Source organism: Notamacropus eugenii, chromosome 3, assembly GCF_028372415.1.
Source record: "Notamacropus eugenii isolate mMacEug1 chromosome 3, mMacEug1.pri_v2, whole genome shotgun sequence".
Taxonomy (NCBI): domain Eukaryota; kingdom Metazoa; phylum Chordata; class Mammalia; order Diprotodontia; family Macropodidae; genus Notamacropus; species Notamacropus eugenii.
In genome coordinates this window covers 428,703,463-428,991,820 of record NC_092874.1, presented here as the reverse complement: position 1 = coordinate 428,991,820, position 288,358 = coordinate 428,703,463, and the positions used below count along the sequence as shown (strand labels likewise).

Genomic DNA, 288,358 nt, shown 5'->3' with positions numbered 1-288,358 from the left:
AGCTGGTTGTCAGTGAGGACACCCACTCGGCGGCAGCCATAGAGTCTGGTGGTTTTTGTCACCCCTTGGCATGGCAATGAGAACATTCGGATCCCAGCTGGGCCCCAAACTTTGGAAAACTCAGTTCTCTGCCTGTTATGACCTCACACTCAATAAAGGGCTGCAAGCTAAAAATAGGTCCAGCTTCTGATAATTCCCACTTCCCAAAAAGCATGGAGTTGGGGTCTGGGAATAGGGAGGACAGGGAAAATATATATCCCACAATTAGGCTTTTTAGGTGTTCAGTGTTAGATCTGGGGTAGGATAGATATTGATGGGGGATCATACAGAAGACTAAAGGACACAGACTCTGTACCATCTATTTGGTATACTTCCCTATAGCTGGCCCAAAGGCAAATCCACATGTATACGTTGGGGGCAGGTCAGAAGACTTTCTAAAGGGGTGCAATTTCTGGGAAAGGGAAGACTCCCTGATCCTTGGGAAACCTATTGGTTGCCTACCTAGGGATGGGGGTAAGGTGGAGCCCAGAGAGAGATGCTATGGTTCTCTAGTAGGGAAACATGAAATGAAGCATGGGGATATAGGTTACCATGGAGAGAAAACACACTCTCTCAGTGAGGAAGAACCCACCCTATGTTGGTGCCTTGGGACAGTCTTGTTGTATTCTCCCCAGTTACAGCTCTCTGTTTTACTAAAACAAGCCTATTTCACTAGAAACGGAAGAAGGGTGGTTTGAGTGAATAATTGCCTTTTTTTCTTTAAATATAGAACCTCTGAAATGAAAGGGACCTTATTATTTATCTAGTTTGATCACTCACCCAGAACATTCATAACAAGTAGTTATCCAGCCTCTGCTCTGTCCCAGGGTTTTCTGGATTAAAACTTTTTCTAAACTTCGATGGGTATTGAGATATGAGTGTTGTTATTATCATCTTTAGAGCAATTTAGAGACAAACGAAGAGGGTCATCTGGTCCATTTATCTACCCAAGGCAGGGACCTCCTGATTGGATTGACCTCACCTCCACCCTCCATCCCCCATCTCACCCTGAACCAAGAGCAACAGGGTAAATTAGATGTTGGTACATTTTGGTTCAAAATAAGGGAAAACTTTATAATAATTAGAGCTAACAAAAACTGGAATATTCCATCATAAAGTACTTGATGAAACAGACCAGAAGTTTAGAAGAAGTTTTAGTCCAGAAAATCCTGCAAAATGGGTGACATACTGTCAAAGTACCACAAATGACCCAAGATCACACAGCACCTGGCACATAGTGAGCATTTAGTAAATGTTTGGTGACTGACTGACACAGTTGGTCAATGGCAGAGCCAAGATTTGAACCCAGTTCTTGTAACTCCAAACCCAGCAGTCTTTTGTTATCCTGATGTATCTCTCTTCCATGACCTCAGCATACCAGTTCTGATCTGAGCAGTGCCAGGAATGGCTCTCAGCCACCACTCATAGTCATTACCTAAGAAACTGTCATGGTACTTGGAATGGTACCATTAGAAAGTAGTACTTACTCTGCTTGCTTATAAAGCAGAGGCGTAATTCGTACGTTTCTCCAGGAACTGAGAACTCAAGCTGAATTTGCAAAAGAGAACTTTGTAAAATCTGAGGTCCATTTCCTTGGGGTTGCTACACAGAGGAAGAATGGATGCCATGACATCGTAGAATGACTCCTGGATTGGAAAGCTAGAAGACCAGGCTCCCAATGATTTTCTGTGTGACCATGAACAAGTAATTTCCCTTCTCCAAAACTTAGTTTCTTCTTATAAGGACAAGATTCTGTCATTTGAATGGCAAGGGGGATTGACTTTACATTGATGAAGTTGGACTAGGTCCCTTCCATCTCTAATATATCTGACACACTCTGCTCTAAGATCTCCTCAAAAGAGTCAGTCAATAGAGGGCTAGCCTTGGAATTGGGAAGACCCAGATTCAAAGTCAACTTCTGCCAAATATTGACTTTGTGACCCTGGACCAGCCTCTTAGTACCCAGGTAATTTTCTAAGTCAGTAAGTTTCAGAGATGGTGAAGATCTGTGTTGATAGAGGAAATCTCTTGCCAAGACAGCCATGAAGTCACTTGTCTGTTCCCAAAAAAAAGTTTCTTCTAGCTCCAACATTCTGTATTGTCCCTTCCAAACTAGCATTTCATTCCCTAATTTCCTTTCCACTTCTCACATTCTATGTTCTACGTTCCATCACAGTTCCAATATTCCATTTTCTAAGGCCTCTTTCACAGAATCACAGAACTTGAAGGTAGAAAAGCAACTCAGCAATCATTCAGCCAAACCCATACAAGAAAGGAATCCCCACTCTAACATACCCAACGAGTGAGCATTCCACCTGGGCTCTGCTAGAAGATCTCCAAGGGGAGGGTCATCTTTCCGCAAGCCCATTCTATTTTGGAACAGCTCTGGTTGTTAGAAAGTTTTTCCTGGGATCAGACCTGTTCTTCATTTTTGCTCATTACTCTTACTTCTTTCCCTTGGAGCCAAACAGAAAAACTGGAATTCCTCCTTCCCATGACAATCTGTGAAATACTTGAAGATCTCAACCATATCCCATTTCCTTTGTCTCTCCATCATAAACATCCCAAGTTCTTTCAACTAATCTTTCTTTGAATTCCTGGACCCCTCACCACCTCCTATGGACACAATCCAGCTTGTCCTTCATAAACCATGGTGCCCAGAACAGCACATAATTCTCCGGATGAGGTCAAGGCACAGTACAGTGGGACTATCGCTTCCTGATTCCTAGAAGCTTTGGCCCTCCTCATGTGGTCCACTAGTTTATTCTTTTTTTGGCTCCCACATCAGAGTGACACCATCAGAACATCCAGTTCTAGCATCCTGTGTGCTAAAGACCTGCCTACCGCTGACATTCTCCTTAATTTAGCTAAGATGACAAAAGACAGGATCTGCCGTCAGGGTGATGACATGGAAATTGAATCACCTTACCTCAGGGATTTTGAATCAATGTGAATGAAACGAATTAAAAACCACCTACCTCTTGGAATGGGAGTCATATTTGGAAAGATTTGCCTAAAGTTGTTTTTTTTTTCTTTTCATCTTTAATGGGAAAGAGTTGGAGTGGAGAATGCATGAAGAGAGTCTGTCTGGTTTTGGTGAGGCAGAACGTTACTTACAAAAAGGAGCAATCAGTAAAATCTCCATTCAATCTGATAATATAGGGACAGATCCTGCCGTTTGAATTACAGGAAATTATCCTAAAGTTCAATGAGTCAACCAACAATTATTTATGGAGCACTTGGAGAAATTTTGGGGACAAAGCACTTTACACAGTCAGAGAAAGGACTGTGAGACAAGTAATATGTATTGGTACCCTGGCTCTGCAGTATGACCTGGGGAAAGTCACTACGTCTTTTGGATTCATTTTCCTCACCTGTAAAATGGGTACAATAAAACTCATACTACCTCCCTTGGGAGCTGTGTAAGGATTAAATAAAATAATGTATATAAAATTCTTCACCTTATAGAGAGTTATAAATGCCAAATATGTTTGGGAAAGATATCATGGTGTAGGGGAAGGAGCTCTGAATTTGGTCTCAGTAGAACATCCTAGCTCTTCCACTTAGAAGAGAAATGTGATACCTTGGTCAAGTCCCCATCCTATTCCCCTTTTTACATTTGGGTCTATTTCCTTACTCATAAAGTGAAGTGTTTGGATTAGATAACCTGGAGCAGCCTACGATTCTAGGCACTGGCTTGGTGGTAAGGGAATGATCATTCCCCATCTAGGGCTATGGGAACTAATTACATCACTGTGGTTTAATTATATATTAGGCAGCTAACTAGTGCCATTGTGCACAGAGCACTGGGCATAGAATTAGGAAGACTTCATCTTCATGAGTTCAAATCCCATCCTCAGACACTTACTAGCTGTGTGGTCCTGGGAAGGTCACTTAGCCTTATTTTTTCCCCCCTCATCTGTAAAATGAACTGAAGAAGGAAATAGCAAAACATTCCAGTATTTTTGCCAAGAAGACCCCAAAGAGGGTCACAAAGCAACAGATATGACTGATAAAAACTGAACAACAACACTCCGTACAAGAATCTGCTCTATAGCATTCCTAACAGGTAGTTGTCCTCCTCTTGGTTTGAATACTCCCAGGTAAGGGGAGCCTCACTACCTAATAATTCATTTGCAGGGATTATTCAATAATAAAATATTTCAGTTATTCAAATATTCAATAATTCAATAATTTAGTTGTAGGATAGCTTTAGATGTTGGGAAATTCAGAGAAAAAACAAAAGACTGGTAAGAAGGTCAAAGAAAACTTCACAGAGTTGAGCCCCAGAGTTTACTCAGACACAATGGAGCTCCTCCCCCAATCCTCATTTCAATTCTATTCATGGTATGTTAGAGTTGGAAGGAATTTCACTGCCACCCCTTTCTAGTTATGGCTCTAGGAAGGACCAGAGAACAAACAATGTCTTCCAATCATCTGTCCGGCTTCCTATTGCCCAAAACTATAATTACATCAAAGCTGCTGATATTTGGTTATTCAGCAGCATTCAAATTAGCTTACCACTTGAGCCACTGATTTTAGAAAGAAAAGTAATGGAAAGGGAAAAAGTCTCACTGCCCTGGATTCTTTCACTGCATAGCTATAAACCAGCTGGACTGAGTTAAATGTCACCTGCTAAAGAAATTAACATTGAGTATAAACAATTTAAATTGTTCAAAGGGCAGTCTGGCCCTGAACTTCCTCTGTACAGTGGGGGTGAAGAACAAAGACCGTAGACTAGATCAGTGTTGGCTAAAAACCTTTGGCCACAAAACCCACTGGGGCTTGAAATACGTTGACAAACTTCCCTGCCCCCACCCACCCACAAGACTGATCTGTCAGCCCTGGGAGATGTGGAATTCCCCGTAAGATGGGGAAATATTCAGGCAAAATAGAGGAAGAGAAGCCTTTAAAAATGTTACATTAATATTTTATGCATGTGGTTTTATGTTTAATGCTTTAGATGGGAAAATATTGTCAGCATCGATGTTCTCCCAGAACCCTATTTACACTGAGAAACAATTTCGAAAATAAGGTCCTTCCCACTCTACTATTTGGTGTTTTAAGGTCCTTCCTGGGGACAACATTATGTTTTTTAAAGCCCCTTCCAGCTCCAACATTTCATGCTCTCATTCCCTCCCACCTCTAAAATTCTGCGCATTTAAGGTCCTGTCTCACTCTAATGTTCTGAGGTTCCTTCTAGGCCCAATAGTCCTTGTTCTAAGGTTCTTCCTGCTCTGGTATTTCCATGCTCTCATAAAAATGGTCACTGGATTTGGAGTCAGTAGAGCTGAGTTGTTCAAAGTGCCGTTCTATTACCTCTTGCCTGTGTGAACTTGAGCAAGTCACCCCTCTCTGAGCCTCAGTTTCCTCCACTGTAAAATGAGAGGTTGGGACTGAATGATTTCTAAATTCTCTTCCAGCTTCTCAATCCTGTGATTCTGGGGACACCTTTCTCATTATCAGTATCCTTGTCTTTTAAGTGCATTAACTTTGGATTCTTTAAACACTATATCTATACATGGTTATTATTCCCTGAATGCCATTTTCTGAATGTCTCCACACTACGTTGCCTATATCCAGACCAGCATTCTCATTCTCCTCCCATGGGTGTGTTGGCAAATGTTTAACTACAGTCTTTCTGGATGGGAAATGTCTGCCCAACACACCTTTAATTTATTCTGTATTATTAACATTTTTTCCATCGCAGGCTCAAACGTGGGTAATCAACAAAATAATAAATCAAGCCTTGATTTGTCGCCTTTGCTGATTTTTGAGGTGTAAATGGTCACATTATGAATTTAACAATCTTCTTAGGAACTGGTTGGAGCTGACTCCAATACAGCCTTAATCCATCCTCCCTCAACCACCATTCCCCTTGGTCTTAAGCATTTGGACGTTTTCCTTCTCTCACCTACCACCAAGTATCTCCACCATTTTGAGACCTTCTCCAAGCCTTGCCACCTCCTCTGCTGTTTTTAATTCTTCTCTATGTATTGTCTCTCCCCTTAGATTGTAAGCTCCTGCTCTCCTTGAGGGCAAGAAGACAGACTCTCCTGCTTGCTTTAGTTTGTACCCCCGGAAGGCTGACACAAAGTCTCCTCCTTAAATCCTCTCACAGACTATTTGTCCCCCTGGTGTTCTGTCTGTCCGCAGACTTCCCCAGCCTATACAGCCTGGGACATTTAGCATCGCCCGCCCAGTGTCATCTCTGCAACTTCAACCTGGAACTGTCCCTGAACAGTTCTTGCCCAGGAGTGAGTCTTGTCCATTCACTCAGCTTCTGTCTGCCCTCCTTGAGGACAGAGGCTCCCTTTGATCGTTTCATCAAATATTTTCCCCAGGATTTACTAAGTGCTCAGAGCTGGGAGAGATCCTGATCTTTTCTTTACAGGGGATTGTTGAAGGTGGGGAATCTGTCAACAATCCCCTGTAAAGAAATGAAAAAACAATTAAGCAAAGCAAACGAACACCAGCCATGTTTGATAATAAATGATGCATTCGGTGCTAGCCTTCACACCTTCTTTCTATCCAGAGAAGGAAAGTATTTCCTCATGAATGTGCCCTGGAACCTAGAGGGTTTTCAGCCCTTCTCTCAAATAGTGCAGTAAGAATGGTAGGGCAAATGCTTCCACCTAGACCTCCTGAATTCTTAACAAAACATGGGCAAAAGTCCGTTACAAAAGAGAAAATTTTTAAATTTTTGGTTTGGAATTGAGAAAGTTTTTCATGGACAAAATTAACACATGTAAGAATAGATGAGGAGTCATGTGAATGGGGAAAAATCTTTATATCAAATGTCTCTCTGATAAGGACCTGATGTCCCAGGCACATAGAAAACAGAAATGTACACAGCCAAAAGTCACTCCTTAATGTTAAGAAGTCAAAGCATACAAACAAACATTTTTCAAAAGAAGATCAAATTATTAATAACCACATTAAAGAATGCTCCAAATAATTAGTAATATGAGAAATGCAAATCAAAACAATCCTGAAACTTCACCTCATGTCTAGTAAATTGTCAGAGAGGATAGAAGATGAGATTCCAACAATCAGTGCTGGAAGCATTGCAGTAAGATCGGTACACTCATACGTTCTTGGTGGACCTGAGAATCCTCATGTTCCTTCTGGGAAACAATCCAGAATTATGAAAAAAATGAATAAAATGTCCAGACTCTTTGACCATTGCTAGGCACATGCCTCAGGGAGGCCAACAACAAAAGAATATTTATTACATGACTTTTTTAAGGTATCAAAGAGTCATAGCTGCCCCTCCATTGAGGAATGGCTACACAAATTGTATAATGGAATATTATTGTTGTGTGAGAAATAGTGAATGCTGGGACTGCAGAGAAGCATGTTAAGATGTGTATGAATTACTGAAAAATGAAGTAAACAGAACCAGTAAAACAATACATACAATGGTTACCAAGCTAGAAATGGAAATCATAACAGCAAAACAATGGGTAAAAACTTTTAATGGCCAAGTCTGGGTCCAAAGAAAAGATAGAAGAAGACAGATTTTCCTATACCTTTCTTCTTTGCAGAACTGGATGACCCCTAGGTGTGGGGTAGTGGCTATACTGTCCGACCTTTCTTAGACAAGTTTTGTTTGGCAGAAATGATTTTTTTTCTTTCTTCCTAAGGGACAGTTACCTGGGAGGGATCAGGAGAGGAATATGGATAATGTAAAAATAAAAGATATCAATAAAAATTTAATTTTGTTAAAAAGACAGATGGAGTACTGGGGCAAGAGCCACTAGATTAGGGTTCAGAAGATCTGACTCAAACTCCACCTCTGATGCTTTCTCTCTTTACAATCTTGTGCAATTCATTTAACTTCCTTCAGGTCTCATTTCCCTCATCTGTAAAATGAGGGGTTCTTATGAGGCGATCTCTAAGGTCCCTCGTAACCCTAAAAAGCTACAAACTTCTGAAAGAATCTTCCCTCTTCTTCCTCCTAATCCTCCTTGTCCCCTGCAGCCACCCCCTCATTCCAGTCAAAATCCAGCAAAGCCCCCAGTTATGGGAAGAAACCAAACACAAAGGCAGCTGGCCTAGAACAATCCAGCCTTTCAGCCGCCTGTGTGGGGTGAAAGCCAGAGCGGGGCTTTGTTCGAGGAAGGCCCATGAATGGCACTTGCCAGGGAGCTAATCTGCCGTTGCACAAACATTTTTGTTGAGAATCAGATAGCAGCCCTCTGGAGACGAGGGGGAGGACCGGCTTTGTGTGCCCAGCGCTGAGCTGGAAAAGGAGGGTAGCACTGCAGCCTCTGACTGGGACCCACAAGCTCTGGGGTACTCCTACAGTCTGGACCCAAAGGACATTTACTTCCTTCTTCAGAAAGGGAAGTCGCCAAGTCTCTGGCCGCCATGATCCGTCATGGTGTCTTTGTTCTCAAACCCTTCATCTGCCTAGGATCTTCAGGGAATCTCTGTTACCTTAGAACCATTGAGCTTAAATACGAAAAAGACTTTAGATTTAGAATCAGCTTAGAGATCATGGTCTCCATCTCCTCATTTTACAGATGCCTAGAATGAGTCTTCCCTCCTTTTCCCCATTCTTCTCTTTCTCTAAGATGAGGCCCAAGTGCTTTCTTCTGCATGAATCCTTTCCTCATACTCCCCAAATGCCAGTGTCCCCCCTCCCAACTACTTGGAAAGAACCTTATATCTATATTGTATATGTTTTACATAGGTGTGTCTTGTCTCTTACATTAAAATGTGAGATCCTTGCAATTAAGTGATGATTTAATTCTTTGTACTTGTATCCCCAGCACTACTTGCTTATTAACTGTCCAGGATCATCCAGGTACTAAGTGGCAAAGGTGAGATTTGAACCCAGGTTTTCAGATGTCAAATTGAATGCTCTTGCCAGTACACAACCCTGCTTGCATTGGTCACTAGTATTCACGGGGTACCTGATGTGTTTAGAGTCTTTCTCTATGAGACAACTTAGCTAAACAAGGGAATCATTTCCATCAACTTCCCACTCACAGGATCAAAGTTCAAAGGACTCTGAGATGCCTTCTGGTTCAACCCAGATCAAAGAAGTATAGCTTCTAAAATGTACCTGAGAAATGGTCAATAAATGCTTGCTTGAAGACCTCTAGTTAAGGGGATCCCCCAAGGCAATTCTTTCACCTTTCAGACAGTCCTGATTGTTGGGGGCAGCTGGGTGACACCCTAGTACACTGAGTACCAGGCCCAGAGGCAGGAAGACTCCTCTTCCTATGTTCAAATCTGACCTCAGAAACTTACCAGCTGTGTGATCCTTGGCAAATCACTTGACCCTGTTTGCCTCAGTCTCTTCCTCTGTAAAATGAGCTGGAGAAGGAAATGGTAAACCACTTTGCCAAGAAAACACCCAAAGAGTTGGACACAGCTGAGCACCAACGAATTGTTCACAAGTTTCTCTTACACATCAGGCCTAATTTTGCTTCTTCACAACTAATAAATAATAGTAGTGATGATGATGATGGTGACAAAGATAGATACATAGCATTTATATAGTTCTTTAAAGTTCACAAATTTCTTCATAAATACTATCTCATTTTATCTTCACAAAAACCCTGAAGTGGGGGTTTTATGATTATTTCCATTTTACAAATAAGGAAACTGAGGCAAACAAAGGTTAAGTGACTAGCCCAGAATCACACGGTAACGATTACTTCTTGTTCTATTATCCAAGGCCAAGTGGAACAAGCCACCTATGCAGAATCTTTTCTTCTCTGAGCCAAGCACCCCTGGTTCCCAATTCACAGACCACCTGATCATGAGATCTCCTATAATGCCTTCCTCTGGCTATTTTCTAGGTCATCAAAGTCCTATCTAAAATAAGCTTCCCAACACTCAGAACAATAATCCAGATATTGTCTGATGAGGACAGAGGAGATCAGAACTACCTCCTCTCTGATTTGGGGCATTCTGTCTCTTAATACAAGGTCTCTTGCTTACTATGCCATCCTGTTGATTCTTACTGAACTTGTGGTCTAATAATTCCACTAGATTCTCTCCACATGAACCACTCTCTAGCAAAGCGTTTCCTGGCTTCCACATAGGACACTAATTTTTTGAACCCAGGGGTGGGACTTTACATTTATTCTTATTAAATTTCATCTTATTAGATTCTGCCCATTGTTTTAGCCTTTGGAGATTTTCTCTGCATCCTTATTGTGACATCCTCTGAGTTTTATGGCACAAATCTGATAATATTGCCATTCTCTACCTTTATCTGAGTTACTGATAAAAGATGAATCAGTCTGGAGTGAGGCACAAATCCCTGGAGCCTTCCTCTAGAGATCATCTTTTCAAAACTGATATCAAACCATTCAATGCTACTCTCAGGATCCAGCTCTTCAACCATTTCCAAATCCTCCTAGCTGTACTATTGTCTAGTTCACATCTCTTTCTTTGGAGGGCATGAGAGACTTTATCAAATACTCTGCAAAAATCCAAACAGGCTGTAGCTACAGGATTTCTCAGACCTCCCAATTTATAACTATTAAAAACAAAAAAGAAAAGCAGTCAATCTGGCATGACCTGCACTTGATAAAGCCAGGCAAGCTCTTTGCCATTGCTGTTTCCTTTTCTACATACCCACTAATCACCCATTGGGTCATAATGCTCTAGAGTTTTATCAGAAGTCAAAGCTAAATTCACTGACCAAAGAGTCTGTAAACTCCATACTCTTCCCTTTTTCAAAATTGGTGCAATATGGCAATCATTCTAAGACAATTAACAATGACTCAGAATTCACATTCACCTTTTCTTTCAACACTCAGGGATGGAGTTTGTCAACCTGGTTAATTGCTTTATTCAGGCCACCTTAGTGCCCTCTTATGATCCTCCTATTTGTCTCAACTCCCCATTAACCATTTTGTTCTGCCTTATCCAGTTCAGAAGTCATCATCTTTGGTAGAAGTAACAGAAGCAAAATAAGAGATGAAGAGTTTTCTCTTCTTTCCATCATCTGTTGTGATGGTTCCATCTACTCAAAACTACAAGAGATAGATTCAGGTTCTGTCCAAACTACCATCCAGGACAACTTGCGTTGACTGGAGAGACAATGTTAGACTCTGATAAGCAGTGCACTGTGAGGGGAAGGGCACTGGACCTGGAATCAGGAGAGCCTTCACTTCAAATATCACCTCTGACAACTGTGTGACCCTGGGCAAATCACTTAACCCCTTAAATTTGGGGTAATAATGCCTACCTTATGTACCACACAGAGTTATTGTTGGAATAAGTCTGGAAAAGGAGACTGGAGCCAGATTATGGAGGGTTTTAAATGCCCAAAGCAAGAATTTGTATTTTATCCCAGAGACACTAGATGCTGAAGCTGTTTTGAGAAGGTCAGATCAATTTGTCAACTACATAGTGGATGGATTGGAGAAGGGACAGATAAGGCAGGAAGACCAATGAAGACGTGATTGACGTAGTTCAGACAAAAGGTAATGAGAGTGTGAGCTAGTGTAGTCACCATGTGCATGGAGATAGGAGGAGAGGTCTGAGAGATCTTAGTGGAGAAAGAATTGACAAATGTTGTTATTGAGATATTTCAGTTGTGTCCAATTCTTTATGACTCTATTTGGGGTTTTCTTGGCAAAAATACTGGTGCAGTTTGCCATTTTATAGATGACGAAACTAAAGCAAACAGAGTGAAATGACTTGCCCAGGGTCCCATAGCTACTAAATGTCTAAGGCCAAATTTGAACTCAAGTCCTCCTGACTCCAGGCGTAGCACTTTCTCCACTACACCACCTAGCTGCCATTGGTAAAACTTGAACTAACAAAACTGAGTAACTAATTGGATATATGGAATAAGGGAGGGTGAAGAGTAGATGATGACTCTAGGTTGTGAACCTAGATGACTGAAAAAATGGTAATGCCTTTCACAGTAATGGGGAAGCTGAGAAGATGGGTGTGTCTATGTGGAAATATATAGAGTTCTGTTTTAACATGCTAAGCTTGAGATACCTACAGGAAATATTAAATTTGAGATACCCAATAGGTGTTTGGTGACAAGGGAGGGATTGTAGACTAGAAAAGAGACAAGGGATGAATATATAAATCTTGAGTCATCTACATAAGGAGGGTCACTGAACCCATGGGGTGTGATGAGGTCATCAAGAGAGTTCAGGGAGAGAAGAAAAAAGGGCCAAGAGCTTTGGGGCAATCTCACAGCCAGGGGATAGAACATGAATGATGCTCTTGCAAAGGAGACTGAGGAGTGGCCTTACAGGTGGTAGGAGGAAAACCAGGAAAAGGCAGTATCACCAAAACTCAAAGACAAAAGAATATACTAGAAGAGAAGGTAGTTAAAAGTGCCAAATGCTGCAAATGTGTCAAGAAGGATCTGGTCTAATAAAGAGTCATTAGGTTCGGCAATTAAGATAGATTTGGTGACTTTGGAACGAGTAATTTCAGTTGAGGCCAAAAGCCAAATTTCAAAATGTTGAGAAGAGGGGAAAGGAGAGGATGTAGAGGCAACAGTTATAGACAGCTCTTTCTAGGAGTTTAATTATAAAAAGTCAGGAAAGATATAGGAAGATTAAATTGAAGGGATTGTAGGGTCAAGAAAAAACTTCTTGAAGATAGGGGATACCTGGGAGTGTTTATAGGCAATGGGGAAGAAACTAGTAGATGGATAAGATCAAAGATTAGCGAGAGAAAATACCAGAGAAGCCAGGGGGTGGGATCAGGCATTCAAGTCATGGGTTTGGATTTGGCAAGGACAAGAGTCACCTTTTCAAAAATTGATGTAAAGGAGTAGGGTAGGTAAATAGATGTGGAGAATAAATATAGAGTAAGGAAGTAGAGGGACAACTAGAGAGCGAGGTGAGGCATCAGGAACACTTATCTTTGTGAGTTCAAATCTGACCTCAGACATTTATTAGCTGTGTGACTCTGGGCAAGTCACTTGTTGCCTCAGTTTCCTCCTCTGTAAAATGAGCTGGAGGAGGAAATAGTACTCTAGTATCCTTGTCAAAGAGCACTCCAAATGCAGTTAGAGTGAGATTAAAATGACTCTGAACATAAAAAAAAAAGGGGAGGAGAAGAAGGAGCTCATGGAGAATGGTCTCCATTTTTACATCGTGTGAGGCATGGGAAGAGGGGAGGGTTTTTTGAAGGAATTCATTGAAAAGAAGTTGTTAAAGGCTTCTGTCAGGAGTGTGATAGAGTTATTTAAGGAAGAGTAAAAGGATTGTTTTGTAGCAGTAAGAGCCCAGTCGAGGTTAGAGTAGAGGTCCTAGGCATCATGGTTGTGTGACTCTCTCTAACACCATTTCACAGCACTTGAGTAGGAGCTGGAGGAGAATGGTAGAGGTGATGGAGGGTTGGAATTTGTCAAACCGTTATCTGTGATACAACAAGAACACAAGTGAGTCAATAATTGAAGGTATTATACAGCTCAATTGGTTAACTCTAGAGTCAAGATGAAGAAGGCAAGAAAGGAGAGACCAGGTAAGGATGATGGTGGAGGACCTGGAGATCAAGGTTCCTTCTGGCTGTAATATGCAATGAATCTAAATTTTTTTCTACCATGTTCCTGACATACACTAGCTGCTAAACTAGAACAGGAGAAGTGGGAACTGGAGACAAGAATATGGCATTTGGGGGTGGAGCCAAGATGGCGGAGTAGAAAGATGCACATACACATAGATCCGAACCCACAAACCATAGAACGGCTACAGGAAAGTAACTCACGGCGAATTCTGCACCCAGAGGCCACGGAACATTGGAGCGAGGGAGATTTCTGTTCCGGAGAGACCTGCAAACCTCTTGCGGGGGGTCTTTCACGCTGCGGACTGGGCGCCAGGACTGGGAGCTGAGTGCAGCCCTGCTGCGGCCGCGGCACCAAGAGGAAAAGATCCCAGCGGGCTTCAGGGATGGGATCTCCAGTGGCCACGCGGGTCCCTCCACCCACAGAGGGACCTGCAAACCTCTCGCAAAAGGTCCGTCGCTCTGCAGACGCGGAGCCCAGCCCAGACCTGCTGTGGCCGCTGCCGCAGCACCAAGAGAAACAGATCCGAGCAGGCTTCAGGGACGGGATCTCCAGCGGGCCGCACAAGTCCCTCCACCCACAGGTGATGGGGGTTGGTGAGAGAGTCTCTTTGGCGGATCGAGAGGGGAGTGGGGTGCCCCCATAATTCAGGCCCCCCCCGGAGGTAGAAGCTGAGAGGCGGCTGCAGACCTGGGCTCCCCAAGTGGACGGGAGCCTGAATCCATTGTGGAAGGTCTGTGCATAAACCCCCTGAGGAAACTGAGCCTGAGAGGCGGCCCTGCCCTGACCTCAGCACCTGAACACAATCTCATACTGAATAGCAGCCCTGCCCCCTCCAAAAGCCCTAAGGCTGGAAGCAGCATTTGAATCTCAGACCCCAAGCGCTGGCTGGGAGGATCAGGAGGCAAGGTGGGTGTGAGGAGAATATTCAGAGGTCAAGTCACTGGCTGGGAAAATGCCCAGAAAAGGGAAAAGAAATAAGACCATAGAAGGTTACTTTCTTGGCGAACAGGCATTTCCTCCCTTCCTTTCTGATGAGGAAGAACAATGCTTACCATCAGGCAAAGACACAGAAATCAAGGCTTCTGTGTCCCAGCCCACCCAATGGGCTCAGGCCATGGAAGAGCTCAAAAAGAATTTTGAAAATCAAGTTAGAGAGGTGGAGGAAAAACTGGGAAGAGAAATGAGAGAGATGAAAGAAAAGCGTGAAAAGCAGATCAGCTCCCTGCTAAAGGAGAACCAAAAAAATGTTGAAGAAATTAACACCTTGAAAACTAGCCTAACTCAATTGGCAAAAGAGGTTCAAAAAGCCAATGAGGAGAAGAATGCTTTCAAAAGCAGAATTAGACAAATGGAAAAGGAGATTCAAAAGCTCACTGAAGAAAATAGTTCTTTCAAAACTAGAATGGCACAGATGGAGGCTAAGGACTTTGTGAGAAAGCATGATATCACAATACAAAACCAAAAGAATGGAAAAATGGAAGATAATGTGAAATATCTCATTGGAAAAACAACTGACCTGGAAAATAGATTCAGGAGAGACAATTTAAAAATTTTGGGACTACCTGAAAGCCATGATCAAAAGAAGAGCCTAGACATCATCTTTCATGAAATTAACAAGGAAAACTGGCCTGAGATTCTAGAACCAGAAGGCAAAATCAATATTCAAGGAATCCACAGAACACCGCATGAAAGAAATCCAAAAAGAGAAACTCCTAGGAACATTGTGGCCAAATTCCAGAGTTCCCAGGTCAAGGAGAAAATATTGCAAGCAGCTAGAAAGAACAATTCAAGTATTGTGGAAATACAATCAGGATAACACAAGATCTAGCAGCTTCTACATTAAGGGATTGAAGGGCATGGAATAGGATATTCCAGAAGTCAAAGGAACTAGGACTAAAACCAAGAATCACCTACCCAGCAAAACTGAGTATAATACTTCAGGGGAAAAAAATGGTCTTTCAATGAAATAGAGGATTTTCAAGCATTCTTGATGAAAAGACCAGAGCTGAAAAGAAAATTTGACTTTCAAACACAAGAATGAAGAGAACCATGAAAAGGTGAACAGCAAAGAGAAGTCATAAGGGACTTACTAAAGTTGAACTGTTTACATTCCTACATGGAAAGACAATATTTGTAACTCTTGAAACTTTTCAGTATCTGGGTACTGGGTGGGATTACACACACACACATGCACACATGCACACATACATAGAGTGCACAGAGTGAATTGAAGAGGATGGGATCATATCTTAAAAAAAAATGAAATCAAGCAGTGGGAGAGAAATATATTGGGAGGAGAAAGGGAGAAATTGAATGGGGCAAATTATCTCTCATAAAAGAGGCAAGCAAAAGACTCATTAGTGGAAGGATAAAGAGGGGAGGTGAGAGAAAAACATGAAGTCTACTCTCATCACATTCCACTAAAGGAAAGAATAAAATGCACACTCATTTTGGTAGGAAAACCTATCTCACAATACAGGAAAGTGGGGGATAAGGGGACAAGCAGGGTGGGGGGGATGATAGAAGGGAGGGCATGGGGAGGAGAGTGCAATCTGAGGTCGACACTCATGGGGAGGGATAGGATCAAAAGAGAATAGAAGTAATGGGGGACAGGATAGGATGGAGGGAAATATAGTTAGTCCTATACAACACAAGTATTATGGAAGTCATTTGCAAAACTACACAGATTTGGCCTATATTGAATTGCTTGCTTTCCAAAGGGAAGGGGTGGAGAGGGAGGGAGCTAAAGAAGTTGGAACTCAAAGTGTTAGGATCAACTGTAATGTTCTTACCACTAGGAAATAAGAAATACAGGTTAAGGGGTAAAGAAAGCTATCTGGCCCTACAGGACAAAAGAGAAGACGGAGACAAGGGCAGAGAGGGATGATAGAAGAGAGAGCAGATTGGTCATAGGGGTAATTAGAATGCTTGGGTTTGGGGGGGTGATAAAAGGGGAGAAAATCTGTAACCCAAAATTTTGTGAAAATGAATGTTAAAAGTTAAATAAATAAATTTAATTATTAAAAAAAAAAAAGAATATGGCATTTGATGGGAGGTATGGCCTAAATCAAGAGTTCTTATCCTAGAATCTATGAATTCCTCTCTTTTAATCTTTTGGTAAGTAGAGTTCAATATAATTAGTTTCCTTTGTAATTCAATGCAGTTTTATTTTATGTATTTAAAAACATTATTCAGAGGAAGGGTCCATAGGCTTCACCAGACTGCCAAAAAGTCCAGGAAACAAATAAACAAAAAGATGAAGATCCTTTGAACTAGATGAATAAATGCAATGTGAATTTAACAATGTGAAACTCTCCGTTAACACAGGACAATATCTAAGTAAGCCTCTCCTGGGCTCAAGGTGCAAGGGCGAGGCAGAAACAGAATGAAATCATAGAGGACTAGAGAATCTAGGTGACAGAAGACAATGATTAAGGTGGGCTTTGAAGGATAGGTAGGATTTACATCCAATAGAGATCATAGGCTCACCATAGATCTAGATTTGGAAGGATCCTCACTTGCTATTCAGTTCAAACCCCTCAATAGACATTTAAGGAGACCAAAGTTTAGAGAAACCAAGTGATTTGCCCAAGGTCACACAGGTAGTAAGTGTCAGAGGCAGGATATGAGCCCAGATGTTCTAATGGAGGAATTTCAGGGTGGATTGGTTGGGGTAACAATATGGCAAAAGTATAGAAGCAAGAGTCCAGTGAATAGTCTGGTCTGACTCTATAGATAAGGAGAGGGATAATAATAATAGCCATTAATATAATGCTTTGAGCTGAATGAGAAGGTATCTTTGAAGTGTGCTAAGCTCAGGAATAGAAATACAAAAGAAAGAGAATCTTCCCTCAGGAAGGAAGGAAGAAGATGCATTACCCAATTGGAACTGGTCAGTTGGGTCCCCAGTGAGCAGCTCATGCTAGTCACAGGCTGCTGTTGTTCCTTCCTTCTCAAAGAGAACCATGACATCAGGAAGGTGATGCCATGACTTGCAAATGAATTGGATTTAAGTGAGGGAAGGCTGTGCAAAGTTACCAGCTTCACTTTCTCCTCTGGGGTCATCTGGGTCCAGTGACCAGATACAGATCAGGATGACTGGAGATGGCCCTGGATGCAGTGGGAGACCTTGGTTTTTTTGAGCTAAGGTCTTTGACAGGTCTCAGTTTGACTGAGGCAACAGCCGCTCAGTGATTAAGACTGGGTAAGAAGTGAGGCAAAGAACGGCCTCTTTTACCTAGTCAAAAAAATCAGATCAAATCAAATCAGCCTGGGAAGTTCCTTCCAAATTTCAGGCCAAAACAGAAACAATTACTATTTACACTCACTCTGAGCCATCAGAATCCAAACAATGACCAAGTGAGGCTTGGGTGAGGACCTATTGTTAGCTGATCAATGAAAGCCAGAGTAATTTGGATTTAAGGTAGGGTCCACAAAAAGGATAAAAATAACACCTATTTCCCAGGGCTGTTGGGAGGAGTGAATGAGAAAACACAGAAAACAAATTGTAAAAACCTTAAAGTGCTTTGTAAATGTAAGTTATCTATTTTATCATTTGAAGCCATGTGACTATTCATTTTTTCATCCTTCCAACAAGCCTTTATGAAGCATCTTTGGTGTGTGCTATTCTTGCCTGACTAGCTGGTATCAGATAACTGTTTCTCATTCAGGGTACAACTGTTTCCTGCATACAGATGTTCACTGGGCACAGAGGCTCATAGTGTACAGATGTTCCCTGTGAACAGATGTTTAACATGTACAGATGTTCCTGTCTCCAAAGGCATCAAGGCAGGTTATCAGGAGCCAGGAGCCCAAACTGATATTCCCAGAGGACAGAGCCACATTCTCCTGCTCAGGCTGAAGGCACCAGAGAAAACACATGCACTTTGGAATCTGTTTCCAAGCTAAATATTTTTCTGTCCAGGGAGCTTCTTTTACGTCAGCTGGTATTTTGGTCGGGAATTACAGAATGTACTTCTGGCTGAGTTGAAAACACCCTTCCTTTTTTAACCAGGGCTTTAAGTACACACACACACACACACACACACACACACACACGCACACACGCACATACACACGCAGACACACACACACACACACACACACAACTCCAACAACTGTGTTACTTTCCTAACACCTTAGACATGTAGGAAAAAATACGGTCATGGAGCTGGCCAGGCTCCCAGGCTTGGATCGAGTGCTAGGCTTGGGAAATGCTGGATGGAGCTGAATTCCAAGGTTTGTTGTTTTGTTTAGTATATTTTCTTAGCAAGTGCGTAGAATCATTTCATAATCACGCCCCAAGAACACCAAGCCTTTCTTTGGATGTTTGGATTCAGAATCTATCTTTCTCCCGCCACTAGGTTTAGTCCTGGACCTCTCGCTGGAACCACCAGCCAAGCTCCTGTCTCTCCTCTCCCTGGAGGAGCTATGGTGGCCATATTTTCTGTGCCCCAAATCAGGACCTGTGGTTTGACAACAGCTCTTTTTATTTTGCCCGTATTTTGAATACTAAGATAAAAGCACCAAATGAAATCATTTCTATCGTTTCAAACAACTTCAGATGATAGGGAAAGAAATTGTGCTCACCAAGGTTTGGAAATATTTATTGATATTATGGCCTCCTATCTTCTGGCTCAGCTGCTACCAGTGATCAGATGTCTCTGTTTGTTCACTTGGGTAGGTGGCGGAGACTTCTACTGCTAGATCACTCCAGGCCTGGGCCACCATTATCCCTTGTACTGTGTTCGTCCCTTCCCTCCAGGGAGCATTAGAATAAAAAAAATCCAATGAAATTATGTCTGTAAAACACTTGGCAAACAGAAACCCTTTTAAATTAGTGCATTTCCAGATGTCAAGGAAATAGAAATATAGTTTGCAAATATTTAAATCTAATTCTATAGCAGGGGTTCTTAAATGGAGGTCTGTAAATTTTTAATAAAACATTTTGATAACTACATTTCAACATAATTGATTTCCTTTGCAATCCTATATACTTCATGCATTTAAAACCTTAATTCTGAGATGGTATCCATTAGTTTCACCAGACAGCCCCACGTGACTTGAAAAGAGGGAAGAAACCTGTATATACAGGGTTTGTTGATAATGTACAGACCATTGAGGGTACTTGTAAAAGGAATACATGATTCGTGTGCCCAACAGCTCCACTGACTAGCTATTTTCCCAACTGGCTATTCTGATCCCTGAGAGGCAAAGAAGCTTATGTAATATGTCCAGGAAATCCTAGCCTTGTCCAAAATTACAAGGCAGGTCCAAGTGGAAACAGCTGTGGGGGGGGGGAGGGGAAGTTAGGCTGTTTGGTATTGCAGAGGACAGAGGCAACCTAGGCCTTTTTCTAAGGTTGCAGGGCTGCAAGAAGGGAAGGGAAGGAGAAAGGAACAATTAAGTGCCTACTAGGTGCCAGGCACTGTGCTGAGTGTTCTACAGATGTTATCTCATTGGATTCTTAAAACAAGCCTGAGAAGCAGGCGCTATTATTATCCCCATTTTGCAGTTGAGGAAACTGAGGCAAAATTTAAGTGACTTTTCCAGGGTCACACCATTATAAATAAATAATTACAGCACCTATTGAGCACTCACTATGTGTCATGCCATGAGAGTTCAAATACAAACAAATAAGACAGTTCTGTGAGTCACAGGTAAATTTTGAAACCAATTTTCCTGACTTCAAGGCTGGATCTCTATTTGCTACGTCATGCTGCCCTGCTTCTCCTATAACAAACAGGTACAAATGTAGTGTTTGGAATGAGTGTTTTACTTGAAGTTAGAAGACCTGGATTCAGATTCTACATTTATCTATTAAATGTGTGAGTGTTGACAAGTCACACAAGTAACTTTGTTGAACCTTTATTCTTTTTTAAATTTGTTTTCAGTATTCTACAATCACTTCCATATTTATTAGATTTTTTCCTCTCCTTCCCCTTCCTTCCCCTCTCCCCCCCACTCCCTCCCTGAGACAGAGTGCCATCTTATATAGGTTCTACACATACATTCCTATTCAATACATTTTCACCTTAGTCATGTTGCATAGAAGAATTAAAATGAATGGGAGAAACCATAAAACAAAACATAATACAAAAGAAAATGGTCTGCTTCATTCTGCGATCCAGTTCCATAGTTCTTTCTCTGGATGTGAAAGGCGTTTTGCCTCAAGAGTCCACTGGGAATTTTTTAGGTCCTTGCATGAAGGTCTGAGTCTGCCAGAAAAATTCCTCGCACACTGTGGTTGTTGCTGTGAACAAAGTTCTCCTGGTTCTGCTCCTTTCACTCAACATTAGTTCATATAAGTCTTTCCAGGCCTCTCTGAAGTCTTCCTGTTCATTATTTCTTATAGCACAATAATAATCCATTACATTCATATACCACAACTTGTTCAGCCATTCCCCAATTGATGGGCATCCCCTTGATTTCCAGTTTTTGGCCACCACAAAGAGAGCTGCTATAAATATTTTTGTATATATGAGATCTTTTCCCATTTTTATGATCTCTTTGGGATACAGTTCTAGAAGCAATATTGCTGGGTCAAAGGGTATGCACATTTTTGTAGCCCTTTGGGCATAGTTCCAAATTGCTCTCCAGAATGGTTGGATCAGCTCACAGCTCCACCAACAATGAATTAGTGTTGAACCTTTATTCTTTCATCTATAAACTGGGTATAACAATACCACCTACTTCTCATGGTTATTGTGGGAAAGGCTCCATGCCTAAACCTTAAAGCACAATAGAATTGTGAACTTTTATTATTACAGAAGCTAGAAGGAATTCCTTTTTGTGTGTCTCTGCTGCTCTTGCCTTATGCCATGCTATTTGATTTGATTTATTCTATTATGTGTAAAAGAATATGCAGGCTTAGGCTTTTAAATAGCACATGAAGACATATACTCATTCCTATGCTCCACTTGTATCCTCAAAATACCAGGACAAAACAAGATGACCCCACGTGGCGACTTACAGAACATTGGCGAGGGTCCTGCAAGATGGACGAGACTGGACCACATCAATGAGATGACAGACCCATTTGAGTTTGGAGGCAGTGGGACATTAGGACTGTCCCAGAAAAAAATCCAGAAGTGATAGCCCGGCTTTGGGAGGCACAGAGTTACTGAATTCATAGGAGCATTGAAAGTCTGACAACATTTCTGCAACCAGTGTGTCTGGGAAATAGGCTGGCAGAACTGATTGAGTTCTTAGACTGTGAATCAGGAAATGTTGGATTCTAGAGCTGGTTCTATCGTTTTCTAGAACCTTGAGATTCTGACATTCCGTGATTTAAAGTGCCTTTGGGTTCCAACGTTTTGCGTTCTAAGGTCCTCTCCAACTCCAGTGTTCTATGGGTCCATACTAGTTGGGTTTCTTTTTAAACAATGAACTGACAGAGTCAGCCTTGCTCTCTGCCCAAGTATCACCTGCAGACCCTATTTGTAGACAGAGTAACACACTAAGTGATATGATCTGAGAGTGGTCAACAACTCCACCAACCACCTACTCCCTACAATTCTCCCCCATTACTATTCACTTTAATTGAAATTCTACCACTAGAGAGACTCACTATTTGGGTCTGAAATGCAAAGTGTTTTTATGGAAAGATCTCAGAACTAGAAGTCAGTTCAAATCCTAAAACTGCTATGAGACCATGGGGAAATCATTTAACCACTCTGAGCCTCAATTTCCTCAGATGAACAATGGGGAGGCTAATATTTTAGCTAACCCCCTCATATGGATATTGCTTGAGTGTTAGTCTGTTCTCTGCCCTGGTTTTTAAAAAAGTAAACCTAGAGTATTTTACTCGGTTCTGGACACTATATTTTGGGGGGGGGACATTAATAATGAGAGCAAATGGAGGTCGTGCCATATGAGAATCAGGTAAAGCAAATGGGAATATTTAGTTTGGAGAGGATTAAATAGAGACAGGAACAGTATCTTTAAGTATTTGAAGGCATGTCCCATGGAGGGGGTAATCAGATTTATTCTAATTGACCCCAAGCAACCAGTCAGCCAACCAGCAAACATTTATTAAGCATTTGCTATATGATAAATAAGCCCTAAAGATACAAAGAGAAAGCAAAAATAATCTCTGCCTCAATACGTTTTCAAACTAGTGGAAAAGATAACATATACAAGTATCAGTGCAAGTAAGAAAAATAGAGAGTTAGAAGAGCAAGCAAGGCTTCCTGGAGGAAGTAGTCAGGAGCTATATCTGAAAGGAAGTCAGGAATTCTAAAAGACAGAGGTTAGGAAAGCGTTCAAAGGCATGGAGGTGGGAAACGGAGCAAGGTATATGAGGAACTGCAAGCAGACCAGTACAGTGGCAAGGTGTTGAAATATTGGAATATGAGTCAGATGGTTGATGTGTAGGTTGGTTTTATTAAGTGGTTTTTACCCTTTCTTTCTATTTTATTTTTGTTCAAGAGATGGTTAAGAGAGGGAGGAGGGATCTCTTCAGAAATGAAGGTGATAGAAAAATGAAAGATATCAATAAAAGTTTAAAATAATGAAAAAAGAAAATCTGGAAGTAAGAGAAGAGAAAAAAAACTTTCCAAATAACTAGGGCTGCTCCAACATGGGACAGAGTGCCTTGGGAGGGTGGGGGATTCTGTTATTATAGAGGAGATTCCCATCCAGGTTATAAATTGGAATAGATTACTTCTAAGGCCTCTTCTAGCTCTCCCATTAGGTGAGTCTGTGGAGCAGGAAGCTAAGACATAGGAAATGGTTCTAAGGTTACAAAAGATAAGTGATAAAATGGAATTTGAATTGGGCCTTCTGAATCACAGTCTAATGCCCTTCCAATGATACCCCTGAGAACAATCACTTGAAGAAGAAATAGTCTAGAGGGGAAAAATGTGTGTGTGTTTTCGTCCTGTCTGTTGCTGAAGAAGACCATGCCATCAGAGAAATGATGACATGACTTGCACTTGACTTTGTTTTGAGTGAGGGAGGGCTGTGGAGGTCACCAGCCTCACTTCTCCTCCAGAGCCATCTGAATCCAGTGACCAGACATTCATCAGGATAACTGGAGATGACCCAGGATGGGACAGTTGGGGTTAAGTGACTTGCCCAAGGTCACACAGCTAGTGAGTGTCTAGTGTCTGAGGTGAGATTTGAACTCAGGTCCTCCTGACTCCTGCACTGGTGCTCTATCCACTGCACCACCTAGCTGCCTCCATGGGGAAAAATGAATGGAAAGGTGAAACAATATTAGTTTTATTTATTCTGGGTATCTCCAGCTACCTGCTCCCTCCCCCAATAAATCCCCATGTAGGTCTCTCTGACTAGTGCTCAATTTACTATTATTATTAATATGGTGCTTCAAGGTTTGCAAATCACTTTACAAATGTGATCTCATTTGATCAGGGAAGTAGATGCTATATTGTCCATTTTACAGTTGAGAAAACTGCAGCAGGGAGAAGTTATGTAATTTGTGCAGGGTTACCCAGTATGGGCTTGAATCCACATTTGAACTCAGATCCTCCTGACTCCAAGTCCAGGGCTCCATCCACTAACTGCCCCAGTTTCACTTCAGCCTTCTCTCCATCTTCTTTCCTAGAATACATTCCCTCCTCCTCTTCACCTCTTAAAATCCTTAGTTACCTTCAATACTTTGCTCATGTACCTCCACCTATGGAAAGCTTTTTTCCCATCTCCCTAATTATCCTCCTCAAATTATCTCTTTACCTGCTGTGCCTTCCTCTTCTTCCTCAGTAGAACAACACAAACTCCCTGAGGTCAGGTGTGGTTTAACAACCTATCTCTGCATCTTCAGCCTGTAGCATAAAGTAGGCTTGTTGGATTGAATTGGAATGGATCCTCTCACATAGAAAATAAAGGATTTCGTAGACTCATTCATGATGAGGTGTTAATGACTGATAAAGCTTAATGTTTTACTCTTGAGAAGGGCATTTTATATTTTAACCAGGAATAATGGCCTAACTCAGAAGTATGAGGACAGAATTCTAAGTAGCCAGCATAAAAAAGTGGACTCCACCATCTGAATGAAGGTCTCTTTCCAGCTCTAAAGTTCCAGAATTCTTTCCTTGTTTGGATTCCTGACTTCCTTCCTCTCCCCTTTCTACAGACACAGGTCTGGTGGTGACCCTGCTCATCTGCAGGACAGCAATAGAACCTTCCTGATTCACTATAGAAAAGAGGTCAACAGCCAAATCCAGCTCCTGATTTCAGGACCGAAGGCCCACTCATGCAGGACTCACCTTCGTCCTGACTATGGCTAAGTCAGTTAAGAGAGGTTAATTATAAAACATTGGATTTAATCACTGCCCAAAAAGTCCAGTTCTGTTTTGTCTGATATCTTAAAACTAGAATAAAACATTTACAATCCAAGAAGGTGCTTCTAGAGTCAATTCATCAACCAACCATTTATTAAGCATCTACTCTGTGTATGCATAGGAAGGTGACCTCAGAGTCAGGAATACATGGCTTTAAGTCCTGTCTCTGATACATCCTTGAATGTCTCTTAGTAATTGAACAGTAGTGAAAATACAACATCCTAGATGTTTCAGAGAAAGCGCATTGGTAGAGGGAATTTCTTCACCTGAGGTTCCCTATACCGATGAAATCCTATTCTGTACAATCATGTACCACATCATGTTGATACAAAGACAAAAATGAATACCTACCTTCAGGTAACTTACATTCTTATAAGCGTGTAAGCATGTACAAGATACATAGAAAGTCAATACAAAATCATCTTGTAGGGATTAACCACTGAGATGGTCAGGAAAGGCCTCGCATTTTGTTGAACATAGCCAAAATGATCATTGTTTTTAAAGAGACAACATTTAATAATGGTTAAGGTTAACAAGTCAGAGAGATTACAGGTCATGGCAGTTGGTGCCTATGGTCTCATGGCTAGTAATTATCAGAGGCAGTATCTGAACCCAAGCTTCTTCTATAAATCCAACCCTCTTTCCCTTGCTAACTACACTACCAAGGGCAGGCAAGCACTGGTAATTCATTTGCTATGAGTTGCTCTGCTCTAGATCTTTAATTAAGGGTTCAAAACTAACCACAATCTGCCCCAGTCTTCTCTTCCAATATTATCTTCCACTTTCAATCGACTAGTTCAGTGGTTTTTAGTCATGTTCAATTCTTCTTGACCCTATTTGGTTTCGGGGGGGTTGGTTGTTGTTTTTTTGTTTTAGGGGGTTAGCAAAGATACTAGAGTGGTTTGTGATTTTCTTCTCCAGCTTATTTTACAGATGAGAAAACTGAGGTAAATAGGGTGAAGTGACTTGCCCAGCATCACACAGCTAGTGTCTAAATATGGATTTAACCTCAAGTCTCCCTAACTCCAGGTCTGGTTCTCTATTCACTGTGCCACCTCACTGCCCTGGTTGACACCTACTAGGCCTAGTTTTTTGACTGCTTTAACTACCGCCACACGGTAGGATTTGAGGGGTACTGACAAACCTCTCCTTCACGCTGCTCTTCCCCTCTGAGAAAATGACACCTTCCTCATTGATGTCTGAATTCAACCATTAGCTCTGCATTCCTTTGGGTTAAATCTTGACCTCTCACTGGAAACCTTAAAACGCCAACACTTCTCACAAGGAAAACATAGAGATCCTTGAATCTGAAAGGAGGGAATCCTGGGTTCTAGCCCAGTTTCTGCCCCTTTTAGATGAAGTACTTCTCCGACTAGATTTCGATTTCCACATTTTTATCATGAAGGGCCCAGACTGATAACTCACTCCTAACAATATTAAACTGCCCTGTGAGGAAGATAGCATAATGGCATTCCCATTTTAAGCATAAGGAAACTGAGACTCACTGACAAGAGATCTGCGTCCATGGTAGGGTACTACTACATGTCTGGAGTCAGTGCTTGAATTTGGATTTTCTGATTGTAAGCCTGGAATTCTCTGGAATATAATACACCAAATATCAGAGGCATGCACATTCAGAAAATCCCACATGTCGTGTGAGTCTCCTTTCTATTTGTCCTTCCCTCTCAGAGATGACCAATGACATCGCGAGAATGACGTTTTGAATTGCTCATGAATTGGATTTAAGTGAGGCAGAGTTGCGCAAAGTCATCAGCCTCCCTCTCTCCCCCAGAGTCACTGGAATCCAGCAGCAGGACATAAGTCAAGATGGCCTGGAATGCAGCGGGGATTCTAAATCAAGGTCTAGTCTAGAAATGAAGGTGATGAACTCTGGGTGCCAGATGGGCACAAAGTAGGAAGGAAGCTAATCAAGTCTGAGAGAGGAAATCTAGTTTTGGGTAGAGGACTTTTGAGGCTGGAGTTTAGGTGAAGTCCGGAGGAGGCCTTCAGAGGCCTAGCTCTAGGGTCCAATAGGATATAAGTTCCCTAAGGACAGGGACTGTTTCCTTTTATCTTTGTATGTGTAGCACCTGGCAGGCTCATTAAATGTTTGTTGATTAATTGATTGCTAAAATTCCCTCATGTTCTGAGATCTGTCAGCTTTGATCACAGCTTGAATGAATATCTTAGCTCTTAGGAAAAGTATTTCCAGTACAATGAGTGTTAGTCTTCATTAGAAGGGCCTGAGCATTATCAACTGGAGCAGTGGTTAGAGTGCTAGGCCTGGAGTCAGTTCAAGTCCAGCCTTAGACATTTATTAGCTATGTCATCCTGGAAAAATTCACTGAACTGCTGTCTACCTCAGTTTCCTCAGTTGCAAAGTGGGGATAATAACAGCACCTACCTCCTAAGGATGTTGTGAGGATGAAATGAGATAAAATAATTGTGAAGCACTTAGCACCATACCTGCCACGTAGTAGGTTCTTAATTTAATTAATTAGTTTAATTAATTGATTAAATTATTAGTGGATAGTTCTCTTCCCTTCATAGACCTAAATGTAGAAGGGAGCTCATTAGGTCACCTAGTCCAACCTCCTCATTTTAGAGATGAAGAAATGGATGCCTAGAGAACTGAGGTAAATTGATACACAAGTAATAAATCTACCAAGATTTGAACTCAGGTCCAAACCCAGTTCTTTCCTGACTGCATTGTTATCTGCCTCACCCTCCCAGCCCCAAATGCAGGATTGAGACAGAGAGGCAGAAATGGGGGACTAGAGGTGCTGAAGACCCACCCCTTCCCCACCTGTGACAGGGTGATGGGTCTGACCAAGCTGGGAGGGTGAGTCTCCCGTTGGCTTCTCAGCCTCTGGGAAATCCTGCTCAGCTAGGGCTGCTGCTGTGCTGGGTCTCAGGGGTGTGTGTGGCTGTGGCCAGTGAGCAGCCTTGGGCTACTGCGAGTGGCAGCCTGCCCAGCCCTTCTCTCCATCGCCTTCCATATGATTAAATCAGGCCCAGTCACCCACTAAAACCAGACACCCACAGCCTGCTAAATCCGGAGTCTCCAGTAGGGATGGAGGCTGTATTTAGTTTCTTGGGGATATTCTTTGCCATACAGATGCCATTTCATTGCTGCAAACATCCCCTCCCAGGGCTGGAAGGAATCTGGACAGGACATTAATATCTACTCCCGCTTTTAGCTCATGTTGCCCGAGAGAGCCAAGAATCTCATCCATACAGTAATGATCATTATAATGACTGACATCCGTGCTTTTTTATAGCTTACAAAGCACAGTTCTCACAACAAATCAGCAAGATTGGTAGTAAAAACATCATGGGTCATTTTGCATGAGAAGAAACTGAGACACTGAAAGATTGAGTGAATTTCCTAAATTTATATAGTAAATGGGTCAGTGTCAGAACTCGAACCCAGATCTTCTGTTTCCAAAACCTTTTTTCATTCTATCATACTGCACTAATATTCATGTTCTTTACCCACAGGGCAATTCCTACAGGCAGCAGGAGTAAAGGGGAAAGAACACAAGATTTGATACCAAAGGAATTGATTGGATTGGATTCAAATCTTTTTCTTGTTGTACAGTCATATCCAACTCTTCACGATCCCATTGGGGTTTTTCTTGAAAGAGATACTGGAACGGTTTGGTATTTCCTCCTCCATAATTTTACAGATGAGGAAACTGAGGCAAACACAGTGAAGTGACTTGCCCAGGGTCACACAGCTGATAAGTGTCTGAGGCCAGATTCGAACTCAGGATAAGGAGTCTTCCTGACTCCAGGTCTGGCACTCTATCCACTATGGCACCACCTAGCTTTGCCATTTACTTCCTCTATGGTTTTGGGCCAGTCACTTCTCCACCTTAGGCATCTGTCTACTCATGAGCAAAAAGGAGAAAGCTGGACCACATTAAGGGTTCTTCACGTGGGAGTCATGAATTTGTTCTTTAAGAAATATTTTAACTGCATTTCAATATAATAGGCTTCCTTTGAAGCCCTACATATTTTATTTTATGCATTTAAAAATGCCACTCTGAGGAGTCCACACAAGCTTCCCCAGAATGCTGTCCAAAGGACCTATGACACCAACAGCCTTTGGTGGACCTATGGACCCTTTCTAGCACTAAATCAAAGATCTCACCCAGAAGCTAGTTCCTCTAAATTTACAAACAGTTTTTAATAAACTTAATTACCTGGTATTCCAGACCACAAGAGTTTAGAAGCAGCATATTAAGAAGTTAGAGTAGAGGTACTGGAAGCTAGAAGTGACCACTGGTTTAGGGGCAAACCACCCTACCTACCTCAATGACTCTTGGGAGCATCACTAGATTCTAGCACAATACCATCATTGATTTTCATCTTCATGGCCCTGAGGGATCAAGAATATAGTAATTACATATAGCTCTTCTAGCTCATTAGGCAGGAAATCATGCCGTACACTTTAGGAAGCTCTGCCTCTAAAATGGTATTAAAACTTCCAGTGGGCAGTAGGTGGTGCAGTGGATAGAGCGCTGGACCTCGAGTCAGGAAGATTCAACTTTATGAGTTCAGATCTGGTCTCAGACACTTCCTAGCTGTATGACCTTGGACAAGTCACTTGACTCTGTTTGCTTCAGTTTCCTCATCTGTAAAATGAGCTGGGGAAGGAAATGATAAACCACTCCAGTATCTTTGCCAAGAAAACCCAAAACTGACCAATAACAACAAAATTAAATACCAGCACTGTCTTTAACTCATGACATGACCTAGCTACACTGTCATTCTTACTTTCTAAGCCTCAGTTTCCTCATCCATAAAATTCATTATATGGATATTTTATGAAATAATTATTATCCTGCTGACTTCACGAAGTTGTTCTGAGGATGGAATTTGGGACAAGTCTTTGAGGGAAAGACAATATAATAAAGACAAGTGAAGGGGTGAATAATGTAATAAGATCCAGGGCACAACCTTGCCTGCTTGTCCTTTCCAACTCAGTCTGTGCCACCTGAAATCAAAAGCCACAAGGTGGTGGTGGGGAAGGGTTCTTTTATTTATATACACAAATGGTCTCCCCCAGTAAAGTGTGAGCTCCTGGGGGCTGAAAGCGCATAGCTACAGTAAATAGTAGTTAGTTTAGAGGGAAGATACTTGGCTCGTAAATGGGGGAGGAAGGCTGAGAGCTTTCACAGCAGAGGGAGAAAGTAGGCATGAAAGTGATATTAGGGGATAAGGTTAGGGGTGGTTGTGTTGGAGATGAACTATAGTGAGGAGGGGAGGTCGTGACCTGTTGTCCTACCCTCCAGTTGGCTGATCACACAACCTTGGGGCCAGGACACAGGTATCCCGGGGGTGATGTCCCTTCTCCCTTTATATGTGAGCTTCACGCATACACACACACACACACACACACACACACTTTGGGCACCACCAGCTCTGTAACTGGTCTTTTAGAGCTGCTGTGGTTGGAAAAACTCAGCATCCTTCAGTAAACTTGTCAAACCTAAGTGAGTCAGATCTGGACTGCCACTGTTATGTTAAATAAAGAGTAGGACTCAGACAAGTAGAAAGGAGAGAATGGGGCATCTTGGGCAGAGAGAAGGCTGGAACCAAGACAGCAGAGGCAGTGAGGCAGTTAGGAAACTAGGTTTGGGTTTGTGTACTAGAAGAAGAGAAAAAAGTTTGAAAGAAGTTGAGACCGGAGCACTGCAAACTACGCGTGCCTGGCAGTGAGGCTTGAATTTCATCTGTGGGCCGCAGGGAGCCACTGAAGGTCAGATTGGAGTGGGGAGAGACTAAAGCAGAGGCAAGTCGACCAGTCAGGAGGCAATTTAGGTAGTGTTGGCGAGAGGAGAAGAGGACCTGAGCTACGTAGAGGAGAGGCCATGGGAAAGGAAAGAAGGAGGCATTTAAGAGAGCTGTCACTCAAGAAGAATTGCTTCATGAGTGACTAAATGTGAGGAAATGTGAAAGTGAAGGAATCGAGGCTGCCTTTGATACTAAGCCTGGGTGATGGGGAGAAAAGGAAGCCCAAGGGGAGTCTTGGCCGAGTTGGAGGCCGAAAGGCCCGAGAACAGCCTGTAAGCTACCCCTAGGCGCCTGCTCCCTCCCCCTCCTCAGCTCTGCCTGGCCACAAAGTGGCCCCTCTTTCCCCAGGTCCTGAAGGCAGCCTTTGAGGAGGAGATCTCTGGGGAGGGTTCAGAGTGTTCCAGCCTGGGCCCCCTCCGCGCCCAGCTCCTTCCAGTCTCTAGGCAGCGTAAATAAGAAATCGTCATCCTGGGGCCTGAGCACACAGGCTCGGCCCCCACCGCACTCGGTCCTGAAACAGGAAGGTTTGTTTTCAAACAGCTTAACATGGTTACCTCAACATTTTTGGCCCAGCCTGGGCCTGGAACAAGGACTAGCCGTGGTTTGAGAGAAACACTCTGGTCCTTCTGTTACAAAACGCCTTTCTTTCTTTTTTCGCTCCCTTAAAAAACATAACAAACTTTCTTTCTTTCTGTTTCCCCTCCTTTCCCTCCCTCCCTCTTTCCTGGAATGTTATGCCTGGAATGTACCGATTCCAGTGTTTGTTTTGTCCAATTTCCTTGTCCCTTGGAATTTCACCCTTATCAGATTTCTTCATTGAAGGCGGCTGGAGGCATGTTTCTATGTTTTGTATTTACAGTCTGTTGTGATTGTCGTTATCATGCTCATCATCATTATTTGTGTTACTATTATTATTATTTGTGCCACTGCACTCTTGGCAAAACACACACACGCACACATGCACACATACACACACATCTACATACACACAGATCGATGAGGATGCAGAGAAGGAGACATGAGCATCATAAACTTCAAATTTAGCGGGGCAAGGGGTGGGGAGAGAGAAGGGGAAGGAGGGGAGAGAAAGAGAGAGAGACAGAGAGGGAGATGGGAGGGGAGGTAGAAGGGGAAGGGAAAGAGAGAAGGGGAAGAGACAGATGGGGGGAAAGAGAGATTAAGGGGAGGGAGAGAAAAATGGGAAGGAGGGACAGAAAGATAGAGAGAGAAAGAGATGGGGAAGAGGGTCGGGTAGGGGTGGGGGGAAACGAGAAGGAAAGATATCCACAGATTCACGTGATTTACAGCTCTAAAGGAACTTACAAGTCAGTTTGTCCAATTCCCTCATTTTACAAATGAGGAAAATGAGACCCCCGAAAATTAAGTGACTGGCCCAAGGTCACACAGGTAAGAAGTGGCAAAGCTGAGATTTGAACCCAGGTTGTCTGATCCCTGATGCAGAACTCCTCTTTTAATTCCTTAGGCTTTGCATACTCCTTTTCAAGTACTCTAACCCTATGGCTAGACAAGCCTTCTCCTCTTTTCCTCACACAGCATTTCATCTCCAATCTCTAAGACACTGAGGCAGCTGGTATTTCAGTGAATAAAGCACTGGGCCTGAAATCAGGAAGACTGAGTTCAAATTCAACTTCAGCCATTTATTATCTGTGTGACCTTGGGCAAGTTTGACTGCTTGACTCAGTTTCCCCACTTTTAAAGTGGAGATAATAACAACACCTACCTTTCAGAGTTGTTGTGAAGATCAAATGAGATACTATTTGTAAGGGCTCTTAGCACAGAGCCCGGAACAGAGTAGATGTTTTATACATGTTTATCCCCTTTCCTCCCTCCCTCATTCTTGGACTCTTCTTCCCTTTACCTCCTTAGAATCCCTAATTTCCTTCAAAGCTCAGCTTGATCATCCATCCCTACCGGGGCTGAACCTCCAGCTGCTAGTGTCTTCCTCACAAAATTACACTGTTCTTTTTTGTTTACCTATATATATATATATATATATATATATATATATATATATACACAAATTGTGTGCCTCAGTAGAATGTCAGCTCCTTGGGGGTAGGGACTATTTCACATCATTGCAACACACGATTTAAAGAATACAGTGTCGCTAATTCATTGTTGGTGGAACTGTGGTCTGATCCAATCGTTCTGGAGAACAGTTTGGAACTATGCCCTAAGGGCTACAAAAATGTGCAGGCCCTTTGACACCACAATATCACTTCTAGGGCTATATCCCGAAGAGATCATAAAAATGGGGAAAGGACCCATGCGTACAAAAATACTTATAGCAGCTCTTTTTGTGGTGGCCAAGAACTGGAAATTGAGGGAATGATTGAACGAGTTTTGGTACATGAATATAATGGAATATTATTGTGCTATAAGAAATGACAAACAGGTAGACTTCAGAAAAACCTGGAAAGACTTATATGAACTGACGCTGCGTGAAGTGAGCAGAATCAGGAGAACATTATATACACTAATAACCATAGTGTGAGGGCTGATTTTGATAAACTTAGCCCTATGCAGTAATGCAACGACCTAAAACATTTCCAAAGGACTCAAATGCAAAATACCTTCCACATCCAGAGAAAGAACTATGGAGTTGGAACTCAGAAGGAAGCAGACTATTTTCCCCTTTGTTATGTTTTGTTTTGTTTTGATTTTCTCATGGTTTCTCTTATTTGTTTTAATTCTTCTGTGCAACATGGCCAATGTGAAAATGTGTTTAATTGGAATGTATGTATAGAATTCATATAAGATTGCATGCCATTTTGGGGAAGGAGAAGGGAGGAAGGGGAGAAAATTTGGAACTTATGATTGTTGAAAACAGAAAATTAATAAATTTGGAGAAAAAAGAATACAGTATTAATTGGTATGACTGACAACCTCTCTGAGTCTCAGTTTCCTTTTCAGTACAGTAAGGGAGATTGAACTGGATGAACAGGTCTCAAACTTTTTGGTCTTAGGACCTCTTTACACTCTTAAAAATTCTTGAGGACCTCCACCCCTCAAGAAGCTTTTATTTATGAGGGCTATATTTACTATATTAAAAATTAAAACGTATCATTATGAAAGTTCTGACTTCACAGTTTTGACTTCACAGACCTGCCCCTTAAAGAATCCTGAGATCCTCAGGGGTCCCTGGCCCACATCCCATTTTGAGAACCTCTAGGCTAGATGAACTTTAATGTCCCTCTGAATCCTGAGATTGCAATAGACTGTCTATGATGACACAGATTTATAGCTGAAAGTGATCTCAGAGGTCATATAGTTCAACCCCCTCATTTTAAAAAGGAGGAAACCGAGGCCAAAGGGGTCCTTGTGTTCCATATCCCTTGCCCATATCATTGTTCTCCTCCACTAAGGGCCTGAACACTGGAGACAAAAGCAATGACAGAAATGGTTGAGTGCCTGACTACAGTGAGGATCCCAATGGTCTAATCACAGCCCTATCCAACACACATCACTTGCCTTTATAAACAAATAAATCTTCTGTCTTTGTAGGGTAAAGAGCCTTCAATGTGGAGCCAGAAAGACCTAGGCTCTAGTCCTAGTCCTGCTATTAATGCATCATGTGACCTTGGGCAGGTCGCTGAATTCCTCTGGGCCACACTTCCCAAATCTATAAATTGAGAAATTAGACTGTATGACCTTTAAAGGTCCTTCCAGCTCTGACATTCTAGGTCCCTGAAGTCTCTTCCAGCACCAGAATTCTATGTTCTAAGGTCCCTTCCAACTCTCACATTCTATATTCTAATCTCTCTCCCAGCTCCGACATTCTGGGTTTTAAGGTCCCTTCAAGCCCTAACATTCTAGGTTCTAAGGTTCTTTCAAATCCTAACATTCTAGGTTCTAAAGTCCCTCTTCCAACCCCAACATTCTAGGCTCTAAAGTCTCTTCCAACTCTAATATTCTAGGTTCCTAAGGTCTCTTCTAGAATTAATAGTCTATGTTTTAAGATCCCTTCCAACTCTCACACTCTATAGTCTGATCTCTCTTCCAGCTGACTTTTACAGTTCCTTTAAGTCCTAACATTCTAAGTTCTAACGTCTCTTCCAGCTCTAACATTTTTGGCCCTCACGTCCCTTCCAGTTCCAACATTCTTGGTCCTGTGATTCCTTCCAGTTCTCACATTCCTGGTCCTAAGGTCCCTTCCAGTCTTGGCACTCTAGGATCCTGGATTTCAGTATTTTGCTCTGTTCCCTGAGAATAAGACATGTTCTTATTTTCTCTGCTTGCAGTCTTCATCTCTTAATACAGATTTCCAGGTCTCCATAGGCTTCTTCAGGGCAGCTTCAGGGTTACCCTATGTGAGCTCACTTAGCACACTCTGGCTTCGCTATAGCTGCATCCAACTTCTTTAAACAATGAAAACAAATTAACATTGAGTAATACGGTAGTCACCAGGACAGAGGTAGCCAAGGAGGGCAGGCCAAGGGTGGGAAGTCATTGAAGGAGGTCTTTGGTACCTTCCCTCATCCCATTCTGGGAGCTCCCTGCAGCAGCATCCTTGGTCCCATTCTACAGGGTGTACACTTCAGCTATCAGCTAATCTACCCTAAAAACAGCTCGAGGTTTTCTTGAGTCTCAGGAGTCTCTACATTATTCAAAAGCATCTAATGAGTGAGAAACACTTCAAAGAACCATTCGATGGCAGAGTTAGAATGAACCTGAGAACATAGAAAATCCAAACAAGAAGGGGCCTCAGAACATAAGGCATTAGAACTGGGTGGGATCTTGGAACATAGAATGCTTGACTTTGGTAGGGAGAGAGGGAGAGAAGGTTCTTCAAACACAGACTGTCAGTGTTGGAATCAAATCCTTCATTTTGCATATGAGGAAAATGAAGTCCAGAGAAGGATAATGAATCCCCAAAAGTCATGTATCGGGTTAGCAACAGAATTGGGGTGAAAAGAAGGAGAAGATTCAGTGTTCCTTCCCTTACACCATCGAGGGGATTCTTGACCAGTCCTGATAACCAGCCCCTGTCCCTCACTATTCTACCCCCTTCCAAGGAAGAAATCTCAAAGAACATCTCCACCACCCTTATTCTTCAGAGGGTGATTGAGTCCAAGAGAAAACAAATGACTTGTCTACCATCGTAGAGATAGGATATCAATTACTCTGGACCACTTTCCCAGGTTAAAAACAGCTATACCTCCCTGCCTCAGGGTTCCAGGAGTATTCCTGAGGGGTTTTGTTGTTGTTCAGTCATGTCCAATTCTTTATGACATCATTTGGGGTTTTCTTGACAAAGATACTGGAGTGGTTTGCCGTTTCCTTCTCCAGTTCATTTTCCAGATGAGGAAACTGAGGCCAACAGGAGCAAGTGACTTGCCCAGCATCACACAGCTAGGAAGTATCTGAGGCCAGATTTGAACTCAGGAAGATGAGTCTTCCTGACTCTAGGCCCAAGGGTCTGTCCACTGCACCACCTAGCTGTCTTGACTCAGGGGAAGGGATGCCTCTTTTCTAAAGCCCTCACTCGAATAGATTTCTCCCCAACACTCCCCATTAACTACCAATATCTAGTGGCTTAATTTTATTTAACCAGTTAATGCCAATTAACTTTCAGAAAGAAATATTCACTGTAAAGGTATAGTGAGGACGTAAGAATGTGAACAATTTCACTCAAAACGGGTGAGGAGATACTTTCTCCAATACTTCCTCCTTCACTGGGCAGAATGGGCTCCAACTGAGTGCAATTTTGTGGTAGCATTCTCCCCACCAAATTCATTTCTGAATGTAGCTTTGATGATGGATGGAGAAGTCTGTATGTCTGTTGCTGCTAGGCTAGGTTCATCATCTGGCTTGTAGCAAATCCTGACCTTCCAAACCTCTCAAGGTCATAGCTCTCTCAAATGTCCTTCACCTAGGACAGAAAAAACCAAATGCCAAGGCAAAGAGTAGAGACTTGTGTATATTATGGGTTATGTGTTGGCCTTGAATGTGGAGAGCCCTTATTGGCTATGGCCTCTCCCTTTCTAGCATTGTAATCTCTGTCACTGGACTATGGCCCAGGAGAGATGAGCCAGACTGAGAGCAAGAGTCTGGCTGACCAAGGTCAGTGACTTCATGGGGGAACCTCTTGCCTCCAAATCCAATGTGATACACTGGATCCTTATTACAAAAATGGTCACTAGAATGTAGAATTCAGTATAAAGCAGCTCTCTTGGGGCATGACCAGGGACATTTATTTATAGAAACCCCAAAGAATGTTGCCATAGAGGTCACTTAGAGCTAAAATTTCCTTCCGCCCTAGAATAGGGGAAACACTGCTGGAATTCTAGCAGTCTGTTTACTATTAGATGAATTAAACTATGATGGATGACAAAACAATTTGGAAATCAACAGAGCAAGGCTCTGAATGGTCCCCACTGAGAGTGAGGCAGGAGATTCTTGTACACCCTGGCTCTGCCCCTAATTTTTGGTAGGACCTTGAATGGGCCTTCCTTTCTCTGGTTCTCAGTTTTCTCATCTGCAAAATGGGGCATTAGATAAGACATCTCTGAAATCCCTTGAGTCTCTGAGTTTCTGAAACCAATCAACAAATATTTATTAAGTGCTTACTATACAGTCTAGGCCAGCAGGGGTGGGCAAACTGCAACCCACAAAGCCACATGTGGCCCTCTAGGTCCTCAGGTGTGGCCCTTTGGCTAAATCCAAACTTCACAGAACAAATCCCTTTAATAAAAGAGCCCAAGGGCCTAGAAGGCCACATGTGGCCTCGAAGTCACAGGTTCCCCAACTCTGGACTCTAGAGTCTAGGGATAGGAGTACAAAGAATGAAATCAGCAGGTAACTGTCTGAGCCCAACCCACTTTTTGGGAACCCTGGGATAGAGTCTAAAAAAATTCCTCATTGTCTGTTAAAAAAAATGGAATGAGATGGATGTTGCTTTATTATCTACCATCAATAGTGCTATTATTGTTACCAGGTTCTTCCCTGCCTCGAGAGATGTCTATTCACAAGAACAGAGAAGGGGGAAGAGTGTTCACCTCTTCTCCAGGGTCATGGGCCCAGTGTTCTGCCCCTGCAGCTCATGTACAAAGCTGCAGCAAACAGTGACCTTCCTATCTCAGGGCCTGGGACTCAGGAACAAGTATTTCAGATGCCGTCTGTTATTTTTCCAGCTTCCTGCTATTTATTTCTGCCCTGCAGTCCCATGGACCTTTAAAGGGAGATTTGGGGTTAAAACTTTCACTCACTCTGGAGGTAGGAGGTAAAATAAGGCGCTGCCATTTCAGCTATCTTTTTACCATCTTTCTCTCAGCCTCTGTCTCTGTCTCCCCATCTACATCCCTCTAAATCTATCCCTCTCTGTCTCTGTCTTTCCCAACCTCTCCAACTCTGTCTCAGTCTTCCTTTATCTCTCTCATTCTCCACCCTACACACACACACACACACACACACACACACACACACACACCTCACAATTATAGAATGTCAGACGACCAAAATGGAATTGGCCACCTAGAGGGGGCTCATCTTCTCATCCTTCCCAGAGGTCAGATGGACCTCCATTCCCCCCAGCATAAGAAATCTGGACACCCCCCCCAAAAAATAATAGCCCAAACTCTGAAGTCTATACAGCAGTGAAAGGGTGAGAAACCAAAGAGGGAGGAAGATAAATTAATGGGTCAAATGAACAAGAGAAAAATCCTGGTCCCATGAAGATAAACCAACAGAGAAGATATGAGTACAGAAAGAAAAATTAATCCAGCCTCTGATGTCTCTGTAACTGTGAAGCACTTGTGTCCTAGACTTTCTAGCACAGGCCTGACTACAAGAAAAGAAAATGAACAGCCAGGAAGGCTTTGAACATGCTCGTGCTTATGTGTCCCAATTTTTGATCCAGAAAATATGGGATAAATATCCCATATGTATATCCTACTGTATGTATATATAGAATATGCGTACATATGTGTAATTTATACATACCCACAATGTACATACATTTATACATATATTTTACACACACATACATGCATATGCATAGACATGTGTATGTATGTGTATATATACACATATATATATATATATATATATATATATATATATATATATATATATATATATATATATATATATGCATAAAATTTTGAACCAGAAGGGAGCTCTGCTATTGTTCAGTCCCATGACCTCATTTTAGAGAGGAAGAAGTGGAGACTACTCAAACAGCAGAGAACTTGCCCAGGGTCCTGTAGCCTCATCAGAATTTGAACCTAAGACTTCTGGACCTAATTCAGGGCTCTTTGGGCAAGCAGTGTGGAAGTCCCCCTGAACACCTCAGCTCTTTCACATCACTCAAGCAAGTCATGGAAGAACTCAGGATTCAAAGCCAAAAGACATATGTTCTAGTTTCAGTAACATCTCTAACTATGCGTGTAACTTTGTGCAAGGCACATTCCCTCCCTGCTTCTATCTCTTCATATGTAGAAGGAGAGGGTTGGACTGCATGAGGATGGAAACCCTTCCAGCACTAGGAGACTCCGATTCTGAAACCATGACTAACATTTCTACTTGGAAAAACTCACTTAGAATGCCAAATAGCCTGAGGGCCTGCAGGCTGACATTATGCATATATCCACATTCTCTCAGCCAACCAAGAGCTTTTATGGAGTGCCCACTAGGCTCCTGGTACCAGGCTAGGTCCTGAGTAAAAAAGGAAATTGCCCACAGACCTATATAAAACTTCCAAGAAGAAAATATATGGAAACTCTGTGTATTCCTCAGGAAGGGGGAGAAAAAGACTGAGATAACTACTCAAGCAGACACGTTGGATTATGATAAAGAAAGGACAAGTTCTAAGTGTCCTATAATGAACATAGGATCATAGAATGCCAGATTAGAAAATAGACTATTACAGCTGGAGTGGATCACAGAGACTTTCTAACCCAAACCCCTCAGTTTTTAAGGCACAGATTTTTGGGGGGGGGAGGGGAACTGGATGTCTTGGTGGAGTGCAAGTTCAGTATATCAGACAACAGTGTGGTTGGTACTAAAAGAAACAGAAATTCTTAGCTTGCTGGAAGAAAGGTGGGGAACACATAAAGATCACAGGCTTAGAACTTTAGGATCTCTGGGGATTCCTAATCAAACTCTCTCTTTTTATAAGGGTTACTGATAGTAAAGAAGAGAACCAGAAATGAAGCCCAAGTGTAGAAGAAATTTTTTCACTGTTTCAGGCTTCTTCCTAGGCTAGCTGTTTTAAAGTAATTAAAGGATTGTCTTGTGAAAGAGGGCTTCATTAGACTTGTCCTGGGACCCTGAGAGCAGAGCTGAAAACAGTGGACAGTAGTTGCAAAGAGGCAGATTTAGCTTTGATAGAAAGGAAAACTTCCTAACAATCAGCCCAGCAGTAGAATGGGCTGCCTCTGGAGGGAATGGATGCATTACCATGCCTCTGCCCCTCTACTTCTGCCTCTACTCAATAAGCTTCCATGGCTCCCTATTACTCTAACACAAATTCCTTTGGTTAGCATTAAGCTTGTTTCCTATTTTTCTATGGTCTAGCTATCCTATTTATTGTTCTTCACACAAGATTCTTCATCTCCTATCTCCATACTTCAGTACTCATTTCCCTGATGCCTAGAATGGTCTCCCTTTTAGAATTCCTGACTTCCTTCAAGACTTAGCTCAAGAGCTACCTTTTAGTTGGTTTTCCCCAGTGTTCCTTCCTCTCTAAAGGTTGCCTTCCATCTACTCTGTATGCATCTTGTATGTGTCTATTTACATATATGATGCCCCACTCATTAAAATGTGTGCTTTTTAAAGGCAGAGACTATTTTTATTTTCTCTTTGTATCTCCAGCCCTTAGTCTACTGCTTGGCATATAGTAAGGGCCAAATAAATGCTTATTAGTTGGTTAAAAGAATGGTTGACCCAACACTTGTTGAATATGTACTACAGAGGATTGATTGAAAGAATGGTTGGCCCACCACTTGTTGGGTATGTGGTAGAGAAGACTGATTTTGTTGGGTATGTGATAGGGAGAATTGGTTGAAAAGGTGGCTGGCCCACCTCTTGTTGGGTATGTGGTAGAGAGAATTGATTGGAAGCATGATTAGCCTACTTCTTTTCAGGGAGTCTAGTTCAGGTAACAGTTAAGCAAGATGGTTTTGGAAGTTCCTTCCAGTCCTGAGATTCAGTGAACGTGGAAGAAGGACAGAGGCCATCTGACACTACATATAGCTGAAGAGGACTTCCCCTTCAACATCCCCAACAAGTGGCCATCCCATAATGAAGACCACCCTCTCCTCCATCACCACTTGCCACACACAGTTCAATCTACTCCACTTTGAGATATCTTTCATTGTTAGGAAGTTTTTCTTTACTTTATGATCAAATCTGCATCTTGGAAACTTCTTCTTCTTTCTACTTCTACTCTCTGTGGTCAAGTAGAATGGGTTGAATCTCTCTTCTGTTCTAGGTCTTGAAAAGAGCTATCATGTGCTCCTCTAGTCTTGTCTTCTATATACTAGGCATCTCCATTTCCTTTCATTGAACCTCAGTGGATGCCTCATCAGATCATGTAGTACCAGGTCCTCTCATCATTTTAGTCCCCTTCTTCTGGGTGAACTGTTGTGTTAAAATTGTATCTTGTTCTGCTCCCCTGACCACACCTCACTTCTAGTGAGTATGGCAAGTTTTATAGGTAGCCAACATAGAACCACAGCAGGAAATAGGATTGCAAATGGGAATCTGGAAGTCCCTCACAAACCATTTCGAAGATCAAAGGGGCATAATTTATAAATTGTACCATATATTAACCAAAATTCACATCTTAGTAATATATGCCAAATCAGGGGAAATCATCTAGGTGTTGTTTGCCAATGTTTTTGGCCTATGATACATAAGTTCCAGACCAAATCCAGATCTCCACAGTTCTAGACCAGCAGAACATCCAAAAGGTGTTGCTAACTTTGAGAAGAAAACTTCGAAGTTTTGCCAATAACTTTGAGATGATTTGGACACAATAAGGAACTAACCCCAAATTGTCACAGATCAGAATTGATCTGTTTCCCCCTCAAAAAAAAAACCTTATAAAATGAGACCTTAAACTCCTGCTTCCCAAGTGCTTTTGGATCTATATTGGGGCCAGGCTTTCTAGTGCTCCCCATTCTAATTCATGGTTACTGAGTAATATTCTCTGCCTCTCCCTCTCCCTCTCCCTCTCCCCATCCTCTTCCTATGCCTCCTTTCTTCCCTCACTATTCCATTCCCTATTCCCATGCTGCCATCTGCCCCTGGACCTTTTTTCACCACTTGTCTCTGTGCCTTATTAAAGTGTTATTACTGCCCCCTTCCCCACTGCCAGTTGTGGTCTTTTCCAGCAAGTAACCAAAGCACTGGGCATGTCTGTCCCAATTTCACAATTTTATAATTTCATAAATTAATGATCAAGTCAGTTGTGTTTGTCAGTATCATAGAGAAGATTCATTCTGGGGCTAAGGATTAGAGTAGATGGGACCTTTGAGGACCTTTTCCACTATAGAATTCCAGAACTTAGAAATTAATACCGTAAGAGGAAACCTCCCCATAATTTACTCGGAAACAGAAGATACTTACCATGTGTGATGGATCCTGGAACATTTGTTCTGTAATTGATGTGGTCCACTCTGCTCTAGCACTGTCCTTCAAGGGGTCATGGTATTTTCTCTTCAACTGGCTGTATCCAGAAGCGTAGACCATCTGTTGCAGAAACCTGAGGCTATGACAATTGCTAAGCCATGAGTCACCAAGTAAGTAGAAGAACCCAGGTCTGGCGAGTCTGGGGCTTATTTCCATATCATTCCTTTATTGCTCTTGGACTTTCCCCATTCCTGATTGATTTTCATAGCCCTTATCTTCTAGTAGCTTATAACCTAGTAAAGGAGGGAAGGGAAGGGAAAGGAAAGGAAGGGAAAGGGAAAGGAATTCACAATCCCAAAATAATTACTGAATGAGACAGTATTTTATCTGTATAAGAATATAGTATGCTCATATGACAAAGAAAAAAAGTAGATTGATAAGTAAAAAAGAACAGTAGCTTTAGAGTCTGAGGACCTGAGTTAAAATCTTTAATGCCTGTGTGACATTGGGCAAGTCATGGTTTCCTCCTATGAACCATGAGGGGGTTGGACTCAATGACCTTTGATATCTCTTCCAGCTCTAGATTTTAGTTCCTACGATACCATGAGTTAAATAAAGAGACCAGAGCAATGGGCCCAGCCAGTAAGACAAGGCTTCAAGGAAGAGATAATACTTGATTTTGAACACTAAATTTTTTGTAGGATTTCAGTAGAGGAAAGAGGAGGGATTCTTTAGGTGGGAGAATAACTCAGAGTCAAGGCAATGAGTATAGCATGATCCAGAAGACAGTGAGAAGGCCTCTTTGAAACAAAAGGATTGGGTTAGAAAATGGAATTACTTTGTTTTAGTGGAGACAAAGTTTAAAATATAGCTAGCGATATATTGTGGAGGCTCTGACATCTTTCATCCCTCTTAAAGTTTGAGCCTGTAGGCTAATGATCATTGATAATATCTTCTGATCTATTTGACCTCTAATCAGAATATTTTGCAGCCACATATAATGTCCTGGTTATTATCTGGTAAGCCAAGTAACGAGGCCAAAAAAGTTCTGTAGGCAGAAATGAGCACTGGACTTCTTGGGATTGGTGGAGGCTAGTAAACTCCATTGGTGCTTGGAGACCTGAGACTTTGTGAAGCACTGGATTGAGAGACCCAGCTACGCAACAATATCAGTGTTTGAGGAACAATGAGAAGAGACCCCAATTGATACTTTACCTCTATAGTGCCAAACTTAAAGAGAAATGGATCCCTGCTGAGACATATTGATTCAGAAAACCACATGTAAATATGATCTAGGTAAGTTGTATTGTATTTTTATATACTGTATTAAACATTTACCAATCACATTTTAATCTCCCAGGGCCAACTCCAGTTGTCCTGACCTATATCTTGCCAATGGTCCCAGAGGAGAAAGTGAGGCTGGTGACCTCACACAGCCCTCCCTTCAAGGCACTTGTAAGCCATGGCATCATCTTCCTGATGTCACGGTCCTCTTTGAGAATGAAAAACAGACTACAGCAACAACATTTTCATCTGACTTGAGTCTAGGACCTCTGCCTTACATGACTAACATCAGTTCTGAGTCCAGATCATTCTGTATGAGAATAGTAAACGGCAAGGCAGGCTCTAGGGAACCTGGATCGTGGTTCGATTCTAGCGTCTTGGCTTCTAAGGACCCATCCATCTCTGAAAGTTTTCTCTAAAATCCCCTCCATACCTGACATTCTGTGCTCTAGCATCCTTCCATCTCTAAACTCTATGTTCTAAGGACCCTTCTAATTCTGGCATTCTATAGTCTAAGGGGCATTTCAGCTCTGATATCTCATGTTCTAATGGTTCTTCCAACATTGACATTCTATGTCCTAAGGCTCTTCCAGCTCTGATATCTTATATTCTAATGGTCCTTTTCCAGCTCTGATATTCTATGTTCCAAGACCCCTTCTAGCTCTCATATTGTATAAGTTTATAAAATGGTTCTTATTCTCTCCAATATCCAACTTGGCTCCCAGTCAAAGACTTTTCTGTTTATACCCCACCCCCACCCCTTCCAAAACCTGAATCACTGGGAGATGGCAGGGACCCTTTTCCAACTAATCAGTCCCTCCTCTGTGGCTCCCAAAACTCCATGTTCCAGTTTGGACGTGTTTCCAATTCATTACTGTGCTCTCCACTCAGGGTACGGCATGCACTGCCAGCTCTGTTAGCTTGTCGTCCTCCTGTGAGGAGTACAGGCTCCGGTCAACTCATCCAACTCTTGCAGATAATTATCCAGTCATCAGGAGGCAGGCAATTCTGAATGTCCTCAGAGGGCTGGTGTTTCCAAGTGCTGGGCAGCCGGGCTGTCAGAGCAGAGCTGAGAAAAAGGACAACAAGTTTCTTCAGAACAGGAAAGGGGGTGATGTTTCTGAGTTGCCACTTTGTGAAGAAGGCCTGTATTCTCAGTGGAAGCCCAAAAAGGGGTGTTAGAAGCCAAGATGATCACAGGAACTGGCTCATAGGATCCCAAACTTCATTAGAAACCGCCAATTCCAAACCCCTCTTTTTACAGATGAGGAAACTGAGTTTCAACCAAGTTAAATGGCTGGTCCAGCGCCCACATAGCTGAGAAGTTCTGAAGTAAAAGTGCTGCTGCTGTTAGCTTGCCTAACCCCTAGGATGATGATAATAGCCAACATGTATAGAAGTCTTTAAAGTTTATAAAGCATTCCACATCTTATTTCGTTTGATCCTTGCAACACTCCCAGTGAAGCAGGTGTTATTCTTTCCCCATTTTACAGATGAGAAAACTGAGGCTCGGAGAGGTTAAATGACTTTCCCAGCATTACACAGCTAATAAGTGTCTGAGGCCAGATGCAACGCTAATAATAATGGTTCATATAGGGCATAGAATGCCAGAACCTAAACGGATGTCCAAGACCATTTAGTCTAACCTCTTCATTTTAAACAGGAAGAAACTAAGGCCTGAGGATGGGCAGTGATTTATAAGTGATACAGCTAGGATTTGAACTCAGAACTTATGACTATTGAATGTTGCAGAAACCAGTAATCATAAGGCACTTTGAGCCCATGTTCACTACTGATCCCCAGGACATTCACTGTGAGGTGGGCACTACAAGTTATTATTATTCTTACTTAAAAGATAAGGCAACCCAGTGACCTGCCCAAGAACACAGCTAAGACATGGCAGTGATACCTGCTTAGTATCCCAGTTTGGGGCTCTGTCCTATACTGGCTCTTCCTCACTATGTACACAGACCCAAAGCATCCCTTAAAGATTTAGCTCTGGTGAGTTCTTCCAGAATCTTTAACGAACCTAGCTCCAGACACCACTCAATGAGGAGAAAAGGGGTGGGGGAAAAACAGAAGCAGGGTATGCAGAGAGTTCATCTTCCACAGAGAAGTCAACCCAGGTGAGAAGCTGACTGGAAACCTGGTAATGGGTTCACTTCCCCCTCCATTACTATACAGCTTAGGCACTGACCTGAATCAAGGGATTATGATGGGGCAAGATGGGCCTGACATTCTGAAGTAACTCACTTGTCAAGAGTCTTGTACCTATTTCCCTTGGGAAAAAAAATCAAATTCAATTTGATTGAATGACAATAACCATTTTTCTTCTCCTTCGGTCTCAAGCCCTCAACTCTTACCCTGAACAGACATCTGATTGAATGTGTTCTGCATTCAATTTCCCCTCTTATTTCCCCTCTCTCATTTGCTGTTTTCTATCTCCTACAGGGCAAGGAATTAACTCACCAAGGTCATTGAATAATTTGTTGTTGTTCCAATAACATCACGGGCCATGTCTTGACTAGGGAGTGAATTTGTAAAGAGTAAATAACCTCTGTGTGAGAGACACAGGGCCTCTCCTAGAAGTGACGATTCAGTGTATGGATTTTGTTGAGTCTATGTGAGATGCCCAGATGTCTCTGCTTGACTTCTTTCCTCATTCCTGGCTGTATCCCAGATAGGTGAGGTTGTTGGATCTGACCTCCAGATTGATGAGATGCCAGTGTATATGACTAAATCTCCAAAAGTCTGGTAAATACATTAAAAATGAGGGAAAAAATAGAAGCTAGTTTACACTAAAATACTTTGGAAAGAGATAGACTTTTCATGAAGGAGATAATAACTAATATTTAAATAGCACACTAAGGTTTATAAAGATATAAAAAGCATAGATATACATATTTACAAAACATAAAGAGATTTTATATACATATATTTTATATATTATGGTCACATATATTATATGATATGTTATGGTCTATTTGGTCTATTTGTATTATATTTAAGTATATGCATTTATAAATGCTATCATATATGCACATATATACATATACCATGTATTCACATATGCACACATACATATCATTAACATGTACAAATGTACATATACACAGGCACATATCATGTATATCACATAATATTTCACACATTCACATATGCATACATACACATATACATAACATGTATATGTGCATCATCATATATATACATATGTACACATGCACATATACAATGCATTATCATATGTGCACCCATTTTATACATACATATATATGTACTATACATCAGCTCTTTTTGTAATGGCAAAGAACTGGAAACTAACATGCTCCCCATGCCTAGGACTTCTTATCTCTACCTCCTGCCATCTCTGTCTTCCTTCATGTCTCAACAAAGTCCTGCTGATGCAAGAAGCTGCTCTCCTCCTTAATTTTCATGCCTTCCCTCTGAGATTATGTTTATACATAATTATTTGCATATTAGATTGCAATTGGGTTTTCAGTTCCTTTAGAGTAGGGATTGGTTCTGCACTTTCTTTGTATCTCTCACGCTTAGAACGGTGCCTGTCACATAATAAACAGTTAATAAATGGTTAAGTCCCAGCACCACCACCTCCTAAATGGGTGGCCTTGAGTAAAGCACAGCACCTCTCCAGTCCTTAGTTTCCTTATTTATAAAATGTATAAATTTATAAAAAATTTATAAAAATATGGAAATGGGCGTAGTAAATGAACAAGCTCTTTCATGACGTCATCACTGCCAGCAAGACACAAGACATTACTGGTAACAGACAACCCCAGAAGGCAGGACAAGGGGTCATTTATTATTAAGTGAAGCCTCTGAGGATGATTCCCAAAGTCCCCACTCAAGTTTTCCTACTCCCACTTTGATTCTCAGCTTGGACAATGTGCAAAAAGCCCTCTCCCAGCCTTGCAACTGTGGCAGCCAGTCCCAGGCAGAGACAATTAACCAGGAAAAGCAAGAGAGGAGGCTGCCAGCCCTGGGGGAGCTCCTGGTTTATAACAGTTGGCGAGTGTCACCCGACACACTTGAGTCAAATAAACAATAAAACCAAATGACTTCCTCCTTGAAGAACGTCTGGAAGCATTTAGTTCCTTCTGCTAAGCCAATGGTGTTGTTCCAGTATAGGGAAGATATTAGTAGAAAGAACACTGGCCTGAGAAATTTAGAAGACCCAAGTTCAAGTCCAAGCACTGCCACTGGGTGAGTTTGGGCAGCTCTGATACTTATGACTTACCTCTGTGACCCTTTGTAAGTTACACAACTTAATAGTTTCCTCCTTTGTTAAAAAAAAGAGGGGACATTTAATTGGAAGATCTTTGAAGTCTCTTCTAACTCAAAAATCCTATGACCTTACACTCTTTCTGGGCCTCAGTTTCATCTAGAAAATGGGCATGATATTTGTTCCACCTACCCTCACAAGGCTGACAGAAGGATTGAACAATATACAATCTATGTGATAGTGCTTTTAATTTTTTTCTCTTTAAAAAAAAATGACAGTTATTTTTAAAACCATAAACCTCTACCTTAATATCAGCTTTGCAGTTCTGATATCCTACCAGGGCCTGCCTGGTAATCACACTAGAGATAAAAAGTGAGTAAAGTCTAACTCCAATCCTCAAAGATTCTTGCTGTTCAGGAGACAAGACATGCACAGTTACCATTGTAACATTGGATGGTCTATGATCAGTTCCCTAAGGTAAGGATGGGGTTGTCCTCCAGAGGGAGGAGGATTCACATCTATTAGGGAGATAGCAGGGTGTCCTCTGACACACTCTGTTTAAGGCAGTCACAGAAGGAGCTGTCCAGCTTTGGTGAATCAGGCATAAAAATACGTATATGTTTGCAAAGGAATAAATGCAGAGAATTCATTGAATGCTTCATCAGATTTATTTCCCTGTTGCTTGCTTGGTATCATATTCTGTCTTCTCACTTACCACTTGGACTCTGCTCATACCACTGGCTCTGACTGTGATTGCTCTCTGGATACAGTTTTTCACTTCTATCTCTCCAGTTCTATGACCTGTGTCCTGGTTTCTGACTCCAGTAGAATGTTGGAACTAGAGGCATTATTCTGGCCTCTAACCATGTAAGAACTTCTTCCACTATGGAACACTCATCTTCAATCCCAGTAATTAATACTCACAGGAGGATCAGTACAAAAAGAGGACTTGAAGAAGTTAGTGGCATTTTAATTTGGCCTTGAAAAATAGACAGACTTTAACTGGCCAGTGTTCACATTAACCAGAGGGTTGTGGCTAATTTTCACATATAAGAAAGAGGAAAAAATGATAAGCTATTCGGAAAAAATGTTTAGCTACCAATATAATGGCTAGTTGCTTGCTATGGACTTAGTAGAATTCTTAGAAGAAAGAAAGAAAGGAAGGAAGGAAGGAAGGAAGAAAGAAAGAAAGAAAGAAAGAAAGAAAGAAAGAAAGAAAGAAAGAAAGAAAGAAAGAAAGAAAGAAGAAAGAAGAAAGAGAGAAAAAAGAAAGGAAGGAAGGAAGGAAGGAAGGAAAGAAGGAAAGAAAGGAAAAGAAAGAAAGAAAGAAGGAAGAAGGAATGGAGGTAGGGAGGAAGAAAGTAAAGAAGAGACTAAAATTTAAATGGGAAATATTCAACTCTATATTATTTACACATATATTTAAAGTTGCCATTTTTATTGACAATGCCTAATCTATCCAGTTACCTGATTTCTTGATATCTCCGCTGCTTTCTATTAGAACAAGGCAAAAACTGAATTGAATTCAACATGTCTTGTGTCTGGAAATACAAAGTGAAAACTAGTCCCTGTTTTCGAATGGTGCAGTGGACAGGAAGTGCAGCGGATCTGGAATCAGGAAAATCTGCTTCTCCCAGTTAGGTCTCTAGTCTGCTTTCACCATTTTCTGTGCAGGTTAGTAATATCAGACACCAAAGACATTCCAGAGCAAGATTTGAAGATTGGGGGGAGGGGTTAATCTCTTCTTAGAACCATCCCCCAGTAGTGCTTCCAAGCCTACATTCTATAGAGCACAGCACATGTACAAAGCCTAGAAGGCTACTGTGGGCATTTCTCCAACTGAGATCTCTGCCATAGAAACAACTAATGGGTTCATTGTTCATGGTTAGTTACCACATAATTGACTTGGTCAACTATAAATATGTGAAGGCAGGAATCAACCACCAAGAGAACTATAATTAGCTTATATCATAAGATCTCTGAGCTGGAAAGGACATTAGATGACAGACTATGTTAGGAAGTCAGGAAGGCTCTTAAAACATGGAATGTCAGTGCGACTCCTCACTTGGAAGAGACTTTAAAACACAGAATGTAAGAACTCAAAGGGTCCTTTGAACATAGAATATTAGAACTTTAAGAAACCTTCAAACATAGCCACATGGGGCCTTAGAATACAGAATTTCTAAGTTGGAATCAGCCTTAGAACACAGAATGTTAGAATTTGAAAGGATCCCAGAATATAGACTATTAGAACCTTAGAACACTGGATGTTAAAGCTGGAAGGGGACCTAGAACATAGAATGTGAGAGATGGAAGAGACCTTGGAATGGAGAATATTCAGGTTGGAACTGCTGCAATCATCTAGTGGCTAGATCCCCTTAATAAAAGGATTTGTCTGTGAAGTTGGATTTAGTCAAAGGGACTATACTTGAGGACCTAGAAGGTCACATATGGCCTCAAGGCCACAGGATCCCCACCCCTGATCTAGCCCAATTACGTCATGTTAAGTATGGGGAAACTGAGGCCTATAGAGGTCATAACTATCATAGGACCTGGCTCTCTCCTCTTTGGACTATACCAGCTTAGCATAACTAATCAATGTAGCACTTTAAGGTTTACAAAACACTTCACAAACACGATTTGATTTGATGCTCACAACAACTCTGCTCAATAGATGGTATTATCCCCATTTTATAGATGAGGAAACTGAGGCTAAAGGAGGTTATGGAATTGTCCAAGGTCACACAGCTAGTGAATGTCTGAGATGGAATTTGAACTCAGCTCTTCCTGATGCAAGGTTCAAAACTCTATCCACTGAGACATCTAGCTGCCTAATTACCAGATCTAACTATGTTTCCTAAGATCTAGTACAGATAGCATCCTTCTAGCTTTTTCTGTTGGTATGTATTTGTTTAGATCTTTAAAAAAAGTACCCAGATATAACACTCCTCCTTGAATTCAGTCTTTGCTGGCCTAGTGTGAGCTCAAGGCTGAATGAGGGGGTATGGGTTGGGAGTGGGGTGCATGTTCTCCCAACTTCCTCCACGTCAGCAGTTTTGAGTTCTGAACCAAAATTTTCAGCTATGACTCCCACAGGCCTCTCTCCAAACAATAACACCTCACTCATCCCAAGCAAGACAGAATGGATACTCCACCCCAAACATATTTACATGAATATTCTATATATTGTAAATATGTGTCACTTTCTCAAGAGGAAGCCTAGATCCTGGACCACAATGATGTGGAATGGAATGTGCATCTAGCAACGACTGACCTGGCAAATTCAAGCTCCTCTTCCACCACGCCTTTCTTATAGCTCTGACAGCCACAGGCCTGCTCCATTCAGTTGTGATGTCCCCTGGGAGCTGCTTCCAGGCTTGGCATCCATGGAGTAAGCTTGTCTTCATCCCAATTTCCTCTCTTCTGAAGTCAATTGCTGTGAGATGAGGAGCAAAAGTCACCCAAGGAAACTGGAGGTGCCAAGCAGGTAGAACAGTGGTGGCTGCTCCTGAGGGTGGCATCCCTGAGCCAACAGTGACTAAATGGTCCTGGCAGAGACCTCTCAGGCTTTAAAACAGGACAATGGGCTTTGTTGTGCTAATTCCCTGGAATCCTGGGGTTGGGGCCAGGCTTTGGAGCCAAGAGTATATGGCTGCCCATCTAATAACACAGAATAAAGTGAAACAAAATCAACCCCCCATCTCCCTCTATAAACCCAACCACACACACACCACACAAACTTTGCTCAAGGTCTAATGTTCTAAAGAAGACCAAAGAGATACAAGAATTCAAATCAAAGGGACATACATTTCCTTTCCTCCTGACACTTCTCTTCCTCCATAAATCCAAATAAAATATAATGAGTTCATTGGAGGCTGGGGACTGTTTTTCATGTGCATCTTTGAATCCACTGGGCAGTACACAGTTTAATGCTTAATAAATATTTGAAGAAATATAGCATATTCAACAAAGCACTGGAAACACTATTGAACTCAAGAAGACCTAGCTTCAAATGCTGCCTCAGAGATTTGTGACTCTGATCAAGTCTCTTATTCTGCCTGCCTCAGGTTCCTCCTCTATAAAATGGGGATAATAATAGCATGCACCTCTGAGCATTGTTGTGAGGATCAAATGTGCTAACACATGTAAAGTGCTTTCCAAACCTCAGAGTATTAAATAATCATTAACTATTACAAGCTAGCTAGGGAATTGAATTATCTTTCTAATGCATTGTTTTTTTCTCATATAAGATGCAAGATTACAATACTTGCAGAATGTCAGAGATGGAAAGGAAGAGACCTTTCAGCCAGTTAATGGCAAAGCCAGATCTTCTGACTCAAAATCCAGTTCTTTGGACCATACCACCCTAACTCTCAACTAGTTACTGGTTCCCTCATATGGCAGGAAGAGCCTGACCTTGAGAGGATGAAGTTGGGGGTGGGGGAAGGGGAGAGAGAGCTAGAAGTAGTGGTAGGGCAAAGGAAATATGGACAATGGGGGAAAACTAAAATGGAAAGGAATCTCAAGGGTCCCAACCCCCAGTCTTGGCGAGTAGGGTGGGGAAGGGTTGGGGAAGCTAGATAGGTCGAGGTTTAAGATCTATACCTTTAGGACTAGAAATTCATTGTAACTGTAATTCATTTTCATGTGGCTGCAACTTTAGGTACTAGAAATGTCCCTCTGGGTAACTGCTTCTAGTGCTGTAACTCATAAGCCCCTACCAGTGTGCTTCCTCTCAACAATCAGCTAGTAGACTCAGTTTTTAGCAAAGGCATTTACTCAAACTTCAAAAAGAATAGTTATAAAACATCCCTTTACTCAAAAATCTGGGGTGCACTCTTGCACAAATTCACACAGTACCCATGGTGGATAAAGAATGTACATAAAATTATAGTGAGGGACACATATAAGAAATTCACATAGCCAAAGCAACTCATAGCTCTAGAACAGCAGAATTTCAAAGATCTTTCATGATTCTACCAGTTACTAGTATTTCTCTCCTCACCCCCATTTCCTCATATTTATTTTGTGTTTCTTTTGCTATGTATGTGTCTTTTGTTTTTCCTGACAGAATGTAAGCTCCTTGAGATTGGGAATTATTTTGCTGCCTTTTTATTCCAAATACCTAACGTATTTCCTGGAACATAATAAGGGGCTAATAAATGCTGATTGATTGATTGAAGATAGCTGTCTTCAAGTATCTGAAAGGCTGGAAAAGGCAATTAAACTTATTCTGTTTGATACCACAAGGCAGAACCAGGAACAATGAGTGAATGTAATAAAGCAGAAAATTTAGGCTTGTTCAAAGAAAGGAAAGACCTTCCTAATAAAGCTGGGGTTCTTAACATTTTTTGAGTCACAAACCCTTTAAACATTCTGGTAAAGCCTACAAACCCCTTCTCAGAACAATGTTTTAAAATTTGTAAGATATATAAAATTACAAAGGAAGGTGATTATATTAAAGATGGAATTTTTCCCACTCAAATTCACAGACCCCTTGAAATCTACCCCTTGTTGGGTTAAAGAATGACTGCAGTAGAGCTATCCAAAAGAACAATGGGCCGCCCTCCTTCACCGGATGACGTCAAGCAGTGGCTTGATCACCACTCAGTGGATATGTTGTAACAGGGATTTCATTTTCAATGTGTTGGACTGGATGGCCACTGTATTCCCTTCTGAAATCTGAAATTCTATGATTCTAAGATTTGACATTCCAAGGTTCTATGGCTTTTCTATCCTCTGAACTCTTGAAAATTTAAGATCATATTCTCCTAATATTATTATTATTTGTATTTAATGTCCTTTTTAAAAAATAAAACTTTATTGTTCTCTTTTTTTTACATTACCAGAATTTCTCCTGTTGCTCCTCCCCTCCCATCCCCCCAGAGAGCTGTTCCAGTAGCAATATTTTTAAAGAGAAAAGAAGAGACAAGAAAAAAAGAAAACTGATCAATACATTCAAAAAGTCTGAAAAAAATATTCAATATACAACACTATGGACCTTCCACCTCTGCAAAGTAATGGGGTGGGGGTATCTTCTCATATTTCTTCCTTTGGACCAGGTTTCTTCTGTAATTTTGCAGTATTCACTTTTGACTGTTTTGTGGTTGCTACGTCCAGTTTACCTTGTAGTCACTGTGTATATTGTTTCTTTGGATTTTTCTTGCTTACTTCTCTCTACATCAGACATAAATCTTTCTGTGCTTTTCTGCATTCATTGCATTTGTCACATCTTACAGCACAATAACATTTCATGGCAATTGGGTACCACAATTTCTTTAATAATTCTCCAATTGATAGGAGTCTACTTTGTTTTCAATTCTTTGCTATCGCTAAAACAAAAATGTTGCTATAAATATTTTGGTATATATGGAGACTTCTTATTAATAATTTTGTCAGAGGAGGGTGTGGGACATTTTAATCATTTTATTTGTATAACTGCAAATTGCTTCCCCAAATGGATATATTGCTTTGCAACTCCACCAATAATACACTAGCATGCCCATCTTTCCTCGGCCTCTCCTACTTTGACTGTTTCCATCTTTTAACATCTTTGCCAGTTTACATGATGTGAGATAAAACCTCAGAATTATTTGGATTTGTACATCTTATTAGTGTGTGTGCGTTCATCCTTTGTTGCCATGTAAGATGATGCCATCAGAAAAATAATGACATGACTTGCACTTGACTTTGTTTTGAGTGAGGGAAGGCTGTGCAAGTCACCAGCCTCACTTCTCCTCCATAACCATCTGAATTTAGTGACCATATATTCATCAGGATGACTGGAGATGACCCAAGATGAGACAGTTGGGGTTAAGTGACTTGCCCAAGGTCACACAGCTAGTGCGTGTCAAGTGTCTGAGGTGAGATTGGAACTCAGGTCCTCCTGACTCCTGCACTGGTGGTCTATCCACTGCACCACCTAGCTGTCCCTCTTATTAGTAATCATTTAGATTAGTGGGTAGCAAATTCAAACAGCTAAGGGGACCAGTAATCTATAGATAAAGATCCTTGTATGCTGCATATTGATGGTTTTTAAATGAAATGTTATCTATATTTTATTGTATTTTTTATTCATTTTATTAAAAAAATTTCCCAATTACCCTTTAATCTGCTTTGGGCTGTACTCAGTAGCATTGCTGCCCCGTTGGGTTATGTGTTTAACACGTTTGATTTACAGCAGAGCTTCTTAAACTTCTTCCACTCATGACCCCTTTTTGTGTTTTGGCAGCATTCATTGGCACTGTGTGTCGTGAGGGCACGTGCAGGGCAAAGTGTGCATGCTTTGTGTTCAGAACCAAGGCTACAGTGAAGTCCATGATGCAACATGGGCAAGTGATGCCAGAAACACCTTGGATTCATTTCAGGTTTGATTTTTAGTTAATTTTTGGTCATTGCAGATTTAGAAATCTTTTATTATTGCCAATTTTTTCGAGACCCCATATGGGGTCATGACCCACAGTTTAAGAAGTACTGATTTAGAGTGTTTTTTTTTCACATAGTTCTTAATACACTTCAGTTCTTCTGAGAATTGCTTGTTCCTATCCTTTGACCACTAATCTATTGGTAAATGGCTTTTGGCCTTATTTAGTGCCCTTTTCCTCCCAACTAGACTATAAAACCTTTACGTCTATACCACAGTTCCGTATCCATGTTATATTGCTCAGAAAACATATATTATTCTTGTTAGTGGTAACGGTAATAATTAGAATTTAACTAGAATCACAGAGATCAAAGATCTCATTCTGCCTCTGACACTAATTCACTGTGCATGCGCAATCATGTCTTTTTATCTCTCTAGACTTCAGTTTCATCGTGTGCCCAGTGGAAATAATGATTCCAGTGGCTAATGAGGCTTTAATAATATAAATCTATGTGAAAGTTTGAGGGAGGGGAGAGAAGTTAAAAGGATTGCAGATGTATTATGTTTTATATTAATCATTAGGTTGTTATTTTATTATATTATTGAATATAATATAGTTTTATATTATATAACTATGTTGCATATTTATGATTATATAATACCGTATGGTGTTGTGGGGTCAGTATGTTATACTGCTATCATATCATATTTAATAAATGTGTAAAGTTATTGTAAAGAGGTGCTATTTTAGTAGGAACTTAATAAATACTCCCTAATAAATGCTCAGAGCAGCTAGGTGGTGCCATAGTGCACAGAGCATGGAGATTGGAGTCAGGAAGATTCTTCTTCATGAATTCAAAGCCAGCCTCAGACTCTTACAAACTATGTGACCCTGGGCAAGTCACTTAACCCTGTTTGCCTCAGTTTCCTCATCTGTAAAATGAGCTGGAAGAGGAAAGGGCAAGCCATTCTCATATCTTTGCCAAGAAAATCCCAAATGGGGTCACAAAGAGTTGAGCACAACTGAAACAACTGAATGACAGAACTAATAAATGCTCATTGACTGATTATTCAATTGGTATCAGTGAGTTTGCTTCTTAGGAATCATTATCATTGGTCAGAAAATTAGGGAAGTCAGGACAAATGAGGTCTAAGGTGCTTTCCAATGTACAAATGTTGGGAAGACAACATATCAGAGCAAGAGTGCCATTCCACTAACACATATTGAGCATCCTCTACGCAAGCATGGGGAACCTGCAGCCTCAGCCTTGAGGTCCCTGCATGTGCAAGACCCTATGCTAGACACTGAGAATTCAAAAACAAATAATTTATTTTCTATAGGTCCCTTCCATCTCTAACATTCCCTTCTTTAAGAATTCTTCTAGTCTCAACAAACTGTGCTTTAACAATCTAACTTTTCCTGTTCTGATCTTCTGTGTGCAAAGGTTAGAACCTCCAGTTCTAACATTCTCCATTCTAAGAACCATGTCAGTCCTGACATTCCCTGTTCCAACATTCTAAGGTTGCTTCTAGCTCTAACACTCTGTGAGTCTATGAGCTGCTAGATAGGGACACACTGAAAAGGCTTCACTTCACACAGACATTCTGCAAGGGGTTATATAACTATTCATATATTTGTGGATGGAAAGGGAAGGCTTTCCTCTTTCCACAAACACTGATGGTACACCAACTTATGGGGCCTTCTTGATGGAGCTGCAATTTTAATTAAGTTCATTTCACAATATCATAGATTTAGATTTGTAAGAGATCCTAAAGGCCAGCTAGGTCAGTTCCTTCATTTTACAGATGAGAAAACTAATGCCCAATGTACCTGCCCAATGTCATACTGGTGCTAAGCATCAGGTCTTCTGACTCCAGAATTAGTGAATACCATTTCCATTGAACCATACTGCAATTCAGAGGCCTTGTTTTTATATGTACATTAGAACAGTTTTTGCCTCCAGTTAGGGGGTTGGGGTTGAAAAGGTAGCTCTCAGTGAATTTCCTCTCCACAGTAAATCTTTATAAAGTAGGCTCTACTAGGAGATTCCTTCCAACACAGAATGACTCTGAGACCTTATCTTAGGTTACACAGAATGATGATCACTGACATCAGAGAACAGGTACAGCTGTTCAGTTTTTGCTCTGCTTTCATTTTCTATGCCAAGGAAAATGACCTCTGCGATTGAAATCACCAAACAGAAATGACTAGAAGAGAGTTTATACCCAAGATAATTAAGTCGATAGTAAGAGAGTACCCAACAGCCATTGACGAATTCAGATTGCCTGGCCCAGATGAACTATGTCTTCAAGTGCTGAAAGAAATGATGGATGTGATTGCCGAGCCTCTTGTCAGTAATATTTGAAAGATCATAGGAAACAGTAAAGGTGTCACAAGACTTGCGAAGGGCAAATGTCTCAATTCAAAAAAGAGACGAGAACAAGAGTCTGAAAACTCTACGCCAGAGACTTTGCCTTCCATTTCCAGGAAAATTCTAAAGAGGAGTATTAAAGAGATCTTGAAAGGTAAACAGTGACTACAAAGAGCTAGGAAGGCTTCAACTAGAACAGATCAGACCAGACAAGATCTTTTCTTTTTTTGACAGAATTATTAAACTAATGAGTGAAGAAAATTCTGCATGTCGAACTTATCTAGGTTTTAGGAAAACTTGATTTTCAGTCATTTTTCAGTGAACCTATTTGGTGTTTTCTTGCAAAGATACTAGAGTGGCTTGTCACTTCCTTCTTCAGCTCATTTTACAGATGAGGAAACTAAGGCAAATAAGGTTAAGTGACTTGCCCAGCGCCACACTGCTAGGAAATTCCTGAGTTCAGATTTGAATTCAGGAAGATGAGTGTTCCATCCACTGCATCTACCATCTAGATTTTGATAAAACATCTCAAAATTTTGTGGAGAAGATTGAAAGACTCCACTAGAGGACAATCCATTTAGAAAGATGCAGACCAGATGGATAGAAGGACTCAAAATGGGCTCCATCCTCTGCTGTTCAACATTTTTATTGATGCTTCAAATAAAAGCATGGATGGTAAGCTTATCCAATTTATAGATGACAAAAAGCAGAAAGGGAGAACTAATTTAATGGGATTTGGATCCAAAAATATCTTAGCAGGTTAGAACACTGGGCTGAACCAAATAAGATGTACTTTGAGAGGGATAAATGTAATCTTATACTTGAGTACCAAAAACCAAAAAATCACCTTCACAAGTACAAGTTGGGGAAGGCATAGTTAGGCAGTACTTGTTAAATGCATGAACTATAAATTTAAATATGTCAGCAACATAATCTTAGGAAGAGTTAAATGAAAGCAATTGCTTCCAAAAATACAGAGTTCCACTGGACTGTGCCCTTCTCAGATTTCATCTAGAAGTTTAGCTAGGTAGGTGGATGGCACAGTGACACAGTGAATAGCGTTAGTTCTGGTGCAGGGAAGGCCTGAATACAAATCTGGCTTCAGATACTTACTATCTGAGTAACTCTGAGCAAGTCAATTAATTGTTAGTTGCCTCACCTTCCTCCTCTGTAAAATAATAGCACCCACCTCTTGGGTTTTATGAGGATAAGAGATTTATAAAATGCTTTACAAACTTTAAAGTGCCATTTAAATGTTGGCTATTATGATTGCTGTTATTGGGTTTAGTTCTAAGTATTACTCCATGTACCAGAAGGGCTAGAGATTGTCCAGAGAAGGCAATCAGAATGGTACACGTCCTTGAGTCCATGTCATATGAAAGTGCATTGAAGGAACTGAATGTCTAGCCTGTAGAAGAAGAAACTCCAGTGGAATATGATAGCTGTTTTCAAGTATTTGTGGGACTATTCTGTATAGGAGGGAATCAGATTTATTTAGGTTAGCCGTAGGTAAAAGTTGGCATAAAAATTAGAGGTGTCCTAAAGTGGTGTGTGATGAGTTCTCCCTCCAATAATAGACTAGATGATTACAATCCCTACTAACTCTCAAATTCTGTGCCTCTTTAAAATGTCCGCTAATATTAATATAGTGTAGAGAACATGATAGTTCATTTTCCTGGCCGTATTTGGATACCCCTAAGTTGATGCTGAAAGTGACTGTCCATATTAGAAGAAAAATGTCCCAGAAGTTACCTAAGCAACCAAGAAATACTTCACAGAGTCAGTCTTGCTCTATAGTAATAAGCAATCTCTTCCATATGCTTTGCAAAAGAAGACTCATATTCACTGTTTCCATGAATCTTCAAAAATATCCCAAGAAAGCTCAGCAGAGCAGGAATTAATGCCCTCCTTTTCCAGATGCGCAAACTGAAGAGTTAAGAAGCCACATGACTTGCCCAATAGCATGTAGAAAATTAAAGTCAGAGCTGGGTCAATAATACAGGTTTTTTTGTGCTTGAGTCCAGCCCTTTTCTTATTGGTGTGAAATCCAATATAAGGTCCTATACTAGCCGCAGAAAAGAGTGGCAGCCACCAACAGTCCTGAGAGGCGTGCTGGGGTTTTCCTCTAAAGAACCCAATCTCCATAGTAGCTCTTTCTGAAGCATGGATAAGCTCAGCTCTTTTAACTTATTCTTGGAAAACACCATGAGTTTCATTGACATTAAAAGTGTGCAGCTTGCCAGATTGTGTATTTGAGTCATTGGGGGGTTATTTAAACATGTAGCTGTTCTAAGCGGGTAAATATTTAATTGATCAGAGTTTTGGTGCACACGCCACTTAGAAAACAGGCCTCCAGTGGAAGAGTTTGGGGAAATCAATGCACTGTGAAGCATTTCCAAACCGCCCCATTGTTAAAGCCATGAATGGCTACATTTTTCCAGGAGCAGGATTTCACAAGGGTTTTATTAAAAGCAAATGCAAAGAGGAGAATGGACTCCAAACACAAACCCACCGGAAGGCTTAGACTATTGTAACCTTGGGGGTGCAGCTGTGCTAACTCCTACCATCCCAGGAACCTCTCTGTGGCTGAGAAGTTCTGCATCCACACTCCACCCAGGGAAACTGCCCAGCTGCTTCCAATCTGTCCCTTCCTCAGGAAAAAAAAAAAGTCTGTTCAGCATGAAACTCTTCATTTCACAGGAGCATAGGATTTAGAGCTGGAAGAAGTCACCTTGTCCAATCCCCTTATTTTACAGGGGAGAAAAGGGAGGCCCAAAGAATGACTGATCGAAGGCCATATAGGTAAATAGCAGAGTCCAAATTCAGTCTCGGTTCCTTTGGTTCCAAATTCAGTTTTCTTTCTGCTACATTGGACCAGATATGAACAGAACTAGGCCAAGTGTGCTAAGGGTCTGGGGTAGCATTGCACTGAGGGGAAAAGGAAGGACCTATGTAGACACTCTCCTAGGGTGTACCAGCACCCCTCATCCATGCACTGCACCAGCATGAAGCTAGAAGGAAGGGGCATAGGGTCTGTACATTAAAAGCACATGGTCTACAGAAAGAAGGCATAGCCTCCAGGAATAAGGAGGTGAGGGTTTCTTTGTGTTGTGCCCTGCTCAGGACCTGTCTGAAGTCTTGTATTCAGTTCTAGGTGTTTTAAGAAGGGTATTGATAAGTTGGAGATGAAGGCTATTAGGATGGTAAAAGACCTTGAGTGTATGACATGTGGGACATCTAGGTGGTGCCATAGTGCATAAAGTGCCAGACCTGGAGTCACAAAGATTCATATTCCTGAGTTCAAATCCAACCCTAAACACTTTCTAGCTGTATGACCCCCAGTCAAGTCACTTGACCCTGTTTGCCAGTTTCCTCATCTACAAAATGAGCTTGAGAAGGAAATGGCAAACCACTCTGGTATCTTTACCAAGAAAGTCCCAGCTCATTTTACAGATGAGAAAATCACAACCCTGTTTATCTCTGTTTCCTCATCTATAAAATGAGCTAGAGAAGGAAAGGGCAAACAACTCCAGTATCTTGGCCAAGGAAGTCCCAACTTGCTTCGTAGATGAGAAACTGAAGCAAACAGGGTTAAGTGACTTGTCCAAGGACACATAGCTAGTTTGGATTTGAACCCAGAAAGATGAGTCTTTCTGACTCCAGGGCCATCACTCTGTCCTCTGAGCCATCTACCTACCCAGCTTTAACCTTTCTCCTGAGCTCCAATCTTACATAAACAATTGCCTCTTGGACATCTCAAACTGGATCTCCCCCACACATCTTAAACTCAACCTAAAACAGAATTCATGATGTCTCCCCATTAACCATCTGCTTTTCTTAGCTTCCCATATTTCTTCTGAGGGTACCACTATCCTCTCAGTCACCTAGGTTTGCCACCTGGACTCCTCTCTACCACTGACGCCATATTACAATCCATTGCCAAATGTTATTTCCACCTTTACAACATCTCTTATGTATATGTTCCCTTCCCTTCCCTTTCAGTCACCAACATGGCAAAAGCTCTCATCTGCTCATGCTTTGACTAGTGCAGTAGTCTTTAGGATGGGATCCTTGACTCAGATCTCTCCCTATACCAAACCATCCCCCACAGAACTGCAAGAATGATTTTCCTATAGTAGGTCTGGCAATGTCATCCTCTGCCCTAATAAACTCTAGTGCCCCCATTACCTTGAAGATAAAATATAAAATCCGAAGCCTTTCGCCACTTGGACCCTTCCCATTTTTCCAGTCTCTTATAATTTACTCATCCCCACACATTCTGGGATCCAGCAACAATAGCTTGCTGTTGTTCAGCCATGTCTGACTCTTCGGGCCTCTTTGGGCATTTTCTTGGCAAAAATACTGGAGTGGTTTGCCATTTCCTACTCCAGCTCACTTTACAAATGAGAAAATGGAAGCAAACAGGGTTAAGCTACTTGCCTGGGGTCACACAGCTAAGAAGTGTCTGTGGCCGGATTTGAACTCAGGAAGATGAGCCTTCCTGACTCTAGGTCCAGTACTCTGCATCCTAGGGCACCAATCTAGTTCTCATACTTTCTCAAATATGAAACTGTTTCCTGACTCCATGCCTTTGCTTTGGCTGTCCACCCTACCTGTAATTCTCTCCTTCCTCACCTGTGCCTCCTGGTTTTGTTTTGGTTTTCTTACCTGACCTCAAGACTCATCTCAAGTCCCACATTCTTTAGATCTTCTGTAGCACTGACATAGTAATCATTTTCCATGATATTCATGATCAAATGGGGAATGAGAACTCTTGAATCCATGATCATTGTCATTTCAGGATCTTTTCCCCCAAACCCACTTCTATTCTGATTTTTCCTATCAAGGTCAAGGGCACAAGGTTCCTTCCAGTCACCCAAGTTCAAAATCTCCAAGTCATCTCCAACTCTTCATTCTCCCTTAACTTCACATCTTCATTCAACTCTTGCCAACTCTGCCTTTAAAAAAAAAACAAATAAATGATAAACCATCCCTCATCTCACTTCTGATTTCCACTTAGTTGCAGGCCTTCATCCCCTCTCACTTGGACTACAGCCCTCCATCAGACTTCTCTGCTTCAGATCTTTCCATGCACCCTCCTATACAACTGTCAAACAGTTATTTCTAATGCACTACCTGGAACACCCCTTTCTGCATGAAACCCCCAGAAAAGCTACCCCAGATTCAAGATATTTGGTGGATTCACATTCTCCCTCTCCTAACTCTGGACATTCTCTTTGGCTGCTCTCTCTTCATCTCTGCCTCCTGGCTTCCTTCAATCCCCAACTAAAATCCCATCTTCTACAGGATCACCTTTAATTCTCATGCCCTCTATCTCGTGCTCATTACCCTGTCTGTAGTTTGTTCATATGTAGTCATTTACAATTCATCTCACTCATTAGACCATGAGGTCCTTGAGGGCAAGGGCTCTCTTTTGTCGCTTATTGTATCCCCAGTATTTAGCATAGTGCCTGACACATAGTAAGCACTTAATAAATGTTCATTGATTAACTGACAAATTCCTAGAAATGTGTTTATTTTTACCGGTTTATCTGAGAGAACACAACTAGCTCAAGGCAGGGGTGTTTCATAAGACAACATAGTATGAAAAGCAACAGTAAAACATTTCCATTATTAGCCTGGGGTCCACTTGCCCACATAGGTGCACGGCTTGTTGGATGTGAGATAGAGTAAAAAGAGCATTGGATTTGAAATAAGAAGTCCTGGAGATTCAGAACCCATCTCTTCTCCTACACATAGATGTCATTATTATCCCCATTTTACAGATGAGGTTAGGAGCAGTTATGGGATTTGCCCAGAGTCCCACACCTAAGAGCATCTAAGGCAGGATTTGAACTCAGGTCTTCCTAACTCTAAGCCCACCACTCTATCCTCTGTACCACCTAACTAGCCCCTAGCAGAGTTGTGTCTGATTGGTAGAAGGGGTTTCTACACTAGGAGTCCCTCACACCAGGGAAATCTCAACAGGACAGTCATTTTCTATCTATTTGTCCTTGGCCAATTTTTCCGGGTCACAACTTCCTCATCTGTAAAATGAGAGGGTTGGTTTAGAAAACCCTTAAGGTCTTTGCCCACTCTTGTCTTGTGATCCTATGAAATCACAGATCTGGACCAATTCAATGAATTATCACCTAGTATCCTAGCCACCCAACCTACCTGCCTTCCATGACTCTTATAACCACCATATCATTTCCCTCCCTCCAACTCCCAATACTGAGGAAACTGAAGAAGCAAACTTGGACCCAAATTCCCCAAACTGCTTGAACCAAGGCTCAGATGGAGGAAGGTGGAGAAAGCTCCCAGGATCCATATTGCTGACTTGCAGAACCTTGGGCCCTCAAGCAAGGCATTGAGAAGGTCCTGGAAGGGAATGTGACACTCACTGGATGCTCAGGTTACAAGTTATGACCTTTCATCACAAACTCCCCTGGCCTGCAAAGCTATGACTAAACCCTGAGGCCTCTGAGGTTTTATAGCTCCTGGCTCTCACCAGAGCCTCAGATGGCCCAGATTATAACAATGAGACCTCCACACGTGGTCAGGGACTTCCTTGAAATCCTGGACCCAGAGCAGAACCCCATTCTTCCAAGTACTTATTTTCATGGCCAGCTTGGAATCCCATGGTCTTTCTGTGAACTTGCTGCCCTGATAGACCTTGACGCTCTTTCCCAGTTTTAAAGTCTTGCCTGTAACTTTTGATTATAACAATTCCTTGCCTTGTTGCTTATTCTGTGATGAGTTCCAGCCTGTAATGGTGCGGTCCCTTGATTTCAATAATCTTGTGGATTTGCATGTTATTGGCACTGGGGAATCATTAAACTTCCATTATCGGATGGATTGAGCAAGTCTGCTTCATTCACCCCCTAATGAAAGGCATATGGGGGAGGGGAAGGCTCCTCTTAACTCATGCAGAAGACATGTGCTCATGTTTGAGAAACCTTTTCTGTATGACTTTCCCTAAAATGTCTGCATTTAACATTCATTCTCTTCCTTTCAATGAGGCCTCTTTGAAAGAAAGAAAATCAATGCCATCCATACCCTTAAAAAAGAAATAATAATAATAGCTGGAGTTTACAAAGCTCTTTAAGGTTTGCAAAGAGTTTTACAAATATGATCTTGTTTTATAGTACTGACGACGTAGGCTGCATTCTGATTTTATAGAAGTCAGATCCGGAGAAAAGTAAAACTTACTATGCATACACACATTATACACACAAACACATATACATATGTACATGTGTGTTTATACATACACATATGTGTATGTATGTTTATATACCCGTATATGTATATATGCATATATACACGTGTGAGTATACGTATATATGCATGTATATTGAGGTACTATGAGGGGAAACTTTGCTTGGTGGTGAAAGGATGCCTAAATATGAATTTTACCTCTGATATTAACTAGCACCATGATCATCTCCCATTTCCATGTCTTTGTATCTGCCATTCTCAATGCCAAGAGCACAATCCCTCCTCAATTCTGCATCTTAGAATCAATTTTTAGTTTCCTTTAAGGATCCTCAAAACTTTTTAGCCTAAGGAGCCCTTTACATTTTAAAATATTATTGAGGACACCCTCAAGGAGCTTTTATTTGTGTGGTTATATCTATCGATATTTACCATATTCAAAATTAAAATATTTTAGTTGTAAGGGGGCTGGTCCTGTGCCCTATGCATGCCCAGATCACCCAACATGGAGGCATCCTGCATGCCCTTGCAAGTGACTGAGTGTAGTCTCCCTTGATTGGCTACATAGCTGGACAAGGCTGTATCTTTTAAGTTGTCCAGTGAGATTGTCTCTTTTTTCTGCAGTCCTTTTCTACTGTGTACAAAGGGTCAAGATCATAGTTTATCCACAGTGCAGGATCCATGAACTGTACTAAGATAGGTGGGGATAACTCCTCTCCACTCCTTTTATACTTTTTTCTTATGAGATTATGTCAGAATTATCGAGTATACATCAAAACCTTGTTCTTGGGATGATATGAAGGCAGAGATTACACATGCAATGCTCTTAGTCATTGAGTAGCAGCTGATGAAAACTTTTACAAAGCCCCAAAATCAACAAGAGTGATTGTGTAACACTAGACAATGGTTATGTTGAATTTCATTAAGAAATATGTGAAAATTTTAAAATATTTAAATAATTAGCCCTTCAAATATTGGAGGGCTTTTTTTAAAATTTGTAGCATTTCTACTTCTGAAGTTGATGAAGGTTAAAACTGCACCAGGACCTTCAGGACCCTTTATATACGTACATATTCTCTCCTTTAACAGAATGTGAGCTCCTTTACAGGATCTCCCAGCACCTAGCAAGCCAAGGTGCTCAATCAATGTTCAACCATTAATTGTGAGGAAAGCGTTTTGCAACAGAAATGGGAATAATAATGTTTGCTTGTATATCAGTAATTGCTGTACCTTTGCAAACAAGTGTTCACATATGTGTAGTATGCTCATATACATGTATGTGTTTGTTCTGTACATAAAATGGGTTTGTGTCCATGTGTGCACACTATGTAACCAGGATCAAAATAGCAGTGTAGGAAGACTACTGGAACAAACATTTATTAAGCACCTACTGTGTGCCCGACACTGGGCTATGTGTTTTACAAATATTAACTCACGTGATCTTTTAAATGCAAATGACTTCCCCTGCTTCAGTTTCCCCATCTGTCCAATGGGCATCATAATCTTCTCATTCCCCCTACACACACTTGATCTTGCAAAGCTACTAGGGGGATGAAATAAGAGGATATTTGAAAGTATTCCTCCAAAGGCTGGTAAGGATTCTCACACAGTCTCTTTCCTTAGGGCTGGACCTCCACACGTCTGGCTGGTGGATTCTAAATGCGTTCCTAGAAAGGACATTCTGTAACTGGCTTTACAGGAACCTGAGGACAGGTTCAGGGCCTGTGCCTTAGGCTGAGTTTAACAAACAGGGGCCAAGGAAACGATGCCAAATGAGTGGCAAGAACACTGGGTTTGGGATTAAGGACCTTAGAAAAATGTTAAGAGATTGTGTGATGTGATCTTGTCATTTTACCAAGGATCAACAGAAACCTGAAGAGACTGAAAGACTTGCTTAAGGCCATATGTAGTGGAAAGAGCCCCAGGCTTGAGTCCAGAGAGCTGGATTCAAATTCCAGCTCTGCCACTCATTAGCTCTGTGATGGCGGTCTAGTCACTTAGGTCCCTTTCTCCCCTGGGCTTCGTGCCTCATGACGATGTCTCTGGCACTGTCCCTTCTAGAATTCCCTGAGAGCCTGCGCCTCCTCACCCCGGAACACGCAGTTATCCTTCTCAGCCTGAAGTATCTCTTTCTAAGGGCCAGGAGCTCAGGCTGCCTTTCATTCCCCTCTTGGACCTGTCCTGACTTCCAAACTTCAAGACCACTCTAGGGACCTTCCTTTCCTGCCCATCTCTCTTGTGTGTGTGTGGTCCTCCTCCCATTAGGATGTAAGTAAGCTCCCTGGGGGCAGGGCCATCTTTCTTTTTGCTTCCTTGTGTTCCCCGCCCTCAGTACAATGCCTAGCACATGTTGTTGTCATTCAGTTGTTTCAATTGTGTCCAACTCTCGATGACCCTACATAGAATTTTCTTGGCAAAGATACAGGAATAGTTTGCCATTTCCTTCACCAGCTCATTTTACAGATAAGGAAACTGAGGTAAATAGGGTTAAGTGACTCACTCAGGGTCACACAGCTGGTAAATGTCTGTGGCCAGATTTAAATTCAGGAAGATGAGTCTTTCTGACTCCAAGCCTGGCATTCTATCTCATCCACCACCTAACTGCCCCATCTGGCACATAATAAAAGCTAAATATTCGCTTGTTTTCTTTTTATTCATTCCTTCTACATAGGGCCTCAGTTTCCTCATCTGTAAAATAAAGGAGTGGGACTTGATGGCCTCTCCCTTCCAACTCTAATTATTTATGAATTTATGAATTCACTTGTTTTCCTTTTTCAAATGATGAGCCATTGACTACAAAGCAGTGAATTGTTTGGATCCATCTGCCCAAATTATATGTATTTACTCCAAAGCAGAAAATTGTGTGGAGTCATGTGTCCCAATCCAACTGTCCTTTACCTTGACCTTTAAATAATGTTTCTGTCCCTGACTGGAGAGATAGACCAGGAATGATAATCGTTAGTCCCTTGATCAGTGAGTCTAATCACATTCTTTAGACTATAAGCTTCTTGAGGGCAGGAGTTATATTTATTAATCATATCCTCAGTATTTATCACAGTGTCTGGCACATAGTAGGAACTTAATAAATGTTTATTGGATTAGATTCATTAAGCAGTTACTGTGTGCCAAGCACTATATGAAACACCAAAAATACAAAGAAAGGTAAAAACACGATCCCTGCCCACATGAGGCTTTTATTCTAATGGGAGAGTCAACATGTAACTAATTTAGTACATACAAGATGGACACAGAGATAATAGAAAGTGACCTGAGAGAGGAAGGCACTCACTAAGAGATGGGGGAACTAGGAAAGACCTCCTAAAAAGGTAGAATTTGAGCTAAGTCTAGAAGGAAAACCTAGAAGCTAAGTGGTGCAGGTGAGGGAGCACAGCATTGCATAGACAGTGGAGAATTAATGCAAAGACAGAGTCAGAACTCATATGAAAACTTGTGCTCAAAAAGTGCAAATAAACCAGTAGCACTGGACTATGTGGAGTGGACACCAGTCTAATAAGACTGGAAAGGTAGGAAGAGGCCAGGTTATGAAGAATTTTAAATTCCAGTTCCCAATACACCATAAGACCCAGGAAGGAACATAACATATTTCTGAACATCTCTGCTCCTGCTTTCTCCTTGATGTTTTTCTTACCAGGTAACATCCACCCATCATGTAACCTTACTTGACAGCAAGAACCTCTGTCAAGGCTTGCCCCACAAACTTAGAGAGGCATGTTTGTCCAAAGTCAAAGAAAGCATGGTCTCTCTCCTGCATTTATTACTCAGAGGCTCCTCCATGAGGGGAAATCATGTTTCCTGTCAACAATGGCATATGGGAGCGATTTGCCATACTCGTGTGTCCCCTGTTCCCATTTTAGTGGTAAAAAGTGGGGAGGGGAAGGGGGGAACAGGAAATAATGAAAGCAAATGTGATAACTCGAACCATCAAGTCCATGAAGAACTAAGCAGAGTCAGAGAACCTGTGTGGGAATCTTGGCTTGGCTACTTACTATCTGTGTGGTAAGATACTTCCCTTCCCTGGACCTCAGTTTCCTCCACTGAGTAATGGAGGGTTGCATTCAAGTGATCCCTTAGGTCCCTTTCAGCTATAAATCCTGTGATGCCCCCAAACCACAGTCATGTAATTAGCCAATCCCCACTCCCAACCCCAGGGGCCAATGGGGATGGTCCTATAAATCCTTGGTCTCCTCCATCCTCAATCTAGATAAATAAGGCTGTCATCACCACCCTACTTCCCTTGCTCAGCAACATCCCATCAAACTCCAAAGGGTCCCAGAGGTATGGAGCAGGGCTTGGAAAAAAACTACCAAAAAGCTCGGAGTCCACAGGCAGGAGAATGTTCCAGGAAATGTTTGCAACTTCCATCTGTGGGAGTAGGAGGGTCTAGACCTCTCCCTCCAGCCCTACACAGCATGGCTCTTGTAAGTGGAAAGATACAAACTCCCTCCCAGAGTAGAGATCTTTCCTGAGCTGGATGAGACCAAGAGTCAGGAAGGATAGGAAGGAGAAGGGTAGAAAGGGGTAACTCTAGGAGAAAATGGGACAAGGAATTGGATTTGGGGCCTGGATACATCCATCGGCCATGAAATCTCATCACCAGAGCTGGTTTTCAGCATAACTATAATGGACAGCAGCTTACTCTGTCTTTAGACATTAAGGACAGCTGGAAATTTCCCTCTGTCTTAAAGTATCCTCTGGCACCTCACTTCCCCCCCAATCCCAACCCCACCCATCCATACTCACATACCCATCTCCATTCCTGGAATTCCACCATGGGAGTCATTTCTTTGTGCCAGATCTAGCCAAGGAAGATGTTACCATGTGATGTAATCATAAAAAGATGCTGTTTCAGGTGGAGATGTTTCACAAGACAACCTACCCTTTGATGACCCCTTATGATTCTTCCTTCTTAGTGTTTGGCTGGCCCCACCCCATGCGGATGTCCTTCTCCCTTTGGAGAACTCCCTTGTTCAAGCTTTTATGGCACATAGTGAGCCTTCTGGATAAGTTTCTTCTCTCTCCATTGAACTGTCTGGCTTGATCCATCTTGGAATTCTGTTCAATAATTCATATTTTATAGTCCTGAAGTTCTGCAAAACATTTTCCTCACAAAACCTCTGTGATAGAGGAATTGCAAGTATTATTCACCACACTTGGAAGATGAGGAAGTTGAAGGTCAATGGGGTTAAGTCCTCACAGCTAAAAAAATATCCCAGCCAAGGTTTAAGTTCATAGTAGCTCTCTCCAGCTCAAGTCCTGTTTCCAGTATGACCCATCACCTTTCTTGAGCAATGATGATTTGGGTCATCCACTTCCCCTACCCTAGGTTGGTCATTTCTCTCTAGGTCTTTTAACTGTCACCTTGTCACCAGCACTTCTCGACCTTTAGCAAATATGGATCCAGAACCTCAAATCTGGAATGTTTTTGAGAATCTCAGAAGATATAAGCCTTTCTGGTAAGGATAATAGGGTAATAGAAAAGGATCTTAGAGGTCTTCTGGTCTAATTCCTTCATTCTACTGATGAGAAAACTGAGGCTCGGGTTAAGTGACTTGTTCAAGATCACATACATAGTAAATGAGACAACTAGGATTTGAACCATGGTCATCTGAGTCTTAAACCACTATCCTTTCCAGAATGGCACCACACTAGAAGCTATCATCAGCTCATCCCTGGAATTTGGATGGGTTGTAGTCAGCTTAGAACAAAGTTCTTTGGAGAAGGTAGAGGACAGAAGAGCTACTTGGGACTTAGGAGAGGTAAGAACTTCAGAGGCCATCAAGCACAATCCTATCATTTCACAGATGAAGAAACTGAGTCAGAGAGAGTGACTTGCCCAGAGCCAAACAGCTAGCAGGTGACTGAGGTAGGGTTCAAACTGTGATATTCCTGAGTCTAAGTTCACTACTCTATCCATTATTCCATGTTGTCTTTCCTACTCTATAATGTCTCTATTAATTGGGGATATAGAGGGGAGTGGGAAGAAAGAAGCACTGAAGGAGGAAGGGGAGGGACCACCAAAGAGTACAGTAAGTATTGTCCCCTTACCCTACAGAACATTGTGTTGGTTTGTGGCTACCATGTAGGAGGGCACTCAATCCAGTGGGAGAAGAAACACACTCTGTTGCTCCTGACTGAACATAGAGGATTTTCTTAGCCCAGGGATCAGGTGAGAGCACTAGGAGGAAGTGTAGTAGGTTAGAAAGAGGAACCTGGCAACTGCCATTGATAGAACTCTTTAAGGTTGACCTCGTATTTTAAAGTCATATATTATTTCATTTGAGTCTCCCAGTAAATGAGAGGTAGGCATTATTACTTCCATTTTAGAGACTGGAAAAGTGGATCTCAGTGAGGTGAAATGCCTGTGGTCACATAGCAGGACAGACCATAGGAAAAACACTGGCTTTGGAGGCTGAGGGTCTTGTTTCAAATTCTGCTTCCAATGTTTATTAACTATGTAGCAGCAGGTAAGTCATTGATCCTCCCTAAGTCTTAGTTTTCTCATCTATAAAATGAAGGGGCTGACCTGCAAGATCCCATCCAATCCAACTATAAGAGCTAGGTTCTAAGACCAATTAGGAAGTCACAGCAATGATCCAGGTGGGAGGTAAGATGGATCTGAACCAGCACAGAGGCTGTGTGAGTGGAGAAGAGGGAGAATATATGAGAGATGTAGAGGTTCAGGTGATAAAACATGGCCTCCTGGACCCAGGAGTCAGTGCTGAAAGGTGTGCTCTCCATGGTGATCCTACAGAATACCCCCAAAAGGCTCCTTATAAAGCTTAAAACTGAACTGCACACACCTTGTATTTGCAAAAACTGACCTGCCTTGGAGAACGCAGATCCCATCTCAGCATCCCACTGACACTCAGGAATGATAATTGTATAAGCCCTTGATTTTTATATTACATTAGAGAGTTTATAGTTTTGCTTTGTTTTTGTAAAAAGCCCATGTTCTATGATGGGCACACATGTGTAGGAAAGAAGTCTGTGATATGTGTGTTGTGTTGGCAGTACATGTGAAAATATGTCTATAATGGAAGATTCCTATGTGTGTCTGTGTAGCTTATGTATACACGTATTTCTGTATGTTTATTATGTATATAAGTGTATGATCGAGTGTAAATGGATATGAGTCCACATACAGGGAGCATGTTGTAGATGTGTGTGTATATTTTATATATATGAATATATATATACATACATGTATATGCATGTGTCTACTTCATATACATGTATATACATATACAAACACACAATTTTGAAACATGAGGAACCTGAAGTTTTTCCAGTGAATTCTGAACTTTCAAAGTTTGTACTTGCTTAAATAAATACTGGCTTTTTTCTTTCATCTTTTGATGTTGCAGCCCTGGAGAATTTTTAATCTACATCGTCCTATACCTTGTACCCAGGGTACTACTCTTTTGCCGGGAGCCAGGAGTTAGTCCAGATTGGCAGCCTCTCATCTTGCCCGTGGGCAGCACAGAGCCCAGTTCTGTTGCAGACAGGCCTGTATTATGAAGAGGCCGAGGGGCCAAGTCCCTGAAGCCGACAACGAGCTTGGACCGGTGGAGTTCCTCCTTCAAGACTCAAAGACGTGCTTGTACTTTTGCGGTCCTCGGGAACTGGACTTATTCTGCAGAAAAGAAGAACACAGAGACTAGGTTGATAAATGACAGGGAAATAGCAGAAGGGCAAAAGGAGGACTTTTTTCCTCCCAAATTTCAGATGTTTATTAGTTTAGGACTGGCCAGGAAGGACAAAGAGTTTCTATTGACAGTGTTGATCAGCAATCCCAGCTCCTGGTGAGAGATGACAGGAACAGGCAGGGAAAATGAGAGGTGGATGAGACGGCCTCTAAGGTAACTCTGGACATGTGGTCCTGTGCAGACTGCCTGCTCAGGGCTCAAGTCTGGCATTGGCCATCCTCTCTCAGGGTCTCTGAGACCATAGGCTATAGAGAAGGTGCTAATCTCCATAGGTAAAGGGGCTTCCTCATCCAGGAAGATCCTAAGTCCAGGCCTTGGCCCTTTTCCTTCTCCAAGGTGTGGGAAAAGGGCTGAGTGGCCTTTGCATGGTACATGGCAACTGCAATGCCTGGATATATGTGCACTCAGCTTCTCCTTTGTATGATTATATGGAGAGGAAGGAAGGAAGGAAGGAAGGAAGGAAGGAAGGAAGGAAGGAAGGAAGGAAGGAAGGAAGGAAGGAAGGAAGGAAGGAAGGAAGGGAGGGAGGGAGGGAGGGAGAAGGAAACAAGCATTTATTAAGTGCCTACTCTATGTCAAGTACTGCACTAAGCACTTTACAAAATCCAAAGGGCTCTTTTGAGAATATGTAATTAACTCCCCCAAACACCATCAGTTTCCCGCTCTAAAATCTTCAGTGGTTCCCCAATGCCTACAGGATAAATTTCAATCTCCTTAGCATAGCATTCAAAGCTCTCCTCCATTTGATTTCAATCCATCTTTCTGGCTTTCAGTCTCCCTCCCCCTGCTCCAGTCACACTAGAATACTCAGTATCCTCCCAAACCCAGCCCACATTCCCCTTGTCCCTGAACTTTGGCTCACACTGTTCCCTATGCTCTGAAGAGAGGGTCTGAGGGTTCTGAGTTCATGTCCTTCGCCCAACGAACTGTCCCAAATGGGATAAGTCAAACAGGAAGACAGTCTGTATTGGAAGGTCAGGGTATACAGTGTCAGAGGGCTGCTGTGGGGTCCAGCATACCCAGGGCCAGTTTCAGACTATCGTTCTGGGGTGCCAGGGCCACAAGTTGCCTCAAAGTTTCATGTTCACCGAGATTCTTTTCCCAAGGGGCAGAATATGTTCTTCCACAGGGCTTAGATCAAGTTGAGACCAAGAGAGGCGGCAATCAGTCAATCAACAAGTATTTATTAGAGGACTACTATGTCCAGGGACTGTGTGAGGCACTAGGAAATCCTAGGACTGATATTATCACTGACATTATCACCGAAGGGGTAAAGGGCAAATATTTCTATGGTGCTTAAAGCCTTTTCACACCTAGGATGCCATCTAACCCTCACAGAGGGAGGGAGGTCAGGCAGGGATTTTTACTTCTATTTTTTAATCAAGGAAACAAGTCCAGAAGAAGGTATTTTCCCTGAGGTCATTGGGGGAGTGAGAGACAAAGTAGAAAACAGAACCTAAATTTCCTGACTCTTCACATCATGCCTTCCATTGTTTTCTGTTGTTTCTCAAGGCTGATTTCTCACCCTTTGCTGAGACAGGTTTGGATAAAGGAGCAGAGGAGAGTTGGATAGCTTTCAGAGCATTTAAAAGGAGGCAGGGAGCACCTCCCACAGGATAAAAAGGTAGAGAAGGAGGAGACCACGAAAGCAAACAAAATCTTTGCTGTATGGCAAAGGAGGCAAAGTGGAGTAGGGGGTGGGGAGCTGCACTTGTAGTCAGGAGCACATGGGTTCAAATCCTACTTTGGACAAATTAAATAGAAGGTAATCCTGGGCTGCCAGGTTTGAGAATAGCAACATCTGTCTGGTGGGACTTAAAATGTTTGTGAAAGGTAGTATATAATTAAGCTGGAAACACGGGTTGGAATTAGTTTTTCAAGGGCTTTAATTGCCAATAGAGGCATTTTTATTTGATCCTGGAGGTAGTAGGGAGCCACTGGAGTTTACCGGATAGGGGTGGAGGGTACGAGTTGAGCAGATAACATGGTCATACCTGCACTTTTGTAAAATCATTTTGATACACTATGGAAGATGGATTAGAATGGGGAGAGACTTGAGGCAGAGACTAACTTGGATACCATTGTCATAATCCCATGGGAGAAGTGATGAGCAGACAGGGGAGTAGAAAAAAGGAAACAGAGATGAGATTTCAGGGAAGTAAAAACACCAAGATTTGGCAGCTGATTGAATGTGGAGGGGGGCAGGGAGAATAAGGACAGGATGGCGCCAAGGTGACAAACCCGGGTTTCTGATAGACTAATGGGGAGTTTTGAAGCAGGGGTATGTTTGGGCAAAAGGAATAAAATCCAAGTCCTCCCACTCAGGGAGTAGAACATGAGCTCCTTGAGGGCAGGGACCATGTTTTTGCCTTGATTTATATTCCCAAAGATTAACACAGTATCTGGCAAAGTATAAACACTTAATAAAGGTTTGCTGAGTGGCTGACTCAAGATCCCGTACTCTTTCCACTGCAAGATAATCTCAAAGGTTTCTTGTAGCCTGAGCATCCTAGCATTCTCAGTTCTTCTGACACGACAGCTGCTCAGTCCATCTTTGGTGGAAACTGCCTACCTCCTCCTCTTCCTCCGTGCCAGCACTGGCTATTTCTGTCCTCCTATGAACTAGGATGACGATGTCCAGTAGGTCACATGCTGGACCTAGGGACCCAACAATTCCAACTGACAGTGACCTGTACTCACATGGGACATCAGCAGACAGGGTTTGATGACGACAGGGATATAGCCAGTGTTTCCACAGTGCTCCAGATAACCCTACCTATATATCACCATCTAGAGAAATGCTAAAAAAAAAAAAAAAAAAAAAAAGGTAATCCTCACAACCCTTGAATCGGGGACAATTATGATGTGAGGGATGGAGGTATATCTCTTCTCTTGGCTCCAACCTCCCACTTAAGAAACCTAGAAAAATCTCTATATAGAATTTATCCCCTAGTATACCAAAGCTAATTTCCCACTCCCAGGTAAACAGAAAATTTTATTGAAAGAAACCAGGGAATATTACTGCACCACAAGAAATGGTGAATATGAAAAGTTCAGAAAAGAATGAGATATATGAACAGTTACAGTAAAGAAAGTAGAACCAGGAAAATAATGTATACAATGACTCTAACAACGTAAAAAAAATTCAAGAAAAACAACATGAATGCTAAGTAACCATAACGAGCAACTTTGGCCATGTAGAAGGACTGACAAAAATAACCTTCCCTCCCTCCCTTCTTGGCAGAGGTGGGGGCTATGGTTGTTCCATATCACATATACTGTCAGACAGTCAATATATTAGTTGGTTTTGCTGAACTAGCTTTTTAAAATTCTTTGTTACACAGATAATGCACGAGGTAGTAGAGGGAATATATATGTGTGTACGTATATATGTATACATATATATATACACACATATGGAAATAAACATGATTTTAAAAATTCAATAAAGATGAGGTAAAAAAATTAAGAACAAAATAACCTCTGAGCTGAGTAAATATTGACCTCAAAGATCTTTGTAAATTCTCAGAACTGTGAGGTTATTTTCTTCTGGTGAGAAGCCAAAAGTGACAGTGCAGTTGGCGGAATGAACAGTGGACTGGGAGTCAGGGGTCCTGGGTCCCAGTGATTGACCTTACAGCCCTAAATCTAGAATCCTAAATCCTTTTCCTACCATCGACTTGCTCTGTGGCCTTGGGAAAGTCATTTTCCTTCTGTAGGCTTGGGTTATTTATAAAATGATAAAAAAATAAATGAACCAGGTGGTTCTAATGTCATCTCTAATGGTCTACACATGGATGGTCCTGATGCCATAAACTGTATCATCTCAGTGAAGACTACTTCCTTGGAGAATGGAAGCACAGGAGTGTTATTTAAATTAACAAGTCATCTAGGAATGTCTGTCTGTCTGACAGACAGGGCACTCTAATGAGATAATTTCTAGGGATTAACAAGGTTGTTTTGAGTAGTGTGCCTCAGAGAAGGTTCAGCCTCCTCAGTCCTGAGGCTGGGAAAGAAAGGCCAAGCAGGCACTGAAGTAGGAGTCAGGACTTCAGGATAGCAGTCACTCTAGAGTGCACATGGCCAATCAGCTGAGAGTCATGGAAGCAGACTGGGCTAAAATTGTGTGGGATTAAGGTTTATCCTATGGCCAGGATTAAACTGTGATTGTGAAACAGAAAAGAAGCAGAATGGGAAACAGTGATGCCCCAGGGCATCGAACCTGGACCTCGACCTTTCTGACCTATGTTCAGAATGTTCAGAATTCATAGGCAATCTCTCCTGTTGCAAAGAGCAGAAATGGCTGATATGCTGAACCTGCCTTTTAAATACATATACATATTCATATATATGTAGGTGTGTGTGTGTGTTGCCCATGTATGTTGTGTATATGATCACATGGGTTTATCTAAATATGGTTCTCAGGAAGGCATCTCTGCAGCTCTTCCCCAAACAGAGACTGATTCCTACCTGGGAGGGAGCCAGAGACTAGAGTCCAAGTTGGCCGACTCTGATCCCCTCAGAGAAGAAATTCTGGACTAGACTCAATCTATCTGCCCTGCCCTTCTTAAATATTGCTAGTCTAGGGGATATTATTTTTAAGTTCAAAATACTTTCCTGGTCATTATCCCTTAACAGAAGAGAGATGCCTCAAGCTATATCAAAAGTCTTGACTCCTTTCCTATCTAATGCTACTTATTCAAAGGCCCTCACAAATGGTGAATAATGATTAAACCCATTTATCCAAGCCTATGGTCAATAGAAATCAGAAAAAGTATAAAGGTTAAAATATACAGTCAATACACAGAGTGAATGAACTCTCCCACTGGGCACAAGATAACCTCAGCTCAATCAGGAGAGATGAATGAGTTCCCAGTCTCACCAGAAGGGAAATTTCCTAAAGTCTCTAGTACAGTAAAGTAAAAATCAGAGACGGGTGGAAGCTCTGGTTCCTCTATGTGTCAAATTCTTCCTAAAGTCTTTCTCTCCCTCTAGTGAGAACTTAGAATCATGAATGTCCTGTCTTTAGGCTAGAAGCTTCCAAGTTCTTACCATCTCTACACCTTACATAGCCATGGAACAAGAGTAATTATTCTCTCCACCAATAAAGAGAGATATGTGTCAATGTTCAGGGTTGAATCCCAGGTTATACACATATGGAACAGTGAGGTCTGTTCAAAGCCAGGTCAAGAAAATGGAATAAAGGAGCAGGGTATTTCAAACCAAAATAATTTGTTTCACGCAAAGAGTAAGTCTAGAGCTGTGATGCATAATGACATTGCCTCGCTAGACCCACTCTCTCATGGTGGAATGTGACACAATTGTGGGTTTGTATGCCTAGGACAGTTTTCTATATATTATACACACACACACACACACACACATACACACACACACACACACAGAGGGACTAGACTTGAGATTTCATCAGTATAAAGAGCACCTGGATGAAAAAATCTTTTTACCAACTCACCTGTATATAGATAGATAGATAGATAGATAGATAGATAGATAGATAGATAGATAGATAGACAGACAGACAGACAGACAGACAGACAGACAGACAGACAGACAGATAGATAGATAGATAGATAGATAGATAGATAGATAGATAGATAGACAGACAGACAGATAGATAGATCATTTATTGTAACTACGTACCAGGCACTGTGCTAAGCACTAGAGCTACAAATAAGAAAAAAAAAGACAATCCTTACCCTCAAGGAGATTACAATCTAAAGACAATGACAATGTAGAAGAGAAAGCCAGAAGGGGCTAAATTCTGGGGCATGGTGATGGTAAAGTTGAAACAATCATTGAGGGAGAGTGAGACACAGAAAGAGAGATAGAAAGACACAGAGACAGAGAGAAACGGAGACAGACAGAGTGCTTCTGGATTATTTTTAATGCAATCTAATATAATGAGCATTTGTTGATATCTTACTGTTTGCAAGGTAGTGTGCTGGTTATTAAGATATCATTACAAAATGAAATATAGTTGCTGTCTTCAAAAAGTTTACATTCTATTATGGGAGTGGGGACAGAAAATAGATCCTGTAAAGAGGTATACATGTGATAATCTGAGATGGGAGAGAATGCTAAATACTAAAATGGAGAAAATTATCCTGTAGGAGATTCAACATGAGTTGAACCTTGAAGGAAGATGAGAGAGATGGGGAGGGAGTGCATTCCAGGCCTGGGGGACAACCTGTACTATGATAGAGAAATGGAAAGTGGAGTGCCAAGTTCAGGGAACGGGAAGTAGAGGTCAGTTTGGCTGCACTATAGAGTATGTAGAGACAAAATGTTCAGTAAACCTGGAAATGTAGTGTGGGGCCTGATTGTGAAGAGATTTAAATAAGCTAAGGAGTTGTTTTATTTTGTTTTGTTTTATTTAAATCTTAGAGGCAATAGCAAGTCTCTGAAGCTTCTTGGGTAGGGTGGAGGGTGCTAGGTGACATGGCTAGTCTTGTGCTTAAACAGGATTATTTTGGCAGCTTTGTGGGGAGTGGTTTGGAAAGGGCAGACATGAAAGCCCCTTCACGTTCTAATTTCTAGCTTGCTTATAATTCTAATTTGTTAACAGAAGTATTTGGCAAGTCCTGTCTTAACATCAAATTCCTTTAAATTCCTGCACTGGAAAATGGGGAATGTGACATCTCATTTCGTTTATAAGAATGTCCACCTTATAGGGGCAGTTTTATCATATTTTTTTTACTTTTGTGTGATTGCCACTACAGCTTTTTCTTGTATGTTGGATTTCTATGCCCCTAGGTAGAAAGAAGTCACCAACCTGCTTATGAGAAAATAATAGTTCTGACACTTTTTGACCACCCCCACCAGAGTGGGGCCATGAACTGAATTCAATGTATTGGAGTAGTCACGTCAATTTAATCAGCATCTACTACATACAGGTCATATGTACTCATGATTATGTAGGGTTTATATACAAGGAAAGGGAAAGTATGGCTAGCAAGTCGCTGTCATAAATTATTAAAATGAGTAAGTCTTAGGTTTATTCTATGTGATGCAAATTGTTATGATTGGATGCACCCTACACCTTTATGTTATCCTTCTGACCTGGCCCCCACACTGACTTTGGAGCCAGAGTTCCTGAAATGGAATCCTCATTGACTTTTGGATCTGCTATTTGGACAAACTAGAGGTTCCTTTCTTTGATCCCCAGAAAAGGGCATTTTGCCCAATTTAGGAAATTCATTTTTGTTGATTTGTTCTTGCCTGTCAATTGTCCAGGAACTGGTTGGTCCTCTCCTTACCCTTATAGGAACAGTAATATAATGATAGATACTCTGGGGTACAAATATGAGTATCCTGTGCTCAAGAGTTTACAATATAATAGATTAGACAAGGACATGATTCATTCAACCATATTTATTATTCCATTCCAGTATTTATTAATATTCTGTTCAATGGGAAGACTCATATATGTTTCCATTTCCATTTGGGCCACCTGGAATTCTGATCCTCTGGAGTTCCCTGATTTTCAGCCATATGGCGTCACCAGAAGAAAATGTTCATTCAAGAAATTAACTTTTGTGGCAGAGAACTTCTTGGGATCATTGAAAGAGCTACTGTTTCCTAAATACGATCTAATCTATTCTTCTCCTGAATTAAGTTCTTTGTCTATCTGTGAAACCTATCCAAGAGACATATACTGATGGACTGACTCAATGAGTTTCCCATGCAACTACATGTCACAATATAGACAATCTGCATTCTTCATGCATTTTGGTTTTTCTATATGGATCACTGGGCTGGTCTATTTTTGAATTGCCATAATTTTCACTGAAGATGACTTGTATTGTTATGAAGATTGATAAAATCAGGAAAGAAGGAAGGAAGAAACAAGGAGGGAAGGAAGGAAGCAAGGAGAGAGGAAGAAAGGAAGGAAAAAGGGAAGAAGGGAGGAAGGAGGGAGGGAGGGAGAGAGAGAAGGGAAGAAGTTAGGAAGGAAAGAAGGAAGGAAGGAAAAAAGAGTACTAGGCACTTTGTTAAGCACTTTACAAATATGCCCTTTGATCCTCACAGAACACTGTGAGGTAACTGCTATGATTATCTTCATTTTACAGCTGGGGAAAGTGAAGCAGATAGATTTTTTTTAAGTGACTTCCCCAGGGTCACACAACTAGTAAGGATTTAAGTCTGGATTTGAACTCAGGTCTTCCTGACCCCAAATGCTCTATCCAAATCCAAATCACTGGCAAATAGAAGCCTCTGAAGGACTTTTCCATCCTTAGAAATCCTTCTTTCCTTTTGTACTTTTGAAGGACATATTCCATAGTAAATTTCTAAATTAAGAAAAACCAAAATTTAAAGATAAAAGAAGACACTTTAGCTGCCCTTGGATCTGAGGCTATGTGGTACAGTGGAAAGAGTTCAGATCCTGGCTATGTCCCCTAGGACTGGGTCCTTCGACCCCACTTAACCTCTCTGGGCCTCATGTTCATCATCTGGAAAATGAGGGGATTAGAGTAGAGGGCCTCTAAGGTCCCTTGCAGTTTCACATCCCAGGTCCCATGAGCTCACATTCTAGTTGGGGTTCAGTTCATATGTTTTTCTTGATTCACTGAGGGATTGGCTGAAATTGAGTGCCCTCTTTTCCCCAGGCTGTACTATAGTTGACAAATGGTGACAGGCAAGAAGGAAGCAGGTTTGTTCCATGTGGCTGCCCTCATCCCGGGGAATTGCTAAGGCTCAGGGGTAAGCCCGGAAATTGCAATCCTTTTGGCAGTCCCTGGGTCTATTCCCTTCTGAAGTCCTTGCATTAGCATCCCTGGCAAAGCAGCTCTGGGGCCACAGATGATGCAAATGAGTCTGAGTCAGGCCTGAATTATGGGCCAAATCCTGACTGCTTCTTCTTCTTAGTGTATACCGCTAATGGCTAGAAAACAATTGAGATGGACTGTGAAGACACTCTGTCCACTGGATGTCAGGACAGTTGGCTTGACAATGGTGTGTTCTTTGGCCACGTCCCAGAGGGATAGTTTGTTTTGCTTTGTTTTCTTGGCAATTAAAAACACTGAATGATATTTAGAATACTGGCTACTAAGAGCCAGGCCTGTTCCAGGAGACCAACTCTAGGATGTAAAAAGCAGAAATAAGAGTCTCTTTACCTTCACTTGGCTATTCAACCTCTAGAATCCAACACCAAAGACTACCTTTTATGTTCATCTTCCCCTCGGCAATCCTTCCCCTTACCCCCACCCCACCTTCACACCCTTTAAAGCCCAGTGTGAATCCTGCCTCCTCCAGGAAACCTCTCTGAGAGGACCCTGATTTCACTGATTTTTTTTCCTTCTTTGAACTCTCCCAACACTTCTGTCTGCAGCTCTAATAACACATTCTATAAGATGAGGCAGGAGGAGGTGTGGAAAAATCCTTGTATTTGGTGTCAAGGGACCTGGGCTTGAACCTCAGGTATCTGCTTATGACTGAGGGCAAGCCACTTTGTTTCCCAGAGTCATAGATTTGGCTTATGTAAGTAAGATTTATAAACAGGGGCATTTGCTAGTGTATACTTATGCATTTCCCCCCTCTTTTCTCAGAGAAATCTCATTATGAAGATATAGCCCATATTCAGGGGCAGCCCATATTTAGACCCAAGTGGTAATATAGTCTTTATCTAAAAACAGATATGAACCCCTGGATTATCTATCTCATTGATTCATTGTGAAGGAACAGAAAAGTGCTATCAAAGTGGAAGTTGTCGCTAATATCAATGAAAATGACACATTTTGTATGAATTAGCCTTGTTAGGTCAAGTTTCACTTCCTCCAAGGAGCCTTCACCAACTATTTCAGTCAATGTCTCTTTCTACTTCCTGTCTGTCCATAGCTCCTCTCTGTACCTTATAGCACTGGATGGATGGTGAGGTTGGTGGTAGCAGTGGTGATGGTGCTGGTGGTGATGGCAGTGCTGACAGTAGTGATGGCGGTAATGGCGGTGGTAGTAATGATGGAAGGAGTGGTGGTGACGGCATATGTGACAGTTCCCAACCTGGACTCAACAGAGTTGGTTTTTTATGTTGATTACCATTTCAACAAAATTGGTTTCTTTTATAATCCTATATATTTTATTTTATGCTTTTAAAATCCTTCTTCTGAGAGGAAGGTCCATAGGCTTCCCCAGACCACCAAAGGAATCCAAAACCCAAGCAAAGGTAAAGTATCCCTCTCCTAGTACCTCAGGCAACTCTCTAAGACTAAATTGCAGAGCATATCCCAATTCTACTGTAATAAAAGAGAATTGACTCTTTGAGATCTCCCGACATATATGAGATTATAGAAACTTAAATCTAGATGAAGCAACATGCTTTTCAGACAACATTCTGATTATTTCATTTGATTCTTACTACAACCCTATAAGGTAGAAAGAGATGATATTACCATCTTAGGACAATATGGGCTGCCCCTGAATATAGGCTATCATGAGATTTCTCAGAAATTTTTTTTAAAAGGGAAATATGCATACATATATACACATATATGTACACACACACTGATTACAAACCTTTCTCAGGTTCAATACATGCCAAATTATGGCAGAAGGGAGTTCTATAATTAAAATAAATATAATTTTTAAAAATTACAGATGGGGAAACTGAGACTCAGAGAGGGAAGTGACTTACCCAAGGGTAGAGAGTTGGAAAGCAAAGTAAAACCTAGAACCAGACTCTCCCTGACTCTGAGGCTATATTCACCAAAATTTCAACCGGACCTTGGAGAGTAAGTAAGTGGAAGGCAGATGAACCAAGATGTGGTAGAGTGTACTTTAGGCAGAGAAACCATTTTTTAAGTAGATATCTTGCTATGTGGAAGAATGGAAAGGAATGAATATTTATTAAGCACCTACTAAGTGTGTCAGCTAAGCACTTTACAAATATTATCTCATTTGATCCATACAACAACTCTAAGAGGGAGGTGCTATTATTATCCCCTTTTACAGTTGAGGAAACTGAGGCAAACAAAGGTTAAGTGACTTGCCCAGGGTCACACAGCTAATAGGAGGCTAGATTTGAACTCAAAATCTTCCTGACTCCAAGCCCAAAGTGCTACTTACCACATCACCTGCTACCCGTAAAGGGAAGAACCTTGGATTCAAAGCCACATCTCACATAAGCTAGCTATGCTAACTTCAGCAAGTCCTATATTTTATTCTGAGTCTCAGTTTTCTTATCAACAAAATGTGAGTAACAGTTCTTGCCCTTCTTTGCTCATAGGGTTTTTGAAAAGAAAACATGTTGTTAACTTTAAATTGGCATTCTGGTTAATGCTATTGGGAATGAGCATGTAGTTTTGGGGGACGGAGTCAAGGCTGGTGTGGCTGGAGTGGAGAATGCCTGTCAAAAAGTAAAGTTATAGATACCTGAAATGATGTTTGTCTTTCGTTCTCAAAGAGGACTGTAACATCATGGAGGTGATGCCATGACATATAAGTGGATTGGATTGAAGTGAGGGAGGGCTTGAAATAGTGGAGTGGGAAAGAACCTTCAAAGTCATCTGACCCAACTCCTTCAACCAATAAAAGAAGAAAATGAGGCCCAGAAAACTGACGTGGCTTTTGAAAATAGAATGAGAGCTGGAGAAGACTTTAGAGACCATCCAAGTCATTTTACAAAGGAGGGCTGTTTCTTTGGTCTTCCTACTCTCATTTTTAATTCTCAACAACCTGAAGAAAATCAAGTCAATCTCCTTTCAGGATAACACTGGCAACTTTCTAGCTCAAGAGGCCATGACCAAGGTCTTATGGATAGTGGCAGAGCTGGAATTTGAACCTAGATCTCTCCCTCTGAATCCAGCCCTCTTTCTACTTTCTTACTCCAACGTCATATGGCTAATTGTTTCAACACATCCGTGATCTCATTAGTGGGCAGATTCCTTCTATGATTTGGACTCTACCACATCTTCTCATCCTGGGCTTTGTTGGTCAAAGAGTTCATCAAATCTTCATAGGGCATCTACCCTCCTTGGTTCCTTTTAATCTGTCTAAATCAAAACATTGCTAAATGTTCAAAACTAAATTATAAAACATATGGGAGCTGTTAAATAGAACCTCCTCTACTTGGGAACTAGAGCAAGCTCCAAGCCACCTTTTCAGATTTTTTTATACATTCATCCTCTTCCTGGACTCTGTGGTCCAACCAAACTGGCCCTGTTGCTCTTCTGCACACATGACTTCCTGCAGCACATCTCTTTGACTTCAAACTGGATTTCCTCTAGGCTGCATGTACTACCTCCTCATGTCCACTTGTTTCCTTCATAACTCAGCTCAAATTCTACTTCCTACCAGATTTTCCTGATCCCCAACTGCCCTCTCCCTAGTTCCTAGCACCCTTCCTTCCCAAATTATCTTTTCTTAATTTTATATATTCTCAACGTGCATTTACATATATACAAGGTGAACCAAAAGCCTCAATTTTAAGCTTAATTACTTAAACTGTTAATTATGCCTGGTGACCCCAAAGTCTTTGTGTGGTTTTAAACTCTAATGCCTTAAAGTTTAGTAGCTATTTTAGATTATATTAAACTAAATGTATTAAATGTTATAAATGATATGTGTATGTAAATAATATATAAATATATTATTATTAAATGATATTAATAATTGTTAAATAATCATAAATTTTAAGCTATTACAGTTTAAAATTGCACGAAGATTTTTGCAACCTTCTGTAAAATTTGTCTCCTCAGTTAGAATATATGTCCCTTGAAGGCAGGGACAGTTTTGTTTTTGTCTTTACAGTTTTAGAATCTAGCATTGTAATTGGCACATAGCACTCACTGTGTGTCAATTGAATGATTAATTCACTGGTCTAGGATACCAAGGCAATGGGGCAGCTAGGTGGTGAAGTGGATACAGCACCTGGCCTGGAGTCAGGATGACCTGAGCTCAAATCTGACCTTGGACATTTACTAGATGTGTGATGCTGGACAAGTCACTTAATTCTCTTTGCCTCAGTTTCTTCATCTGTAAAATGAATTGGAGAAGGAAATGACAAACCACTACAGTATTTATGCCAAGAAAACATCAAATGGGGTCATGGAGAGTTGAACATGCATGACTGAACCAAGGCAATACTTATCTGTGCACCCATATTCCCTTTATGTCACTATGTGCCCAGTTTGCCATTTTTTGTAGTTCTAAATTTCATGGTTGATAATTTTTGTACCATCTTTGTGCAAACATTTGCCCACTTGTAATGTACTGTAACTTACATACACCACATGACCCTTTGATTCTCCAGAAACTGCAGTTCTTCTGAGATTTGGGGGTCCTGGGACTCAGATCCACAAAGGATCACCAGAAGGATGCTGGAATTTGAAGAGATGAGGTTTTATGACCACACACAGATACCTAGGGGAAAACTCAGAATAAAGGTACAGAAGCCCAATAGCATAGCCCAAGAGATAGTACAACATTGTTAGGGGTGTAAGCTCAGTTTCATGAGGACAGTCTCGGGCAGGTAAAATTAAGGACCTCTAAATCTTAGAGTTCTCATGAGGCCCCCCAGGGAACAGCTGGGGATTGAGGCGAGAAACACAGGCTATCTTGTGTATTTCCACCTCTTCTCAGTTGGAAACTTGCTGGGGAGAGCATCCCACCCTTGAGATTGGCCTGTGGTCTGAGCACACCTGTTGTTGACTAGCTAGGGGCTGAGAGCAGGCACGGTATTCACGTGCAAACTATGCGGCTGGGAGAGCTTAAGTGGGGACAGGAAAGCCTGAAGGCATTTTTTGCACTGAGGGGCCCTTAGAGGGATAAGGGTCCCTCCCCTCTTCCGCTCCCATCCTCTTGCTGCGTGATCCTTGCCCCTTGGGAGGAGGAGGATTCCTCTCTCCTGAGGAAGAATTCACCCTGCACATGTAACTAAGACCCTGAATAAAGCCTAACCCTTGTTCGACTCTGGAAAGTCTCTTCTTTCAACACGTAAATCCGGCTGATCACCGAAGACCTGGAAGACAGGTAAGAAGGCTCAGGTAGTCCATCGGCCTCTAGGCCGAACACAACATAATACAACAGACCAGAGCTCCAGGAGATCTTCCAGATCTAACCCAGCTTTCTCATTTTATAGACAAAAAAAGACTCCCATAAGGACAGGGATTTGTCTAGGGTCACCTCGGGAGTGAGCAGCAGAACCAAGTTTTACTCTTCCCTCCAAGTGATTTTCCTACTACCCCACACTGGCTGAGTACTGTTCCAGGTGATGGGCTCTCCCACAGATAGAGAAGAAACTGAATGTTCTCCAGCTTCATTGAGAACCAAAGCCACAACTAAATAAAGAACAATAACAATTTAAAAAATAGGCATAAACTCCAACCAGGGAGACTTAGGTGAGATTTAGGTAACAACTTTCAGGCAGGCTGAGTGTTAAGCAATCCACTGGGTACCAGGAAACTTGAAGGAGCCTTAAAGATCTGTTATCTCAATCCTCTCATTTTACAGATGAGGAAACTGAGGCCCAGAGAAGTCAAATGATTTCCCTCAAGTAACACATGTTACATGTTAAGTAACAAGTGGGGCCGAGAACTCCCTTCATTGAACTGGATCCGCCCAGGAAGGTCAATCACTGTTCCTCAGTGATTATCACTTAGTGATCACTTGGTGCTAAGTAGGAACATGTGGCTTCCAGTCCTAGGCAGGCTTTATCTCAGATGCAAGGAGCTCTTGTGATTGCTGGGTCCCTCTATGCCAGTCTAGCATGGTAAGAGATGTATAGAGTCAAAGGAGGTAGAAGAAAACACAATGCCTTAGGCAAGGGGTTCTGGAATCTTCCACTGGGCCCAGGATGCAGAGTCTACATGGAAAAGGTGCTGGATGTCTGCATCAGTATTTCACTGAGAGCCAGAGCACTTGAGGAAAGTAATCACCAAGAAAGCGATGGTATTCTTAGGTAGCTAGTTTTTTCACACATTGCCAACACTTGTATGTGAATTTAAGGAGACAAAGGAGGTTTTCAGCTGGCAAGAATGACAGCTAAAAGAAAGTTGAGTATTTCTGTCACTGTCAGGTATGCATAACAGAGATATCTGTTGTTGTTGTTTAGTCATTTCAGTCATGTCTGGCTCTTCGTGACCCCATTTGGGGTTTTCTTGGCAGAGATATTGGAATTGTTTGCCATTTCCTTCTCCAGCTTATTTTACAGGTGAGGAAACTGAGGAAAATAGTATTAAGTCACTTGCCCAGGGCTACTGTCTGAGGCCAGATTTGAACTCAGAAAGAGTCTTCCTGACTCCAAACTAAATGCTTCATCGACCAAACCCATAAAAAATATAGGATTACAAAACAAAGGCAAAGGTAAGAGATCTGCTAACTTCACCTGCCTCTTTTGCTCTTGCCCCCAGGTTTATCTATATGCCAATCATGAACTTTATGGAACTAGGTCAATTGCTCCTGTTAGACAAGTCCCCCAAATGGAGATGTAGACTAATCATCAAGGATTTAAAGACTGACAAAAGTGAAAAGAGATTTGCCAATGACAAGTGTAGAAGTTAGATGGGGTCAGGGACCTCCAATGACTACAGAAGGAGAGTAAATTAAAGGACAGATGATCTGAGCCTGGGGCTTCTGCTGCTCACCTACCTGGGTTTACGTATAATGGTCTATACATGCTAAAAAAAATTAAAATAAAAAATAAAAACACTTGGTCCTCCCCTGCAAAGGAAGATACTTCTAAGTAACTACACTCCAGTAAATGGAAGCAGAAAATCAGAAAGCTCTGTAAAGTGTCTAGAGCTACAGAACAGTTGATGATGTCAAAGAACATCTCAATGAGCTCAGAAGCTAGACCAGCAGAGATACCCAATAGAGAACAGTAGCAGAAAGGGGACTCCATTCAACAGAGAGGAACAATGGACAGCAGGAGGACACTGATGACCTGTAGCTTCAGACTATGTATGAGTTGCCCTGACCACAAATAGCTCCTGTATGTATCACACTTTATGTGTGTGTTCATATGTACCACTGATGAGGTGGTAACATGTAGGAGAGTATGTATGAGAGTCTGTGTTTGTAGAGAGGGAGGAGGGAAATGGAATCTTTCTTGTCACACATTATTTTTCCATACTGTTTAATTAAACAGAGTAAGGAAGGATATAAGTGAGGTTTGTGAATGTGATTGAGGAATGTAAAGTCAGGGCACCTGGGCGTGCCTTTCATGTGTTGAGTTTGTGTGTTCTCTTGATTGTCTCCCTTCCCTCCCCTTTTTTGAGAGCATGGTAGTTTGTATCTCTGAGATAAGTAGGTATGCCTATGCATCTGCCTGGTCCTCCAACTAGAGAGAGGAATGGTTACTGATAAGACTCGTTAAGAGTCAGCAAATCTGTATTCCTGAGAACACTCTTTGAGCTACTTGCTGGTCATAATGAGCATAGAGGGTACCAGGATCATTTCAATAACCCTGGTCTTCCTCATGATGATAGGGCCTTCAAATCAACAGCTACGAGACAGCATTTTCCTCAGTCATGATCCTAATACCCTTAGGGTGTTAGAGGAGAAGGAACTCTTGTCCAGAAGTCAAAAGATCTGAGTTCTAATTCCAGCCTTACTACTACCTCATTGAGTGGCCTCGGATAGCTTCCCCTCTCTGAATCTCCTCTACAAAATGAGGAAGGTTGTATAGTTATAGTCTAAGTTTATCTTCCAGTTCTGAAAGTCTTTGTTCTAAAGACCATCCCAGCTCTAACATTCCATGAAACTATGAAAATGTTTACCAGAATTTCTAGAGTGGAGTGTGGAGAGAGCTATTACTAGGAGCCAGCTGCTGTTTTATCTTCTTCCCCATCCCACCCCTGCCTTTCCTGGCCAACAAATCATTTTGAACCTCCCGCATGCCTGGGCTTTTAGGACTGTTCCTGGCAAATAGACAATGTAACGGTCTCAAGGATTTCATCATCTAATGAACTGGAAGAGTTCTCTGAAGAAGAGAAGACAGAGCCTGACACCAATTTCCAATATCCTTGAGCACAGCTGGACCCTACAACTGGGATTAAACTAGGCTTATTCCCCAAACTTCTTGGGTCAAGATAAAAGAAATGTCAAAACTAGAGGGGGTGGGGCAGGGACTTTAGAACATAGAATGTCAGTGCTGAAAGGAACCTTACCACAGAATATTAGAGCAGGAAGAAATCTTAAAGACTGGAACAGTCTAGCCTCATTCCTCTGTATCACAGAGGAGGAAGCTAAAGTTTTCATGGTGGTCCACATGAAATGCTAGAGTTAAAGATGCCATGTATAAGTCCCCATTATCTATTTTCTCTCCATACGGTTGCCTTTTCTTTGACCCTCCTCTCTATTTGTGCCTCAGCCACCCATACCAAGTACCAATGGAGTTTTTTAAAAGTGGCCTTTGCTATAGAACCTCCTTACCTAGTCAGAGTCTATGCCAGGTGATGTTGCCACACTGAAAGTTTATGCAGCCTTTTGGGAAATGTGGTACAGAGGATTTCTCCCAGCGGTATAGGCTTGCTCCATCCTAAGAGCTGAGGAAAATGGGGTCCACAAACATATGTCCTATACCCTCCCTTATAGTAAAAAAAAAATGCACTCCCTGCAAATTACACTACATACATAGGTAAATCTATGAGCATACTTTTATAAGTATCCAATAATTACTACATAGAAGGGTCACAAGGTAAATTATTTCCAAACATACAGTACATTTGTAGGCATATAGTAAACAGCATCCACCTCAGAGTTTCATATAGTAAACCAGATAGATAGATCACATGTAGGATCACAATTCATAGCACACATAACAATAAATAACACAACATGTACCAATAGTGTTCGCCCTTCATTGCCAAAGAAGACCACGCCATCAGAGAAATAATGACATGACTTGCACTTGACTTTGTTTTGAGTGAGGGAGGGCTGTGCAGGTGACCAGCCTCACTTCTCCTCCAGAGCCATCTGAATCCAGTGACCAGATATTCATCAGGATGACTGGAGATGACCCAGGATGAGGCAACTGGGGTTAAGTGACTTGGCCAAGGTCACACAGTTAGTGAGTGTCAAGTGTCTGAGGTGAGATTTGAACTCAGGTCCTCCTGACTCCTGTACTGGTGCTCTTATGCACTGCACCACCTAGCCAGTTTTCCATTCTATGGCCCTGGTATTCTCAGACTCTCCGACTTGCAACCCTAATCCTGAGTTGAGGATGACCTACACCAACTATTACTTTCTCCAGCTCCCAAGGAGTCAGTCTCTTTGGAATAGCTTTGCTTTCCTAAGAGGCAGAGTACTAGGAAGGAAAAAGGTGGACTCTGGGAAGAGGTCTACTTCAGCTGAGGCTAGGCTTGCCAGGGTTCTCTGGCCCTCAGGTATCAACATAGGATTTTTCTTCATCTAACACTCCTCCACATAAGCCATTGTCTGCATCTAAAAATCCCTTTATAGTTGTTGGATGGGCCCTTTTCACCAGGAAGTTTAACTGATTCCACCATGAGTAACAAGTAATAACAAAAACATATTTTTTCCTAGGTCTTAACCATTCTGTGGAAACTAGCAGTTACTTTCTATTTTAAATATATATATTTTTTATTTTCCCCATTTGCATGTAACAATTTTTAATATTCATTTTTTAAATTTTGAGTTCAAAATTCTCTTCTTCCCTTCTTTCTTTCCCCCTTCCCTGAGACAGTAAGCAATTTGATGTAGGTTTTATGTACAAAATCATAAAAAGCATATTTCCATATTTGAAAGAAAACACCTACCATCAAAAGAAAAAAAGAAAGTGAAAAATAGTATGCTGTGATCTACATTCAGACTCCTTCAGTTCTTTCTCTGACTGATGGCATTCTCCATCATGAGTCTTTTGGAACTGTCTTGGATCATTGTACTTCTGTGTTATTCATGGTTGGCCATTGTCTTTCCATGGTTTTTTTTTATATCATTCTACCAGTTACTTTCTTTTACTTTCTGATAGGTCAGCGTTGGTCCAGGACAGCACTTAGCAACACAATTACAAAAGACTTATGATGGAAAAAGGCCATCCACATCCAGATAAAGAACTAATGAACCTTAATGCAGATTGAAGAATACTTCTTTCACTTACTCTTTTTTTGTTTTTATTTTCCTTTTGGTCAGTTTCTTCTTTCACAATGGTCACTGATATGGGAATATGTTTTACCTGATTATATATATCTAACATGTCAAATTGCTTTCCATTTTTATGGAAGGGAGGAGGGGAAGGAGGGGGGACAGAAGAAAATTTGGAATTCAAAATCTTGTAAAAATGAATGCTAAAAATTGTCTTTACATAGAAGTAGGAAAAAATAAAATATTATTAAAAAAAGAAGAAACCAACCATATGGGCTGGCATGTTCTCACTGTATGACTGGTGAGGTATAAGGAGGAACAGGGGGCATAATACACATCAGTAACTTTTGACCTTCTCAAAAATAGTCTTAGAAAATTTCCCTCTTTTTATAGAGGATCTTAGAAACTACCTGAAGGAACTGTTCATCTATGGCAACATAGCCAAGTCCAATAGTCTATATGCCTCAGTCATTCCGGCAGTACAGAAGACTGCCAAAGATATTCAGAGGCATGTGGATCTCTAGATTTCAAACAAGAAAACCAAGGTAAGTTCTGAACCATCTGACTGGTAGTTGTGGTTTTCAGGATTGGATCTGCATATACTAGCAGGTCTCTGTGGAATAAGAAGATAAGGGGGAAATGGTCTTCATCTTTCCAGTGGAATTATGACATTCTAACCCCATACTCCAAGGAATCTGAGAGCTCTATCACTTTGCTATTTTGTCTTTAAAATGTGGTTGATTTTTTTAAATTTTACCTTCATTTCTATTTGCCAGATTCTTAGGAGACTCTTAAAATTACTTGTTGATTGATGGATTTACTATATCCATTCCTTCTCCTGAAACCCAGAAAGCCATCTCTTAAAGCCCCTACTCCTTTTCAACAGCTAACGAAAAAGACAGCTTTTATACATATACATATAAAATAAATATATGTAAAATGTATATTATGTATAATGTTAAAATAAATAATATATATGATATATGATGTTAAAATACATAATTTATGATACATAATGTTAAAATAAATAATATATATGATATATGATGTTAAAATATATAATTTATGACATATAATGTTAAAATAAATAATATATATGATATATGATGTTAAAATATATAATTTATGATATATAATGTTAAAATATAAAATATATACGATACATGATGTTAAAATGTATATGATCTATAATGATAACATATATAATGTTATATATATAAATATGAACTACTTCGAAATACTGGCTTATCTGGATGAGCTCATCATATCTGCAAAGACTTTGGAAGAACTTATCGAAGGATGACTGAAAGTATTAGACCAGCTGGAAACAGATAGCCTAAAACTATTAGCTGATTGATTTCTATAGAGCCTCCCTCAAGTATTTAGGTCATGCGGGTCTCAATAGGGATCAAGTATGGCCTCTCAACATTTGGCTCCCTCCAAAGAATTTTCAAGATCTAAAGATTTTCCTAGGATTTGATGGGTGGCAATTAAGTATTTGTAAAGTCTTTTTGCCACCATCAGTAGGCCTCTTAATAACCTTTCTTAGGAGGCATGAGCCCTGTGGGATGATACCCCTTGGAGATCACAGGGCAATAAACGTTAGCATGCCTTCAAGGGAGAAGTAAGCTACCCCATTTGTTCATTCAAGAGCATTTGCTAGATGGTAGCTAAACATTGTACTAGGCACTGGGCATACAAAGACAAAAAACTAAAAGGCCCCTACCCTTAAGGAGATTGCATTCTACAGGTGGGAAATAGTATGTACGTGGATAAAGTAAAATAGGCACTGGAAAGGTCTAGCATAGGAGATTGTACTAGAATCCAGCCTTGAAGAAAGCTAAGGCTCTTAGAAGGGGGAGGCATTTGGAAAGTCCACACAACTTCACAGAGTCCAAAGATAGAGTGTCACATGGGGGAACTGGAAGGAGGCCAGTTTGGTTGGAACATGGAACCTAGAAATGGATGTAATGTGCAAGAAGAGTCATTGGAAGCAGATGTGAAAGGTCTTAAAGGTGCAGTGTTGGCTTTCGTGGAATCAACCAATCCCTTCCAACCTAGATGGCTCATATCAAGAGAGCAATGGCCACTGGGGACCTATGGTGGTGACAAGGAGAGGACTCACAGCGAGACACATTTTTCCAACTTGACTTTGGAAAGAATAGTCAGTAATGAGCTCTATATAAACGGTCTTGGAACTTAATTAGATTAAGAAGCTTTGTGGTACAGAAAAGAGGGAGCTGGCCTAAGAACCAAGAAGACCTGACACTTACCAGGTGTGTGACCCTGGACAAGTCCTTCAACCGCAGAAGCCTGTCAGCAGTTCTCCATGATTAACTTTCAGGGAAGGTGCCAGCCTGCACTGATCCAAAGGGGTCTCTAAATCAGTGAAATCACAGGCGCAGTTCCCCTCCCTGCTCTATTCAGAAGGGCATGCTTAATCGTGACCCGGCGGGATTCTGTAACCAGGCTGTGCATCTGTAATTGACAGGCCAGCATACAGCTTGTACTGGAAATGCCTCATGCCAGGGCAAAGTTGCTTCTTACTTTGTGAATAGCTGAGGTTGATATTATAGGTAGTGGGCTCCTGGAGAAGGAACTTGGAAAAGATTAATAAGCAGAATTGATTTTCCAAGGCTACATCCTGAAAAAGAATATCTCCTAGCCATTTATCCTCAGTAAGGGAAACAGATAAGGAGTCTCCTTCACTGGAACTCTTCCAACTAGAAGTGCTCCTGGTACATCTGCTTGGTACTCCCTTCAACCGGCAGTAGCTTCACAACAGAAAGAGATCCTGGGTATACCATGGCAACCCCACTAGACCCAAGGTTCCAAACCCTTGGTTTGAATGAACGTCTTTCAAAGGAAACCAATTATCCCAGCAAGTCTTACCCAAGACCTGTTTCTCAGTTATTCAATGCATCAGTCTTGGGTTGTACAAGCTTTTCCCCTAATTGCTTAATCTTTACCATGCCCAGCTGGAGTGGAAGAGCCACCCAGAGGAGGCAAAGATCATGCAGCCAAAGGTCATAGGGAGAGCACTGGGAGAGAATGCAAGCCAAGGTACCCTGTTGATGGAGAGAGGAGGGGGAAATGGAGCCAAGGCAGCCTCAAGGAGGCACGGGTGAGTTAATCTTCAAGGAGTACTTATTAAAATTAGAAACAAAGTTTTCCATGTCACAAGCCAATTCCAAAATATTTTTTTCAAAAGAAAAAAGGAAGGCTGGGTAGCTGCCCAATGAACCGCACAATTCCACTCAATGGGAACGTGCAGCAGCTTTCAGCCTAATGACCTTGGAATTCAATGCTTCCTGCCTCTTTGGAGGGAAAATGGGTAGCAAGGGTGGGGTAGCTGCTCCTAGGAAGGCGATCACTGGCCACCCATGGCTCTGACAACAATACAATCACCAAGCAGCCTGCTTTCCCCTCTAGCCACCATAGCCTCGGCTGTCTCAGGACAGAGAGTCAGGCAGGAACATGCTGATAAGCAGGGGCTTCTCATGGATAGAGGAGTGGGTCCTTTTGGACAATGAGACTGAAGGAGGCAGAAAGGAGAAAAAGGAGAGGGCCCAGTGACCAGCCCCTTCAGCCGGTCTCCCAAAAGAGATAAAAAGAAAAAAGGAAAAGGACCTATTGTGGTATGTGATTATGATGTAATATTATTGTACTATAGGAAATTATGAACAGGATGCTCTCAGAGAAACCTGGAAAGACTTATATGAGCTGATGCAAAGTGAAATGTACTGTGCACAAAGTCATGTTGTAGGATGTTTTGTTTTGTTTTTATCTCTTTTGGGATACATACCTAGTAGTGGTAATGCTAGGTGAAAGAGTATGAGCGGTTTTATAGCCCTTTGGGCATAGTTCCAAATTGCCCTCAGAATGGTTGGATCAGTTCACAACTCTACCAACAATGCATTGAGGGTATTCTTGCTGGAGATACTAGAGAAGAGGCAAACTTTCACAAGCAACATTCCTCAGTAGAGCATATATTCATCATCAGACAATTCACTGAAAAAAATGAGCATAAATATACAAGTGTGTACATAAGTGAACATCTAGGAGAGGAACCAGTGACATAGTAGGTAGAGAAATGGAAGCCCTTGATTCCAGCCTTGTCGCTGAAGCATACTGGCTATATGACTCTGAGCAAGTCACCCTCCAACTGTCCAAGACAACTCTCTTACACTCTGAGTTACAGAGGAGGTGCTGATCCACTTTAATAGTTAGCCAGCACATATTTACCACTACATTTCAGGCACTATTCTAAACCCTAGGAAGAAGAAGGCAAAAATAGACTGTCTTCAAGTAACATGCCTTCTAACGGAGGCGATAACACAAAAATAACTATGTACCTATTAGATATTAGGGTACAGGCATACCTCATTTTATTGCATTTTGCCCATATGGCATTTTTTTTTACAAATTAGAAGATTTGTGGTGATCCTGCACCCAGCTAGTCTATCAACATCATTTTTCCAATGATATGTGCTCGCATTGTTGTCTCTGTTACATTTTGGTAATTTTCACAACATTTCACATTTCTTCATTATTATTTTATCTATTATGGTCATCTGTGATTAAGGATCCTTTGATGTTAGTTATAATTGTCTTGGGGTGCCGCAAACTATGCCCATGTAAGATGGTGAATTTAATCAATAAATGTTGTGTGTGTTCTGACTGCTCTCCCAACCGACTGCTCCCCCATCTTTTTCCCTCTTCTTGGGCCTCTCTATTCCCTGAGACACAACAATATTGAAATTAGACCAATTAATAACCCTATAATGGCCTCTAAGTGTTCATGTAAAAGGAAGAGTCACTCAATGAGGCAAACTTCGTTGCTGTCTTATTTTAAGAAATTGCCACAGCCCAGCCTTCAGCAGCCACCATCCTGATCAGTCAACAGCCATCAACATCAAGGCAAGACCCTCCAAAAGGAAAAAGATTATGACTTGCTTCAGGCTTGGATGCTGGTTAGCATTTTATTTAGCAATAAAATGTTTTTAATTAAGGTATGTACGTTTTTTTAGACATAACACTATTGCACACTTAACTTTTATATGCACTGGGAAACCAAAGAATTTGTGTGCTTGTTTATTGCAATATTCACTTTATTGTGGTGATCTAGAACTGAAACCACAATATCTCCAAGGCATACAGGTGGAAGGTAACCTGAGAAGGGAAGACATTAGCAGTTTGGAAACCTGGAAAAATCTCCTGCAGAAGGTGGGATTTTAGTTGATACATGAAAGAAGTAAGGTGACGGTGAGAGGACAGAGCATATATGTTGTGAACGTAGAAACAAGATTTAGCCAAATGGGCCATACCTGTGAAGTGAATGAGAGTGAAAAGCCCTATGTGATGCTGAAGTGGAGAGCCCAAGTAGCTGGGAATATGGTTGTACCTTGAGCAGAATTAGAGAAGTGCAGAAGAGAAAAGCATTTTGGGGAAAGGAGGAATTCTGTTTTGAACATATTGAGTTTAAGATGCCCATAGACCATCCAGTTAAAGATATTAAAAAAAAATTAGTTGGCAATGAACGACTATAGCTCATGAAAGAAACTAGGATTAGGTATATTTATATACGTGTGTGTGTGCGCACACACACATTAGCATATATATACATATAGACATAGAAGTACCTAAATACATGTAGGAATTCTGCAAGGAGATAATTAAGCCAATGAAGCTAATGGCTCCCCATTACTTTCAAGATCAAATATAAAATCCTCTATTTGATATTCGAAGTCCTTGATAACATGGTCCCTTTCTAATCTTCTTATACTTTACGATCCAATGTCACTGGCCTCCTTAATATTCCTCCCACACAACACTCCATTTCCCAGTTCCAGGCATTTTCACCAGCTATTCACCATGTATAGAATATGCACCCTCTTCATCTCTATTTCCTAGATTCCATGGCTTCCTCCAAGTCTCAGCTAAAGTCTCACTTTCTGCCAAACCCTTTCCCAATCTTCCTTAAATTTAGATTGTTAGGTTGTATGGTAGAGTGCTGGACTTGATGTCAGGATAAACTGAGTTCAAATCCTGCCTCCAACACTTACTAGCTATGTGACCCTGGGCAAGTCATTTAACCTCTATTTGCCTCAGTTTCCTCATTGGTAAAGGAAAAGGGAACAAAAATTTACTAAGCAACTACTAAATGCTGTGCTAGGTGCTTTATAACAACCATGGGAGGTAGGTGCTATTATTATCCTCATTTTATAATTAAGGAAGAAGCAGCTAGGTGGTACAGCGGACAGAGTGCCCAGACCTGGAGTCAGGAAGACTCATCTTCCTGAGTTCAAATCTGACCTCAGACACTTACTGGATGTGTGACCCTGAGCAAGTCACTTAATTCTGTTTGCCTCAGTTTCTTCATCTGTAAAACAATCTGGAAAAGGAAGTGGCAAAACCACTCCAGTATCTTTGCCAGGAATACCCCAACTGGGGTCATGGAGAGTGGGACGTGATGGAACGATAAAGATGGGGATGATAATCACACCTACTTCCCAGGGTGGTGGTGAAGTACCTAGCACAACATTTAGTAAATTTTTATTCTTTCCCCTTTGCAGATGAGGAAACTAAGGCAAACAGAGGTTAAATGACTTGCCCAGGGTCACACAGTTAATAAGTGTCGGATAACTCAGGTCTTCCTGACTCCAGACTTATCACTTTATCTATTGTTCTACCCTGTTACCTGTGTAAGAGACACTGAATATGAATATGAGAAAATAGCTTGTTGAACAAAGTCATAGATGAGAGGGTGAGAATTAAAGGTGCTAGTTAAATTAAGGGTAAAGTAAAGGTAAGCATTAAGGGTAGAAGTAAAAAGGTTAACCTCCTCAAAGGGGTGATATGTTCAGTGCAGGTCACTACCCCATCTAGCTTGGGCACCCCCAGCATCAATCTCAATATATTCTTAGTCTAATCCAGCTACTTTTCCCACCTTGGTTCTCTTAGTATTATTTCTGCTTCTCCTATAAGCACATCCAGCACAGTGAAGTTAAGGTCCAAATGGGTTTGTTCTGCTGTCTTTAATGATAAAAGGTTGGCTATACTCATCTTCTTAGATCTTTTCCAATTTTCTGTAACTTCACTAAAAATAATTTTTTAAAACAGTGCAAACTGTTGGTCTTCCTAAGATTTCTAGGATTGGTATCTAAATCTAATAAAGTAACTTCCACTCTTTGCTCAGGTTACTGGTGGGACTCACTAGATATAACTAGGATTCATACAGCATTTAGCACAGTGCCTGACTGACTGATGAATGGGTATAATGGGATCTTCCATTGAGGTCTTCTTCCTCCAGAAAGAGCCTTTAAGTACTTAGAAGCTCATTACCAGGATAGTGACTTAGTGATAAATTCTGTAGCCATGGAAATGTCTCATCTTGGTGGGGCAATAATGCTCCAAAATCTTTCTGGTGGAATAAACACTGAAAAGGTCTAAAGTAACAAAAAGCTGTGTCTTTAACAATCAAAGAGGCTCATCCTCAGAGAGTTGGTGACCAGGGAATGATTTTTTTTAACCCCAGCAACTCATGAAGACTGTCTACAAAGGGGCCAAAGGGGTGGAGAGAGAGGAGGGAGAGAGAGAGAGAGAGAGAGAGAGAGAGAGAGAGAGAGAGAGAGAGAGAGAGAGAGAGAGAGAGAGAGAGAGAGGATAACACCAATAAGTTTGGAGCACAATTGTTGTTCAGGCATCTTTCAGTTTTGTTTGACCCTGCTGGAGAAGGAAATGGCAAACCACTCCAATATCTTTGCCCAAAAAATCTCAAACAGGGTCACAAAGAGTCAGACATGACTGAAAAATGACTAGCATAATAGAATACTACAAAAAAAGACAAAATTATTGCTAACTATTCTTCTCAAAATGATCTTGCTAGAATGCGCTGGTGACCCAGGAATTGGAAAGGAGCCTCGGGGAAATGCTTAATTAACACTTTACTATGAAGAGGTTATTAGACTAGCAATTTCTCAGTTTAGAAGGTGGGGAGTTGCCTGGCCCTTGGGGACATGTGGTGGGACAGAAATGTTGACTAAAAAGAGGAGGCTCCTAGGGGGGCCTCTGTGCTTCGATCAATGAGGTGGGAGCATGAGAGTTCAAGGCCAGAACTCCTCTTCACTCGCAAGGCTAGAAAATCATTATTGTTAGCATCTCTTTAGCAGATGAATTGATGAGATGCCTCAATACACCGATATAGACTCATTCTTTGATTTTCAGTTCAACAAAATGTACTACAGATTTATTATGTGCAAAGCTCTGGGTTGGACTCCAACAGGTTCTACCAAGCTTTGCAAGAACCAGCCTGTGGTATGAAGTACATAGGAAATCATCACTGGTAGGATGGACAAATCCATTGGCCACAGAAACCCATGAAACAGAGAAATGTACCCCAGTCATGTAAACACCCCCTTCTTTGGTGATAAAGTGCTAGACAAGGAGGAAAAGAATGCTAAAAATTAGTTTTTACTCCATTTATAGACTTTCACTTAGCTCCTTTTGGTCTGAGAGCTCTGTTCAATGATCAATGAGTAGATGTAGCCACTGGGAAGAATCAATCATGTCAGTATTGGTGTTCATGCTCTATAAATTACACCCAAAGACAGGAAGTAGTTGCAGCAAGCATAGAAGAATTATTCACATCTTCAGAAAGTCAAGCAAAGGAGAAAATCCAGCTGGCTTTATCAGATACCCAGAACCATAAGACACATCATTTCCTGGAACATTTGACCATCTCATAAGGCAATATTCATAATAAGGGTCTGCAAAAAGACCACAAGGAAAACCCAGCTTACCAATCACCTAATCCATAAGCATCTAAGGCCCTACTATGTGCCAAACACTGTGCTAGGTACTGAGGCTACACAGACAAAAATGAAACAATCCTTACCTTAAAGAAGCTTACATTTCATCAAGGGGAGCAATACATCAGTGAATCAGCATACGTAAAATAAATGCAAGGTCAATTTAGGGAGCAGCTGGGTATGCAGTGGATAGGCCATTAGGCTTAGACTCAGGAAGACTTTATCTGACCTTCAACACTTACTAGCTGTGCAATGCTGGTCAAGTCATTTAACTTTGTTAGCCTCAGTTAAATGAACTGGAGAAGGAAATGACAAAGCTGTCCATTATCCTTGCCAGAAAGATCCCAAATGTGGTCATGGAGAGTCAAAAATGACTGAACAACAATAAAGTTTTGGGGAGGAGAGGTATCCTAGGAGTCAGAGTCCAGGAGAAAGTACTTTTCAGACATGAGGGACAACTTACATACCAACTTTGGTTACAAAAAGTGAAATTCTAAGAACTCGATTCTAAGAATTCAGTAAGCCCTCAACTGCTACTTAGTGCAATTCCTGGAAGAAAGAGTGGTCCCAGATAAAAGAAGTGATTCTATCAAGGTCATACGGTGGCAGAATTAATCTAATTCAAACCAGTATTCTTTCCATTGCATCATGCTGCCTCATAAAAGCCACTCAAAAATGTCAGACCCAAGAGTCAAGCTAGGACATTCAATGCTCTTCTACCACAAAACAAATACCCCTAACACCCCAAATGTGTTCCTACCTCCAGGCCTTTGCTCACACAATTCCTCTACTTGAAACAACCATGACATTTTGCCTACAGAAGACTCATAAATATTTATGGAAGGGGGTTAATTTAATTGGGGAGTCTTCCTCTCTGTTTTCTGTTTGTCCAAAGCCTCTCCCTTCTTCAAGGTCTCAAGCCCCACTTCCTTCCTGAATTGTGATATAGTAAGGAACCTTGAGATTGGTTTTCCAGGTTCTTAGTTCAAAACTCATCTCTGCCACTTATTACTTGTGTGACTTTAGTAAAGTCATTTACCTTCTCTGGGCCTCAATTTTCTCATCTGTAAAATAAAGAGGTCAGACTAAATGGCCTTTTTTAGAGTCCCCTTTCAGCTCTACACCTATGGTCTGGTGTGTTTCTCTGATATCTCCCAAATCACTTAAGCATATAATGATCACTTTCCTCTGATCTCCTCTAGAACATCAAGTCACTAAATACAGGGGATTTTATATTGATAGCTTACTTGTTGTCACTTCTCAACTAGTGTTCTTCCTGAGGACAGGCACTGGATCTCATACTTAGTCCTCTGTATCCCCAACAGGCCCATACTTAGAGTATGTGTTCAGGAAATATCTGGTAACTAATTGGTCTTTGTTATTACGTGTGTAGTCCTACCTGGCAGTGGAGAGAAGGGGAACAGGTTTATGATAAAGTGAATTTCAACCATAAGGTTTTACCACTAGAAAGCTGATAGTCCCCATGTATTCATTCCGCCCTTGTCAAGCCGCAGCAGCAATACTGTGCGATGTTCTGAAAACCATATTTTTAAAAATTATTATTCATTTATTCTTAATATATTTTTAAATTTTGAGTTCTGAATTCTTTCCTGCCCATTCACCCCTCCCCCCATCCATTAAGAAGGCAGGAAATGTCATATCAATTATACATGTGAAACAATGCAAAATATATTTCCATATTAGCCATGTTGCAAAAAAAAAAAAAAGCAAGAAAAATGAAGAAAGTGAAACAAATATGCTTCAGTCTGCGCTTAGACTCCAACAGTTCTATCTCTGGAGGGAGACAGCATTTTTTTTTACCTTAAGTCTTTTGGAATTTTCTTGAATCATTGCTTTCATCAAAACCGCTAAGCCATTCACAGCTGATCCGTACAATGGCGCTGTGATTTTTTACAATATCCGCTTGGTTCGGCTCACTTCACTTTGCATCAATTCATGTAAGTCTTCCCAGATTTTTCTGAAACTACCCTGCTTGCCATTTCTTACAACACAATAGTATTCCATTGCAATCATATACCACAACCTGTCTGGCCATTCCTGATTGATGAGCATCCCCTCAATTTCTAATTTTTTTGTTACCACAAAAAGAGTTGTCATAAATATTTTTGTCCATGCAGGTGCTTTTCCTTTTTATTTGCTCTCTTTGGGATACAGACCTAGTAGTGTTATTGCTGGATCAAAGGGTATGTATAGTTTTATAGCCCTTTGAGCCTAGTTCCAAATTCTTCTTCAGAATGGTTGACTCAGTTTGCAACTCCACCAACAGTGTGGGAACCATATTTTAGGAAATATATTGATGAACAAGATATTATCTGGAGGAAAGCAATCATGAGAGAAATCAGGTCATATGAAAATCAAAGGAAAGAACTGTAGGTGTTTTACCTGAGGAAGAAAAGACCTGGAAGTCAAGGACAGAGGAGCCTTGATAGCTGTCATTAAGAAGATCAAGAACTCCTGTGGAAAAGAAGAGCTTGTTCTATTAGAGCCAGAGATGAAGAACTAGGAGAAAAGAACTAAAGTTGTAAAAAGACAGACCGCAGGCTTGGTGGAAGAAGAAACTTCTCAACAATTAAATCCACACCAAATTAGAATGAAATGCTCTGGGAGAAGATACAGTGGGTTCCCTCAGACCAGTGGTCTTTGAGTAGAGGCTTGATGATCACTTGCCAGAGGTGTGATAGAGAGGGTTGGTATGGATTGGCATGGGTTGGTATGGATTGACATGGACTGGTGGGAATTGGTATAGATTGTAATAGGTTGGTGTGGGTTGGCATGGGTTGGCATGAGTTGGCACGGTTTGATATGGGTTGGACTAGACAATCTCCAAAATCCCTTCCAACCCAAAGATAATTATTCTGTGCTAACATATGGACAATTACCAAGGTCTGTGCATTCAGACCCTATCAACAGATCCAAGGTCCTATTTAAGGCAAGATTTCTCTGGATTATTCATTCATTCCCTTCACAAATTTGTACTGAGTGCTTACAAGGTGAAAGGTTCCATAACAGATACAATGGAGAGTGCAAAAAAAGAATAACAACAGCCAATATTCTTATTGCATCCTAAGGTTTGCTGAGCATTATCTCATTTGGTCCTTACAACAATCCTGAGAAGTAGAGGCTGCTATTGTCCCCATTTTACAGATGGGGAAAGACTCCATGACCTGCCCTGTGGCTATACAGATAGAAAGCATCTGAAGCAGGATTCCAGTCCAATACTGTATCCATGATACTGTTTGGTTCCCCAGTAAGCCCCAGACCTTATCCCCAGCGAGCCGGCAGTCAAGCAGGAGAGATAAATTTGTACACAAATAACTTTAATGAAAGATAGAAGACAAGAGCTATGTGAGAGTTACAAAGCATGGTGGGAGCTCAGAGAACTGCTATGTTAATGGCAGGGGGAGGGTGGAATTAGGGACAGCTTCCAGGAGGGCATAGCATCTCAGGAGGGCATTGGACAGCATTCACAAGGAGAAAGGGGAGAATTGGGGGCATCCAGATTGATAAGAATGAAAGAAGGAACAGGGGTTTTCAGGGGAAGAATATATGGTTTAATCCAATTTTATAAGAGTGGAAGAAAGTAGGAGAAGGCAAGACTTGAGAGGTCAGCCAGGGTGTCAGTGTTGAATGCCAGTGTAAAGGGGACAGATTTGATCCTGTAGACCATTGAGAGCCAAGCAGGGTTGGGGGCCTATAGCCATCCATGTGGTCCTGGTCTATGAGAGGCAAGTGGAATAGTGGAAAGAGGAGAGAATATGGAGTTGAAGAACCATGGTTCACCTCCTGACTCTGCTGCTCACTATCCAGGTGACTTTGAGCAAGCTATTTCAATTCTGCTTTTTTATTATTTTTAATTTTTTGATTGAAAGGGACATCCCTTGAATAACTACTTAAAGAGTAGTTCACAAAATGGGAGTATCTCACTCAAAGTGTGAATCTGAAAAGGCCTTAGCCTAAAAGAACAAGGGTCTCCCACTGCATCCTGGGCCATCTTCAGTTGTCCTGATGAATATCTGACCACTGGACCCAGATGACTCTGGAGGAGAAAGTGAGATGGGTGATCTTACACAGCCCTCCCTCACTCAAATAAAAGTCATCATCTCCCTGATGTCATGAACATAAGAACTTGACCTTTGCTAATTCCTCTACAAAATGGGGTGCCTGTCCATGTTTCCCTCCAGCTCTAAGAAACCCGCAATTCCATAGGAACAAAGAAGGAGCTTGTTAGGGAGGAAAGTATGGGTGGCTCCTGGTGGCCAGAACTGGACCAAACCTCTGTTTCCTGAGGCTGCTTCATGGACCACCACTGGAACAACATCTGGAAGAACTCCTGGCTACACGGGGTCCCAGCCAAGGCTCCCTTCCTGTCTGCTATCTTGCGGTCATATCCCATCCCGGGAGCACTCTGGATGGATATTTGCTCATTCTGCCACTGAATGCTGGTGACAGCTCCTGGTCCAGAAGGACTTCAGAGGAGCACAAGATTGTGCAAGCCCATGATGAAAGGAATTGACTAATACATTCACAACACGTCCATGGACACACTCATAAACATATGTGTATGCAGCTACACACATGCAGCAAATACAAAATCAAACACATTTAGGTGTTAGAACACAGATTGAGAGTTGGAAGGAACCTCAGAGGTCTCCTCATCTAGTCCAAGCACTTTGTTTTTACAGAAGATGACAGAGGTCCAGAGGGGTTAAGTGATTTCCCTAAGGTCACACAGGTGGTTATCACCAAACCTGGATTTGGATCCAACTCCTCTGATTCCTGAGCCAAAGTTTGGTTTTCCTGAGGGGACCCTTCTTCACCCAAGGTCACATACTAGGTCATGACAGGAACAGAAGCCAGGCCCCCTGACCCTGAGTACAGAGTTCTTTCCATACCACATGTGCATAAAAGACTGAGATGTGCACAAAATGTGTGCCCTGCTCCTTAATCAAAAATACACACATGTACACAAATATAGACATCTGTGCCAAAACACACAGGTGCGTACACATATATACACTGGTGGGTATATAGGCACACACACACATACACACATACATGTTCACAGAGAACAATACACACACAAACACACAGAAATGTACCCTCTGGCTGGGGAGTCTCTCACGTGGCAATTCTTAAGGCAGCTGAGTCCCAACTGGAGCCAGAGAGGGCTTGGCCCTGGCCCTATTCCTGGGACTGGGAAATGTCAGGGATCAAGATGGAAAGTTGCCCGTTTAGAAGAGGGGTCTGCTAGAGGGTCTGTCTCCCTTTTTCTTGGAAGTGACTTCAGCATCTGAGATATCTTGGACTGCTGTGTGTCCCGGAGAGAAGGCCACCACCAGCCACAAGGGAGCTCCAGCTGCTCACCAAGCTGTTCAAATTGTGCCAGAGGCAGAAAGAAGACCCAGCCCAAATGGGGCTTGCCATGTATTCACAGTCATTCTTTCTGAAGCACTTATAACATGAAGAAACCAAGGGGAAAACAAAAGAGTCACAAGCTGGCTGTGTGACCTTATCTAAGTAGCTTTCACTCTCTGGGCCTTAGGTTTCTCCTCTTCAAAGAAAAGAGTTTGGATGAGGTGATCTCTAAGGCTACTCTAGTTCTGAAATTTTCATGATTTGATTTTATGTTCTAAGGTCCCTTAGAAGAGACCTTAGAACATGGGACATTACAGCAATAAAGGGTTTTGAAAATATAGAATATTTGAGTTGGAAGGGAACTTAGAACATAGGATATTAGAGCTGGGAAAAGATCCTGTGACTCCTCTACTCTAAAACTTTCTATGGCTCCAGATTACCTCCAAAAAAAAGTCCAAACTCTTTAGCCTAGTGTTCAAAGCCTTCCACAATGTGTTCACAGAAGCTGTGGGTTCAAATTCCCAGCTTACTGGCTCTGTGATCTGGGCAAAGCTCTTCTCTTGTCTGCTTTTCAGTTTCCTTATTTACAACGTAAAGCAGTTGGACTAAATGATTTCCAGGAAGGTTTCCAATTCTAAGTCCTATGACAGGTAGATATTTAAATATCTAGATAGATAGATAGATAGACCGACAAACAGATAGACAGACAGATGGGCAGGTAGATAATAAGTATGCAAAAAGAAAGAAAGATGATAGAAATAGAAAGACATATAGATAATATAGTTGATAGGTTGATTTATAGATAATGGTAAACACGTAAAGGTAGATAGATGATAGAAAACTAGAGATGATAGTGATAGAGAAAGAGAGGTAGAGAGATTACAGAGAAAGAAGTAGGTAGATAGAGAGAGAGAGAGAAAGAGAGAGAGAGGCAGACAGACAGACAGACAGACAGATAGAGAGAGATACATAGATAGATAGATAGATAGATAGATAGATAGATAGATATATAGATAGATAGATAGATAGATAGACAGACAGACACAGATGGAGATAGGGATAGATAGATGGCAGATAGACAGAAGACAGGTAGATAGACAGATAGATAGACAGACAGAAAGATAGATAGACAAGCTGATTGAGAGACAGCAGATAGATAATAAATATTCAAAAAGAAAGAAAGATGATACAAATAGAAAGGCATATAGATAATATAGATGATAGGTTGATTAATAGATAATAGTAAACATGTAAAGATAGATAATAGAAAACTAGAGATGATAGTGAAAGAGAGAAAGAGAGGTAGAGAGATTACAGAGAAAGAAACAGGAAGATAGATAGATATGGATAGGCAGACACAGATAGATGAAGAAAGATAGGAATAGACAGACACAGATGCAGAGAAATAGGAATAGATAGATAGATTGATAGATTAGATATAGACAGATAGGTACATACATGGATGGATGAATGGATGGATGGATGGATGGATGGATGGATGGATGGATGGATAGATATGCAGATGGAAAGAGAAAGAGCTAGAGAGAGATGATAGATGATAGAGTGATAGAGATAGAAGAGAGAGGGGAATTGATTATTAGAGAAAGATAAATAGATCAACAGAGCATTTCATAAGCGCTTACTGTGTGCCAGGCACCCAGATCTCTCCGTGTGGTCTGCTCTCTAGTTAAATATACCAAAGTCCATGGTCATCCTAAAATGATTTCTGAGCCCCTCACCATCCTGGTTACCTCCTCTGGACATGCCTCATTTTCACAATGCCTCTTTAAAAAGTAGTACCTAGTACTGGATGCAAGGTCCCAGAAGAACCCATCTGCCTTGTAGTGAATTGCTTCTACTATACGTGCACCATCTTCCCGTTTAGAATGTGAGTTCATTGAGAACAGATACTTTTTTACTTTGCTATTTTTTATTCCCAATGCTTAGCACAGTGCTTGGCACACAATAAGTACTTAATATGTGCTCTTTCATTCATCAATTCAGAGGGTTAAGAGCTGTTCAGTTACTGTCCTTGAGCCTGAACTGGAAGATATGCGGGCTGTCCTCTGTGCCGTTAGAAGACAGAATAATAAGAATTGGACCAAACTTGATTATTGGAAATATTACAAGAACAACTTGACTGTCCACACAGCAAATCCCAGAATGGGTAACTGAAGGATTCAAACTGGTTTAAACCAGAGGTTCTTAACTGGGGTCCACAGAGCTCCCAAGGAATCTGGGAATAAATTTCAGAGAATCTAGGGACTTAGATTGGAAAAAAAAAAAATACGTGTTTATTTCCACATAACTGGTTTCCTTTGTAATCCTGTGCATTTTATGTTACGTATTTATTTCTGGAAAGGGATCCATGAGCTTCATAGATCCCCTTGGAGTAGTTATGATTACCATTCTCCCTTCCCCATATTTCCATGAGCTGGTGCCCAGGCTCTCTGCATTCATAAGACTAATTAGTACGCAGTCACAATGCACCCTGGGAAAGCCAAACAGACCAGAACTGGCATTCCCCTTCAGAAAAGTTGTTAACCATGGCTAGGACATTCACTGGCCTAAAGGAAGAGGGATGGCCCCAATAAACTCCAGGTCATTTGTCTATCTAAACCATCGTTTATGAACTGGGTTTCTCTCTTGAGGCAGAGTGCTATAGGAACCTTGCCACTTTGACTAGCTGTGTGATTATGGGCACAAATCACTGAGCCTCATCTACTCATCTGCAAAATAAGAACAATCCTTACACTGCCTGACAGTGTTGTTTTGAGAAAAGTGCCTTAGGGACTTTAAAGGGCTTTTAGAAACATTTTTTTCTTATTCCTCTTCTTCAAAGGAATAGAAATTATCGCCTCATCATCACAAGGGGCACAGTTCATAGAACATTGGACTTTGAGTCAGAAAGACCTGTGTTCAAAGCCTGCTTCAGACATTCAAAGGCTATGTGACCTTGGGCAAGTGTCACTTAATCTCTGACTCAGTGTCCTCATCTGTAAAATGAGCATCTGCCTTGCAGAGTTGGCGTGAGGATCAAATGAGATTACATGTAACATACTCTGCAAAACCTTAAAGCGTTAATATAAATGCTCACTATTATGGAGGTGACTGTGGATTCTTAAAGACTGCTAATGGAACATGAGCTCTGGCATGTGCCACCAAGCTGGAAAGGCTGAGAATACCATAGACCCAGGGACAAATAGTGTGTCTGTTATCTGAGAACCAGCCTGGATAAATTTGGAGATGCTCATGAACCGGTTAGCTAAAGCATCATGAATATTTGGCCATAGCATCTCTCAGAGGTCACCTGCTGAGGGGAAGAGGGCACAGAGGGAGAGAAAAAAAGTAGCATTCATGATGACCAAGTCATGGCTCCTTGAAGCATCCAAAGATTGCCGCAATATGAAAGGCACACTATGAGGTGAGATGATCTGGGAATGGGGGTGAAAAGTAGAAGGCACCAGGAAGACCCTTTTACCTAAAGGTTATTTTCCCCAAAGGAGAATCATCAGTAAAAGTAAATGTTTGCTTTCATTCAATTAACATTTATTAGGTACCTATTAAGTGAAAGGCACTGTGCTAGACTTGGAGATGCAAATAAAAAAAAGTTCCCTGCCCTCAGGGAACTTAGAGAATAGGGGAAAGGAAGAAGGAAGACACAGTAACAGTAATGATGGCTAGCGTTTGTATAGCATGTTATGTATACATACATTCCTTCCAGCAACTCTGGGAGGTAGGTGCTGTTCTTATTATCCACATTTCATAGTTTAAAATCGAGACTGAAATAGATTAAGACCCTTGCCCAGGAGCACAGACCAAGCAAGAGCCTGAGGCAGGATTCAAACTCTTGTCTATTGTGACTCCATTTCCGAAGCTCTAGCCACCACATCTCTTAGCTTCCTTATATACACAGGTAAATCAATATGAAGTAGACATGAAAGAATGTCATACAAAGCAATTTGAAAGGTTCTCCTTAATCCTAATAATTTGCCCTGATCTTTTCCATCAATAAGAATTGACACGTCTAACGACAGAAGGAGCCCTGAGCTAAACAATAGAAGACCTTGGTCCTTGTTCCCAATCTGCTATGAGTTCTTTGTTGTGTGGATCAAGTAGAATTATAGCTGTGAAGGACTTAGCACAGTGCCTGGCATATGGTAAGTGTTTAATAAATCTTTCCTTCCTTCTTCCCTTCCCTTCCCTTTTCCTTTTCCTTTTCCTCTCCTTTCCTTTCTTTTCCTTCCTTCTTTCACTTCCTCCCTTCTCTTCCTTCCCCCCCCCCTTCTTTTCTTTCTTCCCTTCCTTCTTTCCTTCCTTCCTTTGGGGTTATGGACAGGTAACTTCCCTTCTGAGGTCCAAGTTTCATCTTCTGTATTGTGTGGGGGTTAGACTAGGTGGTCCCTGCAGTCCTTTCCATCTTTCTATCTCTGATCCTTTGGTATAATGAGTCTGTGATCTCTAAGGTCTTATTCTACCTCTAATGTAGCATATTTCCACTTCTACATCAACTAACCTTTGAGAGATTTTTATGCTTCCTTCCTGCCATCTAGTGGTTAAAACAGACTTCTCTGCCATCTTCAGGGATTGGCCTTTGATGTATTTTAAAATCTTAGCATTCTAAGAGTTGAAAATTCTAAGAATTGAGAGGGTCCTTAGCACAGAGAGTGCTAGAACTGGAAGGAATCCTAGGACATAGAATGTCAAAGCTAGACAGGATTTTAGAACACGACAAAGTACCTCAGAAGGGACCTCAGAAGACAGAATGTTAGAACTGGGGGGTGGGGGTTGGAGTCAGAGCACAGAAATGTCAGAGCTGGACCTTAGGAACCATCTAATCCAGCTCCCTCATTTTACAATGAGAGAAACTGAGGCTCTAAGGAACAAAAAGATCTGTCCATGGCCGCACAAAGAGTTGGTGATGGTTTGGGGTTATATCCCATATTTCCTGAGTTCAATGCTTCTCCTACTCCATATTTAACAAAGCATCCAGTGGTTCCTAGAACATCTTAGGCAGACAAAACATTTTTTACCTCATGGACCATTGCTCAAGAAAAGAAGAGAAGCTGAGATTGAGTTGGCTGTGATTTCCAAAGGAAACTGTTTTAGAAAGTTTTCTTTCTATGTTTTGCATGATTCCACATACATCACCTAAAACAAAAGTGCTTACCATCTAAGGATGAGAGGAGCTGGGAGAAGGAGGGAGAAAATTTGGAACTCAAAAAAAATAGTTTTTTAAATGGATGTGGAAAGTTTACTTTCCTGACTCCTGGGATCGTGGGTTTGGCCAATAGAGAAAGCTCACCCATTCTTACCCACAGGCAGAGTAAATGGTCATTTCTGTGGCGTGATATAAGATTCCTCTCTCTTGTTATTGGGCCTAAAATTCCCACAATTCCTTCGATCTCTGAACATTTCTGTCCCCTGGGTGTATGCAAATATGCCACAGGGGAAGGAACAAATCCATTATAATTATTAACTTTCAATACCGTAACGAGGGTTATGAACGCAAGCTTTGATGGCTCGATTCTTTCACTATCTCTGTATTTTGATTACTCAACTATAAAATGTGGACAACATGTGCTCATAGGAAAACTACAGGAATCTCACTCCTGGGTCTAGGAGTAAGGACACCTGGGGTCTAATCCTGGTTCTTCCATTAACTTAGATTGTGCCTTGTGCCAGGGACTTTATTTCTCTGGGAATGGTTTCCATATCTGTAAAATGTGTGGGTGATACAGTGTTGGTCTCTGAGCTTCAAATCCTGCCCCAGGCACTTATTAGCTGTGATCCCTCTCCCTAGTCGTGTCATTTTATCCTGCTCTCAGGCTCAGTTTCCTCATCTGTGAAAAGGGGATAATACTACGAAATAACTCCCAGCGTTGTGGGCATTAGGTAAGAAAATATCTAAGGCACTTCACAAACAGGAAAGCACCGAATAAATGCCAGTGATTGGTATTATTATTAATATCTGGAAGCTCCTTTCAGTTTCAAGATGCTCTGGTGATCTGACGCCCATCTCAGAGTGAGACCTGTAAGGACAGATCACAGCTAAGCTGCCTGGGTGACGGGGAGCTGAGCGAGAAGGGGAGGACAGCCAAGGACACAAGACTGGGGAGAGGAAGGTAGGGGGTCAGAGATTAGTTGAACAGCTCCCTGGTTTCTCCCAAGGTCAGCCCTGAGGTCAAGTCTTGTGTTGACAGATGGACAACCCAGAAAAGAGAGAACTAACTGATTTCCCAGGATGCAAATAGAACATGTGACTCTACATATATCATTATGTGGTCTAGGTTTTGTTTTTGTTTGAAGATTCCGGTTCCAGAGTCCGATCTGCTGCTAGCTAATTGTGCAAACTGGGGGAAGTCCCTCTGTCTCTGCTGGCCTCGATTTCCTTTAATCAAATGAGGAAGTTAGACTAAATGATCCCTAAGGTCCTTTTTAGGATTTTATACCTCTGTGTCATGTTCTGACACCTTTTCACATGCTAAATCCCATGTTTCAAGGAGTCGTCCAGCTGTAGTATTCTGTGGGCCACCAAAGAGCTCTAAAATTCTGTGTTCTAAGGTTCCTGTATGCTCTGACCTGGAGTGACCATCACAGAGGGCCAGATCTACCTCTGCATTGATCTGTTGTTCTGGGGCCATTCTTCAACTGGGAGAAAACTGATGAGGAGGCCCTGGTTTGAGAGCACAGTGAGGACTTAAATCCTCAGCATCAGGTGATGTCCTGGCTCCAGTCCCTGAGAGAAAGTCTGCAAGAGGCCAGGCAAGGGAACAAATATGCCAGCCCCTTGGCAAAACTGCTGCCTCAGGGGAATGAGGCTGCTGGTCCCCCTCCTCTCCTCGAATTCTCTCTTTGCGCTTATGGCAACACACAAGGGCTGGCACTTCAGGGGGCACCTTCAACTCCATCGGAGTGCTCTCCTGCCTAACAAGTAAGGCTGAGTGATTAAAGAAGGACTTCGAAGGAGGGAAGGGGAAAGGAGATTAGGAAGGGGGGAGGGTTCAGGAAGTAAGGAAATAAAGACACCAAAAATAAACACAAAAAGAAAGAAGCTCTGAGATTCATTCACCTCATCCAACTGAATTTCCCCCTTGGCACTGTCTCCTGTGCCAGTCAGAAAACACCAGGAGCCACAGCAGCAGGCAGAGTAGGCGACTACCTATAAACTGCACTGTGAATAGACTTGGGTATTTCTGCCCCTAGTCATCCTAAAACCTCGCTGTTTGTCTCCTGGCCTGGTATTTTACCATCAGAGCCTTATTCCTTCTGGTGAATAAGCTGTTTGTTTTTTTAAGTGTAAATAGAGGAGTAACATTGTGCCCGAGGCTGTGGGGCCTTCATGCCAGAGTCCAATGTCCTTCAGTAGAAAGGTCGATTTGAGTCGTGGCTCTGACACTTTTGAGTTGTGTAACTCAGGATTAGCTACCTAATCTATCTGGGCCTCAACTTCCTCAACTGTAAAACCAGAATAAATAATCATAAACACCTCGCAAGACAACTGAAAACATTTTATAAACCGCAGTGCTCTTAGTTGTAGCATTGTTTAGATCCCAGTATAATCCAAATGTCTTCTTGTGGGACCAGAGTGGCCCTGAAGTCTCCAAGGCCTGTGAAGTGTTGAAAAGCCTTTTAATTTGGCATCCCAGCAACAGACAGTATGGCGGTGGTCCCAGCGCCAGCCTAATTAGAATGGAAGAGGGAGAAGTAAGAGACCAGAGAGATGCAGAAAGTGGGTGTTGGGAGGCTGCTGAAGATTTCGTTCATGGACATCACAATTTGGCGAGGGCCAGCCCTGCTGGAAGAGATCTCTTTTATCCCCATTCCTGTAGAGTCTTCTGGCTAGCTGAGGTGGCTAGGTGGTACAATGGTTCATAACATGAGCCTATAGTCAAGAAGACCTGAGTTCAAATTTTTCTTCAGACACTTACAAGCCTTGTGACCTTAGACAAGTCACTTTACTCCTGCTTCCTCATCTGTAAAATGGGGATAATAAAAGTATCTATTTCCCTGTATTATTGAGAAAATAAAGTGAGATATTTGTAAAGAGCTTTGCAAACTTTAAAGCAGTTTATAAATGCTAGCTATCATCGAGGTAGGCAAGGTAAAAATTATTACTCCTGTTTAACAGATGAGGAAACAGAGTTCCAGAAGGGTGATTGACTTCCCCTAGAGCATGCAGACAGTTAGTCAGTAGTAGGGCTAAGATTAGAACCCAGTGCCCCTGAGTCCTGGGTGAGTTCCTCTCTCTGGGTCTCACTTTCATCATGTTGGGTTAGGTGGTCTTTAAGTCTCCTCCCAGCTCTTTCTATGATCCTACAACGTAAACAGAAGGAGCTTCTCCTTCAGGCCTATGGGCCACTGTTGGCAGCAGATAAGGGCCCTGAGTTTCCCAAGGATCACTGGGTCTGTTGGCAAATCAGTAACTCTAGCCTTTTGCAAAATGATTACTTGGCCTAATGATGGCCCTTACTTACTGAGCTGCCACTGGGCCCAGGTCATTGGCCATCATTTCAGAGTCCAGAACAGGAGTGAGGAGATCTGTCCACAATAAGCAAGGGGAGAAGTGAGGTCTTAGATTTGACTTTCCCTGAATTTTCAGCACCTGCTATAGGGAATATATATGCTCTATATTATCCTTGATATGAAGCAGGAGACTGGGGTGCACCCTCTCACTAAGAAGATTCACATAGACTGGGTTCAGAGATGAGAGAGGTTGCCTCTAAAGAGTGTTATCTTTGATTCATTATGCCCCCACCACAGAGTAGAACTCTAGGGACTATCTCTTAAATAAAGATTTAACTCAAGTCTAGGGTTTGCCCAAAAGTGCTTAACATGGTCTCTAAGTAAGTTCCTCCTTGTACAAAGTAGATCAGATGTAGGACAGCTATTTATTTCCTCCACTTCAGAAGAAATACTTAAAAACACCAAAGACCCTAAGTGTGCATTGACAAATATTTTCTATATGATACAGTAATCCCTTATTCCTAGAGTACTCTCCTTTTCTAATTCCCATGATATTCTCTGGCCAAGTCAACAAGGGAAAGTATACTTGGGGGAGGTCCTTGTACTGGCAGACTCTAAGAGAAAGCTGTGGGGTACTAAGTGGAGAAGTCCCTGGATTGGAGGTCAGGAGACCCATAACTCTCTGTGTGACACTGGTAAGACCAGAAGAAAGATAAGTCATGTACATAACTATGATACAAGGAAACAGGTCATACGTGCCACATTAAGGTCACATGGTTTGTTGGAAAGAAAAATGGACCTGAGTTTGAATTCTAGCTCTGTTATAATATCTATGCAGCCTTAGTAATGGAAAACTGCTTATATACCACTTTCCATTTTTAAATATACATCATATTTTAGTTTTCTTAAAACCTTGTGACGCAGGTACTTCAAATACGAGGTGTCCCAAAAGCCTTAGTACAATTTTAAGCTTTAGTAAGCTCAATCCTCTATGGAAGTTTCAGTAAGAATGAAAGTTCACTTGGGTTTTTGTATAATTACCAGCATCTTACAGATGAGGAAACTGAGGTTCAGAGAAGTTGTGATTCACCCATGGTCATATAGCTGGTAAATGTGAGAGAGAGGATACAGATTCAGCTCTTCTTGACTCGGAGTCTAATACTATATTGACCGTCTTGCTGTTTCTATGGACCTCAGTTTCCTCATCTGTAAAATAAGGATGATAATGCCATTGTCATGAGAATCAAATAATGCTTTGTAAACTATGGGATATTTATTTTGCAAAGTGCATCTTACATATTAACTCATTTTAGCCTTCCCAGCACTGCATGAAGGTGTCCCAAGAGGCTTAGGACAGTGTACAAGATTATTAGCATTATTATGCAAATTCTTTATTTTCTTAATTTATTTATTTAACTTTTAACATTCATTTTAACAAAATTTTGGGTTCCAAATTTTCTCCCCTTTTCTCCCCTCCCCCCCCAAACACCAAGCATTCTAATTGCCCCTATGACCAATCTGCTCTCTCTTCTATCATCCCTCTCTGCCCTTGTCTCCATCTTCTCTTTTGTCCTGTAGGGCCAAATAACTTTTTATACCCCTTTACCTGTATTTCTTATTTCCTAGTGGCAAGAACATTACTCGACAGTTGTTCCTAACACTTTGAGTTCCAACTTCTTTACCTCCCTCCCTCTCCACCCCTTCCCTTTGGAGGGCAAGCAATTCAATATAGGCCAAATCTGTATAGTTTAGCAAATGACTTCCATAATAGTTGTGTTGTATAAGACTAACTATATTTCCCTCCATCCTATCCTGTCCCCCATTACTTCTATTCTCTTTTGATCCTGTCCCTCCCCATGAGTGTCGACCTCAAATTGCGCTCTCCTCCCCATGCCCTCCCTTCCATCATCCCCCCCACCCTGCTTATCCCCTTATCCCCCACTTTCCTGTATTGTAAGATAGGTTTTCATACCAAAATGAGTATGCATTTTATTCCTTCCTTTAGTGGAATGTGATGAGAGTAAGCTTCATGTTTTTCTCTCACCTCCCCTCTTTATCCCTCCACTAATAAGTCTTTTGCTTGCCTCTTTTATAAGAGATAATTTGCCCCATTCCATTTCTCCCTTTCTCCTCCAAATATATTCCTCTCTCACTGCTTGATTTCATTTTTTTAAGATATGAGCCCATTCTCTTCAATTCACTCTGTGCACTCTGTCTCTATGTGTGTGTGCGTGTGTGCATGTGTGTGTGTGTGTAATCCCACCCACTACCCAGATACTGAAAAGTTTCAAGAGTTACAAATATTGTCTTTCCATGTAGGAATGTAAACAGTTCAACTTTAGTAAGTCCCTTATGATTTCTCTTTGCTGTTCACCTTTTCATGCTTCTCTTCATTCTTGTGTTTGAAAGTCAAATTTTCTTTTCAGCTCTGGTCTTTTCATCAAGAATGCTTGAAAGTCCTCTATTTCATTGAAAGACCAATTTTTCTCCTGAAGGATTATACTCAGTTTTGCTGGGTAGGTGATTCTTGGTTTTAGTCCTAGTTCCTTTGACTTCTGGAATATCCTATTCCATGCCCTTCGATCCCTTAATGTAGAAGCTGCTAGATCTTGTGTTATCCTGATTGTATTTCCACAATACTTGAATTGTTTCTTTCTAGCTGCTTGCAATATTTTCTCCTTGACCTGGGAACTCTGGAATTTGGCCACAATGTTCCTAGGAGTTTCTCTTTGGGGATCTCTTTTAGGTGGTGTTCTGTGGATTCCTTTAATATTTATTTTGCCCTCTGGTTCTAGAATCTCAGGGCAGTTTTCCTTGATAATTTCATGCAAGATGATGTCTAGGCTCTTTTTTTGATCATGGCTTTCAGGTAGTCCCATAATTTTTAAATTGTCTCTCCTGGATCTATTTTCCAGGTCAGTTGTTTTTCCAATGAGATATTTCACATTATCTTCTATTTTTCCATTCTTTTGGTTTTGTTTTGTGATTTCTTGGTTTCTCGTAAAGTCATTAGCCTCCATCTGTTCCATTCTAATTTTGAAAGAACTATTTTCTTCAGTGAGCTTTTGAATCTCCTTTTCCATTTGGCTAATTCTGCTTTTGAAAGCATTCTTCTCCTCATTGGCTTTTTGAGCCTCTTTTGCCAATTGAGTTAGCCTATTTTTCAAGGTGTTATTTTCTTCAGCATTTTTTTGGGTCTCCTTTAGCAGGGTGCTGACCTGCTTTTCATGCTTTGACTTCATGTCTCTCATTTCTCTTCCCAGCTTTTCCTCCACCTCTCTAACTTGATTTTCAAAATCCTTTTTGAGCTCTTCCATGGCCTGAGCCCATTGAGTGGGCTGGGATATAGAAGCCTTGACTTCTGTGTCTTTGCCTGATGGTAAGCATTGCTCTTCCTCATCAGAAACGAAGGGAGGAAATGCCTGTTCACCAAGAAAGTAACCTTCTATGGTCTTAATTTTTTTCCCCTTTTCTTGGCATTTTCCCAGCCCAGTGACTTGACTTCTGAGCTTCCTGTTCACACCCATCTCACCTCCAGATCCACCCAGCCAGCACTTGGGGTCTGAGATTCAAATGCTGCTTCCCAGCCTCAGGGCTTTTGGCAGGGGCAGGGCTGCTATTCAGTGTGAGATTAAGTTCAGGTGCTCAGGTGGGGGCAGGGCCGCCTCTCGGGCTCAGTTCCCTCAGGGGGTTTATGCAGAGACCTTCAACAATGAATCCAGGCTCCTGCCTGCTTGGGGAGTCCTGGTCTGCTTCCACCTCCGCTGCTGCCTCCTGAGGGGGCCTGAGTTATGAGGGCACCCCACTCCCCTCTCGACCCACCAAAGAGACCCTCTCACTGACCCCCATCACCTGTGGGTGGAGGGACCCACGTGGCCCCTGGAGATCCCGTCCTTGAAGCCCACTCGGATCGGCTCCTCTTGGTGCCACAGCTGCGGCAGGGCTGTGCTTGGATCCCAGTCCATGGCGCCCAGTCCATGGCGCAAAGGACCTTTTGCGAGAGGTTTGCAGGTCCCTCTGGAACAGAAATCTCCTTTGCTCCAATGTTCTGTGGCCTCTGGTGCTGCAGAATTCGCAGTGAGTTGCTATTTACAGATGTTCTATGGGCTATGGGTTCGGAGCTATGTGTATGTGCGCCTTTCTACTCCGCCATCTTGGCTCCACCCCCCTATTATGCAAATTCTTCTGGCTAACGTGAGGGACTCCTCCTGCCATAACCCTTAGTTCAGGTGGTTCATTCTAAAATTACCAGATTTTGCCTATCCCATGTTAATGGTGACAATGATGAATCTGTGACTAGGAGGACTGGAGTTAGCAGTCACATTTCTTCTCTATTTCCCTCCCAGCAGAAATATCCCTAAGAGCAGATGAAACTCCCCACTTTCTTTCCTTCTCACTTGAGCTCATTTCTCACCAATTATTTCATGTTCTGTCTCTCCCTGCATCTATTCTGTCCCCCAGCTCTCAATACTGGCCAAGCCCAGTTTCATTGCCTTCTCCAACCCTTTCAGTCCGATTGGTCTTCAGGGAGTGACTGATATTAGCTCCCCTAGTTCCATATTCTGATACCACATAGTCGTCTTAATGAATTTGTCTTTCCCCTCTTTTCCCTGTGCCAGAATCTCTGAGCTTCCTTTTTTTTTCCTTTGCCCTGAACTCATCCCCTCTTGTCAGCTATTTCAAACATCCCCACCAAGAGACTCCCAGTTAACTCAGCCCACTGCCCATCCCAGAATTATGAACTATTTAGTTAAGAGAAATATTTTAGAGACCATCCCCTACTTTATAGACAAGGAAACCAAGAACTAATTTGTTCAAGGTCATACAAAAAGCATCAGACCAAGCAGGATTCAAACTCAAGTTCCTTGGTGCCAGATCCAATACTTTTTCCAATATGCCATGCTGTCTATGCATATTTCTTGTAACTATAGCAATCTCTTTGAACCTCATAATAGTACTATGAAATTCCCAGTGGGAAAGAGTCACAGACCACGCTGTTCCCCTACTCAACAAATTTTAGGGGCTCCCTATTACCTCTAGGACCAAATATAAGTTACTCTATTTAACTTTTATAGTCCTTCACAAGCTCATCTTAACCCACCTTTCCAGTCCTGATGGGTCACACCAAGCTGAAAAGACTTCAGACCTTTCAATGAGGTGGGTGCACATTACAAAAGGTACATCACTACTGAGAACAACAGGTCCTGATTTTGTTTTTACCATGATGGTAGATGGTTGTAGGGAACAGGTAAAAGATGTAATTATTATTTTTTGTTTGTTTTGACTTAACTGTTTTTCTTTGTTACTAAGGAGAGTTCAGCTCCAGCAGGTTTGGGAGCATGGGCAGCATTTCATTCAGAAGCTATTATGACATAAAAATGAAAAACATCAATATTTGCTTCAAAATGAGGGAGTTGGAACAGTCCCTCAAGTGCCGTCCAGCTCTAAATGCTATGTTCCTGTCATGACAAGAGAGACAACTAAGTGTTGCCATGGTCCTGGTGCTGAGAAGACCTGAGTTCAAATCCAGCCTCAGACATTTACCAGCTGTGCCACCCTGGGAAAGTCAATTAACTGCTGTTTAACTCATTTCCCCCCTCTGTCAAATGGAAATAATAATAATGTCACCTACATCCCAAGGTTGTTGTAAGCATCAGTTAGATAACATTGGGTGTATTAGAGGCAACCCTGCTGAACTCTCTCAACATTCCTCCCAAACAACTTTAAAATAATGCCTCAAATAAAATTTTAGAATGGCAGAGCCAACAAAAAGTCAGGGTAAGACATTTTTTTAGCCTAAGAAAATTTAAGAGGTTGGCAGGTAAAGGTCTAGAGAGAGCCCACAGAGAGGGACAGCAGCCTCAGAAGCAGGAACAGCTTTGGGAGCTCTCAGCCCAGACACAGTAAGAGAGTTGGACAACTGGTCCAAAAGAAATGACAGGAAACCTTTTCCTATTGTTGGGTATACCTGGCATTAATGAGCAACTCTATATGCAGTTCTGGGTCTCTGTTCCAGGGCAAAGAAGAGTGCTAACGCTTGTATCTGTTGCCCATGCAGGTTACATCTATGTTTATAAAGGTTTATCTAAACACAGCTCAAAGAAAAGTATAAATAGATATCTCTGGAATCTCTCCTATCTCTTTCCATGGAAGACTTTGATTATTGCCTGGAAATTGGGGCAATAAGGCCCACTCTACTCTCTGAGTGGACTTGGATTACATTTATCTGCCTCCTTAAGTAGTGTTAGTCTAGGGGAAAAGGGTAGCCAGTTGGTGCAGTGGATAGAGCACTGGTCTTGGAATCAGGAATCATCTTCCTGACACTTACTAGCTGTGTGACCTTAGGCAAGTCACTTAACCCTGTTTGCCTTAGTTTCCTCAACTATAAAATGAGTCGGAGAAGGAAATGGCAAAATGCTCCAGTGTCTTTGCCAAGAAAACCCCAAATGGGGATACAAAGAATCAGACATGACTGAAAAATGACTTTAAAACAACTAATTATGTTGTGATAAAAACATTTTGCAGCAAAAATCCCAAACCCCTCCAAAGTACACAGTTAAGGAAAAATACCAAATTGATGAAAGCATATCACCTTCTATTTGTTTAGTTTATTGATTATCAACAAGGAATGGATATGTCCTTCAACTCTGAGATTATAAGACTAACACTGACTGATGTATTTGACTAATGTTTCTTTCCTTTCAGGGACAACTTTATTTACACTAGGGTAATCATTGTGAATATTGACCTTTTGACTCTGCTTTCTTTACCCTATATTATTTCCTGGGTCTTTCTAAGTTTCGTTGACTTCTCTATATCCTTCGTGTTCTATCATAGCACGTGGCATCATCATCATGGCACAGTAATATTCCATTACACTCATACACCATAGCTTGTTCATTCATTCCCTAAACATTGAGCACACTTTGTTTTCAGTTTTTCAATCATCCAAAATGATGCTGTGGAGAATATTTTTGTACATATGGTACAATTTATTTTAAAGAAAATAATCATATTTCCAATCACCATTCCCCTGTGTTATCTGTCCCAATAGAATATAAGCTCACTGAGGACAGGGATTGTCTTTGTTTTTGTATGTATATACCCAATGATTAGAATAGTGCATGGCATATGCTAAGCAATTAATGATAAATTCTTTCGTTCAAGTAAAAACAGAATAGAATTATAAATGTGGATCTGGAAAGGCACTCACAGACTATCTAATTCAACCTCATTATTTTACAGAAGAGAAAACCAAAGACATTAAGTTATTTGTTCAAGAGCTAGTAAACATCAGAAGGGAAATTTGAACTCAGGTCCTTTGACTGTAGAGCACATGTCCTTTACACTGTGCCCTAGTACACATGAGAAGCTAGTACAATATAGTGAACCAGGCTGTGAAAGAGAGAAGAGGGTAGGTGATGGTGATTCCTCAGGTGAGCCTCAGAGAGCTCATTTAAAGACAAGACTGATACCTGAGGTCAACCATACAATAGATGTCCAAAGTCAATGAGGGTTAAGGGATAGAAAATAATAAGTAGAGACTTGATCAAAGAATTTCTTGACCTGCTTGATGACCCTACAGAGAGGTCAGGATCCATTGACTCCCCTATGAAGAGTGTGGACCAGTGGTTTGTTAAGTTTTCCCTGTAAGCACTTGCACCTCAGAAGTCAACAAACACTTCAAATGAGGTTTGATTTCTGTTTTGTTGACCTGTAGATTCAAGAAAGTGATGGAGAAAATGCTAACAATGAAAATAAACTTCAAAGTAGTTGTTTAACGTTGGCCACCACATTCCTTGTATGGACACAGAGAAGTAAGACCAGGCAAACAATTTAGTGTCAACAATTTAGTATCTGTGCCCTGCCATAGCCCTGGTGAGCCAGTTCATAGTCTTCCCTCCTTCTTCCCATCCTTACACAGGGAAAGGCAATAATAATTTTAAAAGTCCCAAACAATGAGCTTCAAGATGCAACCTGGTCCGATGGAAGGAGTGGTGAATTTAAAGCCAGAAAAGAGGAGTTCAAATACTGTCACACCTTTGTGTCCTTGTGTAAATCACAACACTGTTCAGAGACTGTTTCCTCATCTGTAAAATGGGTGGGTTGGATGAGATGATCTCTGTGTCCTTCCTCTAGGATCAGGGGGGTCCCTGGTCTCCACTCACACCCACACCCACACTTAGAAGGTAAATGCTGTGGGACCTGGTTTGAAGGTACCATTAAGGCCCAGAATAGTTATTGAAGGATGTGAGATGAGCTCATTGTGCTTTTAATGTCCTTTGAAGTAGATCAGAGAGGAACCATGGGCCCCCAAAGCTAAAACGAAAGCAATGGCTCTGATTAAAACTTAGTACAGGTCATCCACCCCAGCTCCTACCTTTGATTTCATAAGGGCCATGGATGCAGGGAAGGTGATCTTTGCTCAGCACCTCATTATTGATTCTCAACTGAGGCAGCTGAGTCATCCTTACAAAACAAGTCAGCTTTCCTCCCTGAGCTGGGATGCCCTCTGTTGGGTATACCAGCTGATCCAGCAGGATCTTTCACCTTCAGACCAAGTGTGAAATGAGATGCAGAGCTCTGCTCCGTCCATCAGTCTCTGCCTCTTCATCTTTATCACCTCCTTCCCAAAGTCCAAGGATCATTACAGATACTAGCACTCAAAAAAATCTTAGAGATCCTCTTGTCCAACATTCTTATTTTACAGATGAGGAAACTGAGGTCCAGAGAAGGGAAGGTCACAGAAGCAGCAGATTCAAAGCCACTTCTAAGATTCCAAAGTCAAGTGCTAAGCTAGACATTACATTAGGATGTACCTGAAAATTCTGAAGATCCTTCCCAGGGACATCCTTGGGATAGCTCCAGGATGGGAGTTACTGTAGATATGGTCACATAGTAGATGCTTAGAAAATGTATATTCCCTTCCCTTCTCTACCCTACATAGGGAAATGTAATCAAAGTCCCAAGCAGAGGATCACCTTCAAGAAATAGGTTGGTAAAGACAATGTCCTAATATGGGGAATTATAGGATTTAGAGCAGGAAAGGACTCTACAGATTTATTTGTTCATTCAAAATTTGTCAAGCAACCACTACGTGACAGGCACTGTGCCTGGCAATAGGAATACAAGGACGAAAACAAAACAGTACCTGTCCTCCAGGAGCTTCTATTCTATTGCATCATAGAGGTTATCTAGTCCAATCTCCTTAAAATACAGGTAAGGAAACTGAGGTCCAAAGAAAAAGTGACTTGAATCAAAGGGGTCACAGAGATTTTGAAGTCAGATCTTCTATATCTAAATCCTATCTCCACTACACTTCACTATCTGCTCTAGCTCCTTGGTCCTGCTGACATTGGAACCAACAGAAGAAATTTTGAGTGATACTTTTCTACTGACCTATCAGGAAGGAAGAATGGCCTTTCCATCTTAAAGAGTGAAATTTCAAAATATAAAACCCCCTGGAACGTGTGTATGAGGGAGTGAAAGGAGGGAGGGAGAACTAGAGAAAGAAGGAGAAGAAGAAAAAAGGAGGAGAGGAGAAGAAGGAGGAGGAGAAAAAAGAAAAAAGGAGGAGGAGAAGAAGGAGGAAAAGGAGGAGGAGGACGAGAAGAAGTAGAAGAAGAAGAAGAAGAAGAAGAAGAAGAAGAAGAAGAAGAAGAAGAAGAAGAGGAGGAGGAGGAGGAGGAGAAGAAGGAGAAGAAGAAGAAGAAGAAGAAGAAGAAGAAGAAGAAGAAGAAGAAGAAGAAGAAGAAGAAGAAAAGGAGGGAAGGAGACAAAGAGAGAGAAAAAAACTTATGGCACATTAAGTCTAACTCCCTCATTTTGCAAAAAAGAAGAAACAGTTCTACAGAGAGGAAAAGACTTGTCCAAGGTCAGTCCCATATCTAATTGGTATCAGAACTTGTATCCAGGTCTCCTCATTCCCAGGCCAAAGCTGTTCTCACTGCACTGCAGAAAAGTCAAACCCATGAAAGCCTGAACTTACACAATGGAAACATTAGGAAGAGGAAATTCCAAAAAAACCCTGGGATGCTAGCTATAAGGTTGCTGCCCCTGATCATGCCAACTCTAGAGGTGCTTCCTTCAGCCAGCTTTCCCTGACTAGCCTGGTCAGGAAGGTCCTTCTCCCTTGGACTGTCCAGAGTGCTTTATTACCTCATCTGGGTACTGACTGTACGTTCCAGTTGTCTGTGTTGATGCAAAGCACCAGGCTCTGCATACAGTCGATGTTGAATTCATGTTTGCTATGAGATATTTACTGTATAGGAATAGAGCTAGAAGAGCCCCAGAGGGTCATAGCCCAGCTCTCTTATTTCAGACCAGAGGAGATTGGCATGCAGAGAGGTCAGGGAGTCAGTATGATGACTCCTCTCTTCTGACACTTCCACCACCTGGTGCAAGCCCTCATCATCCCATGCCTGGGCTATTGTAGTAGAGCAATGCTTATTCTCCCAGCCTCATGTTTCTTCACACTCCAATCCATTCTCCACTCAGCTGTCAAACTGATCTTCCTAAAGCTCCACTAAAGCTCCAGTCTGACCATGTTACCCCCCACCCCATTCAATGGCTCCCTATTACCTCCAAGATGAAATATCAAACTCTCTTGTCTTTCAAAACCCTTCACACCCTTCCCCTTCTTACTTTTCCTTGTCTTCTTATTGCTTATTCCCCTCCATATACCATGTTATTCAGTCATACAGGCTTCCTTGCTGTTCCTCCAATGTGAAATCTCATCTCCTGTCTATGGGCATCTGCACCGACTGTCCCCCATGCCTAGAATGCTTTCCCTCAGCTCCCCCAAATTCCTTCAAGTCTTAGTTAATGTATCCTCTTCTACAGGAAACCTTTCCCAGTACCCCTCAATGCTAGTGCCTTCCCTCTGAGATCATCTCCATTGTATCCTACAGATGACTTATTTGTATATGGTTGTTTGTACACTGTGTCCTCCATTAGACTAAATTCCTTTAAAGCAAGGACTGTGTTTCACCTTTCTTTGCATCCCCAGAGCTTCCATAGCACAGTGCCTGGCACACAGCCAGCACTTAATAAATGCTTTCTGCCCAACTGACTAGAAAGAGCCTTGGCTTTGGAGTAAAAGGACCTGGGTTCAAATATTGCCTGTGTGAATGTGCTCAACCTATCTGGGCTTCAATTTCCTAATCCGTAAAATGAGCAGCTAGTTTGTACCACGGATAGAGCACTGGGCTTGCAATTAGGAAGATTCCTATTCATGAGCTCACATCTGGACTCAAATACTTACCTAGCTGGGTGACCCTAGGTAAGTCACTTAACCCCGTTTGTCTCCATTTCTTTATCTGTAAAATGAGCTGGAGAAGGAATGGCAGACCACTGTAGTATCTTTGCCAGATGTAGTCACAAAGAATTGGACACAACTGAAAAATGAATTGTAAAATGAGAGCAGTTGACTAGATATCTTTTTAACGACCTTTCCAGTTTCAATTCTAGAATCCTATAAGTGACTTATCCATAGTCTCAGAGCTAGTCAAGAGCCAAGCTAACATTCAAACTCAGATCCTCTGATTGTAAATTGAGAGCTGTTTTCACTACCCTGAACTGCCTCTCTATGGGTTTAACATTTCCCTTAAATGACAAATTCCAGGGGAACACTGGAATATCCCACTCATGTTCAATTAAACCAGCCATTCTTAACATGTGCTCTGGGACTCCTGGGTCCCTAATCCCCTTTCATGGGGTCCTTGAGGTCAAAACTACTTCCAAAATAATTTTAAGACTTTTAAATTTTCTAATCCAATAAACATGACTCACATAAACATTTTTGGCAGGGTCTCTCATAATTTTTAAAAGCGAAAAAGGGGTTGATAACTGTCGGTCTATAAATTGCAGAGAAAGTAGCTACCTACATAAGTAAAGGGGTTTTTCTCTCCTGAAATTTCCCTACACTAATGAAATCATAAGGTCAGGCCCTAAGCCCTGTCCCCTTATGCTCAATGTTTCAGGCAGGGAACCAGCTGTGACCTATAACTCATCATCAGCTTCTTACTCTCCCAGAGGAGCAGGAATTCCAAGCAGAGTTAATGTTCTCAAGAAGAAGACAGACCGGAGATAATATATGCTGGCCTCCCTGGACTCTTTCCTGAACCAAACTGAGACAGTGGGGGAAGGGGAGAAACCTGGACTACAAATCAGGAGACTTGGTAGCCCAAAGTCTCCCCACCCACCCCCGCTCTACCCCCAAGTAATTCTGTATTCAACCTGAACAAATGACTTGCCCACTGTCTTCCTCTGTCCTTTTTCTCTGGTTGCCCTTATTCTTGATGCCTAAAACAACCACCAATATTAAGAACCTGTTGCATGCGAAACATGATGCTAGGCATTGGGAAAAATACAAGGTTTAGCCAACGCACTCGGAGTTACAAGGCACTCATCATTTAACAAGGAGATAAGACACAAACATGACCATGTATCTTATGCAGCATTACAGGACAAATTCAGCAGAGACACAAAGCCAAATATTCCACACACAGAACCCAAAGCAAAGCTCCAGGTGAGGGCTAAGGGAGAAGATGATTCACTGGCAACCAGTCAAGATCTAAGTAAGCTCCATGTAGGAGGCAGCACTTCAGCTGGCCTGGGTAGGAATCACAGAGTTGGAGAGGGAGACTTTTGGGGCTGTTTGTGGACAGAGGATTGTCTGGCTTGGCCAGGGTACAGAATTTGTGCAAGACACCAGTCTGAGCAAAGGATGAAAAGGTTGGGTGGTGCTAGATTGGTGGTACAAAAGGCCTTAAATTCTGGCCACAGGAAGATATAACAACCAGATGAGTGATTGGAAGTGCCTGTAAATAGGGTTGTAGTAATGGGAATAGAGGAAATAGGTAGAATATTTAAACCTCCTTTAGCTTAACCTCTGTTATCTCATTTGATCCTCTCAACAAACCTGGAAAGTAGGTGCTATTATTATCCCCATTTTTACAGATGAAGAAACTGAGGCAGACAGCGGTTAAATGACTTCTCCAGGATGACAGTGTCTGGGGCTGGATTTGAATTCAGATTTTCCTATCTCCAGGTCCAATTCTGTCTCCACTGTATCACTTAGATGCCTTAAGAGACAGCTGGCCATAGTTTGAATACATTTTCCTTACTGAAAGAGGAGTCACTGTGACAGAGAGATTTAGATTCTAAGTCCTAGTTTCAAATCCCAACTCTGCTATTTCCTGGCTAAATCACCGGTTCTTCTTGAAATGCAGGTGCCTCTTAGAGGAAAAAGCATAATGGGACTGGCTCTAGGGTCAGACAAACCAGGGTTTAAATCTCCCCTCTGAAGTCATTTAACCTCCATGCATCTCAATTTCAAAATCTGTGAACTGAGGGAGGGCTGGATGAGATGGCCCCTAAGGTCCCTTCTAGCTAGATTCCTTTCCTCTGCAAAATAAGTCTGTTGGAGTCTAGCTTTTAGATAGCCCTCCCAGCTCTAAATCCCATGGTTGCCACGATCCTATAAGACTTATGGGGTGTTAAAGCTCAGGAGCACTGTACTAGAGAGACTCTCTGAGATACAATCAGAAGACCAGAAACCACTGAAAAACCATGGGCAGCTGTCTAAAAAAATACAGGGGCAAACCATGGATAGAAAGTAGACAGCTGTCAAAAACTGGAAACTATATATATGTATATGTATATATGTATGTACATATGTGTATATATATGTATATGTGTGTGTGTGTGTGTGTGTATATCCCAGACTTGTCCACTCAAAGGGATGTCAAGCTTTCATCCCCTCTTGGATGGGGGAGATATCATTCAGGGACATCTGTTGGGTTTCATAAATGTCAGGTGGAGATCTGGCAGGGACAGAAGCAAATGATTGCCTTTCATTGGGTTCCTCCCACCCTCCTCAGGAAATCTGACCTTGAACATTGAGTACAGTTTCCCCAGAGCTCTGGGTCATTTGCTGGTGAGCCAGTGGTGGGGGGGGGGGGGGGGGACTGCATTTTTTTGTTGAGGAATAGGGTTGCAGAAGGACTTGGCAATTGTCTTGCAGTCCTTGGCATTCTGGGATTATGGTTCACTTGTTTTATTCACCCTGCTCTGGGATTTAAACCTTGTGTCAGGGCTGTTAGATTCTTTTCTCTGGAATCAGACCTCCAGAGTCCTCTGGGGTCACAGGAATATAAGTCTAAGAAAAAAGCCTTAATGTTTTAGCCTTTGGGTCTGAGTTCCAGTCTTGCTACTCTGCTACTAAATACCTATACAATCTTGGGCAAGTAATTACCCAGTTACAGGAGGTTCCAGTTACTACAGGAGGCTCCAATCTCCCCATCTTTCAAATGAGAGAGCAGGCCTAATAGTACTTGACATTCAAGTTTGCAAAGCAGCTCTACTTTCATTTTCTTACTGGAGCCTGTGAGGTAAATACTAAAGACACCGTCATTCCCTTCTAGCAGATGAGGAGATGGAATGTAAGTGTTTTGTCCTACTGCTAGCGAGTAGTGGAACTAGGGTTGGAACTCAGAAGAATCTGTTGCCTAAGATTTCACACCTAGGATCTATCTACCAGACCCCGATGCTTTCTCCAGATGACTGCCTGAGTAAATTCTAGTTCTCAAACATGTGGTACTAGGAAAAAATTACCAATCTTTGTTGAGTTCAACACAAAACCCTGTGCATATAAGGTTCTGTGGAGGAGAGAGATGAATAATATAGGATCCCTACCCTCATAGGGATGGAGAACCTGTCACCTCAAGACCACATGTGGCCTTCTAGGTCCTCAAGAGCAGCCCCCTGATTGAATCCAAACTTTACAGAATAAATCCCCTTAATAAAAGGTTCTATAAAACTTAGACTTGGTCCAAAGGCCATACCCCAGGCCCTAAAAGGCCACAGGTTCCCCACCTCTGCTAGAAGCTTGGAATATAGCAATGAGGATAAGATAAGAACACAAATGGCTATAACACCAGTTATTATCAGATAAATGCCATAGGATACACCACGTGGCATAACAGAAAACACACAAGCCATATGATTTGAGACAAATCACTGATACTTCTCTGTGCCTCAGTCTCCTTTTTTTTGTAAAATGGATAAAATAACATGTTCTTACCTAATTTGGTTGTGAGTTCTTAAATGACTTGATAGATGTAAAGTATTTGCTATGTTAAAATATCTGTCAATTCGCAAGAATTCAGACCAGGTAATTCCAAGATCCGAATAATGTTACCTCACATTTGAGTAGTTTTTAAAAGCATTTTCACTTTCATTGTGTTACTTGATTCTCGAAAAACCCTGTGAAATAGTTCAGAGAGGAGTTATTATCCCCATCTGATAAATACAGAAACTGTGGCCCTGAGAGGGTGAAATAATCTGTCTAATGGCACGTACTGAGTTAGGAGCAGACCAAGGACTCAGAATAATAAAATAATAAAGATAAAAATAACGATGATGATGATGACAGCACCCGAGCAGGGGCAAGTGTCAGACACGCAGAGGGAAGTGAGCAGCAGGAAGAGAATGATTTACACAATAATCCCAAGAGGTAAAAGCTCTGCTTTGGTTTGCATGGGAAATAGGCCATATGGGGCCAGGTGTGTGGCTCCCATCTCTGCACATCTATATGTAACAGGAAAACAACCTTGAAGTGGCATCCAAACTCTGATCAATGCAGTGATCAATCTTAATGCCAGAGGACTGACAGCGAAACACGCCTACCTCCTCTGGAAGAGAGGTAGGGGAAGGGAATGGGAGAGAATAAGCATTTATTTATTTATCTATTCATTTTTGCAAAATGATATGCAGACTATATTGCCAGACATGGATTAAGTATTCATGTGTTTTACTTAACTATACTTCCCCCCCCCCCCCCAAGGGATGGGAGAGGAGCAGACACATTAGAAAATGATGATGCAAAAAGTAACACGAAAAAAAATATTAGGACTTGGGATTCACCAAGACCGATATTGAAATCCCATCTGTAAGACAGTCCATCATGTATTATTATTCCCATTTTACAGACGACACAACTGAAGTTCAGAATGGTAAAGTGACTTCATCCATAGTCATGCAACCAGAAAGTGTTGGGGGCCAGATTCAAATGTAGATCTCTCTAGACTCCAATTTCAGAGCTCCTTCTACTGATCAAACCATGTCAAACTAGTCTCCTGACTAGTACAGGAAAAAATCATTATACTCCACTGAGATTAGTCTGACAACTAGGGAGATTATGGGGAGTCAGAGGAAAGCGCTACTCTACCATCTACTATGTGACATTCAACATGTCATTCAACCTTGTTGAGCCTTAATTTCCTCAGCTATAAAATAGGGATAACATTTTAATCAATCAATACATATTTTTAAGTACCTACTATGTATCTGGCACAGTGCCAAGCCTATCTGACTGGACTGCTTGGGAGGATCGTCTTTTACAAGACTTGCAAACCAGTTGTTCCAAAAGTCAAGCGCAGTTGTTTTTTTTTAAGCTATTAGCTTTAAGTTTTAGTTTTAAAACTATTAGCTTGAAAATGGCACTAACACTTTTGGGACACCCTGTATAAAAGCGATGATATGATGTGATTTAGGACAATATGCTCGGTCCCCTAAGGTGGGGAGAATGTGTAGAAGGGCAGGGCACGATTCCGAAAGTCATTTAGTTCAGGATCTTCCTTTTACAAGGGAGTTCCGGAATGGGAAGTCCTACGTCGCTTTGGTCTAGTGAATCCAGGGCTTGCAGAAGAGCGAGTGGCTGAGCTGAGACTTCTGACTCCAAGGTCAGGGCTGTTTTCATATTCTGTCCTTTCCCCTGCTCCTGGATCCCTAATTCTAACCGTCTATTCCCTCAAAGAAAAGAAAAAGAAAAGGCAGGCAAGATCTCCGTTTCTCCCCAGAGTTCTACAGACTCCTTCTTCTAAGGTTAAGATTTAACTACCTATAAAAGGGACCTGGAACTCCGGCTGGCACTGCAGCGTTTAAAAATAGACTCCACCCCCACCCCCACCCACCTCCCCTTTGCCAGCCCATCGGCCGCTCCCTGGGCCGCCAGTGAAAAGGCAGTTCGGGGTTTTCGGGAGTGCGGCCCCCGGCTGTGGCAGCGGCGGTGGGCTCTGACAGCCTCGGACCCCCTGATCTCGGCGGCTGCCCCGCAGGAGACGTCGACTCCCAGTCCCACCGTTGTCCTACAGGTGAGTCCAGATGCCGCAGGTGCCCCTGGCCCCAGCCCCATCGCTAGGATTCTGGGGGTTTTGTTCTAGGCTGGCTACGGGAGCTCCTAGTCGGAAGGTGGGGAGTCGGTGGGGAGACAGCACCCTTTCAGAGTTTCTTCTTCTCCGTTCCCAGATTCCCAGTACTATGTCTTCTCTCCTTTCCACTGCCAATCCAAAGAAACAAGTGTTTGACTTCCTTGTAATGGATGTAGATTGGAATTGTTAGAGAACCGAGGTTCTAGGCCCCTCCCAAAGCCTCAGTTTTCTCATTTATAAAAATGGAGATTTTGGAATAACTACAAAATGCCTTCTATCCCTAAATTCTGTGGTTCCTATCTGTCTTCCAAAAGCCTTTTCCTTTGAGATTCAGTTTAGTTGCCGTGTTCCACCTGAAGTTTTCCCTCATCCCTCTCACTTTGACTCCCCCCAGATGATAACATGTTCCCCAATGAAATTAACAAAATTAATTTAAGATAATATGTTCACCTTCTCTCCTATACCTCCTGGAAGGGATTTGCAATAAGTCTGTATAGGTGTGAGTGTACCTTACAAAACTAAAACCTGCTCAAAGGCAAGGCCTGAGTGGCTTTTCATATTTTTATTCACATATCTCTGAAACAATGAGTATGTGAGCTCATTATCATGCATGTATTTTGATTTTTGTTTGGTCTGGACCTAAGAGGTCATTGGTATAGAGAGGTGGCTCTTAAATTGTGGACCTTTAGGGTCCCAGAATCCCTTTCAGGAAGTCTATGAGGTCAAAATTATTTTCATAATAGTGCTAAAATGCTTTAATTCCTAATATCAATGGATATAACCCACATACACAAAACTTCTTTGGGGTCCTCAATAATTTTCAAGCATATAAAGGGATCCTGATATTAAAAAAAAAAAAAAAGCTTGAGAAACAGCTAGGTGGCACATTGGATGGAGTAGCCAGGACTGGAGTCTGGAAGGACAACCTGAATTTAAATCCTGCCTCAGATATTTACTAGCTGTATGACCCTGGGCAAGTCACTTAACTCTGCCTTGGCTTCCTTATCTGTAAAACGAGCTGGAGAAGGAAATGGCAAACCACTCCGGTATCTTTGCCTAGAAAACCCCAAATAGGGTCATGAAAAGTCAGATATGACTGAAGAACAACACCGATACTGGAGAATTCCTGGTGAGGAAAGTCCTGCCAAAACCAGTCTGCATCTTAAAGCTTTAGGTGCCTGGAGTGCAGGAAGGTGAAGTGACTCACCACAGGATCATACAACCAACATTGGGTCAGAGGCAGGATCTGAATACAGGACTTGGCTTTAATCTATATGCTCCGCTACCTACCAGGATGGCAGAATGAACACAAATTCAAATCCAGATTTAACATTTGCAAAGCTCTTTCCTCACAACTCTGTGAGGCAGATGGTTTAAGTGTTTTCATCACTATTTTACAGATGAGGAAATGAACTGAGAGAGGGGAAGTGGTTTGCCCAGACTTTGCAGAAAAGATTTGAACTTACATCTAATGCTCTTTCCAAAATGCCTACCGCTTCTGAGCTGAAAGGGACCTGAGAAATCATCCCCCCCACCACCAAAGTCCTCATTTTGTAGAGAAGGAAACTGAGGCCCAGAAGGCTTCAATGTTTCATCCAAGCCATAAGAAGCAGTAAGTCCCAGAGCCAAGATTTAAAGCCTGTTCTTTTGATAGCAAATACAACACAGGAGTAAAAGCCAAGCATTGTGACCCCAAGACTCCAAGATGCACATTCTTTCTATATCGTTCTACTTTCCTATTCAGATGCCTTTGCAATCTTCTAATCCAGATCTTAACTTTTAAAGATAAGGAATCTGCAGCTCATAGAAACTTTCCAAAGGTCACTCAATACCAGTACCCAAGTCTCACCCCTCCCAGCAGGTGCTCTTTTCATGGATTCACAATGTTTTCGGAAGGCTCATTCCAACAAGCTGCTCAGAATATGTCATCTTTCAACTGTTGCTTTGAAGGAAAATAAAACCAAGTCCTGTGTTTTCCCAGCCCTGCTCAGTTCTATCTGGAAGGAAGCCATGTCCGGAGCATTGTTTAGGGAAATCCCTTTTTTCCTGATTGGCCAAGTGCCTGGAAGATTTGGGGCCAGGGTCTTTTCTGATTGGAAGAAAGGAATAGTACCACTGGAAGGGACAGTCTACAGTAGGGTTTCTTAACTTTACTTTTTTAGTACAGACCTCTTTGGCAGTCATGGAAGTCTACGGACTCTTTCGTGGAATACCGTTTTTTAACGTATAAAATAAAATACAAAGCGCCCTAAAAGTCTTAGTGAAGTTGAGACACCCTACCTGGAGAACTGCAAAGAACTGTAATGAGGGGGAGGGGGAAATAAAATATATTAAATTTAAGAAATAAAAGCAAAGGAAACCTATATTAAAACTATACCTTATGAAACTATAAAAACAGTATTGAAATAGTCATCCAAATGTTTTCTTTTAAAAAATCTACAAGTTAGTTCATGGGTCTCAGGTTAAGAACCCCTGAATGAGTTTCCAGTTTCCCTCAACAGAAGCAAGATAGACCCATAGGGGAAGAAAGAGTCGAACAAATTAGATTTCAAGAACCTGGAATCAAATCTTAGCCTTAGGTAATAATATCATTGTATTTTACATGATTTTATTAGATCTTCAAAACATCCCAGTAAAGAATATTGTACAGAGTTATTATTCTTGTTTTTACAGAGGGAGAAATTGAGGCTCAGAGAGGCTGCCCAAAGTCACTAACTAGCCAGAACCTGTCAGAATTAAACACACTCACTCCAAATTCAATACTTCTCCCTACCCCACCTCACAATTGCCTCTTTAGTTGGCAAATTACTTAACCTTGAGCTAGGTGGGGCCGTACTACACAGAGTGCTAGACTTGAAGTCAAAAAGACTCATCTTCCTAAGTTCAAGTCTGGCCTTAGACACTTACTGGCTGTGTGACCCTGAGCAAGTTATTTAATCCTGTTTTCCTCTGTTTCTTCATCTATAAAGCTGGAGTAGGAAATGGCAAACGCTCCAGTATCTTTGCCAAGAAAATCCCAAATGGTGTCATGAAGGGTTAGACCCAACTGAAACAACTCAAACAGTGACAAAAATCTCTAAGAGTACCTTCTAGTTAAAAAGTTCTGATACTCATTTTACAGAGGAAGAACCAGAGACTCACAAGGGTTAAAAGACATTGTAGAACCTTAGAATAAGGGGTCCAGGCATCATCTAGCCCAATTCTGTCAAACTCAAAGAGAAATGGGGACCACTAAACCATCTAGAAGGATCCCTACAGGCCACATATTGCCTTAGAAGTCCACATTTTTAAATCATCCATGTTCTATTGTCTTTTTGTTTGTTGTGTTAAATATTTGCCAATTACATTTTAATCTGATTCAGGCTACACTCCAGTGCTCTACATATTCTAACCTAGTCTAGGAATCCTTAGTCTTTTTTGTGTGTGTTCTGGACCCCTTTGGCAATCTGGGCAAGCCAATAATGTTTTTAAATACACAAAATAAAATTCATAGAGTCATAAAGGAAAGGCCTATGAAAACAAAGGTGTAATTTTTTTCCCATCCAAGTTGAATTTTACAGGGGGGTGGTCTGTATTTGAAGAATGATTGAAGAATCCCTGATCTAGTCCAGCCCCTATGTTCCACAAGTGAGGAAATCAAGCCCCACAGAATGAAAACACTCAACCAAGAGAAAAATCAAGCCAAATATTAAATCCCCTACCATGAGGTGAATGTCTCTAGGAATGGGGACATCTTAACATTTATAAGGATCTATAATTTGCCAAGTGCTTTCCACAAAACAATCCTGTGAGGTAGGGAAGCCCAATGTAACAGGTAGGGAAACTGAGACTCATAAGGTAAAGTGACTTGCTCATGGTCATGAAGGTAGTACGTGACAAGACTAGCATTCAAACCCACTAGATCACACTGCCATGATCCAGATATCATCAATCACCTGAAGGCAACCACCCAGATGACTCTCTAATCCAACTTTCATCTACTGACATTGAATTTTTCCATTTTTTGTCATCTTTGCCAATTTGATGAGTATAAGGTGATACTTCAGAGTTTTTAGATCTTGTATTTTCTAATTAGGAATAACAAATATTTTTCAGAAAATTGTTGTTAGCTCGTTCACTTTCTTCTTTTGAGAAATATTTGCTAATATCTTTTGACCACTAGTTGTTAGGAAAATGATTTGTAATCTCATAGCTTTGTTTCTGTTTCCCATAGATTTGGGATGTCATTTTTATCAGGGATGTTTAATGCACAGATTTCTCCATCTGTCTTTTCATTTTAGCTGCTTTAGTTTTGTTTGTGCATGAGTTAAAATTTTACACAATTGAAATGCCTATTGTATCTTTTATAATTTCTTCTGTTCTACATGTGGCAACAAAATCTTCTCTTTTTCAGAACTGTGAGAGTTATAACCTTCCATTTGCCTTTATTTTTTTATACTGTGATTTTTAATGTTAAGATAATTCTAAATTCCATTTGGAACTTATTTTGGTATATGGTGTGAAATGCTAGTACAAGCCTATTTTTTTATTTGATAAAAATTTATTTTTAGAAGTAAAAATCTTCAAAGTAACAAATGTTTATTGTAGAAATAATCGAACAAAAATCCTGAAGTACCATTACGATTACATGCTCAATTTAAATTACATAAATTAGGAACATCATACATGAGTAAAAGGGAATAAATATCTCTGATGGGGTTCTTGGGTGCTTGTGCTTGGACCCCACTTTCAAGGTCACATTTCTCCCTATCCTTAAAACACTATCCCTGACAGTTTTCTCCCCAGCCCAAAAACACTATGGCTAGCAATTATTCATGAGTGGGCCCTCGTAAGGCAAACTACCTTTCCCCAAAATTAATCATGAGTGAGTCCCAGTGAGACAAACCATCTCTCCCTTTACAAGAACAAGCTGACCTCTGTAGAATTTCCCTTGTAAAAACAGTACTATCCTGTACCCACAGAATTGTCATGTATTGATTTCCACAGTTATCATATACAATTCAGAGGTTAAGCTGTAGACATCAACTCTCAAAGCTATCTTGCTACAAACGTAACAGGTCAAAAATGTATCCCTTAGAACCCCTTTCCCTAGTTTCCAGTAGGGAATGAAGACTGTGACTAAGCTTATATGTTATCACCTAATTAGCATGTCTGCCAGATAATCCATTACTTTTCCTATATAAGCTTTAGCATCACTCTTGTTAAATTGCAAAGTTCCTTGAGGAGCTCTGTCAGTCATATTAGTGTTACAATGAACCTCTGCCACCTTAACTTAAAGAATGCTTGAGTCTGTGAATTCTTTCTAGACAACCCTTTCCTGTACTTTAGTTCTTAAGGGGTCCCTGAGCCTCTCAAACTACATCATCTCCACTTGTAAATTTGAGCTTTTTACACTCAAATAAATGAAAATCACCAGACTAAAAGTTCAGTGAGGAATTAAATACCTGTCTTAACTAGATGTCAAGAGACTAAGATTTTAATCCCAGGCCTGTACTTAATTGATGGTGTGACCTCATGCTAGTCACCTAGTCTCTTTGGGTCTCATTTTCTCCTCCGTAAAAGGGGAAGAATGAACTAAGCATGGCACACAGGGTAAACAGCACAATATTCTGGAGGCAGAAGGATTCATTTTGTGGCTTTACTTGTGTGACCTTAGATAAGTCATGACTTTCAGTCTCAATTTCCCTATCTGCAAGGAGTTCTACTAGGTGGCCTCTGAGAACCCCTTCAGTTCTAGAGCTATGATTTTATGATTTCTGAGGTTCCTTCCAGCCTAAAAGTTCTATTTCAAAGAATCTATGTTCAGTAAGTCCTCTGAAAGTTCCAGAAAGAATAATGTAATTTAACTATCATTCTCATGATTATAATGGGAACACATGAGAAATAATTTAACACTCAGTTTTTTTAACAAAGGATGCCAATATTTTGATATGTCATCAGCATCCTTTGAAAAATTTTGGCCTTGTGGAAGTTTGATTTCAGTCTTTGAACTTGAAGGCTGTGTCTATAAACACACATATCTTTAAGTGGTCTCCCTCCAGCATCTTATCCATCCAAATTGTTTGCAGTTTTTCCTAGAATATCTGCTTAGACACCATTCTGCTGGGGTATAAGGGAGCTCAGCTGATCTACATTGGGATAAGCACTACTCTTAGGCTAATAAATAAGCTACCTTCTAACTTCTTGGCTTTGCAATCCTGTTTGCCCTTTACTCTTAAGAGCAGCTTAAAGCTGACTTTGAATTTTTACTCACATTTTCTTCTAAATAGCATTCTAATTTCTAAAGTAAATATTCAAAATGATTTTTATTTGACAGACAAATAACCCTAGCCCTACGTCCCTTTTATGTTCAGAATATTAAAAAAGCAATTTTAGTGTGAATATTAAGAAAATCTCATCTATGGGTCTCATTTATTTCCAAATATAAATTTTGTGAGGGAAAACCTGCCACAGCTAGCCTGTAGCAACATCGTTAATTCTATCAGAGTTCCAGGAATTATTATACTAACTTTCTGTAATTTGACGCAAGTTGAATGCATAATTTTACAAATTTGGTTAAAAATTTTTAGTCTGGATGAGTGATCCCATCTGTCTGAAGAATTCCCACTATGGGAACTCACTCCACTTATACTGATGTAAAAGGAAACTAAAATTTACAGTGGGTTCATTACCTGAACACTGAGATGTCAGATGACTTATCTATAACTAGGATGTGTCAGACAGGACTCAAACCAGCCCTTCTGACTCCAAGGCCATCCTTTTAATCTACTATGCCATGCTGCCTGTCATAGTTAAATAAAAATATATTTTTAAAATGCATCCATTTTCCCATAACACCTTCAAAACTCATGGTATCATATCACTGAATATATCCAAATAAATCTCTGTTCTTAAAGTTTTTAAGCTACAATAATCTATTTTTATAACAAATGCCATTATCCACTTTTTCTTTACAAATTCCGCACATTAACACCTAATTAGCTTCCACTTCTACTACCTGAATTTGAGATAGCTATGTACTGGTTCCATTAAATGTGAAAAATGGAGATTTCACACCCCTTCCCTCCCCTTTCCTGCAGGGAATTATAAGAGGTTCAAGGTGATAGATTTACATTAGCATGGAAACGTAGTCCATAGACCTATCCTATCAACCACTGGCTTGGTATACAAATTAAAATGCATGGATTTCCTTAGTGGAAAAAATATAGTTCCTTAGTAAGAATGGACACAATTCATGGCACCTGCTTCTTTGCATGAAAGGCAAAATCTAAGGAGTAAGATTGCAATTCTGTGGCAGACTTCCAAATGACTTGAGTAAGTATTTGCATAACCTCAAGTCTGTGAGTATACAGTTTCAGCATTGTACAAAGGGACCCAGCCTTTGAATTTCTGCAAGAATAGTAGCCAGGTGCTATAGAATATGCATATAAGAAATCTGCCTCGTATAGGTATTTTCTGGCATGCTATGCCATTATCAATGCCACTCTCTGTCTCAGTTAAGTCCCACAATCCAACTCTGTACCCTTACTCACCTGAATAGCAAAAAGCCTTTGTGTGTCCCATCAGATTTCTCCACTTATTCCTTCTAAAGACAGTTGTTAATCTTTTAAACCCATGTGTTCCATCCGTGCCAAAGATGATTCCTTCTTCTTTATGGCTTGGGAGAACACAAATGAAATTACTCCATTGACTGTAATCTATTTTAGAAAGACTGGGCATTAACTCAATTGTTTCTTTATAAGTCCCATCATTTTTATCCCTGATTTCATATTTGAGTCCCTTGAATGCATCCCTGGGGCTTCCTACATCTACATCTGTGCCAGACTGAAATGACATGCTGGTGCTCAGGGGAAGTTTTTATTATTGATTTTTCCCTCACCCTATTTCTAAATAATCCATTTTCTGACTATCTACTGACAGTCCATATTGCACTGACTTGCTACCAAGGGGGATCTTTGCTCCTGAAATTTGGGTGGATTTTGAATTAACTTGGATTTCAGAATTTACCATGTTCCTGACCAATCCCAATGTGCCTCCAGATTTAGCTCCGCTCCACCCTATAAAAAAAATTTTCCACCACACTCTTTTGTAGTTTTCCCAGCAGGTCAGGATCAGGTATATTTAGGTATTAATGGTAGAAATAGCACTTTGCCTATAGTGGTCAGTAGAGATGCACTGGAGCAAATTATTTTCTACTATGTGCCTGGCACCATGCTAAGCACAGGGCATGCAAAAAGAGACAATTCACACTAAGATATTAATGACTTTGATAGGGATTATGGTGTGGTGGAAAGAAAGTTGGCTATAAATTTAGGGGATCCAACTTTAGCAAGTCATTTAACCTCTCTGTGCCTCAGTTTCTTCATCTGTTGAATGAGGATGAGAATACCTTCACTATTTACTCTTCGAGGTTGGGGTGAAGAAAATGTTTCATAGACCTTAAAAATAAAGTGGAAATGGGATCAATTTTTAGGTTACTCCTCCTAGGATATTAGAGAGAATATAAAGCAGAGAATTTAAAGTACTTTGACTAAGAATCCTAGGGATAGGGATTGGATCTCTTATATCATTGATAAAGGGAATTGCCAGGTGAAGCTACATCCTCCTCCAATGCAACTTACAGTCTTAGAGAGATGCTTGGGGTACTGGGGGGGGTGTTTTCTGGTGACTTGCCCAAGGTCACACAGTCAGAATATGTCATGTATGGTACTTGAACCCAGGTTTTCCAGGATTTGAGGTCACTTTTCTAACCATGTATTTTCTTACCACAATATGTTGTCTCTCTTACCTTAGTATATCACTCAATTCAGTTCAATTTGTTGTTGTTATTCAGTTGTTTCAGTCATGTCTCACTCCTCATGATTCCATTTGGGGTTTTCTTAAAAGAGATACTGGACTGGTTTGGCATTTCCTTCCCAAGTCCATTTTATAGATGAGAAAACTGAGGCAAACAGGGTTAAGTGATTTCCACAGGGTCACATAGCCAATAAGTGTCTGATGCTGGATTTGAACTCGGATCTTCCTGACTCCAGGTCTGGTGCTGTATCCACTGTACTACCTAACTGGTATGAACTGCTGCAGACTAAAGTGGGTTCAGTAAAGGGAATCACAAAGATCACAAAAGTGAAACTAGATGTGGAACAACTGTAAGGATCAATCTTGACCCCAGAAGAGAGAGGAGGAATCACTTCCCTCCTTTTGCTAGAGAGGTGGGTGGCTGTGGATATGGAACACTGTATACTCTGTTAGATATGGTCACTATATCAGTTGCCTTTGCTTAACTGTTTGGTACAAGAGAAGGCCCATTTGGTGGTGTTGTGGTAGCAATATTTTAGAATGACTATGATGGAAAAATAAAAGGCAAAAAATCCTCTACTCCTCCCAATTTTCCCAATATCACCATCCTTTGTCACCCAGGCTTACAACTTTGATGTCCTCACCTCCTCACTTGAACTCACCCCAGTCTGTTGTCAAATTTTGTGATCTTTACCTTCACAACATTTCTTGTCCACTCTTTCCACTCACACCACACTTGTACCTCTTACCTAGACCCTTACAATAACCTTCTAATTGGTGTCCCTGCTAAAACTCTCTCCCCACACCAACGCATCCTCCCCTCAGATGTGAATAATGTGATATTCACAACAATGAGTTTCCTAAAATACAGTTCTGACCATTTCACTCTCCTCCTCAATAAACTTCAATGGCTCCCTATTACCTCCAGGATCAAACAACTCCTTGGTCATTTAAAGCCCCTGACCATCTGACCCATTCTTAACTTCCTTGTATTCTTACATTTTATTCCCATCTACACATGCTGTGGTCTAGTTACATTGACCTAGTTGCTATTTCTCCCACAGGACATCCCATCTCCCTCCTCCATGCATTTTCACTAGCTACCCTGTCTTTCCTCTCACTCCATGCCTAGAAAGTTCTCTCTTTTCATCTGTGACCCTTAGCTTCCCTGGTCTCCTTCAAGACCCAGTTCAAATCCCACCTTCCGCTGGAGACCTAATTCTCCCTACCTCCCCCCCCCCCCATATGTTCCCTTTGACTCTACTTTCTGGACTATGTATCATTAGTACGCATGTAGTTCTCTGCATGCTGTCTCCCTGTTAGAATGAGGGGGAGGGGTTCCTTGATAGCAGGGCCAGCTTTTTTGCTTTTCTTTGTATACTTAATATGTGCTTAAAAAATGTTTGATTTCAATTAGGAGTCAAGAGACCTGGATTCTAGTCTCAGCTTTGCTTCTTACTGACTGCAGGAGCAAATCCCTTACCCGCACAGTTTCCTCATCTGGAAAATGGGGATAATGACACTAGCAATGTTTATATGACAAGCTTGTTAAGAGAAAAGTTATCAAGACAAGTGGTCCCCTGAGGCAAATGGGGTCATTTCCAATCAGTTCTAGGCCTGATGAGAAACAGAGTGTGAGGGCTTACCAACTTCACCCTAGAACAAGGAGTCATTGCTACAGAGAAGAATATCTGGGGGCATCTATTTGTTACTCTCATGTAACCCAAAGCCAGAGGAAGGAAATGACTTGTATGAGATCTCATAGCAAGTTATCAAAGGGCCTGGAACTGGAACTCAGATCTTTTTTTAATGAAGAGCTCTTTTGACTCTAGGGGACACTGGAAATGTCCCCATCCTTCAAGCAGTCTACTTGGCTCCAGTAGACTTGAAATCCTACTTGACAGAAGCAGGTTCATGGGACTATGGGTTGTTAGAACCAGAAAGAACTTAATTCTAGTTTAACCAGATCATTGAGTAAGCTCCTTCCACTTAATACTTTGTCCCCAGTTAACATAGTAATTCCCCTGGGAGGGGTCGCAATGCCTAACTGAACTGTCATTGACAGACATGCATGAATAAGAGTTAACCTGACTTTCCACAGAAGACAGTATGATAGTGAGGTTGAAGGGAGAGCACAAGCCTACCTGGATCAGAGAGTAGGTGACAGGGAGTGATGCATAGTAAGACTGGAAATGTGGGCAGGAGGCTGGGGGAGGTTTGATCCACTGGAGTTTTTGAGTAGGGCAATGACACAACCAGGACTGTGCTTTAGGATGCTTAATTTGGCAGCCCTGTGGAGGATGGAGAAGGGAGACTGGCAGCAGGGAAACCAGTGAGTAAATGATTGCAGTGGTCCAGAACACAGGTGAGGAGTACTTGAATTAGAGAGACCGAGGAATCAGCAAGACCTGGCGATGGATTGGAGGTGGGTGGGGAACAAGTGGAGAGTAGAGGCAGGATGACTCTGAACGGGGAAAGCTGGGATAGGAGCAGAGGCCCTCAGCCAAAATATGGCAGTATGGAAGACAGGCTGGCTTCAGGCTGGCTTCAGGCTGAGCAGAATGACTTTCATTTGGGTGACACTGAGGTTGGGATGCCCATGGGATGCCCAGGTGGAGATAACCTACAGGCAGCCGCCAGGACAGGGCTGTGAAAAGACGGGCAAGTTATTTCACTGCTGATTGAGTTCTTTATTGGTTCAACTGCTTTGGAAAACATTTTGGAATTAATGAGAAACATTACTAATCTATTCATGCCCTTTAACATATAAACCCCCCTCAAGTATTTCATGACATCAGGAAAAGGCCCTCCTTTAGAAGAATAGTCATAGTTATGCTGTATATAATCGCTAAAAGGTAGAGGCAACTAGGTTGCCCAAGGGATAGAAGGCTGGGTCCGGAGTCAGGAAAACTTGAGCTCAAATCTCACCTCAGACACTCAGTAGTCACATGATGCTGGGCAAGTTAGCTAACTTGTCTGCCTCAGTTTCCTCATCTGCAAAAAGGAGATGACAATAACAGCACCTACCTCCTAGAATTGTCGTGAGAATTAAATGAGATATTTGTAAAGCACTAAGTCCAGTGCCTGGCACATGGTAGGCATCTGATAAATGCTTGTTTCCTTCCTTCTTAAAAACTGGATGCAAAAAACATGCCTAATGGTTGAAGAATGACTGAGCAAATTATTGCATATGAATATAATGCAATGTTGCTGAGCCATAAGGGATGACGAATTTGAAAAATTCAAAGAATTACAGCAAGTGATGCAGAGTGGGGAACACCACCTACAATGACCAGGATACAAATGAAGTCTGTGTTAAACACAGTAAATCCAAATCAGATACAATGGATGGTGTGCCCTGCTTATTGCTAAAAAACAAAGAGACCCTGCTTTATGAAAGTAGAAAGTGACCTGTACTATAAGTCTCAATCAATCTATTAGGGAGTTTGGTTTAAAATTTTTAAAATTATGAACTCTAGTCAGGGAATATGAATTCTGGTGGTTTGAGTGTTGATCAGGATAGAACTCCAGACCTGGAATGAGAAAGATTCATCTTCCTAAGTTCAAATCCAGCCTCAGACACTTACTAGGTGTATGACCCTGCATAAGTCACTTAACTCTGTTTGCGTCAGTTTCCTCATTTGTAAAATGAGCTGGGGAAGGAAATGGAAAACCACTCCAGTATCTTTGCCAAGAAAACCCCAAATGGGGTCACAAAGTGTTGAATACGAATGAGCCACAGCAATTGGGAAGTATCTGCTTTGTCAAAACAAAATGAATTAATGAAGCTCTGTGAGATTACCTCCAGTGTATCCAGTATGTGTCTTGTTTGCATGTGGTTTTCATCGTCTCCCTCAGAAGGTGAGTGCCTTGTGGGCAAGGACCATTCTTTGTATTTCAGCCCTTACTTAGCACTGTGACTGACACATAGCAAGTAGGAAGTATTTGTTGACTGATCGAATCATTCAGATTTAAGAGGCTGGTTACACCTATAAATAAATATCTATCCACAACTACTCTGGAGCCTTCACTCTGTGGCTTCGCTCTTCCAGGTTCATAGCCACCACCATGAGGATAGCCATCATTGGTCAGAGCCTGTTTGGCCAGGAAGTCTACTCACGACTCCGAAAGGAAGGCCATCAAGTGGTGGGAGTATTCACCATTCCTGATAAGGATGGGAAAGCAGATCCACTGGGTAAGCCAACCTTAGTACCTCACATACAGTGGGCTCTTAACCAATGTTTGCCAACGGGAAATGAGCTGTGTCTTCCGGACTGGCAAGGGACAGCCTAGACTAGATATCAGAATCATGGGAAAACTAGGCCTCAGTCAGCTGAGAAACCAGCCAGACCAGCTGTAACCAGGCTTGGAAGGCTTGGCAGACCCAGCAGCGTAGGGTGGCAACCAGGAAAATCTTTAGCAGCAGACAATGAGAGGCCGTCTAGATAGATTAATAATTACCAACTGAAAGGTCAGGATACAGGAGGTGGGTGACTACCCCAGCAAGAGGATGGAGGGTGTCCTTAGTAAGGGGTGTCAAGCAGCAAGCTTAGACAGGTGATTCATGATGGGAGGAAAAGCAGATGGATTATTTAATTAAAAGATAGAATAAAAGAATATGTAGATAGAATATTATAATAGGTATAATAGAATAATAATTCAGAAAACTCTAACGGAAAGAGCAGAGATGGGGACAGTGGCTGGATGTAGCATCTAGTAAGAAGAGGAGTATTGATCTCTCTGTGATGGAGGAGGTGCTGTGTTTGGTATCCCATGCCAGTGTGCTTAGCTAATCCAGAGATGGCTACACCTGTCCTGAGACACAAAAGGACTTTTTCAGAGGAGAGGAAGAGGAAGAAAGGATGAAGATAGAAGAGAAGAAAAGGAAAGAAGAAAATTAAACAATAGAGCAGACCCTCATCCCTCTGTGTCTTCCACAGCCCTGGAGGCAGAGAAGGACCATGTGCCCGTGTTCAAATTTCCCCGATGGAGGGTGAAAGGGAAGGCCCTGCCCGAGGTGGTTGAGCAATACAAGTCTCTGGGAGCCCAGCTGAATGTCCTACCCTTCTGTAGTCAGTTCATCCCCATGGAGGTCATCAATGCACCTGAACATGGTTCCATCATCTACCACCCATCACTCCTGCCCCGTCATCGGGGAGCTTCAGCCATCAATTGGTAAGAGAATAGGAGTTGGGTAGAGGCCAAAAGTTAGCCCATACCTCTCCCTCCCAAGTAGATCTGGCTCTTACATCCCCCACTGAATAGATGGAGTGAGATAGAGTTGGAAGTGACTTCAGAGATCATCTGGTCCAATTTATACTTGAGCATTAATCCCTTCTTAAATGGACAAATGCCAGTCTCTGCTTGAGAACTTTGAGTGGAAACCCACTGCTTCCCAAGGAGGCTTATTCCACTTTGGGATAGTTCTCTTTGGCAAGAACTTTACTGGAGTTGGGGTCTCCTCGATGTGGTTAGTCCCATCAATGATGCAGGTCTCAACCCATCCATGCCTGCTTAAATCACCTTCCTCTCTACAGCTTCCACCCATCAGTCAATCAACAAAAGTTAAAAAGTGCCTACAGTGTACCAGGCACCCACCACTCCTGGTTTCACCTTCTGGGGTCAAGCAGAATAAAGGTAGTCTCTCTTCTCCAGGACCACTTTCCAATACTTAATGAGAGTTACCAAGCTCCCCAGCTCTTCTCTTCTACAGACTAACTATCCCTGATCCTTTTAGCCAATCTCTTCATGTGAATGACACACCATTCCTCTTAGCATCCTGCTTGCCCTCTTCTGGACACAGTTTCGTTATCACTAAAATCAGGATAATAATATTTGTCCAGCTTGTCAGGGTTGTATTAAAATTGTGTTTTGTAAAACTTAAAATGAGCTGTTGTCCTTCCTGTCCCCAGGACCCTGATCCATGGGGATCAGAAAGGAGGCTTTACTGTCTTCTGGGCAGATGACGGCTTGGACACAGGAGACATCCTTCTCCAGAAGGAGTGTAAAGTTCTGCCTGATGACACCGTGAGCTCACTCTACAATCGGTTCCTCTTCCCTGAAGGGGTCAATGGAATGGTAATTTCTTTTCTTTTCAAAGAAAAGTTTTATTGATACTTTTAACAAATAAAATAATCATTTCTAGATATATACCCCACTTTCCATCCCAAACTAAATGAAATTCCCTTCTGACAAAGAAAAAACAGTAAATCAAAATCAAGTGGCACAGTCCACGTCTGACAGTGTATACACCATCCTATATACCCTTGCACCCTATCCCACCCATCTCTCTAAGAAAAAGAGGGAGGGGCATTTCATTATTTCCTCTCCAGGGCCAGCACTGGTCATTACACTCATACAGTGTTGGGCTTCATTTAGTGCTCTTTATGTTTGCCTTATTGTAGTTTATACATTGTTTTCCATGATCTATTTCATTTTAAACCAATTCATATAAGCTATGCCACACTTTTCTGAATTCCTCATATTCATAATTGCTTACAATGCAAGAATATACCATTGTATTCATGCGCTACAATTTGTTCAGCCATGGGATGGTAATTACTGAGGTCAGCTTCCTCCTGAAACAACTTCCATCCTGAGTGAAAACAACCTACTCTACTCTGCAAGATGGACATTAAGGTCCACAGGGATCCCACTCCAGCCAGGCCTCTGACCTGCTGGCCACTACCAGTGATAGCAAGGTATGCCTTGGGATGGACAATTGGTCTGCTCCCCTGTGGCATTTCTTATATCTCCATGAATCCCCAGATATTCTTGTGAAAACTTGTGGGGCTATTCTGATAATGGCAATAATCATGATTATTGGAAGCAGCCTGGTACAGTGGAAAGAGTGTTGACCTCAGAGTCAAAGGAATTGATTTCAAAGAAAACTGAGCTTTCAGTTTTGTGACCTTTGGAAAGTCACTTAACCATTCTGGGTCTCAGTTTCCTTACCTGTAAAATGAGAGCGCTTTAGTCATAGAAGGACATATTTAGAACTAGAGGGGATATCAAAGACTAGCTCCTTTATCTTACCGATGAGGAAACTGAGGCTCAGAGAGTTTAAGTGACTTTCCCAATGTTACACAGGCAGTAGCATCAGAGGCCATATTGGAACCCAAGTCCTTTTGAATCTAGAGGCTCCACTATGCCATGGATCCTCCTTGGGACCTCCCTTGTTTCTTGTAAGCAGTCCAGTCATTTGTCCTTGGGCTCATGGTATGAAAGGTTGGAGTTACCAAGTGATTTTTCCAGTGTATAAACTTCTTTCTGAGCCCATGTGATCTGATTGTTCAAAAAGCGTACAGGACCTTAGACCTCTCTGATCTCCCTTGTTCAATCATTACCCTTTAGATTTCACATAGCCCTCTGTGCCTCTCTGGCATATTATTTAATATTGTATATTACAGAATCATAAAATCATTGGAATGGACCTCAGAAGCCGTTTAGTTCAACTTCCTGTGACTGTAGAAATCCTCCCCACAAGATCTCCATCCTCTCCTTTAATAGCTCCAGTGATGGGAAACTTATTACCTTCTGAGATGTGCCATGCCAATGCTGCACAGCTCAAACTGTTAGATTTTTAACTAACAGAACTTTGGAATGAGGGAGTAGTAATCCTGCTGTCCTCAGCCCTGGTCAAACTACAGCTGGTCTATCACACCTCCTTCTCCATGTTACATTTTAGGAATGTGTCTGGCAAAGTGAAGGCATCTAGAAAAGGGCAATCAGACTGGTTAGAATTTGGAGCCATGTCCTGTGAGGGATGATTGAAGACTCTGCTTGGAGATGTTGAACCTGGAGAAGAAAAGACTTTAAGATGGAAATGATCTTTTTCTCCAACTAATTGGTGGAATTTTGAATAGGAGAAGAAGTAGACTAAGTGTTCCAAAGGACAGAATAGGATAAATAGGGATATCCAGCTTGACAGATTTGGGTTCAGCATAAGAATCAACTTTCTAACAATCTGAGTTGCCCAAAGATGGAATAGGATTGCCTTGGGTGGTATTGTCCTCCCTATCACTTCAAGACTTCTATCACTGGAAGTCTTGAAGGAGAGAGATTGGACAGTCATCTGTAAAGAAAGTAACAGTGGATGGGAGTTTGGCTTCGAAATACCCCTCCTATACACAAATGAGCTATGCCCATGGAAAAGCCACTGTGACCTTGCTTATTTCTCCTCAGGTGGAGGCAGTAAGACTAATCACTGAGGGGAAGGCCCCCAAAATACCTCAGACTGAAGAGGGGGCAACATATGAAGGAATACAGAAGAAGGAAAATGCCAAGGTAAGGGCCAAAGGAGCAGTCAGCTAATAGGACTAAGTTCAGCTTGTCCAAAGCAGAACTCATTGTCTCCCCCACACCAAAGAAAAGAAACCTGCCCATCTTAAGAGGGAGGCTCAGTTGTGATTAGAGCTATACAACTCCAATGAGTGCCTTCTTTTCTTCAAGGCAGGGGAGAGGGGAAAGACAGGAAGCCTCCTCATTTCCTTAAGGTCAGAAAGTCTATCTCCCATTTCATTCTACCTGATCTTTATCTGTTCGGGTAATGCTGCTGTTAACATCTTCAGAAAGACATCACAAGACACAGCAAGTGTTGTGTCTTTTTGGTAACAGTGATAGGTTTGTATTGAACCATACACACACACACACACACACACACACACACACACACACACACACACACATCCCTATTGCTTCTAGAATCAAATGAAAATCTCTGTCTTTGTCATTTAAAACTCTTCACAACCTGGCCCTGATCTACCTCTCCAGTTTCAGTACACATGACTCTCCTCTGTACTCTTTGCAATTCAACCATACTAGACTACTCTAGTATGATGCATATATGATGTTTCATTTCCCATCTCCATACCTTTGTACTGGCTGTGCCCCATGCCTAGAGTGCACTCTTCCTCACCTCCATCTCTCAGAATTCCTGGTTTCCTTCAAAGCTCAGTTCAAGCACCACCCTCTGTAGGAAGTGTCTCCTGATTTCCCCTGGTGGCTCATATCCTCTTTTCCTGCCTTAGCTGCCTGCATTCACTTTGTGTGTCCTCATTTATAGGTGTGCATGTTGTCTCCCTTTTTAGAATGGCAGCCCCTTGAAGGCAGGGATTGTTTTGTTTTTGTCTCTGTGTCTCTAGTGCTTATTGAAATTCTGAGCACATCCTACGTGCTTTAAAAATGTTTGTTGGCTGATTTAGTGTCTACAAGATACCCAGCCCATTGTTCATCTTCTGTCAGGTCTGTGCCTCTGCACAGAGGAGGCAGCCTGGTATACTAGAAAGAACACTGGGCCCAGAAAACCTGGGTTAAAAATCTCAGCTCTGACACATCGCGTGTGTGACCATAGGCGAGTTACCCAACCTCTCTGAGCCTCAGTTTCCTCATTTATGAAATGAGGGGGTTAATAATGGCCAACACGGATATAGCCTTAATAGAGAACATTTCTCTTGTTTCATTTCCACAGCAACCTTGTGAAGTAGTCAATGTTTTTAAATAAGCATTTATTGAGTCCCTACTATGTGCCAGACAATGTGCTAAGGACTTGGGTATACAAAGAAGGGCAAAATCACAGTCCCTGCCCTCAAGGAGACTATATTCTAATGGGTATATTAACTATACATAGAAAATATATATATAGTATGTATAATGGAAATTATATATAATGTACAAATTATAGTGTATACGTAAGTGTATATACGTTATACATACATACAAATGTATAAATTATGCATAACGTATGTATAAAGAGAAAGCAGTTTCGAAGAAAAAGCATTAGCGCCGGGATAACGTAGGGTAGGTTTTATTACTCTGTTTTACTGATTAGGGTAACGAGGCCTTTCCAAAAGAAGAAAACACAACTTGTGACTGTTATCAAGGACTGGATCTGAACCCAAGGCTCCTGACCCCAAATCCAGCCCTCTCCCCCATACTCAGAGAAAGGAGAGCTCATAATGAGCTTCGGGAAAATTCCTGGCTTGGACTCAGCTACAGTGACCACAAATCTTGGCACCTGGGAGGGGCATGTTCTAGCCAAGGGGACACTCTGAAGTAGTTCAGTAACTGGCGCAGTCATATGATTCTATCCCAATTAGTTCCCTTGAACAATGAGGTGTCCTCATTCAAGTCATCCTGAGCAGTGAGCTATCTAACCAATTAGCTCCCAATCCTGCCTCAGGCTCACTGTGTGCTTCTAGCAGCCCTTGGCTTGTATGGCCACCATAACAATTCTCATGAGTCATTAAATGGCAAGGAAGGACCTAGCACTTGTTACCTCTGCATTATTTCATTAGATCCTTATATTAGTCCAAGAAGTCAAGCAGAAGCTATGGTACTCATCTGACATATGAAGAAACTGAGGCCCCAAGAGATGAGAATTGACCTTGGCCAAGGTTGCATTGTGAGTGGTACTAGAATTGCTGGCTCAGTCTCTCTACCACAAAGCACTGCAGGCTCTCTAAGGATGGAAACTGTTCCAAGCCAGCCATTTACTCCCTTCCACATCCCTCAATCCACCATATCCTTATGCCTATGGTTAGCATCTAAGGTTGGGATAGGGAGTGAAGATGTTCAACCCACTTAGAAGCAACTATGTGGTACACTGGATAGAGTGCTGGACTTCCAGAACTCAGGAAGACCCAAGTTCAAATCCAGCCTCAAGCACTTGCTGACAGTGAGACCAACATGACAACAAGTATTTAGTAAGGCTTATTATGTGCCATTCACTGGGAATATAAATATAAGGGGAAAAAATCCTTGACCTCAAGAAGCTTATATTCTAATGGGAAAAGACAAAACATGAAAGAAAGCTGAAAATGTTAGAGTTAGGGATGGAATGAGAAGGTACACACTTAGGGTCATGGTAGAGAAACTTCAGAGTTAGATGTTGAGCCTCAAAAGAAATGGGTCATGGACTTAAACTTCTCTGTGCCTCAGTTTCCTCATCTGTAAAATGAGAAAATTGGACTCAGTGACTTCTAAGGTCCTTTCCAGCTCCACATGTATAATCTTCTGATTCCTTGGGGGTGACCTTTGGTTTTACTCAGGAGTGGTTAAAGATTAGCCAAGCACTCAGGGTATTAAAAAAGATAGTGTCAAACAGGGAAAAACACTAGATTAAGGAGGCTGAGGACCTGACCTCACACCTGATTCCAACACTTTATTAGTTGTGTGACCATGGACAAGTAGTTTTACTTCTCTGAGCCTCTGTTTACTCCCTGTCAAAAATGGAGATCATAATTCTTATACTACTTGTCTCATAGCAATGTTTGGAGGGAGGTGTTTTGCAATCCTTCAAATTCATCCAAATGTGAATTATTACTATGGTCTCTACAGATCAACTGGGACCAGCCAGCCGAAGCCATCCACAACTGGATTCGAGGAAATGACAAGGTTCCTGGAGCCTGGACAGAGGTCAATGGGCAGGTAGGCATGTTAGGGACCTGTCCTTAGTCCCTGTTTTATCTTCCCCTTTTTAATCTATGTGTCATACCAGGGGATGGATAGCAAAGAATTGAGAAAGTAGATGGGGTCCACACAGGAACAGAGAGCAAGCAGGAGTCAGCTAAATAATGGTAAATCCAATGAAAGTCGTAAGGTTCAGAGAGTTTGAAAAAGAAAACAAGAAGGAGGCATTGAGGGAGGCGGGGAAAGATAACCAGGAGAAACGGGTCTAGGACTCCAATAGCACAGGACAGATCTTGATGTGGAAGGAAGCCATTTGGAATGGCCAATTCAAATCAAGCCTAGCTTGGAAGTTAGCTAGCAATGACTGTCATAGTCACAAAGTGGGTTCAGTGTGGGTTAATGCCAGGTTCCAGTCTAACCAAGTGGGATGCAACAGGAATTCAGTCTCATTAAACTCTCATAAGCTAGAGTTCATGTTGCACAGGAAAGAGCTCCAAGTCACGTGAGTCCAAATCTCAGCTCCAAAACTGGACCCCTGTACGCCCCTCATCAGCTCACTTTGGCTCCCTGAGCTTTGGTCTCCTCATATGTAAAATGGAGATAATAATCAATAAGTTTCTATTAAGCACCTACTATCCTTGGGGGTTTGAACATAAAAGTGATACAGTCCCGGGCTTCAAGGAATTTATATTCTACTTACATAATAATAATTACATTTCCTGCTTCATAGGTTGCCATGAGCTTTGTAAGCTGTAAAACACTATACACATAAGAGTTATTATCATTTTTTTTCAGCCAATAAACATTTATTAAGTGCCTTCTATGCACCAGGCATTGCAAGGCCTTTTGACTCCAAATCCAACATTTTTTCCACTGAATCTTGCTGCATTTAAATGGTGTTTTAAGGTTTTTCAAGTCGGAAAATCATGCAGTGCTTTCCATAAAGCCAAACTGATTCTTGGCTCAAAATTTTTTTTTAAATTAAAACTCTCATTTTTATTTATTTCTTTTATTTTTATGTTACCTTTATTTCTGAAAATACCCTTCTCTCCTACCATCTCTCCCACCCTCCATTAGAATCCTGTAATACAAAAGCTTTAAAAAGGGAAAAAGGCAATTCAGCAAGACCAACCAAAACTTTATCTGTAACTGACAGATTCCACAATATTCCACACCCAAAGCGATAGAGGCTTAGATCTGGGATTTCATTGCCGTAGGAAATTCCCAGAAGAGGAAACTTCCTCTCCTAATGCAGGTTGACACCTTCACTGCAAGGTACAGTCTTTGGGAGCTACCTGAGAACTTAAGCGATTTGCCCAGGTGACACAGTCGATATGAATTAGATGAGACTCTTGACTCTGGCCTTGTTGGTTTGGAGGCCATCTCTCTGTTTATTATGCCATGCTGTCAGTCCACATGTGTGTACATACACGTACATGCACATACAACATTCTCTGGCTTTTTTTTGCTATTGCTATTGTTAATGTTCATCCTTTGTTCTCAAAGAGATCCAATGACATTGCAAGGATGATGTTTTGACTTGCATGGAAATTGGATTTAAGTGAGGCAGAGTTGCACAAAGTTGTCAGCCTCACTCTCTCCTCCAGAGTCATTGGAGTCAGGTGGCAAGACAAAAGTCCAGATAGGTGGCGATGGCCCAGGATGCAGCGAATGACCTTGATTTTTCTATTAATTAAGGTTTTTCCTAGGTCTCAGTTTGTCTGAGGCAATGCCTCTTCAGAGACTCAGGGCTAGGTCTGGCCTTTGCTAAGAAGGGAGTGAGGTACATTTTCTCAACTCTTTATCAGGGCCAAGCCTGGTCAATGTAATTACATGGTGTTTAGACAAACTCCCATATTTTTTAACAACGGTATTCACTGTGAAATATAGAATACCTACCCTCCTATTATCATTTTTTAAATCATCTCATTTTTACTATGAGGAAACTGAATCCCTTGCACAGTGAATCAGTGGCAGAGCTGGGACTTAAACGTCCAGGTCAGGGCTCTTCCCACCTCACAGGGCCACATCTGGCTGACATTTTGCATGAGCCTGTGGCAGCTATTTCTGAATCTGTTCCAGAACTTCAAATGACAGATCTCACTCTTCATGCCTTGATTCATTCTCTCCCCTAGAAGCTGACATTTTTTGGATCAACTCTTAATGACAATGGTCTTGTGCCAGAGGGAGACATGCTGGACATCCCAGGAGCAAGTCGGCCAGGCATTGTCGCCAAAATGGGACTTGTCCTCTTTGGAAATGATGGCAAAATGGTGGGTAGCATTACTCAGTGGTTTTCTGCCTTTGTTCTAGGATTTACTTCCCATAGATATATGCTGAAGAATTTGTTTAAGGGCTCCCACAGGTCTCTCCTGGGTACCTGTAATGTGTCTAGTCTCTTACTACATAGAGTGAGAATCAAGGGGAAGGAAAGGAAAATCAGGATAGTGGAAAGGGATACTAGAGACAGAAGGCCTATGTTTAAATGCCAGACCCACCACCTACTAACTAAAGGACACCAGTGAGATGGCTTTTGAAATAAGCTAGGCAAGAATGATGAAGGCTTGAACTAGGGTGATAGAGGTGTGAATGAAAATAAGACGACATAAATCAGAGATGAAAAGAAGTTAGAAATAACAAGACTGGGAACTGATTGGATATGTGGGGCAAAGGAGAATAGTCAAGGAGGATTCCAAGCATGAACAGCTCAGAGGATGGTAATGCCCTTCATGGTAATAGGGAATTTGAGAAGAAGGGAAGGGTTGGGGTGAGAGTTAAGTTAGGAGTTCTCTTTGGGCTACTTTGAGCTTAAGATGCCCCAAAGACTATTGTAGTATCTCAGAAGAGAGATTTGTATTGTATTTTATAGACATGGAAATCATAAACAGAGATAATAATTGAACTCACAAGGTAGATATAGATAGAATGAGACTAGTCTCTCATACATGTCCATGGCTCTGAGGTCTCCAGTATACCACTGACATCTCATCTCTCTCTCTCTCAGCTGCCTCCTTGGAGGCTCTCTCTCAAAGTTTCTACAGTCAACTAAGGTTAAGTCCCTTAGAGAAGTTCCTCAGTATTACACTGAGCATTCTTAGCTAATCAGAAATCTTTCCATTTATGTAGCATGCAGAGAGAGAGAGAGAGAGAGAGAGAGAGACAGAGACAGAGACAGAGACAGAGACAGAGACAGAGAGAGACAGAGAGACAGAGACAGAGATAGAGAGACAGAGACAGAGAGACAGAGACAGAGACAGAGAGAATGATAGCTAGAAGGAACAGTAAAATCAAGTGAAGATGTTTTAAGCATGAGGGGAGACATGGGCATGTTTATAGATAGCAGGAAAGGTGTCAGTGAATAGATTGAAGTAAAGAAAGATGGTGCAGATGATAATGGGGGCAATTTACTGGAGAAGAGGAGAGGGGATCAAGGATGCATATAGAGGGGTTGGAGTAGATAAGAAAGATGACCTCTTCATCAGCCCCTGGCACATAGGTAGATGCTTAACAAATGTGTATTGATTGGTTAACTAGAGTAAAGTAGGAGACAGTGTGAAAAGATGACTAAGTGATGTGAGATGAGGAGGAGAGGAGGGCATTCTTGGTGTATAGACCAGGAGATATTTATATCAGATGAGGAATAATAATTAAGGACCAGGTGATTCAAATTAAGATAGAAGAGGAGTAAATGCCAGAATTGTGCCCTTTGCAGCTGGTGGTGAAAAACATACAGCTAGAAGATGGCAAAATGATCCCAGCATCTCACTTCTTCAAATCAGCAGACAGTACCACCCTGGAGCTGACTGAAGAGGAGCTGGTCACTGCAGAGGCCATTCGGGTGAGGAGAATTTGCACCTCTTTCTCTCTGTCTTGTTACTCCCAGACAATAGGGCCCTATTTCAACAAAATTCAATAAATAGTTACAAAGAATCTACTATGTGCAAAGCACTATGTTAGCTGTTGGGAATACCATGGTTAAAAATAGCCTGGCCTCAGTGACTGCCCTCAGGAAACTCACAGTCTAATAGCACCTCATAGATTAGGAGAAGAAAATGAGAAATCGTGGAAAGCTGACATTGTGGTGGATAACAAATAAGTAAGATTATGATAGAAAGGAGGATGAGATAGCTCAAAGGTCCAAGTAAAATGGTCTGGGAAATATAAAGTCACTTCCAGCTAAGGGTAGTGATGGGGCTGATCAAGGAAGGCTCCATAAAGGAAGTAGTGTCCGAGGTGGGTCTTGAAGAAAGGAAAGGACTCCAACAGATGTGGGGTGGGAAATAAGGGAATAGTCTGTTCCAAACACGGGAGACAGCATGAGAAGGGGCATAGAGCAAGAGGGCAAGATGACAATGGGAGAGGAAGATGTTTCATTTGAATAAAAAAAAAGAAGATGGAGAAAGAATAAAAGATAAGGCTGAGCAAGTGGACTGGAGCCAGACCAGTCTGTATGAAGTGGACAATGAGAAATTATTAAACATTTTAAGTAGAATAATAGCATGATTGCAGTGATACACTTGGAAGATTATGTGGGGGTGGGGGCACAGAATTGGAGGTCCAGATTGGAGGCAGGAAGACCAGTTAAACTATTGTAGTAGCCCAGAACAGAGAAGAAGGGTGATTGCAGTGGGAGTAACAAAAGAGAAGTGGCACAGTGCAAAGAGTAGCAAGCCTGAAATCCGGAGGACTCATCTTCCTGAGTTCAAATCTGGCCTCAGACACTTCATAGCTATGTGACCCTGGGCAAGTCACTTAGCCCTGTTTGCTTCAGTTTGCTCATCTGTAAAATGAGCTGGAGACCTTCAATGGCAAACCACTCCAGTCTCTGCCAAGAAAACCCCAAATGGAGACACAAAGAGTTCAACATGACTGAAATGATTCAACAAGAAGAAATGTCTTTCATTATATCCTTCAACCCTGCCCTTTTTTCTATTATTTTCTATTATTGTCCCTTGGGATGGGTGCCCAGGCTATTTCTGGGGCTTATCATTATGGCCTCAAGCAGTCTTAACTCCAAACCCTGCAGAGGAACTGCAGCTTAGATAGGAAGAGTGCCTGGAACAGTGATGAGGGCATGAACCAAGAGCCCAGGAAGCTGATAAAGGCACAGAAGGAAGAATTTCCCTTTCATGTCCTCAGGGTGGCTAAGAACAGTGAAGAGCCTGACCCAACTGTAGCAAAGGAAGCAGTTGAGGCAGAAAGGGTAATAAGATTGGAGAACCAGGAGGCAGATGACAATAGACAAAGACTAGCAGGGCCAGCAAGGCAGGTCTTTGTGCCAAAGACTAATTGAAGGGAAGGCGGTCATGTGAGCAGGTTTTTCTTCTTTTCTTCCCCTTTTCCAACTCCATCTCTCAGTTCCAGTCCATCCAATCGCTTTGCTTCTCCCAGTGCACCAAAGCCCACATATGTACTGATGCATGAGCAGCTGGACACCCAGCTAGATGCATTCTTGTCTGACCTTGCCTTTCAGGATGCTTGGCAGAGGATTTTGCCCAATGTTGCCGAGGTCGAAAGCTCCACTGATTTCTTCAAATCAGGTGCAGCATCTGTGGATGTTGTAAGGTGAGAAAATGGGCCAAGGCTTTGGGAAGTTTACTTTGGAGTCCTTTAGGATGAGAGAATGGATTAATGTCTCACTTCTTAACCAATCCTTCTTCTGTTATGGGATCCAGAGACTTCTCAGCCCTCCATCTGTTCAGAACAGGGAGTCCAGTTAGAGGGTATCTCCCCATGTAAATTTGGAGCCAGAGGGTGCTGGGATCATAGAAGCATAGATTTAGCACTAGACATGACATTGAAGGACATCTAGTCCAATCCTATCACTTTTCAGAGGGAAAAACTGAGGTCAAAAAGGGAAAAGCAACTTACCCAAAGTCTCACTGGTATCACACACAGAACCAGGATTTGAACTCAGGACCCCTGATTCCATATTCAGTACTTTTCCTATTGTACTTCAATAGATCAATTCTTTGTGGATCTCCAAAGCCTTGCCAAGTCCCACCATTTTATAGAACCACAGAAAGTTAGACCAAAACAGCATCTGAGAACACAGAATTTCTGATTTTGAGCAGGAAGGGACCCTAGTGATCATGGAATCTAACACTTTCATTTTTATACATGATTCCCAAGAGAATGGATAGTACTGGTCCAAGGTCATATGTACGTTCATCCTTCACTGCTGAAGAAGACCATGCCATCAGAGAAATAATGACATGGCTTGCACTTGACTTTGTTTTGAGTAAGGGAGGGCTGTGCAGGTCACCAACCTCACTTCTCCTCCAGAGCCATCTGATTCCAGTGATCAGATATTCATCAGGATGACTGGAGATGACCCAGAATGAGGCAGTTGGGGTTAAGTGACTTGCCCAAGGTCACACAGCTAGTGAGTGTCAAGTGTCTGAGGTGAGATTTGAACCCAGGTTCTCCTGACTCTTGCCCTGGTGCTCTATCCACTGCCAAGGTCATATAGCAAGTTAATAGAAGAGTGGCCCCCTGTCAGACCAAAGATCTTTCTGTTACATTACACTATCACTCTTTGTTTTTTCTAAGAGTTTCTAGGGTCAAGTGCTCATTTCTCTTAATAAACCTTTCCCTCACCTGACATAATCACATTTTTCCATGGAAAAATGCTTATGGTCACGAATGTTTTTACCATGGTATCCAAAAGGAGATAACCCCCTGGCCTGTTCTCCATGACATGTTCTCATGCTACGTGTCCTAACAGGTTTTTTGAAGATTATGTTCCACCAAAGACCTCATGTCTTAAAAAGTCTGGCTTGGTTTATTGTTAAGTAAACATGCCAAACATTTAAAGCAACCTTAGAAGTCACCTAGTTTCCTCAATTTACAGATGAAGGAATGGAGACTCGGAAAGTGCTAGCAACTTGCCCAAGGTCATACAGATAAGGAAATGACAGATTTGGAATTTGAACCCAGGGCCTCTAATTCCAAACCCAGTATTTTTCCACTGTCTCACTCTTCCTTAGGGCTAATTTAAAAAAGAAAAGAAAAGAAAAGAAAGTGGATACACACAGCAAAGAAACTATTAACTCAATGATACTGTCACTACAATTGATATTTAGTAACAAATCATGTCTCTCTGATACATGCTATAATCAAGTCATTAAAAAAAGTCTTTACCAAGAAAAGTCACATTTAAAAAGCAGATTATTAAGTCACTTAGAAGATAGGAAATCTGGAAGGACCTTAGAGTTCATTTTGTCCACTCTCCTTATTTTGTAGAGGACAATGAGTGCCAAGCTCTAGTCTTCACCTTTCTGCCACCCGCCAGTGTGACGCTGAGTAATTCCTTTTGGCTGTTCAAGTCTTTTTTCCTCATCTGCAGGCAAAAGTCGTACCGTTGGAGTTAGAAAGATCTAGGATCAAATACCATGTCAGTCATTTACAAGCTGTATGGCCAGGGCAAGTCACTTAAGCTTCAGTTTCTTCATCCATTGAGCAGGTATAATAACAGCGGTAGTACGTACCCCCTCAGGTTTTTTATGAGCCTCAAGTTAGATAAGGTATGCAAAATGCTTTTTTAAAAAGCACCTTAAAACACTACATAAAAGCTAACTCATCTCTGTGGCTTCCTCAGACTGTGGTATGCTCACATTCTGTGAAGATAATTTTTTTTTAAATCTGAAGCAGAAGAAAGGTAGGATGGTAAAGTAGATAGGACCACCTAACTCAGCCTTGAGAGGCCTCTCGACAGCTCGCTGAGTACTCTGGGACAAATTATTACACATGGATTTTATGACCTCCACCAGCATGGCTGTGTGGTTAGCGTGGGCAAGTGTCTTGATTTCTCAGGGTCCCAGGCAACTCTCCAGTACCACAAATTACAAGACCACCTCACTGAAGGGAGCTTCTTCACAGGGAGGTTCTTATATTGATGAAATCACAGGTCCAGATGAAAACAAATTAAAATGGAGATTCAAAGCAATTTTTTCCCTTCCTTCTCCCTCTGACAACAGGTTATGGTATTATTCTATGAGTTGTAAAAATACCAATAAACTTACCAAGCATAACCTCTCTCAGTGACCTCCCCCTCTAGCCATAAATCCTTCCCCGGGCTACAGTGAACACCCACCAGGACCTTGAGGAGGTCCTTCCCATAGAGTGCCTCATTTCCCATTCCATCTCCAGCCCCAGGTCATCTTGAATTCCTAGTCCAATGAACTCAGCTGTTGAAAATGTCTCCTGGTAGCCTCCCTTGGAACTCCTAGGCAGATTATTGTAGAGTGACTTTCACTCTTGATTGCCTTGTCTCAATCTCACTGGCCAACATGGCTCCCTGGCTCTGGTTTACTTTGATCTAACCTAGCAAAGCATTCCCCTTAAGAGGCAGGAAGGTGTAGAAGATTGGATTTGGAGTAAGTTAAATGAAGGAGTTGGAGTTGCTAGCTTTCTGCCTCCTTCCATAAAATCAATAGTACATGGAATCTCAGAGTTTGAAGGGATTTTAAAGAATGTTTCCCCCACCCCACTCCATTCAAGAACCATCTCTATATCCAGTGTTCTTAGCCTGGAGTCAGTGAGCCTATGTTTTGAAAACCATTGCAGTATAATTGGTTCCCTTTGTGATTCTGTGTATTTTATGCATTGAAAAACATTCTGAGAAAAAAAAGGTTGGCTAAGTGGTGACAGTGTTTAGAATAGGAGACTTGGAGTCAGGAGGACCTGAATTTGAATCTGACTTCAGATACACACTAGCTATGTTACCTGGACAAGTCCTTTGACTTCTGTCTGCCTCAGTTTTCTCATCTGTAAAATGAGGATAATAATTGTGTCCACTTCACAGGTTGCTAAAGGGGTGGGCATGACCTAGAAAGTATTAAGAACCTCTGTTTGATATCTTCCCTGACAGGTGATCATCTAGCCTCCACCTGAACACTCCCAATAAGAGAGAGAAAATAATAAAATCACAGTAGTAATGACAGTGATGATACCAATAGCTAGCATTTGTACAACACCTTAAGGTTTACAGAGCCTTTAATGAATATTATCTCATTTGTTCTTCACAGCAACCCTGTGAGGGAGATGCTATTATTAGCCTAATTTTACAAATGAGGAAACTGAGGCAGACAGAGGTTAAATGACTCGTCCAGGGTCACACAGCTATGAAGTATCTGAAGGCAGATTCAAACTCAGGTTTTCCTAACCCAGATCTCATATTCTAAACACTGAACCATTTAGTCACCCCTCAGGTAGCCCGTTCTGTTGTGGGATAGCGTTCATCTTTCTAAAGAGTTCTTCTTCCTTCAAACTGAACTCCACCCCCTGTGAGAACTCCCTCCCTCCCCAAATTGGTCCTAGTTCTCTTCTAAGCTCTGACATCCAACTGCCAATCATTAGCACTGCCAGAGGCTACATTCTTCATCTAGTATCATATATTTTTTGAGCTTAAAGGGATGTTGAAATTATACAAAATGACTCCTCTCCCCAACCTTCCTTCCGATATCCAAAGATCAAAATCTTGTCTTCTTTTCTACAGGCTAAGCAGTCCTCAACTGTCCCTCACATGACACAGCTTCCTGGCACCATCTTGATCACTTACTTGTGGTTTACCAGGATCCCTCTTCAAGTATAGCCCCCTTATTCCTCTTAAATCCTAGTCCAAATCCACCTTCAGAAAGCTTTCCTTGATTAACCCAGGTCTCCTTTCACCCAAAAAGCTCATTGCAGTGAGTAACATGTTTTTGTTGTAAACCTGCATTATCCATGTGATGATTAATAGTTGTATTTATCTGTGCCTCCTTGTCCTAAATATAAAGTCCTTAAAGACTGAAGAGATAGATGAGAAATGAAATATATTAAAGCTTTTTGCAAACTTTTAAGCAGGTTATTATTATCAATTAGTTATTATCTTAGTCTTTATTATTTGAGCATAGTATAGCCCCAAACCCACTGTGGGACCTCAGTCCAACATGCTGGCAGGTGATGGTGTCAACGCTGGGGCACAATGATGGGGGTTGGTGCTCATTGCCATCTTGCTGGTCTTTAGCATTTAGTCTTAGTCTCTACAGATGCAGGGATATGCAGAACCTGTGTCATGTGTTCTTAAACTTCTTTCTTCTAGGCTCGTAGAAGAAGTGAAGTTGCAGTGTAATGGTCTCGAATTAGAGAATGAAGATGTGTACATGGCAACTACTTTTGGGGACTTCATCCAGATGTTGATTAGGAAACTGAGAGGGGAAGACGGAGAAGAAGAACAAGTCATAGACTATGTAGGTCATGAATCACATCTCCCTCCAAAAAGTACTGGGTACCTTCTAAACAAACTCTGTGTGGTGACCCTCACTTTCTTTAGAATCCAAAATGGCAGCTGGGATCAGCATTTCTGGAGAATTCTAAAAACTGCCTTTGAGATTCTTTTCTTCCATGGTCTTATTCTCTATATCCACTAGGGATACTGTGGAAACATCAAAGTAGGAATATGTTCAGGGGAACCTTACATATTTTGTTCAGTCATCTCAGACTCTTCATGATCCCATTTGGGGTTTTCTTGGCAAAGATACTGGAGTGGTTTGTCATTTCCTTCTCCAGCTCACTTTATATATGAGGAAACTGAGGCCAGCAGAGTTAAGTGAGTTGCCCGGGGTCACATAGGTAGTAACTGTTTGAGGCCAGATTTGAACTCAGGTCTTTCTGATTCTAGGTCTGGTACTGTATTCACTGTACCACCTAGTTATATCTTATATGTTCTACCTGTACTTAATTGAATGATACAGGAAGAAAAATTGTGATACTGTGTTACTCCAGTGGTCCAAGGTCTGAGAAATGGAAGAATTTTGAACCAGGGTACTATGCAAAAAAAGTTTACCATAGAAGATGGGAAAAATATTGCCCTGTTTTATTCACATTTTTTTTCTGCTGAGTAACTTGAAAACTTAATTTGAAAACTCTGTTTTTTCTATTTATATATTATTTTAAAATTTGTTATTTTGTCTCTGACATAAACTCATTTAAAAATTAGTTTCAAGATATTCTGTCTAAAAGTTTGTATTATAAGCAGGCAGTAAATGTGTGGGTTGCTAACAGCAACCTCAAATGCTAAAACCTTACAGCCCTGCCATCCAACTACCAGTCAATAGCACATCTAGAGGCTACATTCTAGTTTGTATAATTCTTTCTTTTTTTTATTTTTTTTTATTTTTTAATGTTTAACAATCACTGCCATACAATTGAGATTTTATCCCTCCCACACTTACCCCCCACTACCCCCCTCCCTCCCCACGACTGCATACAATTCTGTATAGGTTCTACATATACTTTCCTATTGAGTATATTTTCATTATAGTCATGCTATGTAGTCAGACTAAAATAAATGAAAGAAATCATATAACAAATCAAAACATGATACACAAACACATACACATACACAAACATGATCTGCTACATTTTGCGAATGACTTCCATATTTCTTTCTCTGAGTGTGGAAGGCATTTTGCCTTGAGAACCACCACTGGGATTTTTTTTTTTTAAGAAGTTCTTGCATTATTACAAAATTCCAAGTCTACCAGAAAAAACTCTCGCACACTGTGGTCGTTGCTGTGCACAAAGTTCTCCTGGTTCTGCTCCTTTCACTCAGCATCAGGTCATATAAGTCCTTCCAGGCCTCTCTGAAGTCTTCTTGTTCATCATTTCTTATGTCACAATAGTACTCCATTACATTCATATACCATAATTTATTCAGCCATTCCCCAATTGATGGACATCCCCTTGACTTCCAGTTTTTGGCAACTACATAGAGTACTGCTATAAATATTTTTGTACATGTGGGACCCTTTCCCATTTTTATGATCTCTTGGGGATATAGTCCTAGTAGCGATATTGCTGGGTCAAAGGGTATGCACATTTTTGTAGCTCTTTGGGCATAGTTCCAAATTGCTCTCCAGAATGGTTGGATGCGCTCGCAGCTCCACCAACAATGAATTAGTGTTCCAACTCTCCCACATCCTCTCCAGCATTTATCATTTTCTTGTTCTGTCATGTTTGCCAATCTTATAGGTATGATGTGGTACCTCAGAGTTGTTTTGATTTGCATCTCTCTAATCAATAGTGATTTAGAGCATTTTTTCATATGATTATAGATATCTTTAATTTCTTCCTCTGAAAATTGCCTGTTCATATCCTTTGACCATTTATCAATTGGGGAATGACTTGTATGATTATACATTTGACTCAGTTCTCTATATATTCTAGAAATGAGGCCTTTATCCCCGAGCTTAGCTGTAAAAATTCTTTCCCAATTAACTACATCCCTCCGGATTTTGGTTGCATTGGGTTTGGTTGTGCAAAAACTTCTCAGTTTAATGTAATCAAAGTTATCCATTTTGCATTTCATAATGCTTTCTATCTCTCCTTTAGTAAAAAATTCTTCCCTTCTCCATAGATCTGATAAATACACTATTCCTTGCTTCTCCAGTTTATTCATGGTATCAATCTTTATACCTAAATCATGTACCCATTTGGACTTTATTCTTGTGTACGGTGTCAGGTATGGGTCTATGCCTAATTTCTGCCACACTGTTATCCAGTTTTCCCAGCAATTTTTGTCAAACAATGAGTTCTTATCCCAGAAGCTGGGGTCCTTGGGTTTATCAAACAGAAGGTTGCTATATTCCTTGCCTACTGCATCTTGAGTGCCAAGTCTATTCCCCTTGTCTACCTCTCTGTTTCTTAGCCAATACCAAGTGGTTTTGATAATTGCTGCTTTATAGTACAGTTTGAGGTCTGGTAGTGCTAGGCCACCTTCCCAAGGATTTCTTTTCATTAGTCCCTTTGATATTCTGGACCTTTTGTTTTTCCAAATGAATTTTGATATTATTTTATCCAGCTCTAGAAAATAATTGTCTGATAGCTTAATTGGTATGGCACTAAATAAGTATATTAATTTAGGTAGAATTGTCATTTTTATTATATTAGCACGGCCTATCCATGAGCAACTAATGTTTTTCCACTTACTTAAATCTGACTTTATTTGTGCAAAAAGTGTCTTGTAATTGTGTTCATATAATCCCTGGGTTTGTTTTGGCAGGTAAACTCCTAAGTATTTTATACTGTCTACCCTAGCTTTAAATGGGATTTCTCTTTCTATCTCTTGCTGTTGGACTTTGTTGCTAATATATAGGAATGCAGAAGATTTGTGTGGGTTTATTTTGTAACCTGCAACTTTGCCAAAGTTGTTTATTATTTCAAGTAATTTTTTACTTGAATCTCTGGGATTCTCTAGGTAAATCATCATATCATCTGCAAAGAGTAATAACTTAGTTTCTTCTCTGGCTATTCTTATTCCTTGAATATCTTTATCTTGTCTAATTGCTACAGCTAACATTTCTAGTACCATATTGAATAATAGTGGTGATAATGGACATCCTTGTTTCACCCCTGATCTTATTGGGAAAGCATCTAGCTTATCCCCATTGCATATAATGCTTGCTGAAGGTTTTAGATAGATACTGCTTATTATTTTATGGAAAGTTCCCTTTATTCCTACATTTTCCAGTGTTTTTAGGAGGAATGGGTGTTGTATTTTGTCAAAAGCTTTTTCTGCCTCTATTGAGACAATCATGTGGTTTTTGTTAGCTTTGTTGTTGATGTGATCGATAATGCTAATAGTTTTCCTAATATTGAACCAGCCCTGTAATCCTGGTATGAATCCTACCTGATCATAATGTATTAATCTCGTGATAAGATGCTATATTCGTTTGGCTAAAATCTTATTTAAAATTTTTGCATCTATATTCATTAGGGAAATTGGTCTATAATTTTCTTTCTCTGTTTTGTCTCTTCCTGGTTTGGGTATCAAAACCATATTTGTATCATAGAAAGAATTTGGGAGGACTCCTTCTTCCCCAATTTTCAAAAATAGTCTATATAGTATTGGAATTAACTGTTCTTTAAATGTTTGATAAAATTCACTTGTGAATCCATCTGGCCCTGGAGATTTTTTCCTAGGGAGTTCATTGATGGCTTGTTCAATTTCTTTTTCTGAGATGGAGTTGTTTAAGTATTCAACTTCCTCTTCTGTTAATCTGGGCCATTTGTATTTTTTAAAATATTCATCCATCTCGTTTAGATTATCGAATTTGTGGGCATAAAGTTGGGCAAAGTAGTTTCTAATTATTGTTTTAATTTCCTCCTCATTGGAGGTGAGTTCACCCCTTTCATTTTTAATATTAGTAATTTGATTTTCTTCTTTCTTTTTTTTAATCAGATTGACCAAAGGTTTATCAATTTTATTAGTTTTTTCATAAAACCAACTATTGGTTTTATTTATTAATTCAATAGTTTTCTTAATTTCAATTTTATTAATCTCTCCTTTGGTTTTCAGTATTTCTAATTTGGTATTTACTTGGGGATTTTCAATTTGTTCTTTTTCTAGCTTTTTCAACTGCAAGCCCAAGTCACTGATCTCCTCTTTCTCTATTTTATTTATGTAAGCATTCAAAGATATAAAACTTCCCCTAATAACTGCTTTTGCAGTATCCCATAAGATTTGGTATGTTGTCTCACTATTGTCATTCTCTTGAATGAAATTGTTGATTGTTTCTATGATTTCTTCTTTAACCCAACCCTTCTTTAGGATTAGATTATTTAGTTTCCAATTGATTTTTGGTTTATCTTTCCATGGCCTTTTATTACATGTAATTTTTAATGCATTATGATCTGAAAAGGATGCATTGATTATCTCTACCTTTCTGCACTGGATTGTGAGATTTTTATGTCCTAGTACATGGTCAATTTTGTAAATGTTCCATGTACCGCTGAGAAAAAGGTATATTCCTTTCTATTCCCATTTAATTTTCTCCAAAGATCTATCATATCTACCTTATCCAGAGTTTTATTTACCTCCTTAACCTCTTTCTTGTTTATTTTGAGGTTAGATTTATTGAGTTCAGAGAGGGGGAGGTTGAGGTCCCCCACTAGTATAGTTTTGCTATCAATTTCTTCCTTCAACTCCCCCAACCTCTCCTCTAAGAATTTGGATGCTATACCACTTGGAGCATACATGTTTAGTAATGATATTGCTTCATTGTCTATGGTGCCTTTTAGCAGGATTTAGCTTCCATCCTTATCCCTTTTGATTAGATCTATTTCTGCTTTTGCTTTGTCTGAGATTAGGATTGCTACTCCTGCCTTTCTTACATGAGCTGAAGCACAATATATTCTGCTCCATCCTTTGACCTTTATCCTATGTGTATCTCCCCCGTTTCAAATGTGTTTCTTGTAAGCAGCATATTGTTGGATTATGGCTTTTAATCCATTCTGCTATCCGTCTCCGTTTTATGGGAGAGTTCATTCCATTCACATTCACAGTTATGATTACAATCTGTGTATTTCCCTCCATCCTCTTTCCCACCATTTGTGCTTTTAGCTCTCCTGTCTCCCTTCCCCTCCTCAATAGTATTCACTTTTCTCCCCCTCCTCCTGCAGCCTTCCCCTCCTTCTTTTAGCCCCCCTCCCTTTTACTCTTATTGCTTCTCCCCTCCCTTTTAGCCACCCTCCTCTTTCTTCCCCCTTCCCCCCCTACTACCTATAGAGCTAGTTAGGATTATCCACTTAAGATTATTGTTCCCTCCTTTAAACAAATCAGATGAGAGTACCTCTCAAACAATGCTCATCTCCTTCCCCTCCTTCCCTCTACTATAGTTTTGTACTTCTTCCTGTGATGTAATTTGCCATATTCTGCTTCCTCCTTTTCACACCTCCTATTACAATCCCTTCTCATACTTAAATCATATTTTTGACATGACATCATTTACTTTATACCCGTTCCCTCTACATATATCCCTTTTATCATAATAGCTGCACAGTTCTCAAGATTAACAGGTATCATCTTCCCTTATAGGGAGGTAAACAGTTTGCCCTAATTGAGTAGCAAGTTTTTGTTTTTGTTTTTTCCCCCTTGTTTACCTTTTTATGATTCTCTGGAGACCTGCGTTTGAAGATCAAATTGTCTATTGAGTTCTGGTGTTTTGGTCAGGAAGCTCTGGAAATCCCTTATTTCGTTGAATGACTTTCTCCTTGCCTGAAATGTTATGCTGAACTTTGTTGGGTAATTGATCCTTGGTTGAAGTCCCAACTCCTTTGCCTTACGGAATATTGGGTTCCAGTTCTTTCGATCTTTTAATGTAGAAGCTGCAAGGTCCTGTGTGATCCTGACTGTATGTCCTTGATATTTGAATTGTTTCTTTCTGGATGCTTGTAGTATTTTCTCCTTCACTTGATAGCTCTGGAATTTGGCAACGATATTTCTTGGGGTTTTGAGTTTGGGATCCCTTTCAGGAGGGGAACGGTGGATTCTTTCGATGACTATTTTGCCCTCTGAGTCTAGTACTTCTGGGCAGTTTTCCTTGATGATTTCCTGGAAGATATTGTCCAGACTCTTTTCTTCATCATGGGTTTCTGGCAGGCCAATAATTCTTAAATTTTCTCTCCTGGATCTATTTTCCAGGTCAGTTGTTTTTCCAATTAAATATTTTACATTTTCTTCTATCTTTTCATTCTTTAGATTTTGTTTGACTGATTCTTGTTGCCTCATTGAGTCATTAGTTTCTACTTGCCCAATTCTAATCTTCATTGTATTGTTTTCTTCAGTTAACTTTTGCATCTCCTTTTCCATCTGACCAATTTTTCCCTTTAAGGAGCTATTTTCTCCATTTAATTTTTGTACTTCTTTTTCCATTCGACCAATTTTCCCAGTTAGGTTTTGTGTTTCCTTTTCCATTTGATCAATTTTCCCAATTAGGTTTTGGGTTTCCTTTTCCATTTGATTAACTCTTCCTTTTAGGGAATTATTTTCTCCAGTTAATTTTTGAACTTCCTTTTCCATTTGTTCAATTTTCCTTTTCAAAGTGATGTTCTCATCAGTGAATTCTTTTTTTATAATTTTAAAATCATTGGCCAGTTTTTTTTCTATTTCCTTCTTCAGCTGTTCCAGGTAATCTAGTTGTGCTTGCGAGAAATTCATAGTCCCTTCTGAAGTTTCAGATGGAAGTACAGTCTCAGCTCTGACCTCTTTGGTGTTTGTGTTTTGGTCCTTATCCCCATAGAAAGATTCTATGGATTTTTCACTTTTCATCTGCTTTTTCCGATTCATGATGTTGGCTGAGTGTTGTGGCTTCTGGTTCTTTCAGTCAGAAGGTACAGAACTTTGTGTTGAGCTGATGTGTGTAGAAGCTAAAAGCAGGTTTTTGTTTTTTGTTTCCCAGATCAACCCTGGGGTTAGCTTGTTAGGTGTGTGGGAGGGGTGGTCTGGTCACAGGAGATCTCCTCAGCTGACCTGAGGCAAAGGCAAGGTCAGGGGATGGTGATCCCAGCTTCCTTATTGTCTTCCCTTTTCCCCTGGAGGACTGGGGCACACCTAGATGCTAATATGTGTTCCCACCCGTCCTGGGGCTCCTCTCCCGGTGCTGAGGCTTGCCTGGGTCTCAGTGCAAATTTTCTCTGCCCTGGGTCCTCTGTCCTTCCGGATCGCCTCCGCCACAGTAGAAAGAATCCCCCTTTGCTATTTTCCTAGCCTCTGGTGTTATGAGACTATTTGCCCCCTTCTGCTGTTCCCGCTGATTCAGGATTTTTTAGTTTGTATATTTCTGAGCTTAAAGGTCCTTAAATGACCTTAGAGGTCATCTAATCCAACCCTCTTATTTTACCAGTGAAGAAACTGGAGTCCAGTGACTTGAACAAGGTCACACAGGCAGAGAATGATAAAGTAGGATTCAAACACAACTCATCTAAATCCAAACAGCCACTTCTCCTCTACCCCCCATCCCACACTGTACCACACTGTATGGAAATTTTCCTCTTTCCTTGAAAAATGGACAATTTCTTGAGAAAATACTAGAAGCTCAAAGGTGCCAGGTACCACAGATACCATCTAGTCCAACCCACATGTGAATAAGAATCCCTTCCATAACATATAAATATCCAGTGTTTGCTCAAAGGCTTCCATCAGGGGGAAATCCACTATTTTCCAAGGCAGCTTATTCCACTTTTGAAAAGCTCTAATCATTAGTAACATTTTTCCTTACCTGAAACCTATTTCTTTTTGTTGCTTTCTCATATTGTTAACTTTGGTTGAGTTCACATTTCACTAAGACCTCCAGACCTTTTCCAAATGAACCATTTAGAATCGTTAGCCATTCTTCCCCTATCTTGTAGGAAGATTAGGAACTTATTAGGAACTTAGGAAGTTGATTTTTGGAACCCAAGTGTACGACTTTACATTTATCCCTAATACATTTCTTTTATGTTAGATTCAGTCCAGTGTTCCATTCTGTCAAGAGCCTTTTAGATCCTGTCATGAGACATGTTGCCTTCCTCTCCTAGTTTTGTGCCATGTGAAAATTTGAGAAATCTCTTATTGATGCATTTCCTTTTGATTGGATAATGATCATCATGGAATCATGGGAGTTCATGCTGTATACATAGAGATCTATCAGGCACGTGACTAATTCTTGTCTGTTGCTGTCCTTGAACAGGGAAACAAGAAAGCTAAGAGTAGGTGACAATCTCTTTTTCTCCCACAAAGCTTTTTCCTCCTAATTTTCATTTTCTGCATTGTAGGGAAGTCTTCACTACACAACACCAAAGTGATTAATGATGCTCTATATGGTGCAATGAATGTTCAGGCTGGCACAAAGTTATGGAGCTGGGACTCAATGTGGGTTTATAATGCATTCTAGGGATTTTTGCGGATGGCGATTACCTCAGCCCCCAACTGTCACCCTGGTCCCACAGCATAGTAGTAGGGGGAATGTAGTAGGGGAAACAGAATGACACAACTTTGAACAATTCTCCCCACTCCGCTCAGCTGCCACCACAACAATCCCCTTTGTCTAAGAGGGAAAATGAGAGACTTGAAGCTCAACTTTCATATTAGGTTTCAGAGGCACAAGGGTTAATGAGTCACTTTCTCTCTCAGGTGGAGAAGTCCATCAACAATCTGACCATTCGAATGCCTCACCAACTCTTCATCAACGGGAAGTTTGTGGATGCTGAAGGAGCTAAGACCTATGAAACCATCAACCCAACAGATGGGACTGTGAGTTATGGAAGGCCTGCCAAAGCCTTTCCTCTCCTCTTCCCATTCAGCACTGATCTGTATCTCACCTCTTATTTACTCTGAGACCTTGGATAAGTTACTTAGACTCTCTCAGTTTCCCCATTTGCAAAATGCAGATTATAGCCTCTGCCTTGCCCAGCTTATAAGGTAATGTCTGGGAAATTCAAATGAGATAAAAAACGGAAAGAATTCTTTGGAAGTAGTAAAGTTCTACCACAGGGTGAGGAAGTAGATCGCTGATGTCCCAAAGATTAAGAGGAAGGACCTCCATGGGTGATGAGTGAATCTGGAAGGGGTAAGAGAAGAAGGAACTTTCTGTCACCCACCCCAGCTCTTATGAGTGTACTTCATCTCCCATCTGCTGCTCTGGAATAAAGGACTATAAAGTCATAGATTTAGAGATGGAAGGGACCCTGGAGGTCATCTAGTCCAGCCCTTTCATTATACAAATGAGGAAACTGAGGCCCAGAGAGACTAAATAACTTGCCTAAGGTCACATGGGGGAGGGGAAGGGAACATTTACTAAGGACCAACTATGTACCAGATACTAAGCTAAGCCTTTGATCCTCACAACAATCCTGTGAGGTAGTTGCTATTATCCCCATTTTACAGTGGACAAAACTGAGGCAAATAGAGTATAAGTGACTTACGTAGGGTCACATAACTATTAATTGTCTGAGGCTGGATTTGAATTCAGGTCTTCCTGATTTCAGGCCCTATGCTCTATTTCTTGTGTCACCAAGCTGGTAAAAGATAAGAATTCCCCCAAAATGACTTGTACCTTCTCAGAAGTGAGGAAATAGAGTTTAAAACATCAATAAAAGAATTGGAGAAATGTCCCCAAAGTCACAGAGCTAATAGGACACTGAGCCAGGCCCAAGTCTTCCCAGTACTTCCTGACTGATTTACCTCAACTGGAAACAGACCAGTCAGTCAGACCATTTCTGGTCCAAGTGGCCCACAGAGGCCCCAGTGACAGAGCTCCTGAGCCTTGGATCTCTCCAGAAACCTTTCACCTGGCTTTACTCCTCACAGGCCATCTGCAAAGTGTCACTTGCCCAGCTCTCTGATGTTGACCAGGCTGTGGCCGCAGCAAAAGATGCCTTTGAGAATGGAGTGTGGGGGAAGATAAACGCCAGAGATAGGGGACGGCTTCTCTACAAGTAAGCAGGGCAGCTTTCCTCATCTCTGGGAGTGGGGGGCTTCAGGCCCAAGCATTGGAGACGGGGAGAGGGAGGGAGCCCAAGCTTTCCTTCCCAGGCCCCACCTACCTTCAACAAGAAGGAAGCCACAGTTCATGGAAAATCACTTGGCAGTGTAGTCAGACACAGAAAAACATAACATACAAGAATGAATAGGATGAAGGACAACTGACTTCCATCTACCAATCACAGAATCTCAGAACCATTGCATATCAGAGCTGGGAGGGCCCTTAGAGCACAGAATGTAAGGGGTGGGAGGGCCCTTAGAACACAGAATGTCAGAGCTGGGAGGGCCTTAAAACACAGAATGTCAGAGCTGGGAGGGCCGTAGAGCACAGAATGTAAGGGGTGGGAGGGCCCTTAGAACACAGAATGTCAGAGCTGGGAGGGCCTTAAAACACAGAATGTCAGAGCTGGGAGGGCCTTAGAACACAGAATGTAAGGGATAGGAGGGCCCTTAGAACACAGAATGTAAGGGATGGGAGGGCCCTTAGAGCACAGAATGTCAGAGCTGGGAGGGCCTTAGAACACAGAATGTCAGAGCTGGGAGGGGACTTAGAACATTTAGAACTGAAGGGTCCTTTAAAACACAGAGCATGTTTTTAGTTAACCCTAAAAAGCATTAAATGGGACCTTGTGTGACCAAAAGAATGTTGAACTTCATAGAAAATGAGGCCACCATCTCCATTTCATACAGATGAAATGGAGAAGTTTGACTTCCATGTCCACAGTTCCCCATGTATTTAACCCAATCGCTCAACAAACCCATGTCAGTTCCTACTCTTAATCAAGTATTGTGCTAGGCACCGTGAAAGAATTCAGCTCAATAACATTTATTAAGCGTTGACTAGGTGCCATGTGCCAGGCACTGGGGATACTAAAGCAGAAGTTAAAGTCTCCTTATGGGAAACAGCTTGAACAAAGGCATGAAGACTGGAAAGCCCTGTGAAGATCTGAGAAGAATAGTTTGAGTGTCGTGGAGTTTAGAATGTGTGAAGGACAGTAAAATGAATTAAAGGTTCGAAGGATAGGGTGACACTATTATGGGAGGCTTTGAATGTCCAGCAAAACAGGTTAAATTTTACTGGGTAGGCAGAGGGAGGCACTGAAGATTTTGGAGTAGATGAATACCATGTCCAGACATATATAAAGTTGATGAGTCTTATAAAAGACGTATTGGAGAAGGGAAAAAATAAATGTGGAAAAATCTGTCAAGCAGCTATTACAATGTTCCAAGCAGGTGCTAATGAGGACTGGTACCACGCTGGTGGCAAGAGAAATAGAGGGAGATGGGCATGAAAGAGGTTCTGAAAAATGCAATCCATAGGATTTGGTGACCTTCTTATCTCCTCTCATGGGGTTTGAGACACAGGAGACTGGGTGAATGATGCAACCAGAGACAAACCTGGTTAAGTCAGAAGGAGCAGGTTTTGGGGGGAAGATGAGGTTGGTTTTGAGTTCCTTCCTGTGTCCCCAGGCTCTTTCTTCCAAACCCACTGGCAAAATCTCTCAGGTCCTAGCTCACATTGAAGTACACAGAACTGCTCAGAATATGACTCTTCCAATGGGGAAATGTAAACAAGGATTTGGCATTTTAACAAGGATTGAGCTAATGGGATGGAACTCCAAAAATAGAATTTCAGACAGCATTCAATGAATGAAGGAGGGTTTGGTGGAGGGGTGCAGAATCAGAAGACCTTCTTAATGCCCCTGAAAAGTGTGTTGTATTAGAAACCACATTGAATCAATCAACCTGAATTCTAGTCCTGGTGCCGCCACCAATTTATCATGTGTCGTTAGGCTAATCAGCTGTCCTCTCTGTGTCTCAGTTCCCTAGGCTGTAAAAAGTGAATTTTGGATTAGATGTTCTCTAGAGTTCCCTCCAATTCTAAATCCTGTAATCCTTATGATCTCTGGGACATCTTCCAGCTCTCATCTCTGCCAGAACACAAGGGCCCTTCCATTCCCGTACTTTCTCTGACCTGAGTAAGCTGATCTCTGAGGCTTACGTTAGTGTCTAATGAAAGGCTGGTATACATTTAGAAACAAGGCCAGACCTGTGAAGTGACATATTATTAGACTTTGGCACTCTTCCCATCTTTCCTTTTCTGTCTCCTATTCCTGCCCCTCTTCCTCTCCCCTCCTCTTGTGCCACACTCCCTTGAGAGTCAATCTCCAAAGGTGGTAGCTGATAAGGGTTCAAAGTGGCCCTCCCCTCATTTTCCCCAAAGGGACTGCCTCTTCAAGGTGGGGGTTAGGGGAGGGAACTTTCAGAGAATCCAAAGCATTCCAGAGACACATTCTCTCTCAGTAGACTCACTCTGATGCTTTTTATGAGCTAATTAAAGATATCTCCGTCCCAAATATTCATATGGACTATTTGTGCCTGACCTATGGTATGGCCTTCCGAGCTTGTATTGGTCTGATCAGCCACACCCGGACACACTGTACATTGATCCTGACATAGCGATGCCATTTTAGTCCTTTTCGAGAACGAAAGCCACAACCCATAACCCATCACATGCCAGGCACTGGACTAACACGCATTGGGAATACAAATTGAAGCAAGCAAAACAATTCCTACCCACAAGGGCTTACATTCTAATGAGGGAAGATGCCTATAGAGGGGAACTTGAAGGGGGTCACCAGTGAGGAGAGGAAGACCCCAGGATGGAGGTTTCTGGGGCTGGCAATGGGACAGAGGAGGAAGAAGAGCAGAAGGCCATGGTGTTCTGAGAGACGCCAGGTGTGAGTGAGGTGAAGCAACACCTGAAGCCACGCCGAAAATGGAAGGACTTATTCCTTCATGCTCTTTGGTAAATACCATTTTCCATTTAAGAGGGGGAAAAAGTAGGGATGAAACTGAGAGCAAAGTAAAAAAAAAAACCCACATTTATAATGAGGACATGGCGGGAACGAATACATCACTAAGGGAGGGTAGCATCTTTTCTGGAAAGTTTTGAGGAGAAGTTCAACTGCCTCTTGGTATGACTTAGGCACTGTCCCCCTTGGTATGCCACCTAATGCCATGGATCAACCAACGAAATCAGCCAGTTTTTATTAAATTCGTGCCAGGAGAAAGAGACCCTGGTACGCGCTGGGGGACAAACAAGCAGATAGGTATAGAGCGTGAGTCCTGTTATCGAGCAGCTTGCAAGGAATTATGCCAACATGCTTTTATACTGCTTCTTAATTAGTCCACATGAATTTCCAGCATCTTTGAAATAGAATTCATTTCTTGCAGTTGCCAAGGGTGTCATCGGAAAGCTGGGGAACAGGCTCAGCAGGGGGCAGTATTCTCCCAGTAGTCTCTGAAGGACCAATGATAATTAATTCTACCCACCTCCTATGAAAGAGGTGATGGACCCAAGCTGCAGAATTTGTGTGTGTGCATACCTGTGTGTGTACATACATATGTGCACATACACATGTTCACATACATGCATGTATAAACACAACACAGATGCTCACATTGGACATGTCTATGTCTGTGTACACGTGCACGTATATGTACATACACATATACATATGTTATGTATACAAGAAAGAGAGATAGCCAATGTGATCATTTGTTTTGCCCGATTCAGCATGTTTGTAACAAGCATGTTTTTTCCGGGATAGGGGCGTGGGGGAGGATTGGGAGAGAAGATTTTTTTTTTTTGGTTTTGCATAGAAAACTATGAAACGTAATTTTAAACAATACATAACATGAGAAGACTGAACTAGGGATTGGAAGAGCCAGCTTCAGGTCCTCACTCCTCCATGAACTTGCTGCGGCTTCTTGTCATTGCTTTAATTTGTATCCGTGTCCCTTGGTTTTACACCACCGTCATTTATATAGGTCCCCCTGCTTCCCATTTCCCCAACCCTACCCTGTGCCCCCAACACTCTACCTCACTCCTGAGGGCATTTTCCCCTTGTAACAAAAAATAAAAAAGAGAGGAGATAGTTCAGTAAAATCAACTCTCCCAAATTAACCATGTGTGATGGTCTATGGTATGCACTTTTCCACACTCATAGTCCTCCACCTTTGCAAAGAAGCAAGGGAGGTTCTGCTGTTAAAACTTGTACTGAGATCTTGGACAAGTCATTTCCCTTCCTCTGCTTTTTCCACCTGTAAAATTGAGGAGACAGAGCTAGATGCTCTCTAAAGTCTCATAGTATAGTTTATACATGTATATTAAGTATATGCACATTTATATATCAGTCAACAGAAATAGATAATATTGTGAGAATATTACAAACGAAGTGTATTTTTAAAGCACTTAACAAAATGATCTTTTTAAAAGATGTTTCTCAGTCTTGCTCCATTTCTTAGTGGCCTTCAGCTTGACCTATTTACCAAGGCTTCAACAGCCAGCAGGTTGGTTCTGAAATGAGAAAACCACTGACTCTTGGGCTTCACAGCTGGGAAGTACCTTAGATATCACTGAATCCTAACTCCCTCATTTTACAGATGAGAAAACTGAGGCCTAGGGAGAGAAAGTAGCCTCCCAAGTCTTCAGACTCCAAATCCAGTGCTCTTTTCACTATACCACAAGGTGTCAGGGTACCCTCAGGAACTAATCTCAGACTCAGTCTCCTCCAAACCTCATGTATCTTCTGCAGAAAGACAGGAATATGGACAGGAAAGTGTACAAGATCCAGTCTCAGAGTGCTCACTATCAAGGTGAGAAGAATCAGAGCATGTCAGAACTGGAAGGACCTTTAGAGATCATCCTTCCTCATTTACAGAATGGGAGACAGAGAAGAAGGGGAGTGATTGCCCAAAGTCATCTTGTTAACGAGGGAATTCAGGACTTGAATCCAGGTCTTCAAACTACTAGGCTAGTGTTCTTACCACTATGAAAGGAAACTTCACAGCCCTTCTCAGCCATGCAAGGCCCTAAAATAATTCCAAAGGATTCATGATGGAAAATGTCATCCACATCCAGAGAAAGAATTATATAGTCTGAATGCAGAGTGAAGCAGACTGTTTTCCTTTTTGTTTTTGTTTCTCATGGTTCCTCCTATTTGTTCTAATTCTTCTGTATAACATGACTAATGTGAAAATATGTTCAATAGGAATGTATATGTAGAGCCTATATCAGATTGCATGCCATCTTGGGGAGGAAGATGGGAAAGAGGGAGGAAATTTAAAACCTATGGAAGTGAATGTTGAAAACTAAAACCAAAAAAAGTTAACTTAAAAAAAGAAACTTCATACACATAAGAATTAATAAACATTGCGAGACAGTATAAAATTGAGGGATGTACTTAAGTGAAAAGAAGACCAGACTGTTAGATCTGAATTCTAGTCTAACATTTCTGTCACTAGCCAGCTGAGTGACTCTGGACAGTCATTTAACTTTCTGTTCTGTAAAAATTAGGAGATTGAGCTGGATGCCCACTAAGTTCTTCCCAGATTTCATGATTCTCCATCCTTAATTTTAAAACTTTAAATGTGTGATTTAGACTCTATATGTGGTAAGGCTTCAGAGGAAGGAGAGATCAGTATGGGTCTGAATAGTTAGGGGACGCTTCATGGCAGAGGTGGGACAAGATCCAGACAGTGAAAGATGGAGAAAGCAAGATGGTGGTGAGAGGGTGGAAAGCAAGATGAAAGTATCCATTCCATTTCTTTTCCTCTGGTCTGTCCAGGTTAGCTGATCTCATGGAGGAACATCAGGAAGAGTTGGCCACCATTGAATCCGTTGACTCAGGCGCAGTATACACACTGGCTTTGAAGACACATGTGGGCATGTCCATCCAAACCTTCCGCTATTTTGCAGGCTGGTGTGACAAAATTCAGGTGGGATCCATCAGGCCTGTGTGTCATCAGCCTGACCTCGTCTTTTAAAGACTGACTCTCCAGGGGTCAGGTCCAGGTCCCCCCAAAAAAAGGATTCTCTGAGGATATGGGGAAAGAGGAATGAGCACCAACCTCCTTAGGAGACACAAGTTTCCCTCTGCCTGCTCTGGAAGTTTAGTGGCCTGTGCCCTTCAGGATGAAGAACCCCGAAAGAGAAGTTCTTGTGAAATTTAACCTGTTTTCAGTTTCTCCATTTTTAAGTAGAAAGCCCAGTAGTAGGGATGGAAAGATGACTACAACACACGACCTGCTCTCAAGTAGTCATCTTACCTAATTGTTACCTCGTGAAGGGAAGGACACTTACATAAACAGCAATGATATAAATATACATCATATACATAAATATAAAAAAGTGAGATAATCATAAAGGAGAGGTCATGGCAAGCTGCATGGTTTGTACAGTGGAAAGAACCCTAGATTTGGAGTTGGAGGCTATAGCTTTACCACTCACTGTATTATCTTATACTTTCTGTTCTAGTTTAAGGGACTCCTGACTTCCTATTTCCAAGCCAAGGACAAATTGCCAAGATATCCAATGGGCACTATACACCTGGATGGGCCATGGGGGAGAGAGAGGAGGACTGAAGACCTTGACATATCCTTGTGTTTGATTTGCAGGGTACCACCATCCCTATTAACCAAGCAAGGCCTAACCACAACCTGACCTTCACCAAGAAAGAGCCCGTTGGGTGAGTCCTACCACTTTGGGATAGGAGGATTTGGTGGCAAAATTGTCAGAAAATTGGACCTTGTCAAATGGAAGGCCTTCTTCAAGATTAATGGTGACCCTACTTTTGTGAGAGGCAATGTGTTGCAATTAATTTATTAAGCACCTATTGTGTGCCAAGCACTGTGCTAGATACCAAGGATAAAAATACAAAAGTGAGACAGTTCCTGCTTTCAAGGACCTGACATCCTATTGGGGAAATAACATGTACACATAAATATATGCAAGAGGAAAAAAAAAGATAATTTTAGTGGGAAAAGGTACTAACAGCTTGGAAAGGTTGTGGGGGGGAGGTGCACAGGAAGAATAATGACCATCAAAGACTTCATATCATTGCTGTGGATAGGGATTTGGGGTTATAGGACCTGGTTTTAAATACTGACTCTGCTACTAAGCAGTTCACTTAACCATTCTAGTGCTCAGTTTTCTCATCTGTTAAATGAAAGGTTGTCCCTTCCAACTGTATCTATGAGACTCTCAAAGCTCTCCAAAGATAACTAGTCAGAATGATCAAGCTAAGCCCAACCCTGGAAAGGATGCTAGTGGCTTCCTCTGAGGGCCATTTGACTGGAGCACTCACTTGTAGAGTCTGATCCCCAACCCCCACTCCCCCCATACTTTAAAAAAAAACCTAGGGCTCAAATTCAAACAGTCTGCCCAGAAAAAGTCCCCACTGGCACCCAAGTCACTGGAAATAGCTGCTTGGGGAACCCAGGCACAATAGCCTTGTCTTTAACGGCTTCCTATTTATACCACATCCACCCCTAGACACTCCTTCCTTTGGGTTAAGGAATTGAAGGCTTCCTTAAATAAATTAACAAGTTAAGTGTATACTAAGTGGCAGAAACTACAATGCGGATATTGCAGAAGAGATACTTCGAGGCTGATGTGGACATGATAAACAGTTTCAAGTATCTGTAGGGTCATCTTGTAGAACAGATGAGAAAGGGATTATATTAGTCCATCCAGTCTATTTGACAGATGAGAAAACTGAGGCTGCAAGAGGTAGAACGACTTGGCAGAAATGAAAGGAACCATTGATATCAACCAGTTAAACCTCTCCATTTTATAGATGAGGAAAATGAAGCCCTGAAAAGTTATGATGATTTAGTAGCAAAGTCAAGTCTAGAACTCCGGTCTCCTGAATTTCAGTCCAGTCTTCTTGACAGGTTTCTCGTGATAGAATATGAGGATCGCAGAGAGGAGGCAAGGAGATGGAAAGAGGCAGTATGGGATGGGGGAAGGAGTCTCGCTTGGGCAGGACTCATGTCTGGCTGCCTTGGCATTTAGGGTCTGTGGCATCGTCATTCCCTGGAATTATCCCCTGATGATGCTCTCCTGGAAGACAGCTGCCTGCCTGGCAGCTGGGAACACGGTAGTCATCAAGCCAGCCCAGGTGAGTCACCTCAAGGTCCAAGGATTGGAGAGGAGGGGAAAGGGTGGACATCAGCATAACAATGTGTGTTTCTCAAACCAGAGTCCTACTGGGAAATTCCTCTACCATGAAACTCTGTAGAGTAAGCTGTGCATTTGGCACATTAGGACAATGATACTATCCTTAAACTTCCACTTTCAAGCCAAGGATTTGCTCATTGGGTGGAAGATGAACTCTCCTCTCCAGCCATCTCTCCCACCAGGCTAACTCCAGGGGTTCTGTTTCTTTCCAGGGCAGCTACCCAGCCATCTCCACCTGTGCCAAATTTTTCATCCTATCTCAAAAGAGAGGGTCTAGTACTTGGGCAATATTAAGGCTTTATTATTTTAAAAAAAAAAAAAAGAGCAGAGTCTCATAAGACGGCACTAGACGGGGAGTCAAGACTTGGGTTCAAGTTCTGGCCCATCCATAGCTAACACTGTGACTATGAACTTGTCACTTTTCCTCATCTGTAAAATAAGAACAGTAATACATACACTACTTACATTGGTGGGTATGCCAAAGACATATAGCAAACACTTAAATTCTTTTTCATTCTTTCTTTATAACATCATCTTTTTAATAAAAGGATTAGTTTGTCATCAGCTGAGAGCAAGACTATGGAACACAAGATTAAGGTGGGAGCAAGGAAAAGGGAAAGGGGTGTCAATAGAGAGGAGTTGCTAAAAGGGGAAATAAGACACAGAAATCAAATTTCACCAACTTTGCAGCTTTGCTATGGAATATTACAGAAGATTATGATAGAGAGAAATCAGTGTTGCAGTAATCAAGTCTCTATGACTCATTCATATGACTCTCAGATCTATGTACCCGGCTCGAGTCCCACATCGCCAATTACTCACTGGACATTTCCAGCTGGAGATCCAAGAGTCATCTCAAATTCAACATGTCCAAAACAGAATTCATTACCTTTCCCCAAATCCTCTCTTCTTTCAGACTTTCCTATTTCTGACAAAGGCACCACCAATCATCCAAACTCCTGGCATCATCCTTGCCTCCTCACTCTCCTCTACCCCACATGTCCAATCACCAAATTTGATGTTTCTCCCTTTCCAATACCTCTTGTATTCAAACTTTTCTACTCACCTAGCCACCATCTTAGTTAAGGTCGTCATCACCTCTGGACTTTAGCAATGGCCTCCTGCTTGGTCCTCCTGCCTCAAGTTTCTCTAATCTAATCTGCAAACAACTTACAAATTTATATGTCTGACTATATCATTCCCATGATCATGGAATTCCAGTTCGATAGACAATGGGGAGCCTCTGAAGATTTTGGAGGAGAGAAGTGACCGGAGTACAATGGAGTGATCAGTTGATCCTAGGAGTCAACAGTAACCTGCTACTCCTAGGATCAAATAAAAATGCCTTTTATATAAATATAAGGCCATTTACTATTTGGTTCTAACCTTTCTTTCCAGTCTTACCATACATTATTCTCCTGGGGCAGCAACATGGTGCAGTGGATAGAGCACCAGTGCAGGAGTCAGGAGGACCTGAGTTCAAATCTCACCTCAGACACTAGACACTCACTAGCTGTGTGACGTTGGGGAAGTCACTTAACCCCAATTGCCTCATCCTGGTCATCTCCAGTCGTCCTGATGAATATCGGGTCACTGGATTCAGATGACTGTGGAGGAGAAGTGAGGCTGGTGACCTGCACAGCCCTCCCTCACTCAAAGAAAGTCAAGTGCAAGTCATGTCATCATTTCTCTGATGGCATAGTCTTCTTCAGCAACAAAGAACGAACACACACACACACACACACACACACTGTTCTCCTTCATGTGCTCCCAACAAACTAGCTATCTTGGTGCCTTTACACAGCTTGTATATACCCCATGGGGGGGGGGTGCCATCTCCAGTTGCCCTGATCTATATCTGACCACTGGACCCAGATGGCTCTGGAGGAGAAAAAGAGGCTGATAACTCTGATAACTCTGCACAGTCCTCCCTCACTTAAATCCAATTCACTTGCAAGTCATGGCATCACCTTCCTGATGTCATGGTCCTCATTGAGAACAACAATGTACCCCATGTCTGGAATCAATTCCCTCCTCACCTCTGCCTCTTAATCCATGGTTTTCTTCAATGCTCCCTCCACACAAGCAGTATCTCCTATATCAAGTCATTCCTGATTCCATTTCCTACCTGTTAGAGTCTCCCCTAGTAAAAAAAAATTTACTTTATGTATATTTTAATATGTTTTGTGCAAATTTACCTATTTATGTTTTGTCTCTCCTGATAGAAAATGAAGTCCTTGAGAGCAAAAACTGTTTCATTTTTGCCTTTGTATCCTCAGCATCTAGTGTAGTGCCTGACACATAGTAGGTGCACAATAAGTAATTGTTAACTGGGTGATTTAAGACATCAAGTATGCATTATTGATAAAGACATCAAGTATGCATCTGTCCAGGGCATCATACTAAGTGTTGCCAAGTCTTCCAAGAGGAGAGAAGAAAATAAATGGAGTCGTGAAAAGAACACTGAGCTTGGAATCAAAAGGCCTAGGCTGGAATTCTGACTCTACCACTTATCTTGTGACCTTGGACAAGTCACTCTGTTTCCTCCCCTGCTAAAAACCAACCTGCTAGTTGGTTTTTAAAGTCCTTTAGAGCTGGAGAGGAGCTTAGTAGTTATCTGGTCCAATCCCTTCAGCCTGTAGTTCTGCAGAGATGGAGACACTGGAGGAAGGCATCCTGGTAAGGAGAAAGAGGTGAACTTGGTTGTTCAGCTGGAACCATTTAATCATATCAAAAATTATAGCTCCATTTTTCTATATGTGACATCTGGAAGTCACCTAGTGCATAAAACAGAAGAGGATGGCCTGGGAGGGCCAGTGGGTCTGAGACTGTGCAATTCTCTTCCTGTACCACCAGGTGACACCACTGACTGCCTTGAAATTTGCAGAGCTGACTGTGAAAGCTGGCATTCCCAAAGGTGTGGTGAACGTGATACCAGGATCAGGTAAGGGGACAACGGGAGAGGGCAGTGTTTTCCTATCTCCCTTCTCAGGAAGAAAAGGCAGGGCATCTCAGCTGGTCAACTTCTCCATCTGAAAGTCTTATAGGGAGCTTGAGCACCTCCAAAGACCAAGAATCTGACCTTGGGAAAGGGCTGACTAGGAAAAGGAGATGGTGGTGGTGGTGATGATGGTGGTGATGGTGGTGATGGTGGTGGTGGTGATGATGGTGGTGGTGGTGATGGTGATGATGGTGGTAGTGGTGGTGGTGGTAGTGGTGATAACTACTACTACCACTACTATTACTACTACCACCACTATTACCTCCTCCTCCTCCTTCTACTACTACTACTATCACCACTACCTCCTTTTCCTCCTCTTCCTTCTATTATTACTACTACTAAATAATAATAATAAACAATGGGAAATTGAGGGATAAAGAAGAGACAGCTGGGAATCCAAAGTCATGCCAACCATTTGGGAGCTCAAGGTAAATTTACCTGAGTCTACTCTCACTTCCCATCTTGTGTATAATCATCCTATATATACTGAGGGATAGTATAGCATAATGGATAGAGTACTGACCTTGGAGTCAGAAAGAACTAAGTTCAACCTAATAGCTGTATGATGGTAGACAAGTCACTTTGGCCCTCACTTATATATTGAGGGGATTGACTCAGTGACTTCTGAGGTCCTTTCTGACTCAAAATCTATGATACTTTGACCATTTATGAAGCACCTACTATGTATTATGTGCTGTGTACAAAGATAGGTGTAATGGAAAGAATACTAAACTTGTAGTCAGAAGACCTGGGCTTGAGTTCATATTTTAACATGTATTATCCATGTGATCATGAGCTAAGCATTTATCCTCTCTGGGCTTCATTACCCATTTTTTTAAAAAAAGAATCCCCTGGGCTGGATCCCTGAGGTCCCAAATAGCAATCACAAGCCACAGTTCTGAGTTTGAGATGGGTAGCAAGGTGTAGTGAAGAGATAACTGAAACAGGAAACGTTGCCTGGTCCTGGTCCTGATTTTGCCACTAGCTTACAGTGACCATGGTCAAGTGAGTTTCCTTCTCTGAACCTCAGTTTACTCCTCTATAAAACTAGAATTGATGATTCCCCAAGGTTCTATCCAGCTCTGATTTTCTAGAATCCATCCCTACATTTATTCCATTCTCCCCTGAAAGTTTCTTGGACCAAGTGATAGCTCTCTCTCCACACACAGACGATGAGTTTCATATAGCCATGGTCTAGCTGCTCGCTTTCTTCCTTAATTAACTCAACAGCTCTCCAGGAGCCAGTAGCAGGATGGGGGCAGGTGGGACATCCCAGATGATCTGGTCTGGTGATTCCTCCAATGACTCCTTCCTTCCCACCTGGTACAGTGCCAACACATCTGTCAGCAAAGGGCTAATTGAAACTCTAACTAGGACATCACAAAAGCACCTCTCTCTGCCTCCTGACTTCTGCTGAAAGGAGATGGGTTGGGGTGGCAGAATTGGCTCACATTTCATTTCAACCTCCCCTGACTCTGTCACTGGCTGGGAATTTGCTGGATTGAAGGCGAGGAGGTAAATGTCATTTGCTCAGGGAAAGGAATCCAAGAGTCCTGGGATCACTGCCCAGTTTTGCCTTTGGCTTACCTAATAATACTAATGACAATACCGGTGATGATGATGATACCTCTACCTTATTTGTACTGCTCTCAAAATACATTCACACCCATTACCTCATTTGTTTTGATGAGACAACCCTATGACAGGACAGGTATTATCCCATTTTACAGAAAAGGAAAGGGAATTTCAGAGAAGTTGAGTTGCTTAAAAATCACATGACTAAGGAGGCAGCATGCCCTAATGACAAATAACAGTATTTAGAGCCAGAAGGGACTTTGGGGGCCATTTATTCCAGCCCCCTCATTTTACAGATGAAGAAACTGCCAAGATGTTTGAGTGACTTGCCCAAGGTCACACAGGTATCAGAGGAAGGATTTGAACCCAGGACCTTTGACTCCAAAGTCAATGTAGAATTAATTCATCTCTCAAGGAACATATTAGGAAGGAATTTCATCTCTCTTGCCCCTTATCCCTGATTTTGTTGCCCTTGGGAACATTCAACCTCAAAGACCCAATGAAATAAATAATTAATAGGCATCTATACTGTGTCCCAGCACCTATGTTAGGCAGTGTGGATACAAATACAAACATGTGTGTGTGTGTGTATGCATATGAGAGAGAGAGAGAGAGAGAGAGAGAGAGAGAGAGAGAGAGAGAGAGAGAGAGAGAGGAGAAGAAGAAGAAGAAGAAGAAGAAGAAGAAGAAGAAGAAGAAGAAGAAGAAGAAGAAGATGAGGAGGAGGAGGAGGAGGAGGAGGAGAAAGATGAGAGAGGAGAGAAAGAGAAATAGAGAGAGTCCCCTCCCTCAAGGAGTGCTGTGCCTACAGAACACTCCATATGAACCACTCTGTCTCATAACATGTTAGGTCTGAAAGGAGGACCCTTAGAGGTTGTCTACACCGATCCGCTTATTTTCCATAAAAGGAAATTGAAGCTTAGGGACTGAATTCCCCAACATCATACAGATTCTACATGGTGTAGTGGGGACTGGAACCCTGACTATGAACAGCCTAGTATAGTCCTCTTTCTGCCACAGCAGGCTGTAAAGGACTTTGAGATTAAAAGTCTTTGACACTCAAAGAAAATGAGTTCTGATGGTAGATTTTCAGAGAGTGAGACAGGTATTTCTACAGCATCACACAAATAAAACCATGTGTTCCTACATGTAAGGCCAGCCCTCATATTTAACCTGTTTTCCCCTTCTTCTGCTTATACTGCCTTGAGGGCAGGGGGCAAACAGGAAGAATCTGTAATGTTGGAGACTATTAGAGCTGGAAGGGACTGGTGAGATCAACACACACACAGACGCACACACACACACACAGACACACACACACATAGACACACAGACACAGACACACACACACACACACACACACATAGACACACACACACACACACACATAGACACACACACACACACACACACACACACACACATTTGCCCAGGGTCTCATGGACAGTTAGTTGCAGAACTAGGATTTAATCCCAGATTTCTTGTCTCCTAACCCAATATGTCTTCATATCTACCTCCACAAAGAGTAACTTACCTTTCTCCCCACCAGCCTAAGTGTGCACTGGCAGAGTCCATGTGAGTTGGCGTCTGTTCTCTCCCCTCTAAGCAGGAGAAAATTGAACTAATGCTGGCCCTTTTGGTCACTGACGTAGTGTACCTGCCCTCTGTGGCTGCTCATTCTGCAGAGATGGTGGCTGATCTGCCAGTCACCAAGGTGGGAAACCATGCCTGTCATGGCTGGTTTATTTTCAAAGTAAACCCCACATAAAGGAGAACTTTGTTCTGTGAATCAGAGTGTGATATAGACCGTGGTGGAGGGCATTTAGAGTAGTCTGCATTCAGAGATAAAGAGTGGCCAGAATGAGAGGTGTATAGTTCTGCTATACTCTGCCCATGTTTGGGTTACTGTGTTCAGGTCGAGGTACCATATTCTGGGAAGGACCTTGATAAACTGAGAGGGATTAAAACCCAAGGAGGGAAACCATATAAGAATCAGTTACAAGACCTGGGAATGTGAATGCTGAGGAAGAGAAGATTTAGGGGGTACATAATGTATGTCTTTTAAGTATTTGAGATTGTCATGTAGAAGATGGGTAGTTAGGTGGCACCATAGGACATAGAGTGCTGGGCCTGGGAAGACTCATCTTCCTGAGTTCAAATCTGGCCTCAGACACTTACTACTGTGTGTCCCTGGGCAAGTCACTTCATCCTGTTTGCCTCAGTTCCCTCATCTGTAAAATGAGCTGCAGAAGGAAATGGCAAACCCCTCCAGTATCATTCCCAAGAAAACCCCAAATGGAGTCACCAAGAGTTGGACACAATTGAAACAAATGAACAATAACATGTAGAAGATGGATTAGAAGGGAAGCCATCGTGTAGGAAGTCAACAAAGACCTGGTCTTGCCTCTGACCCATACTGACTATATGACCCTGGATGAGTCACTTGAAGTCTCAATGCTCTAGGCAACTCTCCTAACAAGAAGGTGACAACCTGCAATTGGTAGAGAGATTTCCTCATCTGAGAGTTCCTTATACTATGGAAATCATAGGTCCAAGATCTTTACCTGTTTGACCTCAAAGGGCAATACTTGGCATGATGGGGGGAAGTTTCAGGGAGAGAGGAATTTGAGACTCAATATATGAAAAGTTTGCTAATAACTAACACTCTCTTGAAGTTGGAATAGACTGCTCTAGGAGATGAAGGGGTTTTCTCTCACTCCCTTATTCAGTTCTTGGTTGGACCCAGTGGTCTCTGAGGACCACTCCAGTTCAAAGTTTGTGAATTAATCCATTATAACAATACAAACTATAAATTTTACAAACAGATATTAGATTTTTTTCCATGGCAATACTCCTTACAACCATACCAGTCCCCCCTGGGACTTAGTCCCCTGGATATAAGCTTCTCCAAGGTTATCTAAGACCTTAGACAATAGTCCATTGTTGGACCCATACTCAGATTCTTTCCAGATTAGAAGGGTCTGCCAAAGAATTGTGCCCTGTTGGCATAACCTGCCATCACTCTACAAGGAGCCAACTTCAAGAACACAGGGTCATCTGCGCAGAACAAAGAGGCATCAGAGGAGGTGTCAGTGGAAATCTTATAATACACCCATGTGTACAATGTGTTGAAGCATTGAGTTCACTTACAATAGCCTCATGTGTCTTATGTGGATTTGGGTTTTATTTTGTGGTTTTGGTCTAGACCCAGGATTTCATTCATTTGGGAACTCACAAAAGGGGAAACCCCCTCCAATGGTATAGATATCCTTAGAAAGTTGCCCAGTACATTGAGACATTAGGTTCATGGGTTCATGACCCCAGGTGATATATGTTAAAGGCAGAATTTGAACTCAGGTCTTCCAGACTCCAGGGCCAGCCCTCTATTTACTACACCTCACTACCTTTCATAAGGTAGATTCTTAACAGCACAGATTTAGAAGTGGAAGGACTCCAAGGGGTCATCTAGCCCAAGCCCTCATTCTATAGAGAAAGCTGGGGCCTAGATTTATGGGAGCTAGCCCAAGATCACATGGGCATTAAACTGAAGAATCAGGATTTGAATCCAGGCTCCCTGATTCCAAATCCAGTGTCCTGTCTGCCTTCAGCCTCATTCGGAAAATCCAGCCCCTTGGAATAGGAGTCAGACTGAAGGCTGCATTCACCCCATTCCTTTAAGGACAAAAGGCACGTGGCCTCTTCAATGCAGAGATGAAACATTTCCATATACTCACACTATTCTTGAGGCTATTGAAAATCCTGGAATGTCAATATAGGAAAGGACCTTGGGGGGTCTCTATTCTAACTTTCCTTCCAAGATATCCAGATCAGTCTGCCTTTGCTTGGATTGTTTCTGTGATGACAAACTCCCTATCTCACAAAGGAATCCATTCCATTGTGTTGGAGTTACAGTTGTCCCTTTGAGAGTACAGAGCATTAGAATTGTCCTTCTTTCCGTACATATGTGTAGCTCATAGGGGCATAGGATGTTAGAGATGGGGGACCTCAGAGCTCATCTAATTTAACTATATCATTTTCAAGAAGAGAAAACTGAAGCCTAAAGAGATTCAGTGACTTGCCTAAGGCTAGGGCAGAGCCAGAATTTGAACTCAGGTCTGGTATCAATAGGAATTGGGAAATGATAATCCTGCTGTTTTGCCCTAGTCATACCACATCTGGTGCACTGTGCTCATTTTGTGAGGCAGCTGGATGGTACTATGGATAGAGAGTGCTGGTCCTGGATTCAGAAAGACCTGAATTCATAACCCAACCTCAGACCCTTACTTGCTGTGTGACCCTGGGTAAATCACTTAAACTCTGTCTGCCTCAGTTTCCTTAACTGTAAAATAGGGGTAATAATAGCACCAACCTTCCAGGGTTGTTGTGAGAATCAAATGAGATATTTGTAAAGTGCTTAGCCCATAATAGATGCATCATGTTTCCTCTGCTTCCTTTTAAGTACACATTTGTATGCATTGTTGGGAGAGGGGGATTCTTGCTTAGACCTCTGAGAATCTTTGCTTCATTATCATGTTGGAAGAAATTCTAAGCCTCCATCATTGGAATTTTCAACAATGTGTTAAGAATCCATCCTAAACTTTTAGGTAGCCTGCTGACTCTCCTTACGATGGTTGTCTATGGCTCAGCCTAGGCTCCCAAGCATTTCCATTCTACTCTGAGGCAAATCTATCCAAGATCTCATTTCTCCAGGTGGCAGGGATTTGGGAGATTTAATCTTAGGTCAATTTCATTGTCCTCCAGACCAGTAGTGTCAAGTAGAAAAGGAGGCCACTAATTGGTTCACAAGGATCCCTGCTGATCCGTTAAAAATGTAACATCTGTATGTTTATTTATTTTGTTAAATATTTCTCTTGTTACATTTCTCTCCAGTTACATTTTAATCTGGTTCAGGCTGTATTCAGGAGTGTTGTGGGTCCCATGTGTATGACACTTCTGTCCAAACCCTTTCAGAGTTAAGATTCAGGAAGGAATATTCCAGTTTATGAGGGCTGTGAGGTGGAGGAGTTTGTAAATCCCCTCAGAACCCACAAAGGACATACCAACTAGCTAATGATGGGGCGGGAGCAGTTAGTGTGTAGGGTAATACAGTGGGAGAGGCTCTGGATTTGGGATTGGGAGACCAGTGATCTCATCTACTTAATACATGTGCAACAATACGGAAGTTATTTAATATTTCTGAGCTTTGGTTTCTTCCTCTCTAGGAAGAGGAAATGACTTCTGTTGTCCCTTCGAGCTCCAAATCCTATATTAAGCTGCCTTTTCCTTATGAGAGTAATTCTCCTGTCTGCAGAAAATTCTTTACAGACTCAGAGAGCACCAAGAACGATAGTTTGGCTTGCTGAGTGGACTTGGCCTGGAATTTCCATTTCTCTTGTTGAAAACTCCCCTGAAAGGGGTGGGGAGATCATGGCCTCCCTTTGCATGGTAGGCTAAGGAGGCCTGCCTTGTGCACCAAAGTTCCATTGGCATCCCAGCTGATCAAAAAGAGATGTCGGGCAGGGGTCTAAAGGAAGCAAGTATTGGCAGCTTCTCAGTTGTCAGCAAAGGAAGCCCGTCTTCATCAATCCATGGGTTATGTCATTTAGGGGTCTCAGGGACCTCCATAAGCCCTGCTTTCACACTCTGTTGCCCCTCATTTGGACAGGTTCCTTGGTTGGGCAGAGGTTATCAGATCATCCAGATGTGAGGAAAATTGGGTTCACAGGCTCCACAGAGATTGGAAAACACATCATGAAGAGGTAAGCAAGTTGTGGGAGCAGTGCGGGAATATGCTGGATATGGGGGAGAGATTTCCCTTTCCTGGTTCCTGAAATCTATTTAGGCAGCCAACTCTTTAACCTACACGCAAGGCCATCCCTAAGCCTGAGCATTAATCATCTTCAAAGTATCTCAGATTCTACCATCTTTTATTCATGGAAACTCTCCAAATGCTGTGGCCTTTGTCTGCTACAATAATAATGGCTTACATTTATAAAGAGCATTATAAAGTTTGCGAAGCACTCTCCAAACATTATTTTGTTTTATCCAGTGAAGCAGAGGTGCTGTGATCATGCCCATTTTACAGGTGAGGTAATCAACACCCAGAGAGGTTAAGGAATTTGCCCAGTCTCACAGGTGTTAAATGTCTAGGCAGGATTCAAAGCCAGGTCTTCCTGACTCAAAGGTAAGGGCTCTATCCACCACAAAACCCTGCCAACATAAAGAGAAATCACCATGTTAATTATTTTAAAGCCAAAATGATGGTTGTAGGAAGAAGATAAACACACACATGAAGCTTCAGCAACTTGTATGTCAATCGGGCATTTAATATCTGCCTCTATTTTTACTGAAATCCTTTCCTGGAAATCACAGACTGAGACATTAAAGATGCCAGTGGCCAGAGTCAAGGGACTGGACTACAGGTGAAAGGTTTGCATGATATTGATAATGGTCATGATAACAGCTCATGTAGATACTCTGGACATGGTTGCTTTCTTTTTTCCTTCATAATTGTGATTTCACTGGGGTTGGAACATGTAAATTCCCTCCACAAACACAGATCAGCAACTGAACCATAGAAAGAACCACAGCCCGGATGTACCAAAGGCAGCACGTTGACTCTGGTCTTCCCCACTCCAAGACTGTCCACTCTATCCACTAAAACTCCCCAGATCCTTTTTACATCTTGCCAATTCTCCCTCATCTTACACTCACATGTTCAATTTTATGAACCTGAATATAAGATTTCCCTTTATCTCTAGTAAGTTTCACCTTATTAAATTTGTCCTATTGTTCTAATTGGCTGAGGGTGGGGAGGAATAAGCATTTATATAGCATCTGCAATACTCTTCATTTTACAGTTGAGGAAATCAAGAAAAATAGAAGTTAAATGACTTGCCCAGGATCACATAGCTATTAAGCATCTTCCTGACTCCCAGCATCCTATACATTGTGCCACCAGATATTTTATTTGCTTTTATGATCCCATCTCTCCTCCCCCCACCCCCCAGCTCTCCAATAAGGTTGAGATCTTTTGGGATGCTTACTCTGACCTTCAGTGTATTAGCTATTCCACCAAGCTCCTTGTCATCTGCAAATTTGATGGGCATCCAAGTTACTGACAAAAATATTAAATACCACGGGTCACAAATAGAATCCCAGATACTCTACAAGAGACTTCCCTAGATTCACTGGTTAGTTCCAAAAACAGAGCTTTGAGACACTTCAGATCTGATGGTGTGTGCATCTGCTGACTCGTTTTAGGACTGCTCTAAAGTATTATCTGTGTCAGTTAAGCAGCCAGTATTTATTAAGCACTGTGCTAGGCACTATGGACCAAAATACAAAGAATGAAACCATCCCCACTCTCAAGAAGTGTACAAGAAGGAAACAATAAGTACATGTAAAAATATACACAGCAGAAATACAGAATGAATAAATACAGATAGAAAGTAGTTCATTCAGTACAGTGGTGTCTCTATATTCCAACAGTCCAGTTTTGTGGTCCTTCAGTGTTTATAGTGGTTTGAATTTCTTATTCATTCCTTGCTTTATAAGCCATGGCCAAAAGCAGTAACACTTTGATCTTTGATTGTACAGACAGCTGTGTGTCAGGGTCCTGTATCTACAAGCCAGGATCCACCTTCCAAGGTGACCCTGACTCAGCTTTCTTCACTTCAGCTCAGATTGACTGGCAAGACTTCCAGATTTCTCAGTGAACTTGAATCCAGGCCAGCCATACTAACTCTTCTCTATTTGTTCTTTTAGCTGTGCCCTAAGTAACGTAAAAAAGGTTTCCCTGGAGTTGGGAGGAAAATCTCCCCTCATCATCTTTGCAGACTGTGATCTGAGCAAGGCCGTCCAAATGGTAATCCTTCAGTGTTCTGGGACTAACAGGGGTAGGTGTGGGTATCCTAGACAGAGTCCAGGGTGGGAATGGAATAGGCCAGGTTTCTGTGGGTCTGGGTTGAAAACAGACAAATTGAATCCAACTTCTGAAGGTATGTAAATACCAAATAGGAAGCTAGGTGGCATAGTGGATAGTGGGTGGGGTCTGGAGTCAGGGAAACTCATCTTCCTGAGTTCAAATCTGGCCTCAAATACTTACTAAGTGGGTGACTCTGGGCAAGTCACCTGTTTGCCTCAGTTTCCTCATCTGTAAATGAACTGCAGAAGGAAATGGCAAACCACTCCATTATCTTTGTCAAGAAAACCCCAAATGGGGTCATGAAGAGACAGACACAACTGGAAAACAATAACAAATTTTATAGAATTGGCAATAAGTTTACAGAATGCCAAGCAAAAATAATTATAATAATATAAGTAGCAATAGATAATAATAGTACTACTTATGTAGCACTTTAAGCTGTATCCTCACAACAACCCTGGGAAGTAGGTGCTACTAGTATGCTCATTTTAGGATGAGGAAACCAGAAGATAAATTATCCCGTTTAATGCCTTCATTTTACATTTAGAGAAACAAGTTCAGAGAGAGAAAGTAACTTGCCTTAAGTCATTCAGCCCCTTAGTGGCAGAACCAGGATTACAGTACAGGTCACAGAATCACAGAAGCTCAGGGTCAGAGGTCAATATGGCATAGTAGGAAGAACACTGGATTTTGAGTCAAAGGATCTTAAATCCAAATGATGAAGTCCTAGTTCTATAGCTGGAAGGGATGTCAGAAGGGATGAACCTAGCCCAACTCCTTTTTTTACAGATAGGGAAACTGAAGTCCAGAGAGGCTACTATGTTGATTGCATAAGAGTACAATAGGAGGGTAGTTTAAGCTGGTGGGAGGAAATGTGGTTAGCACCTTCCTCGCAAGGCCATTCTGTTCTCATCTGCTCTAGTTATTGGCCAAGCTCTGTCCAACATCTGTCTCCAATAATGTTAAGCAGCCTGCCTAGCAATTCCTTCATGGAGAAATGCTTCCTTCCCAAAATGCAAAAAGGAAATGAGGTCCCCAGTCCTGAGCCTTGCTGGGAAAATGAAAGTAATAGAAATTAGAATCTTCAGGTTGGAAGAGCCCCCAGAGGTCTGAAGGGGAGCCTCAGCAGAGAAGAGAGGGTCATAGCTCCCTTCTATTTGGAGACGGTTATTTTCTACGTCCCTTTTTCCTCTGTGGGAGATTTTCCAGCCTTCTTTTATCCACCTCAGCCATTAAAGGAGAGGGAAAAGGGGAAGGCAACTCCCAGGGTTCTTGAGATCCTGTTCACCGTGTGCTTGAGGGAAGAGGAGGAGGAAGCTGTGTAAGCCTTAGTCTGGCTACATTAACAATAAGAGGTTCCGTTTCCCTAGCGCTACAATTACAACTTTGTAACTCTGGAATATCCATTTTCTAATCTGATGCTCACCACAGCTCTCTGAGAGGACACATATGAGTGCTGGTCCCCATTTTCTGTATGAGAACTAAGGTTCAAAGAAATTGAGACACCCAAGGTCAAACATCTAGTAAATGGTGAAGACAGACAATCCCAGCCCTCCGGATGTTAACTAAATCCAGTATTCTTTCTACTGATAACAATAAAAATTGGAATAGGGAGAAGGCTAGAGATTGGATCTGTGAGTTCATTGGCACGGGGAACTCCCAAGTGAGAAAACTCCTCCAGCCAATGCATGTTGGCATTTTCTCTGTGACTTAAAGACTTACACAGTTGCTTAGGGCACTGAGAGATATGAAGTCATCTTCCCAGACTCATGCAGCAAATACATGCGAGGGCAAGATCAAAGGAGACCCTGAGACTGAGCCAAAAGCAATAATAGTGGGCATTGATCCAGGATATCCCAAAAGTCTCAGTGCAGGGCTTTTAAATATGAAAGCTCAAAACTACATTAAGACATTTGGGACACTGTAATAATTTCTGTAACTACAACACTTTACATACTTTTCTCTAATGACCCTGTGGGAGTAGGTAGTACAATTGTCATTATTCCCATATTTCAAATAAGGAAATTGAAACTCACAGAAATTAAGTTACTTGTCTATGGCCAAAGAGCTACTAAGCAGCAGAGTTAGGAATTCACATACACACACACACACACACACACACACATATACATACAGAGAGAGTCAATTGGGGTTAAGTGACTTGTCCAGGGTCACACAGCTAGTAAGTATCTGAAGCCAAATTTGAGCTTAGTTCCTTCTGACTGCTGGACAAGTACTCACCACCTAGCTGCCCCTAGGAGCATATATTTAGAGCTGAAAAGGGCCTGAGAACTAGTTGAACTTAGATCTAGTTGAACCCCTTCATTTTGCCATTGAGGAATTGTAGCCCAGGAACTTGCCCAAGGTCATAGGTAGGAGTGGCAGAGCTGGAGCTTTGAACCTATATGCTCTGACTCCACTACTCTTTCTACTGTACCACACTGCCTTAAGGACTTGAATTCAGGTCTTGTGACCTCAAGCCCAGCTCTCCCAATATACTCTACCATGTTTCCTTGTTTTTCCTCAGCCTGCTTTCTCCCATTCTACTATCTATACCTAATGCGAGGCTTGGCATTGACCAACCTTGATTTTATCCAGATTGTAGACCACCAGCTTGTGGTCACCTTTAGCATATTTTTAAAACAGAAAACTGATTGGTTCCTGAAGTTGTCAGAGTGGAAAAGCACTGACTTTGAGGTCCTCAGATCTGAGTTCAAATCATCTCTCTGTCACTTACTACCTGTGGATAGGTTGCTTGATGTGTCTGGTTCCATTTTTTCCATCAGTAAAATGAGAGGGTCAGACCAAATGAGACTAAGGTCCCTTCTGGATTTAAGTCTAGAATCCTAGGACCACAGGAGAGAATCGGCCAGAGATAGCCCCTCAGAAAGGCTGCTCTCAGGCTTGGTTCATTGAACTCTGCCAAGCTCTCCATCACTCCTCATCCCTTAGGATTCCTGGGCAGCTGCCGTCATACCATGACTTCTCATTAAGGTAGTTCAATATTCTGGGTTATACAGTGGTTGGAATACATTCTTGGTCAGACACTTATAGTTGGTTTCCTGTCTCTTATGGTACAGACAGGAATGCCACTAGATATTGGCTAATGAGACTCAGCTGAAACAGAGCGTGAGCATGGTGAATGGAGGTCTTAAGAAAGTGTCAGGGCAAGGGTATTGTTATTATTGAACCATTTTCAGTCATACCTGACTCTTTGTGATCCCATTTGGAAGAGATACTGGAGTGGTTTGCTATTTCCTTCTCCAGTTCATTTTACAGATAGGGAAACCAAAGCAAACAGGGTTAAGTGACTTGTCCAGGGTCACACAGCTAGCAAGTATGTGCTACCAGATTTGAACTCAGGAAGATGAGTCTTCCTGACTCCAAGCCTAGCACTGTATCCACTGGACCACCTAGCTGTTTAAGGTGATTAAAAACAAAAGATATCAATCAAATTGTTTTTAAAAAGAATAGCAATTATGAATCCTTCCCAATGATGAGGTGGTTTATTGACCCTGAAAAATGGATCCGTTGCTTTGGCAGAGGAAGGAAGGCAGATAGAGTTCTAGGGGAAATGCCTTCCCATCTGCCCAGAGATCTAATACCTGCTCTTCTGTCCAAAGGGGATGAGCTCCGTTTTCTTCAATAAAGGTGAAAACTGCATCGCAGCAGGCCGCCTCTTCCTGGAGGAATCAATTCATGACCAGTTTGTAGAGAAAGTGGTGAGTTCTGACTCCAGCTTCGAAGGAGATACATCTGGTTTGGAAGTAGATACTCTGGTTTGTGACCCTGCCTGTGTCCTGGTAACCTCCTCCAAGAAGTCCACCCTTATTCCCAGCCCTATCCCCACCAACTCCACAAGTTGGTGACAGTGTTTATCTTTCAGACTTCACATAACACCTAGGTACTTCTCCAATGCACTTAATGTAATACTGTCTAGTATACTCATCTGTTTTTGTTATCTTATTGTCCACCTGCTGGATGATAGATGTCTTGAGGGTAAAGACAATGTTATGCCTAAATTAAATATCTCCCCCAAAATCTGAAATGGTGATCTGCACATAGGAGATGCTTAATAAATATTATTACTACTAATACACTGTCCAATAATTTTGAGTATCTCTTATGTATGAGGTCCTAGGTTAGACATTGACCCTGCCCTTGAGGCTGTCATGGTCTGGTAGAAGAGATTTTCTACGCACACACACACGCCCATACACACACACATTTCACAAACGTGTGTGTATGTATGCATATGTATATACACATATGTATGTATATTTGTATATATTCATATATACTTAATTTATATGTATTGTGTATATATGTATATATTTACATGCATTTATTATGTGCGTTTGTATTATGAATAGCCGCCATACCAGAAGGTATAGCCAAGTCCCAAATGAGAGTGCTAGGGAAGCTCAGAGGATGGAGAGATCACCTAGAGAGTTGAGAGTACCTGGCCTCCTAGCTCATGACCTATACCTTCTCTCTCTCTCCTCTCTCTCTCTCTCTCTCTCTCTCTCTCTCTCTCTCTCTCTCTCTCTCTCTCTCTCCTTCCTTCCCTCTTACACAGGTATGCACACACACAAACCCTTGATCTCACTATTACTCATAAAGGTCCCACTTCCCTTATCAAACCCCCAGTTCTTCTCTCGGAGTGCACACAACCTCCCCTCCATCTGTCTCTCCCTCTTTCTTGCTTCATCATGCTCTCCAGTCTCTCCATTCCTTCCTGTTCTCCCAAGCCACCATCCCTGCTTCCCTCCCTTCCTACACTTGGCACCATGGCAAACCAGTTGAGCTCCTTACACCATTCCCTATTCTTAAATCTCCTGCCTCCTTGTGCTAACCCCACTTACATCTGGGCAAACCTCAGTCTTCATTACTTCCCTTATTTGACATCTCTGCTCTTTCTTATTTGGGTTGGCCTCTGGGTCTGCTACTAATTTATTTCTTCTCCCATGCGTGGAATGCCCTCCCTCCTCATTTCTCTATCTCTTCAAATCCCCAAACTTCCTTGGAGATGCCACCTCCTACAAGACACCTTTCCTACCACCCTTTCCAGTTACTGGTGCGCTCTCACCCTACAAAGTCACGTTGTATATATTTGGTGCAGACTTTATCTGTACACGTGTTTTAGTCTCTCCTCTCAAGCCCCATCCCCAACCCAGTAAACTTCTTGAAGACAAGAACTGGTTAATTTTTGGCTTTTTATCCCCAGAACCTGTAACAGTGGATGGCACATAGTAGGTTCTGAATATTTGGTTAATTGGATTGTAGCTCATTTATCCCATCTTTAAGGAAGGATCAGAATTAAGTAAAGAGATAAGGAGGAAGGAGGAGATGCCCAGGTGAGAACAGGACTGTGGTTACAGAAGACAAGTGGCATTTCTGTAACACTTTACGGTTAACAAAGTGCCCACTGAGCCTAGGGCCTCCTATACAAAAGTTGCTAAAGATGGATTCCTAAAAGGTCAAGACCCACACAGCTCTGCTCAATGGGATCCTCTGGCTAAAGAATGAGAGGCAGATTCCATCCAGCCTTGGCAGTGAGCCCTGCACTGGGGACAAACTTTAAAAGGGCAAGAGGCCAGCCAATCAAAGGAAGAGGAGCTAAGAAAGAAGGCCCCATTCTCAGAAGGAAAAGATAAGGTTGGTGAGAAAAGGAAACCATAAATGTCTTCACTTTCCCTGGTGACTGTTACCTTCTGACACACACACACACACACACACACACACACACACACACACAGCATATCCCCACAGTAACTAGCAGGTAATAAAAAAAGCCCTTTAAAACATCTAACAAAAGTGCTTTCCCCCAACAACTCTATTACATAAGCAGTACAAATCCTATTAGCCCCATTTCACAAACAAGGAAACCCAGAATAGAAGTTACGATTCCAAGACTTGCCTGTGGTTATAACGCTAGTAAGTGTCTAAGTGTCTGAGTCTGAATTCAAAACCAGCGTTCCCAGTGGTATGTACATATGGTGAGTTGTCTAAACTGGCCAGGGCAGAAGATCATATAAAGGAATGAATGAATGAAGCATATGAAGTGCCTACTGTGTGCCAGGCACGATGATAGGGGCTCATAATAAAACTCAGCAGACAATTTCTGCCCTCCAGAAGGAAACAGCACATATAGGGAAGTAGAAAACTAGGCAGATAAGGGTCACGTTGTTCAGGCCTGGAATATGACACCAAGGAGCCTAGAATTTATACTGCAGGCCATAAGGAATATTCTAGAGCAATGGAGTATAGTAGGACAGAGAGAAGTCTTGTTTTAGGAACATTAGTCTGGCCTTGGGATATAGAGTAGCTTGGAAAGGGGAGAGATCAGAGGCAGGGAGACCAGTTCTGATACTGTCTTAATTGACTGAAGTCAATAGGCTGGTGGAAATGAAAATGAGAAAGGGGGATGAATATAATCCTGCAGATGTAGAAAATAAGATTTAATCGTAATAATAGCTCACATTTATATGGCATTCCAAAATGTTCAAAGTGCTTTATATATCTGATTTTGTCTTCATAACCACCCTGGGAGATGGGGGGGGGTGGTGTTGGCTATTTTTATTCCCATTTTCCAGTGAAAGAAACTGGGGCAGGCAGAGATTAAATAACTTGCCCAGAGTCAAATAGTTAATAAGTGTCTGAGGTTGGATTTGAACTCAGGTCTTCCTGTCTCCAGTTCTGGTGTTCTACCTGTATTATGCTACCGGTGGCCTCATTGACTTAGCAAATGATTGACTATGGAGTGGGAAGGTTGGGGGGGAAGAGAGAGAGAAGGAGGGAGGGAGAGGGAAAGAGAGAAAGAGAAAGGTATCAGAAAATGACCTAAACCCATGTGACTGAAAGGAACAGAGGAGCTATGGATGGAGAGAGGGAAGTCCACAGGAAGGAGAGGATGAATGTGGTTCTGAGCTGTTCCTGACCTTGAACAGGTGGGCGAAGTCAAAAAGCTGAAGATTGGCGATCCCTTGGACCGGGCCACTAATCATGGACCTCAGAATCACCAGGCCCACTTACAAAAGCTGATTGAATACTGCGAGAAAGGTGTGAAAGAAGGAGCCACCCTGGTCTGTGGAGGAAAACAGGTTCCCCGACCAGGTGAGTGTAATTACAAGACAACATTGTCCTGTTTGTCTGAAATGAGTTCAGTAAGGAAGCTAATTCCTGGCTCCCTGCGCAGCTGCACCTTTCACATGAAGGGAGGTTGGAGCTGGTAGGGGCTTTAGAACATAGTATTAGAAGTCCAGCTCCCACCCGTACCCAGCGTGAGGGAGATGCAACTTGCCAAGGGTCACACAGCTAGTTACTGGAAGGGTTGGGGCTCAAACCTTGGCTTCCTGATTCCAGATCAAACATTCTATCAATGATACTACCTACCTGCTACTTTAACAGCATCGAGGTAGCACAGTGGATAGAGTGCTGGGTCTGGAGTCAGGAGAACCTGAGTTCAAATTCGGCCTCACATACTTATTAGATATATGGCCATAGGCAAGACACATAACCTCTTTGCCTCAGTTTCCTCAGCTGTACCATGGGGATAATAATAGCACCTACCTCCCAAGGCTTTCATGAGGATCCAATGAGATAATATTTGTAAAGTGCTTGGCACATAGTAGGTGCTTTTGAAATGTTTGTTCTCCTCCCCCTTACTTTACACATGAAGGAACTGAAATAGAAAGAGGGTAAATGACTTTCCCAAGACCACCAGCTTCTGACTAGCAAGCGCAGGCTTGGTTGAACCTTTGCCCCTGAATCCAATATATACTTTCTCCACAATACCATTCCTAGTATAAATACAGCCATGAAATCCCCTGGACCCTGGACCTTTTTTATAAGATGGTACTGAGTCATGAAAGCAATTCTCTCCTGTTTTTAGTGCCTTACAGTTGGTGCTTAATAAATGTTTTCTAAATGAATAAATGATTATACCACTTTTCTTTTCTCTCTATAGGGTTTTTCTTTGAACCAACCATATTCACCCATGTGGAAGATCACATGTTTGTGGCCCAGGAAGAGTCTTTTGGGCCTGTCATGATCATCTCCACGTTCCCTGATGGGTATGAATCATTGTGGAGGTTTTCTTTGAGTTTCCAGACATGTTTCCAGTTTTATTTGGAGATGGAGAGTGACCTCTCCTAATACGTGGTGTAGCTTTGAGAAAACTGCCACGGGGTGGGTGATAGAAGCTTCCTTCTCTAGCTCTCTCCCACAGCATCTTTCCTCCACCCAAGGTAGGTCACCCCCTGGGCACATCTTCACTGACATTCTAGGTCCTCAGTCTCATGTAACTAACTTTAGGGCTAGGTAAGACCAATATAGGATTGGAAGGGAAGACTTTGACAGTTTTTTCAGAGACCTTGATATCATTTTCAGGCAAGCTGGAGTCTTAGAAATGAACTGGCCCAACCCTTTCACTTACAGAGGAGGGAACTGAAGGTCATTGAAGGTTCTTGTTCAAGGTCACAAAGATAGAGTCAGGATTTGAACCAGGTCTTCCAACTCCAGATTCAGATTTCCTTCCATACTTCCTCTTTTCTTTTGACTAGGAGGGAAATTCTCCATATCAGCATTTCCCAATATTCCTTTCCCTTTAGAAATCATTCTCGTTATATTCTTCTCCAGTTCCATTCTCCTTCTTCTTTTCTTCCTTCTTTCCTTCCTCCCTCCTTTCTTTCCTTCTTTCATTCCTTAATTAATTTGGTTATTTGGTTAATTTGGAGGCAATAGCATTTGCTGTCATAGGACTGTTGAAAGGATCAGATGAGATAATGAGTATGAAAGTACTCTGCAATCATAAAGGTCTATAGGAATACAAGGTTTTCTTTTTTTATGTCTTCCCAGGGATATTGATGGTGTGCTACAGAGAGCCAATGCCACAGAATTTGGACTGGCCTCAGGGGTCTTCACCCAGAATATTAACAAAGCCTTGTATGTCAGTGATAAACTTCAGGCAGGCACTGTGTTCATCAACACCTACAACAAGACAGATGTGGCAGCCCCATTTGGAGGGTTCAAGCAGTCTGGATTCGGGAAGGACTTAGGTAATAACAAGATGTTTCACTTCTATTATGGTGGAAACAGCACTGAATTTGGAGTCCCTGGACACTTGGCAGCTTCGTGGGTCTGGGCAGAAAGAGAAACTATAAGCACAGAGAGCTGGAACAACCTATACACACACACAGAGATACACACACACATGCACGCACACACACACACACATACACACACACACACACACACACACATACACAAATGCCATCCCTTTCTCTGCTCCATGTCACACTAAGATGTTTTCAGAGATCGCCAACCCCTAGCCAAGAGTGCTCCAGTCTTCCATAGCTCATGTCTGCATGGGCAACTGGAAGCAGAGAGCTGCCTAAGTATCTTTTGAATTAATGTTCCTGTAGACACCGTAGCTGGACAGTTCAGGCCAGTATGTCCTTTATCCTCAGTGGCCTCTGGCATTTTGCTTGAATTATCTATGCAATAATAACTGTTGTTATTCAGTCATTTTAGTTGTGTCTGACTCTTGGCGACCCCCATTTGGGGTTTTTTCGGCAGAAATACTGGAGTGGTTTTGCCCTTTCTTTCTCCAGACCATTTTACAGATGAGGAAACTGAGACAAACAGGGTTAAAGTGGTTTGTCCAGGATCACACAGTTTCAGTGTCCGATGAAGGATATGAACTCAGGAAGATGAGTCTTCCTGACTTTTTAAGGCCTGAAACTTTATCCACGGCACGACTTAACTACCCTACAATAACAATAATAGCTCCCATACATCACTTTTAGATTTTCTAAATCCATTCTTCACAGCAGGGCAGGGCATGAAGGTAGATGAGGAGGTATTATGGTGCCCATTTTGGAAATGAATAAACTGAGGCTCTGAGAGGTCACATGACTAGTCCATGATCTTAAAGCCAGTAAATATTAGACACAGGATTTGAACCCAGATCTTCCAGTGCCAAGTCCAGGATTCTTTTCACTCTTCCATGTTGCCTCAGAGAAGAGGAGACACATGCAGTAAGGCAGGAGGACAGAGGGAAGACGTCACAGGGTCAAGTAACATATGGTGAAAGAGTGCTGGCCTTGGCTAGAGAGGCCGAGGATGAACCCCTGTTCGGACCTTTACTGGCTGTGTGACCTAAAGTGAGAGCTTCATTTCACTTGGGCCTCATTTTTCTCATCTATAAAATGGGATTAATATGTCCCAAGGTTACTGTTAGGCAAGTGCTCTTTAAACTGTAAACCATTTGGAAATATGAATTATCTTTGAAGGAAACCCAAACTGCCCATTTTTATAACTTTTCTGAGGATCAGGCCCATAGACCCCAATTCTCCAATGGTTATTCAGTGAAGCAAAGAAAATTTCCTAGTAAAATTGCCCTGTCTGGTGGTTTTTAGAGGCACAGGGACAATAGCAGAGAATGTTGCAGCTAGAAAGACTTTGAAGGTCCTTTAAGGCCAGTCTCTTTATTCTATGGGACAGAAAGATGAGGCCAGGGAAGGGAAGAGACTGGCCTTGCCTTCCTTGAAGGGTCAGCTCTGGCACCGCCTCCTCAGTGACGCCTTCCCTGATCTTGCTGTCTTTTTCCCCACCTCTATCCCTCTTTCCCTCCCTTTCTCTCTCTGTCTCTCTCCCTCCTTTCACACACAAACACATACATGCACACATGCACATACATGTACACATACACAAACATACAAATACACACATATACAAACACAAAAACACATGCCCACACACAAACATGCACATACACACACAAACATACATGCATACACAAACATGTACACATAAACACACACACTCTTTGTATTTATTTAGTCATGTACCTATTGCTATTCTGCCCTAGTACAACGTAATCAGCTAACAAGCATTTATTGAGCATCCACCTTGTCCTAGGCACTGCGTGTACAAGCACAAAGAAGGAAACCATGTCTATTCCCAAGGAGCTTCCATTCAAATCAGGGAGACAGCAAGGATGTATCAAAATACATAATATATACATTCATATGCATAAATACAAAATTAAAAAATGCAAATATATCTTATGGAATTGAATAAAAGGTAGTTTGGGGAAGGAACATAAACAGTTGGGGTCAGGGAATCAGGAAAAGTTCAGTTTCCTCATCTGTAAAATGAGGATAATAATAGCACCTACCTCCCAAGGTTGTTGTGAAGATAAAATGAGATTATATTTGTAAAATGAATATTCAAACTTTAAAGCACTTTATAAATGCTATTTTTTATGTGATAGTGATGATGATGATGATGACGACCACATGAGGTAGAGGTAAGGAGGGATGACTGGTACAAATGCATAGAGGTGGGAAATGGAATCTCAGGAGTAAGGAATGGTGAGAAGACCAACTTGACCGAATCATAGAGGATAGGTGTAGAGCGAGGCTAGAGAAATAGGTTGGGGGCCTAACTTTGTATGGGTTTAAAAGCTCAATAGATGTCAGGTATCACCTGAGTGAGAGCAAAAGAGCAAGAAAGGGGAAGAGATAGACAGGTGGAGAAAGAGAGATGGGGGAGGGAAGGGAGGAGAAGGAGAGAGGATGACAGAGACAGAGAGAGAGACAGAGAGAGAGAGAGAAGGGAGGTGAAGAGAGTTCATTTATATTATATCCAAGAGGTAATATGAAGCCATGAAAGTTGTTTGAGTAACAGAGTCATCTAATTGCTTGAAACTATAGATTGTGTTCTTTTTGCCTTTGTACATCCTGAGTTTAGCATGGTGCCTTATAGGTGAGTGCTTAAACATCTGCCCAGCTGAATTGGTCTGAGGTCACACAGTCAGTCAATTAGTGACAGATTGGAACCTGCCACTTAGGAGGCAATGTGGTCATTGGGAAGAGTTCTTCATGTGGACTCAAAGAGATGTGGGTTCAAATCCTGGCTCTACCCCTTAACTATCTATGGGACCTTGGGTAAGACATCTTCTTTCTGGACCTCATTTTTCAGCCCTATAAAATGAGAGTTTAATTAGAGGATCTTTAAGGTTCCCTCGAGTTCTCCATTTATCATCCCATGGCTGACTTATGGAAAATCCTTTATGAAGTGTGTCTGATTTGTGTGTGGTTTCTTGCAGGTGAGGCAGCCCTCAATGAATACCTGAAGGTCAAGACAGTCACTTTTGAATATTGAAAAAGAAGCTCCAAGTGAGGAAAAAGAGCCAGACCCAGCATTGAGCGAACCCTGCTGCCTTCCCCTGCTCTCCCATCTTTCCCAATATGAGTCCCCTGGAGGGGAAGACAAAGATAGACTTTTAAGACTTTTAGTCACCTGCATAATGTGATATCTGCCCTGTCTTGGATCTTCCCTTTCCACTAGAAAAAAACAACCCACCTTTCATGCAGAATTCTGCCCAAGTTCAGGGGACAAACCAGAAACTTGTTGGAAAATTGGAGTACTACCTGGCTCTCTCTTCATTGGGAAAAGAAACTAGCATCTCCCTTCCTGCCATTTCTAGGCACCTCCCATGATAAAACAGCATTCTGACTTCAGAGATCAACCAATTAATACTACCCATCACTAATGACAAAGGTCAAACACATATTGAATGTGTTCTTTCCATTGGTACCCACATGGAGGCCCATAGCACCACAGAAGCAATCAGCAAATTGTAGTGCTGAAATTGAAAGGGTTAGAGCTGGAAGAGTCCTTTAAATATAGAATATGGGAGAAAGAAGAGCCCTTAGAAATAGCAAATGAGAGATGGAGGAAACTCTAGAATATGGAATGCCAGAACTGGAAGAGGGACTATCTTTCTACATGACATAGTTTCCATATTTAACAATCCCATTCTTCCTCCTCTTCTTCTGGATCTTCTCCAACCATATATTAAGCATTGGTTTAATAATATATTTTCAGTACATAAAATGTCAGAGATGGAAGGGACCTTAGAACACGGAATGCTAGATGACCACCTCCATGTTATTTACCTTTCTGTAGATGAGGCGATTGAGGAAGTGAAAGGTCACACAGTGGGAGGTATTCCAATTGGAATGCGAACCCAGATCTTCTGATCCCATACCACCTCTTTTTCTACCACATCATGCTGCCTCCCTAGAAATCCTTGCAAAAATCAATAAATCAAGAAGTCACTGTTGAATATCTACTATGTGCCCAACACCATTAGAAAGCACTGAAGGGAATACTGAAGGAGAAGATATGGCCTCTGCCTCTAGGGAGCTTATAATCAAGATGGAAAGATAATATTAACACTTGAGAAACAACTTGAGGGCATAAAACAGTATATAACCAAAATTGTACTTATGGTTGTATGGGTCAAAATTTAAGTGCTTCAGGTAATCAAGAGAAGAAAAGAGAAGGGTAAATTGAAGGAGTCAGTGACAGCTTCATGAAAAGGCAGATCTTGCAAAACCCAAGAGAATGACCACCTGAAATGAAAATGCAGTACTTTGGTGTCATTACCATATCTACATGACCTTTCCAGGTCCAGAAGGCTAAGGATTCCATCTTTCGAGATTGAAGAAGTTCTCTCTCTCTCTATCCCATTCCTCATCTTCTCAGCCTTCTCTAAGAAGACTATTCATTTCTTGCACATTGGTCTCATATATATATAGACCCTTCAAGTCAGCTCCTCTAATCTCTTTCATTTTCTGCTTTTTTGAGTGTGTCTCAGATTCTAGTTGCAAACCCTCATGGCTCTTACACCTTTTTTATACATTTCTCTTATCATGCCCATGGATCTTAATCCCTCTCATCATATCATAAAACAATCCTCTTCCATGTATAGGGGCCATGTTCCTGGGCTGGCCAAGAGGAGGTTCTGGTAGGCTTTTCCCAACTCCTCCAAGGCACTTTTACTTTTTCCATTTAATTTAATATAACATGTTCAAATCAACAAGTATTTATTCAAAAGTTCTTATGTGTTTTGGATCCAAAGACAAAAAACAAAATAATTCCTTTCCTCAAGGCATTTATAATCTACTTTCTTTAAGCCAATGTATATGTTACTTCCATATGTCAAGGAGTCATGTTTTGACCAATGCAGGTACTCTCTTAATTGATGCAAATCACAACTTCCCTATGCCTTACCAAATGGTCTTTGTGAATTGCTTTAGTTAAAAAAAAAATTGTCGCCCAGCAACTAACCATCTTATGAATATCTTTAAATTGAATTAGAATGATCCTACATAAGAGGTGTGTGTAATTCACCACTGTGTCCAAACTCAAAGCCTTTTGAGATTGGTAGGAAGCATTTTTTCCCATCTCAAAGTTCAACCCAAGAAATTCTTGAGCAAATTTATATCCTACATGTCCAATCAAATAGGTAAAACAATAATAGACAATATCATTAGACATTTGCATAATCAAATGAAACAAATCAAGATAGGCTAGAATTAAGCCAACAACCAGTGTTCCATAATTCTAAATGAACACATAGGAAGATAGAAAGAGGTATGATTGGGAATACCCTACTTGATCTTTCCCATGAAACTGTTGGTGTTTAGAGTTGAAAGGACCCTGGACATCATCTAATCTAACCCCTTTTGTTTTACAGAAGGGAAAATTGGGCAGTGATGATGGAATTAAAAGAGGAATAAATTGGGAATCAGAAGACCTGGTTCTTGGTTCTTCCACTTTCTATTTGTGCCACCTTGGACAAGTCACTTAAATTCTTTGGGTCTCAATTTTATCATCTCTAAAATGAGGGGGCTGGATTAGCTGCCCTCTGACTTTCAACTCCAAACCTACTATCCTATGACCCAAAGACACTCATGGAATGGGAGAAATCAAAAAGACCCTAATGGGTCATCTAATCCAATTTTCCTCTCCCATTTTTTAGAAAGAAAAGACTTGTTGAAGTTAGTTGCTAAAGCCCAAGATCACTCAGCTGATAAATGACAAAGTAGGGATTTAAACCCTGTTTCTTTTCATCCTCAAACATTGTTCTTTCAGAGCGCATGTATGCACACACACACACACACACACACATATTAAACAGGTCAGAACACAGTGAGAAATACAGATTAATCAGATAAGATGTTAACATTTTTTCCAACTTGTAGATTTAGAAATAAATAACCCTTATCAAAAATGAAAACTGTTCTAAAATGGGGGTGGGGATAGGGATAACGTAACTAGAATGGGAAAAGGAACTAGCTAGCCAACATTACCAAAAGCAAAAACTGTTTCTTGGAATAAGTTAACAAAACAATCTTTAAGCCAAACTAACCTTGATAAATACACAGCTTCAGAAAATGGTAACTAGAAGTACTGTGTTGTTTTCAATTGTTTTTCAGTCATGTCTGAGTTTTTGTGACCCCATTTGGAGTTTTCTTGGCAAAGATACTAGAGTAGTTTGCCATTTCCTTCTCCAGCTCATTTTACAGATGAAGAAACTGAAGTAAACAGGGTTAAGTGACTTGCCCAAGGTCACACAACTGGTAGGTGTTTGAGTCCAGATCTGGACTCAGGAAAATGAGTCTTTCTGACTCCAAGCCCAGCACTCTGTGCACTATGGCGCCAACTCACTGAATGGAAGGACCCTTATTTCCAGGATCATACGGTCTAAACTGAAAGTTGGAAAAGGCCTTAGAAATTATGTCCAATCTCCTCATTTTACAATGCAGGAAAATGAGGTCCAGAGAGGTTAAGTCACTTTCCCAAAGTCACACTAGTAGTAGGAGGCACAACCATGCTTTGAACCCAGGTTCTCTGATTCCAAATCTACCATTTCAACACCTTTGTTGTACAAATCAGGAAACTGAGGTCAAAAGATTTGAAGGAATTTATCCAATGTCACACAATGAATTAACAACAGAATCAGGATGTTTCTTATACACATATGTAAAAATATATGTAGATGTATATATTAAAAAAATTATAAATAAAGGCAATACCACAACAATAAATAAAACATTTTCAATCTGCAAAATCACCATAGATATGTGCATACACACATATGTATGCAATATATAGATGTGTAGATATATATTCAATGAAGTGGGAAATGATATTTTTTTAATTTTAAAATTTTTCAATGCCAGAATCTTTGGAACTCAAAGGACCATTAGAAGTCCAACTTTATACAGGCAGATAGTAATCCAGCCACTACTAACATACTTTTCTGAATCCATGCAACTGGTCCAAAGTTGACCAGTGAGCCATGAAAGAGCTGAATGCCTCTCTAGGACATGAAGAAGTTAAAATAATCCCCCAAACAAAACCCGAGGACCAGAGAATCATAGGAGAAAATGAGATCAATCCCAACAGAGCCTGATCCTGCCCCTGTTTACAAGACATTCCCACCTAATATACTTTATAAAACACTTTTAACCCTGATCATGATGTCAGACAGCATCATAAATCAAAAAGAAAATGAAGGTTCCTTAAGGAATATGGTCATTAAATGCTGAATGAAAGTATTACAATTAAAGGGATGGGGTTAGATCTATGATATTATTGAAATAAGCGAACTTCTTGGCTAGGGAAATTTCCTCTGCCAATGAAAGTTAGCACCTTCCCTTCTGCCTAGAGCAGAAGCCATGGCCTGCAGCTGCCCGAAGTAAGTAAGGCTCCCAAGTAAGCCCTGAGCCAGATTAAAATGTTATGGAAAATATTCAATGAAATAAATTAAAATTACAATAGAACATAGATAATGTTAGTATGTGCCTTTGTAAGTCAGGATGTGGCAAGCAGGGATCCTTAGGCGCACTATTGTTTTTATTTGAGTTGGACACCACTGGCCTAGATGGTTAAGTGCCTTACCCAGGATCACACAGCTGGTGTATTCCAGAGGTAGGGCTCGATCCCAGGTCTTTCTGGCTTTGAGGCCACCTCTCTGTCTACTACATCATATTCATGTCATACAGATATATTCAGGCTGAAGAAGTCTACCTACATTGTCCATGAGCAAAGTTATTCAATATTTAAAAGATGGTCAATATAATTACTCACATGTAGATAGCACTTGAATGAAACAACATACCAAAATTTATGGGATACAGTCATAGCGGTGCCTAGTAGGAAATTTACATTTCTAATTGTTTTACATCAATAAAATAGAGAAAGAGCGGATCAATAAGTTGGGCATGCAACTAAAATAACTAGAAAAAGAACAAATTAAAAGTCCCCAGTTAAATATCAAATTGGAAATCCTGAAAATAAAAGGAGAGATTAATAAAATTGAAAGTAAAAAAAAATTATTGAATAAATAAAACTAGAAGTTGTTTTATGGGGGGGGAGAACTACAATAAAATAGATAAACCATTGGTTAATATGATTTGAAAAAAGGAAAGAAGAATAAAGTCTACAAAAATTTTCATGTGCATTATCTTAACAGTTCCTCACCAAAGCCTTTGGAAGTAAATAATGCAATTACTTATTATCCCCATTTTACAGATTAGAAAACAGGCATCCAGAGACAAAAGTGGTTTGCCTAAGGTCACGTGGCTAGTAAATGGCAAAACTCTCATTCCAAATCCAGTGTTTCATATATAAGATAAATAAAAATTAATATTAGCAAGAGAACTGGCACAATGGATTGAGTGCCAGCCACAGAATCAACAAGAACAGGGTTTGAATTTGGGATTTGACACGTACAGACTGTGTGGCCAAGAGCAAGTTATTTAACCTGCTGGTGCCAAGGCGGGGGCTCTCCAAGACTTCAAGTTACAGAATCTGAGTTAGTAGAGGGGCTGGCCACGCCAAGAGCTCCCTACATTAGGGAAACTCTAGTATGAACTTTTAGAAAAACAGATGGTCATCAATCCCAAGTTCTCACTACAGATTTTAGAAACTTAGGACCATAAATTTAGACTGGGAAGGTACCTTACAAGTCATATAGTATGATACCCTTATTTTAGAGGTGAGAAAACTGAGCCCAAAATAGTTCAATAGCTTGACCAAGGTCAACAGATAGTAAGAAATAATGACCAGGATCCAAACCCAGGTCCTCTGACTTTAAATACAGAACTCATTCTACTGCATCACGATACTTTATGTGGAAATATCCTCCAGTGGAGAAACCAGAGAAAATTGTTTACTAACACCCTTCCCAATACTTAATTTAGCATTAGAAGAACTTGTCAACTCCATCAAGCGTGAGGAATACCCAGGATTACAAACAGGAAAATAGAACCATAGAGAGAGCATCAAAGAAAGACCCAAAGCCCTAGTCTATGAAAAATGATGAATTCTCCTACATATATAAGTATGTCCACGGGGTCATGAAGAATCAGACATGACTTCATGAATGAACAACTAAGTCTAGAACTAAATATGGTAAGTAGAGGGCCACAAGGCTACCTAAGGAAGGGTAACTTGGCCCAGGTTGGAAATGGAAAAGGTCAAAAGGTTTCTATGCCAATTAGCAGCATTTCCAGGCTGGGAGAGCTGTGGAGGTGAGATGGAGTGGAGAGAGGGGGAGGGAGAGAGAGAGACAGACAGACAGACAGACGGACAGAGACAGAGAAGAAAGAGAACGCTAAATGCTACCAAGGAGACTGAAAACGCCCAAAAGTAAAATAAGCCAAATTATGCTGTAGGATAAGCCAAATAAGGTACATTTATCAAAGAATACTTCTAAAATATTCATCCAGAGTGCTGAAAGCTAGTGTCAACTGGCCCTTAGGTGACATAGATAGGAAAACAATTATTATACACTAACTAGAAGTGTTTTCTTACACTATTTGTTGTTCATTTCATTGGTAATGGGAGAATTAAGTGTCTGGCTCCTTATCCTGGCAATCAAAGCCCTCTGTGACCTAGCTCCAATTTTTCTAGCCTTTCATGTATATTCTTCATTGCAGCCATGCCTGACCATTCACTCCTTCCTTATTTCAATCTGTCCCTTCCCACCTCAGTTCCCACACTGTTCCCCACACACAGAATGGTCTCCCCTGATATTTCTGCCTATTCAGATCCTTGCTTACTTTCAAGGCCCAAGTTGGGTCACCCCTCCTAGGCAAAGCATCAAGACACAGTGGGAAAAAGTTCTGGCTCTTTGGTCAACAGGACATGGATACAAATCTTACCTCTGACATTACTGCCTGTGTCATTTGGGGCAAGTCCCTTTACCATCATTGGTCTAGTTTTCCTGAACTATAAAATGAAGCAGATAGGTGGTGCAGTGGATGGAGCACCAGGACTCAGGAAAACCTTAGTCCAAATCTGCCCTTAGACACTTACTAGCTCTGTGGTCCTGGGCAAGTCACTTAACCCTATTTGCCTTACTTTCCTCTTCTGTAAAATGAGCTGGAGAAGGAAACAGTACACCACTCCACAATCTTTGCTAAGAAAACCCACGATGGGGTCATGAAGAGTCAGGCACAACCAAACAACGAAAACCCTGTTTTTTTAAAAAATAGATTTTATTTCTTCCCCAATTACATGTTAAAACAATTTTTTAATATTTGGGTTTTTTTTAACATTTTGAGTTCCAAATTCTATCCTTCCCTTCCTGACCTCCCCCCACTCTTAGATGGTAAGTAATTTGATATAAGTTATACATGTTCAACAACTGTTGTTAAGAGACTTAAAAAATGCTTGTTGAATAATATGGAAATGTTCTGCGTGACTTGACACGTATAAGTGATATCATGGTGCTCGTCTTCTCAATGGGTACAGAATAAACTAATGGAAGAGAATTTGGCCCTCAAAATGTAAAAAAAGATAATTAATGTTACAAATAAAGAGAAAGAGGGAGAAGATATTTTTAAAATTGAATTTCTCTGAAGAAACTGGAAAACTGCCCTGTTTTATTCATTTATATGTCAGACTATCTTTACTGACTCTCCTCATATTTGGTACGGACAGAGAGACAGTAAATACACATAGGAATCAACTGTGGATCAATTCCCCATTATTTACATATTGAGAAATTTTGTTCACCATAGACAGGGTGATGCACATGAAACCTTGAGCATTACGGAATTATTTCCAGTTCCTGAAAGTAAACAAGTTAAAAATCAGAAGAAAAGGTCAGTGTGCCCACACAAATGTATTTGTGTATGTGGGTATACATGTGGGTATATATACATACACACACACACACACATACATGGAGGGGTATAGTCAGGTGGAAAATTATTTTGATAGGCCTGGATGAATGTACTGTCAGTGAGCCGACTCCCTGTCCCAGAGCAGGCACCAACCCCAGGTCCAGTCCATAGGATACCTGGAGAAAGAAGGAAGATGCAGACCCCACAGTAGACCCTGGTGCCTGCCTTCCCTGTAGGGCACTGGCACAGGCTCTGGAACCTTATGCAAGTTTCTTCCACATTTTTTTTGCCTCAGTGTATTCATATATAAAAGGAGGAGAGAGGACTTGATAGGGGCTTTTAACCTTTTTGCGTGCCCTGGACCCCTTTAACAATCTAATAAAGCCTAAGGACCCCTTCTCAGAATAATGTTTTTAATGGCATAAAATAAAATACATAGTTACAAGAGAAATGATTATATTGAAATATTTTTTAAAAATTCATGGACTCTAGGTTAAGAAGGCTGTTTTAGCTCTAAGCACTATGAGGCTGTAATAGAAGACAGCTGCAGCTATATCCTTTTCCCTGTGCCAAAGGCTTCCTTGGGTTAGTCCCCTCTCCTCTACTAAATCAATTTTGCACAAAGGTCACAGGCTTACAGTTCATCTTATATTCGCCAGGAATGATAATTGCTCTTCCTGTTTCTTAAAAACCCTAACTACTACCCCCACACATTGGGATGACAGTACAATCATTTTCAAAGTCTTTGTATGCCCCCTTGGATCTCATTGTTCTGCTGTTTCCCCTCCTTTTCATTACTCCAACATCCCTCTCCTTTGGTCTCTCCCCTCTCAAATCATCTCCAGAAGGTGAGGGATATGGAACTTCTTGGGTATCTGTTCCTGATTCCCCTGAGCCATCCTCTTGACCACAGACAGCCTTTTCAATCTATCAAACACTACTCCATCCCCACTTCTGCATAGAATCCAAAATTTCCTGTACTTCATTCTCTTCACAGGATTCTACCTGCACAGCCATAAATCAGTCCTGTGGTTTCCATGGAAACCTGGGGGCATGAGGAATGAGGCATGGAAAACTGGGCAAATCCTTCAGCTTAGAAGTGGTCCTCACTGGGGGTCAGGGTTCAATTCCAGAGAGATAACAAATGACCCACTTGACAAGTCCCTCCTACAGAGATGTGAAGTCTGGCCAAAGCTGACCTCTGGAGTGGAGTGAAGGAAAATTCCACCCACACTGGAGCTTGTCCAAAGAAAAAGACAAAAAAGGAAAAAGAGGGAGAGAGAGAGAGAGATGAAGGAAGGAAGGAAGGAAGGAAGGAAGAGAGAAAAAGAAAGAGAAAAAGAAAAAGAGAGAAAGAAAGAGAAAGAGAGAGGAAGAAAGAGAGAGAAAGAAAGGAAGGAAAGAAGGAAGGAAGGAAGAGAAAGAGAGAGAGAGAAAGGAAGGAAAGAAGGAAGGAAGAGAAAGAAAGAGAAAGAAAGAAAAAGAGAGACAGAAAGAGAGAGAAAGAAAGAGAAAGAGAAAGAAAGAAAGAGAGAAAGAAAGAGAAACAAAGGAAGGAAGGAAGGAAGGAAGAGAAAGGAAGGAAGGAAGAAGGAGAAAGAGAGAGAAAGAAAGAAAGGAAGAGAGAGAAAGAAAGAAAGAGACAAAGAAAAAGAGAGAAAGAAAGAAAAAGAGAGAAAGAAAGAAAGAGAGAGAAAGAAAGAGGAAGAGAGAGAAAGAAAGAAAGAGAAACAAAGGAAGGAAGGAAGAGAGAGAAAGAAAGAAAGAGAAAGGAAGGAAGGAAGAAAAAGAGAGAGAAAGAAAGAGAGAAAGAAAGAAAGAGAAAGAGAGAGAAAGAAAGAGAAACAAAGGAAGGAAGGAAGGAAGAGAGAGAAAGAGAAAGAAAAAGAAAGAAAAAGAGAGAGAAAGAAAGAAAGAGAAAGAGAGAGAGAAAGAGAAAGAAAGAGAAAGATTGGCCATTAGCACAAAAAAGCAGCTTACTTTCCTCATTGCTCTTCAACTCTGACCCCAGCTAGGATGGGTGGTCCAGCACCTGGAATATTGCAGGTACTTAATAAATGTTGATTAATTGATTGGTCTAGATCCTGGATTATCTCCCACTTCCAAAAGAAATGAGGGCAGGGACTATATCACTTTTGCCTTTATATTCTTAGAGTCTAATATATACCTGGCACACAGGAGGTACTTAACAACCGCTTGTTGCCTGTGAATGATTCTGGCTGCCACATACATTCTCATTGCTTCAGTCTTCTCACAGTAAAGCACCTGCCTCCTCTGTTGATGATCACTGGGTCTTTCTTTGCCTGCTCTTCTTTTACAGGGGTGGGGAACCTGCTCTATTACTTCCTTGCAAGCTGATTCCAACTATTCCCATAATTCCCTTTCGGCCCTTTCTGCCATAGCATATGCAGCTGAAGCTTTGTAGGTGCCCAGTGAGGCACCCCAGTTACATATAGTTCATAAGTTTTCACTTACCAGAAATTTCAAGGAACACAATGGCATCTTCAGTTGAAGAGTTGGGCCATCCCTCTAACTACCTTTTAAAGAGGCCTATTCACTGAATGGGCATTACTTCACTTTAAGTGAGTACCTGAAAAGACCTTAGCCTAAAAGGCCAAGGTCACCCACTGCGTCCTGGGCTGTCTTCAGTCATCCTGATGAATATCTGGTCACTGGATCCAGATGGCTCAGCAGGAGAAAGTGAGGTTGGTGACCTGCACAGCCTTCCTTCCCTCAAAACAAAGTCATGTCATCATTTCTCTGATGTCATAGTCTTCTTTGAAAACGAAGGATGAACACAATCAGTGACTAAAAGCCTGCTGAAATAATCCAGGAAGAACTAATTAGAAGCCACCTTTCTAAAGAGCCTACTCAAAGGTGAAGAAGGTAGAGTGATATAGAAGAAAGAATGTTTGACTGTAATTTGAGGACCCAAATTCCAATCCAGATGATGCCATTTGCCGCATATATGACTATGGACAAATCCTTTTATCTTTCTGGGGTTCAGTTTCTTCATCTTATAATATGAAAGATTGGATTAGATGACTTCTGAGGTTCTTGACAGCTATAGATCAATGATTCCAATGAGTATTAAGACCTATTTATTCATTTAATTGTCTGGTACAATTAAGTTTATCTTTTATCTTTAAATTTATCAGTTTATCTTTCTGATAAAGAAACTTGCCCTAAGGAAAAGAAAGGCTTTTTGACAGTCAGAGAAACAAATGCACTGTTGCTAGACTGGTTAAAATGGACACAGGTAATGAGATTTTCCTAAATTAGTTTAACTAATGTTTCTTGATGGAGCAGTGGGAAGATTCAGAGAATGTGTGGTGGCATCTCAGCTCTGCAGCCTCTGACTTGAGTGACCTTGAGCAAAACATCCCTGGGCCTCAGCTTCAACTTTCAACTGGGAGTGTTGGATGAGGTGATCTGTAAGATCCCTCTGAGACCTAAATCTATGATCCCTTTGAAGATAAATAACCCTGAGACGTGAATAACTAATAGGAAACAACAGGGTCCTATTTTGTACTTATCAAATGTGCATTCTCTGGTCAATTCTCCTTCTGTGTGAGAAGAGTTATTCTTACTTCTTGCTAAAACTAATCCCCCTATGTTTGCTCTTCAGCCCACAACTTATCTTTGGGGAACCAGTCAGGGAAATGTAGAGATCTGGGGACCACTCTAAGGCAGAGAGGTAACAGGAGTTTATTCTGTTTTTCCAGTCTGCCTCAGTTGACTGTTTCTTGCCACAGAACCACCATTGACCTGACTTCCAAGGTTCAAAATTTTGGTATGAGCTTTGGCTCTTTCCACACCTTCCCACTAACATATTCAATTAATGAAAAAGTCGTCTCAATTCTAAGGCTAGGATCTCTTTCTCTCACATCCATCTCCCCACTCCACCCCCAGTAAAAGCAACTAGATAGCAGTACAAGTGGATAAAGTCTTGAACTTGGAGTCAGGAAGACATGAGTTCCAATCCTGACCAGTTATTTGTGGACTGTGTGATACTGGGTAAATCACCCAATTTCTTCAGCCTCAGTTTCCTCACTTATAAAAGGGGTAACAATAGCACCTACTTCACAGAATATTTGTTAGAATCAACTGAGATAATATCTGAAATGCATTATAAGCCTTAAAATGCTATATAAATACTATTATTAACTCCATTGCTGTCATCTAACCATGGGCCCTTATTAATCTGGGACAATAGCACTTCACTAGCCTGTCATTCACGTACCATTTTTAATAATTATTTACTGTGTGACATCTCCTAATAGAATATAAGTTCTGTGAGGGCCTTGAATGTGGTAGCTAAATGTTGCACTTCTCTCAGAATTTAGCCAGTATCTTTATATACAGTGGATACTTAGTAAAAGTTTAATTAAATTGATGGAAAGGAAAAAATGTTTGGGTTTTCAATCATGTAGGAAGAGCTATAAATTTTTTAAAATAATAATGATGATGTAGGTGATAAAAGATTTAATAAAGGTAAGGGATGAAAATTTACTTCATTAATTCAGTCAATAGGCATTAGGAAGCCACTGGGGCCTCTCTATCTCACAATAACTAGGTGAGGCCAGTAGGAAAAGTCTTAATTCCAACTTACAAAAGAGGAGACTGAAGACCAGGGGTTAAGAAGTAACCAATTTCCTAAAGGGTTGGTCTGGTTATTGCCTCTAGGGTAAATGACAGGGTGTCCCAAATATGTTAGTGAGGGAGGGCACTGCCCACTGAGGGAGGGCAACATCAAGACTATACAAGGAATCCCACAGAAATTACACTATATGTAAAGGAAGCTTCATGAGGATGCCCATAAAGAGGAGAAAAGACATCCAGCATTGAGAAAGCTTTGAGTCGTCCTTTTCTGTACATGCTCCAAGTTGGGGCCCACTTTCCCCTGGATTCTATATGGGATTGGGGTAACTGACTACAGTACCATTTCTAAAGACAATTTAAATCAGGTTGATGAATATCACTCATAATCCAAGAGGAGCACATACTTATGAACTAGAGAACAAGAAACCACCAACCCCTTGGGGCTTCTCCTGAACTGAAAGGATAAGCAGTAAGCTGAGCCCATCTCAACTCAGCATTGAGAGAATAATTCCAGATCTTGTGTTCTATAGGACTATAGAATTTCAGGGTGGGGCAGCTAGGTGATGCAGTGAATAGAGCACCAGTGCACGAGTCAGGAGGACCTGAGTTCAGATCTCACCTCAGACACTAGATACTCACTAGCTGTGTGACCTTGGGCAAGTCACTTAACCCCAATTGCCTCATCCTGAGTCATCTCCAGTCAACCTGATGAATATCTGGTCACTGGATTCAGATAGCTCTGGAGGAGAAGTGAGGCTGGTGACCTGCACAGCCCTCCCTCACTCAAAAAAAGTCAAGTGCAAGTCATGTCTTCATTTCTCCGATGGCATCATCTTCTTCGGCAACACACAGAATTTTAGGCCGGAAGCAACCTTGGACATTATCTCATACAAATACTTTATTTCGCAGAGGAGAAAACTGAGTAGCCTAAGGTCTCATAGCTAATCAGAAACAGGGCCAAGATTTCAAAACCAGGCCTTCTGACTCCAAATATAGTTATCTTTCCATCCAATGTGAGCAAATGTATGTTTTTCCATACCATTTCATGGCCCTGATTTATCTGGCCTACTTAATTTTTTTTTCATTTACAATTTCAAGAATAAATAGACATCAGACTATAAATAACCAGAATAATAACATCTAAGGTTTTTTGTTTTACATCTAAGGAAATGGTGAATAATTCATTGTGCTTAAGAAATGAGTTTTGTTCTCATAGTCAACCAAAGGTATCACTGAAGTTGTGTGGGTAGTTGAGGGGGAAATTCAAGATACATCTGCCTTCCTGATTCATTTCTTTTCCTAATCTGTCCTTTCTCATTTTTCTCTCTCAATCTTCTCACCTGCATGTGGGGGCAGGGGACATGGTGGGGCACGGAGGGAGGTTTGGAGGGGAAAGGAGGGTTAAAGGAAAGGAGAAAGGGGAAAAGGGAAAGAATGAGAAAACAGTAATAACTGATATTCCCAAAGGGTTGTTCTGATTCTTGCCACCCAGGGTAAAAGACAGTGTCCCAAAAATGTTACTGCTGTTCTAAAGCTTAGTAGCTTAAAACAGCACTAAGACTTTGGGGACGCACTGTATAAACTACTCTGTTTAGCATTTTTAGGCCCTTTTACAATTTAACTCCAAATCATCTTTCTATACCAACTCTCCTTCACACACCTTATATTAAAAGAAAATTGACTTACTTTCTGCCCCCCCCCCCCATACACAACATTCCATCTCCCTTCTCTCTGGGAGGCTATACAGGCTCCAATGCCTAAAATATAATCCTTGCTTATCCTCTACAAAGCACAGCTCAGATGCCACTTCCTACCGGAGGCCTTTACTGATCTCCCCAATTGACAGCACTCTTTTACTCTGTGAATACTTTGTAGCTGGCTAACTCTGTATACATTGTGTTCTCCCATTGTTTTCTCTTATACTCATAAGCTTCTTGTAGTCAGGGACAGTACCATTTTTGTCTTTGTATTTCTAGCACGGCATTTAGCACATAGTAGGTACTTAAAAATACTTGCTGCTATTTTTAGCATTTGTCAATACTCCAGGGCTTCAAGGGATCTACAGTCTCATCATCTGGACATTCCTTTCAATGATGAAGACCATCCCTCATCTTTGCCTGACTAGTCTATGCCACTCTTGCCAAATCCTCCCAGAAATTTGCCACAAGGGCTACAATCATCATTCTGAAGATTGCCTTATGCTCTCTTGACAATGAATAGATTTTATTCAATCCCCTTAACTAAACGATTTTTTCTCCATAAAACTTGGACTCAGTCAAAAGGCTGCGCTCAAGGACCTAGAAGGCCACATGTGGCCTCGAGGCCACAGGCTCCCCATCCCTGGGAGGTAGATCAATACCCAGGGAACACACTGGCTGTCTATTGGTTAGCTCTCACTCCCACCATGTGATGACATAGAAAGGATGGCTGAAGAAGTGTTCAGTTGAACATGGAAGGTCTTGAAAAATCCATGTAGATTGGACTTTAATTTGTGTGTGCTTGTCCTTCGTTGCTGAAGAAGACCAACTTTAATTTGTAGGCAACGAGAAGCCACCAAGGTTTTGAGAAGTTTGTTAGCACTGAGAAGCAGGGGCAGCAAATGAGACCAGCTTTTTCTAGGCGTTTGACTGAGAAAGGAAGGAGAGATATAGAATGAGTGTAAGGAGATGAGAGGTTTTTCATCTGAGCATTCCCTCATTGTTATATGTCTATGAAACCTGGAGAGTCTACCAATGCTATGCCAGGAAACAGAATCACTTCCATTTGAATTGTCTTAGGAAGATTCCGAAGATCACTTGGGAGGATGAGGTACAGGACACTGAGGTGAACTGCCAGACATTCAAACTCTACTGCAGAGAGTGCAGCTCCCATGGGCTGGCCACTGTTGTTCAAAGCTCAAACCTGTTTGCCTGTAAGACTTTTACAGAGAACTCACACAACGCAAGTGCTCACATGGAGGTCAGAAGGCATACAAGAACACTTTCAAGGTCTGTCTAAATAACTTTGATTGAAATATGGAAGACAGTGGCACAGGACCGTCCAAAAATCAAAGGAGGAGCTGTGCTCAGTGGGCAAAGCAGAATTACAGCGGCTTAAAAGAAATGTGAGACATCTCCATTCCAAATGTTCATGTGGATTATTTGTGCCTCACCAATGGCAGAGAGCCTTCCAAGATCACACTGGTCTGAGCAGACAGTCAGACACACTGTATGTACCTTCAGCCTGACACATTTTGGTCCTCTCATATTTTTCACTAATCTATGTGCCATGTTTTAAATAGTCCCTGCCAGTGGGCATTTCTGCAAGGGCAGAGGGTAAGCTCCTGGAGGGCAAGGACATTTCCTTTTTTATTTTTTTCTTTCTTTCTCTCTTTCTCTTCCTTCCTCCCTCCCTCCCTCCCTCCCTCCCTCCCTTCCTTCCCCCATTTAACACACTGCCTGGGCACACCGTAGACACTTTGATAAATGTTTACTGGTTGATCTCTGCCTCAGCCACAGGGAATGCTTATTAAATTATTATTGAATGGATGGATGCGTTCGTGGAAGAAAGCATGCTTCGGTGGAGGGTCCTGCCCGGAGGGGGTGGGCCGTGACCCCCGGCCCGGCGGTTCCAGGCAGAAAGCTGGCACAGGGAAGGCAGGAGCTCCCTACCGAGGTTCTAAATCTGGAGAAGGTTAAACTTGAAAGAAAGACTCGTATTTTAATACGGTGGTTTCCTTTGCAATCCTCGGTATGGATTTTAGGGATGTTATCAGCGGACTCCGGGAAGGGGCCTCCGGGCTCCAGCAGCCGGCCGGGGGTCAGGGCGGCACACAGAAGGTGGCCAGGCGGGACTGGGTCAAGGTTAAGGCGGTCGCCGGGACAGGCCAGCCCCGCTTCAGGCTCTCCCTCCCCGGGGGGAGGAGGGGCGGGCCGAGGTCCGCCTCTAGGAAGGAAAGAGCTCGGAATGAAAAAGCCCGCCGAGCCCCAGGCCCGCAGCGGCTGCAGGGCGTGGTTTGGAGGCGGGCGCCGGCCCTCCTCTGCCCCGGCCCTCCTCTGCCCTCCCCGGCCCTCCCCGGCCCTCCCCGGCCCCCCTCGGCCCCCCCCTCCCTCCACCTCCCCGGGGCTGCCCCGGCTCGGGGCGGGGTTTGCCTTCTGGGGTGCGGGTGGCTCTATTTGCCCCCCTGCTGGGCTGCGGGGCTACGCGGGGTGTCTCTTCCCCTTCCGGGCGCCCGGCCCCGGCCCGGCCCCTGGGCACCCAGCCCGCCGGACCCCCCGCCGCCGCGGGCCCAGCCAGCCGTTGGAAGTCGGAGCCCGCGATGTGGGCGCGAGCTCCCGTGGCCCAGGGCGCTACGGGGGCGGGGGCAGGGGTGGGACCGCGGGCGCGAGTTTAGGGAGCCAGCCACCCCCGCATGCTGACGCTAGGGCTCCCCGCACCCACCCAAGGCTGCGTACCTGCGGGAGGCTGGAGCTGCAGGAAGTGTCTGGCGGCCTCCCCGAGCGGACCAGAGTGGAGGGAGGAAGTTTTGGTGAGTGCCCTCGGGCCGAACTAGGGACGGCCCTGATGAACTGGAGCATGAGGGCCCAAACACTAGGGAGGGGCCCGAGCTGGCCAGCAGGAGGGATGGGGGCGCTGGAGGAGTGGAGGGAACGGAGGGTGAGAGCTGCATGGAGTCCCAGGAATCGAGTTCAGATTCTCCCTCCGCTACTTAGCCCCTTTGCATGTATTCCCTTCTGCCAAATGAAGAGTTTGGACCAAATGATTCCTTGGGTCCCTTGGCACGAGGCTCTGCCCGTCACATGGTGGATAGATACTCTTCCCCTCTCTGAGCCTCAGTTTCCTTCCCCGTAGAGGGAGGCGGGTGGACAAAATGATCTCAGGGGTTCTTTCTAGTCACACATCTATTATCCACTGTCTCTGGCTTTGGTGGGATTCCTGCCTCTCCCCCTAACAGATTACCTTTCACCGTGGCACCCAGGGATCCCCCACTGCCCCAGCCAATGAATCAGTGTAAATGGCGGTGATGAAATGCTACACCCTTAGGGGCTGGTGACTTAAGGTGGAGGGGTTCTATGCAGAGCCCTACGTTTGTCAGCAGAAAGCCTGGGTTTGGAGTCTTGGCTCTGCCAGCCACAGAGTGGGCATTTAGCTTCTCTGAACCTGTGAACTCTTCAGTACCATTGGGATATGAAGGAGACACTGGATGAAAAGTCAGAAGACTTATTACTCACTCCCCGTGTGACCCTAGACCAGTCACTTCTTCCTAGACCCCATTTGGGACATTCATCATCTGTGAGATGTAGGATTTCTAAAATCCCTTCCTGTTTCTAGTACTTGTATTAAGTATTTGAGTAGGACAGTAGTAGTACCATTTCAGCAGTAGTGTTTATCATAGAAATGTTGCCTGCTGGCATAATTCTTTTCCAGAGGGGCTTTACATTTTAAAGGGGAGCCTAGAAAGTGGGAAAGCAGGATGTTGGATCTAGAGCAGTAAATTCTTAATGATGCCACTACAGGTGGAACCCTAGTTATCTGGAGGACTTAGCTCCTACTTTAACCACTTACTTCTCCCTACTCCCCTTCTCTTCTGCTGCACAAACTGGACTTTTAGCCCTCGTTGGCCTCATTTTGTCTGCCTCTTCAACATTCCTTTTGCCTAAAATGAAGGCTTCCCCCCATGATTTACTAGTTGAAATTCTTTTTCTTCAAGGCCCAGCTTGGGAATGAGACAAAAACATTTCAATTTATAAGAGATTAAGTCTATTGAATCTGGTTTCCTTATTTTTACAGAAGAGGAAACTGAGGTCTAGAGAGATTATCAGACTTGCCTGATGTTACACAGATAATAACAACCCTGGGATCGAGGTTTGAGTCAGGCCTTCTGACTCCAAGTCCCTTTCCTATATCCTGCCCTCCCTGCTCTCTTCTCTCCTTGCCCCAATGAAAGCAATCTTTCGTGTCTCATGTTTCTTACAGCATTTTGTCTGGACTTATTCCTTTGATCTTACCCTGTTCTGCCTACTATAATATACAGCTATATTATAACTATAACAGTTATTTGCCTACTGTTACAGCACCATCTTGGTTAGACCGTATTTAATCACCTATTTTTTTTTCTGTCTATATTTGGTCACCATAATAATGACATTTCTATGGCTGGCCCTCTAAGGTTTACCTCTCATCTCATTGGATCCTCACCACAGCCCTATGAGGTGGTGCCATTATTATCCTAATTTTACAGGTGAAAACTGAGGCTGAGCAAGATTAAGGGATTTGCTCAGTGTCTGAGGTAGGATTCGAACTTGGGCCTGCCAGGCTTCAAGTCCACTCTACCACCTCTCTGCTCTGTTAGAATGTAAGCTTCTTATTTCATTCTTTGGATTTGTATCCCTAGCACCTAGCACAGTACTAACTGACACACCATGGACCCTAAGTAAATGTTTATAGATTGACTGTAAGGGATGGGAGGGTAGGCCTGTACTTTTCATCCTTGTATCCCCAGCACCAAGCAGAGGGCCTTCTTTACCCATCTGTAATGGATGCTTCAGTGTTTGTTGGCATGGGTATGAGTAACCAGACACATGCAGATTCTCACGACCCAGCCAGCTGTTCTTTGTAGCCTAGGCCAGCATGGGTGCCCATGCTTGACCTTCCTGAAATCAAATTCTGCTTATAATTACAATTCATTATTAGGTTCATAACATCTGAGAGAAATCATCTAGTCCAACCCCTGACATTTGACAGAAGAGGCAGATGAGGCCCATTGAGGTAAACTGGCTTGCTCGAAGTCACACAGAATTAGTGGCAAAACCAATGAACAAACCAGGTTCTTTCCTCACAACATGCCATGTGGCTTTCCTTCCTGCCTTATTCCTCATTCATTCACACCTCAACTTTGTGCCCAGGAAGACTCAGGATTACATGGGATTTGTGAGTAGAACACTGAACAGGAAGTCAAGGAAGCTGGGTTCCACTCCAGAATTTTGGTGTGACTAGAACCTCTATGGTTCTTCCCCTATAAACAGATATAACCCCCCCACCCAACCTTTCAGGGGAGGACCAAATCAGATACTGGACATGAAAATAAGTCTGTAGATTTAAAACACTATCATTTAATTTCTTTCTACAGGAATGGATGTGATTCCTAAAGACTAGAAATGAGGTTCCCTATAATAGGAAAGAGCTCTGAAGCAGTACTCAAAGGAGCTGGGTTCAAATTCTGCCTTTGATACATATTAACTGTGTGACCCTGGACAAGTCACAGCCATTCAGGTGCTCTATTTCCTCAACTACAAAATGAAAGAGGATTATATGACCTCTGAGATTCCTTCCATCTCTAGACCAAGGATCCTCTTCATCCATCCCTATTTTATCCTACCTCTCAAGAAAATTTCAGTCATTTACCCATGGCAGCTAGGTGTTAAGTTAGTAGATCCTAACTAGGCCTGATTGGAGGATTGGAGGATAGAGCAAAAAACTCTTCTGAAAGCCTCCTTTTATAGAGGGCTCAGAATTTCCACCAACTCTGTTTCCCATCAGTTGTTCTAAACCTCATGCCAGGTTCTGGGTGCCCTCTGGTCCCTTCCCTCCACCCAATGGTGTATTGTCTTCCTGCATTTGACTATAAACTTTTTGAGAGCAGGAGCTGTCTTCCTTTTCCTTAATTGTATGCTCAACATTTAACACAATGCATGGCACTTAGTAGGTGCTTAAGAAATTTTTGCTGAGATGTATTACCCTAAGCAAATCACTTAAATTCTATCTTCATTTTCACCTCTGTAAAATGGGAATAATATAGTAATTGTACTTCCCTCATCAGATTGTCATGTAACATTTAAAAAAAAAGTTTCACAAGACATCGTTTTGGGGTAATTTAATCATTTTGTTCATAAGACCAAACGGTCATTTGGCTGTCTCTCTTCGACCAAAGACCTCTCATGGCAGTTTGTTCATAATGTATATGCCCTTTGAGGAGCAGGTGTTCTTGAGGGTAGCAATGAACTCTGATTGGTTAATGATTAATGGAAAATGAGTATTACAAGGAGAGGGTAGCTTGTATATTACAGTGAGTCAGTGTCAGCAAAGACCCTGAGGTATACAGGAGGGCCTGCTGCGTACAGCTTCTTAGATCTGCTTTTCTAAAAGGAAAACAACTTTTGAGGGGTCCATGATCTCTTTAATTAAGCACATGTATATCATTCACTTAGATCAGGGGAAAAAGTCAGCATTGTGAACTTCAGAGAAAATACAAACAGAGACAAAAATCAATGAACAGATAGGGCTTCCAGCTGTCTGACCATAAGCAATACATAGTTACCAGAGAGAGAAGCACCAACTCTGGCCAAGCAAACACTTCCTAAGAATAAGTCCTAAAGTAAAACCTCACCTCAGAGTATTTATACACTTTTTAGAGCCAGAGGGCATCCCAACCCTTGAGAACCAGTGCCTCCCCTAATCATGCTTCCCTTAATGGGCCGGTCCAACTGTGGGTGGGGAAGATCTTTAACTCTCTCATTAACATGACAGGGTTTGGGGTCTGTGACTTGTATCACCCAAATCGTGGCAAAAGAGTCTTATCAATTTGCATATTACCTGTCCCACAAAAAGGGAGGATCTACATTTTCCCAGATCTGTCTGAGCAAACACAAAGGGCAGGAATACACCCAGCAATCCAAACTTAGAATTTGTTTTACTGTCTGCTTAGATCTTGGCCTGGGTAAATCTCTGTTTAAGCTTTCCCACACCGGTTGATTTCTGGATGAGGAAGTAGAAAAGGGTTCTGATTCAATAATTAGTTATTAAATACAAAAGAGAAATAATCATTTCTCATAGTTGTGGAGATCAAATGAGATATTTGTAAAGTGCTTAGTAAATCTTAAAGCACTGTGTGCATATATATATGTATATATATGTATTGATAATATTTAATATAAATTTTAGACTTTAATAAGGGCCAAGGTTTGAATTAAGAAGAGCCTGGACCTAATAGTCTCCTTTGTTTAGAGGATGCCTTTTGATGGGCAAATGGAACTTCCTTATCAGACCCTTCTTCTAGCATCCTAGTGTTAAGAGAAAAACACAAATACCTTGGGATGTGACTTCAGCTTTGTCAAACTCTGTTAAGATAAACAACTTCAAAGGCCTGTTTAGGACAGGATATCTGTTATCTGAGTGATGGGACTTTTTCCTTATCTTAAATCACAGAGACATGCTATGGAAAGAAGATGCCCATAGCTTGGGATCATAAAACCCAACTGACGCCACTTTGTTGACAATGTGTTTATCTAAGAGAACTCCTTCCTCATGGCAGAATGTACTTAAGACAGTCAATTTCTGTACTAAGTCAGCCAGTTCTGATCCTGGCTCCATAGCGCTATGTAACTGTTTTCTTTATGGGGAATTGATTAATTAATTAAATCATAAAATGTATGCATTTAGCCTGTTGCCTTTTCTCTCTAGCAAAGTTTTCAGGTCAACAGTATTATGTATATAAAAATATAAAATAATATAATAATAGTAATACCTTACAGTCTATATCAGTCTCTGGGCTCCCTCTTTTGGCATCAATACCCCCCCTCTGCCTGTGGAAGAGAAAACTGTCCTTAAGTGCAGCTATTTCAGGCCAAGGGTTGGGGAGAGGTTTCTTAGAGCATCAGGGTCTCTCTAGTTCCCTTGAAAGCACACCAAGGAAGCTACAACCTATGCTACTTATGACATGGCTGGTTCTGCTCTGTTCTTGCAATCATTGATTGAGGAGAGAAGGCTGTTTGGTCCCAGTTTTCTCATTTTGTGCCCAAAAGGTCAGTGTTGGGAGCATGGAGTAGGAGAGGCAGCCTGATGCTGGGTTTGTGGGTTGTTCTCTCTTTCTCAGCCTACTTCATCCCAGAAAAATCAGACTATGTGGTGTTCCATTAGTGCCTCCCATGGCTTCTGTCAACACCACATAGTAGAGATTCAGGGTCACAAGGGTGGCACACGCAGGTATCATGAGATCCCCTTTATTAAGGACATGCCAGCCTGGCATGTGGGACTCCGCCTGATTCATTGCTACTCCAACAAAAGTAGCTTTGTCCCTTAATGATGTGGCCCTTCAGGGCACCTTGACTAACTTCTGCAAGGCAGTAGAGTAAATAGAGGGCCCTGGCCTGAGAATTGCATGGATTTACACTGAACAAGAAGTCTGTGATAATCTGGTCCAGTGGGGCTCACAGTCAAAATTCTTTAACACATCTTAAGCAGGAAATTATTGCAAGAATATTATGAGCATTATATTCAATTATCCTGGGGGTTCACAGCACTCTTTGTTGTTGTTGAATAGGGTTCATGGAACAAAAAATATTAGGAAACACTAATTTGGTGGAACCCATTCATTTTACAAAATAGAAAAATGAGATCTGACGCTTCAGATTTCAAATCGATTTCAGAGTCCTTTGTTCAGGTCACATTTTTCTTAACCTATCTCTGTTGACTACCCTTTATTAAGGGGATTTAGGCTGTGAAGTTTGGATTCAGTCAAAGGACAGCACTTGAGGACCTAAAGGGCCACAAGTGAACTTGAGGTCGCAGGTTCCCCACTCCTGCCCCAGGCTATGCTACCCCTTCATCACTCCTTCTCACAGCTCCACCTACCACTCCCACAAAGGTGACTCCCTAATCTGCATATCCTGTCCTATCCTCTTTTCCTGTCCAGACCTGAATTTCTACCTGCCTCCAGGAAATCTCTCCCTGGTTTCCTCCACCAGCACCTCAAACTGGGCATATTCAAACCAAAGCTCATTTTTCATTCCTTCTAAGACTGTTGACAACCTGCTTTTGCTGTCTGTCTGGCACCACTATCTACCTAGCTTCTGTATTTGAAACCTTGAGGCTATCTCTGGCTATTCCCTCTCTCTCAACTGTCACCTACAGTCATCACTAGCCAGGTCCTATCAATTCCAGCCCCCTTCTCCATGCAGTCATTAACACCCTATTCATTGTTATTGTTTGGTCATGTCTGACTCTTCCTGACCCCATTTGGGGTTTTCTTGGCAAAGATACTGGAGTGGTTTGCCATTTCCTTCTCTAATTTTACAGGTGAAGAAACTGAGGCAACTAAGGTTAAGTGACTTGCGCAAGGTCACACAGCTAGTGTCTGAGGCTAGATTTGAACTCAGGTCTTTCTGACTCCTGGCACTCTATCCACTGCACGACCCAACTGCCCCATTATACTTCTATATTATATTCCTCATTGCCACTTCCCTGGACTTGTTTCGCACTAGTCTCTTTATAGGTCTCTTTACCTCCATTTTACCCTTCCTACCACAACTAGGATAATCTTTTTACCTGTAGATCTGGTCTTGTCTCTTCTGTTCAAATACTTCACCAGCTCTGTGTCTTTTACTGGTAAAGCTCACACTCCTTCAAGACCTTCCACATGATCTTTCCAAACTTGTTGAGCCATTTTTCAGTGATGTCCAACTTTTTATGATCCCATTTAGGATTTTCTTGTCAAAGATGCTGGAGTGCTTTACCATTTCCTTCTCCAGCTCATTTTATAGATGAGGAAACTGAGGCAATCAGAGTTAAGTGACTTGCCTAGGGTCACATAGCTAGGAAGTATCTTGAATTCAGTAAGATGAATCTTACTGTCTTCCGGCCCTGGTCTCGCTCTATCCTCTGAGATATATAGCTGCCCCCTCTCCAACCTTGTATCATATTATTCCTTCAGTGTACATACCCATAAAACTGGCTATCACTCTTCTCTAAGCCATGTACTATGATCCCAGGTCTCCTGGCTTCTTTGCTCAAGCTGCTTTTCCCCATAACTGGGATGCCTTTGATTCAGTTCAACAGACATGAATTAAGTTACTATGTCTAAGATTAATGTACTATGTGCTGGGCACTATAGCTATAGAGACAAAAATGAAACAGCCCTTGTCTTCAAGGAGCTTACATTCTGTTCCAGGGATACAGAACAGATTTCATTGTTATAGGAACTCATGGATAAAGAAAATCCCAACTCAAACGCCGTCTTCTCCATGAATCCTTTCATGATTCCTTCCCCCATCCTCACACCTCTCCTACACTTGACTTTCTAATCTTCCAGTGTGCTTATATTTTATATATATTTCCAATGCACAATATCGTATATTTTTTTATGCTTGTTTTATCATCTTATTCCCCTAATTTAATTGTAAACTCCTTAAGAGCAGAGAGCTCAGCCAACTGTGCCTTACTGAAATGAAATCTCTTCTAACACACCTATCCTGTACCCTGCACACCATCAGGGGTTGGCCAGTAAGTGTTTCTTGTATTGTACAGTTGCTGTTTCCACCTCATCCCACTCAAACTGTGTCTCGGCCTGTAGCTTGAAGGCTCATGGAATGTTAGAATTGTAAGGCACCTGAGAGATTCTGGGTGTCACCTGGCTTCACTTCAATTTGCTCCTATGTAACAAGAGGTAAAGTCATAGAATCATACAATACCAGAGCTGGAAGCAACCTTAAAGAGCATTTAGATGAGCTCCCTCCCCTTTTTTTTAATGGAGGAAGAAACGAAGGTTCAGAGGTCAAATGTCTTGTTAAGTGGTAAGCAGCAGATGTAGGGATTGATCTCAGCTACTTCCTCCTGTCCCAGCACCTTTCCAGTGACAACATTCTGCTCTTCAGCACTCCCAGCTTCACAGCGTCCATGATTGAATGAGATAATAATGGTAAAACATGTTTTGTATGAGAGGATGTCATGGTGCCGGGGAAAGACCATTGGCTCGAGTCAGGGGACCTGGGTTCCAAACCTGCTTCTGATGCTTATCACCTGGGTGACTTTGGGAAAATCAGTTACCCTTCCTGGGCTTCAGTTCCCTCATCTGTCCAATGAGGAGCTTGAATATGATGGCCCCTGAGGTGCCCCCCAGCCTTAGATCTATGTGCATATGGCTATTATTTTCTTTATTGCATCTGCTCAGGGTATTATCAGTTTACCTCCCTACGAGATCCATCAAGTCGAGTCAAAGAGGCCCCTCTTGTCCTTCTGTCTGCAGATTACATGGCCCTTCCATCTTGGTTTGTCACTAGTGCGATATGTACCATGTCCTTGACTTCCAAATGCTTTCGGTTCTCTTTACCCCAAAGTGAACCCACATCCATCTCTTTCTCTAGTTCTGTCTTTCTCTAACAGAGATGTATAGAAATAATGTCTTCTCTGCCTAGAATCTAGACCCTCGTCATGAACAGACATCATTATTTTCCCCCATAATCAATCACTTCTTTCCTAGCAATCTCCTAACCATCCCCCACTTTCTTTTTTAAAATTCATTTATTTATTTTTAGTTTACAGCATTCAGTTCCACAAGCTTTTGACTTCCAAATTTCTCCCCCTTTCTCCCATCCATCCTCCCCAAGATGGCATGAAATCTGATTCAGGCTCTACATATGCATTCACATTAAACATGTTATCATAGTAGTCATGTTTCAAAGAATTATAACCAATGGAATGAACCACAGAAAGAAGAAACAAAATAAAACAAACCAAAACAAAAAGAGAAAGAGCAAATAGTGTGCTTCTGTTTGCATTTAGAATCCATCATTCTTTCTCTGTATGTGGATGGCATTTTCCATCATGAGTTATTTGGAGTTGTCTTAGAACCTTGCATTTCTGACCAGAGCCAAGTCTATCAAGTTAGTCATCACACAATGAGGCTGTCACTGCATTATCCATTTTCTACCAATGTCTTCTCATCTCTTCTGGAGACCAAAGTTCACAATCTTAGAAGCTTTTTTGCCTTCCCTTTGTCCTTCATCCTTATGCCCTATTCATCATTTATTTTCCTTCCTTTCTGATCTCTGATGTAGCAGTGTGGGCCCACTACCTTACTCTGGTCCTCAATGGCTTGGATTGGACATATGATGGGTCCTCATAGATTTGTTCTTTCTACATATTCTGTGTTTATCAAGGGCCTACTGTGCTGTGTACCAGGGGCTTAATGAGGGATGCAAAGTTTAGATAAGCTCAGGCCACTATCATCGTAGAGAGGACAGTCTAGTAAGGGGTTAAGACAGCTATAATGCATGGTAAGGGTTTGATAAAAGCTAGTGAAGGACAAGACAGCGGCTTCCTCTCCCTGGGCCTCCTTATCGTCTGTGAAATGAGAGAATTAGATTGGATGGTCTCCAAGGTCCTGAGCTCTCGTAGTTAGTCTGCAACTAATTAAGTTCCTCCATTGGAGTAAAGCAAGGACAATAAAGTCAAATTCACTTTGTTTCCAAATAGGTTAGAATGTTTGAGGCCTTCTTTGTATGTCGCATCCTTAGCACTGAACCTGGGATCTGGCATATATCAGGTGCTTAATAAATGTCTGTTCATTGAGTCACCTCCAACCCGTTCTTCCCTGAGTTATTCTCCCTCTTTTCTCCACCCTCCTCCAGTCTTTCTCTAACCTACTCTTCTCATTTTTTCTTCACTTCCCCCCCCCACACACACAGCGGAGAACCTTACTTGCATGCAGGTGTTTCACTTGGTTGTAGTTTCCCACCCCCTGCACCTTTGCTTATGCCGTTTCCTCACTTGGCATGCCTTTGCTGGTCTCCCTTGTGGTGATTCATGAAGGTACATTTGAAGTCTGAGCTCTCACATAAAGTCTTCCCTGTCTACTCTAATCTTCACTCTTCTCTGAACTCCCAAAGCTCTTGGGTTTTGTGTAGAAGGTGGGATTTTATCAGAGACTTGAAGGAAATCAGGAGGTGGTGATGAGGAGGGAGAGAATTCCAAACATGGACAGCCAGAGAAATTTCCTGGAGTGCAGAGATGATGAGGTATCATGTGCAAGGACAGCATGGAGGCCATTGTCACTGGTTTATAAAGGAAGTAGAAAAGTATAAGGTGCTAGAAGACTGGAAAGAAAGGGAAGGAAATGATGAATGAGAAATAGCAAGCTTTCAGAGCCAAAGGATCCTGGGTTGAATAGGAAACCACGGGAGTTTACTGAGTTGGGGACATTGACATAGGCATACCTGTGCTTTAGGAAGATTAGTTTGGCAGCTGAGTGGAGGATAGGCTAGAGTAAGAGTAGAGGTGAGGGAAGGGAGACCAACCAGAAGGAAGTTCATTAGTCTAAGTGTGGGACAATAAGAACCCACACCAGAGTGGTGGTACCATGTGGCAGAGGAGAGAAGGGAGCACATGTAAAAGATGCAACAAAGGTAGAATGAACAGAAATTAGCCACTTATTGGATAGTGAAAAATTAACTAATGGCACTGAGGTTTTCAGCTTGGGTGACTGGGAGGATGGTGGTATCCTCAAATTAATTAGAAAGTTAAGAAGAAGGGAAGATTTTTTTGTGGGAGAGGGAAGATAACCCATGTAGTTTTGACATGTTAAAATTAAGATGCCTGTGGGAAATCCAGTTGGAGATGGTCAACGGGTAGTTAGAGATGGGAAGGGAGAACCAAGGGCTGGGTTAATAGATCTGAGAAGCATCTGGAGAGAAATGATCATTTAGTCCGTGGGAGCTGATGAAATGAGCAAATAAGATAGTATAGGGGGAGCAAAGGAGAGGTTAGAGGAGAAGTGTGAGAAAATGTCCCAGAAATCTAGAAAGGAGAGAATGGCAGGGAAAATGAGTGAGATCAACAGTACTAGAGGCAGCAGAGGTCAAGAAGGATGATTGATAAAAGGGCATTTTGTTGTTGTTCAGTCCTGCCCGATGCTTTGTGACCCCATTTGGGATTTTCTTGGCAAAGATACTGCTGTGGTTTGCCGTTTCCTTCTCCAGCTTATTTTACAGAAGGGGATCTGAGGCAAACAGGGTTAAGTGACTTGCCCAGGGTCACACACCTGGTCAGTAAGTGTCTGGGGCCATATTTGGACTCAGGTCTTCCTGACTCTAGGCCAGGTACTCTTTTCCCTGCACCACCTAACTACCCCCAAAAGGTTATCAGGTTTGGCAATTTAAAAAGATCATTGGTAACTTTGTTTCCCCCCCCCCACCACCACATTTATGTTTTATTAAAAGGATGCAAAGTAGAGATTGTAAAGGAGCCTTTATTAGTTCCAAAAAGACTGATAAATCTCAGGTAGGAGGAGGAGTTGCCATGGCTTCTCTTCCACCTCCCAGATCTCCCTAGGTTGGAAGGAGGAGTGAGAATTGCAGTGTGCTTTTCTCTCCAGCTGACCACCATGCCCTAGGGCTCTGGAGGGAGGGTCTCTTTTGGTGCTGAGACCCTAGGCGATCACTCAAACCTTGGGCATTAGGAATCTGGAATTTGAGGGTGGAAGCGGGAGATGCTGAGAGGACCTGGAAAGCTCGAGGAGAGCAGTTTAAATTGTCTGATGAAGTCATAAGCCAGATTAGAGAGACAGTTAAGAAGAGAATGAGAGGAGTTATAGATAACCAGCTTTCAGATCAGATAACCAGATAATCAAGGAGTTTAGCCACAAGAGGGAGGAGACCTATAGGATGCTAGCTAGCAGGGATGGGATTTTTTGAGGATGGGTGAGACATGGGCCTGTTTGTAGGCAGTTGAGAAAACAGCCAGTCAACAGGTAGAGATGGAAGATTAGTGAGAGAATGGGAAGGACAGAGGAGTAACCTGCTGGAGAAGACAGGTTGGAAAGGGATCTCGTGTATGGAGAGGTGTTTACCTTGACAAGAAGGGCCACATCTTCCCATAAAACAAGTGACAGAGCAGAAAGTCTAGTGTCTTGATGATATGAAATGAGGAAGGAAGAAGAGAGAGTTCTTGGTGGCAGGACTATTTTTTTTTTTCAGTTCCTCAACTTTATGTTTTTTTTATTTTTTTATTATTTTATTTGTTTTCAGTGTTCTACAGTCACGGTAGGTGCTTAATAGAGCCTGAGTGATTGATTTTTATAATGCTATATTTATTTTACACCTGCAACTGTAATAGCACAGTTCTCACTTTGCAGGGAAGTGTTAGTTAAATCACAGATGGCTCCTGGGAGTTGTTGATGAGAGCTCTGAACAGGAAGGAGCCAACCCAAGGTTAGAGACACATTTGGTTCCTTCACTACTCAATGCTGGCTGTCATTATTGGTTTTTTTTAAAAAAAACATTAACACAGGGCTTTATTTTTCATTAATCACCTGAAGACTATTTCTTCAAGGTAGATCTGCTTTAAACATCTACACATGATTATTATTCTTAAAAGCGAAGGACTGACTTTATAGTTAAAAGACCTGGGTTCAAATCCCACCAACACAACCACCTCAACACTGACTTTGTGACCTTGGCAATCCACTTCATCTCTAAACTGTTTCCTCTTTTGTTAAAATGAAGGCACTGGACTAATTGGCCTCTGAGGTTCTTCTAGCTCCACATCTCTGGGTCTGCGATTCTCCTGAACTGCATGTGTATGACTTCAGGGACTTCCTAAAACCCTTTCCCAGCCCCTGTTAGAAACCGTGGCTCTAGACTGGGGTCTCTGTGGGACTTTGGTGAAAGGATACATTGAGAGACTTAGGAAAGCATACAGTACTCCTAATAATAACATAAGGTATCATTGGATAGAGAGCATCAGTCTCATCAGTGTCAAATTAAAGGATCTCTGAGTCTTCTAGACTGGAGACCTCGTGGTATCCTGGAGAAAACACAGGATATGGAATCAGTGGTGGCTCTTTTCCCTCCCTCTGTGACCCTGCACAGGTCACTGACTCTGTGGACCTCTTTTGTCCTCCTCTAGACCCTACCCTCCTTGCTCTTACCGCTTCAATGCAGCTTCTCTTCTGTGACATCTTATAAGAAACCCTTTTCTTGTTTCGTTTCCTATAGTCTCAGAGTGAATGAATGGCGTGATATCAAAGTGACCCAAGATGAGAGGAGACGAGGCAAGGCAGAGGCGGAAAGAAGGGCATCTGGGAAGTGAGGAGCAGCCCCTGTCCATAGTGGAGAGCTCAGGGCAGCCCCTGGCTGGGGCTGTGCCATGGGCCTCCCGGGAGAGACATCTGTCAAATACCGAAAAGCCTCAGGAAGAAACGGCTTTGATCATTGGCCTCCAAGTGGTCATCCCCTTTGTGCTTGCGGGCATGGGAATGACCATGGCTGGAATGCTGTTGAATTATATCCAGGTAAGAGAAAAAATAGGCAAATAATCCCTTTGGGGCCATAATTAGGTCCTGATGGAGGAGAAGGCTTTCCAGCCCAAAGATTAACTGAATTACCTGTTCATAAGACATAGAGTTCAATTTCTTTGGGGTTTTAAAACATCCTGTACTATTGTGAGGGGGAAATAACATATGTAAAGTACTTTTCAATCAATGGAGTCCTTATTAAATGCCAACTATGTGCCAGGGGACCGTGCCGGGCAAACACTTACAGATTTTATAGTGCTATGTAAACACCAGCTGCTGTATCATCATCATCATCCTCACCGTATAACTGAAACTCTTGGTGAATGCTTTTGGGGGATTGGCTGACAACCAGCTGTGATAAAGGATTGTGAAAAGAGGAGACTAGGAAGACGTTTGGGAGGGATGGGGCCAGAGGACAGAAGAGGATTACTGATTTGGGAAATGGGTGGGTGCAACAGGCAAATCCAGCAACTGCACTGACCCAAGGTGGGAAATGGGTGGGTGCAACAGGCAAATCCAGCAACTGCACTGACCCAAGGTGGGAAATGGGTGGGTGCAACAAGCAAATCCAGCAACTGCACTGACCCAAGGTGGGAAATGGGTGGGTGCAACAGGCAAATCCAGCAACTGCACTGACCCAAGGTGATCCTGCTTACCACACTTGTTGGGGTAGGCATTCTTTCCTTTCTGACTGAGTTAAGTGCTTAATAATTTGATGTTGATTGATGGATTGAGGAAATCTAAGCGACCCTTAAGGGCTACCTCCTCCAAAAAGGATTTCCTGATGTTCCCCAGCTGTTTGGGTCCTCCCCCTCCTCACTTTTTACCCTGTCTCTCTTGGCTCTTTTGTCTAAATCTGATCCAAATAAAGTGAAGAAATAGGTCAGTTTCTTTTTTAAAAAATGCTTCAAAATAACTAAAACTGTAAAAGGACAAGGAATAATGGGGATGGGAAAAGCTGTGATGCCACGTAGCCCTAAGGGTGCCCAGTCCACCAATAAGCACTTACTGGATACCTGAAAGGTGCCTTTTGTCTGGAGCAAGGCCCCTGCTGAGAAGAAGGGCTTGGTTAACATTGTCAGGGAGGGTGATTTCCAGGATAGGGCCTGGACCTCACATCTGTTCCTCCATGGTCTCAAATGGCCTTCTGCTTTGAAAGATCCACTAGCAATGAAAGGAGAAAAGATGGGCTGGTGATGTGAGATCAAAGTTGGAGTCAGGATCTCTCCTTGGAGTAAGACAGAAAAATTAGTGCTTATGGGAGGTGAGGCTTCTAAATTCTCCACTCCATCTAGTGACCTTTAGATTTGTTTAGGAGGAAATGTGAGCTTTATGAAAGAAGCACTGAATTTGAAGTAAAAGGAGTTGTATTCCAATTGGGTTCTTTTTCTTAAACTTACGGTGTGATCTTGGGCAAATTACTCAACTTCTCTGGGCCTATCATTCATCATCTGTAAAATGAGAGTTGGCACAATCCCAGAGGACTGATGATGAGGGATGCTACCCACTTCCTGCTAGAGATGTGATGGACTCGAGGTACAGAATTAGACATACACAGCCCATGAGGGAATTTGTTTTACTTGGCTATGAATATTTACTACAAAGTTTTGATTTTTCCTTTTCTCTTGGGAGGAGATGAGGGCATGGACTTTGGGAACTTCAGGGTCCCTCCCCACTCTAAAGATGCCATCTGACGCTTTAGAATCACCCACCTATCTGTAACCCTGAGGACTTAATAACTTTTCCTTCCTGAAGGGCTGTGGGGTTGAGAAGGTAGTGCCCCCTTCCCTTTAATTTATAGGTTACTCCCCATTTCCTGAAAGGCTGTTGCACCCATCATTTCCTTGAACTTGAGATATGAGTGGAGGGGTGGTGTGGAGGGAGCGATGGGGTGGAGAGAGTGGTGTTTTCTGAAGAAATCAGAACTGAGGCCAGCCCCTCTGGTAGACACCAAAGCCTCCTACCCTGGCATTATGTTCCCTCCTGCCTCCTTCGATAGGCCCCGCCAGGGCTGGACATTCCATTCCGCACAGTCTTCGGAATGAGTAGGAGACACCAAACAATAGAACTGATCAGGGTGTCCTTTCCCAGATCCGACCTGCCTACTCTTGGGCCCAGTTGATGCCAGGATAGAGGGAATACTAGTACAAAAGGGTACAAGATTTTAGGAATTGAGAAATATAGCCTATTATCCCAGTTTGGGAGAAGTCTGTGGGATCTTTTGCCAGCACTCTTCTAAACAGAAAATCATCAGCCTCTGATCTCAGGCCTTCACAAACCAGTCAGAAGATGAATAGTAGGACATAAGGGACATTCTTTATCTTGGCATCTTGTAGCCTAATGGGATTCTGTGGCAAGAAAGTCCAGTGAGGAAGAGTTAGAACTGCCCTGAACTGGCATTCTTGGATGAAATTTCTCCTTCACCTTCCCCACCAAGGGAGGAGGTCAGCACCACGTGGGACCAGCCACCGAGACGATCACCACCTACCTCCCAGATCCTCCTTATAACCTTCCCTTTCCCATGGAAAAGAGAGTGAGATAAAAAAGTCAGAGGCCAGAATAGACTCACCTTGCTGGGCTCTTGTCCTGAAGAGTCTGGGAGGGAATTAAGCTCAGACTTGGAAGCAGGCCCTCCTGCTAGCGCCTGTATTTTAGGTTTTTTATCACAGATCAGCTACTGCCCATGTGAGACAGCTTTCATGGCACCACTACTGTGAGCCTCCCCGTAACGAGTCTGTGAGTGTGGGCACCAACTCAGAGCTGGGCCCTTTCTCCCTCTCTTTCTTTGCTTTTGGATTTCCTTCCTCCCCATTCAGGGGTATTCCGAGCAGCCCTCTGCTGCATCACAGAGCCTGTGACCAGAGACCTGACAGAGAACTCCCCCCCTTCCCTGAACTGGCTTCTTGGGGGAGTACTCTAGGTGTTCTTGCTTGGGAGCAGAGAAGGACGAACACTCTGGGAGAGGGAGGAAGAGACCCATCTACTCTGGCCTCCAGGAAAGTGGCCTTGCTTCCTAGCCTGATTCTCCTCCTACTTCCTCCCTTGGGCATGGGGTGAAGGGCCCAATCATGGTCTTCACCCAGATAAATATGGAATTCTGCTTCCTGGGGACAAAGCTGAGAGGCTTCTCCTGTGAGATGATCAGGGCCCCTAATGGATTCATCCTGGAGACATTCAGCTCCATCATCTTCCAGGTCCTCTTTCCATATCTACTTTCCGGCATGGGTATGGTGGCTGCAGGCCTGGTGGCAAACAAAGTCCATGTATGTATGGCCCTTTTTGGAATGTAACTAATGAATTGCCCTTTCGGGAGAAGTCCCCTGCTGGTCTGGTCCGGGTCACTAAGGCCAACCTGGTAATAGCTGTCACACAGACAAGACCTTATCAGGAGCCCCCCGCCCAGGCTAACCCATGCTAGGGCCAGGGTCCTACATTCTGCTCCTAGGCTCGGATGATTTCAATGGCAGTAGAAAGCAAGCTCCCTGGACTTTTATAAGGAACTGGAGCTCTCCCCCACTCTTGTCCTAAATCCCCAGGGCTTTGTTGCTACTGCCCCTTTGGGAATAGATGATGAACTGGTTGGACTCCATGTCAGATGTGTAAATGGAGAGCCTCTGAATGGGAAACAGGAACGTTATTAGATCTGGGGTGGATATTGACTGCTCATCCCCATCCTCAGGCCAGCTTCATAGGGAAACCAAGAGGGCATTTTGAGAGTTGCAGCAGCCCTTGGGCATTCTCAAGCTGCTTCCCTTGCATTCTCCTGGTGGGGCTTTTTGCTTTCTTTGCATCTCATAGTATAGTCCTTGGCAAATAGAAAGTACCCGGTAATTGTTGATTGTTAGCAAGACGTCTCAGTGATGCAGTGGATGGAGTGCTAGAATTGGAGATGGGAAGACCTGAGGCGGCCACTGGCCAGCTGTGTGCTCCGAGCAGGTCACTTAAACCTCCTCATCCTTGGTTTCCCTCTCTGTAAAATGGGGATAATAGCCCATCTCACAGCATTGTTGTGCAGATCAAATGAGATCATATAGTCAAAGTGCTATATAAATGTTAGCTATTCATATTATTGTTGCCTGAGGGAAGGAGGAGGATTTGTTGTATCAGAGAGGCAGGATAGCACAGCAGGAGTATCAGATTTGGGGTCAAGATGACCTGAGTGTGAATGCCTCTTTAGATACTGGCCATGCAACCTGGGACAAATCCACTTAACCTCTCCGAGCCTTGAACCTCAGTTTCTTCTGCTCTAAAACGAGGGTGAAAATAGCACCTGCTTCTCATAAGGTTTTTGTGAGACTTGGATGAGATACCATCTTAAAACTCTTTGCAAACCTTCAAACATGCTATGTAATGCTGAGTTGTAGCTCTGAATTGTGCTGCTATATCTAGCAACACCTCTCCCCTACCTGCCACATTCCCAGTGTTCTCAAATCTTCTGCCACTGGCTTGGATGACTACTGTTTAAATGCCTGTCTACAAAGAGGTTTTATATGAGGGAAAGAGAGAGGGAAGGAGGAAGAGAGACAGACAGAGAGGGGAGAGAGAAAGAAATAAGGAGGAAGGGAGGGAAGGAGGAAGAGAGAGACAGAGACAAAAACCTAGAGGGAGGGAGGAGAGAGACAAAGAGAGAAAAAATGAACTATGTACCTGGTACACTGTGGGTCCTGCAACCAATTCCCCTAACATCTCAGTTTTACTGTTCTTGACCCAAAGTCCACATCAGGAATGACCAGACACACTGAGCCGAGGTGAAGCTGATTTGTCCAGTCCCCCTAAGCAGGTCCAGCCCAGCCTGGAGCCTCTTTAGCCAATGGGGTTTCTTTCCCCCACCCCATCGCCCCCCCAACCTCCCTGCCCACACCCTGATACCTCTCTCTCTGGTTCTGTGTTCTCAGTTCTCTGTTCTGATACGTTTTCTAGTCTCAAATCAAGTCAATCTGACCAGCATTTATCAAGGACCCACTGTATATCAGACAGTGTTAGATGTGGAGGCTACAAAGAGGTGCCATCATCCTAGCCCTCAAAGAGATTATTTTCTTCTGGGGGGTGAGAAATAATATGAAAACAGAAAAATAAATTTTAAAAAATCATCAGTTTGTATTTCTGTATAAGGAAATTCCTCTGTCAGCCCAGATCCACACTTTTCCCTTGTATTTACAGTTGTAAAGAGTTAACTGGGACACAAAAAGGTTAAATGACTTACCCTGCAGTCAGTAAATAACAAAGTTTGGATTTGAATCCAAATCTTCCTGACTCCAGGGCTAGTTTTCTACCCACCATGCGATGCTGTCTCTCAAATACAAATTGAAGCAGAGCTCTAACAATAGGGGAAATAGAGGAAGGCTTCTTGGAGGAAGCTGAGCTTTGGAGGGAGCTAGGGATTCTTAAATAGAGGTGAGTTGGGAGAGCCATCCAGACATGGGAGAAGGTTAATGAAAAGACTCAGAGAAGGATGAAATGGATTGTTCAGAGAACAGTAAATGAGCCAGTTTGGCTTGAATATCAAGTGTCTCAAGGGGAGAGCTATTAAGTCAGTGTCTGGAGATATGCTGGCTCCAGATAGTGAAAGGGTTAAATACCAGACAGAAGAGTTGCCATTGGTACATTAACAGAACCTGCTGAATTTGTGACATTCTCTGTAGCAGTCCTGGCTTCTCCTTCTGGCCACAGTCCATGCACAAACCATCCCTACCTGACAAACCAGAGAGGCTCCAACAATATGTGGCTGAGGAAGGGGTCCCAACTGATGCTGCCCTCCCCTCAAGTGTCTTCCCCTCAAGTGCAGAGCCTGGAAGGTGCAGAAATGGACCTAGAAATCCACCAGTATTCTATGCCATAGGTCTACTTGGATCTTGCCTATAAGACTGTAAGCTTGGCCATGGTATCCCACCACGCTTGGGCACATTATTCCATAGCTTGGGATTCTGATTGTATTTGACTTCCATGCTTGTAGGAGGTCTGCTCTGCTTTTGAGCCCCACTCAGTAAGAAAAGTACCCTGAGTTTTGTTTCTCCCAGGCGAGATGGATTTCCCTAAGCAACTTAGCTTAGCTCTCTCCCATCCCCCCTGTGGTCAATCTGCTTGATGCTAGCCTAGGATAAATCATACCAGTTTATATCTTGATAATGCTTTTAAGGTTGACAGAGCATCTTAGAGCTGTTTGAGCATTGCAGCTCTGTTTTATATCTATAATAGGTTTTACTCCCAGAGGTATCTAGTTAATTGTATACAGATGTATATCTCTGTCTATCTGTCTATGTATATATCATTACAGGAAAGGAAACTGGCTAACAGAGGTTAAGTGACTTACCCAGCTTGAGGAAGGATTTGAGCTCAAATTCTACTGATTCCAAATCTGACTCTATGCCAGACTGTTTCTCAATGTTGGAGTTCAATCTGCGAGTAGGGAGAGGGTTCAAACTGTGTATTCACAGAAGCAGTCACTTAGCAAGCTTTCATTGAATGCCTACTGTGTGCCAGGCACCATGCTGGGTGCTAAGGATACAAAGACCAAAAAGAGGTAGGAGGAAAATCAAGATATATCCATGTCCCAACTACCCAGAGAGGAGAGTGTCCAGGAGGAGAGGGTGGTCACTTGTGTCCAACACTATAGAGCAGTCAAGAAGGAACATAGATTGCCTTCATGGGGAGCTAACTGACCCCATTCCTGATTTAAACCTGTAACCTTAACTTTGGGGACAGAAAAAAGGTCCTGGATTTCTCTGAGTCTTCTAACCTTGGTTTTTCCCAGGTTAAGTTGAAGGCCTTTTTTTCTCTCCAGATTATTCTCCTTTAACCCATTTCTACTCTTCATTTTCATCATCTCTTGATCTCCTGAAGCCCTTTTTTCATACCCGTCTCCCTTAGGGCCAGGCCTGTAGGATGAAATCCATCTGCTAATTAAAAGTGCTGAGAAGCTGCTGGCTCTAATTGAGTTTCTATTTTGGGCAGATGTTTTTGATAACTTTTTCCACTGAGGTCACCTAGGGAATCTGAGGTGCTTTCTCTGAACAGGGGCTGACCTCTGGGATTGAAACTGCCTAAATTCTTTTTTTTTTAATTTTTAAAAAATTCATTTACTTATTTTTAGTTTACAATATTCAGTTCCACAAACTTTTGAAAATTGCCTAAATTCTTTCCTTGGTCCCTGGAAGCTATGTTTTGGGTGATAGTAAACAATTCTGGGGCAAATTTGGCCAGTTAAATATTAGCGGACCAGAGCATAGTTTGGTCTCAAATGCAAGTCCTGGTGTTCTGGTCCCACGTGTATAACATCATCCTTTGTGACCACCACTGCAGGGCCTTGACTCCACTTGGCATGAATGAAATTTGATCTGAAAATGTCACCTGGGTTAATGCTGTCCCTGAAAGGAGTACAAGAAAGGGACTGTAGAGAAAGAAATTTCCTAATACTGATACCTGGCCAAAAATGGATTGGGCTGCCTTGGGGGTTAATGAGTTCCCTCTTCCTGGAAGTCTAGGCTGGATAACCTCAGGGCATTTTGCAAGAGGGATCATTTTTCAGGTACAGATTAGACTAGCTGGCCTCTGAGGTCTCTTCCAACTCTTAACATTCTGGTTGAGAGAAAAGGGAAGGAGGAAGAAAATGAGGTTGGGTGGGAAAATATCATTTTATGGTACAATGTTGTATTTGTGTTATACTACAACTGGAGAAACTGAGGTTCAAGAGAAAGGAGGTGACATACTTAAGGTCACAGTAACATAGAGTCATAAATGTCAAGTTGGAAGGGACTTTAGAGGCCATCAGTTCCAAACTCTTATTTTGCAGATAAGGAGACTGAGGCATATAGAGATAATATGAGTTCACCACAGCTAGGAAGCAGCTGAGGTAGGATTGGAATCCAGGTCTTCCTGACACTAAGTCTGGCATTCTAGCTACTTTTCCATACCTGCCGTAGCAGGTCAATAATTGTATCTTAGATACATATACCCATATGCAGAAGTGGGTTGATGTGTTCTTTGTTTCTTCCCTGGCAGCACTGGAACGTGTTTATGGATATTAAAGAACTCTTAACCCTGGTGCCTCCCCTTGTGGGCCTGAAAGGGAACTTGGAAATGACTCTGGCTTGCCGGCTCTCCACAGCTGTAAGTTCACATCTGGCTCTCTTGTCCCAAAAGCAAAAGAACTCTAGCAGCCCTCAGGTTGTTGGATCTCACAGAAACAAGTGATTGGTCCTTGGCTGTCACGTTAATGCCCTTCTTTGGATCCGTTGGCAGAGGGAATCTAGACGTTGCCATTAGGATTCTTGGGAGTAGCTGGGAAGGTAGAAACTGCCAGTCATAGGCAACAAATCTTGAGGTCCAGGGTTCTTAATCTTCTTTCTGTCATGGACAGCTTCAGCGCTCTGGTGAAATCTCTGGGTCCCTTTGTAAAATAAGATTTTGAGATATATGCTATTACAAAGGAAGCCAGAGTTACTGAAACAATGATATTGAACTGCAGTTATCAGCATTAAAAAAAAAAGGGCATGGAACCCAAGTTAAGAATCCTTGATTTAGAAAAAACAAAGTGGCTAGAATCCTGGGATTTTAGAACTCTAAGTCAGTCAGTGAGCATTTACTAAGCGTCATGCTAAGTGCTGTATTCACAGAGATGAAAAATCAGACAATCTTTGTCCTCAAGGGCTTCTGTTTCTAGTAAGAAAATTTAAGATCACCTAGTCCAACCCTTTCATTTTAGAGAGGAGGGAACTGAGACTCTTTCTGTGACATCCTTTCTTATCCCATCAAGCCTATATCATCCCTTTCCTCACCTCCCTAGCTTTTTGACCTCACAAAACTGTGCTGTTGGAAAGGGAAGAATGATGGCTAATTCTTTTTTACTATGTCTCCAGGCTCAGAAATGATGATCTAGTTCCCCCCCAATCTGTGTTTGGTCTAACTCAAAGTTAGAACTGTAGACAAAGAGAGGGAACAAGAGACCAGGTCTAGGTATGGAACAGAATGTTAACAAATCAGAGGCAGGGCACTAGATGGTAATGGGGAGCAGAAGCAGGGCTGATTAACTGTGGAGATCTGGATCGATCAAATCTCATTCTGAACATTTTTACAAAATGATATATCAAGGCCACTCGTCTAAGGTGACACTGTGAACTCGTCACTAAGCTAGAACCAAAGCTTTTTTTTGGTCCAGCCTTAAAATTTGACTGTAGACCCAGAGACCAACCCCACCCTCCTTGCCATTTTTCAGTTCATGTCATTTCAATGAGGAAAATCCTTGTGACTGCCTAGAGATTACTTCATTAGGCATAAAACCCTTTTTAAAAGAAATCACTACCGCTAACATATAATATCACATGAACATATGAACAGAACAGACAATCCTTACAATACGTCTCTCCTTAAAGGGTGAGAAATATCCCAGAGTAGCTGGTAAGGATCCAGAAAGTCACAGGGGTAGAAAAACAGTGCCTGGAGCCTGAGAGTGCTAGATTTGAAAGAAACTTGGAAGATCATCTCATTCTGAGCATCTCTACAGGGAAGAATGAGAAGACAGAATTTTCTTGGCTCTTTGATGAAGTCATCATTTGATCAGTGTGACTCTACGCTTTCCACCTACACCATCACTGAACAATTCATCTCTCAGGCAGCCGTCTAGGTGGTTTGAGTCTCTGCACTTAACGAGGCTGATGCTTGGACAACTGACCCTTGTTCCATCACTGGGCCCCAATGCAAAGCCTTTCTGGCTCAGCGTGGGGCCTGCCATGGGCCCTTTGGGAAGCAGAAAGTAGTCTCTAAATGACAGGAAGGAGAAATCAACCCCTCAGTCCCATAATCCTTAACCCAGAAGGTATTGTTGGTTGCTCTGAGCTGTTGATGAATAGGTGACTAAAACTTCAGAGCTGGAAAAAATCTTGGAGACCATGAGCCAACCCCTTCATTTGACAATGACACTGACAGCTTTTCCCTCTTGTCATTCCATGCTATCCATGAAGCATCAGAGGACTTTTGTGAAGCCACTGCCACCTGGGAGAGATAGATGCCTTATCTGAGGAGAGACTTCAAGGGCACATCTTGTTCTCCTGACTCAGATGCTTTTTAAAAAATTAATAAGCAGCCCACCCAAGTGAATATTATGTTCTCTACACCCCTCAGGCAGTTGACCAACTGAAAAGAGTCTGTCTGCCTTAGAAAATCATCTGCAAAAACCTACCTACCCGTTACCCTTGCGTGCTTTGGTCAAGGCCAGTAATATCCAACTCAAATAGAAACAGGGCCACTAAGCCTGTGCAACGCATATTAGCTTAGTTTGAAAATGTAACATTATCTAAATTTCATTATATTTTACTTATTTTGTTAAATAATTCCTGACTGCATTTTATTCTGGTTTGGGCCACATCCAGGAGTATTACAAACTACACTGGCTGTTCTGGCTTGTATTTGACATTCCTGAACAAGGACATTTTTGTTGTGTGTGTAGGCCATTCTGATGAAGATTTTTTAAAGATGAGAAATTGGGTTGGTAGCTCTCTCTTTACTTTCCTCTGTTTGTTAACTGCTCATAGCCCATGATCTTTCCCGTTCTTTTAGAATCATCCTCCTTTTTACACATCAAGGAAATCTATTTCTGGATGCCTTTAATATTGTTCTCTCCTCATCGGTCCCCATCCCCTAGTGCAGTGTTCCTCTGTATGTATTTGTTAGGGAAAACTGCCCTTGTTTACGACATCTTGAATGTCATTGATGCTTCCTTGTGGTACATGAGGCATGGAGGAGGCAGAGGTTCCACTCCTCCAAGTACATTATAACAAATATTCCGGTAGATCTGGTTCGTTTTGTGTTCACTTGTGATCTTTCTGCCATGTTCCTCTGCAGATGTCCCTAGGGTGATTTGACTTAGCCAGATCCCACAGAAAACTCTACAAGCCTGACTTCTCCTAAGTTGTTTTTTCCTATTCCATTTGGCAGTGCTGCTCATGATCTTCCACCATCATCTGCTTTGCAAATAAGCTTGCACCCTAAACTTGTCTTGCCCTTGGCTGCTATTTCTTTTCTCCTTGGAAAGGAGATCACAAAATGTTTACTGGTTAAGGCAGTTTCTGGGCTTTCAGCAGCCTCAATGTGGTGAATGCTTTTGCATCCGCTAAATGTTGCTAATAAAACACAGAAGCATAAGAAAGACTTCAGTGCCATCCAGTGTGAACTGTATGTGAAAGAGAATTCTCGCTATAGCGTACCGGGAGTGTGGTCAGCCAGCTTTAACCTGAAGATGTCCAAAGAAAAGGAGCCCATGCCACTTGGAAAATGCTCATTGTTAAGAGGTGTTTTCCTTATAACATGTCTCAATGAATGTCTTTGCAACTTCTGCCCACTGCTTCTCCTTCTTCCTTTGGTGGCCTAATAGGACACGTCTGACCTTTTTCCCATCTGATGACCCTGCAAATACCTGAAGGCAGCTAACGTAACTCCCCTGCAGTTTTCCTTCTCTGGGTCAGACACTCTCCATTCCATGACCTGAACTTAAGGCCCTTCATTACCCTAGTACATGGCTGGAGTCAGTGCCTTTGATTCTCCCTATTTTCACTTTTCAGAAATGGCGGTTGATTTATTTATATAGGCGAGGTTAAAGCAAGTGTGGTTGAACAAAGTACCTTTGTCTCTCTCCCATGTCTTTTAGGTGTTTGCTTTGCCTTTGAAACAGTCGATGATCTGATATACACAGACAGGTGATTTCAGAAGTTGCTGCTCCATTTGTCACCAGTTATTTCATTGTTCTTGGATGTAATCACTTTCATTTCTTTATGCTTTCATTAGATGCTTGACACTTTCAGCACCTTCTTGTGTTTTATTTGACAAAAGTGTTTATGATTTACAGGTAGGAGACTCCTAAGCAGTCTGCAAACATGAGACTTTTATTTCCGACCTCCACTCCATATTGATTAAAGGACTATTTTAGGAAAACCACCCTGGCAGCAATGTGCTGGATGGATTTGGGAAGCAGTATTCATCCAACCACATGTCATAATTTGAGCAATCAGACGTTGTAACCCACTTTGCCTTCCCTTTGTAGATGGCTACTCTGATATAACTAATAACTCATAGGTTTAGAGCTAGAAAAGACCTCAGAGGCCATGTAGTCCAACCCCCTCATTTTACAAATGAGGAAACTGAGGCCCAAGAAGACTAAGTCACTTGCCCAAGGTCTCTCTTATGTGGCTATGGAGTGTGGAATTGAGGGAAACTTGGATTCAAAATATCATCTACACAAGATCAAGATGGGAGTGCCTTTCTGGGCCTTGGTTCCTTCATCTGTAAAATGAAAATGACTAATATCTTGCCTACCTCACAAGCATTAATTATTTAGAAAAAAATGGCTGGGAAAAGACCTAAGGGTTTCACTAGACTGGCATACTAGGAGCCAGCAGTTTAATGAGGCAGCTAATGCAATCAATCTGAGGCTGAATTCACAAAAATCCTAGTGTCCAGAACAAAAAAGGACATAGTCTGTATTCTGGCCTGGTCCAACAGTATCTGAAATGTTTTATTCAGCTCTGCACACCCCCTTTTAATAATAAGCCCCACTGAGAAAGATAGTCAAGATGATGAGGGGACTGCAACTGTGCTATAAGAGAATTGATTTAGGGAACTACTAGCTAGGTGGCACAGCAGAGAAAGTGCTGGACCTGAAGTAAGGAGAGCTTCCTGAGTCCAATCCAGCCTCAGACACTTAACCCCATTTGCCTCTGTTTCCTCATGTGTAAAAGGAGCTGAAGAAGGAAATGGCCAACCACTCCAGTATCTTTGCCAAGAAAACCCCAAATGGGGTCATGGAGAGTCAGAAAGGACTGGAAAATAACTCAACAAAGAATAAAACTAATTTAAGGAACTGGGAGTGTTTAACTGGTAAAACAGGAAACTTATCAGCGGCAGGACACTTGTGTTCAAGTCTTTGGAAGGCAGTCATGAAGAAAAGAGAAGACTTGCAGGACAAAACTAAAAAAATGGGTAGAAATTGCAGACAGATATAAAGTCAATACAAGGAACAATCTGCCCAGTGAGAGCTATCCAGAGGTGGAATTGGCCTCCTCTATAGTTGTGGAGGTCCTCATCATTGGCAGTCTTCAAGCAGAGGCTGGAGGGTCATTTGTCATAGGCAGTATAAAGATGATTCCCACTCATTTACAAAGGCCAGAGCCAGTGAAGGGCTTTTATGAATCGGATTTAAGGAGGGTATAAATTGAATTTAAAGGGAGACCATTGCTTGACTTAGAGGTAGGATAGCCCAGTGCTCTGTCTCTCCACTTTGATAAAGAAGACCAGAGTTTGAGTCCTAGGCTGGACACTCATCATGTGACTTTGGTCCCCCTCCAAGTCTCAGTTTCCTCACAAATAAAATGAGAAAAAGCAGTCCTTGCACTACCTGTGCCATAGGCATTAGTCATGAAGAAAGTATCTCCTAAGTTCTAAAATTCTCCTTGAAATGGGAATGCTAACTAGGAAACCGTTTCTTGCCTGAGGTGGTACAGTGAAGTTGGAAAGGGGGAGAGAGAGAAGAAGCATGGGGGGATAGAGGAAGGTCCCCCTCCCTTCAAAAAATCCTTGTGTCTTGCAGTCAGGCATTCATTTAACATCTGCCATGAGCAGGATACTCTACTGCCAGATGTGTTAGAAGACACAAAAGTAGAAGGAAGTTTCCTTGCCTTCAAGAAACCTTAGTGAAGTCAGGGAAGCAAGACTTAACCCTACATAGTAATCAGTGAATGAGAGCAGTCATAACAAGGTGCCAAGTTGTGAGGTTCAGACGGTGTCCAAGACATGAGAGATTGGAGTGGCTTCGAATCAGCAGAGAAGGCTTATGGTTATAAATCATCTGATCTGGATGGAACTCTATTTATATCCCTTCATCATACAGAAGGGAAGTCTGAGGCCCAGAAAGGGGACATATACCCTAGCTAGAAGGGCAGGACTGGAAGAGGAATGATGAAGTCAATGGCCTTTTCTGAGCCTTAGTTTCCTCATCTGTAAAATGGGCATAATAACAGCACCTACCTCGTAGACCTGTCATGAAGATCAAATAAAGTAATGAACACTGAAAACCTTGAAGAGCCGTGTTAATGACAGCTGTGATTAATGGCAGAGAGATGAAGGATCAGGCCAAATTGTGGGGTGCCAGGCCTAGAGGCCTGTGTGGGCTACCCGAGTCTTCTTACCTCACCTCCGAGGTCTTCGGTTGGCCAAAACCGGATGCTCATATGAGAGAAAGGACGTTCCAGAGTCGAACAAGGGTTGAGCTTTATTTCAGGGTCTAGGTTACAAGTGCAGGGGGTCTTCCTTAGGAGGAAGAGGGGGAGATTTCCTAAGGAGGCTAAGATCTTAAGGGACTGGAAGTAGAAGTACAAGCAGGGAGAGAGGGGGAGGGGAGAGAGAAGAGAAGAGAAGTGGAGCCTACTGTCCTCTTGGGCTCCTCACGTGCTAAGAGAGCTTTCAGGCTTCCTCAATCCTACTTAACCTTCAGCCGCATAGTTTGCATCTGAATACCGTGCTGTTAGGTAACTAGGTGTGCCCAGATCCGGGACAATCTCGAGGGCGGGGAGATCTCTCTCCCATCACGTTTCTCACGGGAAGAGGCGGAATTACTCGAGATAGCTCGGTTCACCTCGATCCCCTGCCGTTTCCTGGGGGGGTCTCGTGAGAGCTCTAAGATTTAGAAGCTCCCACCTTTACCCGCCCGAGACTGTCCACACGGAACTGAGCTTCCAATCCCAACAGTGGGGGTCCTCGAATGTTAGATAAAGGAGTTGGGCAACTAGGTGGCATCGTAGTGCAATTTTGAGTTCAAATATGGCTTCAGACACTCATTGGTTGTGTGACCCTGGGCAAGTCACTTAATGCTCTTTACCTCAGTTTCCTCAATTATAAAATGAGTTGAAGAAGGAAATGGCAAGCCACTCTAGTATCTTTGCCAAGAAAACTCCACATGGGATTCAGAAAGAGTCAGGCACAACTGAAACAACTGAACAGCAACAGCAGAAGCAGTTAACTGTTATTTATTAGCTTGGGCTCTTTCACAGATCCTGCCAGATCATGCCAATGCCTTCTTGTCTTTAGCGCCCAGCTGGGCTGTGAGTAGAAGCAGGGAGTCACTATGTATGTCCACTGGGTTCCAGTCTATTGATTCTTTACTTTTTCCCTTTTGCTTGTAGGCTAATACTGGCATCTTTGATGACCCTCAGCAGCAGCAAAAAATGATCAGTAGTAACCTCGCTCTGATCCAGGTAAGCCACTCCAGCATTCAGTATTGTCTGTCATTTTGGCCAAGCATATGTTCTGGGAGGTAGGACTTCGGGTCAGAGTCATAACTAGGGATTTTTTGTTTTATTTTTGGTAGAGGGGAAGGATTATAAATTTCACCTTCTATCTGATTGAAAAATCTTTTTAGTTGGGGAGTGGTCACAGAAACAGAGACCCTGTGACACTGAAACAAGGCTACCATTGGGAAGGCCAGGGAATGGGGAGGGGGAAAAGTGGTGTGGTATAGTGGATGGAGAACTGATACTAGTCAAATCAGTCAGCCAGCGTTTCTTAAGTACCCACTGTGTGCCAGACACTAGGCTAGGCTCTGAAGATACAAAGAAAAAATTTAAGGATGTTCCTGCCTTCAAGCTTACATTCTATCAAGAAAAATGGCATATACATGTAGTGGGTTTCATAATCTCTATAAGTGTCAGGAATTAGTTGACAACCACATCAAACCTCCACTCTTCAGGCTGCTCCTTGAGTTCTTTAATTTATTAATCTCTTCTTAGGCCTAAGACAGTTGGGGAATAAATTGATATCCCTCCTAAATTAGTAGAAATGCACAATATCATAGTTAAGTAGCGCTGAATCCTTACTTCAGTTTCTAACATAAATAGATAAACTTCTTGCCCTTGTCTTTCTTCCCTCTCCCTCTTAAATCCCCATAAGTAAATATCAAAGGAATTGGCTATACAGTGTTATTAAAAGTGTTAACAAACCATTTAGATACAAATGTAAATGTTTCAACAATGTATTACAGTGTGAAAGATCACAGTGAGAGTCATTTCCAACTATCTTCTCTAACTGCTGACTTCTACTCAATTCTGGAAACACAATCCCACCATTCAGCACTGTGAGGTTGACAGTCACTCAAGAATTATCAGTAGGGTTCCTTCTTCAGAACATAAGTGTTTAATTCAATTCTCTCAAGAAATGTATCTTGAGTCTCTGACTTTGACCGGTAAGTTCTCTTACTGCCTCAAATGTTTTCTTTCTCTCTAGCTTTTACAGTTAAAATCCCTTCCAAAATACAATTAAACTACCACTCTCCCAAGATTCTATTCTGTCTTAGAGTAACAGTATCCATAATCTCTGTGGGAGGGGTTATTTAAGTTGGTATTACATTTATCCTTGTAACCAAAATGTTCTTCAGTCCCTAAAGAGTCATTTAGTCCACATTAATATTAAATATAATAATAGGTAATAATAACTAACATTTATATAGCACTTGCTGTGTGAAGCACTTTACAGTAATTATTTCATTTGGTCTTTACCACAGCCCTTGGAGGTAGGTGTTGTTATCACCCCCATTTTATAGATGAGGAAGCTAAGGCAAACAGAAATCAAATGACTTTTCCTGAGTCACACAGATAGTAAGTGTCTGAGGTCAGGTTTGAACTTAGGTCTTCCTGACTCCAGGCCTAGCCACTGTGCTACCTAGCTGCACTAATTATAACATATTACTGTATAGAAAGTAAATACATAATGCAAAGCCCTACTAGACAGAAAAAGTTTCTAAAATAAATGGAGAATATTGTAAATATCACAACAGTACATACATGCAAGGAGGGAAAATTTTAATTCATATAATAATATATGATGATGTATAATAGCATAAATATATGATAAGTAGCAAATAATATAATATAATATATAGTTCAATATATTTTTCCAGTATGCATGCAAACCACTTTTCCTGTGGCATCATAATTTTACCTGCTTAAAAGTTGGCTGGTTCCAATTTTTTTGTGACATGGATCTTTCAATATCTATACTTGAATTTGTTGATAGTATAATATAGGCTATAAAAATTCCTAAACGTTTTAACTTTTCTTTTTGCCCTGAGGGGTTTCTCCAGTTAAAAATTATGCATTGGAAGTATCCTGCTTCTGGGTTGAATCCTCTAACTTTATTAGAACAAGGGTCCTCTGCAATCCTAGGAAAAGTTCTGGAGTTTCTATATACAGTATTTGCTTGATTTTTAACAGTGCAGGAGCTGTCTGTGAAGCAAACTGGGCCTCCCCATTCTTCAGGTGACAGTGTAGTCATTTTTTTTAATAATTGGTCCCTGCATTTAGCTTCATCTTATAAGTGAAAAGAGGAGCACCTTGATTCCTTTAAACATGTATATTTTGTTCTCCCTTACTATCCAGTTTTCTTCCCCAGCTTCAGTATCTCACTTTCAGGTTTTCTATCCCATTAGTAAATCTCTGTTTAGTTCCTGTTTCCAGATCTCTCTGACATTCTCTAAATACTAAAGTTTCTTTCCAGCAAAACTCTATCATCTTGCTTCAAATCATGGTAACAAACTTGGACCTCTCACCATTATTTGTGTCTTGTTCCTGACTCCTTAGATATCCATTTCCCCACAATCAAGTCCTAATGCTCCACCGAAGCACACTTGACATATTCATGACCTTCCATAACGGAAAATAGATCTGCTTTTTTTATTTTACCTAAAAGTCACATTCTTGTATCAAATTGTTATGATCTGACTGCCGATGAAATTATGCTTACTGTTTGGGGGGAAGGTCTGGGCTCTGGGGCAAAAAGGTTTCCTTTGTTCCAAGGGGGAGAAGGGGTTGTCGGAAGGCCAGACACAAGAGAAAGGGAGGGGAAATCCCTGACTGGGGTCCCCAGTGCAAGAGTACTGGACTCTGTCTATTTTCTCTGTTGTTATTATTCAGTCATTTTAATAATATCTGACTCTTCGTGACCCCATAGACCTCTATCTTGGAGTTTTCTTGGCAAAGATACTGGAGTGGTTTGCCATTTTGTTCTGCACTGGCAAACAGAGATTAAGACTTGCCCAAGGTCACACAGCTAGGAAGTTTCTGAGGCTGGATTCTGAGGCTTCCAGACTCCAAACCCAACACTTTATCCACCAAGTCCCTCTATTTTGTATATACCTATATGCATATGTGACCTCCCCCTACCCTCAGGCTACATCCAGTACTTTTCTTTAATAGGAAAGTCCAGCCTTGCCCTTAGGAAGGGGTTTCTTCTTCTAAAAGCACGGCAGAATGGTCCAAGTCTAACCCTTCCACTAAAGAGAGGAACAGAATTGGAAACGTTTCAAGCTCAGGATTTGTTAGATTATGTTTTGGATTGTCAACCAAAGAAGGAGGGAGGTAGAGAGACTCCGTGGTACAGTGGAAAACACTGGATGAGCTGTTATGTGTCCCCCGAGGTCTCTTTTCTCTAGATTAAAATCCCTAATTCCTTTAATGGATCCTTATATGGCATGAACCCAAGCCTCTCCACCATCTTTATTGCCCTCCTCTGACTCATGGGGTTAGACTAGATGAGTCCATTTAAAAATCTAAAAATTGATGACCCCTCCCTTCTCTCCCCCCTTCTCCAGCTTCCTCTTGCTTCCTGATCTCACCCCTTTCCCTTTCTTCTTCCCACTACAAGCCCTGACCTGTGCTTTCTGCCCTGACAGATTCAGGCCACAGTTGTGGGCCTACTGGCTGCTGTTGTTGCCCTTGTGCTGGAAACCATCTCTGGACAAAAACTTGAAATGTCCCACATCGGGGTCCTGTGTGCCAGCAGTGTGGTCACAGCCTTCATGGCCGCCCTTTTCTTAGGTGAGCACCATTACCATTTTTTGCCTATGACTTTACCCAGCTGGCTCCAGACAAGACCTCTCCTACAGAATGTGCCTCTCCTGCAGGCTCTGAGAATGCTAAGTTCCCAAAACCCAGAGAGCTAGGCCTCTCCTAACCAGCCAATTACTCCATCGTTTAGCTTCACCCAAGCCAAGCTTCCACTTCACCTGCTGCTTCACTGGGCTCTTCTCCACATGCCCCACCACCATCAACATCTCTGTCTTCTCTATTCCATCCCCAAGGAATGGTTCTCTGAGAGAAATTCTAGGCCAAGCCACTGGAGGCAAGGCCAGCCCTCTCAAGAGAAGAGGATCTTTGATATCTCCTTCCTCCTGGTCCTTCCATCCTTCCCACTCCACCACCTGTCCTGGGTCCTTGTTTTGTTCTTTTAAGGTCTGGTGTTGGGGGACTTGAGGCTGTATCTCTTGCTGTCTTCTGGCTATCCATTAGCCATCTCCTTGCCCGTACAGTGTTAGCTGTTACCTCCCTTACCAGGGGTACCTTTATTATTATCACAAGGAGTTTCGGACCAAATAAACAGTTAAAACAGAAAGGAATGAAGCATTCACAATGACAAATCAGGCACTGTGATAGGCATGTCAAGAAAGGCAGTCTGGAAACCTTGAGTTTGAATCCTGCTTCAGACACTAGCAAGTACCTAACTTGTATGGGTCCCAGTTTATTTATCCGTAAAATGGGCATATGAAGACTTTGAAGACCCATTCTAGCTCTAAATCTGTGATTCCATGAGCATATGAAATGGGACATGCTCTCCTGTTTGGGGCTCCCTGGTCTTAGGGAAAGGCAGAGAATGGAATCTTCTTTCTATTGGAAGCAGTAAGAGCATCCGAGTCCACAGACTCTTAACATTTTATCAATGTTTAAATAGGAGCTTTTTTCTGATTTTTGTTTTTCTGTTTTTTAGCAGAAAATTGTTTTAGCAGAAAATATAGCTGATATTTGGGGTTGCCTGTACTCTGCTGCCCTTTATTTTTCCTACTGTCTCATAAGACCCTAGGATTTAAAGATGATCTGATCTGATCCCTTCATTCTACAAACAAGGAAAGTGAGGCTTAAGAACCTCCCTTTCAGATGCTCATTGAATTATGTAACTGACTTAGCTTGGTGTGATGGAGAGAAAGTCACAAAGTTGTGGAGAGTGATGGAGACCTAAATGAAGCACCCGAACATCAGATCCAGCACTCTTTCTGCAACATCGGCATTCTCACTGCATTTCCCCAGGTGCCGATTTAGCACAGGGACAGGGCATGCCATGATTCTACCCTCATTTGCAGTAGAGATCCATCCCAGAAAGTAGGCAAGGATTTCTGGTAACATTTTTTTCCCCGGGCACCAGGAGGGACCAAAGATCTCTGGCACCCAGCCTTACTAGAAAAGCACTCTGGCTTCTTCCTTGAAGTGACTCAGTGACAAAGGTAGGACAGGTCTTTCAAACCCCATTTTATAGATAAGAAAACAGAGGCCCAAAGGGAAGAGACTTACCCAAGATCACACAGCTGGTAAATAGCAGAGCCTGAATGGTTCCCTGGTCCTTTCCTTTGCTGTCACTCAATAATGTGTTCTTATGTCCAAAGAGACAACTGAGGCCCTTTGCCTAGAGACTCGACAAGTCTGGGTACTCTGACATAAAGCCAAGGACACCATAAGCTAAGTTCCAGCCCATATTTCAGTATTGGGGTTGGCAAGGGAGTGAAGGGGGCATAGTGGGGCATAGGAAACAGAATGGGACCTGGGAATCTGGATTTGTAGTCACAGGCCCCAAGTTTACATCCTGGCTCTGATTCTTACTACGTAGGTGACCTTGGGCAAGTCACAAGGGGTCTTGGCCTCCATTTCTCATCTCTGAAATAAGGGATTTGGACTGGATAACTTCTTTTTAAAATTTATTTATTTATTTTTAGTTTTCAACATTCATTTCCCCAAGATTTTGAGTTCCAAATTTTGTCCCCATCTCTCCCCTACCCCTACCCCAAGACACTGTGCATTCTGATTACCCCTTGCCCCAATCTGCCCTCTCTTCTATCACATCCCTCCCTTCCCTTATCCCCATCTTCTCTATTTTCTTGTAGGGCAAAATAGATTTATATACCCCATTACCTGTATTTCTTATTTCCCTGTTGCCTGCAAAAACAATTTTCAACTTTCATTCCTAAAACTTTGAGTTCCAACTTCTCTCCCTTCCTCCCTCCCCACCCATCCCCACTGAGAAGACAAGCAATTCAATATAGGCCATACATGTGTGTTGTGCAAAAGACTTCCATAATAGTCATGTTGTGAAAGACTAACTATATTTCCCTCCATCCTATCCTGCCCCCCATTTATTCTGTTCTCTCTTTTGACCTTGTCCCTCCCCAAAAGTGTTTACTTCTAATTACTCCCTCCTCCCATTTGCCCTTCTGTCATTGCCCCAAAACCCCACTTATCCCCTTCTCCTCTATTTTCCTGTAGTGTAAGATAGATTTTTATACCAAACTGAGTGTTCATATTATTCCCTTCTTAAGTCAAATGTGATGAGAGTAAGCTTCACTTTTTTCCTCCCACCTCCTCCCTTTTTTCCTCCATTGAAAAAGTTTTTTCTTGCCTCTTTTATGAGTTTGCCCCATTCCATTTCTCCCTTTCTCCTCCCATAATATTCCTCTCTCACCCCTTAATTTTTTTTTAGTTATCATCCTTTCCTATTCAACTCACCCTGTGCCCCCTGTTGATATGTATATAATACCTCCAACTACCCAAATACTGAGAAAAGTCTCAAGAGTTACAAATATTATCTTTCCATGTAGGAATGTAAACAGTTCAGCTTTAGTAAGTCCCTTATGATTTCTGTTTCCTGTTTACCTTTTCATGTTTCTCTTGATTCTTGTGTTTGAAAGTCTATTCAGCTCTGGTCTTTTCATCAAGAATGCTTGAAAGTCCTCTATTTCATTGAATGACCATTTTTTCCCCTGAAGTATTAATATTCAGTTTTGCTGGGTAGGTGATTCTTGGTTTTAGTCCTACTTTCTTTGACTTCTGGAATATCATATTCTAAGGCTTTCAATCCCTTAACATAGAAGCTGCTAGATCTTGTGTTATCCTGATTGTATTTCCACAATACTTGAATTGCTTCTTTCTAGCTGCTTGCAGTATTTTCTCCTTGACCTGGGAGCTCTGGAATTTGGCTACAATATTCCTGGGAGTTTTTCTTTTTGGATCTCTTTCAGGAGGGGATCAGTGGATTCTTTCAATATTTCTTTTACCCTCTGGTTCTAGAATCTCAGGGCAGTTTTCCTTGATAATTTCTTGGAAGATGATGTCTAGGCTCTTTTTTTGATCATGGCTTTCAGGTTGTCCCATAATTTTTAAATTGTCTCTCCTGGATCTATTTTCCGGGTCAGTTGTTTTTCCAATGAGATATTTCACATTGTCTTCTATTTTTTCATTCTTTTGTTTTGTAGTTTCTTGGTTTCTCATAAAGTCATTAGCTTCCATCTGCTCCATTCTAATTTTTAAAGAACTATTTTCTTCAGTGAGCTTTTGAACCTCCTTTTCCATTTGGCTAATTCTGCTTTTTTAAGCATTCTTCTCCTCATTGACTTTTTGGATCTCTTTTGCGCTTTGGGTTAGTCTATTTTTAAGGAGTTATTTTCTTCAGCATTTTTGGGTTTGACTCACTTTTCATGATTTTCTTGCATTGCTCTCATTTCTCTTTCCAATTTTTCCTCCACTTCTCTTACTTGATTTTCAAAATCCTTTCTGAGCTTTTCCATGGCCTGAGACCATTGCATATTTATTTTGGAGTTTTTGGATGTAGAAGACTTGACTTTGATGTCTTCCTCTGATTGTATGCTTTGTTCTTCCTCATCTGAAAGGATGGAAGAAAATACCTGTTCACCAAGAAAGTAACCTTCTATATTATTTTTTTTCCCTTTTTTGGGCATTTTCTCAGCCAGTTACTTGACTTTTGAGTCCTTTGCCAAGTTGAGGGTCCTCTAGGGACCTGTAAGTTCTCAGTTCCTCCAAGGTGGCAGAATCAAGGGAGAGGAGTTTCATCCTCTCCTGGCCTGTGCTGTGGTCTATGAGCTACCACAAGTACTCCTTTCTGCCCAGGATCTGTGAGTAGGATTCCCTCTCCAGAGCCTCCACCAGCTCCACTATGCCAGAGCTCTTCCTCATCCCAGGACTGCCACTCAGAGCTGAGACTCAGATAAACTGCTCGATTTCCTCAGGGTCTTTAGGCTGAGGGCTCTTAAAATGGATGCTACTATGACCGCTGTAGCGCTGGGGCTAGGGCCAGACTGAGTTCCCTTCTCACCCGGGTAAAAGCACTTTCTCACCAACCTATGAATCTGTCTTTGGCATTTGTGGGTTGAGAAATATTGGAACTGTAGCTGCTGCCTGTGATTCTGCACCCTGAAGCTTGCTCCAGTCCTTTCTGTGTTATGCTGCATGGTCAAGGCTAGGCTGTGCTCTGCTGTGAGCCCAGTGAGATAGACCTTTCCTGTAAGCCTTCCAGGCTGTCTTGGGCTGGAAATCTCCTTCACTCTATCACTTTGTGGCTTCTTCTGCTCTAAAATTTGTTTAGAGTCATTTTTTACAGGTATTTTATGAGCTATGGGGGTAGAACTAGAGTAGGTCTGTCTTTCTACTCCACCATCTTGACTCCTCCCCTAACTGGTTAACTTCTAAGTCCCCTTCCTGCTCTGGATTTATGATTCTTCAGTTTACTATCTGGGGCATCTAGCTAGGTTATGAAGTAGATAGAATGTCAGGCCTGGAATCAGGAAGATCTGAGTTCAAATATGGCCTCAGACCCTTACTAGCTGTGTGATCCTGGGCATATCTCTTAACCTCTATTTACCTTAATCCACTGGAGAAAGAAATGGCAGCCCTGGAGTCAAGAAGACTCATCTTCCTAAGTTCAAATCTGGCCTCAGACACTTCCTAGCTGTGATGTGGGACAAGTCACTTAACCATGTTTGCTTCTGTTTTCTCATCTGTAAAATGAGCTGGAGAAACAGCAAACCTCTCTAGCATCTCTGCTAAGAAATCCCTAAATGGAGTCATGAAGGGTCAGCCACAATTAAAATGACTGAACAATTTAGTAGCTGTGTGACTAAGGAAAAGTCACTCTGACCTCTGTTCTCTTCCAGATAGAGATCTATAATTTGCTGGCTGTGTCACACTGGAACAAGTCATTCTAGCTCTCTGACCCTCTCTCCTTATCTGTGAAATGGGAATGATCACGCTTGACTTACCTACTTCACAGGGTAATTGTCAGGACAGGGATTTGTAAACCTGAATATAATGTGTACAAGTTAGTTGTGCCCCATGGGGCAGTTTGTTGTCAGCCCCTTGCTTTGTGTTCTGCTCTGTTCTATAGTGCATCAGACTCCTCTGGCCCAGATGCCCTAGTGTTTCCACTAGGTTGAGAGTGAGGTTTTGGGGAACGACCCTGCTTCCAGTCAGTGACATTTTAGCCTCAGCCCAGGGCTGCTTCTCCTGGGGTGCCTGCATTGTCATCCTCATCTTTCTGGGGAATGGAAAGAACACTGGGCTAGTAGTTCTGAGACCTAGGTTCTGATCCAAATTCTTCCACCAATTCATTGTGACCTTGGGCCTTCTGACGGTCTCAGTTTCCTCCTCTATAAGATAGGGGGAGGGGGAGTTAAACCAAAGTATTATTTAGCTCTCTGCAAGACCTGAGACTGTAGGATGATGCAACTCCTCTGTTATAAGAATCCTAGGCACATTATGCTAGGAAGTAGGGAGGTTTTCATCTGCTTATTAGGGAAAAATGAATTCCAGGGTCCACCCCTGGAGGGCAGCATGGGCTTCCTTTAAACAGCTATCATAGCTATTTCTAAATCTCAGGTCCCTACCCAGGCCTTGCCCTCACCCTTTAGGGGTAAATAAGGTTGGGAGGAGGGGAGGGGAGGGCAGGGCAGAGAAAAATTATAAAATTCTAGTGTTCAAGCTAGAAGGGTCCTTAGTGGTTATCTAGGTATAATGCTTTCATACTGTGGCTTGAAGCCCTGCTCAGCCAGTTCTGGAAATATTTGTTAAGCAGCAGCTATATACAGAGCACTGTCTTGGTTTCTAAGGGAAATAACAAAGTTTAAGAAATATCAGAAAAAACTCAATTCTGTAGCACCCGCCATGAGCTTAGCTATGTGTTCTGGGAGAAGGGATATCCCAAGTGAGACACATGCCACTGTGTCTGCCTGGATCCACCTAATGTTCTCCCCAGGTTGGGGAGAGCAGGAAATCACAGGCAAACCCCAAGAGAATAAGGGGAAACCTCCATGGGTCAGCCCTGTGACCCTGTTACGATAAACTTTCATCTTCTGAGAACATTCCAGATTGGTAAGAATTTGACTCTTCTGACAGGGTCCCTCCTGGTCCATAGTAGCTATGTTACCTTGGATGAGTTGCATCCATTTCCTAGCTGTCTTTCTTGGGCATCATTCCTCCTCCTTAGGAGAGTCCTTGGTTGTCCTCACTGGCATCAATCACCCTGCAAAGGTTGAGGATATCACCATACATCCCTCACTCACCTTAATGACCAATCATCTGATTCTACTATGGAGTAAAATCTTGTGTTGTAGAAAGAACATCAAGCTAGGAGACCATGATTGATTTCTGCTGTTACTCATTTGAGGAAGTCCCTTTTCATCTCTGAGCCTTGGTTCCCTTCTCTGTAAAATGAGGAAGATGAACCAAATGATCATTAACATCCCTTCTAGCCTTGACATTTTGTATTCCAAGGTCCCATCAAGTCTTCATGTTCACTCTAAAGCCCTTTCTTGTGTTCTTCTGGCATTAGCAAGTACCATGGTTTTCTTCCCACTGGGTGAAACAGAAGATGTTTGTTTGTTTGTTTTTTTGTTAGTCCCAGAACATGCTATTGCCATCTGGTTGCCTTCTTTCTCTGGCTTTGAGAAAAAAGCATTGCTCCCATCTCCCCCTTCCCCACCCTGAGTCTGTTATGATAACCTTTCCTCTTCCAGAGCATTCCATAGTAATACAGTTTGACTGTTTTGACAGAGCCCCTCCTTTTGGTACCTTGGATTAGTCACAGCAGTTCTCTGGGCCCCAGTTTCTTCATCTGTAATAAGAGCATTGGACCAAATTTCAAGGAACTTTACTCAGTCTTTGATTTCTCTATTAAAGAAATTTTAGGGTTCCCCTCAAAGCTCACCAGCTAGAGGAACTTAGGAGCCAATGATGAGATGGGGCTTTCTTCATGATAGACAGATGGATAGATAGCGAGGTGGATGGATAGAGAAATGATGGATAGAGTTATAGAGGGATGGATGGATAGAGAGATGACAGATGAGAGGCAAATGGATAGAGAAATGATAGATAGAGAGATAGAGGGATGGATGAATAGAGAGATGATGTATAGAGAGATAGAGGGATAGGTGACAGATGGATAGATAAAAGGATAGATGATTGAGGGGTAGATGGATAGAGAGAGAAATGGTAGATGGAGGGATAAATGGATAGATAGATAATAGAGGGATGGATGATAGGAAGATGATAGAGGAACAGATAGAGATGATGGATAAATGACAGATGGATAACAGTAATAGATAGAGAGATGATAGATGACAGATAGAAAGAAAGAAGGAAGGAAAGTGGATTTAGTATGCTAGCCACTGTGCAAAGTACTAGAGATACAAACACAAGACTGACCCTGCCCTCAGGGACCTTAAATTCTAACAGGGTAAGATAATACCTAAAAGGGTTGGGGTGGGGGGAGGCATGCGTGCATTGACTTGGTAAATTAGCCAGGAAAAAGTATGTTGGCCTGGTTCCAGGCAAGATACTGTAAAAGCTTACTTGTTTGAGCTGAAAGAGCCTATGGCAGAGTCCAAGGTTGCTTTGGGGGACAAATGAAGGTGATGGTTGAAATATAGGCAGCTGAGTGACTAGATGACCAGGAAGTGCAGTGACTCATAACAGCAAGATGCGTAGTGAAGACTTCTCCAGTGTGGCCCCAAGTTTTGCCTGAAATTCCAGCATTAGAGGTTTATCCCTTTAAGACTTTGATCTCTGTTGACAGGTCAGGAGGCAGAAGCAGCACTCTGAGCTATTGTCAGTCACTGCAGCCTTTGGTGTAAATGAAGGTTCTGAGAACAGGTTAAAAGCTGCTAGGCGTGGGGTATCTTGAGAGTGGTGGGGAGTAGAAGGAGGAAACCACCAGGAAGAAGCTAGTGGACTGCCCTCTAGCAGGGCAACAGCCCAGTGAATGGAGGAGTTGGGGCAGATCCCAGAAGTGGCCACCAAGTGGGGGCTGTCACTGTGAGGCCCAAAGAAGGCAGAATGGTCACTGCCCAGTGTAACTGTCAGATCCAAGGCATAGACCCCCCCCAGCTCTTCTGACCTTCTCTCCTTTCAGGCTCCATCCCTCTCGCCAGCTCTGCCTTGGGTTATGCCCTCTGGTGGGGGATGCTTGTTGCCATTAATTCCCAGCAGGGAACATCTGGAAGTTGTCGAACAGGAGACTTAATTGAATTCCTTCCACGTGCCCACCCTGAAATCATATCCTTTAAGCTCCCCTCATTGGAACCTTCTGCTAGGTCTAAAAATCTCCCAGACAGCTCTAAATTGTTTTTTTTTTCTTTTTTCTTTATTTTTTTTAATAGTCTTTTTCCCCAATTACATGTCAATGCAATTTTCTAGCATTCAGTTTTACAAGATTTTGAGTTCCAAATTTTTCTCCCTCCCCTCTTCCTAAAACTGTAAGTAATTTGATATAGGTTATTTATGCGCTATCATGTAAAACATATTTCCATATCAGCCATAGTTGTAAAAGAGGAAACAGGTCAAAAGGAAGAAAAACCACAAAAAAAGAATAAAGTGGGAAAAAATATGCTTTGATCTGTATTCAGAGTCCATCAGTTCTTTATCTGGATTTGGGTAATGTTTTCCTTTGTGAGTCCTTTGTAATTGTCTCAGATCATTGTGTTGCAGAGAAGAGCTGAGTCATTCATAGTTGGTCATCACACAGTGTTGCTGATGGTGCGTACAATGTTTTCCTGGTTCTGCTCATTTCACTTTGCATCAGTTCATCCAAGTCTTTCCAGGTTTTTCTGAAATCATTCTGCTCATCATTCCTTATAGCACAATAGTATTCCATTATATTCATATACCACAGCTTGTTCAGTCTTTTCCCAACTGGTGGCCATCCCCTCAGTTTCCAGTATTTTGCCACCACCCATAGGGCTGCTATAAATATTTTTACACATATGAGTCCTTTTTCCTTTTGGGATACAGACCTAGAAGTGGTATTGCTGGGTCAAAAGGTGTGCATAGTTTGGTTGCCCTTTGGGCACAGTTCCAAATTGCTCTCTAGAATGGTTGGATCAGTTCTCAATTCCACCAACAATGCATCAGTGTTGCAATTTTCCCACATGCTCTCCAACATTTGTCATTTTCCTTTTTTGTCATATTAGCCAATCTGATAGGTGTGAGGTGGTACCTCAAAGTTGTTTTAATTTGCATTTCTCCTATCAAAAGTGATTTAGAGTACTTCTTCATATTCCCATAGATAGCTTTGATTTCTTTGTCTGAAAACTGCCTGTTCATATCCTTTGACCACTTATCAACTGGGGAATGGCTTGTGTTCTTGTAAATTTGACTGTGTTCTCTATATATTTGAGAAACGAGGCCCTTATCAGACACTTGCTATAAAGATTGCTTCCTAATCTTTCCTGCTTTCCTTTTGTTCCTTTTTCTGCTTTCCTTCTAATCTTGTTTGCATTGGTTTTGCTTGGACAAAAGCTTTGTATTTTAATATAATCAAAATTATCTATTTTATGTTTCATAATCAGACAGCTCTAAATTGAAGTGTTCATCATTTGTGTTCAAGAGACCACAATGCTTGACTAACATATACGAAGAACAAGGCCTAATCAATGCTGTGCCTCTGCTTACACTTGCATTCTGATCTAGTTGTTTACTTAGATCAGAGGCTCCGCCTTGATCTCAGCTGCCCTTCCTGATTGACACATTGGCATTTCATCAACCTTCCACTTCCTGTTCAAAAAGCCAGGCTTGTGAACTGCTTTCATTAGCTCATCAGAGCAGGCAAATAGTTGAGTCCTGTTACCCAAGACTTAAGGTTTCTCCGTGAGAATTAGCCTGCCTACTCCTCCTTGACCAGAAGCTTCACTTACACGTGCCTCGGGTGTCTTGTGAACTCACACTCTTTTGACCTTGGCAAAGGGGTCTCCTGGGCCATTGTATCCCCTAAATCAGCCTCCTTCCCTTTCTAGTGCCATTGATCTCTGTCCCTCCTTTCCTTTCTAGCTCTCCTTTGGATGTTGTCTTTCCCCCATGAGAACATAAGTTCCTTGAGGACAGGGATTGTCTTCCTACCTTTTAATTATATCCTCAGTGCTTAGCAGAGTGCCCGGAAGTATGTACCATAGGTTTATCTGACTTTGCATGCAGGGTGTCCCAGAAGTCTTATCGTCAGTTTAAACTATTAAAGCTCAAAGCTGTTATTAGCTATAATTATATGTTGGCTATTAACATATAGTAAATGTGTTACTTTAAAATTATCATTAAAGATTAAAACTGCACTAACTTTTGGAATCCCATATATGTTTGTGTGTGTATATGTAGATATAGATATACGCATATATATATAGAGAGAGAGAGAGTTAGCATTTACGTAGCACTTTAAAGGTTGCAAAGCGCTTTACGCATGTTATTTCATTTGGTCTTCACAACAAGCGGGGGGGCTAGGTGCTATTATTATACCAAGGTCATATGGTTACATTAAGTGTCTGAGACAGGATACGTCCTTGTGGTTTCCTGACTCCAAGTCTAATGCTCTGTCCGTAGTACCACCGAGCTGCCTTACACCCAACTATCTGCCCACCTAGCCATCTACCAGGCTTCAGAAAACATCATAACACCATGCAGGACCTTGGCAAGTAGACATTAGAAACCTGGGTTCTTGCCCTGTGTTTGATATGCAAAAGTGCCCATTACCAGAGAGCTTCTATTCATAGAAGGCCAGCTAACAGAGATCGTTGAATGTGTACCTGAAGGTAATGGGAGAGATGCTTTGTTGCCTCCAGGGTGGATGGGCAGGAAGGTCATAAAGCCTCTTAGAAGGGTGAGCTGTTGGTGCTCTTATTTGTTCAGAGCCCATTAGATGAAGATATACTCATAATTCCAGTATCTCTCTCCTCTCTCTCTCTCTCTCTCTGTCTCTTTCTCTCTCTCTTTGTCTCTCTCTCTGCAGGAATATTGACGATTTGTGTGGTGCTGGGTGCTCGGAAGATAGGGATCAACCCAGACAACATTGCCACACCCATTGCATCCATGCTTGGAGATGTCATATCCCTATGCATTCTGGCGGGCACCAGCAGCATCCTGTACAGATACATAGGTATGGCCTGCAAGAGGTTCAGGGTTCAGTGGATCATGGTCAGAAGGTGGAGGGAGGTAGGGCCAGGAGGTACCCAGGACATACACCATATGTCCCAGGAACCACAACCTAGACTGCTCTAGGAAACTGGAGTTAGAATACACCAGCTGTAAGCAGCTGACCTGGAGACCCTCCTTCCTAGGAGGCTACATCCATCAAGGTAAGCCACCTGGCCTGAAACTCAGGAGACCCCCATCCTAGTCCTTGTCCTGCCTCTGTATGATGTTGAACTAGTTGCTCTCCCACTCTGGGCTGCTGTTTCTTCATTTATAAAATGGGCCAGGGGTGAATTAAATAATCCAGAGAGCATCTTGTAAGACTAAAACTCTGCAAAGCCCTTCACTTTGTAGTTGAGGATGCAGAGGCCTCGAGAGGAGACACAACTGTCAGAAAATCAGAACATCAGCAGAACTCAGACAAGAATGCTCGGTGCTTTTTGAGTATCCCTTTCCTCCTGTTCTCATACAGCTGTGATTGGTTAACTGCCTGCAGAATCTGAATAAAACTGCAGAGCAAGCTTAGTCCACAGGTGCCAAGCCAGATGACCTCATTTCATCATGCACTGGAATAGCCACATGTTCAGAATCACCTGGCAGATCACCAGAGCCCTCCCCCAAGGGAAAAGGAACAGCCAGAAACTGAACACAGATAATGCACATTTGGGGTCATCTCTTGTCTGAAAATGAACTCACCCGATTTTCCCTTTCAAGCCCTCAGGATTAGGAGCCCTAGTCTTGTTGAAGTAATGCGAAATGTCTAGCCCAGCAATGAGACAATTTGAGAGGACACAGTAGAAAGACTGATATGTGAAAAGGGAATTGGAATTGTTGACCCTAACAGGACTGGGACCAGTGGATGGACATTACAAAGAAGAAATGTAGACTTCATGTAGGGAGGACTTTTCTGATAATCAGGCCTATCCAGAAGTGGAATGGGTTACCTGGAGGGGTCCCCTCTCATTGGAGGTGTTTGAATGATGCCTGAATAACCACTTGGAGAAGTGTTCCTTTTTCAGGTATGTGTTGGGCTATATGTGGCCACTGAGGCATTTCCCAACTCTGCTTCTGTGACTCAGTTCTGTAAGATCTTAGGAGCATAGTTCTAGAGCTAGAACAGGACCCCAGTGATCAATCTAGTCCACATGGTGCTCCCTGCTGCTCCCAGTTTGCTGATGGGGAAACCAAAGCCCGAGGAGAGGAAGTTACTTCCCTGTGTGACGCAAGGTCTACTCTGTCCTCTCAAATATTCTCTTCCCTGGGCTAAACACTCCCTACTTCTTCAACAAGACTAGGGCTCCTGGTCCTATGGACTTGAAAGAGGAAAACTGGGTGAGTTTTTTTTCAGATAAGAGATGAGCCCAGGTAGGAACTGAAACCAGGTCAGGTTCTCCTCAGATTAACTCCTCTGTGACCAAAACATAGAAAGCACATCTCTTGTCTATTTGGTGTGAGTTTTTGGAGCTGTTGTTGTCATAAATTATATGGCAGCTTTGTTGCTGTCATAAATTATATGACAGCCTCCCACAAAAAGGGATTTAGAGAAGGGGAACTGGACATTGTTACCACAACAGGAAACGAGGTTCCAGAGAGCTTGCTCTATTTTTAAATCCATCCTCAGTCTTCAAAGCTTCCAAGGGAAGCTCAGTTGCAAGATGTAGACTTTTTCTCCCACAAAGCATATCGTTAATTTATATATTTTTTAACAAATTCTTCTTGAGCATCTACTCTGCATGGTGCAGGGGATACAGTGCTGGACCAGGAATCACAAGAATCTGAGTTCAAAACTGACCTCCAGCACTTACTACCTGTGTGACCCTGGGCAAGTCACTTCACCCTGTTTGCCTCAATTTCCTCATCTGAAAATTGAACTAGAGAAAGAAATGGCAAATCACTGCAGTATCTTTGCCAAGAAAACCCTAAATGGGGTCATGAAGAGTCAGACACGACTGAAACAACTGAAAATAGAAATAATAGAAAATGTCCTGACCCTACAGCACACTGTCCTAGCTGCCTAATAGTGCATTGAGGTTGAAGCCAGGACAGCCTGAGTTCAAATTCTGCCTTAAACACTTACTATAGCTACATGGCTCCAGGTGAGGCATACATAAGGCCCAGTTTCCCCATCTGTAAATTGGGAATCCTGTATGTAGTACTTAATGGGGGAAGGGGAATGTTGATGAGAGAAGATCAAATGAAATAATGTACACAAAGTATTTTGAGACCTCTAAGCCCTCCACAAAATATCTTTCAATTTCCTCAGTTTCATAAATGTGGAAAGCATGTTCTCTGAATTGTAAATTAGCATCCTGATTCCCTGATTCCCTGAGTAAATAGAATCACAGGAAGTTGCCTAGGGCAGTAAGAGGCTAAGTGACTTGACCAGGTCACAGAGTCAGTATACGACCACAGCGGACTTGAACCCAGGTCTTCTTGACCCAAAACATGGTTGTAATGATGGTGAATGAGGAAGCCAAGGCTCTCGGGAGGAGAAATCACTTGCCTAAGATCAAGGGAAGAAAAATCATTCAAAGCCCCAAGGACAGCTCCAGAAAGTGACCCTTGAGCTGAGCCCAGAAGAGAAAATATTTGACATAAAATTAGCCTCTCAGAAGGCGGTATGGAACAGACTTTTCACCAAAATAAGGTGATCACAGGCCATCTGATACAGCTGCCCAGGAAGTAACCCATGGGCCTCCCCACCCCACCCTGGGGGCTCATCCAGTGCTATTCGCCTCCCCCTTCCGTAACTGAACTCTTACAAGAAGCTGCCATCAGGAATGGAAGGGGCCATTGATTGAGCTAGAAAATAGTGTCTTTTGTCTACACCTAAACTTTCCAGGGCTTCTCCTGCCTCATGTTAAAATTCTAGTGTACTGGAGCCAAAAGAGACTTTAGAAACAAACCAAAAGATGTCAGAGCTGGAAGAGACCTTAGAAAACAGCATGTTAAAGCTGGCAGGCACCGTAAGACATAGAATGTTGAGCTGGAAGACACTCGGGATGCAGCATGTCACAACTGGGAGGGGCCTTAGAACACAGAATGTCAGAGCTGGAAGGGGTCTGAGAAATCATATCATCCAGCTCCCTCCTTTTACAGGTGAGGAGAATGAGACCCAGAAAAGTGAAGATGGCAAAACTGAGCTAGAACCCAAGTCCCCTTGATGTGGGTTCTTTCCACTTTACCACATGAGGGAGCAAAGTCACAGACCCTCAAATACTAAAAGCTTGGAAAAATCACATATATATTATGTATTATATTTTATGTATCCATACATATGAAGTTTCCAAAATTGGGACCACTGCCTCCTAGTTCTTAATTAGGGTTCTTCTTATCTGAGGCACCATTCCAAAGTCTTTCCAATCTCTCCCTAGCTCCTCTTGAATGATTTTTTACTTTGTCTGCCTCTAGCTGTGATCAGTGAACTCATTCATGTAGTCACAGAAGACTTCTGGGAGTGGGGGGGAGGGGGGAACTTCCTAGGCCATAGACTACAGAGCGCTGCCTTCCCTGCCTCCCCCACCCCCAGCTCTCCTGCTCTAGGAAAAACGACCCCTGCAACAGAATTTTCCATCAGACTCCATTGAGGAAGTGAGAGCTTTTTACAGGATAGCCAAGCCAGTGATCAGCTTAAAGCAGAAACAAAGCCCAGCTGTGGCACATTAACTCCCATGCCAGAAGAGACCAGCCCCCAGAATCCCCGAGGCTGCCAGTCACTCCTGAGGGCACACTGAGAACCCTCCACATTGTCAATGTAGTTTCTCTGCTATGTCTGGGCCGAAGCCAGGCCATGGTTTTTCCTTTGGGACTGGAGGCTCACAGCTCAGCATCTCTTTCCCTCTGCTTTTCTACAAAGTAAGGCTGGGGCCTCAGGCCCAGGGTTATAGTGAGGACTTTTTGGAAACGAGTATGAAAACCGATCCAAGAGGCGTACTGTTATCACCTAAGAAATGGAGACTTCAGGGCCTGTCTCGGTGCCAAGCCCACTTGACTTAACCCTCTGGGGGCAAAGGAGTGCTTTTCTTCATTATTGTTTCCATAAACTGCCTTCCCCACCCTCCCCAATTCATGCTGCCAATTTTCTCTCCCAGCCCCTCTCCACTCCTCCCTCCCTATCCTTGCAGGGGAAAAGAATTCTCCTCTTTTGTGCTTCAGAGAGCATTAGGGGGATTCCATTGGAGCCCTGTGATCCTGGGGCCCAAAAGGAAAGAGAGGATGGTCCCACAGTTCCCAGTTGTGGGTGTCTCATTTTATTAAGGACAGTGATAAACTGGAGGATATCCAGAGGAGGGGATGAAGCTAGCAGACAGGCTTGAGGTCATGGCAGGGGAAAGTCAGGTGAAGGAACTGGGGCTGGTTAGCCTGGGGAAGAGAAGATAGGGACCACGGAACTGTCTCCAAGCATTTAAGGGGCTGTCAGGTGGAAGAACTATTAGGCTCAGGCTGCTCAGCCCCCATTTCCGGGCATCATTTGGCAGGCGTTGCTTTGTATACAGTAAGTGCTCAATAAATGTTTATTCATTCATTTTTAAGAGATGGCAGGTTTCAGTGTGAGGTGAGGGAAAGCTTTCTAATGAGAGAAACACATGAAAATGAGAACAGTGATAGAGGAGAGCCAATGATCAACTGCTAACATGTGTTGTAGATATTAAGTAATGGAGAGGGTCAGAAAGGGGAGAGAGAATTCATTCCTCCTGCAAACATTAATCTAGTAGGCACCTGGGTGGATGGGAAAGAGGAAGGGAATAAGCATTTCTACAGAACCTACTATGTGCCAGGCACTGAGCTAAGTGCTTTACAAGTATCTTATTTGATCCTTACAACAACCCTGTTAGGTAGGTGCTGTAAGTATTCCGGTTTATAGAAGAGGAAACTGAGGCAGACAGAGGTTAAGCTGCACCTTGAAAAACAATGGGAAAGATGGAGAAGGTGAGAAGGGTGTACCAAGTGGGAGATACAGCATAAGACTAGGCACAGAGATGGGGAATGGTTGTGTCCTGTACTGGAAGAGGAGATATGACATAGCCCAGAGATGTTGCAGGTTGCTAAATGACTGTTAAAAAGCACATGAAAGGCAGTATTATGTAAGGGAAAGAGCCCTAGATTTGGAGTTGGAGGGTGTGGCTGGAAACCCTGGTTCTGCCACCTTTTACCTGTGTGACTGTGGGCCGATCCTTTCCTCTTGCTGGCCCTATTTGATTCTGGGTACCTCTATTTACATCTGTAAAAGATTTACATCTGTCTCCCAAGGAAAGGCCCCAGTAAATGCTGGGAAAAGTGTTGTAATGACTATACTGAGGTGATCCAACCCCTCATTGAAAAACTTTCCAGGACAGAAGGTTCTACATTCAGAATTAAGGGATTAGGAAGTGACAGGGTCCATGGTATAAGGAGCTCTTGTCTCCAGGTGTATTATGGGATCATGGGATTTAAGAACTGCCAACCCCCTTGTTTTGTAGATGACAAAACTAAGGCTCCCCCAAAGTTGAAATGACTTGGTCCAACACTCATGGGTAGCTGGAAACCACTGGTCATTATCCCAACACCCAATCATTTCCCATCTCTTCCTGAAGAGGAAAAATGCCCCTCCCCTGAATGGGAGGCACCCTGACCTCATTGTCCTCATATGGAAGCAAGATGACCATAGCCAGATGACCTCTAGGGGCTTTTTTCAGATTTTCCTGAGAGGGGAGAGCACTTTTCATGAGTCTTTGCTGAGGTGATCTGTGAGCTTTTTATTAAACATCCAAGGCCAATGTTTAACTCGGCAGAAGAAAAGCAGGCTGCATTCCTCCCAAGACTGCCAAGTCTAAGGCAAATCAACCTTCAGGGCTTGAGAGTTGGGTCGAGAGGCCCAGCCGATCTGTCCAGTGGCCTTCCCCTGGGACCTCAGTCTCATGACTCAGCCTCTTTCTCTCCAATGAACTCATCTCACTGAAATGGGCTTGGAGTTTCAGGGTTAGGATGGAGGCTTTTTGAGAACAAGTGAAAATAAATTATCTAGGAGGCAACTAAGCCCAGAAATGAAGATTGTAGCTCCTACCCTGGTGTCTCATTGTAACTTTCATTCTTCAGAGGAAATTCATACCAAGAGTTGCTCAATGTAAGGCTGCAGGGGTCCTTAGAAAGAGACCTAACCCCCTGTCTTTTACAGATACAGAAATGGAGGCCCAGAGAGATCAAGAGACTTGCCCAAAGTCACACAGGTAGTAAGAAGTTGCTGATGACTATCCCAGCATCCTACAAACCCTTGGCCCACTTTAATCAGAACAATTAAGCATTTTTGCTTTTTAAAAAAAATTACTGATATCTCCTATTTTTATATCACCTTCATGTCCAGATATATCCCTGCCCCACTCACTACCAGATTGCTAATCATTTTAACAAAGAATGAAAAAGGAGAGGAAAAAGGCTGTTCAGCAATACAAAGGAGGGTGAACATAGTCCCTATCTTGAGCTTGGGATCTAATGTGGGAGGCACATACGAAGTAACAGAAGGTAACCTCCAAGGGGAAAACCCTGGGAGTGGGGAGCTGGGGTGAGTGATAATAAGGAAAGGCCTCAGTTCCAGAAAGCATCTATTAAACTTCTACTGTATACCAGGTACTGGGGCTACAGAGACAGAGTGAGCAGGGAGCCCTTGCCCTCGAGCTTTTATTGTACCATCACACATTAACACGATACATGTCCCGCCTCTCTCTTGCCAGACCAATATTACCTGTTCCCTGGGATCTGTTTCTTCTTCTTCTCCCTGATTCCATTGTGGATTTTCATAGCAAAGCAGAGCCCCTCCATCATCCAAATCCTGAAGACAGGCTGGTTGCCCATCATCATAGCCATGTTCCTCAGCAGGTAAGAATAAGGGAAGATCCATTTGCTCTATATCTGAGAAAGCTGAGAGTTTAATTTTGGAGAGGAAGAAACCTTTCCCAAATGAGAGCTCCACCCCCCTATCCTGTCTCCCCATTGGTATTGGAGCATTGTAGGTACTCTCCCTGATCCAAAGCACATGGACTGCCATAGGATTTGCCAGGGCCAGAAGCAGCCCCTCAGCCTGCTCTGGCTAATCAGCTGCTTAAACTAAACCTTCATAAAAGCTACTACCATATGTAACATACTCTGGAACCCTTCGGGGATTGAACTTTCTTCCTGTTTCCCTCTTCTTCCACCTCCAATCATGTGAATGATTTCATGACTTCTCTTTTACCTTAATTTTTTTTTTCATTAAGAAGTATTAGAAAATCAAAAAGTTCAGTATTGAAAATTAATAAAAGTTTCTTACTAGCATTAAAAAAAGCTTAGTTGATCATGCTGCAAAGCTCCTTTATCCTAGAAGGATTCATGGAAGGAACTGGGGGTGTTCAGCTGGGAGGAGAAGACGGTGGGTCATGGGAGAGACTTGAGAGCAGACTTCAGGTGTCAGAAGGCATGTCAGAAAAGAAGTGTAAGACAAATTGATGATCCTCTAAGTGTTTACAGTGTGCCAAGCACTGTGCTAAGTGCTAGGGATACAAATACAAGCAAACAAGGCAACCCCTGCCTTCAAGAGCTTACCTTATTCTAAAGCGAGAAAGAAGAGAAGAAATATTGGGGTGGGAGGGAGTGAAATCAAGGGGCAGAGATGCTGGCTAGGAGCCAGAACTGAAGTGACCATGCAGGGGCCCCAAGAAATGGTCACTTGGACTTCTGCCAGAAAACAGGAGAACTTAGAACAGCAGATCAAGTGGCCGAAAGATAGATTTTAGCCCAGCCTAAGAGACAATGATGAGGTGTACAACCATTAAGGCAAGAGCAGAAGGGGCTGCTGCTCAGGCAAGGGGAAGTCAGGAGAGGTAATCCTTGTGATCCCTTCTGACTCTAAAATTCCCTGACTTGTGTACATGGTCCAGTCTACAAAGAGTGCATTTTAACTGAGACCTCAATCAACACTGGTGTCAATTCATAAAAATCAGCGGAATCCCAGAAGTGGGAGGGGCCTTAGATTGTACCTTGGCCAGCTCCTGCCCCAAGAATGACTCTTCTACAGTGTCCTCCACAAAGAGCTACCTACTTGAGTACCCTGGGTGAGGAACTCATGACCTCATGAAGCAACTCGCTCATTATTGAATAACTAATTATTGGAGAGGTTTGTTTATATTATTTACAAATTAAACCTGTGTACGTACATATATATGTATGTATATATGTGTATGTATATATAAATAAAATTTTCATTATAAAAATAACTAAACATAAAAACCATAAAATAGGCATTGCAATGTTAAAATTCCTGTTAAAAAGAACAGGAATAATTAGTTGACTACAAACTCAAAATGAGCCAGTAGGGTGAACTGGCTGCTCATAAAAATCTAGATAATGTTAGGCTATGTAATATGTACCTCAAGGGAGGCACTATTCCTCATCTGGAGTGTTCTGTTCCATTCTAGGTATACATTTTCAAGAGAACATTAATGAACAAAAGTTTGTCCAGAAAATAGTTGTATCTGAGAACTATAGCCTCCTAGATTTAAAGCTTATTTTATAGATGAGAAAACTGAGGCATAAGGGAGGTTAAGTTCAAGGTCACACAGGCGATAAACCTTGTAAGAGAAATGATGAAAGTACCTGGGAATATTTCCCTGCAGAAAATAAGACCTGGGGGATGGGGGTGGTCAGCAGTTAGTGGATGGATACATGTGCTATCTTCAAATATTTGAAGGCTGTCCATGTGGCAGAAAGATTTGACTTGTTCTACATGGCTTTAGGAGATAGAATAAAAAACCATGGATAGAAGTTCCAAGGAGGAAGATTTCTGCTTCATATCGGGTGGGGGGCGGGGAGAGATTTCAACAGTGATAGCTTTCCAACCAAGAACAAACTACCCAAAAGCTAATGAGTTTCCTGTCCTTGGAAAGATCTAAACCAATACTAAGAGGGATGTTCAGAGTCTTACATTGTGAGCATTTGTTATCTGGCCTCCAAGGAGAGCATCTACTTCTACCTGTCCTTTAGAACTAGGACATTGGCTGGCACATGACAGTACAGTGTAAGACGGAACCTTCCCTGAGTTTCATGATAACAGAAGAAATAGTACAGTGTTGTGTGGTGGAAGAAGCACAGGACTGGAAGTCAGCAGACCTGCAGTCTAGTCCCAGTCTAGTCCCAGTTACTTTAAACAAGTCATTTCCCTTCTCTCCATCTATAGAAGAAAGAATTGAACTCGAATCTCCCTTTGCATATATGTTTTATCCCCTTTACCCATTCCATTAGGGTATAAGCTCACTGAAGGCAGGGATTATTAAATCATTTCATTTTAGCCAAAAGTATAGTGAGGGTGTCCAGCCTAGTCCATAGAGGGATGTGAAACCTATTGCAATAGACACTGAAATAATAAATTGTCCTTTATCCAGAGGGCCAAGTGGTTGGTGCAGAGCAGGAGTGGGGAACCTGCAGCCTCAAGGTCCTTGGGTGCGGTCTTTTGCCTGAATCCAAGTTTTACAGAACCAATCCTTTTATGAACGGGACTTGTTCTGTGGAGGGGGCCACATGTGACCTCGGGGCTGCAAGTTCCACACCCCTGGTGTAGAGGAAAAAAGAATTGGGGTCCTAGGACATAGGTTTGACCTTGGGTGAGACATTGCATCTCCTTGGGCCTCAGTCTGCCCACTCATAAAAAGCTTTCCAGATTGATTTCTTGGTCCTTTCCCTCCCATACTGTCTATTCTAGACAAATAGGCCTATTTGATGTTCCCCATACAGGATGTCTCATGTTCCATCCTTTTTTGCCTTTGCCCTCCTTCCTAGAATTCACTCCCTCCTCAGGTTTCCCTACAAAAAACCCTAGCCTTGTTCAAGGCTTAGCTCAAGGGCCACCTCTCAACCCACTTCTCCTTGTTAGTGCCCTTTCCCCGCCATTCCCGGGAAATTACTTTGTACACATGTGGCATTTCCTTATCTGCTTACTGATGATTTATTCTCAGTAAAATGGAAGATCCTTGAGGGCAGGGGCTGGTATGGTTTTTTTCTCTTTGTATCCCTAGGGCTTAGCATGAAGCCTGGCACATTGAACATTGATTGGGTATTTTTAAAACTTGTTGGATTGAATTTCTAGAGGAGAGAAGAACTGAACGAACGTTAACTAGAGTGGAGCCATGGGAGAGCAGCTGGGGCAGGGGAATCTTGTTGTGGAAGAGTGAGAGGGGATGCTCCCCAGGCAGGCAGAGAAGATAACGAATATGACAAAGTCGTAGCCGTGAAAACCCCTTCGTTAGAATGTCAAAGATCCCAGCCCTCTGCTAACACAAATAGTCTGTGAGATGCTTGTTCTTAACGGTTTCTTTTTCTAGTTTTGGTGGGCTCATCTTCAACAAGACCATAACTGAGCAAAAGATCAGTGGGATGGCTGTCTTTACTCCAGTTGTGAATGGTAGGTGAGGTTCTCTGTTAATCTCACTCAAGAAGGAAGGGATTCTTTAGCAGGGGCCTGAGCTGTTGTGGTGTTCCTAGAGGATAGGTTGCCTGTCCTTCTTTATATCTATCATGTGATATGTGTTTGTTGACTGATTGGTTTACACTCTGAAGGGACCACAGTGAACACCTAGTCCAGGGGTAGGGAACCTCCAGCCTCAAGGCCCTGAGGCCACATGTGGCCTTCTGTGTCCTCAGATGCAACTTTTGACCGAGTTCAAGTTTTACAGAACAAATCCTTTTATTAAGGGGATTTGTTCTGTGAAGTTTGGATTCAAAGGACTGCACTTGAGGACTTAAAGGGCTATGTGTGGCCTTGAGGCCACAGGTTCTCCACTCCTGATCTAGTCCAACCCCCTCATTATACAGAGAAGGACACTTGCCTAATGTCATACACCCAGTAAGTAGCACAGCAGAGATCTGTAGCGTAGATTTAGAGCCAGACAACAGTGTGAGAGATCATCCAGTCTACAGGGGATAACCAAAGGACACCACAGTGCACGGAGGGCTGGGTGGGGAGTCGGGAAGACCTGAGCTCAAATCCAGCTTCAGACACTAGCCGTGTGACCCTGATTAAGCCATTTAACCTCTGTCTGCCTCAGTATTTTCATTTGCAAAATTGGAACAATAGTATCGCCTCCCTCCTAAGGTCGTTGTGAGGATCCAATGAGATAATATTTATAAAGTGCTTTGTACAATGTCTGACACATAGTAGACACTTCATAGATGCTTTTTAATTTTTCCAGAATCTGGTACAACCTCATTTTGCAGAGGAGAAACCGAGGCCCAGAGAACTCGAGTGACTTGCCCAAAGTCAAAGAGCAGCATGCCTGACTCTAAATCAAGTACTTTTTCTTTCCTAAAGCAGTTAGGAAACTTTCATCTGTGAAGCTTGTGGTCCTGTTCCTGGGCCTCATAGACCTAAACAGAAACTCCTGGACCGCTCAGTCTCATTTAATTACACAAATAAATCCATCTGCAGCCTCTTGCAGTGGCAGAGTGGCTATCTCACTTGATCTGGGGAGGTAAAGCGTAGCTGATGTCAGACACTTCCTCCCTAGTTCCATCTCTCAATGCCTTTCTGGGGTTCTGCATAGTAGGAACTAATCCCCAGTGAATGAGCTCAGCCAAAATGTGACACTAGATAGAAATGCCGTAACAATGGCAGAGGTGTCAGACTCAGAGCTGGAGAATGCTGCCAAGCTAGATTAAAGTATCATTGGGAAATGTTTAACAAAACAAAACAAATAAATGAAAATAGAATACGATAAAGATAATGTTAATTTGATGTTTTCGACCATCAGTGAGCCCTGGGTAGGGATCTGTTTAACACCACTGCCATAGGGGACTCTAAATTTCCTTATGGAATTAGCCAAATTCATGCGTCGTGGGATCCTGACAGACCATTTGATGAGTCACCCAGGGCCTTTGTGGACCTGTGGACACACAAGCTTTACAGAGGCAGCTTGAGCAGGAAGTTGGCTTAGACAGTCCCTACTTATTCCCAGCTGCCAAGACCCTGGTAGGATGTGAAGACCCCAAGTGAAGGGGAGCATTCCTCAGAACCCTGCCCTACTTTGCAGCACACATCTGCAAAATGACCTCACTGAGTTATACCTAATTGATGCTAAGATCCTCCCACTAGCCGGAAAGAAGGGCAGAATTCCATGGATATCTACATTCCATTCGGACTGGGCCATGCCTTCCATAAGTATCACTGAGAAGGGTTCTATAGATTCGTAGATTTGTGGATCACCATCTGGCTCCGACTTCTTTCCAGACTCATTTTACTGACTTACTCCACCCCCACGCTCTTCATTCCATCCAACTGACTCACCAGCTCCCAAACATCACCTTTGCAGGGTGCCATCCACCATGCCTGGAATGCTCTCTCTCCTTAGCCCTTGGAATCCCTGTCTCCCTTGGGATTGAACTTAAATGTTGCCTCCTATCAAGACAGTTTTCCTGATGCTCCCTCTTGTTAGCTCCCCCTCTTTGTACTCAGCTGCCTACATGTTGTTACCTCTCAATAGAATAGAAGTTCCCTGATGACCAGAGCTGTTTCCTTTCTTGGCTACTTCCCTGGGTGTCGCCCAGTGCCTGGCACATAGTACTAAATGCTTCATAAATGCTTATCGAACTGAATCAAATTCATCCCTTCCACAGGCACTTTTTGAACACCTGTTTTACTAGGCCCTATACTCAAGACTTCAGGGGATACAAAGGAAATATGTTGATTTTTCAGTCATGTCCCCCTCTTTATCCCTTTGGGATTTTTTTGACAAAGATACTGGAGAGGTTTGTCGTTTCCTTCTCTAGCTCATTTTACAGATGAGAAAACTGAGGTAAACAGGATGAAGTGACTTGCCCAGGGTCACACAGTTAATAAGTGTCTGAGGCCAGATTTGAACTGGGGAAGAGGAGTCTTTCCAACTCCAAACCTATGCTTGTGAACTATGGCAGCACCTGACTATCCACAAAGGAAATATAAGTAACATTCATTGCCTTGACAGAGCTTACAGTTTGTCTCAGAAAATAAAAAATATATGCATGGAATAATTAGCTCAAATGTGAGTTTGTATATCCTAAGGGCCAAAGTGGGTGAGCCAGACAAATCATAACCTACAGAGGAGCTTAAAGGCACTTAGGGAAGGCTTCCTAGAAGAGGCAGCCTGGATCTGGACCTTGAATGGATGGGTAAGGCTTAAATAGCTATGGTCGTGTGTGTGTGTGTGTGTGTGTGTGTGTGTGTGTGTGTGTGTGTGTGACAGACAGGCAGAGAGAAAGAGAAGGGAGGGAGAGAGAAAGAAGAGAAGTGAGATAGGAGGGAAAGAGAGAGGGGGCAGAGAGAGTGAGAGAAAGAAGGAGGGAGGTGAGAAGAGAAGGAAGGAAAGAGGAAGGGGGAGAAAGAGAAGGAAAGAGGGGGAAAGATAGAGCAAGTGAGTCAGTCAAGCCTTTGTTGTCTCCTAGGTGTCGGTGGTAACCTGGTGTCCATCCAGGTCAGCCGGGTCTCCACCTACCTGTATTCCTGGAGTTCCCCTGGAGTGCTGCCACACAATATGAGGAGCTTCTGCCCCAATCCATGTTCTACTTTCTGCTCTTCAGGTGAGTCTAGGAAGATCATTACACAGGTAAATTCTTGGCTCTAAAGTAATGAGTCATTGGCATGTGACTTTCATGTGTTGGCATAGGCAAACATGGTAAAGTTGTAGGTCAGCCTACTTTGACCCCTGTTATTGCCTAAGACTTTAGTAGCTCTACTTGACACCTCTCCCTTCCCCTTTCAATGCCAGCTGTCTTCTATCCTCTCAACAAAGCCTTCTTGCAGGAAAAAAAGTGTAAGGTGTCATTCATATTTGAGCATGAAAATAAATTGCAGCTTGGCCAGAGATGCCAAGAGGATAAGCATTGTGGGGCAAGTCTTGAGCTCTCTGGCACACAAATTCTCAGCCCCACCTTCTTTCTGCTACATCACATCTCTTTCCTAAAGAGCTGGAGGGGACCTTAGTGGGCATTCAGGCCAACCCCTTCTATTACAGATGAAAAATCAGAGGCTCAGTGTGGCTTGCCCAGGGTCACAGAGCTCACAGCTGCTAAGCGTCTAAGGAGGGATTCCAGGTCTTTCTTTCCTGAGTCCAGTGTTCTATCCACCACATCATGCTGCTTCATGATGTAGGATTGGGGAAATTGCGGGAATTTAGGGCAGGATAGAAATGCTGAATCCCATTCCTGCCAAAGCCCTGATCCCTTTCTCATAGTTTGAGTGTGCTCTGGCTTGAGGCTTGTGATCATGGTGGGGGCAGGGAGGGGAAGATACTGTCTTCCAGGTAGAGTTTGAGGGAACCAGGTAAGCCCCACTCCCCTACCCCCACCCCTAAAAGGTGCCTTGCCAAGGATCACACAGTGCAGCTAGTTATGGTCAGAGCTCAGATCTCTCAACACTCTACCAGAAAGTACATTTTTCTACTTTTGCTTCTTGTGGCTGCAAGTTGAGCCTTGCCATGAATTCATCTCTTCTAATACCCTAGTGTATTTCCCATGAGGATGCATCCCGTCCTAACCTTTTGTCAGCTAAAGTTAACCATGCTTAGATCTGTCTGTCATAGACCTCATCACTCAGAAAGGCAACTCCTTAACCCAGCCTCAGACCCAGTCCTTCTGTCTTTTATTCCTTACAGAAATCAACTCTGTGTCTGCCCGAGTCCTGTTGTTTCTGGTGATCCCTGGCCATCTGACATTCCTCTACCTTATTCACCTGATAGAGGGAGAGTTGAAGATTAATCTGCTGTTTATGGTCTTTTATCTAATTGCTTCACTGGCCCAGGTAAGGATTTGGGGAGTACGGGACTTTGGAAAAAGGTCTGAGGATCCAAGTGGTCTGCAAACTCCATGTGAATCCATGACATGAAGCCCGAAAAAAAAAAAATAATTCATTATAAGTTGTGTCAAGAAGAATATTGTCCACAAAAAGAGAAGGAATGACCCCACTGTCCACTGGTCTAGCTAGGCTACATCTGGATACTGTCATCAGTTTTTGACAAACTAGAGCCAGCCCAGATACAGGTGGATCTGGATGAGAATTCTGCCACATGTGTATGATATTATAAGCCTTCCCAGATCCCTATTCCCTGTGGAAAGGATTCTCTCCCCCTTCAAACCTTCTCTGGATTTGCCCTCATTACCCCTGTGTTGTATTATGTTTACCTGTGGACTTGTTGACCCTAGTAGAATGTCAGGTGTGTGAGGGTAAAGATGCAAAGAGGAAAATGTTGGCTTGATGTGAGATGTCCCAGAGCAGAATGGGATGCCTTAGGAGGTCATGGAGGCCCACCTTCGGACAGAGATTTGATGAACAATTGTCGAGTGTGTTATAGATGTGGGCTTTTTCTAATATACATTAGACTGGATCAAGAGTTCTTAGCCTGAGGCCAGTGGACTTTTAAAAAAATACATTAATAACTATTTCAGTTGAATTGATTTCCTTTGTAATCTATGTATTTTGTTTTGGACATTAAAAAACATGATTCTGAGAAAGGACACATCAGTTTCACTAGACTGCCAGTGATGCCAAAAACCCAAAAAAGGTTAAGGACTTGGACCTGCTGGCCCCTGAGGTCTCTATGGACTCTGGAATTCCGTGATTCCATGATTATTGTTCTGCATCCTGGTGGAGATTGTCATAAAAAGAGTACCCGAGTTTCAAGGAGATGAGAGTAAAGTATTCTGGAGAAACAGGGTCTGGCTTGTTCTTTGGAATGGGCCACGCAGTTCCCACCATGCCAGGCCAGCCACTGGGAGAGGCTTCTAATGATGTCAGCTTCCAGGAGTTAAAACTTTAATCTAGCCTCTTCTATCTCCTAGAATTTAAATTGTTCCCTGGCCACCCAGCATGCTGAACATATCCTGAATGAGACCTCTCTCGGTGGCAGCTCCTCAGATTTATGGAGGCCACTTTACCTGAGGAAAAGCCTCCTTCTTTCAGGGTAGAACATGATTTGATCTGAGAAGGTCTGATGGGGCATATTCCTGGTGCTCAGCTTGAAGCTGAAGGCATCAGACATAATCTCTTAAATTAATGACACCCTGGCACATTCTACCACTGCTTTCATTAGATTGGATGCTCCTTGAGGGCAGGGATCATTTTGCCTTTCCTTGTATCCTCAGCGCTTAGTACCAACGTTGATGTATAGTAAACTCTTAGTAAATGCTTGTTGGTTGATGGATGGCTAAAATCCTCCTTGTCCCCTCTAACCAAGAGCATGCTTTTGGATTTTCCACTCAGCTGACCCATCCTGAGGCCTAGACTACTTACTAACTGTTCCCCAGACAAGATTTCCACCTTCAACACCTGGGCCACCTGTGACTTCATTGGTGTAGTGGGTGCCTATTATGTAAATGCCCTCCCTCAATACAATCTATAACTGAGTCTTTGGGAGTTGCCAGGAGAAATTAATTCACACAGTGAGGCTGTGCCAAAGGTAGGATTTGAACCCAGGTCCCAGTCTAAGGCTGCCCTTCTGTCCACAAAGCCACACTTTCTGTCATGCCATATTGTTCAATCATTTTTCAGTCATGTTCGACTCTTCACAACTAACTCCATTTGGGATTTTCTTGGCAAAGATATTGGAGTGGTTTGCCATTTCCTTCTCCACCTCATTTTATAGATGAGGAAACTGAAGCAAACAGGGTTAAGTGACTTACCCAGGGTCACACAGCTAGGAGGTGTCTGAAGACTGATTTGAACTCAAGGCTTCCTGACTCCAGGCCTGGTGCTCTAGCCACTGTGCCACCTAGCTGCCCCTTCATGCTATATACCTACCTAGAATACAGCTGATACTTCTCTCTCCCCATCTAAGCACACAACTCTTTTCCTCTCCCTCTCCTCATTTCCCTCTCTTCTTTTCCCTCTCCTCCTCCTTCACCATCACTCATCCTTCAAGGTCAAGTTCAAATGCTACATCTCTATAGGCCTTCCTAGCTCCCCACCCTCAGCCAGAAATGTTCACTGTCCCCACTATACTACCCTAATACTCTGATCTCCAGGCTCTTTGTATGCTAATAATTCAGGAAAATTACTACTTAATAGACAGTAAGTTCCTTAAAGACAGACACTTGATGAATTCATTTTTGTCACCCACAAAACCTAATACAGGACCTTGCACACCATAGGTGCTTAATAAATGCTTTTAAAATTGAACTGAATTTTGTTCCTGCAAAGAGTCAGTTCCACTGGGTTGGCTCTTAATATCAAGCAAGTCTTTATTGGATATTTACACTGAGCCTTCTAGTACTTCAGGGAAAATCAGCATGGTCCCTGACTTCCAGAAGCTCACAGTGTAAGACATAAAGCATACACCTATTTTAAAAAAGGGAGAGAGTGATTGCTGAATTCTGTGATACAGACTGTCAGAGGAGGAGAAGGCCAGTCCGAGCTAGGGCAGTCCAGGAAGGTTTCATGAAAGATGTGGGGCTTCAGCTGGGCCTAGAAGAATGGGTAAGATGGAGATTAGGCTGTGAAGAGATGGGGAGGGCATTCCAAGAGAAGTAGTGAATTAGCAAGAGCAAAAGCCAGGAGGCTAGAATGAAAATGATTCGTACAGGGGAAAGTAAGGAGACCAGCCAGCCAAAAACAGGATAGCAGGTCATCATCCCTCTGGGGCAAAGAAGTCCCAGTTATCATGCATGATTGCATTTTTTATGCAAAGACCATGGAACCAGAGGAAAATATCACAATGAACCCCCTCCTGCTTGAATGCTACTTAACCAGATTTAAGCTAAGCCAGAATTATAGAGAACAGCTGCCTTTTCCCCCTCAAGGAACTTTTCCCCATAAAGCTGCTCATAATCATGGAAAATGTGGATCAGTTGTGGCCACTGCTCCGTCTGGCCAGGACCCAAAGACTCCACTCCCGACTCAAGGCATCCCTACCCCCCTATCCCTAGCTACAGAGAGACTTCCTCTGAGAGTCTCTGGGACACCCATTGAGTGCCCCCAAAGCAGGGTATTGGCAGCCCTTCTCCCAAGTGGGAAAGAATCGCTCCCCCCAAGAACTCACCCCAGCCAACATAAAAAATCCCATCATGCAACCGTCATTGCAGAAGGGAACATTTAATGGCTAAAGTTACTAGGGATGTTACCCTAGCAGGGTGTTGTTGCTACGATTCATGAATGTGGTCTTCAGATATCTAAAGGAATGTCTGTATTTGAAAGAAGTAGATTTGCTGTGTGTAATTTCGGAGTGCAAAAGTAGCACCATTGAGATCCCTGGACTTGGAGATTCTCTGTTCTAATCCTGCCTGTCACTTATTACCTATGACTGAGGGAAAGTTACTTCACCTACCCCCACACCAGGCCTCAGTTTCCTTGTCTGTAAACTAGACTGTTAGACTAGAGTTAGACCTTCCAACTCTAAATCTTTGTTGCTAAGTTCTAGGGAGGTGGAGAAGGAAAAAGTTCGGACAGTCCCAGTGGAGCTGTCCAGCACTGGAGTGTCCTGCCTTGGAAGGGAGGGAGCTCCCTGTCATTGAAAGTGGTCAGACAGTTGCTGGATTATTTTCTCTGATAGAGTGGATTCCTACCCTGGGAGGAGAGGTGGTTTAGGTCCCTGGCAGCTTAGACATTCTGATACTAATGCTTTGAGAGTTAAATAGGAGGTCCTGGTATAGCAGGTGTAATACAAAGATCACTGGACTCAGCTGAGTGTCAGACTCAGTTCTGACACTTTCTACCTGTGTAATATTGAGAAAGTCACTTCTACTTTCTGAGCCTCAATTTCCTCCTCTGCAAAGCGGATGCCAAGGGTCCTTCTGTCCTTAAAGCACTGGTCTATTTAAATGCATTTAGATGATGTGTGGACTACAGTCAACATTACCAAGGCATAAATTCTTCCCCAAAAGGACCCTTCCTCAGATCAGGCTTCTCTCAGGTCTCTAAGTTGTCTCCTCTCCCCACCATGCTCTGCTCATCTCCACCTCTGTTCTTTTTCTCAGGCTATTTCTCCACTTGGGATGCTCCCTACCCCTAGCCCTTGCTCATTCAATTTCTTTTTATTCTTCTAGGTCTAGATCAAGTCCCACTTTTCCAGGAAGTCTTCCCTGATTACTCCAAACCATGGTCATCTTTTCCTTCTCTGACTTTCTATCGTATTTAGACTCAACACCACCATTTCTAGCCCTTGTCTATTAATGAATCAAAAAGTATTTGTATGTTGAACACGTACTGTGTGTCAAGCTGGGTGGGCCCTCTCCAGTCATCCTTATCTGTATCTTGCCACTGGACCCAGATGGCTCTGGAGGAGAAAGTGCGACTGGTGGCTTTATACCATCCTCCCTCACTTAAATCCAATTCATTTGCAAGTCATAGCATGGTCCTCTTCCAGAAAGAAGTACAAACAATAGCATGTGTCTAGATGTATGCTATAGAAATGTAAATACATAAGATAATAGGATTGTTACAGGGAAAGGAGAGTAACAGAAGCCTTTGATTAAATCCTGTCATATTCATTCAGCAGACATTGAGTGCCTGCTATATAGGCATTGGAACTGATGGAGGCATTGGGAGTCAGTAGATCTAAGTCCTAATCCCTTCACCACTTACCACATTGTAAAGAAAGGAGAGTCCCTTTCCCTCTGTCTCAATTTCTTCTATAAAATGAGGGAACTAGACTGGTTGATCTCTAAGGTCTTTTTCAACTCTAACATTCTCCTTCAGGCTCTAACATTCAATGCTCTATGGTCCCCTCCTACTCAGAAACTGAATTGTTTGATGTGTGGTACTCATATCTCCTCAGCAAAATTGAAATGCTTGTCAGAGACCACTTCTTCTTTAGGAATAGTACTTATAAACTGATCTTGGAAAAAGTAGGGGGTTGAATCATTATTGAGAGATAAAGTGATTCCCACAACACCACAGTGCTACCATACTTATGAAACTGGTATGTCTAAGACAAAGGAACAGCAGTAGTTAGGCAGGGAATGCTAAAAGCTACAAAGGCAGTAACCTGGAAGTGAAAAAGAAGAGAAAGCTGATATTTCAGAAGCTTTACCCTTTTACAAAAAGCCAGAGAAAATAAAGAAAGAACACGTAAAGATGTTGCCTATGCATCATGAGTTTAATTCAGAATAGACTGGAAGGAAAGAGAAATCATGAAGAAGACAAAGCAAAGGAAAACCTCTTGGAAAAGAGCACAGCAAAAGAACACTACTTAAAATAAAAGCCTGAAAGGGATGTGGGAAAGGGAGAAACTTGAGCTGATCACCTAATTGGGTGGGCAGAGAAGAGTTGAAAAGGGGGGAAAAGTAATAAATATAAGGAAAATTTGAAAGAATTTCTTATATCTTAAACAAGCATTTATTAAGTACCCACTACATGCCAGGCACTGTACCAGTGTCTGGGGATACCAAGACCCCTCCCCCCAAAATAAAACAAACCTTTCTCTCAAGGAGTTTACATTCTATTCAGGAAGATAGTATGTGCAAATATAAGTAAATCTAGAAGAAACACAATATAGTTAGGGAGGCAGAATCCTGGCAGCTAGCAAGGCTTCATATAGAAATGGTGTTTCCATTATAGGTTTCACATACAGTAAAGACCTGATTATTTGAAATGCTCCTATATCTGGTACAAGGTTTGTATACCAGAGGTTCTTAACCTCTGGTCTGTGAACTTGGGAGGGGAGTTATGTTTTTATAAACGTTTTTAAGTATGATTTGTTTCCTTTGTCAAGTCAGCAAACACTTATTAAGCACCTCCTAAGTACGAGGAACTCTATTTCATTTTATGCATTTCAGAACATTATTTTGAGAAGAGGTCCATAGACTTTACAAGGTTACTAATTGTTTCTATGACCCTGATCTATACCAGCCTTAGCCATTTTCAGCTGACATTGGGGTCCATGACCTAAAAGGCAAGAAACCCCTGGCCCATCTCATGCCAACTTTAGCTGTTGTTCAGCTGCTAATGGGATCTATAACTCCCCAAAGTCAAAGAATCCCTGGTCTATACCGATCCTAGCTGTTGTTTGGATTCCTTGGTCTCATGGGCTTCAAGACTCTTCGTGTCTGTCTCTCACTGGGAGCCCCCAGCTCCTGCTCTGACTGATCTTGGTCTCCATTCTCTGTATTGCACCCTGCTCCCCAGCTCAGGCAATGATTACGGTGTCTTTGTTCCCTTCTGTAGGTGCTGATCCTATTATACCTGGCAGAGATAATGGTGAGGCTTGTATGGCACCAGTTCCAGGATCCTGACAGCCACTGCATCCCCTACCTCACTGGGATGGGGGATCTGCTGGGGACCAGCTTCTTGTCCCTCTGCTTTCTTTTGGATTCCTTCTTCTCTATCAAGATGCATCTGAAAAATTCCAACATGGTGGAACCTGGGCCTCCTTAGAACTTGGTCAAGAAAGCCCAAGACACTTTATTCTCTGGTCTTTGCAGCCTTCAGAGTCCTGAAAGCAAATGTCCCAACAGTCAGATCAAAAGGATTTGGGGGTTTCTCCTCATAACTCTCTCTCTGCCAAGAAGATTATCACATGTAGCCTCAGGCATTCTTAAACCTGGCAGCAGCCCAGAGCATGGCTAATATATACACGTAGGTAACAAGGTGGCTTGCACTTCTCAGTGGGGATGGTGTCATGGAAGGATCCAGCATGCCTTTGGGAGGCCCCACAAATGAGAGGGATGCTCCTCTGGCCAGATGGCTTGACTCCTCCTCTCAATGACAGTGCCCAACTTAGAGAACTTCAGAGCTGCTCTTTGGAGCTACCCCTTACCCCTCTGTAGCTGTCCTGACCCAAAGGCAAAGCATTTCCCAAAGGGAGTACAGCCATGCCCCTGGATCCAACCAAGGGCACAATATCTCTCCTGGTTTCAACTTACTTCATCTCAACTTTTTCCCCAAAAGCCCTATTAGGAAAAGTGTTTGGAAAAGTGCAGAAGTAAATTATGTAGAATTTATTTGTCTTTTGTCTTTTATGTCCTGACAACTGTTGCTACAGAGATAGAGCTCGGGTTATAAAAACAATCAGCAGAAGCCATTTGAACTTGTTTGAAAGTGCTTCCATATTCATGATCACATTTGATCTTCCCAACAGACTTGATAAGCTGGGAAAACTTTATTATCCTTATTTTACAGAAAAGGAAACAGGCCTAGAGAGGTGAAAAAATAGAATGCCTTGGGATGCAGCATGGTATGGAGCAGTGGGATGAGTCCAAGGATTTCTTAACGAACCCTTGGACAGTCAAGTGAAGTCTTAACCCCTTCTCAGAATCATGGTTTTAAATGAATAAAATATAAAGGAAACAAGTTAGATTGTAATACAGTTATCACAATATTTTAAAAGCAAGTTCATGCCCCACCCCACCCCAAGGTTAAGAATGACTGATCTAAAGCAGCAGAATCCTAAACTCAAAGGTGAGTACTTGGGGAATACTCTAGTGAGTCCATGAAGTATTTCTTAAGTGCTTACTATGGGCTGGCCACTGTGCTAAGTGCTAAGACAAAAACATGGTTCCTTCCTGTAAGGTACTTCCATTCTAATGGGAAAAATAACACACGAATAACTATGTACATAGATATATGTAGTTTAAATACAAAGAGAAAGAAGGAGATAAATCCCTGAAAAGACCTCTTGCAGAAGGTTGCACTGAGACTGGAAGGAAGCCAGGAGTCAGATATGAAGAGGGAGACCATTCCAGGCATGGCAGACAGCCAGTGCCAGAACAAAGAGTCAGGAGATGGAGTGGCATGGTAGCAACAGCAAAACAGTCAGTGTAGCTGGATGTTAAGGGCGTGGAGGGGAGTCAGATGTAAGAAGGCTTGAAAGGTAAGAAAAAGAGCAGCTTATAGAGCTGAGTGGAGGCTGAATTAAAGGAGGAAGAAGCTGGAAGCAGGAAGACCAGTTAGAAGGCTATTATAGATAGTCCAGGCAGGAGGTGATGAGGACTAGTATAAGAGTGGCATTCATTTGATTGGAGAAGGGATGTATATAAGAGGTGTTGGAATGGTTTTAAAAAAAAAGACAGGATTTGACAACTGATTGGATATGTGGAGTGACTGCATTTGAG

The 288,358-nt window shown here is 42.1% G+C and overlaps 2 protein-coding genes and 1 pseudogene across 4 annotated transcripts; 2 read left to right on the top strand and 1 right to left on the bottom strand.

Annotated features, from left to right (window-relative positions):
* The first annotated feature begins 131,142 nt into the window (after positions 1-131,142).
* On the top strand, positions 131,143-207,656 carry ALDH1L1 (aldehyde dehydrogenase 1 family member L1). The gene is made up of 23 exons (XM_072598354.1): positions 131,143-131,320; positions 144,226-144,368; positions 145,114-145,348; positions 146,086-146,251; positions 148,358-148,459; positions 151,511-151,600; positions 153,718-153,855; positions 155,295-155,420; positions 157,056-157,147; positions 161,667-161,814; positions 170,517-170,636; positions 171,693-171,820; positions 177,500-177,650; positions 178,329-178,399; positions 179,728-179,833; positions 182,749-182,836; positions 190,134-190,227; positions 192,236-192,335; positions 196,019-196,117; positions 199,346-199,511; positions 200,365-200,470; positions 201,255-201,454; positions 204,511-207,656. Exons 2-23 carry the CDS (start codon positions 144,242-144,244, stop codon positions 204,564-204,566), a joined length of 2,709 nt encoding a protein of 902 aa, XP_072454455.1. The 5' UTR covers positions 131,143-131,320; positions 144,226-144,241; the 3' UTR covers positions 204,567-207,656.
* On the bottom strand, positions 138,455-139,387 carry LOC140497424 (caspase-3 pseudogene; annotated as a pseudogene).
* Positions 207,657-221,168: 13,512 nt separating the features above from the next.
* SLC41A3 (solute carrier family 41 member 3) lies at positions 221,169-287,248 on the top strand. Of its 3 annotated transcripts, XM_072598351.1 has the most exons (11): positions 221,169-221,501; positions 234,739-235,034; positions 243,036-243,143; positions 250,202-250,273; positions 253,741-253,885; positions 265,167-265,313; positions 272,056-272,200; positions 275,674-275,753; positions 278,765-278,899; positions 279,973-280,118; positions 286,473-287,248. In XM_072598351.1, exons 2-11 carry the CDS (start codon positions 234,780-234,782, stop codon positions 286,680-286,682), a joined length of 1,443 nt encoding a protein of 480 aa, XP_072454452.1. In that variant the 5' UTR covers positions 221,169-221,501; positions 234,739-234,779; the 3' UTR covers positions 286,683-287,248. The 3 variants fall into 3 exon arrangements, with proteins under 3 accessions (XP_072454452.1, XP_072454454.1, XP_072454453.1); XM_072598353.1 differs by lacking the exon at positions 243,036-243,143 and having other exon boundaries at positions 221,371-221,501; XM_072598352.1 differs by lacking the exons at positions 221,169-221,501; positions 234,739-235,034 and adding an exon at positions 238,036-238,300.
* Positions 287,249-288,358: the final 1,110 nt, after the last annotated feature.

What these genes read in the sequence shown, in the direction of transcription:
- SLC41A3 (XM_072598351.1), top strand. Translation starts at nt 234,780, where the DNA reads ATGAGAGGAGACGAGGCAAGGCAGAGGCGGAAAGAAGGGCATCTGGGA. An exon ending in TGCTGTTGAATTATATCCAG is followed by an intron (nt 235,035 to 243,035) that starts GTAAGAGAAAAA and finishes CTTCCCTGGCAG; the next exon opens with CACTGGAACGTGTTTATGGA. An exon ending in CATCCTGTACAGATACATAG is followed by an intron (nt 265,314 to 272,055) that starts GTATGGCCTGCA and finishes CTCTCTTGCCAG; the next exon opens with ACCAATATTACCTGTTCCCT.
- ALDH1L1 (XM_072598354.1), top strand. Translation starts at nt 144,242, where the DNA reads ATGAGGATAGCCATCATTGGTCAGAGCCTGTTTGGCCAGGAAGTCTAC. An exon ending in AAGAACAAGTCATAGACTAT is followed by an intron (nt 161,815 to 170,516) that starts GTAGGTCATGAA and finishes TTTCTCTCTCAG; the next exon opens with GTGGAGAAGTCCATCAACAA. An exon ending in GCTGGTGTGACAAAATTCAG is followed by an intron (nt 177,651 to 178,328) that starts GTGGGATCCATC and finishes TTTGATTTGCAG; the next exon opens with GGTACCACCATCCCTATTAA.